Here is a 244,930-nt window from a genome sequence, read left to right as displayed (position 1 = left end):
TCGTATGACATAAACCTGGATTGTGCATTAGAAGAGGTTGCAAATTTTCAGGAATTAAGTTGCTTGGGTAAGGCATCAGCCCAAATTTTCGCCTGAAAATATATAAATACTGCAAGATTTGCTCTAATGGAACAATATATAACTTCTAAATTACATTTTATACAGTGAGTGTATTGGAGATGGTGTTCAGTAGAGATGATAATCTGATCAAAAAGCTGAGGGTATGATGAACACTGATGTGAAGAACAAAAATTCCAGATGGAAGCTTGTGATCAAATATTTGCTGCCAAAAAGTGAGGGGATGTTCAAAACAAAAGCAGGTAAAGATAATGAAAGGGCTTAGGAGGAAAGACAAAATTCTCAGGAGGGATGAGTGTCTGAGACCCCCATATGTTCCTGATTCCACTGAAAAATACAGGACTTTAAAGTGAGGACAGGGTGTTTGGATTTGAAGTACAAAAATATAAACTAGTGGGAAAGCACTTTAAGGAGGAAAACAGATGTAAGAAGAGGCTTTTCAATAGGAGGAGATTAAACTGGAATAGGAAGACTGGATATAAGGCAAGTGACAGGTTACACAGCTGAATGTGTACTGTACATACTCATACTGTATCTCGCAAATAGCAAGGAAGCAATTGTAATTACAGGAAGAGTAGCAAGAGGGTGGTGTGAAGTAGAAATTGCAAAAATGAGCAACTAAGCTTTTGTGTCACTGTAGCTAAAGGAAGGATAAAATCTTTGTGCCAACATGGGAGCTTGTGAAAAAGTGGAAGGAAGCTCAGTTTGAGGAATAGTTGAAGATGGTTAGAACATTTAGGGACAATGTTCAAGAATCAGGGAATTCTCCACAATTCTTTGTCATATAGGAGAATGTGAATTGGTGTAGACTTAATAACCAGGAGACTCCCATTTACCTGTCAGATCTCCACTATAAACTAAGCATCCAATATGCAAACCATTGGTTAGTTGATCTGAGAATTCATCAGATATCTGCAAACCCTCAAGATAATTTATTTTTCCATGTTAAATATAGTAAGATTTTGTATGGTTTCTTTGGGAACTTTATAGCAAACTCCCACAGGTATTTCATGTCAAGCTACAGAGAGCAAGCAAGTCCCTGTTCCTCTGATAAAAAGTAAATATCTAAATTCCCCCCGTTTTGTAATTCACCTTTCTTAATAAATAAACAGGCACGTGAATGTGAATCTCACCTTTCCTCAAAGCTCGCCCTGCTCCTCCCAGCGGCAGGAGTGGTTGTCAACCTGTTACTTCGTCACCAAATGGTAGGCAACTACCTGTCAGACTTCTTAGTTTTTCCCCCCATTTCAGTAAATGACATGAAGGGAACTCGATGTATATACAGGCAGTGGAGCTGAGCTATTAATGTGGGTTTCATTATGCCAATTCCACTGCCTGGCAAGGACTGACCGAGTGTCAGCCCGCGATTCAGAGCGGAGCACAAAAAACGTGTTATCTTTAGCCCAAGAATCTGCTTTCCCAGGCTATTGGGTAGGCTGGATTCCCAGTTACCCTAGAATTTTGTGGGTGTCTGGAGCTCCTTTACTCCGAGCTTTGTCACTTTTAGCTGGCATTACGCAGGGAGAGTTTATATTGCCTTTCCTGAGGTTTTCCTCAAATACTGACTTGGACACAAATATTTATGTACTAAAAAAAGCTCAGTAAAGTGCAGCCCTCTGTAATTGCTGCCGAGGAGCGGGGCTCGTCCCAGGGCTGGAGAGACGCGTACGAAAAGCGGTGGAAGCGCGGGGTACCGGCACAGGTCTGCATTTAAACTTTAACATACAGACTTCATTCTGTACTCGCAGCCTTACTTCAGTGTATAAATATTAACAGTGCTTGATTTAATACACTGCTACCGCTGCTCTTTCAGGCACTGTTTGAAGATAAGGTTTTCTTACAAATTTTATGGTTCAAGCACGTATTTGCCTAAAGGTTCCAGTTACCGCTGGGCAGCCGAGGGCTGGTCACAGTCCTAGCCAAACCACAGAGGGGAAACCTCCACGCCGCGTTAGCAAAAACTCCGGAACTTTTGGGAAATAACCTGAAACGCGCCCCGAAGGCTCAATCCCCAGGGCTGCCCCGCCCCCGAGGCCGCCCCATCGGGCCGCTCCGGCCTCCGCGCTGCGCCCCCCCTCGGGCAGCACGTGGTCGGCGCCGCGCCCCCCCACCCCCCGCGGCGGCCCCTCCGCCGGGCGAAACCACCTGGCACGGGAGGGGGGGCGCCCCTTCTCCACCGGGCCCCGCCCCGTTAAAGGGGCGATGGGCTCCCGCGCGGCGGGAAGCTGAGCGTTCCTTCTCCCGTCCGGCTGCCGCCGTCCCTTCCCGCCGCCCTCCGCCTTCATCTCCGCGCCGCCACCGAGCGGGAGAGCGCGGCCAGGGGAGCCGCCAGGTGAGTGAGCGCGGGGGGAGGAAATGGCCGGCGCGTCGCTGCCCGTTTAAGGGCCTCCCACGACGCTCCGCCATGTCCGCGGCCCGGCCCCTCCCGGGGCTCCCTCACCGCCCCGGGCCCGGAGGAGCCGCGCGGGGACGCTCCCGCCGGCCGCAGGTGAGCCGGCAGGCGGGGCCGGAGCGGGGCCGCGGGGCCGGGCGTTATGTAAGGGCGGCCGGCGGGGCCGGGCTCGGGGCTGGCTCCCCGCACACTCCGGCCGAGCCCGGCAGCGCCACGGGAAGCGGCGTGCCCGAGGGGCGCTCGCCCTCCTGCCGGAGCCGTTGGTGCACGGAGAGCTGGGAGCGCGGCTCTGAGGGGAAGGGTCGCTTACCGCCTGTTTTCCGTGGGAGAGCTGGAGCTGTGAGCCGGGAAGGGAGCCGGCGGTGTGTAGTGCTGAGTCGCTTCCCAGCCGTGCAGGATCTCCGTGTGGGAGAAGCGCGCCGTGGCGTTTGTATTGCTGAAAGATTGCAGAGAACAGTAGGTGATCTGCGCGATCGCTGGTTTTTTTCACCTTACACGTAGTTTCGTGTACTCCCAAAAACTCACCCAGCCGTCGTCAAAGTTCTAAGCTGGGTTTTTTTTCCAAGACTTTCACAGCCAAGAACTGTGTTTAAGAGATGTTTAAAAGTGAAAATCTGTTTGATTCTTGGCGTTTCTTTATCAAAGTCTGGGATTTTCTAAGAACTTTATTGCAGGCTTTTTTTTTTTTTTTCTTGGTTGGGTTTGAGATCGGTTAGTTTGTTTTCTTTTGGTTTTAGGCTTTTTCTTCTGTAAAAATCTTCACCCTGTTCATTTTCTCGGTTGGATTTTGTAGCAAAGATGCTGAGCTTTTTCCGCCGCACGCTGGGACGCCGGTCCATGCGGAAGCATGCGGAGAAGGAAAGGCTGAGAGAGGCCCAAAGGGCTGCAACCCACATCCCGGCAGCCGGGGACGCCAAATCCATCATCACCTGCCGAGTGGCGCTGCTGGACGGGACAGATGTCAGCGTGGACTTACCGGTATGAGTGATCCCAGTGTGCTTTTGAAATACACTTAGTTTGTGTTATTTTGATGTGGATTGCTGTTTGCAAGTTAGGTGAAGGTATTGCTCTTTGCTGTTGGCAGTCGACCCTGTGCCTTGATGTCCAGTAAGTTACTGCTCGTAAAAAGGTTCTGAAGGAATATTAAATTTGGCATTCACTGAAATTCGGGAGTGTTTTGCTGAATGTCATCGTGCTTTACACACTGGCCGCTTTCTAATGTTTTAATGCGATTGTTGTGCCAAGGCATAGCTTAGAGAAGGTAACCTGTTTGGTGAATTGGGTTTTCTTTTTGGTGAGCTATCTGTCTTGACAAAGAAGGTGAATCTCTTGGTGTAACTTGTTGAAGAGGAGGGATGAGCAGAAGTACTAGCAGGAATTTCTGTGTGGGTTGGGTTTGGTCTGGTTTTGTGTCAGAGATGAGCACATTTTTTAATGCTAACTTGGGAGGGGAAGAGGAAAAATCTGCTTCCTTCCCCTCCTCAGGGCAGATTATATAGTAGGGATTGTCTCATGGCATGGTGCTTTATTCAGAGTGAGGTGTTAGCCACTGTTTTACATTTCTTAAGCTTCCTTAATATGCACGTGCCTGTTCTGCTTGCCTAATTGCATACCTGTTTTTGGCCAACAGGATGAGCAGTGGCAACAGAAGCGATGTGCTCTGTTTTTCCATTACCATGTGTTATAGTTATTAGTGACTTGTCTTAAGCTCACAGAGCTGAGCATTAGGAAGTTAGGAAGGTGTGGATCTGCAAGACCTGACTAGTTGCAGAGGATTTTGGCTGCAGTCACAGTTGTGCTGGTGTTGGAACTGCTGACTAGAAAGAAAAGCCATTTCAAGACTGGCTGTTCCACACAGATCTTTCTTCCCTTTCTTTTTAATTGTGGAATGTTTAGGTAGTGCAAGGAAGTCAGCTTGATTGATCAGTGTTGTTGACATAGCAGAAATAACTCTTGTGATATCCTGAACCCCTCATAATCTAGAGCTAGAGAAACCCTTTGGCATCTTTATTTGCAAAATGACTGTACAGATAGGTGTTTATAGAGGGTGGTAAAATCAATTTATAAAACTCTGAAGCAATGTAATTAATATATCCAGTGCTGCTTAGTGCCTAGGATGTTTGATTTGAGGCCAGGAATGCCCACAAACACTTTATAGCAAGAGTTAACACTTAAAAAGTACTCAAGTTTAAATTGGTGTCTCTGCATAACCAGAGCAGTAATCTTTGGAGCTGGAGTTGGCTCTGTAGGCAAATTCCTGGTGGCTCCAACAACATTTCTAAGGCTTTGAGAAGCATAAATTGAACTTGAAGAGGTGTCACGACCTGCCACCTGGCATATAAATCTCACACAAGGGTGCAGTAGTAACTATTTACTTCTACAAGAAACTTTTCACTCCAAAACTTTTCTTTAAAAGCCAGTGTAGATCCTTGACTGTGAACATCTAAGTTATGAGTAACAGTAACCAAATTGACATAGTTTGATGTATTAATTACAGTGCATCATCCGTGGCTGACATATACCAGTTTCTTCAGTGATTAAAATACAATAAATTAAAAGTAAATTAAATGTTTCATTCAAACTTCCTAGAGGGTTTATTCTTGTTTCTCCACTTGCATCATTCATATTTTGGGGTTGACTCTGAAAGGAAAGAAAAAAGGGTAGTGAAGACGGGATGAAGTGGGGGGGTACAAAATCCTGGTAAAACAACATCACTTTCTAAAATTTAAAGCTTAATTTAAAAATATATGTATATTTTTTTGTTTGTTTTACAAAACCTTTATTTGAGAATCTCTGTCCTCTTTGAGCTAAGATCTTTTCCAAGACTGGTTAGTTTGTTGGCAGTAGATTTGCTTAAAATGAACTCTTTCTCTCAAAAAGGTGCCCCCTGCTCTGCCAGTTCATTTGTGCCCAGTCGCATTGTCTACCGAAACACTGTGAAATTGTTTTATTAAAAAAATAAATAACAAAGCTTTTCTTGAGAATGAATCATTTAGCAAACAGGTTAGTTCACAGCCAGAGAAAGGTTTGTCTAGGTAGGAACGAATGCCATACCTTTTTAAATTCATGACTACACAAATACTTTACAGTGGCATAAGCTGTTGCTGCCACAGGAAGAAAAGATGTTGCTTTCGTTATTGCGTTTGTCCTTGTTTTCTCATACCCCTTGGCAGGAGAAACAGTTTTTTAGCAGCCAGGCAGTAAGCTAAGTCAAGAAAATGCTGTGGCTGAAAATAATCGGTATAATTTCGTTATGTAGTTTCCAGCTGGAGTGATTCTCCAATCTGGTTCCCCATGTGCCTCCCCAAATGTGGTGAAGAAGCATTTAGAGGTGATACCAGGCTTAAGTTTGCTCAAAATGCCATTGAGTTCTATCCTTACAGTGAATTTTTTACTGAGGAGAGTATTCTGCATTTACAGTCATTGATATAATTGAACCTGAGATTGCTGAAATTCTCCTTAATTAAAAAAAAAAAAAAAAAAAAAAAGGCAAAATCAACAGCAAGAAGCAACCACAAGGGACGTTGCCATGTAAGCCAAATGCATTTGGGAGTTATTAAGTAGCAAAGACAGAAGGGACAGGTTGTAAATGATGCAGTTGAGATTTAACTTATTAGACACAGAGCCAGGATTTGAGCAGTAACTCTGCTTTTTGTCCGCTGATCTTATCTTTGGTGTCTGTCAAGCCACTTTATCTTTCTGCTTTTCTATGTCTTCTGTTGTTTTTAATTAGAAAAATGCCTGACTTGAACTTTTCACCAAAGCTGCAGTCATACACAGTACATGGACTGGATTCTTTGCAAGAATCTACTGCTTTTGTAGCTATGTCAATGACTGAAGAATATCGGTGTTATGTATACTTTTTACTGACACCTTGGTATGTTCAAAATGGGAGGTATGAACTTAATGCGAGTTAACAGTGGTTTTTTGGGGTGGATTGAAAGGTGTCAGGTTTTTTCCTACAGTTTAATATCAGATTTAAAGTTGTGTTTTGACCTGGTAGTTTTTCTCATCTCTTACCTCTCTTTTGAAGCTTCATGTTTCTCCAAATGCATTCAGCCATTTTTACAGACTTACGTGCTTAGTGAAACACTAAGAAGCTTGTTACTGTGTTGATCTTGAAAAAGTTTTTATAAAATAGATATTGTCTGTAAATGCTGCTGTGGATGTTGTTTGTTATACATTCTGCTGTTCTGTTAACTTGAGTTAAACTTGGACAAACGTCATTGTGCTTTTTCTTCCAGTTGCTTGAAATCCATGGATGGAATGTTTGCTGAGTAGTGTGAGTGGTGAGAGAACAAGAACTCTGTTTTGCTGACATCCTTTATCTTACTTTTCATCCTGTTCCCATGCAAAACTAAACTACATCTTCCCCCACTGAACCTCTGGTATTCCCAAAGCTCAAAAGCCATGAATAGCCCTGGTTTATAACCTGAAGGTTCCATCAGCTCAGTCATACCAGTCTGGTCTGTCAAGGGAACCCCTCAACAGCTGGAATACCAGCTCTCTTGGTGCTCCTGTTTTGTGAGGAAAGACAAGTTGGTGAGGGGGAATTTGAAAGTACGAAAAGTTTTCAACTGGGGTCACCAACAGCTTATTAAATAATTAGGAACAAAAATGTTTGTCAAGAGTTTGAAATGAAGTGCTGTTTTAAGTAATAGGGAGCTCCAGAGGATTTTAAAATCAAACTATTTTAAAATCAAGTTCTTGTTTACTCAATTCTATGCTATCCAGAGTACTAACTGGGGGAGGGAAAAGATAATGTAGATGGGGGAGAAACGATAATGTAAATAATGGAATATAAAATTTTAGAATATAAAATTTTTGATTGCTTTTTATGGGGGAACAAGGTCAGCCTTACAAGAGAGACAGATAGTAAGTGTAGGGTCTTAGAGAAGCAGAACTGTACTTTGTGGAAGCCAGCAATGTTTCGGTAAAAAAACCTGACCCTGCCTAACCCACAATTTACATAATCATCTCATGGATAATGGAGTGTTAATTGTATTCCAGTTTCTGTACGTGCAAAGGTTTAGGTAAAAGCTTCCTGGTAGTGTAAGATGAAAGACAGAAATTATGAGAATGGATGCTCTCTCTGAGTAGTTTTTTATCTTGGAATATTCCTTACTTACACATGAAATTTGATATGGAGATTGCAAAATGATGGTTTTGTTCTTATTATAATGAAGTATCATTAAAGCAAGGTCTTACCAGTCCAAGGGTTATGTGTAATAGTGGGATTGAAATAAGCTGTTTAAACTTTTGGAGTATAAAACAAGATAAAAAAAGGACTGTATCTATAGTGCCTATTTTAAATAAAAATTAAGAAATTTATCTGGAATGCAAAAGTCATTTAGGAGTGTCAGTGGCTTTTTTTTGGAGAGAAATTGTGTTGAACTGACTGCAAGATCAGAGATGCATTATGATAGTTGATTTTACTTAAGAATCCACTCTAGTTTATTAAAAACTTGTGGACTATTTATGGCCACTTGCTACGTATTTGTGGATGTAAATATGAAATACATAATGCTGTTCCTGGCATGGATACTGATTAACAAGAAAATCCAATACTGCAAAAAATGCTGGAAAATCAGTCATCAAATAAAATGAGTACTCTTGAGTGTTCTGGGCTGACCTCTAAAGTTTCAAAATAAAGCTCAGCTGACAAAAGTAGTGATAACATAAACATTTGAACGTGCCCCTTTTTGTGTGTGCTAAGGCTATAAAGTTTTGGATTAAAACTTTATTTCCCATGTGACCTTCTGTCTGAAAGTACTGATGTGCTTTTGAGTGTTTGTTTAAACTTCTGAAAGACCTTTAGGGGATTGAAAGTGGACAAAATCAGTGTGAGCTGTGCATTCTGCAGCAGAGATGCTGCTGTCTGTGCGGTGGGAGGGGGCCCGGCCGAAGTGCAGGGGAGCCGGTGCTTCCTGGGCTGCCAGGCTGAAATTCCTGGTGAGATGGAACCCGAGGCAGGGGATGCCGAGTGGCTGTGCCCGTGTGAGCAGCACAGAGCCCTGCATGAGTCCTGCTCGCAGCCCAGCCCCTTCGGGGCCATGGCAGAAAAGCATTTCGGTCTCGGTGCAGTGCTCCATGCCCTGGAAGGCACTGTTTGGAAGGAGGGAGGAAGGGAGCAGCTGGCAAGCAATCTGTGCTGCTTGAAGACTAAATTGTTTGGCCTGCAGTGTGCTGCCAGAGTGTTTCTGGGGCTTGTGCTTCAGGCTGGTTTAGTTGCCTGAAAGTTTCACATTCTTAACTCACAGCGATTTTATCTGAAGTCCTGCTTTCCTGCTAAACTGCCTCTGCAAGGAGCTCAAAGCCTTGGGACTCTGGTGCTCTTAATCAGGGTGCTCGTGAGAAACCTGCAGGTGGAACACCAAATAAAACTGAAATGTATGACAGTATAATGGGGGGAGACATTTAATCTGTAAACCTTAATGATGAACAAGCAATTTGTATATATTGTGTATTAAAAAGAATCTGTAGTTAGAAGATAAAAACTTTCAGGAAGTTGAAACAGAGACTTCCACAAAACAAACTGTCAGGTATGAATGTTTTGAGTCTTTGTGTTCTTATGTAATAGAGTCAATAAGCCTGAGCACAGTACATTCAAATCCTTCTACATAGCACTCGAATGAATGTACAATTAGGATGGGTATTGAAATAATTTCTTTGTTATGAAGATTTTTGGGAAATGCCTTCTTTCTCCAGAGAATAAAAGAACAAAATATTTAATCCTAAATGCTTACCTTCCTATAATTGTGCAACACTGAGTAAATAGAAGAATTGACAAGCTGTGTCTCTCTGGAGGTGAAAATTCTCTGAACCCTTCCAGCCTGCAGGGTTTTATTTTAACAAGTGTGTATGGAAGTGTTGTCAAAAATTGAGGATAAACTAGAGAGAGAAGCACTAGAAGAACTAGTGTTTTGCTGCCAGTGGCATCTTTAGATGAATGAGAAAATTGACTGGAGAGTTTGGAAAAGTTATTTGTAGGAGTGGTGCTTGGTGTTTGAGGAGAGGAGCAGCTCCATTTGTAGGTCAGTACTTAAAGCCATAAGAAGATCAGGGTGATACAAGTAATGTGTACTTCTAACACTGCCTTTGTAACTATAAGGGATTTTTAACCCTCCAATTCTGCAGCAGACTTTACAGACCCCTTTTGCATGATATTGATATTAAATCTTCTTCCTTTAAAGCTCACTGTTGAAGCTATCTCATGGCTTAGTTATTTGAAACCCGTGGTTTTGGAGAAGAGGATTTACTTCATTTAAAAAATGGACAGGCTTATCTGCTGCTTTTGTGCTGCTGTGGTCTGCAAACATGCATAGGTGACATCCTAGCAACTGGGTAGTTGTAAATCCTGAATAGGGACCCATACCTCCTCTGTGTGTGTATGTGTGTGTAAATGGCATATTTCTAAGAAAGCTTGTATGCATATGAATGGTAACCCTGCTGATAAATTGACAAAAATCAGGAAGGGAAATTTTTGCCACTTGGTAGCTATTGAAAAGAATAGCTACTGCTAGTTATTGTTAATAAAAATATTAATGTGATCATTTGAAGAAAATGAAACAAAAAGTACAGCTACAAAGATGCAGGGGATAGTAAGTCCAATGAAGGTAATGCTTATTCATCTATTTTTTTCAAAGTTAATCTTGTATAGGACCCTCCATTTCTTCACAAAGAAATAAATAAACAGGAGACATTATTTTCTGAGAAGTATTTTAATTAGTAGATCTTTAGGTGGATATTTTGATTTTGGGGTTTTTTATTTTCAAGTTTTGGAGAAAAAAGAACTACTTTGCTGCGATTAAAAAGTTGAAGTGAGCCTTTCAGCTGGTGCTCACCCAGCACAAGCTCCTCTCCAGTTCTGTGAGTTTGTGCTGCTGCTGTGCTGGTGTGCACTGGCTGCTCTACTGAAGGCGGCTTTGACATCAGGCAGGTTTGGAGCACCTGGCTGGTTTATCCTCATGGATGCATGTCCGTGGGATAGCCGATACTCTGAGACCATGAGAAGAGGGTATAAATGCTGCCTTTCAGGTTTTAGGCAGTGCCTGAGATGCCTGAGCCGAGGAGAATGTCTCGGGATCGCCTTACCCGGCAGTGAAGGAAGGGACGAGCCAGCACCGATGGGAACGCCCGGCCGTGCTGCTGAGCCACCGGGCTAAGCCCAGCCCTTGCAACTCCTACTCAGCCAGCGATTGCAGTTATTAGAGCAGCAGGAGATGTCATTAGCTGGGAGCATCCCTTTCATTGGGGAAGGGGGGGAGGGGGCGGGGGCCTTGGGATTCATTCCCAAGTGATCAGAAGATGCATTTATCCAGTGTGGCAAAAGCAGGAGAGGCCCTGCCCTGTATGTATGGTGTATTTTATTTACAGTTTCTGTTGTTCATTCTCCTGTTGTGAGATGTTTGCTGTTGCTTCCTAGAGAGAATAGAAACTCTGTAAATCAAGTAGTCTGAATTGCAAAGCCATGAGAAGTTTAATTTGTGCCCTGAAGGGAGGACCAGCCACTGACTGGACTGCTTGTGAGTTGTTAATTGTCCATCGGTAACCATTATGCAGTTTGAAAATACTTGTCCTTTGAGTGTAATCTGAGCTCTGCTGTAAGGGAAAGAAAGGAGGTGGGGGGAAGCATAGAACAGCAGCAGGATAAAAATGTTACTTTCACAGAATATTCTGAGTTGGAAGGAGCCCATAAGGATCATCGAGTCTGACTCTTAATGGCCCATACAGGGATTGAACTCACAACCTTGATGTTATTAGCACCAATGTAGCCATGAGGAAGTTAGGGCAGTTTTTTTACAAGAAAATGTAATAAAAGTGTATCTTTGCTCTTTGAAAACTCTTGATAACTCAGTTTTATTGAATACAAAGAAATTAATTTTGATTCATGAAAGTTGGTTACAAAGCATTAATATTTTTGGTTGCTATTTGTTTAAGGAGGAAGGACTTTAGTAAAGTAAAGCATGTGTGACACTTCTGCTGACTTACACCAAATACAGCTGCTGGTGATTTAAGTCATATGCAAAGTAGAGCATAATTAATTCCATGTTGACAGCCCTGGTGATTTAAGTCAGAGAACAACCAGAAGTCCTGTAGATCTTTCCACAGCCACTCCACTGCTTCTTCAGGGACTTTATCCCACATTAGTAATTCGGGATCCAGTTAATCTGAGAGTCCTCTGCTGAGATTTCTGAAATGGCAAACACATTCTGAAACTAATTTGACACTGCAGAGATTGAAGTTTTGCTCGTGCGTAGTCTGAGGTAGTATGTGTAGTATTCCAGGCTGGAGTCAAAGTGCTTCTGTCACTGGCAGAGAATTTGCCTGAGAATAACTGGTTAATTTGCAGATTTTAAAGATAACCTACAGAGGAATTGAGAAGGATCTCAAATGTTCTGCTGAATAAAGGGAGATTTTCCACTAGTTTCAGACAAGCTACCAAAAGCTTCATGCAACATAGTGTTTTTCTAGTTTTGCTGTTGCAGGTGCTGAATTGATTTCACTTGTATTATTATATTAATCTTTAAGTAGAAGATAAAATGAGTTGAGAAAAAATATCAACAGTTCAATGTCTTGGTCTTTTGAGACTGAGGCTACGGATTCAATTATAGAAAGAAAAGTATGAGTTTGTATTTATAGATGGTTTGCCTTAAGGTTTCTTTTTGAGCTGGTGTTTAATAAATCTGTTATTGCCTGAGAAATAATTTCTTTCCTGAGACCAACAGAAAATACTTTGAATTAATTTGATGAGGTTGACATTTAGTATTTGCATTATACAATGCTTTGTAGATGCTGTGTGTTTTGAAGTTGCCTGCCTGGCCCAAATGCTTTCCGTTCCTGCTCTTCTCCCCAATACCTGGAAAGAAACAACTGTGTGAGGATGCTTAGACAGGCTCTGTTTACAAACTTTTTTTGAGATTTTGCTTTGGGCTATGATGTGTTGGATTTAACTGACACATCAAATAAAGCAGTGATAGCGATTGCAAAGTTGAATATGAAATATTTGAAGATCAGGGTAGAGGAAGGTGACAAGCATTACAGCATGCAACTTCACTTACTTAGGTATTACTTACTGAATAATCCAGATTATTTCTGAGAAGAAAAATTTGTCTGGCGCATAATTTTGAGAGGTGTACTAAATTTGCTAATTACTAGCTTACTAAATAGGTTCTTAGAAAGTTATCCCATTTCTAATGTTGTGAATGTTTAAATATTGAGATAAAAGATTGCAAGATGGTGGCTTTACAGACATAGAGAAGCCCTTTAGCTGCTGGCAGAGTAAGCATAAATAATACCTGCATTTCTTTGCATTTAATTTTTTTAACACTATGACCTTTACATTGATCTAATAATTTATTAATGTATTTTACTACATTTAAGCATCTTAGATATAATAACTCTTAAAGTATTATTTCAATTTATTGTTATAAAGAAGCTCATAACATGAAGAATATATGTTGTGTAGAAACTGCTCAGTGCTATTCATGTGCTTTCTCTTTAAAAACAACTGTTTAATTTTTTAGATCATCACTGTAAAAGTGATGTTTCCTTGGGGCCAGAGCTGTTTTTTTCATAAATTATGTATGAGCATATGAGCTGGCTTTTTGCACCTAGAAGTTAGTTTTATGAAGGTAGTTTTGTAAATGTGATGTCTAAGTGCTATTTATTCAAGTTGCTTGCCCCAGAACTGTTTCCTAGTAATTGTTAAAAGCACTTGCTAATGGAATGCTATCTCCTAATTCAATAGGTTTTGCTACCTGATTCAAAATGGTGAAACACCTAGATACCAAACAGTAGTAAATTCATAAGCAATTTGCTGTACTTGGCTCCTAAAGTTTTCCAGTACATTGGTTATTGCAGTTGTACTGGCTGTGTTTCCAGTAGTTCTATTGAATGTCAGTGAGTAAGGAGAGCCTAAAAGGAAAAATGATAAAATGACATTTTAACACTCTGTTGGCAAGTCAGTGCTGACATTTTCCAAGAAAGGAGATTATGCAAGTTCTTTATGGATAGTCTGTGTGTTTCTTGTGGGGTGTATGTTTGCCTTTGAGAAAAGAAGCCATCAGAAAATACAAGGGATGAAAAATGGTGTCGACATTATATTTTCAGAAGCTAAATTTTTGGAATTAGAATATAACGTGTGCAGAGAAAATAGATGTTAAATCTACCTGCTTTGTACTAAGTCTTGTTATCTTTTCAGAAAAAAGCCAAAGGCCAGCTCCTATTTGAGCAAATCATGTATCATCTGGACCTTATTGAAAGCGACTACTTTGGATTAAGGTTCATGGATTCAGCACAAGTGGCAGTAAGTAGTTATGTTCTTTTTTAAGCAACAGTGTAAAAGTTAAATCCTAATACTGACAAAAATGCTATAAGAAAGCTGCCTTTGTGAATTAAGTTTTGTGCAGAAGCTGTGCGGTGTGTGATTTTCCGTGTCCCCATGTTTAATTCCACCTCCAGCACTCTAACATATGATCATGCTGTTGTCTCTTCCTTCCTTGTTTCCATGTTCCTGTCACACCTCTTGTCACTAGCCAGGCTGGTCCAGTCAGACCCCAGAGCCTGGTGTGTCGTGTAGAAACTTTTGGTGCTGATGATAGAGAGAGGAAGGAGCAAAACCAGAGTGTGTGCTTGGCCCTTTTGTTGTGTGCTATTCAGAGAGGAGAAGGTTTTCCTTTGCAAATGCCTTCAGCTTTCTTGTCAGCAGAAGTCACCTTGTTAATGTCTGTTTGCAGGAGGGGTGTATCTTTGATCTGTTCAAATCATTGTGACTCAGACCTGCAACTCTTAAGTTTTTAGGAGGCTATGGGTGTGTTTGTATGTATCAGCTTGAGTTGAGAGTTCTTCCAAGCCCAAGTTTGTTGGTGTTTTATTGTGTGTTTCTAAAAATGTGACAGGTTTTGAAGTCGGAAGCAGAGCATTGTCTGTAGCAACCACAGCTCTTTCACTTGTGGGCTATGGAGTTTTATATAGATACTTCTTACAGTCAAGTATTTAATCCTGCCACCTAGGGTAGCTGCAAGTTAAGTGAGCTTTTAGGCAAGGAGTGGTTTTTTTCCTTTGTTCTGCATCCCTGTAACTTAAACTTGCATTCACTTAGCCCAACATCCCGAGGTAGAATGAGATCTGTGTTTTCCTGCTGCATATGTCAATCTTATTTATTAGATGTATAACCTAATTGTTTTTGTATTTCAAGTCCACTTCAGAATTATTTCAAGCTTAGGATGGCAGAGGGGAAGCTCAGACAGTTGAGCTAAATATCTGAATTGTTCAAGGTCAGCATACAAAAATGGAGGCAGTGACTTATATTCCTTTATTTCTGTGAAGGTCTGCATCCCTAACAGTTTGAAGATGATCTCTTAATTGTTGCAGCCTTGTACAAAGGCAAAAATAAAATCCACAAACTTGAACCTTTGAAGGAAGTTAACAGTTTTGAACACATTGGTCCACCTCAAAGCACTTATAACCTGATGGCTTCTTTCCAAAATTATTGTGATCAAATTTTATGCTTAGCATGTAATTGTAGGGAGTATGCTCCTCAGAGAGAAGTGTTGGTGTTCAGCATCTGAAGCAAACTTAATGGTTAGTGGGATTAGCTGCTGCTGGTCTGTAGTTCCCAGTAGTGAAAGTGGTCTTAAACCCCTTGCAGAACAGAAACATTTAACACTAAGGAGAAAAAGACCATTCCACTAACAGATGGATGGCATTCAGAACCATGCATACCAACAGAAATGAGAAAACAGCCTATTGCATACTGTTTTATATTTCTCAAAATCATGTTAGCTGTGCTCAGCATGTGCAGTCCAAGATGCTGGGTATTGATAGTGAAGGACTCTATTGCATTTGTCTTTTTGCTTCAGAAAAGCACTATTGTCTGTATGGTTAAGGTATCCTAACTCAGTTTCTGCCGTGTGGCTTCTGATGTTATTTCCCTGTCTCTAAGATCTCATAAGAGGTCACAGTGGGTTAGTTTTAACTAGAAGAATTATCTATATGTTAGGTTTTTTTTCTCTTCCTGATCTGCTAGCAAATAACGTTAGTTCATCTTGAAAAGAGTTAATCTTTCCTGCTGCAGCAGTGGCTCATGCCTTGCTTTTGTCTGGCAAATTATTACTGCCAGTCCAGAGAGCATGTGATTGAATATTTGATACTGCACAATCTACCAGGTACAGGGGATTTCAAACTTTGCTTCCTTTTCTTAACTATGTGTGACTGAAAAACAGCAGACTAGAGATAACAATCTGTTTAAACTGGACCTTAATGATGAGCTGCGTATAATGAAGCAGAAAAGATTGCATTTTGCCAGAAGAGCTGAATGCAACAGCCAGAGATAATTAATTGCTTTAAGAAATTAAGAACTGTTGCAATAGCAGCCATTCCTGCAAAAGGAGCTGGCAAGTTCTAGCAGAAACCCAATCTGCAGCTGGAAACAAAAACTAATCAAGTGACTTGTCCAGGATTATTCAGGAGACCTGTTGAATAAACAGTGCAAGAATCCAGTCCCTTACTGTACACAGAATTGTCCCCTGGCTCTGAAGGATATTATCTTTCTGCTACTCAGTTTAAATGTAAGAATTTTGCCATACTTGCTAGTTACTTTTACTGATACAAACTGGCAACACAAAATTATATAAAAGTTTTAGAAATCCCACACTTGTTTTGACTACAAATAAGTTTCCAGTAGATCTGTTGTGAACAACTGAAGGATTGCCTTTTTTTCATTCTTCTCTGCTGCTGAAGTGATCACTAGTTGGGTATTAAAGATTTCCTGGGGAGTGAGGGAAGCCCAGATAGTGGAAACTTCCTGACATTTTGGATCTTAGTATTCAAATAGTAGCGTCTTTAAAAATGTTCTTGAAACCATTAGTGAAGTGAAAGAATGGTTGTTTTCAAGTGATTTCTGTGTTCACTCTTGTTTGCTGTTCAGGAAGAGATAAGTTTTAACCTCGGCATCTTATCTAACAAACCTCATTTGCCCAAACTTCTTGAAATGTTGTTGGGTCAGGATTTGAAAGGTTTTTGTATGTGTTTTGTTTTTAATTTCTGCATCAGCAATCTATTTTAGTAAGGACTTCCAGTACTTTGTGCAGTCTGTTGTTTGTGTTGCCTTCTGTTTAGCAAACTTTATCTCTGATTTTCAGCAGTAGACTCTGCTGTGCAAACCCTCATCAAAAGTAAACTTCTTCTCCAGATCCACTTGAATTCCATTATAATCACTTGGAATAAATCTCAAGTTTCTTGATGTCTGTGCCTGTCCATTCATGTGTTGGTTTTGGGGGTGGTTTTTTTTGTTTCATTCCCGCCCCCACTTAAAATCAGTTCTGTTTCCCTTCTCCCTTGCACATCACCATTGAGCAGAGCTCCTGTGGGCAGCAGCAGTCAGAGCCCAGCAGAGTGAAATGCTATCGGTGCCTGTCATGGGCCTGCCTCTCTGTTCCTTCCCATGGAATGTGGAGGAGATGAGAGAAGACAGGAGGGAGATGAAACAGGGGGGCACAGCCAGCCCTGGAGCCTAGAAAAGGCTCTTATTGCCATTTCTGTATCTAAATCACCTGCAAGCCTCTAGCTGGGTAGTTTCTATTTTTTTTTTTTGGTGGAGGAAAGAGTAAGTAAACTCTCTCTTACAGCAAGTGAGTTTATGGAATAGTAAAAAAGATTATATGACTTCCCTGTAGAAAAAAAATTGCTTAACTCCCGTTTCACTGGTAGCGTATAAGCAAAATTTATGTAAATATTTGCCTCATTCCTCCTTAAGCTTCCTGCTTTATTTTAAAAATGTATTAGATACATTTCAGATAGCTCTCTGTAGCTACTTAGTTTGAATAGGCAGTGAGAGCATTCTCATCTGCAGCTAATACAGCAATCAGTCACAGCCCTACTGTGTTGCAGGCTGATTTCAGCTCTCTGCAGAAGGTAGGGCTGTTCTGCAGGCAGGAATGTGTTTACACCTAGCAGTGCAACCTGAAAATACTGGTTCTTTTTCATACCCTTGTTGCTTTTCTGTCCTCCCTGGAGCTCACTGTGAACTTCATGTCACACAGTTTAACAAAAGGAGTCTTGCTAAGCATATAATTTATCTGTATTAGTTGCAAGGTGACATTTGGAATTGATCTGATGAGGTGTTGTTCCCTGGGCATGGTGAACCATGCAGGACATGGGGTGTCAGGCTCTGGCTGTTGAGTCAGTGCAATTATGTTGGTCAGGGTGCCGTGTTTCCTGTTCAGGTGAGTCACCTCCTTTGGAGAAGGGAGCTGTTGGCCCTACACAGCACTAGGGAGGAGATCTGTCCCGCTAGATGTGTGTTGAATTTCCAGCTTTAACTTCTGGTATAAACTCTTCAGCAGTGTGATGATGTGCAATTACTTTGGGGACCTTCGTGTACCTGTGTAGATTTTTCAATCTGCCAAGTATAGCTTTTTTCACATGCTACTGTACACAGTGTAAGTCAAGCCATTATTTTGGCTTCTTATCCAGTATATAGCTTATAATTAGCATTAGTAGGTGAGGCAGTAACTTGTCCTCCCATGTGACAGTTGCCAAAATGTCACCTGTGAATAGATTTTTGAGAAGTAGGTAGAGCTGACTCTGATATTGGGACACAGACAGCTCTGCTGTTACTGCACTTGAGTCATCTAAAGAAAATGCCTGAAAGCCAACAATATTTATTTTGTCTCTCCCCTTCCTGCCCCAAGTAAACATCGCACACAGCTGAGTGCCAGAGTCTTCAGCTATGATTTATGCTTCTCTGGCCCATTGTCACTGGCTGACCTACTAATGCGTGAATTAAGTGTTTGTCTGGACAGGATGAAAATCAAGTGAAGTGGTTTGCTAATATGTTTTTTTTTTTCTTTTAAGAAGACAGTGCTGCCTTGAAGATTTGGTTTAAATAAGGTACTCTACAGAATGTTTCTGTTGTTCAGAACTGACATTTTGCATTACAAACTTTGAGCAAAATGATCTTCAGCCAGCACAGAAAGCTATGAATTGTGAAAGATTTGAATTAGATTTTTTTAACAAAGTACTTGTTATTCCAAGATGGTCTTCACTAACGCTTCCTTTTATGTTCTTTCTGGGAGATTTCTTTATTGATAATTCCGTGAATTTATTTATTTTTCAGCATTGGCTGGACAACACCAAAAGCATTAAAAAACAAGTTAAAAGTAAGTGTCCTTTCCATTTTCTCTTGGAACATTGTATTTAACATATGGAAAGCACAGCCAGTTGAAATGAGTGGTGGGGGGCAGTGTCCTGTGAGGAGGTGAGGGTGGCAAGTGACAAAAGCCCAGCATGGTGCTACTGATTGTTTAATGGCATCTTCCCTCTGTAGCTTATATTACTTTATTCTAATGTTCTTAATTAAACATGTTATGGGCTCATTAATTATAGTTGAAGTGTAGTCAAGGCAGCTGAAGATGTTCTAGTATTAAAGAGCATTATCCTGGCTATAGGAAAACTTTTCTTGGACCTCATTAATTGATGGGGCAATCCTGCATGCTTGAATCTGTGTCCAGTCCACCAAGTCCTCACCTGCTGCACAAGGGTTCAGTGTAGCCTGCTTGTTGCAGTGATGTGTGCTTGGGTAAGATGTTGTTTAGCAGTTTCCTTTCTCTGCACTGTGGGAAGTCTTCAGGGATTTGTGGTGTTGTTTTAATACAAGAGAGATTTTGGAAGCAGTGAGAGGGAGAAAATTCCTCCTGTCAAATGCAAGAATCAGCAGAGCGATGCACATTTTTAAAGAGCTATTAATCCACCCTTTTGCTGAATTAACTCTTTGGTTTCCAGAAGAGATGATTTTTCCATAGAAGGGTCTCTTAAATTCCCATAAAGTATATCTAAACTTCTGTGGAATAGAAGGGCCTGAGTTGTCAGCAGTATTTCCCAGAGCCCTGGGAAAGTGTTGCAGAGACCAACAGCATGCCTGACGGTTTAGTCAACTGTAGAGCCAAGATGCTCAGCTTTTTTGGTGATGGATAGAGCCCTTAAATACAGGGATTAACCTGGATTCATGTGCTCTTGGCAGGAAGAATCACATTAATGTGGTAGGACCGTTGGGTTGACTTGTAACACAGAAAACTTCTGACTTCTGTGTGCACATTCAAGTGTCTGTTCACCCTGACATTCCTCACAGATTTCCCTGGCATAAAGAAATTCCTGCCTCAAGACCTTGTGTAGAACATAGCCAACCAATTTCAGTCAAGTTTTGTGAAGTGATTCTGTGAAATAAATAAATAACCTGTCTCATCCAGTAACTCTTTCTGCTGTCTTGAATGAATTCTGCTTTGCAGTTGGCCCCCCATATTGTCTGCATTTTCGTGTAAAGTTTTACTCATCAGAGCCCAACAATCTACGTGAAGAGCTAACAAGGTAAGAGGGATTTTGTGTGTGAGAAGGGCACCCAAATAAGACCAGGGAAATGTTTTCCATGGTATGTATTTAAGCAATTTGGAGAATTCTTTAGAACTGCTTGCTTACTTGGCTTTTTGTAAATGTAGTTTTCTTTTTGTAAAGTGTCTGTTTTGTGTGTGGAAATAAATGTGTAGTGACACAGAGAGAGCTAAATATTAATATATTACTTAATGCACCATTTTTCTTGGGCAATTTTGGCAACTGAGTAGCTTATACACAATGGACGGAGGTTTTCACTGAAGAGAGCAGACATCATTCCTCTGTTTTTATTTTTCTTAAGCTGTTAGTTTGAATTGCATGCAATCATCCTGTCTCTCCAGGCAGAAAAGCATTGAATTGCAAGTTAGAAGTTCTCTTTGAAAAAAGGAAATTCAGTTAGCATTTCATTGCATGTGTGGTGTTCAAAGAGCTTATAGAAAGGGAAAGTAGTGTTTTATTGCCCTGTTGAGCCGAGTTGACACTACTATAGGTGTAGGTTTGTAGAATCAGGTGAGCAGCAGTTCCTCTCGATTAAAGCATCTCACAAATCCATTCATAGAACTGCATTTCCAAATGGGCTGAGACTACTACGGGTGCTTTGAAAAACAGCACAACCTGTCAGGAGGATAAATCTGTTGTAAAAGACAGCATTTCCTTGCGTTGTTATCACTGCTGCTGATCCCTTTTGGAGGGTAAACAAAGTTATAGTTTCATGATAGCTGTTATACATTTCATACCTCAGCCGTTTGTAAGGCTGTGAAGTACATTTGTTTGTTCTTCAGGTTTATGTGGATCTTCAATCTGCACTTTAGCCAAATCCCTTGGAGTGCTACCAGGAAGATTATAGTAGCATTACCCCTTCCAGCCATATGTACCCTGTGCAGCTTCGTATTTACATGTGGTAACATAATGTGGTAACTGCTGCTTCTTAATGCTTTCCTGTTGATCTGGGTAGAATGTTTTACCTCCTCATTCATGTTCCCAAATAAACATTTAACTATCTTTAAAACCAGCAACTGTAGACAAAATTGAGACCTATATTTGTATGTATGGAACTTTTTCATCCATTTTGACTTGAGTTCTGCCTTGCTGTGCAGGTTTTAGTGGGGAAGGCCTGAAACCTGACGGCTTTAAACACTGTCTGCCTGTTTAGCTAATCCTCCAGAACAGGATAGCAGCAAGTTGTCCTTCTGTCTTGAGACAGTGTGACACCTTAAGGTAGCAGAAGCAGTGGGAAGCAGAGCTTTGTGATGGGTTATAGGTGTCATTGGCAGGGGCTTTCCCAGGGTTCCACCTTTAAACAGCAGGACACCCAGCTGGAGCTGCTTTTCAGCTTCCACGGGTGCAGCTTGCTCATGTTCTCAGCCAGTGGTCATGTAACACAGCACGGGAAGTGTTTGAATTGTTTGGAAGTGTTACGTGCCTGATGAGCACAGACTGGTCACACCCACTACACACTGAGGATCTGTGTTCATTTTCATATCTGGGGTCAGTACCAGCCAAATTTATTCCCCATGCAGAGGCTAGTGTTCAAAAGGTTTTGGTTAATAAATGGTTTGGCAAAGTATTTGTGGAATTCTGTGGAACCTGTAGGAAAAACACCTGCACCTCTTCTGTGTCTTTGTATGAAAGTTTGAGGAGACACAGGCACATGTTGATGCAGAAGTTGTGTTTAAGGTTTCTGGGAATTTGTGGTAGAATTCAGACTGGATACCACAGTGGATGCTAGTGTTTTATACTTGATGAGACCTCTTCTCTTGTTAAAGGAAAGCTGTGTACCATAATGGAGTGAGGGGGCTGCTCTTCAGGGATATTGACTCAGAAGAATTCGTATTGCACACCAAAGGGATTTATATTCAATATTTGCCCCATTTCTAAGCAAAAAGAGTAGAGAATATGCAAGGCAGTGAAGGAAAGCTGGCTCTGAAGAGTAAGTGAGTTGAAAAGGCTGCAGCCTGATGTTTATTTTTAGTCACTTTGCAGTCAGCATTCCAGGTTAAATTTTAACTAAGCAATCCATAGTAGAAGCTCTTTTTTTAAGACTTAAAAATAACCATTCTTTTATGAGTTTGGTATGTATATGAATAATGAAGGAAATGCGGAATAATGAAGGAATGTGTTCTTTGCTCAAGTAGAATCAGATGAAAATAAAAAATTTATTTACTTGGATATCCTGTTTATTTTTCCATGCAATGCTGTAGTTCAGCTTTTGACAACTTATACTTTTGGGTTTGCTTCCTTTGAAATGCCTGCAAAGCACACAAACCTACTGATAAAGCCTTGAAAGGTCACAGTAAAGCTTTTCGTCTTGAAAATCCATGTTAAGAGTAGAAAACATTTTTATTTGTCAAGCTCTAACTTACTCCTGTTGACTGAGTGACACATTAGCACTATTACTCAATGACTTATTTCTTATTTAATCCTACAGGTATTTATTTGTTCTGCAGCTGAAACTGGATATTCTTACTGGAAAGTAAGCAGCATTTTAAACTGTTACAGTGTGTTTAGCATAGAGTTTATTAGATTTATATTTGGATAATTAATAAGTTTTGCTTCGTAATGTAATGGGGTTTTTTTTTCTTCAAAATACTACTTTTCAATGCATGAATATCAGGAGAGGGATGCTTAAATAATGTAGTGCTTATCTCCTCATAATTTTCTGAAAATCTACCAAAACTTTTTCATTTTCTTATCCCAGACATTTGCAGTTCCTTACTGTCAGTTACATAAGTTATCTGCTAATGATGTCAGTTCAGGTTTTAACAATGCATTTCTCTTTTGGCAGATTGGAATGTCCTTTTGACACTGCTGTCCAGTTGGCAGCTTATAACATGCAAGGTGAGTAGGTGCAAGAAGGGAAGGGTGAAGTTGCACAAACAGTTTTGTGTAGACTCTTACTAACTGTTTAAAAACGTCTGTCCTTGTTATGTCCATAAAATAGACTCTGCCCAGACATTAGTGATCCAGTGTGAATGCAGATCTTTTAGATTGTACTTGTGCTTGAAAGTATGTGCAGAAAATTACTCAGTTCCTCAGGAAAGAGAACAAGGAGGTTCTGAACATAAACAGCTTTGCCCTAAAGTTGTTTCCTTATGTGCAAATCTGTCCCCTTTCACAGAAGATACGAGGGCAGCCTTCTTGAATCACTTTGATGTAGTAACACAGCTCACTTCTTTTTCATCATAAAGGTTCTGTCAAGTGTTGTCTTTTGTTGTCCAAATCTCATACAAAATTGGTTTTGTTTGCACTGTGTATAAAATACCAGCTTTTGACTTCATCTTATTTGTAGGAACATCTTAATGCCTTGTGTCTCATGCCCATGCTTCAGCATTCTGGGTTGAACTGCACTTGCTGGTATTTCAGATAATTTTTCAGCCATAAGATGTAACATACTCTTTTAAGCTCAGCTATACAGCACTGTGTTTGAGTCATCTGAGATTTTATTAATCAATTATCTTTAACTTTTGATTCCAGATGAGAATGTGGTGTTTGGGTGAGGGTGTGATGTTAAGTATGGTTTCAATCAGAGGAGCTCACAAAAGAAAGAGGCTTGAAGTTTTAAAAATACCTGCTAGAGTAGGATTTTGGGTCCTTATTGGAGGATATAGATATATGGATAGATGTCCTTATTCAAGCCAATTGATATGCCATGTGTTTGAGCCACACAAATTCTCTACACAACATACATCTTATGAATCCATTGCACTTACTCTGCTTGAGGTAGGACTAAGTCACTGAAATTTGTTGTCTTACAAGTATTTTTCAAAACACTTTCTTTTTTTCATGCAGGAGGTGCTAATGCTCCTAAATCATATGTAGGTATAAGAGTTGGAATTAAACTGTGAAGACATTTGCCTTTTTAACCTGCTCTTTTGTGTGGAAGGAAAGTAGTTAGAATACATTCCACAGTTAAAAATATTAGCATTGTTAGGGCCTTAAGATACAAGTTCAGTAAATAAGATTTTGGAAGAACAAAGTGATCTTATTAGGCCATATATCCACTGCTTTTTGTGGTGGTCTTTTCTTTCCTCTCTCCACAATGAGGCCTGTAGCAGGGCTTTAATCTTACTGTCTGACAGCTGTGTACTCGTATTTAAATCAGCTGGAACCTAAGCTGGCTTTGACAGCATTCCTTTGAACAGAGGCAGGCATTTTAGTGGGAGTAAATTATTATAGAACTACAGACTTCCTCAGTCAGCATTTAAAAAAAAAAAAGAAAAAGGAGGGGGTGAAAAGACTGTTATTATGCTTGCAGCCTTCAGAATCCAAGAAATGGAGTTTTATATCATGTAGCATTTCTGTACCCGTAGAATACTGGCATTTATTTGACTTTACCATGTCTTCCCAGTGATTTCTCTATTTTTCTCTACATAAACATCTGTAGTTTCATTTTTCATCTTTCAGACAGAGCAGTTATTTCCCTGCATCAGACTTCCAAAGTCCAAGTTACAGAATTATTCCTAATTTTTTGACTATGAGCTGGATGTTACAAGCCAACTTGAAATTAGTAGGAGGAGCCAGTGCTTAGTGACTCTGAAACCAGTACATTTTTGTAAAGGCTTGTAATTGTCAGTTTCAGCATTTAAGATATTTATCTGTCTTTAAAACTGGACTTGTTAGCATCTTTGGGAGATGGAGTTGTGGTTTTGATGTGGCATACCCCTTGACTGGTATGTTCCTGTATGTTTTCTACATAGCATCTCTTACTGCCCCTCTGAGCATGCAGCAGTGGACTCGATGAGCCATTTGACTGACCCAGGAGAGCATTTATTATGTCTTTAGATGAAAAGGAGAGTAACAAATAACAGCTGCATTATTGTGCCCTGAAACAGTAATTTTAGCAGGCAGGACAGGGCACTATAGAATCATAAAACCAGAAACTGACTTATAGACTGGACAGATAGTTTCATGTAAAGAGTCAGAACTGATTTTGCTTTTTATAACTCTCAAGAGAAGCTGCTTTAATACTTTAAGGCAAAATTTCATTGTAACATTAGTTAGCTGTCATCTCAGTAGATACCTCAATGATAAAAATGTTGAAAACACTCTGCAAGAAAGAGGAAAGGTGAGTTGCAACGATGGTGATAATTTCCCTTTATAGGAAGCTTTTTAAGGAATATGTCAACAATACTTTGTAAACATTAGCACAAAACTTTGGTGCAGACAATGCAACCATTTGTTCAATGTCCATGATTTCCCTGTCAAAAAAGTGAAGGGAGAACTGGAGGAGGAGAAGGAGCACAAAAAGATATTTAATGTTTTAGACTAACTTGAAAAGTGTGCAGAAATTCTTCTGTATGAAGAAATATCCATGGTGTTTATTGAGAACAGTGCCTAACAGTGTTGTTCTTTTGTAGCTGAACTTGGAGACTATGATCCTGCTGAACACGTCCCTGAGCTGGTGTCTGAGTTCAGGTTTGTTCCCACTCAGACCGAAGAGATGGAATTAGCTGTTTTTGAGAAGTGGAAGGAATGCAGGTACTAGATCTTCCAGTGAATGCTATCCAGCTGTTTGCACTGATTTTTCTGTGAAAATAATTTATTAAAAAGATACTACTGATGCTTCTTCTGTGGCCTTGTTCAGAAATAGAACTTTAATATGGTTCTGTACTATTTTGTAAAAGAATATAAAGTAATTAATTAAGCTTTTCAAAGGTCTGAGTAAAATTACAAGGTACAAAATCTTGAAAAAAGTAATTTTTGCAGCAGCATTTTCAGATTAAAACTTTAATAAGTGACCTTGATCTTTAATAAAGTAAACAGGTGTCACAAGTATTTATGTTTTTCTTTCAGGAGGTTCTTTTCCTCTTTCTTCATTTACCAGTTTTTCCTTTCTGTGCTTTTTCAGGCACCTACCTAACAGCAAAAATTTTATTTCAGGGGCCAAACACCAGCACAGGCTGAAACTAACTACTTAAACAAAGCTAAGTGGCTGGAAATGTATGGTGTAGACATGCATATAGTCAAGGTATGTTTAACAACAGCATGGTGACCTTTGGAAAATATAGTGTTAGTTTTGTGTTGCATTTCAACACTGATCCTGCTTGGGGGGGAGGGAAGAAAAGGAATATTGTTCTCATGCAATCTATATAGTAAGGGATCTGGCTTTGTGCCAGCATTCCACTCTTTGGTATATATTTCTAGAAGGTAACACTTGAGTCCAAGAATTTCTGCTCTATGTTAAATGTGTGATTGATGTAGAAGTATATACTGCAGCTTGTATTTCGACTTAGGAGTTTTGTGAAAAATCACACTAATTCAGATTTGCTGGGGTGTAGTTCTGTGGAGATGCAAGTGCAGCAAATGCATAAGGATGTCTATTACACAGACAAATCAAGAAAAGTTAGTCAGCCTTATTGAAGGGTTGCAAACAAAAAAAATCCATTGCATAAGATCATCAAAACACAAGCATTTTGTTGTATAAGATAGCAGATATGTGTGTAATTATAACACTGGGCAAACAAACTACATGAGTCACTCTAGTAAACTGGATAGAGAGTCAAACACCAAAATTAATATAATTTTTATTTTGTGGCACTTAGGCAAGAGATGGCAATGATTACAGCCTGGGACTAACACCTACAGGAGTTCTTGTCTTTGAAGGGGACACAAAGATTGGTTTGTTTTTCTGGTAAGCTCTCTGTACGCTAAAATCTGTTTTTGATTTTGGTTCTTTGGTTTCTTTTATGATAACAAAAAAAAATTATTTAGGTTATGAGAACACCATGAATATGAGGTACTTTTTTCAGTAAGTTACTGAAGTTAGACGTAACCTGCACTTTCTGTTCATCTGACAGGCCAAAGATAACAAGGCTTGACTTCAAGAAGAACAAACTCACTCTGGTTGTTGTTGAAGATGATGAACAGGTAGATAAATATCTGTTTAGTTACATCTCAGTCATGATTATGCAGTACTGGTTTACATACTTCTAATCTTTTCTTATATTTAAGTTTTGATGTGGATGACAAAGATTTGTGATTGTGTCTTGGGTGGGGAAGAGAGAAATGAAGGGACTTAAGTAAAAGATAAACTTTTCTGTCATCCATTTTTTAAAGAGAATTCCTGGTGAAACTAGAGCAGGTACTTTGGAAACAACGTGCATTGTGCAAGAAGGTTAAAAAAAAAATCCCACATACCACACTTAGTAGAATTAATTACTTAAGCAGGTTTCAGAGTTGTTTCTATGGGGAAGAAATTGCATACCCCTGAGACAATTAAAAAGTGAGCATTGGTAATTTGAGAAGATTAGATTTAGAAGTGAAACCATGTTAGCCTCATCAACAAGTACCTTCATGTTGTAATAGTATCTCTAATTTGTAGTTATTCAGAGGTTTGGCTTGTTAAACATATGGACTCCAGCCTTTTCCAGCTTTAGATGATATAGCAGTTCATTATAGCTTCTGAAAAGGTTGATTTTCCTGCCTAAAGTGCTTTTTAAAGTATTTATATATATATTGGGAATCATAAAAAGCAAATTTATATGGTTTGCATGGAATTTTAGCTTTGACTTACTCAAGCCCTTTGTAAGTCGTCAGTGTGCTTTGTGTGCTTTAAGGGAAAGGAGCAGGAGCACACTTTTGTGTTTAGACTGGATCACCCGAAAGCCTGCAAACACTTGTGGAAATGTGCAGTGGAGCACCACGCCTTCTTCCGCCTCCGGGGGCCTGTCCAGAAAAGCTCCAGTCGCTCTGGCTTCATTCGCCTGGGGTCTCGCTTCCGATACAGGTCAGTGGTGCTGGCATTCAGCACAGCCCCCCTGGCATTCCGTGCTCTTCCTGGATGCTGGGTGTTAGTCCCATTATCAGCTTTCTCTGGGACTTTTGGCAGTATTTGTTTATTCTCTTAATTTTCAGCTTCTCCCAAAACTCATGCAGTGGGATCACAGAAATATGCAAAGGGCACACATGCTTTTATCAACAACTTAAATGTTTAAAAAGTTGTTGCTTCTGCTATTTGTCTTGGGGAAATGTGTGAAGAAGAGAAATGTTTCTAAAGCTCCAACGTTCTTTTGTGAAATGTCTTTTGAGGTGTGAAGTTTGAGATTTTTTTTTAGAACTGATAATGAATTTAAAATATGAATGTGATGCTTTTATGAACATTATCTCTATTCCGTCATTAAAAATAAGTAATTTATTTTACTGCTTTGCACTCTTACATGACAATTTTAGTGGGAAAACAGAATATCAAACCACAAAGACCAACAAAGCCAGGAGATCAGCATCCTTTGAAAGAAGGCCCAGCAAGAGATACTCAAGACGAACCCTGCAAATGAAAGGTAAAAGAGCTTCCATTCTGAGAAGTATAATCCAATGTGAGAATCAGGCAATCATATCCTTTAAAATTTCTGGGGAGGAATTCTCCTGTAGTTGTTTGCCCTTCTCTTGAATTTTCAAAAATAGGTTTTCTTTGACTTAGTTAAGAGACCTTGTGTATTTATCAGATAAAGCTTGTGCCCAAAGCAAGTCCAAGCCAGCTTGCCCATGAAAATTACACAGTAGGTCTTGGTATGAAGATGGAAAAGTTGGGCCCAGGAAACAGTGATCTATTAATTACAGTATTTTAAATTTATTAATTAAGTTCAAAAATTTTGTCATTTAGATTTTTTTTCATTGTTGTTAGGAGCTTCGCTTTGTTGTCATGATCTGACAGCAGCTGATATCTTGTTTCTGACACCCAGTCTTGCATAGGTCAAGTGTTTGCCTTCAGATAGTTGCTTAAATCTAGCTTTGGTTTGCTGTTCAGATTTTTTAAATTATATTTTCCAATTTAGATTTTGTTTATCACACATTATATATGAGATCTGTGCAACTTACGGTCTTGGTTCAACTTTTGCTCTTTTGGTTGCCTACTTTTAGGCAGTCCTACGCTATTTTTATTAATCATATAATTAATATTTCACTAATAACCTAATTATAAATTAAATTTTAATTAATTCTTTTTATTTTTGCAGCATATACTGCTAAACTGGAAGAAACGAGGTAAGATCCATTCCAGTGTTTCAATTTGTCTTTGGTGTTTGGCACCTGTACTTGAGCACATGTCTGCACATGGTGTTGGACTCTTATCTGTGGTTTTGCTGTGGGTATTGTTTGTTTTATATAAAAGTTAGTGTTCATAGCAAAGTTTCTGTGTTGCTGTCACACAGACAATTTTGCCAGACTTGTTTACTAGCTAGCAAAGAAGTTTATTTCTTACTAGCTATAATTCTTGCTGTATATGAGCTGTAGTTCATGTGCTGCCATGTAAAGAGATCAGGTAAAAGTTTGTGAAGAGGTCTTCTATCTGAAGACTGCCTGCTCCAGCTGTGTGACTGAAATACCTCATTCAGTGAAGGTCAAGGACAGGGAAAGACAGTAAAATGAGTATTTTTGAAATAAGTTGATGGTTTTATATTCTGTATTACACCTGCACTTCTTTTTATGCATGATCAGTATTGAAAGTGAAACCTTTTGGTTCTTTATTTCTCTACCAAAAGTCTTCCTGGATGTGTAGGTTCATACTTGCTCTTGCCATGTAAATAGCTCATATGTATCTGAATCATATAATTTTCATACCCTTCCCTAAGGGAAGAGAGGAAATCGGGTTAAAAGGAAGGGCCTGATAGTGAAGAAAATTAAGTCACTCAGTTCTGGCTTCTGTCCTTTGCCTTAATAACTTGTGAACACTTCAATGCTCAGTTGCAACCAAATTATTTTTTAAAAAGTAGATATCAAGCACAATGATGAGAAGCACGGAATGCCAAAATAACTTTTCAGAACAACAGACTTAATGCAGCCTAACATTTTCTGTCTGTAGTAGCAGAGCTGGTTCTTGCATGAGAGCAGGAGAAGTCTCAAAGTGTGGGGACAAGGCTGAACTATTACTTCTGTATTGTTTTTTCTTTCTATACAGTGGGAAAGTACTCTGCAAAACTGGGTGTCATTAAGATCCTCTGCATGCAAAATGTGACTGTTTGATTAGTGCTCTGTGTTGTCATGCCCTTCTCCGAGTTTCAAGTTGCTTAGGTCATTCTGAGAGTGGGAAGAGAAACTTCATGTGCAGTTTCTCCTCCTGATAAGACTGCGGTCTCCTGATCTGCACTTAGGTGTGGCACTGTTGTGTCTCCACAGCAAGCTATGCCATTTCTGAAACTCTACACTCCAGTGTTGCTAATTGAAATGCATCATGAAAGATGTATGTTGTTCCCTTCTTTTGTGTTAACCCAGCACAGGAGAATGTGCTAGTCAGAAGGCATTCCTTTAATATTTCTGAGAATTCTGGGGTAGCCTCCACATTCACTCAACAGAGAAAGGGTGAAGGGGGAAACAGGCAAGGAACAGCTTGTTCAGTGTTGATATCATGGTGTTTTAAATAAAAGAATTCTAGAGTCACTGAAGTAAATACAGATATCTGTTTGAATTGTCAGCTTGCCAGGTTGGATAGCTGTTGTCCAGACAATAAATCAGAAATTAAAAAGTTGTAAGAGATGGGAACCTTTTTTAAAAGGCTAGAAGTTTGGGAGAAAAGTTTGCTTTGCATGAAATAATTACTGCTTTTAAGTCTCTTGAAAATGTGAAATGTCTCTTGCAGATTCAGAAATCATCAAGAATAGGCATATGGGTCATGTTTAATTCATCAAATATAGTAAATATTTAATATAAATTATTATTAATGCGGTGCTGAGTTGCTGTGCATGTAAATTTGAATAGCTGCCTTGTAAGTCCATTAGAGGTTTTATGCAGAAGAAACTCTTTAATTTTTCTGATAAACTCTTGTGATATGAAACATCAAATCAGGAGGGTTCTAGTTATGGAACAGGCATAATATCTATAGCATGTGGGTGAGCTTTTGACAATGTCACATTTTGCTGGGTGTTTTAAATAAAATTATGTAATTTTTGCTTTAGAAGTGCCATATCTTACTGCTGAATCAGTAAGACTTTTTAAACCAAACTGCTTTAGGAAAGGAAGAGTTAAAAACAAATGAGTTACAGATAAACTACAGCTAGAACAAAGAAAACATAACCTGATACCCTTTGTGAAAAGAGATTAATACTTTGGAAATATCTTAGACTCTATTTCTTTCTGAAAGTCCTTACAGTTCTGCCAGCCTGCAAAAGCAGTTTGTTGATCTGATTCAGTTTTAAATTCTTCTTGTCTTTCAGCGCTGCAAACAATGCTGTTATCAGCCAGACTAATGGATCACAAGTAAGGACTCTCTTTCATTCTTTCTAAAGACAATTTTAATGTGTCTTAACAGATTTGAAGATTTTGTTATTTGTTCTTGAAATCCAGTGATTGACCAATTGAATGTTACTCTTAACTGTGTACAGTGCTGGGAAAGACTGGGCATAGACATGCAGTGCTAGGAAGTAAGGGAAGAAAATGGCCTTGCTCTAGCTTTGTGCTTAAGAAGAAGTGTTGATATGTTTTTTTCACTGTAATGTGTCATCACTTCATTAATGTGTATATAATAACTTGTTTATATTCTGTCTCTAAAGAACTGGAATGCAAAACCAAACCTACCTGTCCTAACAGCAGTTCCTTCTGCGCCAATCTTAGTGGAAATAGAAAACCTCCCAAGGAGCCCAGGAGCCAGCCAGCAAGATAACAAGTGGTATGTTAAGCTTTGCTGGGAAATGCATTTTGATTACTTATGCATGATTCAAGTAGCTTTTCCTTTATCTGTACTTAAATAAGCTGCCATTCTTGTATCTCTAATGTAAGTTGACAATCAAGTTAGGAATGATGCAGCTGATTTCTTCTTATGAATTGTGTGTGGAGGGGTGAGGACAGCAAGCTTAGTCACTGCCAATCAAAAAAAAAAAATTATTCAGGGACTAAAGGAATTAAGGAGGAGTAGAATTTTCAAATCTTGGGGAGAGCTGGATCCTTCTCATTTGCTATAAGCTTGTAACCTTTGCTTGGTATTGTGGTGTCCAAGGACTTAACCTTGATCCTTAGGGTAATATAGAACTTTGTAAACTTCTATCCTGGTGAATTGTCTTTTGAACTTGCTGAAATAGGCAAGCTGACTTCTCATGATCTTGTGTAGAATGGGAGCTTGGGGAAAATGACACAAGCTGAAGATAAGAGCTTTGATTTCAATGTAATCAGAGTATTTTATGGATTAGATGCATCTCAAAATGAAGAGGATTTGTTTGAAGATAGATAAATGTACATGTCATTTCTCTCTCTTAAACTAATTCTATATTGCAAAGTTATTTTCAAACCAAAACTGTCATATATCAATGCAGTACTTGTGAACAGATAATTTTAATATCTTTGGCTTCTCGTGCCTATGGCTTATCCAAGAAGGGAAATTCTGGCTTCTGCCAAACTCATCAGGAGCAGTCATGGTAGAATGGAGTGACACCAAAGCTCTTATCCTAAGCAGTTTCAACCCTCAAGAGAAAGGGTCCTTCTTCCATTGTCAGGCATATGAATCTGCTTTGCTTCAGTATCTCTTACAAGTAGATGGTGTCTAACAGTGGTGTGACAAATGTAATTTTGTAAACTGTATAATTTAAAGACTTCTAATACTATCAATTTTGAATGATAAAGGGGATGGTAATTCTGCTTTGAGTTGCATTTTATTGACATTTCAATCAGAACATATGATGATAAATACTGTTTTTCTTTCTTTTGCCCTTGATTTATCTAGTATCTGAAATCTGTGCTTGTCTATGGTGGGATCCTGTTGATCGCTCGATTCCTTCCATGGTGGTGGGTGAAAGGTGGTGGCATCTTTATTCTTCAGCATTCTCAATATGGTTTTATTTTTATTCTTTTGGCCTAATTGCAAGATGAGTGCTAGTCACCTGTATTTCCTTTGGTGGAAATGTTTGACTTGGCTTCAGACCAGCTCTTCTTGGGTACCTGATTTGTGCTAATGTTCCTGCTCGTGTTTGCAAGGCTGCTGCTGCTTACTGAAATCCTGCTGCTTTGGTTCTGAAGCAGAGAGGGCTCTATAGCCATTCAGTTTTGGGTTTGTTATGCCTGTTTTTAGGATTGAGAACTTGGGCCTGTCTGTCTTAACATTGTCCAGGAAACTCAGCTTACATGCCAGCTGCTGCAGGATGTAGTGTTTGTATAGAAGAATGGGAGTGAATGTGAAATACACTTGCATGTAACCCAAAACAGTGTGTCCTAAAGAAAACAAGCTTCTTGGCAACTGATGCATTTTAATTGAGAGTGCATTGCTTCTACTGTGTCTGTGTTACATTTCTTTGAGGCATTGCTAGTGAAAGTAGTTGCCTTCTGGTTTTGCTGTGTTCACTGGAAACAGTATTGCCTGTACCCAGGGCAAATCCTGCTGTAAGAAAAAGACAACAGTTTGGAGCTGAGTCAGGAATTGAGCTACGTTCTGGTTTCCTAGATGGGAAGTGGGGTTAGGTTAATGGAATTGCCAGAACATACAGATTTATTGCTGGGGGCTGTGACTTGGCTGTTGTGCCTGCAAGGGTGTCTCCGGGCTGCTAACAAGATCTCCTTTCAACTGCTACTGTCTGTAATTGGCCTGTTTCTGCATGAACTATCTTTGTTTTCTGTCAGAAAAATAGTCTTCTTTTAGAGAGAGCTTGCCAAAGATTGTTGAGAAAACCAAAATCATCTGGACTATGGTTTTTGTGGATAGTTAGATTGAAGGGGTTTAGAAGTAAGGTCCCGACCTCCTGGATTTCTGTGCTCTGCTTGGCAGATGCCTCTATTGGCTACCTTGCAGCTTAGATCCCTTCCTAATGTCAATGTTTCCTTTAATTTAAAATGTTAATGCTGCAGCTGCCAACTGCAATTTTGCTAGATTGTAGAAAGTACTTTGCCAGATACAAAGGATTTTATTATTTCTGGGTTATGGTTTTGGATTGGGTTTTTTTTTACTTCATTGCTATAAAATTGTCAGTACAGAAAGGCTGTACTGGTTTGCAGGATCTGAAAATGGTCTGGAATATTTGTTGCAAGTCTGGAAACACTAAAACATGATCAGTGTCTTTCTAAGTTTAGTGTTTCCTCAAGAAGCTCCTTTTTGCTAAGTTAGGACAGCAGACAGACTTAATATTTACTTCCTTATTGTAAGATAAGTAGGGTGGTTTTTTGTTTGGGTTTTTTTTTTGGTTTTGCTAGTGGATGTAGCTTTCCCTTAACCACATCCATGAGAGAAATGGTAAAATAAAGGAATGAACTGTTGGGGATTGGAGCCCTCAGTATTCACGGGTCACTTCCTCAGTGTATTTCACAAAAACCAAAATTCTGAATTTACACATGGGTGATCTTTGTATAAATCCTGTTTCTTTTCTAAAGGAGGACTATCCCCAAATGTTAATCATCTACCACTGTTGTGAATCCTGCATGCTTTTCTGCTTGCCTGCCTTAACACGTGTGATCTTCCAACTCAGCTGTCTGCTTGGCTGTTCTGGAACATGAGAAGGTGGAATTTGAGCTGAAGGCCATCTGACCCCTCTATGTGAACAGCAACAATCCTTCCACTTTGTTTAGATTTGGCTCATTAAATCGAATCTTTTGCATTAAACTGAAGGAATACCTTTGAGGAATTTCCTTAGTTGAGTAGTTTATGAAGTGCCATTTTCCAAGCACTTTTTTGATCTATGATTGTACCTTTTATCAGCCTCTCGTAAAACATAGCAGTGAAGGACCCTAGTGCTACACAGACAACAGTTAACAGATCATTGTCCATTTAAAAGTATTTTAAATGTTGGCTTTTGGCTTAATTGCTTATCCCTGCTGCTTTGGAGATGTTTGTGCCTAAAGCCTTCCAGGGGCTCCTGTATAATAATATTTTTCAAAAGACTTAATAAAGTGATGTGTGTTCTCCCTTGCAACTCTTGCTAGCTTTTGGAGGACTTCATACCAACTATGGCAGAGTGGCCATAACTGTGCACAGCACTTTTGTGGGTTTGATTTTAGGAACTCTAAATTTAAAATTTACAAACCATTATGCTTTCATATGCAAAATTGGAAAGTGAGGTCTTAGTTTGTGTTGTGACCTTTTATAAAATGGTTCTTTTCCAGCTAAATTTTTATGTTAATGCAAGTTATAGCTGCAGGCAACTTCTTTAGTAGTATTAATCCCTTAGTCACCTAAATTGTGGGTGATTTGTTTGCTCTACTGTTTGCTCCTTCACAGTAATGTTCATTTTTTCTGAGCTTCTATTTTCTTCTCTTTTTTTTTTAAATTTACTTTAGAATCTGCACTTTCCAATCACTTTGAAAACTGGTATTGCTGTAGATGTTTGCTTCAGGTGTACATTTAGACCTGCCACTTAAACTTGTTTTCTGCAAATAAAATGTACTGTATGCTTGAGGTCTGTTCCTCATGGATATTATTTTCTCCCATCTGTAAAGTGCACATGATTCTTGCTTAGTTCAAGTGTTTTGAAATATGAAGTGCTTTACATTTGGGAAGTAAGCAACATACACGAGAGAGCTGAACTTGCCGATTCGGACTTGCACAGACGCGTGCGCCAAGCTGTGCAGAACGGGCTTTGCTTGGCAGTGTCATCGTGCGCACGTGCACTCGCATGCCTCTTCCCCTCACTATTCACCTTCCAGGAACCCCCTTTTCCTCGTCCTTTCCTGTGCTCGCCTTCGCTTTACTTCTCCACCCTCTTCCCGCCCGGTGCCCCGACTAACCTGCGCCTCCCGCTCCCCACCGCTGCAGGCCCCCCGCCGCCGCCGGCCGCTGTCAGCGCGCTGGAGCCGCGCCCGCCGCCGCGACCGCCCTGTGACGAGCCTGCCGGGCTCCGGCCCGGGAAATCAAGGACAACGGACCCCAGCTGACTGTGGAGGGCCAGAAGCTTTTATTGCAAAGGCTCTGCAGATTGTGCTGTTGGTATTGAGTCTTTAAAGAAAAACAACGCATAGATCAGAAGCCACACATCACTCTTACTTTAAAACCGTATATATCTATCTGTTCGTGCATATAGATAGATATATTTTTAAATTGTGTTAAAGGTTTTCTTAATGACTGAAAGATTCATTTTTTTAGCTGGGGTTTGAGAGCCATGCAGGAAGTCACATTTGTTGTAAAACTACATATGCGACTAGCGGGTTATAATATGGTTTCAAAAGTCTAAGAGAAATAGAGGATGTAACCGGCCCTTTTGAACCATGGTCATATAAAAATCTTCAGATATGTGGTTGATCTTAAAACCAACCTTTTTTTTTCTTCAATAAGACCTCTTCTGAGAACTGTTGTTTGGAAATGCAATAGAATTATTTTCAATTTTTAAAAAATAAATTTAGCAGAAATGTCAAAAAGGCAAAGAGTAATTTTTAAAATAATTTTTTCCTTTTTACAAATTTTTCTTTATTTTTGCTTTTCTAGTCCAGTTGAAAAGAAACAGAAATATTTCCTGACAAACACCAATCCTACCATATGATTCACAAGGTTAATTGTTAAGTCAGAGGTTAAGACTCCAGCTTCATGGGTCACTGGTATTCTTGGGGGCCTTTAATCTTTACCCTTGAACACACTGTGTTTTCTTGTGTTTTCTGAAGTTTGTTGCTTTTAAATTGCAATATTCTTTTCCTATTAAAAAAAAAAAAGTGGAAAAGTTGTAACAGAGGGCTTTTAAAGTTAATTTATATGTAGCTCCTAGGATAAAGGAAATGTTTGAATGATTTTCAAATTATTTCACTATATTTCAAATTGTCACAGAGCCCAGAAATAAAAAACTATTGTTTTCAGATCTCCAGACCTGAAGAACCAAGAAGTAAGTGTCAGCCAGGACATAACTTAATATTGCCAGAGATATTTTGGCCTCCTCAACTCCACATCTGATGGGGGGAAGAGTTTGCTAATGAAATATGAGTCTTTATTTTACATCACTGCTTAAAGACAAAGTATGAGCAAGCTGTAAACTGAAGATCTGTGACACCTATCAAGCTGATTGGAACAATCACTTGTGCTCTTCTCAGTTTTAGGTTTGGAATGGTGGATGATGTAAACTTCTGGAGCGAAGCAAACCCATTTGTTTTTTTCTTATTTATAAAGTTGTATGAGAATATGCAAACAAAAATGTTTAACTTTACAATATCCTATAACATCTGTGTAGTTGAGGGAGAAAAAAACAATGTGGCTCACACCACTTGTAACTGAGAGCTTTCTCAGTCACGTTATACATTGAATGCTGTGTGGTACATATTTATACCAATATATGGCCAGGCAAAAAGGAGTAATTCATTAGCTACTCCTTTAACTGTGTGAGCTCTCTGAGCATATAGTGACTTATTAATGGGTTGACCCATCTTTACATTAGTTACAACCCTTCATTATTCCTATATTCATAATTATGTGGCTTGAATTCCTGGTATCTTTTATCAGCATTTTCCAGAGAATATTTATTAAAATATGATGGTAGAAGTTGAAGACATAAAGTCCAGCGTTTATTACTATGCAAAGTTCAAAGTATCCCTTTGTATGTGGGTAAATGCAGGTATGTGGAAGGGTAATGCCTGTTCAATTCCTGAGTAGTGGGAGCTGACTGTGTAGAAGCCCTGTTTTTCCTGGGAAGCCTTGGACAATTTCCCTTATGGTTGGTGTGCCAGTTCATCAGTACTTTATAAGAGGTGTCAGAAATTCTGTGCAGTGATTCAGGGTTTGGTGCTTCTTGCTTTTGTGGTTGGGCCATTTATGAAGCCTGCCTCATAGTCTTCCTCCTGGTGCTCTGAAGAGGGTGAAGAGTCTGGGAGACTTCAAAGGTTTTGCTGCTCTTTGGAGAACTCATTCCTGCAAATTCCAGTGGCTGGGGGTCTCCCAAGTATGACTTTTCTCTTACTGACTGCCTAGCTCAGGTAGCTCAGGAGAGGGTATGAAGGCAAGATGGGGTCAATTCCTACTTGAATCTTGACTTAGGAGGCTTCCTTGAGTTTATCTAAAATTAATTTTGTTTCCCTGAGGCCCTGTCCCGATGTGGGATGAAGCTGTAGGGACTCACCCTGGTTGTCTGTGCTGTCTCAACCAGATCTCCATCTCAGGGCACAAATGGCAGTAAGGTTTTTTACAAACTCTGACCATCTCAGTGTAAGCAGTACACAGTTTCTGGATAGTGCACAGCTTTTGGAGTGCACCAGACACTGAGTGTGCTGTTTGAGTATGTTGCCAGATATGAAGACTGCCCTTATCTGTAGTAGGCAACTTTTTGAATCAGCTCTCTTGTCTGTCTAGTAAATGTTACTGTATAGTCACGAGGAGGAAAAGTCTAGTGTAATTATCCTAGCAATTAAGGAAGAAAATTTTCATTTTTCATGTGTTTTCTCTTACAATACTAAGAAAAGGAATGGGAAATTCAAGTACAAGAAGTGTTACTGGTGCTCTACGTCACCTGTCTGACATGGCGTTCATAGCAACTTAATGCCAAGTTCCTTCAAACTGTCATGGTGTCGGCAACTGCATGTAGGTAAAATCTGAACTTCTTAACATAGTGGTCATATTAAAGATTGGAGACTATTTATAGAAATTGTCAGAAAATAGGAAGAAAATTGTTGTCTCCATGTGAAGTTTATAAAACATTTTGACTCATATATCAGCAAAGTAAGGGATGGGATTCAGTCTCACTTTCCTTGTTGCCTATTTGGAAGAGCATCTCTTCCCATCTGTTAGTTCTAACAATTAAATCTCTATATCCATTATTCCCTCCCTGCAAGACTGTGTGCTGTTTGCCTTTCCCCATTAGTGGTGCAGAGAGAGGCTGCACAAGAAGTTGAAAATTTTTCTCTTTTATTTGCTTTGCTGGTAGCTCGTTATTCGACTGCTTTAAGAGAATCAAGCCAGTGGCCTCAATTTGCCTCACAGCAATTAATTGACTTAAAATTATTTGTGTGTTATTAGCACTAGAACGGTGATACCCTGTAATCTGATTCAGAGGTGTATATTTAACAATGAAAGAATTCTTTGTGTGCATGAGCTGAAGGAGAAGGAGTTTTTTCCTGCAGCCTCTGTAGTGACAACAGGGCATTGCTTCCAGGTTCCAGGGGCTGGAGGGGGGTATGAGGCACTGACCTTGCAGTGGTAAGGGAGAAGCTGGTCTAAACTGTCAAGTAGGAAACATCTCTTGTCTGTGCTTAAGGGTAGGCTCTGTTCTGTTGGGGTGGGTATCGGCTTGGTATCATTGTTCTCATGTTTGGGACAGGACTTGCAGAAGGGATTGATAGATTTTTTTCTTCTTAAATCAATATTGCAGCCAGACTCTGACTATTGATTGAGAGTGATTGTTGATTGAACTGGGCAACAGTAAAGCTGCAGTTGTGTGCACAGGCTGTCTGATTAACCATTGCATTGTGCAGCAGTGGTTTCTGTGTTTGTTAGTTTGCTGTTAGGATAGGTTTAGCTGTTCCCAAGCTTTAGAGAAATGTACGGGATTCCCGACTCTTGCTCAAGATAAAAATCATAATATAATTTTTGGTTTTGTAATTGTTTTTCCTTGTTCATTGAAAATAGAGCTCATAGGGCAAAATTAGATGCAAACATTCCCATCAGAAACCAAGAGAGGTGAAATAAGTGATTCTGACAGAGTACAGAGTACCTGTGATTCACTTAAAACACTGTGACTGCTACGGTTTCATTCACAGCTCTGCCCAAGTTAACAGAACTGAAACTGGTTCTAGGTGTGCCTGACCATAAGTGTCAGAGCAGTCCTGTGCAGCGCACCCTTCTGCCCTCTGTTCTGCTTACCAGTGTTGGGTGAAGTGCTGCACAAACAGCTTTTTGTGATACCAACTTCCCTCCACCTAACTTTCATTTTTCTCTTGTAAAAATCCTAAAGGGTTCCTTAAGTTGGTTAGAAAAACTTAAAATGTTTGTTCCAAATAGTATATTTCATGGATAAAAAACTTCCTTTCTTCTCTCTTCAGTTTTTCCACTGCTATGTGATGACACAGCAGGCAACACGGACCTAGTCTGTTATGAAGTCTCTTATGAAGTCTTCCCTTTTTCATGTTTCTTAAGCTCTCTAAAAGCAGTGAAACAGTTTTTCTAAATTGTGGCTGGTCAGCAGAAGACAGCTTGAAAAAAGAGATTGCATGTGTTAAAGCTTTTTTTTTATTACAGGAAGAATGGTAACACGATTGTGCATCTCTCTGCCCATCTTTCTACCTTTGCAGCATACCTCTTGTTGATTTGCTAGACAGCACAGAGTTGCCAGAAACTTGTGTGGATGATGCCATGGGCCGTCCAGTTGTTGGCTTGGCAACAGGAGATTCAGAAGAGGCTGTTAGCTGCCCTCCTCCTGGCACGAAGGAAACTGCTGCAGACAAAGCAGACTCTGATCGTAAGCAAACTGACAGATTTTTCCATGTTATGATGTGTGAGATCAAGATTAAATAATCGGTCGATATGGAATTGTTTCCTTATGAGAAATGCGGAATTGATTTAGGAAGCTCCCTTAGATTTTATACATAAGGACAATTTCACCTATTACTGGAACAGCAAGGAGAGACATAAGAGTAAAAAGTTCTTCATTGGATGTGACTTTGTCCACAAATAGAGTGAAGTGCAACCATCTAAGCAATTAACTTTGTGTTCTTGCTCACTGTGAGGATGGCTGGCTAAATGAGCTGCCAGGAGTGCAGAGTGCTCTCATTTGTGCACACAGTCTGCAGGCTTGGAATCTGCACTGAAGTTGGAGCAAGTAGATCCCCCCTCCCTGTGCATTTTTGCACAACTTCAAAATTATGTACTCAGGAATAATGCAAGTTACAAGTCAGATCACTCCACAGTAACATGAGGAAGATGATATATTTTTTGTCTTTTTCAGCATTTGAAGACACATTCCTAAAGCTGAAACAGCTGGAGACAGAGCACAGCAGCCCCGTGCCAATTGAACGTCCCAACATAAACATAAACGTGCAGGTAACTGGCCTTCACTGGCCTTCCCCTGCTGTGGTCCTGAGTTTTGTTCAGATCATTCTGAAAAGCCTTGCCTTGCTCTGTTTGCAAGATTTCTAAGATGTTGAGTGAGTAGTACTGGGGGATAGCAAAGGAAATACAAATGCTTTATGAAATATAAACCTGTGTGTGACAAAGCAGTGAGATAAAGATGGGGGCAGAGGTGCATGTGTGTAAACTTGCAGCCTGGTGAGATTTTCCAAAATCAGTGGGAGTAAAAAGTATAAATGCTTGAAATGTTTCTCAGTTGTCTTTATCTGTGGGTTACTACCTGCATGGTGTTGAGTAGTTCACCCTGTTTTTGGGAGGGCTGAGTTGCTTTCCTGGCAGTTTTCAATTCCAAGAAAGTTGTTCTGGCATTTTGTTTTGAGTCAAGTTTGCTGATGATCCATCCCTCCTGTCAAGTAGCCAGTTTGTACCTGCTCTCTGATGCAAGTGTTAGTGCTCTGTGTTTACACAAAGAAGAGTGATGTGGTTTGATTTACTGCTCTCAAATCTCTCTGAGCAAGTCAGGCTGCATTTCACAAGCAGCTGAGCCAAAGTACAAGCCTGAGTGTCCTGAACTGGGTGGAGGGCTCTCTTCTCCCTCCTTCCTCTTCACTCTTTCTTCCCCAGCTTCCCTCTCTCACCACCAGGAATCATTGTGGGTTTCAGTGAACAAATATATCTACAAACTGGCAAACAATTTTTTTTTCCTGCCTTTGTTTTGAACTTTTTTGTTGAGCTGCTGGGTTTCTTTATGTTTTTTATTTGCTGTTTAGGTTGGTAAATAGTGAGTTAAATAGGTTCAGGGAAGGGGTCAAAGAAATGCCAGGGCCATAGTGAAAATAAGTAGTGTTGCTAGAAGGGCTGGAGAAGCCAGAATCTCTTTGATAAATTCACTGGTTATCAGACAACTGCCCCCAGATATTCTTCTGGGTTTTTATAATGAGCTTTAAAAAATGAAATCTGGTTTTCCATTACTCTGCTTTCTCTGAGGCAAAAGCTTTGGGAGATTTTTGTGTTTTGAGCAAGCAGAGAGAGTGAAACACCTGGCAGTGTTATCTCTGTTTAGACTACCCTCCCTTGCAGGGAGGCCCAAGGATTTATCTGACTTTGAGGGAAGCAGCTATGATTTTTCTTGCTCCCTCAATAGCAACAGGAGCCAGGTGCCAGGAGAGGTGTTCAGCAGTGTGTGTTTGAGCTAAGGCCACTCCGAAGCCTGTGTTATCCACCCATGTGAGAGAAGGCTGCTGCTGTGGGTGGTGCTGCAGGCTGCTTGGCTCCTGTCCCCTTTAAGGGCTGCCTGGTGCACCTCTCTGCTTGGTGAGTGCATTACAAAGATTACCAGGTCTCTAAGAAGATTAGTCAGTAGACTATAGGTCCTGTTATGCTGAAACACTTCCTCTACATAAACTAGGCAAAAGAACACAGTTGATTTAAGAATATTTTAGCCTGTTGAGCTTCACTTTAGTTCAGAGAGGGACGGGAAGAGCATTTAATTGGTTCATTGAAGACAATGGCCCAAATCTGTTTCAGAAGTTTTTAAATTGTGGCTGATTTATAATAAGCAAGCTAAGATTCCTGTAATGAGCTAATCTAACAAACAGCTGCCAATACAGAGCAGTCACAGTCATCCAGCTGCTGTCACATAAGGTGCTGAATAACTTTAGAGGTTCTAGATGCTAGGAGGACAGTAATCTGATTAGAGAGCAAGAACATTTGCATAACAGAGAATTATGGATCAACAGTATGGCAATAGGTGGGTAAAACACAGTTCGGCTTTCAAGAAGGAAGTGCAAATTACATTAAGAAAATGTAAGAGTAGATCATTGGAGGTTTTTTAGGGTACAAGAGCTAAAATAAATCTTTTCTGCCTATGATGTAGCTTACCAAGAAGTCACTTGAGAATGTTTGTTTAAAAAAGATAGACAAAGATTAGAGAGTCTCTGCATACTTGAAATTCCCAGTGCTTCAGATTGCAAAGACATGTAGGTTACAGTAGCACCAAATGAGCACACCCTTCAGAGAGGAAGGTTAATGGTTTAGAAACCAGTCCTGAAAAGAGTGACCTAAAAGTTACTATTAAAAATACTTCCTTTCCTGCCTTTGAAGGCTGCTTTAGAAAACATAGAAGCTTTCATTTATGGTGTTTGTTATAAAATATACCTGTGGGCTCTTCTCCTGTACTTATTTTTCTTTTTAATCTGTTAGTAAAAGTGTTTGTGCTATCCTCTTCTGGCAGAATTGTATGGGACTGCAATATATCCACTAAAACCTTGCAATAAGTTTAGATCCTGGAGCTTGCTATTGTTTCAGAGGGAATGCAGTATTGCAGCATTCTCTCTGGAGGTGTGTGATTAGAAATTTCAGCACATGGAGAAACTGTTACAGTACATAAGAGTTTTGCTAAAATGCATTGGAAAAAAGTGTTATCTTTCTACTCCTCAAGGCAGAGCTGCATCCTGAACTTCATGACACTGTTATATGCCAGCTCACTTCAACTCACTTTGTTAATTAAAAATCTTTAATTGTTTTCCATCAGGGGATAGAGATAGTCTGAGAGTCATCTTTATGTAATTCTATATTTGTAATCAATCAATCCTGATTGATTTCTTTGATAGGGTAATATTTATCTAGCTATCCCTGTTCTTCCAGAGAAAAAGAGGAAGCAAGAGAATGAATGGCTTCATTCTTCTCTGCTGCTCACTGCCAAAATCTGTTGGGATGGAAGAATGCGACTTTGTCCTTTCCCAGCAGTGACCAGATCTGACAAAGAGAGCAAATAGCTTTAAACACACCAATGCTCTGCTTTCATCAGCTTCTGAAGGGAAATGAACAATAAAGGTTCACCCTGTTTGCCCGCCTTCAAAGTCTGCTCCCAAGTCAGAAATACAAGGACATGAGGGTTTACTTTTTCTGAATTTGTTGTGATCTGTGAATACGTGGAAGTTGGTTCAAAATGTACCTGTATTAGGCTCTATCTTCCTGCATAAAGTGATTTTTAGTGGCACCAGGAACAGAACTCAAAAGCACAAAGGGTTGGGGTCACATGCCTTGTTACTGCCTTTAATCTTTCCTTGCCTTTTTGCATCACTGCCTAGCTCCATGTTTTGATTGAAGAACATAGTACAAGTGTAGTTTGTCTAGTCCATGGAAACAACAAACATTCCTAATGAGCTGTAATAATGACAAACCCCTGCAGCTTTACTGTTTTGTGTGAACACCTCAAATGTCTTGTAAATTAGACATCTGGAGGCATTAGCAGGTGCTGGATGCTTTTCCCTCTAGCTACATACTTTTTTCATTAAAAAAACTGTAAAACACCGATGCTTTTTTCAAGTGCAAAATAAGGTTGAAAAAAAATGGATAATTAATATTGAGGGCAATACTTCCTTGGTGGTATGAAATTCGTGCTCTACTGAATTAAAATATTCTGTAATAGTACTAAGCTTTTTCAAAAGTAAGGGAGTCTAATCATTAATAGACTAGAGTGACCTAATTAAAGTGATTTTTCAGGTGGAGGAAGCTAAGAGGCAGATAAACAAAAAAATGGTACTTCAAGCACCAGTGTACTGATGTGCTCAGTTAAAATGATCAGATTTACTGTTAGTGGAATAATGCGTTCAAAATGCTGTGCAGGTAGTGTCACACATGGCATCTACTGCAGTGAGGTCCAGGAAAGACTTAAATATTATCACAGTGGGTGCTGCAGCTGTACAAATAATAATAATTTCGTTGTAATTATTCCTTTTGCAATTCCAGCAGCTTCTCTAAAATAAAAGTACTTAAAAGTACTGTTGGTCCTCATAGCTTTTTATGTTGATAGTGACCCTTGGATATTTTGTGAAGTTCATTGCTGACTGGGTCAAAATTTGAAAATTGATTCTCCTTTAGATAGTCTCCTAAGATCCTGTTTGGATATCTCAAAAAGTGATTTAGAGGGAGACAAAAAAAAGGAAATGTTTTTCCCCTCTCTAAAGACTAAATAACTACAAGTTCTCAGCAGTGTCTCCAGAGAATGTAGAAATCTGAGAGTGGATGGAGAGCTGTGGAGGGACAGGTGTTCACCTCTTTTTAACTCCTCTGTTCTGCTCTTCCCTTTGCAATGGGCTTCATTCCTCCTGGGCACGCTGCACTTGGTGCAGGTGGGAGTGCAGCAGGATTGTCCCTGCTCCAGGTGGGAGTGCAGCAGGATTGTCCCTGCTCCAGGTGGGAGTGCAGCAGGATTGTCCCTGCTCCAGGTGGGAGTGCAGCAGGATTGTCCCTGCTCCAGGTGGGAGTGCAGCAGGATTGTCCCTGCTCCAGGTGGGAGTGCAGCAGGATTGTCCCTGCTCCAGGTGGGAGTGCAGCAGGATTGTCCCTGCTCCAGGTGGGAGTGCAGCAGGATTGTCCCTGCTCCAGGTGGGAGTGCAGCAGGATTGTCCCTGCTCCAGGTGGGAGTGCAGCAGGATTGTCCCTGCTCTGGGCAGTCCTGCAGCACTTCTCTCCTGGGAACAGCCTGCCCTAGACTGTGGCATATGGTGAGGAAAGCAGGACTCTGTCTCCCCCTGCTGAGTCATACCCTCAGAAGGAAGGTCAGAGAGTTTAGTTTTCACTCAGCTAATTAACTTCTGCCACTAATCAAATAGCAATTAGTAGATTGAATGCTTAATTAACATTTCATAATTAAGAAATGAAATTCTCATAATGAAATAGACTGTAGTGAAAGGTATCTCGTTCTTTCTTCTCTTCATTATGTATTTGGCTGCCAGTTTGATATAATCAGTGGTGGGAGAGGTAACTAGTGGCGTATTAATTAAACTCTTGTTCTAACTTATAAGTGGATTTTAAGTTAAAAATCTTCCCAACTTGCATTTTACTTAGGCTACACTGATGTGATATATATTATTATATTGCTTTTATATTAATCTCCTCTCAGTAAACTAGTCTGTAGTTTTAGGAAGCACTTCATTTCTTGCACGCTTTATTTTTACCACAGCAGTTTACATATCCATATTCAAGCATTTTGCTTTTTTTCCTTCATGTGTTGCTTGACATTACAACTGAGTTCCAAACTAAAGGAAAAAACTGCTTTTTCATTTCAATATAATCTGCTGACTTTCCTCTGGCTTCAGAGCCTTGTTGTTATTTAGAGATGTTGATAAACTTCTGCCCAGACTTGTCCATGTGGAAACTGCTTCTGATAAAGATGTTTTCATGTCTAGGATGAAGTGGTGAAGTTGACAGATAAATGTCTTAACAATGCAATCGAGAGCCCAATCGTAGCAGCAAAGTGGCTTCCAGCAGATCTCAAAAGCAATATCCTGAAGGCCCAGGCAGAAGCAGGGCACAAGGTAAATACTCAACGGAGCAGAGCTATGACGCTCTCAAATGTTTTAGTTCTTTTAAATAACCTGAGGTTGGAGAAGGTGCCTTGCAGATAGGGGTGTTCCAAGAGCCTTATCCAAGGCAGAGTCAGAGGGTTTCTCACAGGGATAAAGGGACTGTCCTGGAATGGTTGCCCAAGGAGGAATTTCTGTCCTTGATGATACTCAACAGCTAACAGGACAAGACCCTTTGCAAGCCCTGGTTTGTGAGGTCATTGACGCAGGCAATCTCCAAAGGTTGTCTTCTAATCAAGCAAGTATTCTGTCACTAAGACTGGACACTTTGTATGTTGTAGTAAATTCCTTAGCAAATAACAGGATTTTATTTGGTTTTGTTAGTGAACTATTTTTATTTCTGCACTGAAGGTGTCATATGGAATTGATGTTCTTAAGTCCCTGAGCTGTAGATGAACAGCACGTTTTTGTGCTAGGATAGAGACACTCAGCTCTACTGTGAATCTCTGAACTGCCATAAGATGGAAACTGGTATCAGAAATGTATGTCTCTGATCATTTCTTCCTCTCAGGTTGGAAAAGATGACAGCATGACAGGTGTCAAGAATTCCAATATTCAGGAGGCTGCTGCCAGGTAGTGAATAGATTTGTAAGAAACATGTTATGTAGTTACCTCACTACAGAACTGAGAATCTGCAGTTTAGTTTGGTATGCCAGTGGCTCAGTTGCCATTGCATTTTATCTTGCCTAGGGTACCTTAATCTCATGAGTGTGAAATGGCTTTGAGATGAAAACCAGGATTATAACTGCTGAGTTTTATTATATACAAGATAATACAGATGCTTTTTATTCTGTCATACTTGCTGACCATTACTACAACAGCAATTTCAATCACTAATTATTTCTGAAATGTGAACATCTTCAGTATGGGGAGGGGATGGGTATGTTCACAGTAGGTGCTTTCTAGTGGATGAAAAAAAATTGTGTACAAATCCCTGCAGTGACAATTTGCTGAGAATTACTAAATATTAAATGATTGCAGGGTCCAGTGGAATTGCAGGCATTGAAAAATTTAAAAGGTTACAACATTTAACTTCTGACCATTTGTGAAGATGCACATGTGGCAGACCTCAGAGAGCAGAGGGGGATACTGTAAATAAAATGCAAAAATAAAATCTCCATTAGCAGTCCCAAAACTGTGTTGTAACAAGTGATTCATAAAGAGCTTTCCATAGAAGGTTGCACCTGTTTTCTGGTTTTGTTTTTTGTTGGTTTGTGTCAGGAACCTTATCCTGTCAGGCAAATCACAGAGCAGTCCCCCAGCGACCAGTCCAGTATTTCAAGATCCAAAAGAGCTGCTGAGAGCCATCCCTGCTTCAAACACCTTTGTTCTGTAAGTGATTCTGCAGAAGCATGTTCCTGGGGTAAGGGGGACCACATGGAGGTTATGATGAAAAGGCCTGAAAAGCTGAGGAACAGTTGCTGAACATTTAGTCTACATCCAAGCAGGTTTATGGATGCATTTCTAATTACCCTTGCAGCAGTTAATCAGTAGGCCGGCCTCGGGGTGAGTATCCTTGAGCAGTAAGTGAATCTCTCTCATCTTCTGAGAGGACTGAGATTCCTGACATCCTGCTGCCCCTGGCTCTAAAGAGGAAGATAAGAGGATGACAGGAAAGGCTTCAGGCAAATTAGACACAAGGGCTGAAGAAACTCCTTTGAGATAGGAGACATCGATACTGTTGGGTCTATACAGAGTTGTAGCTGGAACTATGGGAGAGAGCAGTAATCTGTGGAGGTAGTTGGAAGGCATTTACATTAACATACAAACACCAGTCTTTTGTCTGCCTCCGTGGAACTGGTGTCAAGGTTTTGAGCTGTCTGGGAGGCAGCCCTATTCCATGCTATCCAGGCAGGGTGCTAATGAGGATGTTTTCCTTTCAGTAATACCTTGAATGAGGACAGTGCTGACTCTAACCATGAGGACCTGCTAATTCCAGCTAATCTGGCTCCAACTGAGGAGGCTGCTGTTTCAAAGGTATCACCACCTGCCAGCCTGGAAGGTTTCTGTGTCACACTCTGAGCTCCCGATGCCTCCAGGCAAGCCCAGCAGACGTTGCTGCATGCCTCTCATAACTCAGTGAATGCCAGGCGCTGGGGAATGCCAGAGAGTGCTTTCTGAAGCAGGCAAGGACACTGCACAGATCTTTCCAAAGGCCATCTCTGCGTGTCCTTTCCAGTTCTTGGTGTAACTCTTATTTTTCTAAACTGGTTGTTTTTCTTACACTGCAGAGAGCCCCTTGCATCCCAACGATTTCATGCTCCAGTAGGGAGAAAGACGGTAGGGATGAAATTCTGACATAGGCAGTTCCCATCAAAAGAACCACAGAAGGAAAAGTTTAAATTTAGATGCTAATTTATTATATTTTAGTTACCTTAAGGTATTTTTTAACTGGATTCCATGAAGAGCAAAAATTCGGGGATTATACTTTCTTTTGTCCCTCTCCAAAAGAAGAGTCCAATGGACCTGTGCTGCCTTTACTTGAGCAGACTGACAGGTTGTTCTGGATGACCAAAACACCCTGCCCTGTAGCTGTTGGGCCTCTAAACCAGTATTACATAGTTGATCCCACTGAATAATCTCAAATTTCACTGAATTCCAGCACCCCACTCCAGACCTTGCTGACATTTCAAATGGTGCTGTAGCCCACCTTCACAGAGGGCAAGGGACACTTTCACTGCTTGCTTACAGTGGCAGTGATGTTGTTTCCAGTACTTTAATGAGAATAAGGAAAATCAAAAGGCTATAAAAAAGATCAAATGGAAATATGTGGAAAACCAGACCTGATAAAAAACAATGTTGGTTAAAGATAGTGGTCTATAACTCAGGAAGCCACTAGAGTATTCAGTAGACCTGTGTGGTTAGTACTGGGAACTCAATTCAAAACTGATTTATTCCATAGAGCACTCCAGATGACCAGGACGTTTCCTTAACATCACTGACAGAGAATCTAATTGACTTTACAGAAGCCACACCTCGGGTAAATGTATTTCAAACCCAAACTTTTTCCTTTGCATGTAACAGTGATTTTTACTCATGGACTCTCCTCTGGCTTTAGTGCCTGTCTGCCAGGCTTGGATCTGCAGCAGTGGAAAGGAGTGATGGGCAGGGATCACTGCTCACATGGCCCCCACCTGCAGGGTGGCTGGGGTAGGGGTGTAGACTTGACAGCTTTTCAGGGGAAATGGAGGAACCTGAAGAGTGAACCTGAGTGTGCCATAGGAACCTGTAGTACTGTTTTAGTAGAGCTGCGAGTGCCAGTCTGGTTCTCACACTTTTGTGGATACATAAGGGTTCAGAAATTAGATGGGAAGATGTATGTACATGTGTGTATGTCTGTATATATATCTATATATACACAAATAATTGAATAGTAAAATTGTAATGCTAATCAAGCCTTTTATATAGATAAAAAGAAATCTCTTAGAATCTATGCTGGCAAAAACGAGTTACATTGTATGCACCAAGAGAAAGGGGGAAGAAAGAGGACCTTTAAACTCTTCACACTAGTGTGCTCTTGATTACGGTTGTCCACAAAGCACTAAAAGATGATGGATTCTTTCCTTTGGAAGGAAGCACTGAGTTGAAACTGCTCCCAGTGAGTGTCTGGCTCTGTGTTCAGTGGGTGCCACATCTCCACCTAATCACTAGCGGGATTCAAAGGCTAACAAGGGGCAAATTTCTGGGATTGTTTTGGGGGAGGTGTTGTTTTGGGAGGTATGCTATTTTGACAAGTTCTCAACTACTTTCAGCCTTTTAATTGAGCTTTTGTTTGTTTTTTGTAGGCATCTTCTCAGTCCATTGTAACACCGAGGTGGTTAGTGCCAGTGAGTTACTTGATCATTTCTTAAAGAAAAAAATCGAAAGCTTTTATCATGATTAAGAAACAGGATTTCAAGTTATAAATACTGAAATACAATAATTTTTAATAGTTTGAAGGTCTGTAAATTAATGTACCAGACCAAAAATAAAGCAGACTAATTCAGCTGGAGTAAGTCAGACAACATACCCTGTTAATAGTTCAAATTCATTTTTGCTGTATTGTACTGCAGGTAAATGCCATAAAATACCTTAAAGAATTTGTATTAGTAAAGCCCAGTCTGGAGTTTAATGAATCCTATTTTTGCCATTTATACATAAATCATATTGAAAAGTTAGCTTGTCTTGTCCTGGCTGATGTTATGTATAGATAAAAACATTGTTGTTTGAGTTTCTTGCTTCATTCTTCCCCATTCAGACTGGACTGATTTCCAACGGGCCTTTGGGAAATAATGTTGCCTTGTCTTTGAAGGCAGCGAAAGGCAGCACGGACACCCTGATGTCCTCAGCTGGATTGACACCATCCCAGCAGGCACCCGAAGTGAGGTGAGGTCTCAGCTAACTCCACAAAGTCTGTGTGGGCACTCTAATTGCTTCCATAGCTGACATAGTTACAGAGGCCATTTAGACACAATGCCTTGTTTTGCTGTGCTAATAAACTGTAGCTCTGTCTCAGTTTATAGCAATTGAAGTATGACAAATAAATTGATATGTGTATATTATAATTTCACTTCAGTTTCTTTACCTTATCTGCTCACATGTTCTAATGCTAGACTAAAGTTAGGGTACAGAAAAAATTTCTGAGAAATCTCTTTATAGTGTTTCAGTACCTGCCAGAGGATTGGTGGGTGTGGAGAGGGATGCCCCCGTTATTTCCAAGCTATAAGGACATCAGAAAACCAAATTAGTAGAAGGCTTTTCCCTTACTATTCCATTTTGCCATGCTGATGAGGCAGAATGATGGCAGTGACCATCGGGCCTTGCAGTGACCATCTTTAAAGAAAGGCAGTGGTGGTGCTGCTGCACTGTTTAAATTTAATTCAGTTTGCTCTGCTGCGTTGTCCATTAGAAAGGTTTGTCTGTTGGTCTCATTAAATTAAAAGGGGAACAGCCATGAATGCTCTTTGAAGCAATACTCTCTTGTAATGCATCATGACAGTCCTTTTTGGAGGAGTGTACTTACAGAGCCTTATATTTTTTTCCCTCTTTTAGCCCAGTTACTGAGGATGCTACAGTAAGAACAAAATGTTTACTCACCACTGAACTCTAGAAGAAGGAGTCTCTGAAACTCTCACCTTGTAAAAACTCAAATCTTCTAACATATCTCCATGGGATCCTTCCAAAAGACTTGGTTTGGGATCAAACTCGTGCTGAACAGGAGTCAGCTATCCAGCTGGTTTGCCAGGATCCAGGAAGACACTTCTGCATTTTTCACAATCTAACTGGAACTGCAGCCTGAACTGGGATATAAAACCACATGCACCAAAAGATCCTTTTGATCTTCTCCTCCAGGAGAAGCGAAATGTCACACTGGAGCTGGTTCTGAGCTGAGGAAAAGAAAACAGTTGTGTTCTGCTCGTGCTGGGTTAATTGTTCCTTACCCTGAGCTGGCTCTGGTTCTGGAAGGTGCTGCAGAGCTGTGGGCTGTGAGCACAGAGCCCTGCTGGCTGTGGAGTAATGAACCTCCAGGGATGAGGAGACCTCACGGGGCCACCTCATGGCCGTGCCCTGCACGGGGTCTCCACGGTGGTCACTGTCCCTCCTGTACAGCCAAGGACCTTTTCTTCTGTGTGATTATTCTCTGTTTTTCCTTCGTGTTACCAACACATACTCTCCTTTTTGGCCTTAACCCCCTTAATAATCCTTGCACACCCTATGACAGTACCTGGAAAGCATGACAATTTAGTCCATCAGTGACCAGCTGTGTAGACTGGATTTGAGCTGCTGCTCACTGCAACCAGGAAAATGCAAATTACCTGCCAAACAGTTGTAGTATTAGCAGAATACAGCAGAATGCATAGTATACTGATAATTTCATTTGCTACATGATTCAAATACATGCATTTTAGACTAGAGATCTGTATGTTTTGAAAGCCAAAGCGGTGAAGATGTGAGTGCAGCTTGCTTCAGGAACTGCGTATTGATTAGTATTGTTGTCTTCTAGGACTAGAAAGGAAAACAGTTTTCTTGTTTCTCTTCATGCTGTTTCTGGGTGTTTTTTCCAGACACTGTGCTTAAGGAATACTTACCAGGTATTTTTGCAGCATGAGGATACAACTAGATCAGTTTTTAATACCACTTTGAATCCTGTTCCAAGTGTCATCTAATTGTTGTATGTGGAACAAATAACAGAAAGACTAGGGTGAAAATAGGAAAAAAGGATGAAAAATTCCTGTAAGCAATTCACGTCTCTGTAGAAGGAAGGTGAGAGCACACTGCACAGAGAGGGGGAAGGTTTTGGGTGCTCAGGTGAAGTTTGGGGTACAGTGCATACAGTTCAGAGATCATTTGAGCTCTGGGCAGCAGTATCATCACATGGACCCTGGCAGTATAGCCTGTGAAAACAGTAATGCAGAGTCAGAGGGGAGGAGAAACAAAGATGATTAATCCCACATCTAACAGGGAAGCACAGGTGAAACAACTGTGATCTTTCTTTCTGAGGAAGAGGTTTGAACATGTGACTGGGGTTGGAGGGCATTTTCTGCATAGTGCTGCTGTTTGTAGATACTTATATGCATGTGGGTGTTAGAAACAAACTTAAATGTGAAAATTAGTTCTGGATCCTGCACGCACAGCTTCATTTCTGCCCATTGGCTGTGTGCACGTGTCTCAGTGTAAACAAAAGTTGGGACCAAACCACTGTGGGTCGTGCAAGTGAGCTGGGCCCAGCGAGGCTGCTGCGTTCAGACCAAGGTGTTCATGCTGCTGTTGCTCTCATGCTCTTCTTTGCAAGATGCTGAATTCATGTTGAGGGAGAAGCCACATGATTTTATATGGCCCACTGCCACATCTCAAAACCCCTGAGGCCTTAATAGAGGAATGTAGGGACCAGAGAAAGCTTGTAGGACTGACCTACCAGTGACTCTGCAGGCAGTGATTTGCAGCCATTGCCTCAGGAATTTGCCAGGATTTCAGGATTAGTGGCAGGTGCTGCAGGTGCCTCTCCAGCCAGCAGCAGAGCAGCACATGGGCAGGTCCTGCTCCCAGCTCTCTCATTGCTACTTCCAGTTGAGTATTGGCTTTTTTTATACTTTTACATCTCAGCCTTACTGCTTATTAAAACGTAGAAGATTCCTGATTTGAATATCAAATGTCTTAGTCTGGATTAATAATGCAGTTGCCAGAAAAGTTCCTGCAGGAAAAGGGAAGCAATGGCTGCAACAGTCTGCTTTCTGCACAAAGCCAGGCCTGTGTGTGGAAACTTGGCACTTGCTATTCATCTGTTTGCTCAGCAGCTGAGCTGGCATTCGCCAGCTACATGTGTTGGGTTTGTAAATAGACAGAATGCAGTAGCATTTTCTTAGGCATGTTTGATATTTGGCTCTTCCCGTTGGGTTCAGGAGCTCTGCGAACTGTCAGCTTGAATCCCTCCCAAAACTGGAATAACAGAAGTTTACAGTTTTCCAGCACTGCATGTTGAATACCATCCTTAGATTCCTCCAAGCCATCACAGCAAATAACAAGTAAATAATGTGTGATGAGTGTGTGCCCTAAAATCTAAATGGTTCCAAATAACCAACTGTTATTTCAGCATGGTCAGGATAGCAGTGTTTGGAGGGAAATGTAATTACACACATGCACACAGAGATACTTCAAAGGGGTGAGGCTTTCCTCAATTTTCAGAGGACTAATATTTGAAATTTCACATAAAAATGCAAACATTTCAACTGGTAAATTGGGAACTTGCAATGTCTAATAGATTTGGGGCTGCAAACCCAACTCTTCCCAGCAAAATCTGATACTTGGAGCAACTAGTCACTCAATTTGCCTTGATGTGGCTTATCTAATCAAATCACTGCTTATGTAGGGAGCCTGGCGAGACCAAGGTGACACAGGTTTGTGATCTGAACATCCTGCAGTTTGGCATCACTGTTCTGGTTTGCAGCTAGAAATACTGTGTTACAACATGACTGCCTAACAGGTAATACAGCATTCCTCATGACCTGCATTTTATCAAACACAAATAGGGCTAATAGTTCCTACAGTTAGTGTTAAAAAGTATCACTTAATGCCTGTGTGCTACTGAGATAAAAGGATTTCCCTACCATTGCTATACTATTGATTGATTGGCTCTAGGGTTCAAGCATGTTCTTAAAGTCTAGTTTTTGGTATTTATTTAAAGAGATTTATAAATAAAGCTTTTGTGTGAATCTGGTGTCAGGATGTTGGCAGGTCTGCCAACCACTGAAAAGCTATAAGAGTTGACAGGAATGAATGCTAAGTGATTGCATCTGAAAGTAAAAGTGATTTTACTCCAGTCACATTCTGTGATTGGAATAAAAGGTTTTATAGAAATCTTGGTGTTTATAATAACAGTATCCCTGCCTTATCTCAAACTGATTAACCCAAGAGAGATGCATTTCAGTCTCACCGATTTAAGACCATCAGTCTGCATGTGCTGTGTGCATTTACAGACTTAGGAAATGGCATTAAAATGTGGGAGTTTAGGCTTTCTTGCACCAGAATTAAGGGAATCTCTTTAGTTCAGTGGTAATCGAGATTAATATTAGGTAAGTTATAGGACATAAATTACCTGCTTTCCTGTTATTCAGTCATGGTTAATGAATTGTCTTGAATGTATTTGATTTTAAACTTAAATTTTTCTCACTTTGTCGAAGACAGCTATGTTAAGACAATTTTGGACAATGTTTTGGACACAACTTTAGCAAGAAAATTTGCAGCCCTGTTAGAGCAGCTCAGGTGAGCAGTGCAGCTATGTGTGGGTCTCTGTACAAGCTGTTTGCTTTCCCTTCGTCTGCACCCTGCTCCTTCCTTCTGCTTTCATGAAGCGTGTTGGGATGAGTGTGTCCTTCACAAGCAGCACTGGATGTATTTTTCACATTGTGAATATATTCTGGTACAGCCCAAATCTACTGGTGAAGTGATAGCAGCTAGCAGCCAGCTAGCATTTAAAGCTCTATCTGGGCACATAGTGTTTCTGAGTTTAGGAAGCTGTAGTATCTATATACGTACATATATATATATGTAGCTGTTAGACACTGTAATGTCACAGCTTTCAAATGCAGCTGGACAATCATAACTTTTCAACCAGAAGATAGACCAAGATGTACTAATGGCCTTTCAGTGACAGAGGTGTGATCTGGGTGTGTTTGCTCCAGGTGTTGGTACCGCAGACAGGAGTGCAGGGCCCTCCCCACAGGCAGAGCTGCAGTGGCTGCAGGCAGTGCTGGAGGGGCTGCAGGTGCTCGGCACAGCCCTTAAAGCCAGGGCCGGGCTCGGTGTCACAGGCACAGCCCTTAAAGCCAGGGCCGGGCTCGGTGTCACAGGCACAGCCCTTAAAGCCAGGGCCGGGCTCGGTGTCACAGGCACAGCCCTTAAAGCCAGGGCCGGGCTCGGTGTCACAGGCACAGCCCTTAAAGCCAGGGCCGGGCTCGGTGTCACAGGCACAGCCCTTAAAGCCAGGGCCGGGCTCGGTGTCACAGGCACAGCCCTTAAAGCCAGGGCCGGGCTCGGTGTCACAGGCACAGCCCTTAAAGCCAGGGCCGGGCTCGGTGTCACAGGCACAGCCCTTAAAGCCAGGGCCGGGCTCGGTTGTCACTGCTGGCTCTGGGTTGCTGCTGGCTTGAGGAGCAGGCACTCCCGGCAGCGCTGCCACACCCGCAGAGCCAGGAGCCACAGGATTCTCCTGCAGAATTCACCTCCTTTTGACTGCTTGGCTTGGAACACTGCTCCATAAACACACACACCACCCCTACCTATATAACTGGACAAACTTATTTTTAAAGTATATAAGAATATTTTTTTAGCTAGATTTGTTTTGTTAAAGCCGCACTAACTACTGTATTTTTACTTTTTATATGTAAAGCTTGGCAATAGCTCTCAATGTATAATTTATTGGTTGGGTTTTTTATAAAACGAAGTGCACCCTCTTGCTTCTGTTTCACTGCACTGGTGACGTATGAACTGTCTTAGGCACTGCACTGAGATCTGTATTGAAACTGTACATGGGAACAAGTAGATCTGTAGTCCACTCAACCCAGTCTTGGAATGTTTATACTGTAGTTTTGTCTGAAATACACGATGTCAGTGCAAAACTCTCCCAGAGTCATCTTTAAGCCCCCTGTGTTACACTGGCACAGCACTCAGAGGTGGGTCAGCTGGGGCTTGGAACACCGGGTTGCTGCTCCAAAATTAGCCTGTTGTCAGTTAAAGCTTAACTTAGGTTAGCACCAAAGCTTGCAGGTGGATGTTTCAGAACTAAATGCCTTTTTTCCAACAGAGCTGGGATTGTCCAGGAGGACTGTCAGGTGTCCAGTACCTTTGAGAACTAGTGCCGAGGTGTGTGCCCAGAAGGGGAGCTGAGCTGCCCGGTGTGGTTCCAGTGCAGGCCAGTTAACCGAGCACCCTCACTTGTCTGCAGCAAGGGACTGAGCTGTGTCCTCAAGTGCAGCAGCACCTAGTGACTGTTCAAAGGGAACTCCCAAGCCCTGACATCGACTAAATGCTAAAGATGGCAGCAAAAGGCAACTAAATTATTTGAACATCTTTGTTTCTCAAAAATTGGAAAGTATCAAAAGGAAGAGAAATTACTCCATCCTAATGACTAAGCTCATAGGAGATAATTTCTCTGTGGCATAATTTGTTGTGTAGGTCAAACTGTGATCCCACTGATAAATCACTGAATTGTTCTTCAAATCCACTTACAACTCAAAACAAACATTTAGGTTTCTTTATTATTAACTGAAAAACCCTTCTTTGAATACCTGCATTTTAGAAGAAAATATTTCTGCTATTCATACATTTTAATGTTCAGAAACCAAATGTCAGTTAAAACAGTGAGTTTGTTGAGATGTTTAGCGCTGATCAATTTGTTCCCTATATGCAATTTATGATAAAACAGCACTTCTTATGTCGTAGATGAGGTTGCCAAGAATGCTGCATCCTTTTGCTTTTTTCCTGTCGACTGAATTTCTCAGCATATCAGATATGTGCAAGGTTCCCTGCTCTTCAGAGGTATTCTAAACAGCCAGCTTCAGTGGCAGCCCCTTCAGTCCCAGCCAAAAATGGTGTGTTTTGTTTTGTTTCTAAATATTTGCCACTAGCTGGAGTAATTCCATTCATTATTTCATGCAGGCCACCACCGAGCTTTCAGATGGCAGCAGCTTTTAGTCACTTGGGCCTGGCTTGAATTCTTATTAATTGCTACAGTTACGGAGAAATATAAGCACATCCACAAAGGCCCTTTTCTTTCTCTCTGAAAAGGTGCCTGCAGTGAGAAAAGAGTGAGGTGCTCTGAGAACCCTTTTGGGTGTAGCTGATAGCACTGGCTAAGGTTTGAAAGGGAATATGACCCAGGAAGTGTCACAGTGGTGTGAGCAATGATTGTGTCCCTAGGTCTGGACACTGGAGGATGCCTGAAATATGGGTTGTGCATGCCCAGAGTGGACTGAGATGTCAGGCACTCCTGTGGGCATTTGTGGGATGCAGTCACTTCAATTCCCAACACCCCTCCCTTCCACCTTGAGCTCACCTTTGTTTTTTGAAGATCTGGGAATGGCCCACAAGGGGAAGAAAGAGCCTCCAGTGGCTTTAGCAGAACTGCTGTAGCACAGAGCCCCACTTCAGGATCAGGGCTCTCTCCCCTTGCACAGCATTGCTGGGGCCAACTGTGGCTCAGCCTCCTGCGAGCCAGGCCTGAGCCCCCATCCCTCCAGCCAGGCCTTTCCCAGCCCCTGCTCCCTGCATGTCCTGTACAGGGGCAGGGAACAGCTCGAGAGGTTTGGCAGAGTGGGTGTGGTGCTGCCAGTGCTGGTGCCCCCATCTGACCTGGCCCACGGGCAGAGCCCAGGGGAGAGAACAGGGAAGATGGGCTCACTCCAAGCACTTTTTGCTGCCCGTACCAAGCCATTGCCTTTGGGCTGGCTTGTGTCCCACCTGTGTTGGCTCTGGGTAAATGTTAAACCCTTCGGGGAGCTGCCAAAGGGAAGAGAGTTTGAGGGGGCAGGAAGAAAGGAATGGCAGAGGCTGGATGGCATTTTCCTGGGGCTCTTGCACATCCCCAGGATACCGCTACCTGCCAGGAGGCCTTCGCGTGACTTGGAAGCATCACTGGTTTATTGTTGCCCTTTCCAGTTAAATTTCCTTCCCTTGTCAATCCTAGATAAAAGGCTGTATGTTACAGCAGCTCTCAGGATAAAGCCAAAACAGACATGTCAGTCAGCACGAGGAAAACAAGCTGCTGATCTAAGACTGCAGTGCTGAGTACATGCTCAGCTCAGTCACTGTATTGATGTCCCTTCCAACCAAACCTCCTCAAACTGGGAAATTATTCTTCTTCTTGGAGAAATTCAAAGGGCAGCCCTCAAAGCTGGCTGAAGTGCAGGGAAATGCAGAATCGTGTTCCTTGGTCAAAAAGGTAAGTTCTTTGTTCAGTTAGAAAATGCAAACACATATTTTAGACTCATAAAGGTGAACATGAGCGCACAGTGATAGGAAATGGAGCAGGCTTTATTCACACGGCGGTGTACAATCCTGTCTGTTTCCAGGTGAGAGGGTCATGGGTGGTCCAAATAACTCTTAAGTAGCTTTTGCAAATCCATCTATAATTTTCCTATTGAATTCACGTGACAGTTAACTGTGAAGAGATGATGAAATCTGTAAATTACTTGAAAGTCACTATTCTATGAAACTTTTGAAAAGTGAACTTTCTGGAAGTTAATACTTCCAATTATTTTGAAAAGTGAACTTTTTAAATATTTGGAAGCATTAACTTACACTTTCAGGTAATTTCAGATACCAGCAGCTCTTACAGACAGCTAATATTCTGTCAGAAGGCCAGAATTTAGTAACTTCTGTAGAAATAAATGCTTTGAACGCTGGACAATATTACCTTGCAAAACAAGCACCTTTTCAGTGAAGAAAAATCATATATGAACTCAGAATTTACTACTACAGAGGGGAAATGAGTAACAAATACTACACAGGGTGATAAAAGAGAGATGGGGTTGGAAAAGCAGAAATCTCTTTAGGGCTAAAACATGACTTACCAGTTGAAACAGCCCATGCTTTGTGCCACTCTGTCAAGCCCTCCTCTTCCTGTTCCTTCCCCAGCCCACTGTAGGAAATCAAACCATTTTGATTCTGTGTTCAGTCATTAAAGCTAAGACTCATTTGGCACATCCTGTGTTCTTACAGGTATAATGTCCTTGAAGCTGTGGTCCTTGCTGATGATTTCCAAGGAGCACTCATTGTTTCACTTCCTCAAGGTTATACACAAGCCTTGAATATCTTCTAGAATTGAGCTGCTGAATTGTCTGTTGGGTTACTTTGTTGTAGACCATCTCATGTTGCAAATATATTGCGCAAAGAGAATTCAAGAATATAAAATCTTTAAAATCTTAGAGAACATTAAGTCTGTTAAGACTAATTGAATCCCTCAAATGTGACTGTATTTCTCTCTTATGCCAGTGCAAAACAAGCAAGCTTTGCCCCTGAAATGGCATCTTGTGGAGCCAGTATGGGTTAAGGCAGTTCTGATTTTCAAGGCAGCATTGGCCATTGCCAATTTGAAAGGGTATGAAGTGACCAGGAGAAAAGTAACAAAAAGAGCAGCAAAAAGCTCCTCTCAGAAATCACAACTTACATACAAGTTGTGACTTAAATATATGTTGGGTTTTGTTAACATTGTAAAAAATCTGTTCGCAGCAAGTATGAGAAGGTTTAATTATTTTTTTCCCCAGCGTTCTGATAGGAAGCTGAAGACAGTTGCAAGCAGTTGGTTTTCCACCTACTGCCACTGTGGTGGAAATTTATTCCTTCACTTTGCAAGCAAAGCAATCACAAGCAATCAAACTCCATTTCCCTGAAGGAGATCTCGGAGAAGCTGGACAAAGGTTTGCCCCCAATGAGCAGCAGTGTGTTGGTACTGCTGATCTCACCCCCCGTGGCCACACACCCACAGTCAGGTCTCTCCTCTTCACCCACAGCCTGAGCAGAAGCAAAAGCTTCTCCCGAACAGGCCAACAGATGGAGAGACTTGTCCTTGGACAAACAGCTCCTGTCTCTCTTTGGGCCTAGTCCTGCCTCTGAAGTGGTCTGGAAGGCAGGGAATTCTGCTGGCTCCAGGGGCAGGCTGAAGGTTTTCATTTCAATGGCGTTGCTCCGCTCTGTGGGCTGTGGGCGGAAGAAGCTGCAAAAGCCGGAGTGCCTCGGGATGGGCACCAGCTGGGCACGGTCCTTCTGCTCACTCTTGCAGTGGCTGGGGAATGTATCAGTGAAATCTGAGGTAGTTTGGAAATCTGTACCAATTCCTAAGATGCAGTGATACATTTTAGGAGAAAAGTTTCCCTTTGTAGTACTACTAAGCTTCTTCCATGTCTGCGTATGGAAATGATACTTCCAGAGGTCATCATTAGGGCTGGAATTTGAAATCCCTCCACCAAAAATCAGCATAGAGTCTTTGCAGACTATTGAAGCGTGACCTACCACTGGAGGAGGTCCTTGGCTGAAGGCAAGAGAAACCAGCAGTTAAGGGGAGACCAAAAAGAAACTTAGCACTGATTTTAGCTTCTGTTTTCCTTTTGACTCAGAAGGATGACTGCTGAACAGCTGCATTGGGACATCAAAATTACACTGCTGACAGCTGCATCAACGCCTTGCCAACAGCTCTCCCGAGCAAAGCCAACTGGAGGCCCAGGGATGGCAGCAGCACTGCATCCTGATCTGAACAATCCCTACAATTACCAAGAGGGCATCATCTCCCTCTCCACCCGCACACAGTGTCAAAGAGTAAGATTAATTCTCTTTCTCTGCTCTTTCAGTGTAACAAATAGAATAGTTTACCTTGTTCTGATGCTGGACCAGCTGCTACTTCCAAAATCCCACCTCCACAAGTCCCTCTGTTCAGTGAGCCCCATCAGCCCCCCAAAGAGGTACATGGCTGTGTGATAAACCACTGCCGAGTGGCCGTGCCGCGCTCCGGGACCACTGCTGTGACAGGAGCTGGAGACACACAGCCACTTCCTTGTACCTGGAACAAAAACACTCATTTATAGGTGGATCAAATTTACCCTGACTATTTGAGAGAGGATTTACTTCCTGGAGGAGGTAACTATTCAGTTGGAGAATAGGAGTTTCTGCACTAAGCTGTTAATGAGTTAACAGTTTAAATTCTGACACTGAAAAAGTGCATTTAAAAAAATCAGTTTTGAAATAAACTTTTAATGAAAATGTCAGATGCTGTGTGACAGATGCCATGGAAATTTTATTTACAGAGCAGTTTTTCCTTCAGCTTTGTCAGTTCATTGACTCTGACACAGAAAGATAATTTCCTGGCTGTTAGAGCGAAAAAATCAGTCAACAAAAACTTTAATTCACTAATGTCTCTGCTTATTCTCCCTGTGAGGGAAGGAAGGATGAGATAAACCCATAATTTGTTTCAAAATAGTGACAGAATAGCCATCAGATAACAAGTTATACATTTAGGAAATCTCTGGGAATCATCTTGTTTGCAATAGTCAGACTGGTAATGAATATGCTAATAAACTCTCCTGTCAGGTTTGACTCCCTGTGGTCAGTTGGAGACTTGAGATCAAAAGATGGCATTAATAGGCTGAAATCTGGATCCCTGCTGGATCTGAAAGCTTTTAGTAGTCCTTGAAGAATTTTAGTGAGTAGTAAACAAACATTCTCCCTGATTTTCAGCTGTAAAACTGGCAAACACTGTAAAATATATTCCAGTGGAATAGTCTAATTTCAGCAAGCAATTTACTGAACTGACAGAATTTATCGCTAAATGTTGTTGAAAAGAAGCCGAAATGAACTTAGAGCATTTCTACTGACAAGAATTTTCTTAGCAGAGCAAGCTCTCCTTCTACAATTGTTGTTTTACACCAGATCAAAACCTTATCCTGCTTTTTTAACTTACCAAAATGGAATTCCCAAAACTCCTGAGAAATGCCTTTGATGCCAAAGTATCCCCCATAGATGTACATACTGGAATGGTACACGACTGCACTGTGTCCTTTTCTGTTAGCTGGTGCAGAGCTCTAGAACAGTTCAAAAATAAGACAAAAACCTATTGAGTCATATCAGTAGCAATGTCTGTCTTGGAAATATACCTTTTTTTTTTCCCCCCACAAATGAGCCTGCAGTCCCAAACTTTCCCGTGACTCCTTTATCAAGCAAAGGCAACCAGAGTGGTAAGTGTGTCACATCTTAAAAAAAAAAAAAAACATTTTGATGTAATTTCAGGGTACAGAAGCATTGTGATGATGAAGTTTCAGTAGCAAAAAATTAGTGGCTCTTAATGTGTAGTGATACAAAATCAATCTCAATAGACCAAGCCATAAATGCTTCCACTCAGGTTTCAATTAGAAGTGGCAGTAACTTGGTGAGTCCACGTGTTCACACTGAAGAATTGAAAAATGCTGCAGCACTTCACGTTCCAAAACGTATTAGCGTGGCTGCCAATCTGTTTTCACAACCCTACTTTTAAAAGCACAGGCTTCACGTATGGTTGCAATATTCCACTTAAAATTAGTTTTCTTGGTAAGTATTTCAGCAAAACAGAAGCAGCAGCAGAGGAGAGGACTTAACTTCTTATATAGGACTTAAAATTTAAGAGCAGTATTTTTAAACACTGTTTTGAAGAAGGAAAAAGCCTTAAGTTATTGAAAGTGCAAAGAAATAAAGTACAGCCACATGTCTCTGAAGAGATGAGATTGGAACTGTTTGGGGGAACATATTTCAAAGCAATCTGTTTAATCAACAAAGCAACAGGCATTTGATTCACACATTCCCCACTTCCTGGCTCCTTACCTCCGTCTCTGCTGGTTCGTTGCAGCTCTCTGTCCATCTTGCGGAATCTGGGGGATTGAGTTAATAAAGCGCAGTTTAGATCCCGCACCACAAGAGGACACTCCTCCCACAGTAATTGTTCAAACTACACAGCTCATTTTCAAGGAAGTCTCGTCCTGGTGTTTTCTACTGACAAGGCTGAAGAAATCCCGCTAAGACAGCAGCACCGAGAGACTTGCAGGAGACACAGTTTGAACCCTTTTCCTCTGTCTTTATCTGATACAGAATTACACAGGTACCACACTGTATTCCTGTTTCCTAAAGCTAATTTCATAATGCAGAAGTAACGTGTGATTTTCATCATTTTCTGAACTTGTAGGAATCCCAGATTTCCCTATGGATGTATGAATCCTTCAGCTTAGCACATACACCTTATTATGGCAGACTTATTCTTTCTTGTTCTTTTTCATAGTTCCCTTAAATAGCCCTCAAATAACAGCCAGCAATCACAGATCTGGGATAACCGTGAAGGAGAGGAAATATCAGAAAACCCACCACAGAAGTACAATGAGAAATCAGTGCAGGCTTGCATTACTTAAGGCTATTATTGCCAAAAGATTTAAAATAATAACTATGGAACAGCTAGACACACTACCAATGTTGAATAACTAATTTCCAATTTCCACTGGTAAGTAATGTGAGTAATAAGATGCTTTCTCCTTTAAAATATGTTCCAAGGGTTTCTTTCCTCCAGCAGGTTATCTCAGACAACTGGTGGAAAACAGAAACAAAGGATTGAAAAAACCCCACTGATTTAAAGTTACATGGTGAAGTAGCAAAAGAAGTCAGTAAACTTAAATCTTGGTCTGGACACAAGATTTACTGGCTCCAAAAGAACTGAGCTCCTCTCTCTCTCCTCCCAGTCTGACATAAAAATAATAGCTACTACTGTATGCAGGATTTCCAAAGGGCAAATTCACGGTGTACGACATTGCTATTAAATTCAAATGCTCCACTGTTTTTATTAGAATATACACTTAAGGGATCCTAAATGTCTGTTCTTAGAAGAAAAAAAAATCCATGTAATAAAATGTTGATGTTAATTTCCCACCTTATTGAACATTTGATTTTTTTTTGCTCTAGCTTATGTGCTTCTTCAGTAAAAGTACAAATGAGATATACTTTACTACTCTATTTTCTTCCATAAGAGCTTAGTTTCTAAAACATACGTGGCATAAAAAATAAAAACTAAATAATGCATGAATTATCAGGTCTTATGATCAAATAGCAAACTTAAGGAGGAGAGAAGGAGGAATGGAAATTCTGGGACCTAAAAATACATAAAATTTTCCCATAAAATCCTCATTAATTGAAATAAGAGCAGCATCTCTGATAGCTTAACAGCCTAATTTTGAGAGGAAAATATGCACACAGTTTTACACACATTACTTGTTGTAAAGTTTAGGGAAGGCTCTGTTACAAGCAGCAGAAAACTGTTTGGTTCTCATTATTTATTACTGCCTATGAACTTGGAATGTCCCATGGAAAAGACCAGCTATTGTGTATCATACCAATGTCATATATCCAGAGAGGAGTTTTTGCTTGTGTGAAAGCAGAATCCACCATCCCACCAAAAATATACAGGCTGCCCTGCAAAATGCACAAGTATTTGTCACTTACAGGGAGGTACACAGCATGAAAATAATTTTAAAAACAATTCTTAAATGAAAAGTTGCTATCAGCAAAATATAGTTAACAGTATGATGATCTTTTAACAATTAGTCCCAAAAAGCCACCAACTTTTAATTATTCTCTGTTTATTCTCCTGCAGTGGGAAGCCCTGAAGAACATTCTGCTGTTTAATGGGGACAGTATTTCAGAACTGTTCCTTGTTAGCCTGGGGCAGCTTCAGCGCTGGAAATCTGGAGCTCTCTTGAGGCATTGCTCAGGTATATTGGATTATGCATGTTTAGAGAAGTGTTTCACTGTGTGGTAGCTCTTGATATCCTAAATTCTGTCTTCCTCTCACAGGCAGGGCTGTAATTCTTACTTTGCTTTACTCCCCCGTCCCTCTTCTACGCGAGTTCTGCAGTGAATGTTTTTATGCTGTAGCTGATCATGCAAATGAATTCAGAGCAACTGTTACAACTGCACGGATAAGTCAGGGGAAGTGCTGCCAGGGTCTTTATCTGGTATTACTGTTACTTACTGAGCACTGACTGAGAAAACCAGGGGGCTGCTGCAGGGCTGAATTACTGTCACTCTGTTCAGAAAGATTTCCAAACATTGGTACAGCTACATCCAGAACTGCAACAATGCAAAATGCTTTCTGGGCATAGTGTTACAGTACATAATAACCTGTGGCATTTTATTGCATTGTATAGTAGGAAATAAAATGTCAGGATATGGACAATATAATTCTGGTCTACTACCTTATAAGCCACCATTGAATGTTCTTCCAGTTCTTCTGGACCATCTCTTGAGCAATCCAACATTTCCCATTCATTTTTCACTATAAACCAAAGCTAAAGTTAAGACAGTAGTGTACTCCACACATAAACAGCAGGGAAAAGGTGGGCTTTGAATGTGGCTGTGCTGCTTAAAATGAAACATTTTGTAATCTTTCCTCTGTTAAAAATTAAATACATGCATTTTTCTATTTAGCAAATTTAAATATTATTATTTAAATATAATAATTGTTATTACTTGTATTTTAATTGTTGCCTATGTCAAATCTGGACAATTCCATGAGCACGAACCCCAGGACAATTCTGTTTTATTCCAGTAACAACTGAACAGGGAAAGCCATACATCAATCAAAAAATACAAAGTCTTATATTTTATAGTGTATTGACACTAGAAACCGACAAGGTATTGTATTTACATGTTCCCTTTGTGCACTTTTATATGCATGAACTATTGCTGTGTTAAGAAAGTCGGGAAAGTTCACTGATATCCCTTGCTAGAACCAGGATATTTTAAATGACTGTATTTTTGGTCAAGGAAAAAAAAAAACAAAACCGAAAGGAACTGAACTGAAACCAAAATTTTGTGGGACGCTTGCAAGAGGAGAAAACACCCACCATATGCCCAATGAACAAAAGCAGTTTACCCAGCCCTGTGACAGAAAGACTTTTAATGAGGATAATCTGTTAAGTACAGAGCATCCTCAATTTCACGATGACTGGATGTAGAATCGCTTTAATCCTGACCTACAAGAGAAGGGGCCAGCTCACCTGTGTGGTACCTCCAGAAGTCCCTCAGCGTGGTGCTGCCGTGCCCTCCGTAGAGATAAACAAAGCCTCTGCAAACAGCACAGGCGTGCTTGTATCGGTCACAGGGACGCGCCTGCTGCGCCTCGGCCGCTTCCCGCGCACCGCAGGCAGCTCTTCCCTTCATGCTGATAACCAGGATCTTATCCAAGGATCAGCTTGAAAAGGGCTGCCATGTCAGAGGAGGGTCCCAAAATATCAGGGACAGGGCTAAACCCTGTTTGAGCTGCAAAAAGACAAAAAAGGAAAAAAGGAAGTCTCCAATTTATGATAAAATGTTACTGTGTTTTCTTTTCAATCCCCTCAAAAGCAACATTGGATAACTGTCCATTTGTGATAACACACTAACTTGAGTAAAGCACCTGAAATGCTGACTCAGATTCTTGTACCAGTGAGGCTGGGACAGGAGCATTCCTGGAGCTGAAAGTTTTCCAAGGAATATCGGTGAACTGCAATCAGTGAAGCTCCAATACACTACATTTACAATACCAAAGCTCGGTCTTTTTAAAAGAGTACTTTAGACAAACCTGTACTAAAAAAAACCTTTGGAAAGAGTGAATATTACAGATGGAAGTAATGCATTAGCAGTTGTCCAGAATTTGTTTAGACTTTTATCTATAAACCTGCTAAAATGAGGATGCATCTGGAAAAAAAAGACACCAGCCCTTCCCATGCCACAAGATGTCACTGTGTTCTGTGAAGACGTAAATATCAGAAAAACATTCTTCTATTAATCCTCTTCAAAACACAGATTATTTTACAAAGCACACCCAAAACCCGCCCCAGAATTAGACCAGATTTGGAATTTGTGTTGATAATGTGTCTGAGGTGGCACATCACCTAATGAAGTGACAAAATCTCCCAGTTCCAAGACTTCAGTGGGAGCCAGATTCCAGCTGCATTGAGAACCCAGGACAGAAATCAATAAGGAAGAGTCATTTACTTAATGGTAATGTGTAAATCCAGGGCAAGCTGCACTTAACTTGAGGAAGAACAAAGATTACAGTAAAACAAGCTCGATAAAAAAGCTAGTTATATTTCATATTAATATGAAATTATTGTACCTAACTTAATTTATCATCCATTAATCTCTAAAATTTACCCTTTTTAAGACTGGAATATATTCAGTGACAAAGAGATATTAGATAATCTCTTGCAGGATATTCAGGCAAGATTAACTCTTCCATTTTATTGGTTTTTTTTTTTTATGTAAACCAGTATTATAAACTATTACTGTAGAAACTGAAGTATATTCTGTGTATATTTCCTCTGAAGGAATGCAAAAATGGGTGGCACTTACTAAGGGTGTATTTCTCATGTCCCATGGAATTAGCAGATATGAAGTAATGATACATTACAGGCATGTAAGTCCATAATGCTTTTTGGCATCCTGTTGAAAAGGGAAAAGCAGCTGAAGGCATGAAACAGGGATTATCTCCCTAACTCTGCCAAGCTTCTGAGCAACCACAGCCAAATCATTCACTTCCAAAACTAAATGGGGACAGTCACTTCCTTAGAACAACACTTCAAATTTGCTGATGCACTGCAGTGTAACAGTGCCAAGGTATTACTGCCATTGATGTCATTAACTCTGAAAAGGGTGATAGGTAACTAATACTTTACAAAGGTAAAACAGGCTTGTCCCCTTGCTGTTTGTGTTTTTTTTCTCGCTGATAAAGCTGGTTATTCTTCTTCCTACATATTTCAGCTTGTTTATCTTCCTCCAAGCCTTGCCTCCTGTTGTACAAACATTCAGAGATGATGACAGCCCTGATTTCATATAACAGATTAGCCACAAAGTCCTGTCCAGTTGTTATCTAGCCCAGCTGAACTCTTGCAAGGCAGGCGAGCAGGATGGGATAACAAAAGGTCAAGCAGGGATGAACTGAATGGGTGTCACCTCCCAGTCACACCTTTCCAGCATCAGCTGGCCCCTGTGGCTCTTGGCCATTTACTCTCAGCTGAAACATTCCTGGAAGCCGACCTACAATCCCTAACAATCAGTTAACTGTTCCACCCCACAGTTGGAGGAAAAAAGCCACCAAGTCGATAATGAATCTTGCCTTTCATCATTGGTATTTTAAATTGCAAACTTCACTCCCAGATTGCCTGTCTACAGCATCCAACCCACCAGAGTTCATCTACTGTCAACCTTAGCAGTCTCATTTCCAAAGAAAAGCTGCTCCTCTTCTGAGAACGTAACAAGCTTTGTCCTCTGTGTCCTGCACCACTGACCTCAGTTTCAACTTGATACAATATCAGTTATCCAACAGGAAGCTCTGACTTCACAAAAAAAAAAATCCAGTAAGATAACTCTGAACATTTTTATTCAACTTTTTTTTTTCCCCAAAACAGCTGTAGCACACACAAAAATGTCTGCTGCTCTCCAAAGTCTTCTGCCATTCCATTCTAAAAATAACTCCTGTGCAATCAATCCCAATTGTTAAAGGCCTGGAGGAGCTGAGTTGAGGGCCTGGAGAGCTGCAATTAACGCAGTAATTATAGCACTGAGTGTGTATCAATTAATGGCGCCCCACTACTCTTTCATAATACAAATAATTCAGGAAATGTAGCAAGACAGGAATTATTTCAGGAAATGTAGTTTATATGTTCATTATATAATTATTTATATTTTTGATAGATGTGGTTTCTTGTACAAATGATTTATTTATTTAAAGTATTGCTTAAAGAGATCTTCATTAAAGCTTTTTTCTATCTCGGCCTCTTGATTAAGTTCCATCTGTTTTCAATACACTCAGAAAAGTTTCATTTTTAAAATGATCAAGCTTTGTGGAATGTAATGAGATATGAAACCACTCATATGGGGAGGGGCCCAAGTAGGAAATCTTGTTCTGTTCTGGGGCTTTTTTGTTAATGACCCAGTTTTCTGAACTCAAGCCTTGAACCTTTCCAGGCAGAACACTGCATTTTCTCACTAGGCAACTTGATGTTTTACTGCTTTTCAAAAATAATAACGGATCTTCCCATTTGTACTTATCCTAGAAACCTTGGCTCTAGAGGTGGTTTTATTGTAAGTCTGGTTCTAATGGGATTGCCTGCATGAATGAGGAAACTCTGGAGACTTGCAAGGCCCTTACAAAGTTTTAGAAACAAACCCAACTTGTTTAGAATAATGGCTTTTTTCAGTATATCACGTTTACTTGCAATGCTTTACTATGTGTGATAATTTAGTATCCTCTGATTTGTGATTTTATTTTTTCCGAAACTTAAGATAACCTGAACTGTTTCTGTGGTGGGCTTTTTTTTTTGTTTGTTTGTTTTTTTGGTTTTTTTTTGTTTTTGTTTTTTCAGAATACAGGAAGTAATTTTCAGTGATGCTCAGCTTCAGAGTTTCAACCTGAAAATATGAATGGCTCTAGGACTGTTGGGTGTCTGTGACAGCTCTGTATTATAGGCATTCTTGACTGAAATAAGGGCCTGGCTTTGCCACGTGTTGTAAGACATGCAATTACCACGACTGAGCTTACAAGTGCAGGAGTCAAGACAAAAGGAAGGGAACAGAAAGAGGTATTGCTTCTTACAGCAGAAGCTGAAGGACAGAAAGAGGGTTTGTAAAATGACAAATCAAAGCAGAAGATACAGTTCCATCCTGATTTCAGGGTTCAGAAGAAAGACAGGTACTTTCAAGTAAAACAATAACAACCCTGTTGTCTGAATAAAGCTTAGAGCAGACATACTAAAACCTGACAGACAAACTGGGAGACTTTTATTTGAATACTCTTAGTTGAATTTTAACAAGATTAGGGCAGTATTTCTAAACACGATCACTGCTGTATCCCAGTGCTCCAAAATGCTTTTTGACATGAACAGGTATTTTAAAGGGGGCAACTCTTCTGAAACAGCATATATTACAGTTTCTGTATGTAACTGCTCCTTCTGGAGAGAGCAGTGCCACAGCACCGAGGGCATTGGCACCATCACTGCACAACAGACAAGAACATCATCAATCTCTCCCAGAGAAAAGCTCACTGCCTGTTTCTGGAGCTCTGCAGGCAAGATATTGCTTTCCTTTAATTCAGATTACATTAATATTAAAGCTTTAATTTTAGAAGTTCATAATAAATTTATGTTTGTGTATCATTCCAAAATTAAAATTTGCAAATTGACATTATTAATATATTGTCTTTTGTTTTTTCTAGAAGCTTTCACCCAGAAATTAAAATCCTTCAGTCATTAGTGTTTTATAGCACTATTTCATCTCTGTTACAAAGAGAACTCTTAAGTAGTAATAAATTAACTTATTAAATATAAATATATGCAGTCATATTTCCTATATGCTAGGTTTATATCTTATTTTAAAGTAAACAAAAACAAAAATACAAACTTGGTTTTTAGAATAATAAAGTAAATATTTCATCTATTTCCTAAATATGGTGGAGGAGGAAGTATCTGTGAAGAAGAAATTCAGTAATTTAAATATTTATGGGGTTGTTACATTTTATATATATTTCTAGCATATGAATCAGGAAATGGCCTTTTCTACTGTATTTAAATATGTTTTATGGTAAGATGAAAGTGAATACATATTTACCACGTTAGTTTCCTTAGTAAATTAAAATCTCATTTGCTGGAGATTTTTTTTTTTTGGCTGTCTTTTGTTTGTTAGTTATTTGATAGGTATTTTTTTAAGAATGGGCTTTTTTATACAATAAAAGTTAGACTATATAGTTTTGATTAGTAGATCTCCCAAGGTAATCTCTTAATTACAATTTACATTTGCAATTAATCATTTAACTGCATCTCAGTCTTGAATGAAGTTTCTGAGAAAGAGCTTCCCTAAATACACATCCATGGGTGGCACAAGTATAGCATTTATGAATATATAAATCCAGGGTAGCAGCCATGTCTGATCAAAAGTTTATGCTCATAATCAATGTGTGGATGGGTTTTATTTATTTGTGGTCCTTAATATAATAGGATATTTACTTCAGGAACCTAATCTGCTTTTCAAATCTTATTTAGGGTCCTGTTGGTGACTCTACCCATAGGCAGAACTCAGTCTCTGTTGTGGTCTCAGCACCTAAATGGAATGGACACCCTGGCTGTGAATTGTTGCTGCAGCAGGGCAGCTTTTCAGCAATTACCTGAGACAAACAGGTGATTTTGCATCTTCTAGGTATGACAGAGGGAGGAAATACAGTTTCTTGTCCTCAGACTTTATGAGAAAAGAAGTGAGAAATTCCCACCATGTTCTCAGGGCAGTCTTAAGATTTATTTGGCCTTTTAGCCTTTCCTTGGAAGTAATTTGTACTGTCACCACTGGAGTAGGTCGTTTCAATGCACAGGTCATCACCCTTCCCCCAGAAATAGCAGTTCTCAGAGTTCCTAGAAGGAATCATTTGGGGATTTCACAAAAATTAACTAGCTGGATTTTTTTCAAGATACGGTAGTCAGGTTCCCTGGAGATTGAGTGTAATAAATCTGCCCTTAGGTTGACTGAATGCATCTTTTTGACAGCTTGTGACCTGCTGCTGAAGTAACTTCAAAATACTTTATTTCCTAAGGGAGACTCTACTCACACTAATTCACAAAATTTTCTAGGTTAGGAAAAAAGACTCTGGTTGACAAAGGAGTCAGTGGCTGCTCAGCCTGACTACTCTCCTCAGGCACAAATTAAGGTACTGGAGTATATGCCTGACAGCTGAGAGTATAGCAGTGAAAAACTATTATCTTCCATTAAAAACAAAAAGTCAGCATTGAATTTTACTTGGTTGTTATTTATATCCCCTGACTCAGGAAAAGAAACATCTAATAAAACACTCAGTCGCACTTAAAACTTAATGCCACACTTCATGGAAGATAGACATTGTGCTTTTCTTGTCCCTGTGACATTTTGCCCTTAGACAAACATGAAGCAATGAGATAGAGAAGACATACAAGGTTATGAGAATAGCAGAAACTGTAGCTTGAAGAAATATAAAGGAGGAAAGAGAGGGCATTTGGCAATCAGAAAAATAAAAAGCTCCAGCTGGCAGACACTAAAACCAGATATCCTGTTAGAATCAGCATGAATTTAGATTATTCTGTATGGGAGAAGTCATGAGAGACCTGTGTGGGAAAAACTAAGATGGCACAACTGGAATGACTGTCATTCATGACTGGAATAAAAACTGAGTACAAAAAGATCTTTTATAGGGAGATGAATTTACACCATCAGGTGAAAGAAGGTTGCATAAAACCATGATATAATTGCATAGTTGAAATAGATTGCATAGAGAGGAATAGCTACATTTCAGTCTGGCAAGGAAAACAAAGGTGCCAGCTGACAAACAGTAATAACAACTGTGATGGTTCACTATAACCTTGATGCCAACAGTTACTGGGCTGCACCATCAAATGAAAAAAATAAACCAAACCCACATCATTGCAGTATATAAAAGAGACAGAAAGCATATGAGTAACTTTAGACATACACGTTGTCGCTCCAAATTCAAATGGAATTACTCATGTGAATAAAACCAGTGATATGCATGAGCCTGCACAATGTAGCCTAGATACCAGAGCAAAAGAAGGACCAACTCTTTTGTCAGAAGCCTGAAAAAATGTTTTGCAAGCTGTTTTCATATTCAGACTCCAAATGACAGGGTCCGTTTTGGACTGGAGTCCAGCCTTCTGAAAAATTCCCACTCCCAGCCGACATGGTCCAGTATTCATCCCAAGCCAGATGCACTTTGGCTTGGGTTTTGGATGGTTGCATTTCTTTGTTTGTCTTTTGCTCGACAGAAGGCATTTTGTGCTTTATGCTCTTTGACTGTGGAAAAGGGAATGAGCAAAAGGAGGGTGGTGAATCTCCTAAACTGGAAGCAGGCAGCAAGAGCTCTGGCAATTCCTACCACAGACCTCCCGGCAGCATCGCGGAAGCGGCAGGTCCCTGTCCCCAGCGGTCTCCTGGCTGCTGAGCGCAGACGGCCCTTCCTTCCTTTCATGCGCTTTGTTTCTTTTCGTACCTTTTGGGTGAAAGCGACTGTGTGCAGAGCTGCACGCAGCCCCGCTGTCCAGCAGCACGGGTGTGCACGGCCCGGCTGTGAGGGGCTCCCGGGCTCTGGGCGGGCATGAGCGCTGCCAGCCCTCAGCGCCTTCCCTCAGCCCCTCTCCGCCGGAGCTCGGCTCTGCCTGTGCAGGTGCCCCCGCTGGCGGGCAGGCCTCAGCGCCCCTCCTCTGACCCGCACCACGGCTGGGCTTGTCCCCGCCGAGACGGGGGCAAGGGAAAGAAAAGGGAAAACACTCTGGCGAGCCGGCGTGTGGCAGCGGTGCACCAAGCCTGGCCGCGCCCGCTGCCGCCCCTCGGGCCCGGCCCAGACCCCCGGCCCAGGCACGGAGCCCAGCGGGGCAGCGGGAGATGCCCGGCCGCAGCCCGCACGGCCGGGAGCCCGAGCAGCCTCCCCCGCCTCCAGGGGCAGCAGCCGGCGCCCCCGCCCTCCCCGGCCTTACCCTCCCCGCCCCTGCCGCGGGCGGCGGAGCCGGCGGCGAGCCCGGGGCGGGCGGAGCGCGGCCGCCGCCCGGAGCCTGCGCGGGGCCGCCCCGCGGGTGGGACCGCTGGGGCCGAGCGGGCGGGGGCCGGGTCCGGCCGGGTCCCTGCGCGCCGGGCACGGCCGGAGCGGCGCCGGGGCGAGGGGCTGAGCCGAGGATGCGCGGGGTGCTGCGGGCTGCGTTCCTGGCGGGAGGAACGTCTCGTAGTCGTTATTTGCCCTCTCAGTCATGGGGAAAGTGCAAAATCTCGTTTCTGGCCTGAACGCAGCCAGAAACAAACATCCCTATAACTTTTCGGTTTTTTTCTGTGGTAGCGGCGGTGGGAAGGGGGCGGACGGAGAGCGGTGTTTGTTGGCGTTCTCCGTTTCAAGCCCTTTCAAGTCAGGGTTTAGCCCAAAGCTCCCTTTGCACGCTTTTCAGTGAGCCGCAGCCCCAGCGCTTGCTTGGACTTGTGTCCTTGGCTTTCCGTTCGGCTGCCACCGGCTCGCATTTTTGCCTGTTTCTCGTTTACAGCTACATAAGGCTTCAGAAAACAGGAATTAAACTCCCCCACCCACACGTGCATCTATTTTCCATGCTGACATATTTCCCTGCTTTGAGGCGGAGGCTAAAGCTTTCCTCCTAGTATTGTTCCTAAAAAAAGAGAGACTTGGGTAGCTGCAAGTGAAGGCCAACAGATAGACCCAGTCCATAGCAATGCAAAGCATGTGGTTTGGACTAGATAAATAACGTGAATACATTTGATTTTAATATATTATGTATAACATATCTGACTGTAGTAGTGATGCGTGCTCCTGAATTTTGTCATTCTAGAACTCGGGTGTAATTGAGAGGCTAGTCCAGAAATTTCTCCAGCCTTAATTGTGTTCTCCTAGGAATTAAAAAAAACACCAACAACCCAACAACAAAACCCAAACCCACACATATTTCATAAAAAGAACTCTGAGATCATTAGCTAACATTTGGAAGTCCCTCAAATTAACATGCGTGAAGGACTGTGGCCAAACTCCCACTGGCTCCCATAAAAGCAGTAATCAGTCCTTCAAGTAAGATTCTCCACAAAATAACACCCAGAAGCCCCTGCAGAAAGGATTGCCAATCTCACCATCTGACTAGATTAAAAACAGCAGTAACAATGTGATAATTGACAGAAGAAACTTCCCTGACAAGGAATGAATCAGTGTTTATTTTTAGCCTTTCCCCCAAAACTCTTTATTTAAGTGAAAGATTAGCTAATTATTTCCGTCGTTGTATTGTCCACACTAGAAACAGGAGGTGGCTGATCTGCACTTGTCTTTGGCTCTTCCTTTGAGGTCTGCACCCTGGAGGGGTGAGATTTTGCCAGTTGTCTTTTCATTTCCAGTCTGATCAAATATGAACAGTATGGTTTCACTAAATTTAGACACCCCCAATCAATTTTTTTTTTTTTTTCCTGAGTAGAAAGCCCCCAGCAAAGGTGGTAGAAAATGTAAATTGTGATTGTGGCCGTATCCCACCTTTGCTCCAAGCTTCTCTTGCCAGCAAGTCATTAATCCTGTTGCTGCAACTGCCCGCTGCAGCCTTGTGCACTGACAGACCACTTGCATTCCAAGAAGATAATTTCCTTTCCCTGTGTACAGGAGCCAGCAGTAAAATTTTATCTAGGAGAAAGCAGCTTACCTAAGAAAAGGCTAGCAAAATATTTGTTCTGTTTTATTGAAGAAATGCAAGGAAACTGTATTGATCCCTTTGATACCAAGTAATATCTCTGTTTCTGATAATAAGCATTTGGGTTCTGCTTTTTTTTTTTTTTTTTTTTTTAAGGGAGGAGTTATTTTTCTGACTATTTTTTCTTCTTACATTTTTTTCTGATTTTTTAAAAATTGTGAATGAATTGTGGATTGCAGCATGGGTTTCATAAGTAGAAAATTAATCAAACTGCTTTGAAAATGTCTGAGGATACTTTTTTTTTTTGTTCTTATCTTAACTGCTGTGGAATTAAGACACATAAATTACTCATTGTTTCATTCAACCACATATCCATAATATTGCTGCAAAGCATACAGAGAGCTGATATACCAGTCTCTCACTTTCTGTGTCTCAAAGCAATTGTACCACACTAAATTCATAAGTCAATTTACATGAATTTTAGTCCTGGAGAATGAGTCTCATTTTCAGCATTTGAGTCTTTATTCTTCAATGCAAAATGTTTGTGTGTATTTTCTTTTCCACACCTGTTAATATTTAATACAATTTTGAATATGAGTACTTTGGCTAGACCAGTTCTAGGTAAAATAGTTTATTTGTACTAATTTGGTGTATACTTTTTCATTCTCAAACAGAGTGAAATGTGAAGTAGAAGTAAATGATCATAAAAGTAACGTGAATGTCTCAGTGTTATGTGCAACCCACTGATCTCTTTCAGGAGTTGTACAGAGAAACTCCACTGTTGTTTTGCTCTTAGGAGCAGCCTGAACCTTCAGCATCTCATTTCACATGTTACTGCAAAAGATGCATCAATATTTAATTTTTCCTAGAAAGAAAAGTATTGTTTGTCCTAAAGAGACCTGGCAGAAAGGGCTGCTCATTGGGATGAGCTCTGCCATGCAAGTATTAACAGTATTAACGGCAATGGTGCCTCCACAGCCCAGATAACCCAATTCCTGTTTAGAAGTAAGATGCCTGTAATGCTAATGGAAACAATGGATGAAATTATTTAATCTGTGAGAAATCAGGCCAAACAAATCCATGAATCATTTATAATCATTCCTACACCACTGCATTGCAAGAGATACAGTTAAGTACAAAGGAAAACATTACAGATGGGGGGAGGGTGAAACAGAGAATAAGGTAGATCAGTAAAACTGGCATGAAATACATGGGATTTTACAGGCCAAGTCCAAAAAACAAGTATTTAGAGCAGAATTTGAGTTCCTAAATCTAAAACAGAGTTGGTGGAAAAACCCCAGTGAGCTGTGTCTGACCTTGCATCACGCCTAGATTCCCAAACCACATTTCCTGTTTATACAGAAGCTATATTCTGCTGTATAGAGCCTCTCTGTGTGCCTAGATCTGCACCAGTTCAACAGGGCTGAGCAGCTTGGCACTCTTTCATATCTCAGCTCAATCAGGAACTAAAAGCTTTGTGTTGCTTCATTCAGTTCCCCAGAGAGGTTCAGTTCAAGAGGTAATCCTCAAACCTCTCTAAAGGATGCCAATCAGACCGAGTCTTGACAACTGGAGTTGTACCTGTTCCCTCTAAAAGACATTTCTGTGATCTACTAGAGCAGGTACAGCATTTATCCTGGAAGTGGAAGGTCTGAGTTCAGGGCCTGTTCTTTGCAGATCAGAGATACCAGCAGCCATATTGATGTCTGGGTGTGTAAGTATTCACATAAATCAGCTCAAAGCTCACAGTCACAGCTCCATCCCCTGCACAGGGCACTCCAGAGCAGGCAGTGGAGCTCTGTACAAGGATGCTTAAATGAGTACTGATGTGTTCCTCTCAGATCTGACTAATGCCATGCCAGGAGAGGGGGCTGGAAAGTAGCTGAGAGGCAGCGTTAGGGTGGTGGTAGTACCTCTGAATATAGCTGTGCCAGGGGCCTCCTCCTTCAGTATGTTCCTCCTCTTAAGGAAGCAAAAATCTACATTCATTGTCTAAACTATTTCAATATGGAAAGCTGATTTGCAGCTAACAGGTTGGTAGATATAAGCAGCACTGGCTGCTGGTCAACTCTCCTGGAATGGCTTCAGTGAATACAGGTTTGGGAATTACCACTGGATGGCAATCTTGTGCCACAGAGGCTGTAACCACCTGTGATTTTATTTGGCTGCAAACACAGACTTTTTTAAAGACTTCTACTTCTTCCAAATGCCATCATAGAGTTACTCTGAGTAAGACCTTTAGTTTAATTTGGAGTTGCACCAGCATAGCTGGGACAAGAATATGAACCAGATGCTGAGAAGTGATATTTGACTGTTAATTCAATCGATAAAGTTTTGAACAATTTATGAGACATAAATACAAGGAGCAAAAATAGAAGCTCTGGCCAAGGAAGAGCAAGCTCACCCAGTATCACTTTTGTGTTATTACAATCTACACTAAATTCTAATAATCAACCTTTAATGCCTTGTTACAAGCCAGTGGTTTTACCCTTAAGACTGCTATATTATACACATTATTCTTTAAAGTAATTTTTACTATGGCTAGCTTAAAACAAGAAGTTATCTTAGTTCTGAAAGTCAACATTTGAAGACTGTTTTAATGTTTCCAGTCTATGTATTTAAAATGTTTGGAGGGTGTTTCAATAATTTACAATCCCGAATATTCTGTTTTTATTTTTAAATATTTGAATAATGGGTTATTTTTTTTTCAAATAGAATAATCATTCTGTAAAATTCAACATTTTTGTCAGAAAGTATGTAGATTTTTTGAAAAGGAATCAATTTTGGACTAAATCTGCATTGTTAAAAAGTGATGATTTTTTCAGCTCTCTAGCTGACTAGAATCCCATTCACAATAACTCTTTAGGAAAGATAATCCATTTGATTTAATGTTCTCTATACTTGTTGTGTATCAATGGGGGGAACATCAGGAAATTACTGCAAGTGCATTTGAACATCAGGGAAAAATTTTGCTTTAATTTGTGCTTCTGCTCCTTTTCTGTTTGTACTGATGGTGGCATCACTTTCCCATTAAGAGCTTCAGTTCCCCAACCCTGGAGTGCACAATACTCTAAACATTAGAAATAACAAGTCCAACAACTTCTTCAGTAAAGTCATCTTCTCTACCTTCACTTTCACCAAAATATCACGAGAGCTGGTAACCAATTTAAGCTGAGGTGTTTTCTATTTTGGGGCTGGTAGCATATCTGGTTTCAGCCAGGGAAGGGAGTGCTCAGAGTGTTTTATCACAGCCAGCTCTTGTGATTTACTTGGCATAACTGGAAGAAGGAAACTATGTAAATATGGGCTAAAGCTTATTCTTGGGAAATGCATAGTTCCATGGACTTGAGATCTTTAATGTGTATTTTTAGTTAATCCTTGCTGTCACTTCAGTTCTCTGTTTGTAGTATGAGAATAATAACCCACAAATTCTGTGATGCTTGACAGGAGAGTTCCTTCCATGGGCTAAACTTGCTCAGAGGCAAACCAGTCAGGCTCAGGGTAAGAATGTTTCAGCACACTTCTCCTCCCCTCCCTGGTTTTTAATTCTAAATTAAGAATTGGCTGTAATGGCTGAATAACACAACAACTTGGATATATTCAGAGAATAGGCTCAAAATTATTGTCTTCTCACATTTCTGCCCTTCTGTCTTTACATTTGATGCTGGGACTTAGAGCATTCCCAGTTGACAGAATAGTCTGCAATTACCCTATAAAGAACATGTGTCTCACCCACTTTGGTATATGTACCTTTGCCATTCACCGAATAGCTGGTAGTTAATTTAATTTTTAAAATCTATTTTGTGGCAATTCCCCAGGGCTCTATTTTTGATTGTGGTTTCTGTGTATTAGCTATTGTAGTTATTGGTAGTTGAGAGAGATGCTCTCAAGAAAAAGTTACAAGCTCTAAGTAGCATAAGTGGAGAACTGAGATTCAGGGAAATAAAGGGATTTGCCCAAGGTCACATGCAAGTTTTGTGGCAGTGTTAATCTACCTGATCTGATTATCTAAGGCATGTAGGCACCAATGCATATTTAGGTGCATGTATGAGCCACAGGAATGCTAAACTGGAGAAGTTAGTTTGGGAAAATAAAGTTAAAAAAAAAAAAAGAATAAAGGCATGCTTGGCACTACTTGAATTTTGGAAGAAATTTCTACTTTCCCATTCTTTGAATACTTTGGAAATACATAAACACTTGAGATCTGCATTTTAAAATGTTGTTTCAAGCTGGAATAGCATCTGTTAAATGCAGTTAAGAAACATCTGTCTTTCCATTCCTGGAACCCTGAGCTGAGGCAGCCATTTTCCTGTCAGTTCTGCTATGGAGCAAAATTGGTTCAATAGGTCATTCTGTTCTCTCCGTTTCTTAGTTCTCAGTTTCCTAGTAAAAAGATGTCCAACAGCATGGGTAAACAGGAGGGGAAAGGAGATTCTGTATAATGTTGTAATGCTGTGAAAAAAAAATTCATTTAGCTTCAGACTGAGTTAGATAACTGTTGAGAGCCGAGTTATTAAGCATTGCAATGAACACCAGGGATTATGTGGAGCTGTAAGATTTATTAGCCCTAAATAGTTTATCTTTCATCAGTGGAAATAACAATCTGATACAAATCCCACTGAAAACAAAACAACACTTCACACTGATGGTCACTGGGCTCTGGATCTGACCCTCTCTGGTATTGCTGATAGAAGGCCTGGTGGAAACTGGTCACCAGTACACAATATATTGGTTGCAACTGTTGTTAACTCTGATCTGAACAGCTCCAGACTGGATGCAGCAATCAGAGGGCCAGCAATGGTTGTATAGAACCATCTTTTCAACCATCACTCACCCCAGTGAAGTCAGTCTGAGAGCAGATGGGAGAGAGAATCAGAAGACACCTTCAAAGGCCTCCTGTAGAGAATACCAAAAGCATATTGTGTAGGTTTAAGTTCTTACATTCCCAGCTCTCTATGCTTTGGCAATGCCTTGGACAAACAAATACATTGTTTGAGAACTGCATATTTTTTTCCCTTCATCTTTTAAGTAGAAGATAAGACTTATAAAGGCATTTAGCTGCTTTTGCTCTCCTTGAAATAATCAGGCATTAAAAGCATGAATAGCATTAAGATTGTCACCATGATCTGATATTTAATTAGCAATGAAAATCTGTATTTTCAGTCAGTGGCATTAAAATTAGGTAACAAGTACACTGAGTTGGCAGAACCTTCTAAGGATACATATGTATCCTTACTGAAAAATGACAGCACCCCTGTTTTGAAAACAACTGGAAAAGAACATGTTGTGACCTTCTGTCATGAACATTTTGTTGACAAAAAAAACAACAGGCCATTGGAGTCCTGTTTCTTATATGGATATAATTTGGCATCACTCACATGACTTAAAAAGAAAAACTAATCCAGAGGAAGGGTTTCTTCTTTTTTTTTCCTTAGATGTGACTTTCCCTTCCACTTTGTGAATTTAAAATACCAAGGAAGTGAGTCCTAATCTGAGGAAGAGTTTCCAAAACAGAATTGGAGATGCAGCACTTTCTGTGGCATGGTCTTACAAAGTGCTGATGGTATAAATTAACTGATGGGGGTCAGGAAACTTGTGAAAGGCAGATAGGATGCAGGAAGGGAAAAGGGAGTTGAACAACTACTGGGCAGTTGCAAGCAGCTTCCTGACACTATTTACTTGGTGAAACATTTTGTTTCCTCCAGAGCAGAGTTTGACTTTGTTTTCATCATTGCTAGTGTAAGTCAGATGCTGTTATTTGTGTCATGTGCTGGGCTTACATTGCCCAACATGCACAGTCTGATACTGATGTGAGCATTCCCTAGCTAGACTGGAGTTATCTAAGTCTATATGGTGATATGGTACTTCCAAACGCCAACTAAACTACAGACAAATGTATGGTTTCATTAAATAAGATTTAGTCTGACTGCCATGAGAGACTATGCCATTTTACTTCATGAATGGCAAAAAGATAATAGCATGTGTATATGAAAAATGTTGTTGCCAATGTATAGTTTGGAATGGAATTATGCAGGTTTCTGTGATGCCTGGATTTCTAGTCCATTTTCCTCAATGCTATCTTCATCTGCTTTCTTCAGTCTCATCTGATTTTTGTATTTGCTATATATGCACTTTTTTGTGCAAAATGGGAGGCTCAGATTGAATATTAGGGATTTCTTCACTGAATGAATTGTTAAGTTGGAGCAGTTTGTCCAGGGAAATGTTGGAGTCACCATCCCTGGAAGTGTTCAAAAAACAGGTAGGCATGGCACTTTTTGATGGTGGCTTAGTGGGCATGGCCATATTTGTTTGAAGGCTGCATTTGATGATCTTGGAGGCCTTTTCCTTGATGAAACTTGGTTTTGTAATTTGTCTCTACATGGTTACTGTTGTTGTCTGTTTGGACCACCAATATCTGGAACTGCTGCGACTTAGAGAATCACACTCAGCGGTGTGATTCAAACGACCAGCACGTGTTAAAGAAAACTCCTGCATGATGTGAGCACAGACGTGCTTCTGCACTGCTTGAGTTCCACCTTAGTCCCGCTTTTCCTCCTGGATTGTCTCCCACCTGGAGCTTAAGGTAGGAACGAGGGACATCTAGTGGCTCATCAGAACATAGCAAAGGAAGATCTGCCCCAAAAGGTACATTGTTATGCAAAGAAGACGGTTTAGTGAAAATTAAGCTAAAGACTGTCTCAGTAGTTGAAATGTAGTTTCAATATATGTAATTCCTTTAGTTAAGAGTCAAATAATTGGTGATGAATTTTATTTTTGTGTTTCTATCTTCTTTGAAAAGGTAGGCTGGCTTCGAAACTTAGGTTAAATGTGTTTGGTACCTACTTTCAGGAGGACAGAACATCCTCTTGCACTAGGAGAAGCTGACATACAGCATATGTGGATAAGAAACAGAAGCAAATCATACAATACAATCTTATATATTCTTTTTGATCCCCTAAATGAACAAATTTATTTTATGGATGGGAATTCAGGATGTGATTAATTAGGCTTGGTGATACCTGATAGCTTTCAATGACAAGAAATGAATGTGAAGAGCAGTTAAATGGATCTTTTTTCTCTGCAGTGTGTTTCCTATTTTAATATTTAAATAATGAGTTTCTTTAACAAGTAACCCACTCTGAGTAATGTTTTCCTCTCTCCCTTTTGTTCTTATCCTAACCAGTAACTGCTTGTCATCCCAATAGTTTTTATTATGAGAGATGAGGTGCACTTAAGAGAACAAAAATATCTGCATTGAATTATATACTAGTTTTGTATTGTGAGCCCATTTGCGCTATGTTTGCCATTCTGTCTTTTTCTAGTCTGTACTAAAAATCTGGATGAAGTCTATTATGATGCTCAGACCAGGGCAGTGTTTGACCTCTCTGCCTGCAATAAATAAAACTGAGAGACCAATGTCAGGTAGTCAAGGGTGTAATCTCTGAATGTGTCTTGTTCCCATCCTAACCCCACAGAAAAACCAAATTTGATTGATGCAGACAGAGCTGGAGTATTTTGGCTGGGGTATGTGACTAAAGAAGGCAGCCTACATATAAAGAGGGAGGCTTCTCTGCAAATGAGAGCAAATCATTGCCAAATACTAAGACAGATCATCTTCAGAGAGCAACAGGAGGCATTCTGTCTCACCTGAAATGCTGATAAAACCTGGAAGCCATGGGAGTGAGAGTAGACTGAGAAAAGACGAATGACTTGTTATTTTGCAAAGATGCGTAACTTGAGAACTTTTTTAAAAGTGTAAGAAGTGATGATAAAGAAAATCCTTTGCTAACCAAGAGGATTTTGTCTTCCCTTTCCCCTCTGAACAGACTAAACTAGAAGCTTGTAGGCATTGGTAGTTAAGCTAAGGAAGGAGTGAATAAGTAAACAAATGGCTCTCCCAGGTCAGTTCCATGTGGACCCCCTCTGAAGACCCTCTGCTAGGAGGCAGGGAGGGATTCTCAGTCTATGTGTGTGCCATTAAAAACAATGAAGGAACAATTATTTTAAAGTTGCTCAGCTCACAATAGGAGCTTGGAACACAGAAAATGGGTCCAGCAATTCGAGCTGGTGTTGCTGGGGGTTGTTATTGGTTATTCAAGATACACTGGAAGCAGGAACTTTATTAATGTCCTACAGTTAATGAGTAGTGGAGAGAATATGACAGCAGATTAATCTTATAATCATTAAGATTAATGAAAGTACTTCTTTACAGTAGGGTATTAGCAGCCTTTTTGAATCTGCAGTTTTAGGTGAACCAAGAGGCACTAAGTTATATTGTTGAGGTCCCATTTATTTCCAGATTTGTTTCAACAATAGTTCATTGCAGAGAGAAGTTTCCATGAAGAGAGCTTTGAAAGGTTTCTGTTTGGATGTCTAGTGAAGGCTACGTTTAGGATGTGAACATGGATATACCATGTTGCTGGCAACATTCAAACTAGTATTAGGAACATGTGAGCTGGAGTTGGTTTAGCTGGCAAATAATTATTTCTGTTTCAGAAACTTCTGGGAAAGAATGGCAAAGCCAAGGTACACCTGATAATATATATGAACTATCATGATGCAAGTACAGTCAATGACCAGAATGAGGAAAAATAAGCAGGCTGGCTTTTTAATGAATATTTATTAAATGTGAACTTCTTAAATATCTACTTATCTTTACCACTGTGAGACTCTGGTTACCACATTACAACTCTACTGATTAATAGGGCAGTCCAAAACAAACCTAGACTTACGTGACTTTTAGAGTGAATAATTTTCCTTGTGAAAAGATCTAGGAAAAATAAACAGACTTGTACTGACCCCAGATGAGTGAAAAGAGCATGTTTTGGGGAAAGGTTGGGGTATACCTTGGACAAATTTTGAGCAGAAAGGGTAAATGGGAGAGCTGAGACTCAGCACCTGATATCCTTCACACATTAGGTCTGTTACAGTGCTGGAAATCAGCCTAGCATTCCTCTGTTCTTACTTCTGTCTTTTTTGCTGGAGTGCCAACAGCAAAAAGGCTGTGACTGCTCCAATCCGCCTTCCACTCCCACTGCCCTGGTGCTTTCCCCTGGCCCTGTGCAGGCATGGGTACATATTTACAGACTAATACAGGCACACACAAATTTCCATTGACTAATCTTCCTCTAGCAGGGTGAGTCATCATATAGGAAAGATAGTTTCTACTTGTTCTTTGTTTGGATTGAATACAGTCAGAGTTCTAAAAAGGCCAGGCCAGTACCTTAAGCACCTATGACCATCTCTGTTCACCCACAGTAATGGAGGGAAGCTTCAAGAGATGTTTGTAGCTTCAAGATTTCTGAAGGGAAAGATCTTCCTTGGAAACTACTTTGAAAGGAGCTGGCAAAGTTCCTGGTAAGAACTTAGCCTTTTCTCCATCTGTCAAAACAAGGCATAATCTTTCCCTGCTTCACAACAGTCTTGGGAGGAATCATCAGTTAACATGTTTAAATCACTAAAAGTAATTTCCTATAATAAATCACCTAGGCTTTGGTTCTTATGAACACAAACTTGTCTCACCCTTCTAAAAGATCTTCTCTCTCTTTTCAGACATCTGTATTCTTCTTTGCATTCTGCTATTGCATAGTGCATTTGCTGCTAGCATTGCTTTTATACACCTGAGATCAATTTTACCAATCGCAATGTATTTCCCTAAACAATAAATAATCACAAAAAAAAATCTTCTTCAATTTTTGTTCTCATTTTTATCAGTATTGGAAAATGCTTTCTCCTTCATATTGCTGACTACTAAAATTTATCATTACTGCTCCAACTCCTTGGTATTGTTATGAAGAAGAATATCTGCATATATTTATAAAGCATTTTTTAGTCCAGCAATCTTTAAAATAATTAACTGTGATTGAAACTGGAGTTGTCTATAAATAGTGCCCTGTATAAATATTGTTGCCTATGTTTGCATGCTGCAGGGCCTGTAGCTGTTTCTTCAAAGAGGCAACTTTCTCTGGAACAGAACAGCAGCAGACCAAAAGATCAGCACTGTTTTAAATGTGAAGTGTACTATCCAACTGGAATTTCACAGGGAGCCAAGAGAGAAAAATGCTCTGGAAGCTCCTGCAGTCAACTTCATGCCAGAACTGGCAAGATATTTTTAGCTATGACACATTCTTGAAGATTTATTTAGGGTTGTAAGAGGTACCCAAATCTGGGGGTGGTGACCACTTCATTTATCGTCCTGCCTTGTCATCATCCAAATTCTCCTCCCACACATGACCTTGCCTGATCTGTGAAGCAGTCCTTGCTTTTCTCCCTCACTGCCATGTTTCCTTGTACTCCTTCTTATCAGTGTCTCTCCTACTATAAATGTAAAATCTTGGCTTTTCCTCATTTCCCCATGCTATAAATCCCTTCCACCTCTTCCCCAAGCTTGAAACTACTTCCCTATCCAGGTTTCTTCCAGATGTTAGCATAAGGAAACCTCCCAGCCTTATATATGTACATGAGAGAGGAACATGAGTTACATTTCCTATGGACTTCACAGTGAGGGTGGTCAAACCCAGAGAGACTGGAATTTCCACCTTTGGAGATATTCACACCTAGACCAGGCAAAATGCTAAGCAACCTGACCTAACTTTGAAGCTCTGTTTTTAGTAGGTAAAGGATTAAGTTATCTCCAGTGATTTTTTAAATCAAAATTATTTCATAATTCTAATTAAATCTTGAAGAAAAAGAGGAAGAGAGAGAATACACAAGAATCTAAGAAAAATACAAATTTCTGGCAAGAGGCAAAAGGAATACAACCAAAAAACCAGAGTTTTGTACAGTTATCCTGCTTTTCGTGCTGACACTGAAGTAACTCAGGATGCAATCAGAGAGAGGTTAAAATCTGCAGATAACCAAAAAGAGAATGAACAGTGACATATCTGTGGTTAACCAAGGCTTACTTCATCTGTTTGACCTCAAAGCCTGGTTAGAAATCTGTGTGTTGTCTTCAGAATATTCTCCTCTGAAATATTCCAAGGCACCATCTGTTTTATTTGCTGCAGATTCAGAGTAGGAGCATGATGCAGGCAGTACCCACCTCCTCAGAGCTTGGGCTGAGCAGTGACCCAGGTGCTGCAGCCAGATATTCACTGGAGATTAACCCCCCTGGTGCTGCAGAGGAGTAGGAGCACACCAGAGGTGTCCCTGCCCCCTTCATTGCAAGCAGCAGTTCCAGCTCCCTTGTCTTATGAACACTTCAAAGGTTTGCAGTCCAGTGTGTGAATACATGAAATGGGCAAATCAAATCCAGAGCTGTTTGCTATTTTAGGAAATCTCAAATCCAGGTGATCACCTCCATAGGTTTCATAGTACTACTGAAAATCAAGGTGAGAGCAGAGAAACAAAAACATACATGTAAACTCTATCACAGTTTTTTTAGGACTTCCCAAATTCTACAAAAATTAATGTATTAGCAATCTTAAATCACACTCCTCCAACTCATAAACAATTTGAAAAGTCATTGCTCTCAGATGCTTAATTCCAGAGTACAGATAGTTAAAAAGTCCCCAGAATCTTTATGAAGAAAATTATTCTGTGCTCTGGTTTATTTTACTACTGCTGCTGGTTTATTTGAGAGATGCATCACCACCGGATAAACAAGCATTGATAATACCAGCATCTGTTTAATAAATATTATAAAGTATTGTTCTTCCCCTATCCTCTTAAATAGAACAAGTTCCTGAAATTGAAAGTCCACTAACAAAAGGCACAAATAGAACAACCAAAATATTTCTTCTTTAACAATAGAGCTGCAAGAGCAACACCCTTTTGTGCAGCTCAGAAGAGTACTAACAAATACTGAAACATAAAATGACTGATCCCTAAACTGATTTAATATGATAAGGATCCTTCAAACCCCAGCCATTAAACTAAAAGACAATAAAGGAGCTTGAAATTTATTATAAACTACAATATATCGCTCATATATATAATGTTGAGTCTGGGATGAGTTGCATGAACAAAAATCACTAGAAATTTTTAATACAAAAGGAAGAAACTTGTAAGGCAAGCACAATGACCACCATAACAGAGAATGTAGCAATTCCTAACACAGCATTAAAATGTTGCTTGCTTGAAATCTGGGCTAAATTTTCCTATGAGTGTGTTTTATGGGATTATAACAGAAACAAAATTATCCTGACAACTTGAAAGAAAAATGAGTGGCTTAGTAGACTAATTGATAAAGCTGGAAAGGACACAGAAGCTTCCAGGCATGCAAATGCTGCTTTGGATCTGAAATAAAACCAGAAAATTTCAAAGCTAAATCCAGGTAAAGAACAATTGTGCTGAGTTAGGACACATGCTTTGCTTCAAATGTATATTAATTTCTTTTATAAAAGCTGTAGACAATGGCCTGGTAAATACATTTATAGTAATATATCCCTGGAAATGGATTCTTTCTGAAGCAGACTTGCAATTAGGAAAGGATCTAAGGAGTAAAACTTAACCCTGCAAATCTGCACGAAATCACATTGACTTTTCATAAAATTTAAAAACCTGATTGCTTACATTGCTTTACAAAATAGTAATTGGATTCCTGAATCACTTAGATGCTTTAGAAGATTTTACTTTTGCTGAGAAAGGCAATCAACAAGTCAGGATACTGCTAAGGAGTGGATACACGTGGGTCCCTGTTGCTTACACAGACCCAGCTGTGGCTGCAGACCCAGCTGTGTTGGGCCTGGGTAAATTTGTCTCAACAAAGCTGGCAACAAGCTCAAAGCTTGAGCTCTGACAGAGGCAGCAGCAAGCATTGCTCTGAGGTGGCTCAGTTGTAATAGGTCCCTTAGGCTACTCCTACTAATGATGCAAGCATAGTTTTCTAAGTTTATAATTTTTATTTATTGGAACTTTTCACTGGAAAAGGTAGGACAGATGAATTAGAAAAATAATTTTCTCCTATTGGCCATTCAGGATTTTTAAGCTGTAAGTTTTAAAATTATCTACTACAGTTTCCTTGTTTTTAGAATGAGTGCATGATATCATATCCTGAGCCCTTCCCTTTTCTTCTAAGTTTCTGAGGCACTAGGAGGAGTGCAGCTACAGTCATCGTGTGGATTGGTCTGTAAAACTGTAGTGGAGCTCCTTCTGCCACCTCCTGCCTCCCTAATTCATACTCCTTAAGAAACTGCTGCTCTAGGACGAACGATCTTTTAAGCACAGTGAGTATCAGCTGAGAAAACAACCAATTTGTCCAGCTTGTAAAGTTGCATCAGAGAGCAATCACTGCTCTGTGTATTTTGGGACATAAGTAAAAGGAAAACTTGCTGTCAGTATTTGACACTGAAGCAGAGACGGGAGTTCCCTGGCCCAGCTGGGGTGAGAAAAGGAACAGCAGCAATGTGGGAGGCTCTCAGGGTGCAGAGACTGGATTAAAGGTGTGGACTAGGTGTAGAAAAGCTACATGTATTGTGCCAGGCAGCATACCTACTTGCTGTGGATGGACAGGCAGAAAAAAAACAGCTGCTAAAATGTATGTACAAGTAGCTGTGCCCAAGCACATGGTACTGTATTAATGCTGGATGACAAGCACCTCTTATTTATTCTTAATCTGGTTTCATATAAGGAATGTAGTAGTACTAGCTAGTAATAAGCAAAATAACAGGAGAATAAAAGAAATAGTTGTCTTCAGTAATCTTCACTCATCCCTAAAGCATGCAGGCCAAGTAAACATTCACAGTGAGTCATTGACTCTTTTTTAGTATAACTATAACCTGTGGTGGTGTTACTGCTGCATTTTTCCAACTTGGTCTGTAGCTCTGAAATGCAGAGCTAAAGGCTCTGCTATTACTGGTGGAGAGCCTAAGGCTTTGTCTAGATGTCTCTGATGTGATAATTTAGTAGAAACTAGGTAAATATATAAATAATAAATCTATGATCGTGATTTATTATCTTTAATAGATATATGAGCAAGTCGTATAATCCATGTTTCACAGTGTAAAAAATGTTATAATGAAAGTAAATAAATTACATGCATTTATATCTACCAAATGAACTTGTAGAACTCCTTTATTAACCTGGAAATCTGCTTTTAAAAGGATAGAGCACCTGAATTTTCCTGTGTCTGTTGTCCTTGTAGAATACCAAGCACTAACTTCATTCCAAGGTTGCAAAGGACTTACGAGCATGCTTTACATAAAGGCCTCAATCTAGGATTAGGTGAAACCAACAAAAAGCAGCAGTGATGTTTCTGCTTAAGATAACAATAACTCAGTAACTGTCTCCAAAAAAAGTCCTTGTTGATGTGAGCAACTATACAGGAAACACATAACCTCTGCATATGTCATTGAGACATCACACAAAAAACATTGTGTTTTTACTTTGCTCACTGTGGTTTTGATGAGCTCCTTCATAGGATCACAGCACAGTGTTAGTAAAAAGCATTGCTTTTTGTTGTCTGCTAAACTGCACTGTGAAGTAAAAACTCCTCTTTGGTTAAAAAATTGCTGATGTAGTTAATTTTATGATAGAGCAAACCTGACATTTTCTATAACATGGCTATGATAAGAGTAGCTGGAGGCTAAAGATGTGCTGTGTGCTGCTCAGCCTCATTAGTATGGAGATCGCTGTACCAGAGATGACCATTAGAACCCTTCCTCCTGGGTTCTGCCTCCTGCAGTGACCTGTACCAGCTGCTTCTGATCCAGCAGTCCAGAGAGCTCTGCTGTCATACAGGCTTCATAGGTGATGTTTTTACATGCCTACCAATTAGTACTTTCACATGTCTACCAGTTAATAATTGTCTTGTACTGTGCAATGGGAGGGGTTCTCTTTTATTTAATAAAATATCACAGTGACTGTTCACATTTCCATAGAAATGTTTGTTTCTTGAATTCACTGAGAACTTTGTTCCAACAAAGTTGTGTGGCCATGAGTTCAGTAAAAATTCTATTTTAGAAGAACATTATTTCCTTTATCTGGATTTAAGTCATTACCATTCACTTCCATGAGATGTAAACTTGCTTATACATCATAGAAAAAACTCACCTTAGTATTTCAATGGTGTGATCTACTGAAGAATAATGATATATTTTTATCCCTACTTATAGTTTGGTCTGTCTAGTTTGTGACAATAATTTTTTTTTCGACCTATAAACTTATTTCAAAGGCTTCATTCACAGTTTTAGAATTGTAGAATAAGTGATGTAGTCAGGACATTAGGTTGGCCACTTGCCCTAGATGAAGCCATGCTGAATATCTCAAATCTCCTCCCTGTCCCACATGCCCTTTCCTGATTTCTTATACCTGGGTATTGAGAGCTCTTGCTCTATGGAAAATGTCTAGGTCTGCCAGCTCTATTTGGCTCCTTTTTCTCTGAGGTCCTTTACTGGGGGCCCCTTTTGCTAACTTCTTGAAGAGCTGGAATTTAATTTTTTTTTTTTGCTTTACTAGCGTTCAGAGGCCTGACTTTACTTTTTGCCTAACCCATATCCCTGAGGACTGAAAACTCCACCAGTGTGTGATCACAGCAGCCCAGGCTGCTGCCAATATTGATCTCACCAATTAGCTCACTTGTGTTGCTGACCAGCAGGTCCAGTAGTTCATTATTTTGTTGTCATGCTTTAGAAATCCAAAGAAAAGAATGAATCAAATGAAAGAGATGTGTATTTTTATTTACAGAAACACTCTCATTCTGCTCTTGTATCCTGTTTATATACATCTTCAAAAATAAATTTTCCAGCACATTGCATTCAAGAAATGTTAGGTGCATAGCAAATGTTTAATTAAGTAATCCCACACAGCACTTGTGAGGCAGGCTCCTTCCTTTTACAGGTGAGACAGAGAGCGAGGCAGTAAATTAAGTGACTTGCTTAATATCATACAGTGAGTCAGTGCTAATGCTGAAAATAGACTTTGTCTTCTGTTTTTTTCCCTGTATTTTAATCATCAAAGTAGACTTAATGCTGAAGTTGAATGAACTCCTTAGTCTATTGAAATAATTGTTCTAAATTTCATGTTGCAGTATTATATTTTAATCACCTAAGCAATACTGAAATATTTACTAAAGTTTTCCTTGCTTAGAACCTTTTTGTCTTTCTTGTTCAGATATTGCTTCAGGTTATCAGGTCAATATGTTTTGTTTACAGTGATCCTGAACTTCAAAAATATAATCTAGCATATCTCCACAAAAAAAGCAAAACAAACAACAACAACAAAAAAAAACCAACAAAAAAACCCCCCAAAACCAAAAACAAGCCCACTTTAAAAATGCCCTTAAAACTCAGAGCAATGTCCTTCAGTCAATATAACTTTTTTCATACTCTTGTGAGTATAGGGCCATTCCACTTAATAATACCTATAGATTTAATTAATGGAGCATGCTGAAGTTACTGAAAACAAAAGATAGAGTGCTGGTTATGCTGTCATGACTAAATGAAAATGTATTCTGAAGCACAAAAGAGCAACAGCATGTTAAGAAATATTTGCTTAGAAGTGCAGTACTGAACTACAAGCTGGGTCATCTCTGAATAAACTGGTAGAGAAAGATGCCATCCCTACAGACTTAAGTGAACAGTACCCATGTTCAGGCTAATGAAATGCTCCAGCAGCTTTAGAGTTTTCCTGAGCACAGTCCACAGATTTGTTTATGCTGATAGAACTTACATAAATTTTTTCAGTCCTTGCCATATTACCTGCTTAATAGTGTTCTTCAGCACAGGAAAGAATAAATGGTGCAGCAAATATGTACATAGGCCTAAGACTTAAAGAGGCTCAGGAAAGAGGAATGAGGGAATACTATTACTGTGGCTTGTTCCCTATTAAACCTGAGTACAGACAAAGCTGTCTGTTACACAGCCTTATACAATACTTTGTATCATACAATATTTTTAGTGTGGGTGGGACAAACAGCAAAGGCTGTGGTCAGCTCCAAGATTTTTGTAAAGACTTTTGCCACACGTAATGAATTTACATTTTACATTGTGATGTAGGCAGCCTTACAACTTAATTGAAATTTAACAACAAAATACCTTAAAAATTCAACTGCTTCATTGCTGAATGCAAATAAAGCTCCTAGGTGGCAGAATCAGTCAGTAAGCATTGGCATGCTATATTTTTAGAAACAACTCTAAAGTAATTTAATGTTTTGTACGTGTAAAGAAGATTGTCACATCTTGCCTACTGAATTACAGGCTAGACAGAATGTTTCAGGTAAGATGACAAGGAGAGATGTTCCAAGAAGGACATTCTGCTTCTTCTTTGGGGTCAGTGCTTCTAGTTTACCATGTAGTTTTCCTTTGGGGTTTATCTTCTTAAAATGTTATCTGCGAGAATATTTTGCACTTTGCCACTTGGGCTGTGTAATCAGTGATCAGCTGTCCAAGACCCATCAGAGTACCATTCTAACTTTGCTTTCTGTTTTTGCTAGTGAGTAAGAGGTTTTTCTCAGAGACTTCAGCAAATATCCTGAAACCAAGTGATGAGCAGTTTGCAAGACAGGGCTGTGTCTGTGTACCACTATCAGGGACAGAGATACTGCCTTTCAAAGGGTTTTTGAATAGCAGGCAGGAGTTGTTTAGTACAAATGGGGCAAAGAAGACAATTTTGTGACCTTTACAGACTTTGAAACCAAACCCAAGAAAGCAATGCAAATAACTGATATTTTTTTTTTTTTTTTTTTGTAGCTCTTCATTTATGTCTCCTTTTATCTGTAGATCCTATTATTAACCTGCTAAGTGAAATGGTAATAGTGTTTGAGAAGTTGAAAATTTTAATCAAACATTAGACAATATTTTTAAAAAACAGGGTTCAAAATAAGATGCTCAGGTGTTCTCTTCCTGATTAGGAATAGGGAATATAATGTGTCTGACCAAAACTAGCCAAACCAGTAGAAATTAAATACATGAACATTCAGCTCATGGGTAGAGATTAATTTTCATTAACAATTCAGCTAATAAGTATGAAGAATGAGTCAGCTTGAGAAAAGCAGAAATTACATGTGGATAATCTGAATAAGAATGGGGGATGCATAATACATTATCACATTTGAGAGTTCTGACAAAATAGGGCCCTTGAATTTTGGATGCAGAGAGTTATACTTGCTTCATTATTGAAGAGGATAGATACAAGCCAACTTCTATGATTAAGTAAATACTGTGCTTTTTTACATAATTAACATTATTTAAGATCCTACTTTCAGAGAAGACCTCCTGTGTCCTGCCCACCTTAAGCAATCAGACTATTGGTCACTGCTCTCTGGCAGGTCTATTGCAGTCTTGTTCTATTGATTCAGCACAAAAGGAAAACATTTTAAGAATGTCAGTTCTTCAAGTAGTGGGGATTATAGGCATGGTAACAGAACGTGTTTGTGAAAGGTATATGCTGCCAGACTTCATTCCCTGTGATAGCAAGAGGGAAACTGAGGTACAGCCACAGTGCTACTCTGAAGAGTTCATGTAATTCATATGTTATTCTTTAGATTTGATTCACAGAATTGAGAAAGCATTTGTGGTAATATGGTACTTATACATAAGATCCAGAAAATGAAAGGGAAAAGAAAGTGAAAAGAAATGCATAATGAGTGATCTGACCAGTTTATTTCCCAAGCTCTTTCACTGGCCAAAGCACAGTGAAAAGGGCAATGCTAAGCAATACAAGTTAAATAAAAATTCTGGTATGAGTTCCCTTAAACTCTATTAATTATAAAATATGGCCTTAGCAATGCAGACAAGGTATATTTTTTCTAACATTCCTTATTATATGTTAACGTGGCACTATAAAGGTCTAAGAATCTGGGATCACACAACTTGCAAAACACCCCTGAAATGTTTCTTTCTGGAAGTAGGAACAGAGAGACAAGTACAAGCCAAAACTGTAAATATGGGGAAGACCTTCTCTGTTCAATAAAACAGGTGGTTTCTGCTGAAACTAGTTTTGCTTGAGGATTAATTTGTAGTTCCAAGTGTCTTTCAGTGCTGACAACTGAAGAAGGTAGCTCAGGGCCGGATTGTAATAATGTTCACTCCTTGATCTAATGGGAGGATGTGTTTAATTAACCTTTGTTTCTGCAGAAGCAGACATTCTGGCAAGCTGTAAGAATGTTAAAGAAGGGAAATCTAAACTGCAATGAACCTAGGGATATTCTATATATCTAGTAGATAAAGAATGTTGATGTAGATAAATACTGTTTCCTAGGAGATAGATATGTATAAGCAATTTCTGTAAAATAAATTTAACATGGATCTCCCTGTAGGACTACCCCTCATTAATTTCACAAGATCCAGCTATGATCCCATGCCCTTGGGATGCTTGTCTCTTGTGTCTGGCACAGTTCATCAATAGGTGGTCACAAAAGCATGGATTTAAAGTGAAAATATTCTGCTTAGTATCTCTTGGATGAAGTTAGACCTGACAGCCTCATTGCTTGCTTCATGTCCTCCAGTGACTTTTCCAGATACCAGAGCTTGGACTGACCCTTCCCAGAACTTCCTGTAAAGTGCAGATCTTAAGGTTTATAGCTAATTCTTCAGAAGGCTTATGGCAAATCTAATGCAAAGCAGATATCCTTTGCATGAAATTGCTGAAGGCACTGTTTTTTGCTTGAAAAACTAAAGCACTGTAGATTACAATCATACAAACACAGCAAACTCCCTGGCCACAATATTCCTAATCTTACACTAAAAAAATCACCAACTTTATATGACTGTTTTGAAAGAATGCAAATCAGAGCTTATTGTCTCTGATCTTCATCAGCTCTTCTGCCACAATAGCATCATTGTTTCCTGTCTCCTCCCCTTAATAAGCAACACCCTCCATTCCTCTCACTTCCTTTCCATCCTAAATCTTTCCATCTGAGAGGCTTTTTAAACCTCTGCTTTGTCATCTGGTTTTGCTACTACTGTGATCTAAATGCCAAACTTCTTCTGTCCTTCGTCTTTGTCTCAGTCAGCCAAGTCTCTGTTTTCACTTAAAAGGCATCTTATGAGCTTGAATGTTGGAAATTCCTTCTACTCCTGTAGTCCAACAAACAAGGTATATTCCCAGCTGAAACAAACATTTATGTTGCAGCATTATTCTTACTAAAACTGTGCTGCAGCAACACAGTATCAATTGCAATCATAAACAGTACTTTTCCCATCTCAGCGCTGTGGCACAACTCTTTTTTCCTTCATAATACTGTGCAAAAATCTCCACATTGTCACATTACATAAGGACTAGTGCTAAGGGTGCAGTTAAATTACTAATTTAGTAATCCCATGTTTTATCCACTGGATTTCTGTTCCAGAATGAAGTGTTGTGACAACAAATGAGGTAACCAAGGAAAAATCAAACTGGCTACAACTGTCAGGATTTATGAGTTCAATATAATGCTTCAGCCTGTTCATACTATTCTCTGTTTGTTTCTAGTAAGGACTGATGACTCCAAAAACCACAAACTGTGCATGAATTTCTTGGGTGACAACAATTTCCTTTGTAATATTGCCCAGTGTCTGACAGTATCCTGATAGGGTTGTGTAGCCCTGCTGTGAGCAGTGTCCTATTGCAAAGAGAAGGTTTGCGCAAAGACTCAGGATGGAATAAGAGTCTTTATGTCCAGATATAAACAAAAAAGCTCTTAACACTGAGCACAGTCAGTGGATACAGTCAGGTGACACAGATGAATTTTGGAGATTCTTGACCAGCATGGTTCAAAATGCAGCCCTCTGGCCCAGTTTGGTCTGCAGGATCTTCTGTCTTGTCTGAAACACCTCTTCTATGGAAACTCCAACTAGCAAGCTCCTGCCTCCTCCCAAGCAGAAGGAAAGGAGTGAGAATTATTCTCAGGATGAGCTGCTGCCTCATCCCAAAGAGTAGGAAATGTGGACAAGGATAGCACCCTAATATAGAGAAGTTGTTGCTATGCTTCTGTCTGAATGATTCTGAGTGCTTGGACATGCAAAAGAAAAACTCCTAGATAGCCCGATGCCTTATCTCTTTGTTGAGCAGGTAAGAACAGCAGCAACTACACCACTGCTGTTCTCATTTGCTACTTGTTGGGGGGTGGGGACGAGGGATGGGACACAGAGTAAGGAGCAAGGGACAGTAATTTTCCCCTGCAGCCTGTTGCTCCACCCAGCCTTCCCCTCAAGCCTGATGCACTGCCCAAGTATGACAGTGTGAATGGTAGGAGGTATGAAATCACAGTCCTGAACTGCTATTGATTGTCATCTCAGTCAAGCTAACAGGGTACCTCTCCAGATTTTGATCAATGGCAGTTAATTATGTCTTTCCTCTTTGGAAGTGGTATACACTACTTTCTTTTGTTAGCATGTGTGATAATAGCAGGGGATTTTTCTGAAGGTAATCTTGGAACAAAACAGCACCTCCAGGCACTCTGTAAGAAGCCAAATACAAGGGAAGGGTGGAGCAAAGTTGCTATTTGATAATAGGAATAGTCTGCAAGAAAGTTTCCTTATCTCTCTTCAATGCTTGTTTTTCAGAAAGTAACTGTGATGAAAAGGCAGCAACTATTCTTCTCTGAATGTACAATCTTTTCCGATAAGATTTCTGGAAGAACTTGCATTCAAAGCTATCTCCATTCAAATCCTTCCTAAGATGCATTTCTTCCATAAAGTGCTTCTATGCTAATCCACTAGGCGTTGCTATTTACATCTTTAAAAGAAACACAGTACTTAATCTGGACCGATTGTAGAGTAAGAATGACTAAGTGCAAGCATGTCCCATAGGAAAGCATAGTCTCTGGAAAGAATCTATTGCCTCCTGGCAGTTGTTCTTTATATTGTGGTTTTATTACTTATTGTTGATTATAATCTCCACAAGGAAGGGGCATTTGTTTTAAGCCTCATTTATTCCTTGTAAGGCATCATTTATGTCTGTAACTTTCTGTTATCTCAGAATCACAGAATATTTTGAGTTGGAAGGGACACATAATGATCACTGAGTCCAGCTTTTAAGTGAATGGCCCATATGGAGATCAAATCCATGATCTTGCTGTTATCAGCACCATACTCTAACCAGCTGAGCTAATACTGAAGATCAAGAAGGAAACAAGAAGTAATTTTACAACGCAAATTAGCTCCAACCTGAATAGCTGTCAAATTCTACTCTGCCATCTCAGTGTATATCCAGATTTGGTGCTAAAGTCACTGGAATGGAATATGGTCATAGCTCTTGAAGTAGAGAGGACTGAAGGGGAGAGGAGGCCAGTAATACTGCAGCTAATAGATTCATTCCCAGTATCTTAGACTATGTAGACATTAAATAAGGCTTAGTCAGCAGGACAAGTTGAGTCTGTGCAGCCATGTGTTATAGCCTGCTAATATAGCTCAGAAGTGCACATCTGCTATGTAACAGTGTAAAAAGGTTCCCAAACCAGACACTATTCTAGTGAGGTCACAACTTCATGAAATTACATTTGGTCACATATTTAGGCTAGTATTTATTTGGGGTTGCATTAAATTTTTGCTCCAGCAGAACAGTAGCATTTTTTTTTCAGTGAAAACTTTGGGAAACTTCTGTGAAAAATTGCATGGAGAGACTATTTCCTCTGAGTCACGCTGGGAAAAATCCATTATTACAGAGGCAAAATATGTAATTGTGACAGCTATCATTGAAAGAAAATAACTACAACTGTAGGTATTTTGAACATACTCAAATTTTTGTAGTTATATTGAACATACACAAATCTGTTGATACAGCATATTTCAAACCCAAAGGGGTCAAACCTATTGCTTTCCAAAATTGTAATTATATATAATATGTCCAAAATTGTACATTGCTATAATAATTATCACAATAAAGTTTATAATAAGAAAGATTGGTCCTTCACAACCAAAATACTCATTACTAGATAAGACATAATTGTTATTTATGCAACAGAGGAGAAGAAAGAAATAAGATTACTGTATCCACCAAAAATGTCTGGATCCTCTATTTTCTAGCAGCATGTGGATATCTGCTCTGTATTCTGGCAAGGAAGCCCTGACAGAAGAGGCATAGGATGTTGTAGAGGTAGCAAGCTTGGAGTCAGGAAGGAAGGCAATACTTCCTGATGCTCGTTAGCAATCTCAGAGGAAGGACAGCATCCTGCCTAGTCATGCTAAATCAGCTAAAGAGGCCCTACAAACACAGGAAATCTTTTACCTATCCTTGCTGAAGCAGAAGGATATTCAGATTTGGTTAGGAAAAAGAAGCCATGATTTTGGATGTGACTGTGCAAAGTCACTGAGACTTTCTGATTTGCTTAAGGGACCTAGGAAATTAAGAACCTGAGGGCTTACCTGTCTTTGTTTTGTCTCCCTTTATCAAGCTTTAACAAGCACACTTGGCCAGTTTTCCCCTTTTTGTGCTATGCCTTGGTTTATTTATGCCATGTCCCATTCAAATTCTCAGCAGAGAATTTTAATTCTTTCATCAGCACAGCTACTGCAGGCCATTTGATAATTTATGAAATTCAAGTATATTTAGTGTAACTAAGTAATAAAGTTTGAATAACAATGGTTTGTCTTTATACACAGAACTTCTATATCCCCTAAGCTGAGTCCTTAGAGTTCAGCCTCTTGTGCCTTAATAGTCCTTCACTTCTTGTCTAGCAATTGCCAGTTCCCCAGCAGTTTTTGTAATATTAATGTTTCAAGAACCCACCGCAGTCAATAACACAGTTTATTGTTTTAATTATTTAGAAGTGGATTTGGTTGTCTTTTTAGACAATTGGTCACAAATGGCAGCTTAAATAGCAGATTTAAAGCTGTCAACCTCATTACGTGATTCCACATGATGTTATTATTAGCAACATTAAATTTCAAAAAATACTTGTGAAACATTTGTTAAATAATATAAATTTAAATTGGAATATGCTCAACCATTGTAAATAACAAGTTATACAGGCTAGAATACATTTAAAAAAGAAAACTAACACAAAAAAAACCCAAAACCAGAAACCTTAGGAAAAACACACAAAGAAGAAAGGTGATATTAGATGACTATATCTAAAATCACAAATTATGTTTCATTACTATTACTCTTACCATTTATCAAGGGCTTTCAAGACAGTTCTGATATTTTGTCCCTTTGAGTTTGACTGTTACGTTCTAAACTATCTTGTTCCTACCTAAACTATCCCTCTTAAAAGTTTTTTTGTCCACATTATTTCTGGTCGAATTTGAATCAGCAAAGCAGAACATTTCCTGTCCTTGGTGGGATGAGCCCACACTGGATATGGGGAGACTGTGTCAGCACTAACAGGATGCAGACCAGGAAACACTGCATTTTATTAACAGGAACTAGAACAAGAGTGGCAAACTTTTGGCAGAATTAAAATGAAATGGTTGTACATGGAACAGAGTAAAAGCTGAAACAAAAACTTTTTTTTATAAAACTAAAAGAAGGCTGCCAGCAGACTGGCTTGGTAAATTTGGAAAACATAGGAGCATATGAGAAAAATGTTCACTCAAAACTTAGGGTTTGAATCAGAGTTCTGGCTGCCCAAATAACTGGAGCTGTGTCTCCGGCAGGCTGGAAAAGTCTAATTTAGTGACTTGAGAATACAAATGAGTTATGTCCTGGAGCAACGAGCCTTTGACATTCTCCTGAAAAATGAATAGTCAAAAGTTTGGAATTAACAAAAATGGAGTTAGAATTAATATGAGTCAATAAGAATAAAAACAGACTCAAAATCTCCTGCTGGAACAAAAAGTATGCTTCTCAGAGAACTAAAAGTGCACATGGACCAAAATACAAATAGGAAATAGCTCTGTGGTGTGGATCTAAAATAAGATCAGGAGTAGCCACAAGTGTGGTGCCTTCTAATGTATCATAGCTCTGTCTGCTGCTCAGCACTTTCTAATCTGGACTAGGATGTTTTCACACCTCTCCTAGCAGCAATTTTAGAGTCTCTCCATGAGCCAAACCTGTGACACATTTTTGAAATTTGCTAGAGGGAGAAGGAATGTACATCTTAAAAAGATGATAGATGTTTTATTGGTCAGCTTTAAAGGCTGGTCTTCCTGTTAATTATGGCTATATACTGAAAGAAGTCTCTAAAGAGATAGGTGAGCATGGTCCTCCATTAGCTGACTGGAAAAGCACAAAAAGTATTTTTTCTTCTGTAGCCAAAATAAACTTATATTTGTCTTGAGGGAGATGGAAACAATATTTTTAGAGAAATAAATTTTACAGACATTTCATTGTTGACTTGTGACCTTGAGATCTGTAAAATCAGGCAGTATCCTCCTTTATGACAGCTGCTTTTATAACAACTGACATGGTAAGAGAGCAGCCCTTTAATCAAAAGGGCTTTTTTTATAGAAGAGAGAAAATGAAAGTTGCTGGTGAAATTGATACTGTGAATGCAGCAACCAAGGACAAATCATAGCAATCACGCCTTGTTTTTACACTTATGGCTTTTGGGAACTGACAGGAAAAATTATTTTTGATTTACACCCATTTCTGAGAAGCAGACACGATAATTATCAGGTAGTTCACCTGTGTAGCGCAACAGCTATGTCAAAAGCCAACAGTTAAACTACATGTCATAAGGATATTGTGTGTGGAGTCACCTCATGAGGATAGCTTTAAACCAAGCTGGAAAATTCTGGGGATGAGACAGAGTGTTTCCCACACTGTCATCAAGCTGTTGAATAAATCTCATTTGCTTTTAACTGGAATAGACTCCTGGATGTGAGATCCAAGAACCTCTGGAGTCATATTACAATGATTCCTAACTTTTAATGCTGACAATCAGTTCTTCTAACACAGGTAAAAGTTCTAAATGAATCTTTGACTTCTATTTGCAAAATAGTTCTCCATCAGAAGTTTTGATTTTTTTTTTTTTCCATGCTGAAATCTTTACCTGCTTCTACTTTTTAATTGCTGTGTTTGCATTACAAGAACTAAGAAATGAAACTTTCATAAGATACGTAGAACCTTAATGGCAGAAAAGCTAGCTATGGCTTAGTGAAACTGAAAACTAAATCACAGCTCTCTCTGGGCAAGAAATTCTAAGAATTGTAAAGATGAGCTCAATTTAATAAAGTATTAAAGATGACTCCTGAAGTTTAAGGAAATTTTAACTGCAAGCAGAATAGGGCTGCAGCTCTTTCTTCCGTGATTCAGACTGTATTTAGAGATGCTAGTTTAGACCTATCTCCATTGATATACAATAAAGCAAGAAAGTGTAAATCAGCTAAGTGGAAAAGGAATTGAGTTTTATCATCTTTTCCTGAATTTAAAGTTTCCCAAGTTATCCCTAGAAAACCCTTGGAGAGGTATAAGAAAAGCCACAAGGAAACTGTTTCTGAGCTAAGAAGTCAAAGAAGCCCAGCTGATCCAAACAAAGGATTCTTTACATGCTAAAGAGAGGGATTCAGCAGGTGGTCACATTGCTTAGGCTCAGTGAAAGGAAACTGAAAAGGCAGAACTACATCAAGCTGAATCTAGCATGGACGTGACATGACTGTTGCATTTTGCATCTGACATGATGGATATCTGCAGCCACAATGGGCATTTTTGCTTTCCAAAGAGCATGAAGGACTGCTTTTTTTTTTTTTTTTTTGGAAAGAACTGAAGGAAGGTTCCACATTAATTTTAATGCATTGTGCACTGCTTCCAGAGAATGGAAAAATAAGATTATCAGCCATATCTCCACATTATGTGACCATTTCTCTAGTGATTAAATCTCTATCAACTGATATTTAGCATTTTGCAGGTATTTTTACAGACAGGAATTAGGGGAAAAGCAGGCCTTGTACATTTTATGACCTGGTTATCATTCCATTCAAAATGTTTGTGAACTACTGCATAGAAAATGGAAAGCCTAAAAAATGGCAAGAGTTATAAAGGGAATAACTATAGTTATGAGAGCTAGATCAAACCAATTCATTTTCTACTACTGAAAATCTGATCAGGAGAAATAGACTAAAGGTCTGTGTTTGCCCTTCAAGAAATCCAGCTTTAAGATGAAATTCATGCCTGAGTGCAGTGAATCAATTTTGAAAAGTCAGAGTTTGATTTATTGTTCTCTGAAAGGTTGTGTAAAGCTTCTTACTAAAGATCTCAAAGTTACACAAAGGTGTTTTGTATGATTAAAGGCAATCATAGCTCTCAAGGACTTTTAAAAGACGCAGATATAGGTTTATTTTTTACTGTAAATTTTAGGTTTCCATTCTGAATAGATGGAACTTTTTTTCATTAATTTTTTCAGCATTTGCATTACAGGCACACTGATTCAGCAGTAGTACAGGTGCAGATTTGCAGTAAATCATATACACAGATTCTGCTCTCATCTATTAAAATGTCAAAACAAGAAAACAATATTTGAGAAAGCCAAGATATGATACTATTCAAAAAACTGTGGTTTATTAAAAAATGTTTGAAGAAGCCATTCTTTGGCCATTCTGCTCTAGGCAAATCTGTAACACAAATTGCAAGGTCTTAAAACACTGTCCTGCAATGGAAGGGAAAAGCCAAACTAAATTAAAGCAAATATGCACTGTTTCCCAATAAATGGCTCATTTTAGGCTGCAAATATGAGATGAATTTGGGTTTTCAGTTATTTATTTTGAGGAGATTAGCCTAGGTAGAAGAGTGGGTGGATTTGCTTGTGACTACATAATGCAGTTCTCTTGTGCTACAAACCCAGTGTAGCTTCAATGAATTTTGGGCACAAACAGTATTTCTGACCCTCAAAAACTATTCCAGTTGTGCAAAATCACAACAGCTTCAACTTTTAAATTAGAAATATGCATCTCTCTCTCCCCTCACAGGTTCCTTCCTCCTTGTATTTCCCCTTTGTTTGCTCACATTATCCACAGTATCAGGAGTCTCAACTCAGAACTTCCTAGCTCTTGGCAATTTTTTTAGCCTTCATTTTACTGCATTGCTCCTGGTTTGGGATTTTTTTTGTTTTGTTTTGTTTTGTTTTGTTTTTTAAATAGTATTCCAGAAATAAATCATAATGAAATAACAAAACTTGAGGATTGAAGAGAAGCTTATGCCGTGGTTGTGAACTGAGAGAGTACTGTACTTATTTTTTTGGCCAAGGTACATTACTTTTGTAGACTGAGGACCCCACAAACCAGCACATCTTCTCCCAGGCTTTTCCAAAGGAACAGGAGATTTACTGTAAGTTGCATCAGAAGAAAGAATGTAATGATGTTTGTTTTTTTTTTTAATTGACAATGTATTTATTAATGAGTTATCAGATTGAATATTGATTAAACCTATTAATATATTGAATCAAAATTTGTTATGAATGACATAATTAGCTTCTAGCAAATAGTCTTTTCTAAAAAGTTAATCTCTGATTCTTCTGACAGATCCTAAGTGTATGTTGGTGTTCACTGAAAAGATAAAAAACAATTCAAAAGCCCAAATGTTACAGGACACAATGCATGCTTATTTTGAAATTGTTTTCCTTAATCCTCTAATGTAAAGCATATTGTACTCTTATCAATTTAACATTGAAGAAAAGGAGGGGCTCTTTGTAGACTGTATTAATAGATTAGTAGACTTATCAACCACAAGTAACGTGTCTTTTCTAAAAAGAATGCTGTATAAAGTAACACAAGAACACTCAGCTCAGCAGTGAAAATTTCTCAAATGCAGCAATATTATCATATGACTGTATAATGTGCTTAACAGGCTCTCTAGTTTGGGACAAGGTAATGCTATAACAATACAATACTTACATTAATGTATTCATGGGCACACAAACTTCCTCAAAAACTTCACTAGTGGAATAAGTTCCTACAGGTTTACTACCCAGTTTACCTTCTTTTTTTTAGGCTTTCACCTCTGTATTTAAATACAGGAATTAACAAACAGTGAAGTGTTATATGGTGTAAATTTAGGGAGTAGCAAAGTGCAGTTGAAGAGGAATTTTTGTAGACAAAATTTGTAGCCACTTGTTTCACTATCCAAACCACTTCATACTGAACTTCTAGAAGAGATTTACCCTTCAAGTTCCCATTTAGACCTTCTTTAATAAGACATTTCCCAGGACAATAGTGCAAAGTTACTTTGTAGGTGCAAGTAAAGTCTGATAGTTTTTAATCAAGTTGTGTCAGAGTTTATTCTAGAAGGAGTGCCATTCTTGAATAGGTAAAACGCTGTCATAGCAAAAAACTGTTACAAATTTCAGTTGCCAGGATCTCTCTGCTAAGTTGTGAGTTGCTTTTAGAAAAAAAATTCTATTGCCACTTAAACGGTGAAGGGGCATCAAAGCTTCCAGAGATTTGCAAAAGATATTGTGATTAAACATGAATAGGGAAAACTGCACTTATAGTAATGAAGATAGTAGACTAAAAATTAAAGCTTTCATGGTCAGAATATTTTTATATTAAAACGTTATCTGGTTTAATTTTCAGAAGGACATTTTAACCTCATTCTAAGTTATGTCAACTTAATTAGAGATTGTATACAGAAGTAAGTACTTAAAAATAATATCATTTTAATTGAAAATTCTTTGAAGTATTGCTCCCACACTGCTAGAATGCTGGCTGCTATAAAAGCCAGTAATTTTCATTATTAATGTAATATATTTGTCAATATTTTAACCTGGGCAATTTGATTTAAAAATAAGAGGGACAAGATCTGTTAGTATGAATTTTTTTAAAGTATGGTAATACTACTTTCCAACAGCATTTGTTCAACAAGGTAGCACTGTTCAACTCAAGGAGGTAAATCTTCAACTAGCTGCTTATTAGTCTAAAAAGAATCTCCTGCCTTATCCATTTTTGTAATACTTCATGCTTTTACCAAACTGGCTTCAGTGTGATCTGTAAGACACTAAGGCACACTTTCTACTCTACATCTGACAGGTATAACTTCACTTAATGTATCTGCTTCAGCAGTACACTTCAGGAAACATTTGGCCCACTGGAGGGAGTCCAAAGGGGAAGAAGAGTAACTGCCAGTTAGGAAACATGACCTACAAAAAACAACTGCAAAATCAGGAGTTATTTGAAAGAGGAAAAAAAATATAAAGAGTGAAAATCATAATGATTTTTGAACATTTATCATACAGGTGCAAAAAAGGGGAAAAATAATCTCATGGCTATGTCTAGTATGGAATTAATTAATATTCTTAATCTGCAGAAAGTGAAATGCAAGGTAAATCTTGTTGGGTTTTTTCCTTATGACAAAGTAGTCCAGTACTTTAAATGAACTGCTATGATAATACCACAATCTTAGCTGCATTTTAAAAAATGGCATGCCAAAAATGCTACATGTGTAATCGATCTTGGCTTTGGGCCATGGACTGACCTCTTCTAACTCTTTGTAGACCCTTTATTTTCTTTTGATTCTTGGCTATCAAGTTATTTACAATAAACTTAGCTCCTTCTGTAAAAGTTCTAAGATCAGGCCCTAAATCTGTCATGGTGTTGATAATCATGACGATGAGAAGTGTAACACTTGTAAAACTGGAATGTGAAATCCCTTACCTCACAAAATGTCAGTGAGAATCTCCTTAAAAATGACCTTGTGATATGATCCTGACAAATCCCAGCTGTATCTGAAATGGAAAGGTTATTTGACAGTGAACTTTATTTTAGTGTGGTGACTTCCGGCTGTTCGTAACAAAAATAAAGTGAATGGTACAGTCAAAACACCATAATCTCACACAAGACCAAAACCAGAGTCATATTTCATTTACTATTGCTGGTTTCAGATATTTTTTAGTTTATTGCTTTATGGTTTTTGAATGCTTAAGTTCATAAATCATGGTGAGGTCAGCTGCATTCTCTTAAGTATATAAATAATCTGTAAAATGTACTTCTTGTTAGGCTATCCATGCACAAATAGAGAATCATCTTTGACTACATTATTTTTAATATAGAACAAACTCTCTTTGAGGGCACACTATGTGCATGTACCTCTTCTTACAAGTTATCTGAGCCTAGACTAACTCTGGCAGCTCAACTCTGCACATACAGAAAACTGTGTATTTTGGGAACAAATGGGACATCACAGCATTCTAGATAATACAGTTTGGGGTGGTGTTTCTGATCCTCAAGCATTCCTCTGATTCCCCTATGAATACTACCAGGTGTGCAAATGGTGTAGGAAAAGAGCTAAATATCTGGGATTTACATTTTTCCCATCACCAGTTTCTGGAACTAACTTCAGCTAATTTGTATTTAGAATTGCTCAAAAGGGAAGCATGAGTCCTAATCTTTGCAAAGAAAAAATATTTACTGTTCAGTCATCCCACCACATGTTTATGACTCTGGCAGTGACACACTGTGCCCTCTTACATTCTTAGCGAATTAGAAACTAAATATATGCATAAAAAATACTGTCCCCATCTCCAGGAATTTGCAGTTTAAAAGATGTTATGGCAGGATAAAGCAACAGCTGGAGACAAATTTTTCCATCTCTACTGAAATTTTACTTGTTTAGAAAGTGAAAGAAAATAGAATAAAATAAATGCAATATAAATGACAATGAAAATGAATTTTTTCCCCTAAATTGTTCTATAGAATTTTTCTTCCTAAAGTGCTGAAGCAAAAAATACATCTGTAACCATGGAGATTATACCAGGCAACATGCATAATAATTCAAAATGTGGCATCAGACAAATGCTCTTTGTCATGAGTGGATTACTACAAAGAAGTATGTTTCCCCTAAATTTTCAGAAGCAGGGTAGATGTGGTTAATTTCTTAACCCTCTTTTTTGCAAGGGGAAAGTGGAAGTGTCAGAACTGTGGTATGTGCAGGAGTGTTGTATTGCATTCAGTTTGAAAAGACTCAGCTTCCCAGGTTCTTGGCAGTTTTTAATCATAGATACAATTTGCTGAAAATGTTTATCTTCTGTGAATCATCTCATCAGAGCAATGAATCCACCACAATGCCCATGTGGCATGAAAGATGTCCATGGAGACACAGTTACAGGATAAATAGTAAACATAATTATTTTTTCCTTGGGTCTTATTGGGTTTGTTCATTTGTTTTTAGGACCACATACAAATGTACAGAATCTATATTAAAAACAATTCCTGTTTAATCATAGAAATAGCACAAATTGGCTAATTTAAGTGTTAGCTGTAAAACAGGATTTCTTCACTTTTGGCAATGTTTTTTCCCCTCTGTTTATTCTTTCATTGCGTGGATGGTATCAAATAGCAAATAGCTCTCAGCCTGCCAGCTTCTAGCGCAGGTTGAATATTGGTGCACCTCTGATACATTCTGTAAAGCAGAGGGAAAGAATTGCTGTAATCAGGACCTTTCATAATACTTTAATTCCATAATTTCACTTTTCCTCAGAAGGAGTTAACTGAAATCTGGTGGTTTGCAGTTTGAGTTAGGAAGAGAAATGATGATGATGTAAGAATGATGTAAATCCTGTTTTACTACCAAACAACATGGAAAACATTGTTTTCTTAACAAGAGGAAAAATTCAGAAGAGACTTCCTTTTTATGCAGTCCTGAAGTACTCAGCTGTTTCCCAGAGCCACATAACTATTTTTTTTTTCTGCCTCTGCAACTTCTTTTTTCAAATTCCTGGCATTTTTTCCCCAACTTTGAAATTACAGATTTTAGTAGATCTCTTTCAAATTCCTCCTCCATGTTATTTAGCTTTGGCAATAGGCTTTTGTTACACCTATCACTTTTTTAAGGATGAAAATTTTTTTGCATTTATTTCAAGTGACGGGCCTTTTTTATGCTCTCCAAATTGAAAATGCAATTTCACCCAGCCATCAGTGGATAGAGCTAGAAGGTAATTAATTCTTTCCCTTTCTCTTCTGCAGGAGGCCACATAGAAGCCCAGTGTGAAAGCAGGAGTTAGCACAGTTACTTAAGGTATTACTTCTGTCCCAGAGGAGCTGAACCCCTAGGAAATCAGTGGTAATCATAATTTCCATCATTGCCCAAAGTGGATGTTATCATGCAAAGAATGTTTTTTCCGAAAGGAATAATGTTACCCAACATTATTCACTCTTAAATTTAATGAATGGAATTCAAAGAGGTCAACACTGAAGCATAGAAAAATTAAGCTAATTAAAGCAATGAGGAAATGTATGTTTTCTTTTGTAACTGGCAAGATAGCTGTGCCTGCCTCTGTGACATTGGAGATGGCCAGAGAGAATTTGGATTTGAGAACTGATAAAGGCTTGAAGAAGTAATCACAGTAAATACATCAATAGCCATCACTTCGTTATCGTGAGCAGTGAAAACTGCTCCGTGCTGCGCACATGTGACAGGATTGCAGCTCAGTGATTTAATAAAGCACTCAGCATTCCCAACCCGTATGAGCCAAACCAGGGACACTTCCATTCCTTTACATTCTGACTTCAGACTTAATTTCTGCACCCATTGGTAGAATTTGCACTAAAATACGTGATGTGTTTAAGACAGCCCTTCCTAAATTCTTCCCTTACCCTTGCGCTCAGCTCTGGTGAGGCCACACCTCAAATCCTGTGTCCCGTCCTGTCCCTCCTTTCAGGGAGGACATTGCGGTGCTGGAGCGAACCCAGGGAAGGGCAACGAAGCTGGTGAAGGGTCTGGAGCACGAGTATTGTGAGGAGCGGCTGAGGGAGCTGGGGGTGTTCAGCCGGAGAAAAGGAGGCTCAAGGGGAACATTCTCACTTTCTACAACGCCCCGACTGGAGGCTGTAGCCATGTGGGGTTGGGCTCTTCTCCCAGGCAGCCGGGGACAGGATGAGGAGGACACAGCCTCAAGGGCGCCAGGTGAGGTTTGGGTGGGACATCAGGCGGAATTTCTTCACAGAAAGGGTGATCAGACATTGGAACAGGCTGCCCAGGGAGGTGGCGTCCTGGAGGTGTTAAGGGAAAGACTGGAGGTGGCACTCAGTGCCACAGTCTAATTGACATAGTGGTGTTTAGTCATAAATTGGACTCGATGATCTTAACGGTCTTTTCCAACCTAAATGATTGTGATTCTTTTGGGTCAAACCGAGCCTGCGGGGCTTACGGGCTCAGCCGCCCGGCGAGGCTCTGCGCAGACCGCGGGGGGCGGCCGTGGGGCGGGCGGCCCCTCGCGGCCCCTCACACGGCGCGGCCCGCCCCTCACGGCCCCGCCCCGAAGCTGATTGGTTCGCGAGCACCACGTGACCGGCGGGCGGGCGCGCGCTCGCGGGGAGCCGGGCCCGGCGGGAGCGGCGCCGGCGAGGGCGGAAGTGCGCGGCGGGGGCGCGCGGGCGGCGGCGCCGCTCCCTCAATGAGAGCCGGGGCGCGGCGGCAGCGGGAGCAGCGGGGCCGGGGGGCGCAGCCGGGCCTTAGCCCCCAGGTGAGAGCGAGCAGCGACCTCGGTATCCCCCAACCCCGGGCCGGTGGGGGCCTCAGCCGTCCCGGCCCCGCGCCCTCGGTGAAGGCAGGCGGGAGTCGCCGGCTCCCGGCCGCAGCCTGGGGATGTGGCTGAGCGCCGCCGCGCCCTGCGGAGAGGGAGGGAGGGAAGGAAGGTGTCAGCGGCCGTGCGGGGCAGCCCGTGTCTCCCGGGTGCGTCGGGCGAGGAGAGCCCCTCGACTCTGCCCGGGAGCTCCTCGGCCGTGGGAGAGCACCGGGAGTGGGCGAGGGCAGAGCGGGGCCACCGGCGACCGTCGGGCCTGCGCGGAGCCGCAGTGGGAGGCTCGTGGATTCCGGTGGCGCTGGGCTGAGGTGGAGCCGGGGACCGCTGTGGCTCCTGTCTACAAGTGGGACGTGGGGGAGGGAAAGGACGAGGAGGAGCTGGCCTTGGGCGTTAGTGCAGGCTGCCCTGCCTTCCCTTGGTGCCGTCGGATAAGTGATAACGATTCGTCTGCGGGAGATAAACACAGGCTTTGGGATGCTGGTGGTCTCAGCTGAGCCAGAACTTCCTGGGGAGTCTTGTTTTATCTGGGTGTGTTCTCTCTCTGCCCATCTTTAGCCGCCCTGCAGCCTTACCGGTGTAGATTTTATAGGAAGAGAAGGGTGGTGCCTGAGTGTGACCTTACCTGGAGAAGGGCAGGGAGTGAGGTGAGACGAAGCAGACCAGTCATATTTCCCGAACAGCTGGTGCAGGCCTAACTCGGTCATTCTGCTGGAGCCCTGTTGAATCGATTCTGTTCTGAGAGCAGGAGACTTAGCCTTGACTGTGCCTGCGTATTTTCATTGTGGAAGGGAGCAAGGAGACTGCACCTGTGCAAGAAGCAGCCTCGTCATTTTCAAAGCTGAAGTGTGCAGTCTGAGTAGTTTTGGTTTTGCTTTTTTAAAACTGTTCTAACAGTTCTTCTCTGATTCCAAGATCCTCATTTCTCTTCTGAGGGACAGGGAGGTGCCTGTCCTCATCTTCAGAGGTACATGATTTTCAAGAAAAGCTTTTTTTCCTAATGTCTTAAACACTCCCTGCCATCACCCTCCTCCTCCCACCCCCCAATTAAAGTTGTTAAAATGAGAGTAGGAACTAACAAATCAGAACCAGACTTGTGGTTCTCAGAAGCGATTTGCTTGAAGGCTGAAAATAATTTTATTATAGAGAATTTAATAGTAACAGTTCAATCTTACTTGACAATAGCATCTTTGCACTTATTCATGCATAGCAGACTTGCTAGAATAATTTTAACTATTTGCATTTTTGCTTATGATTAGACCATACCAACTTACCATGGTGAAATATTTTGTATTTCTTTCCTCTATTAAATACTTCATTTAGGAATTGAATAGCCTTCAGATTAGTCCTGTAAACAAGTTTTCTGTGTTAGACTTTTAGGAGTAAATTGTTTATTTTCACTTCTTTTGGAGTAAGCCAAAACTTGATTCTGTTTTACATGCCTGGAAAAAGTGAAACTGACCTATTTTTGCTAGCATTATGTATATACTGTAGAGGAATTTCTAATCTAAAGATTTAGGTGGAATGCTTTATAAAAGCTTTTAACTTAAAGCTTAATTTGACCAGACAATATCCTTTCTTGGCCATTCTTTAGAACTCTCAACCTTGTCTCTAATTGTCAGTGCAGTGGTACTGGAAATCTGGATAGAAGAGCAATTGAAGCATTTTGATCAAATCAAGTCAGTAATGATGGGACACTGCCTGGACCACTTGGATGTGTACACTGAAATCCTGGATGGGTTTTTTTTGATCCTGTGATCAAATGCCTCATTTGGACCCTTTAAGTTTTTGCAGCTGCTTAATTGATTTTGCACCTATTGTTTGACCAAATGCTGGATAAAATTACTTGCTTCTCTAGGAAGTGTTGGGGTCCAGGCTTCACATGGAACAAAATTGTCCTGTGTCTAGAGCAGAAATGGCCACATGAATCAGCGGAACAAGCTGTAGCATCATGATTTGGGAATCTGGTTCCTAGTTTGTTCTTGTCCTGTAAACCTTTTCATTTTCCATGCAGTGGATAATTGCACAGTAACTCAATCATTTCCTACAAACTAGATTCAAGCTCCATGTGACTGATTAAATGAATTGCTTTCTATTACACAACGGATTCATGTGAATTAATAGGCTCTCTTAGCAGGGGTACTGAGGGAGCCTGTTTCTCATGACAGCTGTGGCACACCCATAGGACTGCAAGTGCACAGTGGTATCAAGACAAACAGTGCCAGAGGTCAGTATGTGTCTTGTGCCTGTTGCTGTAGCAAGCAACTTGGGGTGGCAGTAGTGGTGTCTGGGGCTTTGAGTGAAAGGCAGTGGCTGGGGAGGCCACAGAAGTAGATAAATGTAGGTACTTGATGCTTTTCACTCTCTGGGTGCCTGACTTCAAGTAACTTTGCATGGCTCACTTAGGAGATGTGCTGATCCTAATTATCAGCCAGGTTATATAGCAACTTACATTCTTACACTCATTCTGTCTTGAGTTGGAAATACTATCCTACTGATGAAAACCTGCAGTTTTTAGATTTTCTCTGTTCATCCACCTTCGAGCCCCATGTCTCTGCTAACTCTTATGCATCACTGTCAAGCAGTGGTGATAAGATTCCATTGCTTGTTGCCTGCTATTGCTTGGAGCAGCAAGATCAGCAAACTGTCTTGGTTGTTTCACTCTCCTAGTGGTAATAGTAAATTTTGTGGCTTTTCTTGTATGATACAGCTGATGCTTGCTTCTTGATAAGAGGTTCAGAATGTGTATTTTAAAAGTCCTTGGTAATAGCTGCTATGGAGCAATCATTTTGTTAGTAGCTCTTTTAGCTCATTAAACAGAACTAACCACCTTCCTCCATGCCTGCCCCAGAAATATCAAGTTGTCTTGTCATTTAAGCAAGATAAGTCTGTATAACTCATGCTTTATCTCTTCATGTTCTCCCAAATACTGCTTTAATATTAGAGGATCTGTTTTGTCTCTTGTGCTTGAGATGTGCAAATGTGTTTTTCAAGACCTGTCAAAATGAAAGTCATGGAGTCTTGTAATGTGAGAATGTTATTTAGGCTGATGTGTAAGTAGTTATTCTTTATGTAGAAGTGATTCTTTATGGTAACAAAGTGCTTGCTTAGAACTTCAACTGTTTTCTGGGGAGCCTTGACCCCATAGCCCTCCTTGCTGAAGCTGTTGACAAAGGAATAATGGTTGATAACACAAATATGAGACTTAATGGAAATGCAGTCCTGACTAGGAATCTTTGCTGGATCACAAGTCAAAGACCGAAAAAATCAGTTCTTGGATTATAAGCATTTGTTAAAGACTTAATCCTGTCAGCTGTTACTTTGTGAATTAGTGTTGCTGTCAGTTGAATTGATTAGTGTGAAATGTTTTAGGCCACTAATAATGCAGCGAAACTGGAGTTTTTAATATGCTCTTCTTAAATTTGGAATGTGTCAAAACTAATCTGAAGTCAAAGCATAGAACTGGAAAGCTGAGAACATGCGGAGTTAAGCAGATGATGTAATTTCTCTGGTTTCTAGCTCTTTATATATTTTTACCTGTAGTGAAAGATTTTTTTTCTTCAAAAGAGTACTGGAGACCTATATTTAGTTCCTATTTTGGATATATTAAAGAATGTTTCCAACTTGGATTTAATATTGATGACTTTTTTTTTTCCCAAACTGGTGGTTTGAATCACAGGTTTAATACAGGAAAGAATCCCACTTTATAGACAAGATTGTTATAGAGTACTGTATTACAGGATTATATCTAACTTGACAAAGCACTTTAAAAGATTATTATAGAAACTACCTGAACCCTGGACTTCATCCTACAGAACACACAGTAAAGTGGCTTTTTTTTTTTTTTTTTTTTTTTGTAATGCTTTATAAAGTTAGTGCTACAGTCTAAAGCAGACATTTAACAAGTGAAGCGGTTTTAGATCAAGTTGCATGCCAGTTGCCTCAGCTTTCCAGAAAAGAGATGGTTTTGCTAATTGTCACTTTTGTTAATTGGGGAAGCTGCTCCCTGATTAAAATGAATTAATTATGAAGTATGTAGTGATCTGTGATACAACCTTTCCATTAAACTGCTGCTGCAGTAAAAACTCCTCTCCATGATGGTACTCTTCTGCTATTTAGTGTTCTTGGCTTACTGTGAGATCTCATTTTGGGTAGGTAAGGAATTCTCATTAGTGTACTCACCAAGAGGTCTCACTGACTGACTTTTATGGCAGCTTTCTGCTTTTATCTACCATGCCACAAAATAGACTAGCCAAGAAATTCAAGGAAATGGTCTTTCAAAAGACAGCACCAGGTTCAAGCACACATTCCTATCTCTCTTTGTACTTTATCATGTTTTAAAACATAGTTTAAGAATCAATTTTTTAAACAATTCTGCAGGTGTTGAAAATTTACTTTTAAGTTTGTCTTATAAGGCAAACTAAATTCAAAGTAGGCTTTATTGGTTGACTCTGTTCTGATGTTTCAATGGAAGGAAACTAATTTAAAAATTATTAGGCAGAACAGTTGGTGGTGATACTGTGCATCATTATAGTATTAGATAAAGTTTCTGATTAAGTGTTAGTCATAATGGATTGGTTTTAAGTTTTCTAGCTCTGCTGTACTACTTGTGCAAGTTGAAAAATTGGCCTTCCACAGATAAGATTTATAGCACCTGCATTGCTGGGCACAGACTTGACTTAAAGTTGCTGAGGCTGGAAGACACTTGTGGGGACTGCCTAGTCCAGTCCTCCTGCTGACTGCCACTCCTGACAGGCTCATTATCATCTATAGGCAGAGCTTTGTGCACTCCAGCTTTTCTTATGAGAAAGATGACTCTCCTGCCTTGCTGGTCTGTCCTAAAGAGCCTGTAGCCATCCACACAGCAGCACTGTAGCCATGAGAGCTATCCCAGCTCATCTCTGTGGTCCCACTGAGGTTCTAACCCCTGCAGCTACACACAGACCCCAAACATCTCCAGCCTGTTCCTTGTGCTGCATGCATTAGTGTATGGAAGCACCCTGTTGCACTGTTTTCCCAGGAAAGGCATGAGCTCTGAGATGAGCTGGCTGTGTATCAGAATAGTAGGTTTTTTATTCTGGTTAAGTGTTCTGCAGAGATAGGAAATGTCTCCAGGAGCACACAAGAATAAATGCACAGTTTATATTCTGCACTAGTTCTGTATGTTCATGTGACCTGTCATTTGCTAGGTCATAAAGGAAAGTGTCCTGAGCTAAATATGTCCTAATTCTCTGTGTTGAAGTCAAGTGGTTCTGAGTTAATAGTCTGCCACCCAAACCTAGAGTTACCAAGCATGTTATATTGTGCCACTCTTAACTCTACAGCACTCTGGAGGCTGTGTTGAAGAGCACACATTTGGCTGTAAATGTTTTTATAGTGGTGGGCAAAGCACTCTATGAGGGAGACCAAGGATAGCACTTCTCCCATAAGTAAAGCTCTCCACAGCTTTTTAGTTTTTTTAACTATAGGGATACTGAAATTTCATAAGAATCCTGTACTGGTGTAATAATCCAGTTCCCATTTGAAGGCAGAAATACTGCTTTTGGTTTGATATAAAGTGTATGAATACAGTAGTCTGGAAAACTGTCTGTTATTGAAAACATCTCCTAGTCCAGTAGAAAGGTGGCTTCTTGGATGTGCAGAATGCCTTGGTTTGGTATTCCCTACCTCATTGGGGAAACTGGAGTAAAGAAATCTATTTAAAGATGACTTAACACAGCAGCTGAATTATGGGTACTAAATGTCACTGTTTTGTGTGATGTTGTTGTTTAGTGTGATTGAAAGATGGAGGGAAAGGTTCAGTGCTTCACACTTGTGTGATGTTGCCTGATTGAGGGAGCTTAGTGACTCACAATATATATCTGTGAACTCTGACAGTGAAGTCAGTGAAGTGCTTAAAATAGTGGAAAGTACCTTCATAGACTATAGGAAGGCAATCCCTGAGTGTTCCTAGGGAGCTGGGATTCTATGGTTAAGAGTGAGCTCAGGATGGGGAATTATTACCTGCCTATCTGCATCAAATGTGGTCTCAGCAGCACCTTACATTTCCCCAAATGGAGATTTGAGCTTGAGAGATTAACTTCAGTTTGCTAGCAAGAAATGTAATTGTATGGGCAGTCACATTTACTTCTCCAGATATTACCTGAACATTTGGACTTGTGATTTATTCCAGCCATCCAGTTCACTAGGGAAGCATGATCTAGTGAGATAGCAACAGTAGCAGCTTGTGGCCCGTCTGCAGTGTCTGGTGCCATGTTGGTGGGACCAATGGGCTGGGTGTGACAGCCCCAGGACTGGGTAACAGTCGTGAGAGCTCCTGCAACTCTGTAGCATGCTTCTTGTTTGAATTGGCATTTGTTGGAATTGGTGAAATCAGTGGCAGTGATAACTTCCTTGTGGATTATATAGTTGAAGCTTTTTCACTGAAGTAATTGAAACCATATAACCTGGTACTGAGATGAGATTTTGGTTATTTTGAGCTCTAGTGTGTCACTTAAGACACTGATTGTGTGATCTGAGATGTTTGGCTGTTGTATTTGTTAGGCTTCTGGAGATCCAGTTAAAAATTGGCATGAGAATAACTGTCTGAAGCATGTCACCACTCTCTCTTAGTGGTTTGGTGCACTTCATGTATGCTGTGTATCAAAGATGGACATGTTTCTGCATGGGTGAGCTTTCAAAGGAAGTGTAGTTGAAATAAACTGCAAGTCAGTGGAAGTGAGGCTGTTGAGCAAGTCTGTTGCCTGAGTGCTACTTTTCTATAAGCCAAATTAACTAGTGTGAACAGTGGTGTCATAATTCGCCCTAAGTAATTAAGCAACTAGACTGTTAGCACCACAGTGACAAAGCCTTAGCATAGATATACTGATTAATGGCATTAACTCAGTCTTTGTGCTTGTAGAAGAATTCTATCAGGTTTTCTAGCAAGATCTTGTAGAGTAAGAGCAACACGGTAGATCCCTCTCTGCTGTAGTCTGTCTGCAGTGTATCTTCTGGGTGTTAATATTAGATTTGGAGCTTTCTGAAGGTACTTGGAGAGATCAGGCTGGATATCTCCCCACAGAGAAGTGGCTTTAGCTGTAATAGCACTACTATCTTATGACTTTCTCTCCAGGTAACACTATCTTGCTGAAATAAAGAATATATTCTATCTGGTGCTACATACGCCCTATTAGTTGCTCTGTACTGAGTAATATGGAAAATAAAGTGGAGAGTGGTTTCTTACTTTTTCCCCTGTAAGACTCTATATAACTATGATGCTTGCATGCTATCTGTGCAACAATGAGGCAGTTACTATAAATGTACTGCCTACATGCAATGACAATCTTCATACTGTTGGTACCTGGCTGTTAAGAGCATTAGCTTTATAGCATGACATTGAAACCTTACTTACTTTAATACAGATGTGTGTGATTTTTTTTTTCAGGGGAGGGGGGGAAGGGGAGAGTGTACTCCAGTGACTTAAAAGCACTGTTGGAGGGAAGTCCTTTTTCTTCTCGAAGCTACTGCTCAGAAACAAGTTACTTGGCTGTTTTTATTTTACTGTGATGGCATTCTAAAAATAAACAGCCAACCAAAACCAAGCAAACAACAACTGAACCCCCCCAACCAAACAAATTCAGATATTTAAATTCCCTTGCAACAGGGATATATATTTGCTTATATTTCACTTCAGCATAAGATCCAAGTTTTAAAGCGCTGCTTTAAAATGTTGCTCTCCTGAGCAACAGATCAGACTGATTCTTTCCTGTCACTAAATCTTTGAAGGTTGTAGCCTTGCTACAGACTTGGGCAGGATTTAGTTCCCATTTTTCTTAGACATCAAGATTATTCTTAACAAGGTTATTGGCTTGAGATTACTGATGTGTAAGATAATGTCTATTTGTAATAAGTAATCTAGACTAGTCCTGTACTGAATGATGTGAGAGGGCATATATTTAAGAATTTCACCTAGTAAGTAAATGTAAATTAAATCCTTTCAGATTTGCTTTCCAAGCTGTACAGATGCATTTCTGAAAACCTGTAAGAAGAGTTAACCTGTGCTTGGCAAGGATGGAGGGGATTGTGGGGAATGAGAGTATATACAGGTATTTTGTACTTAAAATGTATCACTGTTGTGGTGATCCAGATCTGAACAGAGCCTTAAAAGATGGAATTATCAAGTCTAGCTATAACCTGTTGGAAAGAGCAGCATGGTACACTTTGTAGGTTGCAAGGACAATGATCAGTTGAAGGAGCAATGCACCTGGGAGTCTCTTGTTCTTCCTGTTCTTCATAACTGTGGTGCCAAAAAAGCTTTTTTATACTCGGTCCACTCTTTTTAAAATCACTTGATCTTACTTTTTTGGTCTTAAGTAAAGAGCTGGAGATGGCTTTGCATGCAAATGTGTGAAATAGTGAAAAGTGAGATACGGTATGGAGACCAGGGTGTCTAATAGAGATTCTTAATCCAAATTGGCTGGTATCCAGTGGCTGGATGTCTGATGCTATTGATACTGTTGGAATATTTTGGTGTGATATCTGTGTCCTCTTCATGCATGCAGAGAGGGCTCCTGATCACAACTATATTAAAAATACTGTTTTTTATACTCCCTGTGGTATTTTCCAGATGAGCAAGTCTTAGGGACTCTCCTGCAGTTCATCTCATGGTCTGCAGTCTTTCTTATTATGGAAGTTAAGACTCCAGTCTGATTCTTTTCATGAAATTCTGAATTGAAATGGTTCTTCAATCTGTGCCAGTCATTTCCCCAGCCTTGTAGGAGATGGAAAACAATAATGACCTGGCTTCAGGTTCTGGTTTAACCTTTAACTGCTTTAACATAACTGCTTTAACTTGCTAGTCCTGGTCTTGCTTCATGTGTCTGTTAGTTAGCAGTGTATATGTAGCTCCTGCTAGAGCATATTTGTGATAGCCAATATCTGTAAGTGTGCTCACAATTCTGGGGAGTTTAGGCAGGATTAGTAACTAATAATAATTGACTGAAATTGGTGTAATGTAACTTTCAGTGTATTAATTAAATTTATGTATTCTGTGTTTTTTCCTGTAATATTTAGGGATATGGTTGTTGCCACTTTGAATAAGAATATGGCCTATATAAAGAGGTTAGAGCCCTTCATTTGTACAGAGTAAAGTAATTGCTTGCCTTAAATTCTTACTTTTCATTCTGATATTATAAATTATTAAATTTTCCAAATCTGTTTTGAGTTTCCTTTCCAGTGTCTTTATTGTGGCAACTGCAAGTCTGATTACCAAATGCCTGATTACCAAAAGTAAATCTGAGGCTTGGGTTTCACTCCAGTGCTCAGCCTGGCCACTGCAGCAGGATGGTGGCTGTCCTCTGTGTAAGGAGTGGATTGTGATCAGGGTCAGAGAACTGCCCTGTTTCTGCAGCAGTATAAGTAACTGCTTGGCTGCTAAACCTTCTTTGGCCTTAGTTGTGCAAACTCTCTTCACATCAGCACTGAGGCGTGTGTGGCCTTGCAGATGTGACTGGCAGGCCCAGTGGGCTGTGCTTGAATGGCTCTGCTGCAGGAGGAGATGGGCTGGAACAAGAAAGAGGGAACTGAGGGACAGGGGATGGTTGATGGCAGCATTGGGTGATATAAATGGGGACTGCAAAATTACCCCAGTGTACTCTGGGATTCATTTCAAGCTGAATGAATTCTTTGATCCAATTAAACATGGCTCAGAAAAATCTATAAGTGCAACTGAGAAGGTAGAAACATCCAGCATTACATGGGGAAGGAAATTATTATTATTATCAGGAATTTCTACCAAACACATAATGATCTCTGTTTAGCTTGGAAACCATTAACTGGATATATGCCAAGAGTTAAGACGAGAGCACTGCAAAAGAGGACAGAGTAGCATTTGTAATTTTTCAGCCTGCATATCCTAAAATTTTCAGTGGCATTAAATATGCCACTTAATCTCAAATGGGTTTTTTTAGTTGAATTACCAGTTGGAGCATTTACAGTCCATTGAAAACTAATGGAATTTCAGTACTTAAATATTTTCTGGGTAACCTCAGAATGGCTGAGGAGCTCTTACGGTTCATAGCTCAGTGAGATTGTTAATTAGTTTTGTGATCCAGGGAATTTCTGTGACTGCATTCTTATGGCCATATCACAGAACCAAACACTTCAAAGCCTCTAATTCATATTCTGATAAATGAGGATCACTAAAATACCATTGCAAACCTTGTTCTTTCTATGCTGGCTTTTGATGACATCATATTTAAGTCTTTATAATAGGTTGAATACCCAGATTTTCCTTTAAAAGTAGGTATCTGAAGGGTTTAACAAAGCTCCTCTGTCAAGCTATTGGGCTAAGGGTTTCTAGAATCCTGTTTTAAAATCCAAAGAATGGCTGCTTTCACTGGCAGGATAGAATGAAAAGAAATGTCCAAAGATATCAGCTGCACAGCAAGAGAACAAGGGCTGATCTCAGCAATTTTGAGCTTAGAGCTTTATTTCAGTTTTAAATCTCAAACTGAATGGAAGAACTAGCAGCAATTCCAATTAAAGCCTTTGGAGGGTTTCAGATTATTTTATTACAGCAGTAGACTATTTATTGGAAAACAGGTAGACTTAGTGAAGCTTCTGGGTTTTTTTCCCTTATGTACTTGGATGAACTGTAGCAAAGTTTCTTTCTTGTGAAGTGACAAGAATGTTTTTCTTTAAGTGTTCTGCAGCTGTGGTGTCTTAATGCATGTGAAATAAACAGAGAGATATGAGTGTGGTCTGGTTTGAAATACATGCAGTTACTCAGTTATAGTCTTTGAATCTTGGTATTAGGTAAACCAGTCCTGTTAGTAAACTGTGTTCTGAGCAGTTTTACTGTTTAGGTTGAGGAGAGGGTGGAGAAAAAGCAGTTTACTAAGCTGTTTATAAACAATTGCCTTGAAGTGCTCAGTTTCAAGGGACCAGGCAATAATGACACATTGTGCAGGGGGCTTTAGTTTACCTGCAGAAATTGTAATCTGAACAGATAAAGGAAGGCTGAAATAGCTGGCGAGTTTAGGGTTAGATATCTTACATTGAAGGTGGCATGGTTTGATTAGTCCTGTGGCCAGGCAGAGATCTTCAGAAGTCTAAATCAAAACAGCTGATGAGTAACTCCTATGGTTTGAATTGTAGATTCTGTGCTTCATGTGGGCAGCCTGTGCCTGGTGTAACTTTCCTTTCTGGATCTGAAGAGCATCTTTCACCAGCATCACAAAGCTCCTATTGTGCATAAGGCTGTGTGTTACCTATTATAGAATAAATGCAGCATTATCAAGTCAGTGGCTTAATCCTTATCTTTGAAAACTGATGAAACAGGTAATTACTTCTATTTTCTTGATGAAGAAAGACTGCTAGAAAAAGTTTATTCTCTGACATGGCATATGTCTAGCAGTTTATTTAAAAGCAGGGTGAACGGTAACCAGAAGAAACCACCTCCCTTACCTTATTCCCTCAAATAAACTTTCAGAAGGTTTGGGGTGTGGTGGAGTTTTCTGTTTGTTTGTTTGTTGGTTGGTTGGGTTTTTTTTTTTACACCTTATGACACTTAGCATATGAAGTTCAACATGGTGTCATTAAACCCAAGGGTAAAGTGACAGATGGAAATTAAATAGATTGACTGACTGCCCAATGGATTTCTTCTTGTCCTGTCAGAGGAGGGTGAATCTTGCTGGAAAGTAAACTGTCCCCAAAGAACAAGAGCAGTAGGAGAGGGGAGGCATCTTACCACAGTGTTATGTGTCTTGTCTGGACACCTACTCAGAGGGAGCTCTTCAGCATGTGCAGTAAGACCCTTTGCCTTAAATCTATGCCCCTTAAACTGAACTGGTAATGTTCTAAAGCAACTGCAGTTGTCACAGGTTCTTCTAGACACTGCTCCTTTTTTTGAGAAGTGTTGGATTTTCCAAGACTTACTTTTCTGTGAACAAAAGAGTTAATGTCCCCATCTTGATTGCCTCAAGAATGCTTAATGTACAGAATAGGAAGAAAATTCATCCTTGCCTACTCAGAGATAAGAGGAGAGAGCCTCCACTTGTGTTAATGGATTTTTTTTTTTTTTTTTTTTTTTTTTTTTTTTTTACTTTTTTAACCTCAAGGAACTGTTAGAAATGAGCTTTGAACTATGTTGTGTAAACTGTTTATTGGGCTGCAGAGGTGGAGATAGAAATAAACAAACAGTTGGCCCCAATGCCTTCTCTTGTTTCATTAGAATATTCCTATTATAATCTCACCATGCCCTTTTCTGGAGCAGTGATGTGCTGTCAGCCTGTTGTTCTGTAAGCACTGGTACTTCTGCACTGATACTGGCTGTTAATCCTGTGTCACACTGCTTCATCCTCTGTCCTTGCCTGCTCACTGCCTGCCTATTCTGGGCTGGAGGGGGCCATGCTCCCTCTGATGCCACCAAAGCAGAGCTGCTTTGTGTGCAGCTTCTGGGACCTCACAGAGTGCACACTGCACAGGGTCTGTGTTGTGAGCATACTGCAGCATTCACGGGGCCCCTGTAGTCCTGATCCTCTGAAGTATTCGAGCTTGGAACAGCTCTGCAGGGAAGATCAAGTACCTTGGCCATGAAGAGCTAGAGCTCAATCAAACTGTAAATGTTTATGCTACTGGATGGATTTTGTTTAATATTATACTTTGATTATGAATCGGGTAATAGTGTAAGGCTGACCTTGCAGTTTTTATAGGCTGTTGTTTCAGTGGAATAGAGAAGGAAGGATTTAAATATTCCCTCCACTTACCTTTATGATGAACTCAAGCTTGTCAGTATTTTTCCTAAAATAGAACTATTCATTTACCATGGCCATGTAAAGATGTGGTATTTGTATTGACAGAAAGAGAAGTCTTCTCTTGGCTATTATTAAATTACGCCTTTATTGCTGTTGCATTGCACAGTGGACTTAGTGCTGCTGCCTATTACATATTTCTAAGTTTGTGATGCCAGAAAAATGTCTAATTTGAAAACTTTGTATTAGATAACACAACAGTTACAACAATGTTAGGATGCCTGATAAAAGAATACTCACAGGTTAAAACCATTCACAATTATATGAAAAGTAGCTAAGGGTCACACTCCATAAAGTAGCTTATCTACTACAGTGAAAGCCAGGCTACTCTTGAGCTAGGACAAAACAGCATTCTCTACAATTTAAGTACAGGCTGTGTTATTTTTAGAGCACTTAAAGTCCCTGAACTGTCTCATTGTCTGGCCAGTCTGTAGCCCTTGTTTCTTGGGTGTTTATGCCCAAGCAAGTTGAATCCTAGTTTACTATGTGGACAATAGGAAAAGCAACAACTTCTGGAGTTCGGGTGCTACCTGTTGTGTTTTTTCACATTCCCTTGGCAGGGAAATGTTCTCTTCCTCTCTTGCCTCTCTGGCGACTAAGAGTTAAAAATCAGTCTCTGTGGCAATGGCTGAATTCACTGTCCCAAACAAATTTATGTTTGTGCTGTACAGGTAGAACCTATGGAGAAGTAGGAATTGTCACACCCCATTTCTGTACTAAGGAGTGTCCTGGATGAGGGAGGTGATGTATAACATAATAGAGAAGATTAACAAAGGAAAATATCTGTCTTCACTTACCAGTGTTTATCCCAGAATGAGCACTTAAAGATGATTAATTTGCACTGTGTGTGTAGCAAACAGGTATGAGTAAAAAACTCTGCATGGAAAAATACTTCTGCTCAGATGTTTGAAAATGCTGTCCTGAGGGCACTTCTTGATTGTTGGCATGTTTGTTCTTGTATGCATGAGTAAATGAGAACTTTGTTTGATTTGTTGCTTTTCAGAACATCCAAGTCATGACAAGGGGGAAAAAATAGTCACTATCAGTGTACTCTAAGGGCAGTTGTCCAGACTGGTCATGGAATTGTCAGTCTCAGAATGCAGGGCACGTAAACTGGATTGCATGGAGCAAACTGCTTTCAGGGGGAGGTTTGGACTGGACAGTATCCAAAGGTCCCTTTCCAAGCTAAATAATCCTATGGCATGTTTGTAGGCTGACAATCTCTTAGTCTCTTGTTAATTTTGTTTAGGCCAGCTGGTTGTCCTGAAGTATATTTTCCAATTTACTACTCAGTAACTTCTACTGTTGTCCTTGTGTTTCCATACAGTAGCACTTGCTGATGTGGCAGTTGCAGTGGTTTTCTAGAATAATTGTGTCCAGGTAAATTTGAGACTCCTGGTAGGTCCATTGCTTCTGTGCTTCTGGAATAAAGCATGCTGCTGTAAATCAAGTCTGGTACAGCCACTTTCTATAGCAGTATTTTCTGAATGGTCTGCTGGTCTCCTTACAGCTCTCTGCCAGGATATAAACAGCTGGAGTCCTTTGTTCTTGTGTCCAAGGGCACAAGAATCTCTATCCTGCCATCTACCATATACACATAATGTATCTCAAATATTTATATTTGGATTTTTTTTCTGTGTGGGAATCCTGACTGGTTATACATCTTTGTTTCACTTATTTCTGCTTTTGTCTTCTGTGTGCTGTCCTCAGAGATGCTGCTGTGTGCTAATCAGCATGGCAGCTGCTGCTTATTCTTCTGGTACAACTACCGTGTCCAGCTACTCATAAAAAACCCAACCAACCAAAAAAAAAAAGGCAGTATTATTTTTAAGGAGCCTCCAGTATTTAATTACTAGGTTCTCATAACACACAAACAGAGGCTTGTTAACTAGGGCTTGTTTATTGAAGCTTACTCCTTTATGGCTTAGCAACATCAGGAGAAGAATAGGAACTGTGATTTTTTTTTTCTTTTTTGTAAAGCTGGATTTTTTTTTTTTTCTCTAAGCAAATTAGATTTGCAGCATCAAAAGGCAGGAAGAGTGTAAAATAAATGGAAATGTCATGTCATGAGACTTTCTGCTAGAAGTTTTTGCAACTTGTTCCTGCCAATTTATTGTGTATCTCTGCTGTTTTCTTAGCCTACATAGGGAGAAGATCAAAAGCCAGATTTCTGCCTATAAGCAGATCTAAGGCATAGCTGTATCAACATTAAAGAAATACTTCAGAAAGGTGTAATGCCTTATAACAAGAACAATAAAAAACACTTAATTTCATATCTTTTGAGAAAGAGTAAGTTTTTCTTTAGAAACTGCTCTAGACACTAGTTTTTTAGACTGGGTTTTCAAATTAAGAGTAGCTGGTTAGAAACCCTTGGCACCTTTATTAATCATAGTGTTGTCACAAATAGAAGGCATTTGTTTTAATACCTTGCCCTACTCATACTTTAGGCATGGTTTGCATGCCAGTGCATTGGAGTGGCCCATTCTTTAGGCTTTCAGGGCAGGGTTTTAATCTGGTCTTTCAGCACTTGTGAGACACTTTACCTGTATGCTACCCTGATGTCACCAATGCCATGGATGGGTGACTGTGCTGCTTCTCTCTGCAGATCTGATTGGTTGCCTGGCACTTCGTCTGTGGCAAGCAGGGACAATGGCTGCCAGCAAGAGCAAGAACCAGAGTTCCTTGGCCCTCCATAAAGTAATTATGGTTGGCAGTGGAGGTGTGGGTAAATCTGCCCTCACGCTTCAGTTTATGTATGATGAGGTAAGTAACTTCAGTTCAGCTTCTGTAAAGCACAAATTCATATGGCTTGCTAAGCATTTTTTTGTGGGACAGGGGAACTAAATGTGATGAGCAAAAGACCTGATGACCCAAGTGGCAGGAGCAGGATGTAGAAAGGTGGAAGATGTGTCCTCTGGGAACATCTCTGGCTAAAGGTGACAAAATTGATGCTTATTTGTGAAAGAACTGTCTTCAGAAGTCATGCATAATGTATGGGTGCTTGTGTATAGAAGCTGTTACTACTTGGAGTTGAACTTTAATTTTGTAATTTAGGTCAGTTAAGGCTGAAGTGAGAAGTAAACATGCTAGCTCATTCTGAGCCCGGTGATGAAGTAAGCGTGTTCATAGCATGAATTCTTCCATACTGGTATACAGGCAGTTAGATTAAGCAGCCCACACTAGTATGTGAAGGAATACATCCTGTAGTTCAAAAGTTAGTATTTATCTATAGGTTGTCCACACATACTATAGTAGTGTATCTGAACAGCTGTTGTAGTCATTAATGAAAGCCAGCCAGCTTAATTGGGCTTAATTGTTGTGTTATGAGGCTGAGAAGCTCTTTACCTCTTTATTTCTCCACTGGATGTGTGCTGTTGAACTGGCAGTGGCTTTGTGGATCTGATCAATACTGAATGGACTAAAGTATGTGTCTGTGTAATTATGAAACAGGCCTTCGTGTTCAGCAGCTGGATGCTTTCATCCACACCTGTTAAAAGTTCAGATACCTGTTCCTGAAGTATATTCAAATGCATTTTCTTAAAGTGGGAGATCTAGATAATGGCAACACATTGCTGGTAACTTATACTGCAACTCTGTTCGTATATTGTACTGAAGTTGCTGACAGTATTTTGTGTAGCAAAACTTGACTAGGCAAATTGGCTCTTTGATGTATTAAGGGCTTAAATAATTTGCTTTTAATAGTAACACTAAAAAAAAGTGGTGGAACTTAGTGGCTGACTGAATTATGAGAAGGTTTTGGGGAATTTAAATGTCACTGAAGTGAAAGAAGGAAGATGGACAAATAGTGAGACTGTTTGACAGTAATTCTAAACACTGATCCCTTTCTTGTCAGTTTGTAGAAGACTATGAACCTACCAAGGCTGACAGCTACAGAAAGAAAGTAGTTCTGGACGGTGAAGAAGTTCAGATAGACATTCTGGACACAGCAGGACAGGAGGATTATGCAGCTATCAGAGATAACTATTTCCGCAGTGGAGAAGGGTTTCTTCTTGTCTTTTCAATAACAGAGCATGAATCCTTCACAGCAACAGCAGAGTTTCGGTGAGTAGTTTCTCTCCTAGCCAGGGGAAGTTATCCAGTTCCTGTGCAGCTCTGACAACTCTGCCTAAAAGCTACACCTCTTTATTCTTTGTCTATTACCATTTAATCAATAAGAGTGACACCTGACCATTTTTCTCTCAGTAACTGATAACCTAAACCGCAGTATTCAGCCTCTGGCTTTAGTCATCTTTGTGCCTGCAACTTATGAGTACACCATGCCAGCAGCAACTTCAGGCAAGTAACAGATTCTTGGACTCTTAAAACAGGCATATTCCAGCCAATTTTCAGTCTTCATGGATGTGAAGTTTAATTATCTTAGAACAGTACTTCTGGAATTAAATCTGTCTTTTGGCCCGGTTTCAGACACAGTATTGCTTACTGCTAGAAGCAGGTGCTCTAAGGAAGGGAAGGATTAGCTTCCACTCTCAGGTATGGATTGATGCCAAACAAGGGTTGGCAGCCAAGCATTGCTATTGTAGGCAGATGTATTCCTAGAAAGACACAGGGTACTAGTAAGCACTTCAATTTTTCTTCTTGGGATTAGCAGTTCTGATCTAAAAATTGGCACCAGATTGACCACAGAAACTGCTTGTGTCATTTGGGGGGTAGATAGAAAAGGATTTAAACCACTACTCTGGCTTTAGAATCCATGTAGCCACATTCTTCAGGGCAAGTGTTCTAACTCTTTTTGATAATACCTGTTGCCTCAGTAGAAGGTAAACTGGAGATCGCCTGGAACAGCTGTATAACTTTAAGGAAAACTTCCCAAAGCATAGGGAAAGTTTAAGAGTGCCTTATGCTTGTCAGAATAAAAGCTCTTAATCAGTCTGCCTTACGTTCCCTTTGCTTCAGTGGTACAAGTTTAACAGATACTAACTGTAATGGAAGTGCTGTAGCTGAGGGCACTTATTTCTAGGTTTTCCTTAAAGCTAAGGCAAACCCTCCTTGCACTCCCGAACTTAACATATCATAATACTCTTTCAACAAGAGTGGAGGACCACAAAATCTTTCATGAGGTATAAAAATACTGGTCCTTCTTCACATAATACTTCTATGACTTTGTTCTGCTTCAGAAGGCTGACAGTCATGGGACACACAAGCAGAGCTCAGTTTGCTCTAACTGCAGCTCTGAAAGGAGCCAACAGTTTAACTGTTACAGGACTGTGAAACTGAGTACTAGGACTCTTCCTAATGTAAGATGGAAGAAAAGGTCAGGTAGCACTCAAAGAACACAAAGAAAATGAGACAAGCAGAAGCACTTGGTTTTGGCTTATGTGCCTAAGTGAAATATAATGTTAAACCCAAAGTTTAAGGCTTTGAATGAAAGAGAGTAGGAGTATTTATCTTGGCAGTTTTGTTTTTTTTTTGTCAGACTTTTGTAACTCAGTTAACGGTGTGTTGGTTCAAGATTCCAGCACAGCAAAACAATGAAAAAGTAATGCTAGCCCTGAAGATGGGCAAGAAGGGCATAAGAGTTTTGTAATGCAGAATCTCCTACTTTTCAATGGTTCAGAAGTAAAACAAATAGTGAAATTAGTTAAATGGAATATTTAGGCTGACATGCAAGAACCAGCTCCTTGGTCCCGGAAGGAGTGTGGAATGGGTAGTACAAGTAACCAGCATCCCAGGCCAAACTGCAGAGTGGTATTATTTGCTGCCGAGCAAAAGGTTCCAGAATTCTAATGCTATGGGAAAGTTGCATACTGAACAAATGATAGGTTTGTCTTTAAACCCTAGCTCTCCTGCTGATGCTATGTATTCAGTGTTTGCTTTCAGTGCCTCTTTAATCTGAAAATGTGTGAAGATACAGTTAAATGCAACAGCAGATTGTCTGCTTCAGTGTTAATGCTATTTTAGAGTCTCATGTACTCTCCATACATTGTTATTTTGTAGATGGAAAATGCAGGCATCTCTCTTTGGGGAGATGAGAGGGCGTAGCACTGTGCTCATGCCTTGTTTACGTCTTTATAGCTATTTAAAAATAGTTTAGAGTGGTAGAGTTCTTCCAGCATCCTAGATGGACAGCAGGATGTGTCAGTCTGGTTTCAGATTGTGTTTTACCCAGTACAGACTGAGACTAGTATGCAACATCACTCCATCTCCTTTCCTAGACACTGGTACATCCTCTTAGCTTGACAGGTTAATGCTGGCAGTTTGAATATCTTCCTGGAGTCTGTGAAGGAGAAAGGCTGCAAGCATTTTAGTTCAGAATTGTGTAGTAACTCTCTCCTTTGGGTAAAGTTTAGGTAGCCATTAGGAATGATCTCTGCCAGGCCTGTTTGCGACCTACTGCCTTGGCAAAGACTTGATGTTGCCCAGACCTATATAGAGATGTGATGCAGACTGTGAATTAAAGATGGTGACTGAATGCCAAGGTGGAACTTGGCAAACATGGCACTTGTACTCTTTTTCCTCATTCAGATGTGAACTCCTGCTGCCAGTTGCTCTTCTGCCATACTCTTCTTTCCTAGAACCTGATTACTCACTAACTAAATGGTAAAACTGCCTTCCTGCAAGTGTGAGGCTTTCAATAGTGTAATTGTAAAGCCTATAGCATTACTAATCTTGGAATAATTTTAAAATGTGAGGCTTTCAATAGTGTAATTGTAAAGCCTATAGCATTACTAATCTTGGAATAAAGTGTGTGTCCAACGGCCGGGAAAAGTCCAGTTGTAAGCACTAATAATGTGTAGACCACTTGATCCACTCCACATAAGTGTGGGAGTTTTGTTGCTGCTACTAACACAGATATTTTTATTTGAATACCTCATGTATTAGGGAACAGATCCTGCGTGTGAAGGCTGAAGAGGATAAAATCCCTTTACTGGTAGTGGGAAACAAATCTGACTTGGAGGAGCGCAGACAAGTGCCTGTAGAAGAGGCTCGAAGTAAGGCAGAAGAATGGGGGGTGCAGTATGTAGAAACCTCTGCCAAAACTAGAGCAAATGTAGATAAGGTAAGAGAAATGACATCTGCTCAATTAGATCATCGCTACTTGTTTAGTAGCTGACTCTTGCTGGGACAAAAGCAAGTCTACAGTTTGGTTTCTGAAAGCCTAGTTTATTAAAAAAAAACAAACAAACAAAAAAAAGAACTTAAGCACATACCTAGCTTAAGGGAACCTGAGATCTGGAACAAGTTCATGCTATTGTCTTGTTTTAACTGTACCTGAACCAATAGTTTTAAAATAATACTTTGGGTAAATGGTTCTAAGGATTCTGTAAGTATGTTATTTTGTTTGTAAAGTGTGTCCTTCTAATAACACCAATAAATAACAAGCTATGGACAGCTAGAAATTGTTCCCCCTTCCCTATAAAGCTACACATAGTGTGGTTAATCTTAAAAATTTTATTCTTGTTTTCTGCCAAGACTGCTTTCATCTGTGAGAAGAATTTTTTGTTGTGTCCTCTCCTGTTTTTACTTGTCCTTGTGATGTAGGACAGTTATTTTCTTGTTATTCTGCTGCTGGTTTATCTCATAAACAGTGGTGGTGGGATATTCTAGAAGAGAAATTAATTATGACTATGGAGTGTTTGTCCTATATAGAGGACAAATCAACTTCAGTCATCCCCTTTATTTTGTTTGTAGTGAGGAATTCTTGAAGAAAATGGTGCCTTTTTACTTCACCAATTCATGGAAGATGATATGAAATTACTGTTTGCACACTAAGGGTTCCAAATGTGTCTTATTAATATGCATCTGTTTAAAGATTACAACTTGTAAGCAATTTTCTCTTTGGATAAAGATCACTTGCAGCTAGCTGTACTCTTCTGGACAGCTTCCTGTTCTTCTATATTAGTTCACTAGTGGAAATGCTGTTGGTGCAGAAGTTACTCCTTCTCTCATTAAAACTACAGTATATGAAACTCCTGAATTGAGATGTCTTGATTTAAAGATTGTGGCATAATTTCATTTTGGTGAAGTCACTGTCAGTTGCACAAACTGGGTGGTGTAGTGAAACATGGATATTTAGACTTGCTTTTTCCTATAAGCATCTCATATTACTAATGAATGGCTAGCCAGTTTTATATTTAGACTAGTTTTCTGATCAGTTGGGATTAACAGCAGTGCAGCTGTGTGTCTGGAGTGTACTAGCATGGTGATCTAGATTTGCTGTTACAGGTCTTCACTGGATAGCTCATGTGGCATACTGGTTATCCTCTGTGTAAGCACTGTTAGGTGCATTGAACAACAAGATATTTCTCTTTGTGGTGATTGTGTGTTAGTACTGTGGCAGAATAAAAAAAAACTCTAAGTGGGTTTTGAATTACAAACAAAGCTACTTTTGACCAGTAGCATGGTCTTGTTTCCAAGTATCAAAGGTTTGAGAAGTCTCTGTTTGGAAAAAAAACACACTTTAGTTCTACAGAGTGATGCTAAACTCTTATTCTGTAATCATAAAAATAATTTTAAATAATAAAAATATTTTAAAATAATCCTAAAAGTAAATACCCAGTGACTGTACAGCAAAACAGCTCTTGCATCTTAAGTGGTATGTACCTAGGCATCAGGAATACAGGGGTGAAATTGCCTAAGTTTTAGATGAAAAAATTAGAGAGACATGAAAGGAAGCATGACTTTCTCTGAATTTTTCTTAGAACATAATTTTGAGAATTTTTTGTGCCCTGTCACTTGAATGCTGCACCTTTGTAATTATAGACCAAACAGAATAGTAACTGCATAGAAAAGACTGGACTAACTGATTTTCAAAGTTAACAGCACTGGAAATGCTTGCTGGGCACAGACAAATGTTCTCATGAGCTCTGAATGCTGCTTTTGTGCAAGAATGGTACTTAAAAAATCCCTTAAAACTGGGCTATTGAATTTTTTGATAACCAGGTAAGATTGTGCAGCTTTTTGTCACTGCTTGGCACACTACATAATTCTGATGTTGAATTTGTCACAGGAATCTTAGTCTAGACTTACTTCTGCTGTGTTGAGTACAGTGTGGTTCTACATCTTTATTTGCTGATGAATACAGTCATTTTTATCTGCTTTCTGAAGGCTGATGTTGTTTAATCTTTCTCTGTTTTTCCCTCCTAGGTATTCTTTGATTTAATGAGAGAAATAAGAGCAAAGAAAATGTCAGAAAACAAAGACAAGAATGGCAAGAAAAGTGGCAAGAACAAGAAAAGCTTTAAAGAAAGATGTTGCTTACTGTGATGCTTTGGAACTGTAAATATCTATCTACAGCTGGCACGGATAAAATACCACTAAGGATATAGGGCTGGATTCATGAAAGGAAGTCTGTATTGACTCCCTTATCTTTTGCTTTGCATATCACACCTTCAAAATGTGAAAACAACTTTGCAACCATTTCCAGTATCCAGCAAAACCTTTGCCTCCTTAAACTGAAATGGGCTCCATCTTCCAACTTTCAAAACTAGAAATGGTTTCAGAACTACAATCCTTCTGCTTGGTTACACAATGTACTTTTGTATTAACTTCCTTCTAATGTTTCTCTTGAACCTCTATTGGCCTTAACCAGCACAGCTGTTCAGGTTCAAACACTTTTTCCTGCTGTTGCTGCCCTCCTTGATGGTGCAAACTGCAGAAAGGCTAGATGATACCTTGTATAGGGTTTGAGTCTACATCTTAGTTGTCACTGATATTTCTTACACTGAAATCTGCTGACTTCCTCCCCACACTCCATGTAAGAAATAGCAACTGACAGTTGAGAATCAACTCAAAACAAACTTTCTTCTGTGTTCTTTTTAGTCAATACAGCATTCATGAATCAAGCCTATGGACTCAATTCAAACTTATTTAGGAAATGCAAAAATTGATATTTAAATACAGGCTAAATGCATTCCCTGCTGGGGTCTGTCTTCTCATCCTTAAATTAGTGATATGGGGTGAGAAAATGACTGTAAGCCTTTCTTCAAAAGGAATAGTATTATCACCATCTCCCTGAAATGCTCTCCTGGGTTTCTTCCATGTATTGTCTTGACTCAATTACACTCTACATCTATCATCCTTCCCTTCCCTTGTACTGGAATAGTGGAAATAGGTGTTGATTTAATCAGTTATGTTTATATTGGAACACTTGTGATGATAATGTTGGAACGTGAGAACATCTGCATCTGTCTCCTGTCTTGCTGAAGATGAAAATGCTGAATAAGGGTGGGTCCCGTCACAAAATCATGACCTGGAATAGGTGAGGCATATATGTTACCTCTCAATGATTAGCTGGCGAGTTAGCTGTATGGTGTCAAAAAGCAAATGAAGTTAAGCAGTTGCCACATCTATTACTCACTGTTCCTGATGCACAGCAACCTAGCACATGGTGAGTTTTGCTGTCAGTTATGCAGTGGTGGTCATGTCTGCTCAACAAAAACAGTCTAGAAGTGGAAAAGTCAATACATAGCAGGTCCTGTTGTCATCTGAATGAAATGAACTTTCTGATGCAGTTTAAATGAAGTGCAGTTGCCAAAAATCACTTCTGTCACTGTGGAAAAGAACTCTCTTCTGGTTGTGGAGTTTCTCAATGAGTTATGGCTATCTTCTGCCTCCACGGAGTAGACAAACTTGGAGAGTAGCTGTATCTTGCTGGTAACTGGATGCTTAAAACACAGTTGCTTGGTGAAAGTAATTTAAATGGTTGTTCAATGAAGCTCACTGCAGCACTAAATTTACTAATGGTGTTTCTTCCTGAGATGGAGTAGTGAATACTGTTCAGTACTTAGTGTTGTAATTTGAAGTTGAAAAATATTTTTGCACGTGTACTAGATTGCTTTTGTGCATTCCATCTCTGAGCGTTGAAAAAAGTAAGGCATGATCTATATCAGAACCTCTGTTGACCTGAGGTTTCACAGGGACTTATCACAAACTCATTGTCTTCCATAACTAGTTCATCTTGTCAGGCAACTCACTGGATTGGGGAAACTGTACTAAATAAAAGGTGCTGTAATCTTCATTCTTGTAAAATTAAATTCCTTCTTTGATACTCTTATCTTGTATGGGCAGAAAGAAAGGTTAACCAGGTCTGGAAATGCTTCTCTGTGAACAGTATTAATTGTGAACAATTAATTGTGAAGTTGGCTTTGGAATGCCCAATAGTCTTTTGAAGTAGAAGCTGGAAGCCTGCTGGCTTACAAAAACCTCTCACTTGAGCTGTGTCACCTGTGTCTAAAGCCCAAGCACCTAATAGGACACTGGAAGCTGTAATACATCTAACAAATTTTCCTCTTGAACTTCCATGGATAAAAGTCCATTTCTGACTATAATGTGCATACAGCAAATGAATGTCCTCTTCTGGAGGAAGGCAACTCAGTTTGGTTTTAGTAGAGACTTAAAAGTTAAGTCTTTAATTAACCGAAAGGATAAACAACACTTGAGTTTGCATTACAAGCTTATCTAGGTCAAGCCCCTCCAAGGTGGGTTGTAAAATGTGTATAACACAATTGAATAAACTGTCCTTGCTGTATGAATGAGTTCAGCAAAGCTCACAATGAGTAACTCAGTTATGTTGGCTCAAGAGACTTGCATGCCTTGACCTTTGATCTCTATAGTCTTAAAGTATCTGACAGTATTTGATAGGACAGAATTATTTCTTCTCAGAACAGCGACTCTCTCACTGGTGTTCTTAGAGTCCATGTGCTGTTTCCACTCAGGTTATTTTTTTTCTCCAACTGATAAAGCTATGCCACTGAGGTAGACTTACCTGGAAGGAGGTGCTTGCTGTTTCATGGCTTGATGCTGCATCTCTTGGTGTTCTGTTCTTGTCACATGCTTCAGAAGGACTAGGCCTGGAGACTAAATAAAGCAGCTTTTCAGTTTTCCTCTTTCTGTACTTGCGACAAACTCAGTTTAACTTGCCAGTTTCAGCTGAAAACACAATAAACAAAGCAGCTACTTTGGAACAGTGCACAGCAAGCTTTCTGACTTGTACCAGAAAGGCAATAAAACTGGTCCCCTGGAACTGAAATCCTGTTGTCTCCACCTCATGGTAGAAGTGCCTGAATGTAACCTTCTGAATAGGGGCAATATGATTTGGGGGTTCTTGAATGGATTCCAGGTGTGCTTCACTGGACATCAATGGATATCACCATGAGGTGGGTTGAGTGGAGTGACTATAACATGGCACAGCATCCTGTGAGTGTGAATGGAGCTTTGAGTAACTGGGGATCAGGTACATCAAATAAGGGATCACTTTGGCAGCAGGGGGTGTGTGGCTTCCTGCTGGCCCTGCTGTGTAGCTGAGGAGACTGATGGCTGGATTGAAGCTGACATATTGTATCAGCCTGTGCACGTTGGGTAATTGAAATCTATGGCTTCTCTTTGTTGGTATAATGTGCTCTTAAATCATTCTGGAGCATGTCTGTAGGCAAGTAACTGGATATTTGCAGCTGGAGATCATGCAAGACTTGACTATGCACTTGCACTTAAGCATTCAAGTATTATTCTTGCGCAACAGCTTAACATGAAGTCAGGGAACTGTTTTCTGCTACGTGCAATCTTCCATATGTGGCTTAGTGTCAAGTGCTCCAGTTTTCCTTCTGGTTTGAGCAGAGCAAACAAGCCCCTGTTATAAAAAGGTCTAAGTCATTATATGAAAAAAAGGACTCTGGGACTGCAAAGGGAGACTTGACTCTTGCAGAGGAGCGTCTCTCCAGGTGGGAGTAGAGATGCAGCAAGAAGTGTGTTTTCAATTACTTGTGCCATATGTGTTCTTTTACAGACTGACACACCTCTACTGCAGTTTCTAGGGGAACACTTGGCTTGATTGGGAGAAAGATGTATGCATATATTTAGTGGGCATTAAACTTCAATAAGATGTTGATAACCATCTGAAGTTCCAGTTGAGTCCTATCTGGCTTAAGTATAATGCTTAAGAATACTACAGGTCCAAGGTACAAAACTGCAATCTGGAATGCAGTAAGAGGTATGTAGGGGGGATATGCATCTAACTAAATGCTTACCCAGATCTTTTTTAAAAGCTTTTCAAAGCATTAACCCAGTTCTTAGGCCTGACAGGTCTATCAATTCTTGCTCAAAAAGAGGATACTGTTATCAGTTCAGCTCAGAGCTTATGTAGACAGAAGCTTTCCTTAATTGCTAGAAGCATATGTTGCAGTGTTCACCTCCTGTTGACTTCATAGTTGGGAGAAGGAGGGAAGAGGAACAAATAAAAAAGCTATGATTTTCACCGTAATCTCCACACTTCATGGAAATGGCAGGTGTTCCTCTTGGGAGGGGAAGGTGTTATCTCTAACACCAAGTGAGAAGTTTAGTGTAGAGGAAGTGATTGTGATTGCAAGACTTAATGAAACTGCCTCTAAACTATGTATGCTGTACTATACTATGTAAATTCTTATTTTTTTCCTTACATAGCTTCAGAGCTTTGTCTCTAACTTGCACAAACATTTTTAATGTCTGTAAAACTGGTCACTTTTCATTATCATGCTAATACAACTGATTTGTATTACTATTGATAATAAAAAGAAAAAATGAGCTTCATATTTGTTTGTTATTGATTTTTACAGCATTCTAAAAGCATACCTAATCTCCACATTCTTGAATGAGCCAGCCACTGATTTTCAGTGTCAGTAACTAACCTTTCTATCAAATATATAACAAGATTATATTGCAGACTATGGGAGGGGAGGAAGAGGTGACTGAGATACTCATCATTGGCTTTCTGAAAATGATGTGCATGTTTTTCAGGACTGAATTGACATAGTTTGATTCATTCACAGTTAATTTTCCAGAAATTAATTGGATCAGACAGCCTGTATCAACTATATGAATGACAGAGTTGCTTTGTCTTTTCTTCAGGCAATCTTGTACCTTTGAGTAACAGAATAAGCAACATGGTGTGGAAAAAGTAGTCCTTAGTCATTTGAGTGTGCCAGACTCCATTCTCTATGTAGGTCTGTGGTGAATTAACTGCAGGAGAGAAGCTGAGATGCTTCTGAGGCAGAATGGCTCAGGACAGACTCACTGCTCTCTAATGCTACTTAATTTGGAGTGGCAGAACAATGGGATTCAAAGCAAACTTTCAGGCAGTTTCTGCCACCACTGCTGTACAAGTTGGAAGTGGAACATTCTCTAGCTGATGACTTCTGGCCAAGGACTACAGCAATTTACATAATCTTGTTTACATGGTGCTTGCCTGGTGTTTGCCCCTGTGTTTCTGATTGCCACGGTGGTTTATGTTGCTCTCCTTCCCAGTGGAGTAACTTTAAAATACTCTGTGGCAGAGAAAGGGTAGCATGGAAAGTGTCGTGTAGGAGGCAGGAGAGGGTTCTGAGCACGGTTGTGTTACACTGCTATACCTAAGGCCCAGATTAGCACTTTTTCTTCAGATAGTCTGCAGATGCTTGTGAGGAACAGGCTTGCCTTTGGTTGCAGCAGAATGAAACAGGAGGATGATGACTTGTACATAGCTTGGCCTCCTGCCTTTGTGTTTGCCTGTATTCTGCCCCAACCAGAACATTTTAGCATGGTTCTGTAAGTGCTGACAATTCCTGGGATGGTATAGGCACCTCTTCCTGAGAACTGCTGGCTCCATCTTGTGGATTTAGGAGTTAGAAGCTCTGCTGTGGAGAGGGGCTGGCTGTTTAGCATGCTCAGACGAGCAGACAAGTTACTGCTATTTATCTGCCACCTGAATTACATGCAGAAATCCACACTAGCTAGATTCTTCTGGTTTTGTTGCTTGGCTGTATTATTCTCTCATGCGGTATGAGACTTTGTTTTAAAATTAAATTTTCCTTTTGCATGCAAATGCTAATGTTAAATCTTGCCTAAACATTCTTCCGTGCAGCAAAACACCCAATTTCTCATGAGGATGGTGGATTTACGTTTTCTCTGGCATTAAACCAGTTTGCCTTGCAAGTGTAAGTTTGTTCTGCTTGCTGCACACTGATTTGCATGCCTGAAAGAATACTTATTGTTCCCTGAGACTGTGCAGTACTTCACTAAATGTTTTGTTTCTATGGGTGACTGAAGATGCTGGGCTTTCTTTGAAATATAAAGCCTTAATATGGGGGTGGGGCAGAGAATATCCTATTTATTTTTTTTCCTGGGCCATAGTCTTTTCTCCCCCAAAATACTCACTGTCTGTCATGGGAATAGGATCTACTAGGGATATAGCAGCAAATGGCCCCTTATAAGCATTGTAACTCCAAAGGGGGTGGGAACTAAAAAGTTGAGGTGAGATGGGGATCACTTGCCTTCCTGATAGAGTTGATTAATCTTCAGAGTTTACAGTAAGTTCCCTTCAATGAGCTTTGTTTCTTGGCTTTGAGGCAGAATCATGTTTTTGATATAATCAGAGTTTATGGAGTTTGTTTTTAAAGATGGTGTTTGGGGTATTGGAGGCTTTATGCATGTTAGCTTCATAGGCCAAATACCAGAATTCAAGGACAAACTTGTGCACACGTAGCATTGAGAGACAAGGAAAGTTACTCCCTACGGTTTAATAGTGATGTGTTTTTATTCTAGAAAGGAAAACATATACAACAAACTGAACCTGCTGTTTGGATGAGTGTTTCAACCTGTGGTCTGTAAGAGTGCTCTGTAACATGATTACTCTCCCCACAAAATGATGGCATTACAATTCTATACTTGTAAACAAGGAAAACAACTGTGGACTGTGGGAAGGAGCAATTATCTGAAAAAATAGCCAAATTCTTCCTTGCTTCTAAATGAAAACCATCATGGTAACATTGCCCAAGATACCCTGCAGTTTTACTCCTAGAAATTTGGCTCTTCAGTTTTAAAAAGGCTGCTGAAAACCAGAGAGAGATGGTTGTGGTCTGGCACAGACCTCCCTGACAGAAGACTCTTTTCCCAGAATGACAGGCTTCAGAAATCAGATATTAAAACTGTTTCTTGCTTGGAAGTTGGTGCTAAGAAAACCCAAACCTATTAGGTTGCTGGAAAAATGCCTGCAGGATGGACTAGGTGTTTGGCTTTAATTTTCTAGTTTGTGCCCTGGTCATTAGTGTGGAAGAGCCTCTTTCACTCAGAGGTCTCTGCTTTCATTTCTCTATAGCATGCTTGAAGGGTTCAGAGGGTTTCCTAGGTCTGCTTGGGTTCAGGTGCTGAGCTGTGCCACTGTGTGACAAGTCCTTGCATCCCCAGCTATGGTTGGTTGGCTGCCTCATTCCAGCTCTGAAGACTGCAGGACAACAGAATGAATCACGCTATGGGAAGAACAACTAACTACTCACAGAAGGATTATGAGCACTAGGAGAGCTGGATGCTTCAGACTTTGCTAATGAAAGCTGCTTCCTACCTGAAGAACAGCAGCAGAATATGTAATTCACCTACTTCTGCAGTCAGGTTAGAACTTTCTAATGTGGTACCTTGAGTCAAGTCTGCTTGAATGATGACAGTAGTGTACTAAACACTCATGGAGCAGAGGGAAGCACTGTGCCTGCTTGAGTTGTTTTGTCTTTTTTCCCCCTTTCCCTCCCTGAACAGTATGGAGGGAGGAGGGCAGGCAGAGCTTCTCCTGCGTGGGAATAAAGGCCACATTTGCAGCTTTGCCTCAGGAGCTTGAAAAACCATAAGTCAGACCTCCAAAACTGCATTTGGTTTAGAAATAATGAGATGCTTTAGAAAATGAACTTGGAGTTCTCTTTCACAATCTTTTTATTTCCAAGCATTTTGAGTACCCTTGCTTCGTGTTTGCAAGCTTTCTTTCTTCAACAATGATGGCAGAAGTACTTTTTTCAATGAAAACAAAGATGTTCTTATGCTTGCTGATTCCAGCACCTGGGGCATAAATTTTAAAATATTGTGGCATTTGGAGAGAAGTGGAGACAGGACACGCAAACCACTCAACTTTAAGCCCCATTTCTGCTGGGTCGCCATCCTTTCCAGTAGGAATCTGAAGGATTGCAAAAGCCGGAACATAAGGATCCCCTGTTGGTGGTCCCAGTGTCTGTCTTGGCCGCTTGCCAGAAGCCCAAGGGATGCACTTAATTTTCTTTATTCATTAGCATATTTTTAATCAAATCCATCAAACCACAATGTTTCCACATGTCTCTCCCATGGCAGATGAACAAAAATAGGTCAGTGCCCAAATGTACCTTTAACACACTGCAGTTCACTCCTTTTCTATAGTTGCAGTTGGAGGACAGCAAATGACTTGTACTCTGCACCTGGTGAAAACTTGTGATGAAGACTTTGCTTCTCTCCTGAAAGAAGTGAGCACATGGAGTTTGTCCATGACATAAACTGCTTTCCATCCGCTGCCCAGTCAGAGAGCAGAAAGAGCTGTGTCTGAATCCTCTCCAACTTGAAACTAAGTTTACAGCCATTTGTTTAATAGTGAATAATCAAGCAGGTGCAATGTCCAGGGCTGAATTCCCTGGCCCTAATGAAGTTCCAAGACTGCTTACACCTAGTTTAATAACAGGCTTTTACATTCTTGTCACCTGTAACCTACCTTCATATACCTCATGCTGCCAACCCATCTCTAGCCAGGCAAGGAAAATGTTGCAGTGTTGAGATCATGTTCACACTTGCAGCTGAGACGTGTCTTGCCTTGTTTCTTATCTCTGAATTGTTCATAACAAGAGCTAAGTAAAAATTACTCTTCATGTTTTTTACATGAGCTTTCAAAGTTGGTTCTGGGTGGGGTGAATATTGCATCAACACCAAGTTAAAACTTATCTTTTGTTCTTCTTTTTTGGAAAGAAATGGGGATATAAATTCCAGGGAAACAGTCTTCCCTATGAGACACAAATCAGGTAAAGTCAAAGGTATTAAATAGGTTTGGAGTTTTTGAAATGCAAGTGTATGATAAATGGATGTGTGCTTTACTTTGTTTTCTTTCTCTTTTCCTAAAGAGCCTTTCCCAGGACTTCAAATTTAAAAAGCTGATGAACACATATCCTAAATGCAGAAATTGGAATGGACTTGTAGCCTGTTCCTAGCTGCAGAAAAGCTAGGGAAGTGAAAGGTGAAAAGCTCTGCAGCCCCACCTCTCCTGGTAACCCCTTCCTGCTGACAGCACCATCACCCCAGACAGGCTGCAGCAAGTGACGCATGCACAGAGGAAACTCTGCTGCTGGCAGAGCCTCCCTTTCAGTCATCACAGGCTCCTTTGCGGTTCCTCTTGTTTTGGGAAATAACCAGGGGGTGAGGGCAGGAAAGGTGTCTTAGCAATTCTGTTAATTTTGGCTTCCTAGTTAAAGGATTTGGGCACTTCCTGCTGAGAAGGCCTTTTGCATGTATTTGTGTCGGAAGCCCAAAACAGAGCATAACCTCTAAAAGCTGGAAGTCCATAGTGAGAAAATGAAGTTTTCTCTGATGTGCACTAGGTGGTCTCTGCTAAATAACAAAGCATCCCAGTTGTGGGGCTGGGGAGCTGTTTACTCCTGCCTTGTTGCATGCCTGTAATCATTCACAGCAGCAGTCCCATGTTATGGGCAAATACTCTACCAATTTATTGTTCTTCCACTTCTGCTCTAAGTACTCCTTGACAGCTACCAACCACTTGGTTACTTTCAAGTCTTAATACAGACAGTTAATGGTTTGCCTTGTCTAAATTACTTACCCCTGTATTCTTTTATTGTCCTTTGACCATTACTGTTAAACAAGCTCAGCCTTGCTACCTAGACAGAAAATAAGTTCCAGCAGGACTAATTTCACTACAGGCTTAATCCTGCAAGTTTGTCACTTCAAGAGGGAAGAGAGTCACTTGACACATTTACCTCATGATCTCTCTGCTCTCCTGTAGTGCCTGTTTTGTGGGCAGACCTGGGTCTGTACAGAATTTATTGTGCAGGGGTTTGGACTCTGGGGGAGCTGCCTCTGCTAGCATGGCAACGACAGTGATGTTTTAGTTTGGGGGAAGCAGACTTAAAAAAGGTATTGGGCATCACTGGGGAGTGTTGCAATGCCAGTTCTTGACAGCTGCTGCAAATCTTTTCCTTTTGAAGTGATGTTTCCTGAATCGTGCTCTACCTCAGAATGGCAGCCACCAAAACCAAGAGGCAGCTCCTCTGCCTGAACAAGCCATGGGCAACACAGCCTCTTAAATCTACCTTGCTTGGGGGCTGAGGATCCCTTGGGCTTCACAATTTAGGCTCTCTCTTGGCTTTTTTCCATGAACACAGCGTGGGTCCGTTCATGCAAGGGAAAGGCAGGGTGGTTGGCAGCACAGCAGTGTTTTGTATACACTGTGCTCGGCACTCAAAAGGCTAGTGCTGAACATGGGGAATTTCACATGGCTCAATTCCCTTCTGCCCCGGGGAATGTGTATGTCTCTTCTCCCAGCAGAGTGCGCTTACCAGGGTGTGCTTGGTGCCAGGGAGGGGACTGCCTCCATCCTCTTAAAGCTGGCTACATGTGAATTGGCTAGTTCCAAATGTTTTGGCTAGCAGGGTGAGAAGAAGGGAGGCCTGGGCTTGTGGGTCTCTGAACTGTCTGTTTACAGAGTTGTGGGTTCCTGCTCCCTTTGGTCACGAACTAACTCAACTGGAGGCTTGGGGAGTGCTCCTGTCCCAGCACCACCCCATGGCCTGCTCCTTCCGAGAACACCTGAGCTGCCTCTCATCATCCCTGGGATTCCTGTCAGGCAGAAGAGAAGACTGAGCCCAGCTCTTCTTCATGAACTGTTGGACTATTGACTAAATTAAGGTATGAATAAAAATAGCCTACACCCACATCCTCCACCCATCTTGAGCTCTTTTAGAAACAGAGAAGGAAAAAAAATTGTATTTATTGCTGCATTTTTGGACACCTGATCTGGAAGGTGGGCAGACTGAAAACACCTGCTGCACTGAGTCCTTAGGGAAAAAAGTCAGAGATGTTCATCTAGTCATTGTAAGGGACTTAGTCCAAGATGGATGCTGCAGGCTTTACAATGCTCAGAGGCCTTTGGTTTGCCACTAAAGCCAGCAACAGGCACCTGGGCATCTTAAATATATCATCATGGAAGTCACTACCACATCAGATGCTCAAGGTTTCTTTGCATTTTGCTATGACACAAGTGATTTTAACATAGAAAGTCAATTAATGGGGGTAGGAATTCAGCAGCGGCTAAAACCACACATTTCACAAATTTCAAGTTGCTCTAGCAGAAGCTGAATAAGTGTCTTCTGTCTCCTTCAACTTTGTCCTGACCTGCATGCACTTGTGTGAGTGGGAGTGACACTGGGAGCAACAGGGAGTGGACATCCAACAAATGTTTCCCCAAAGTGAAATCTGTGCAACAGCTTTATTTCTCATGATATTTCTTCCAGTAGTTCACCAGGCTGTGGGCAATTTACTTAGTTGCTGTCCAGGAAATGCACAAAAATAGCATGTAATCATAATGATGATATTAAACAAAAGCACTTTTCCTGTGTGACTGCACACCACTGGCAGCTCAAGTGCACATTTTGAGGTGGGGAAATGTCTGTGACCTGAGGATCACCTGAAGCTGAATGAAGCAAGAGCCCTTAGAAATGCAGTCTGAGCCATTGTACCTAGTGCTTAAGCTTTTCTGTCATTATGAAGAGATTATCTTTAAAACACACATACACAAAATATAGGGGTTCTGTGATGCCTAAATAACTGGTTATCTTAATTTTTCTCTACCCTGACATCTGGAAAAAGCTGTGGTAGTACAAAATGCCATCTATTGCTAATTCTTTATGCAGCTCTAGCACCTTTCACCCTGAAGGACCAGACCCCTTGAACTCTGGTCCATGACAACCTTCCCATTCGCCCCGAAAGACCACAGTAAATGAGGTCATCTTAGAGAAGTCCAGCTGTGTGGTAGCAGCTGCTGCCTTATGCTCCCCCAAAGGGAAAGTGGGGCCTGTTTTGGGGTGTGTTGGGACCAACTGAATGCAGGCCTTGCATTTTCTCTCAGTGCCCTTCACTGTTCTTGTAGAGGTGGCCCTGCAGAAGAGGGTCCCAAAGGATGCAGCAGCCAAGTACAGCATCTGATGGAGTGAAAATTTGTGCACAATTCAGAGCAAGTACCAATTTACAATAACCTCTAGTAAAGAGGAACTGTGGAGAATAAAACAACTAATTGGGTCTGTGTCAGGGTGCTTTAGTACCAACGATAAAATTTGGCCAAAGAAATGAAGCTCACACCTTTCTGTTGCACATAAATAAACCAATATTTCCTAGGGATCTTTCACAACCAGTATTGGTGAGGATTTATCACACATAATGTCCAAACCTGAATGCACCTGGCCCCGGTATGGGATCCTTAGTGATTGTTTTTTGGGGTTTGGGTGGTTTTTTAATATTCCATTTTCAGCTGGAAATTACTGATGTGACCAAAGTCCGATTCCTTTCAGCAGTTTCTCCCTTCCTCCCCCCACCTTTTCGCACTCCCTGAGGTCTGACCATCTGGAAATCCTCCTCCACCTCTTCATCATGTGTGAATTTCCACCTAGGGCTGAAAGTGTCACTGTACTAAAGTGTGATGCATTAACACATTGAGGCAGAAAGCAGAGGGGAGTTGGGGATTATAACACTTCATGACCCACTCTGCAGTCGCTCTATGATTTAATCATCTTTATCAGCTTGTATCCTTTTCTTTGTATCCCATATTTTCCCTGTATCCTTTATTTAAAAATTTCCATAATTAAAAAAACCCAGTGCTCTACACAAACACATAGTGTGCAGAATCTTATATTGAGACTAGGATCGACTGAAAAAGGCAAATGTCTCAAGGAAAACATGGCTCACTCAAGCAGTCTGGGGGACCTAGATGCCTCTTTCATAATGAAGCTGAATAATTATCTATATCTCCTGTTGCAAACTTCAGTTTCTTCCTCCCAGCTCTCATGCAGAAATATATATATGTATATCTAAAATGTAAGTAATAAAAATTGTGCAGAAATGAAACAAACTCTGCAAACCAGGTGCCATGTTGGTTTATACTTTTGGTAGAGTGGAATGGAAAATTCACTAATTTGGAAGTCAGTTAGCTGCCTAGCCTTCTTCTAACTAAATACTGAGGCTTATTATGCTTCAAATAAATATATATATGTATTTTGTGGCTTGGTTGCTGTAATCATCTTGGATGTAATAATGTTAGTAGCCTCAGGGCTATATTTATTAAGATTTTAATTTAAAATCTTTCTGTCCTTCAGCATTTAAACAGAGGAAAACCCCATGTGGAGTAGCCAAAAAAAAAAATTCATCCTTTTCTTTTTCATGCATTCCCCTCCCCTAGGCCCTCTCTCTCATCTTTTAAGCAAAAAACCCCAGAACAACACACTTTCCTGTTGCAGCTCTGCACCCTGCTAAGACTTCAGTACCTGTGTATGTTTGTTAGACCCAACGTCTGCTTAACATGATCCGTGGGCTTCTGCTCTTGCCAGCTCTGAAGCAGTGGTTTGTGTTCTTATCTGGTATAATAGTATCAGTATATTTCACAGTAATATTTCCACATATTATAATTTATTCTTAATAATGTTCTTGGTAAGGATCTCAACCACAGCTGTAAACACTGATGGGGCAAGATTATTACTCAGAAATGGCAAAGGGCTGTGGAGAAGTTTGAGGGTTATTCTTTGTTAATAAGCTCCGCCACTTCTGGGAAGATCACGGCAGGGAAATAACAGAACAAGAGGACCCCCTTGTAGCCTGGACAGTGAAAAAGCTGTCACAGTGTAAGTGCTTTTTCACGTGTTTTGGAAGAAATGGCAGAGGTTAGCACCCGAGTCGTACAGCGTTTGCAACCCATTTTGTTTTAATGCCGCAGCATACTCGGGCACTGACTTAGGACTGATGGATAGTAAGCAGGCCAGAAGGTGATTCAGAAATATTTGTTAATAAGCTTCTCCTGTGATTTAGTATGATAGCAGAGGACCTTGCTTGGAGCCAATGTCCGTGCAGCAAACATGGGGGGTGAGGCAGCCTGAACATCGTAGCCAGAGGCCTGCAGAGGCTAAATAGCACTGGGCAGATGAGAGTGAGCCGTGTGGGGCAGCTCTCAGCTGGGCTAAATTATAGAGCTCCACTACGTGTGACAGTGCTACTGCTCTGCCCCAGTGGAAGAGCCTCCTTGCTTGAACTGGGGCACCTTGGTGCTCTTACAGGAGTGCCTTTATCCTGGCCCTAGTAGAAAGTCAAACATATCACAACCATCTTTCAAATCTCACTCTGACATTCTTTTGCAAACAGCCGAACTACACAACAGTTTTCATTTAATATAAGATTCATGGAAACAAAACTGTGCAATTTAACTATGAACAGATTGAAAATTACTTTTGACATACAGCACCAAGGCCATGCTGTTTGTGTCAAGCTCCATGGAAAAGATGAATTCTTGTATGCCTCTTTTCTTCATTTCAAAGCAATTTACAGAAGACTGAATGCTGTCATTCTAACTTAGAGCTAGTGAAAATGGGCTAAAGAGAGAGAAATTCAGGCTAAGCCCAGGACTTCTGGCTACAGCCTGTCCAGAGAAAGTAGGTGTAGTCACTTCCTCTACATTGTGCTACTTGCTTGTGGGGGAAAAAAAACCATTTATGGTCAGGTACTCATGGAGTGCTACTGATTATCCACTGTGACATGACTCGAGTACTCCATTTCTCTTATGGCATTGCAAAGCTACCAGCCATTTTTTGATTCTCAGCTTCATTTAAGATTTGAGGGAAACATGTCCATCTTGTCATCACTCCCTGATAATCACCGCTTTTCTCAGGACAACTGATTTTAACATTGCTCCATGCTAAAGTTAATTTTCTTGATCTATTAGATACATTAATCATGGGTGGATGTACAGAAGAAAAGCACCCATGGACTTCTAAATGCGTTCAGTAAGTAGCGTTCAAATTACAAAAAGTCAAGGTTTAACTATTTTGTTTACGAATTAAATGCAGATTTTATTTTTACCTACTTTGCTACTTTGCAAGCCTTTTGGTGTGAACTTAAACATGAAAATCATGTTCTTTACAGTATGTTAAAAGTGCTTATATGTTAAAAGTGCTCACCACAAAGCAGACACTTCTTTGTTGGGCAACCAGCACAGCTTTTTCATGTTCTCTGTGTGTCCTCACCCGCCCCAACCTATTTAGGTCAATACAAGCAACTTCAGAGGAAGTCACTGCCTGGTTATAAGGCTACAGCTTTGGACTGCAGCGGACAGACTGTGCGAGGAAAACAAGAACACTCTGGGCCATCAACAAGCAGAGGATAGCTCTTAAATACCACATGGGATATCCACCCGATGGTGTTTGGTGCCTTTACTCTGGAGACTGGAGCAGATCCCTGAAGTCAGCCCTTTTGGCAAAGGGACACTGCTGTGTGCAGAGAGATGCCTGAGGCAGGGACCTGGCTGCACTGCACCACGGGCACAAGATTCAGCCATGCTTCTTTCCCTACAGTGAACCTGGGACTCAGCTGCAAACCTTCCGAGAGCATGGAGGGGTGATTGAAGAGGATCACTCAGTCAACACATTGCCCATGAAGCACAGCCAGGTAGCTGAGGTGAGGGGAGCAGCACTCCAGCCACACTGAAGCAGGCACAGTGGGAGCAGGAGGCTGAGGCTGTGAGTATATCCCTGCCACCCTGTCCTGCTGTCTCCCCCATGTCCCCCATCCTGCCTGGCACTCGTGCTGAAAGCTGGCATTCAATCGGTGCTCTTCAAAACCTGTTGAGGGCTCTACTGTATTTCTTTGTGACTCATCTTTCAGATTCTCGTTGTACCTGTTTTAGATGAAGAGTTCCCAGTTTGATCAGGTCTTTTGCTTCTGTCTGCTAAACCCCTCTTCTTCCAAGTGCTGTTCAGAGTAAGACCCTTTCTTTTAGAGAACAAATCTCTGTTAACAAACAGTTTTCAATTAAAGAAGCATAGGCAGGAGTGAAGAAGCCAGATTAACCTCTTAATGTTTTTATTTTTTAATGAGTTAGGTCTACCTTTGACAATTCAGAAAATGTCTAGGTCATTCAGAATAGCATTTACCTACCTGATTTTCAATAGGACTTTTCTTTTATACAGAATTATGCTGCTTTTGAAACATCCACAGTCTTTGTTGCACTTGTTCAAGAAGTAATTTTGTGTAGTGAGGAATGAGTCTGATTACGGATACATAATTTCATCTGAAGCTAAAGAATGTAATGAACACAAATTCCAGATAGAGCACAACACTCCCAACCTACCCCTGTATCTGTGTGTCTCAGTTTCTCGGTATTTCCTGCAAGATGACAATGGCCACTTTGTAAAAAGCTCTTTCGATATGAGGCAGAAGTATACACTTCAAGGTCTAGCCTTGAAACTTCTGTGGGATAGCAATGCTTTTCTGAAGTGCCATTTAAAACAGATTGTGTTTCACTACGTGCAAAAACCCCCCATATAGATGCAGCTATATGAGCAAAAAAAAAGTGCTTTTGCCAGTATAGCCTATTTTATTTGGGAAACGCTTGCAGAAAAAGATGCTTGTGCTAGTAAAACTTGTATTTGCTGGTTATCAAAAGAGAAGCATTTCTAGTGCAAACCAGGCCTCTCATATGTGAAGCTTTTATTCCGTTCAGCCATCAGTACAGCAGAGAAAATCCTACCTCAAAGGGATTAGTAAGGTTACCTAACAGATATTATTAATGGTTTAAGTGCATAAAAGGTGCTTTAGCTAAAGGTGAAGGGCTAGATCCTTTGCTAATGTAAGTTGTTCATGGTCCCACTGAGGGCATGGTGGAAACACAGAGCACTGAGGGAGCTTCCTTGTGCCATCGCCTCCTGCTCAGTTTCTAGCTCAGGGCTGCACTGACTGGCCTCTCCAAGAGTGACTTCTGCATCCTTAGCCCTGAGAAAAATGTGCTTAAGCAAATATCTAGGTTATAAAGGAAGAAAGAGTTGTATCTAGGAAGACCTTGTTTGAGCAGGGAGGTAGGATCAGATGACCCCATGGGTGATCCCTTCCAACCTGGCCTGTTCCATGATTCTGCAGCAGGATGTCTCAGGAACATGCCGACGACTTACACTGCCTGAGGATCTCAGTTTATACTGTTTTCATTATACTAGTAGCTTTTTATAGACATCAGATTCCAGTCATGAGACTTGATGATTCTACAGAAAATACCCTCCGACGCTGTACTTTCTCACAGCAGGGCTCCCTGGCTAATCGTGTGCTTGCCCGTCAAGCACAGATCCCAGCCATTTCCTTCCCAGTTTTCCCCTGCATTTAATGTATGGAAAAGCATGACCCTGAATCAGATGAATAGCAGCCGGTTTGAGAAGGTGTGTGTGAAAATGTATCCTCACGCAGATGAGCTCAGAACAAATAGAATAGAGGGGAGGAGGGGAAGAGAGCAGAGTCATGGAATGTGAAGCTTTCCCTGATAGTTCAGCCACTATGTGTAAGCAACAAGTTTATGCCCAAGGGAAAGAACTGAAAGCTGAGGAAATCTTAAAATTAACAGAGCTTTATGGCTCAATCAATAGGCCATGCTCCCTGAGCAAGATTAGAAATCAGATGGCACATTTCTTTCTGTTAACCCTGTTTGCTCTCCCTGAAGGCTCTTCTGCCTGAAAGCATCTGAGGTTTGATTAAGTTCTTCTCTAGGAGGAAGCCAGAGAAAAGTCCATTGTGTGAGAACTGCCTCCAGAATGCTGTGTTGGACACATTTTAAATAACAATGGAGGTTATTAGAATATTAGTTTGTTAGTAACTGTGAGAGAAGATAAGTCTTCCCAATATTTGAATATGCAAAATGGCTTTGGATAACTGTGAAAGGGGGGGGGGGGGGGGGGGCGGGGGAAGCAAAACTCAAAACATGCCACTACAGTAACAGGGATGATTAAAAATCCCCACATGTAAAAAATAAAACCTCTACCTTGTTTTACTGCTAGATTTACTTGCCAGATTTGTGATCCCCATCAAACCCATTATATTTTCCCTCTTTGGCATTTCATTTTCACTGGGGCAATGAAATAGTTTTTTTCCAAAGGGAGATGGACTGTGTTTGCACCTATTTCTTGTTTGACAGTGACCTCTATGAACCAGTCATCACTGCTCTGCCTGTTGTTTTCTTGTTAGCTCTTTGCTGTCAAATTAATTACTGTGAAGTACTAAGCTTGTTGCATTCACGTGCTCTTATTAGCTCACAGGATGTCAGAGTGATTGGATTTTTAGCATTATTTCTTTTTTTACATTCCAGGCTTTCCATTCAAAACCTGTTACTGGCAGGGAGGAAATACTGTACCTAATTCTGATCTCTCATCAGGGTAGCTCCAGTGATGCTTAGGATTTACAAAGCTGTATATGCAATTAGATTTTGTTTATATTAAACCCAACATGAACAATTAGACTGGGATTGCAATGTGACTTTGAAGCACACAATGAATGTCTTTCCTTTTGCAGTACAGAACAAGAAAGAAAATATTTATGATGAGAATAGCATTTGTCCCCTCCATTCTTAAATCACTGTAATGAGCTGATCCTCCACTTGACCCTCTTCACACTCTCGAGTTTTTTGTATTAGTGACAGCTAACAGCTCTCACTTGAGTGCAGTTCAGAGATCTATGAGAAGTTTTATTATTTTCTTCTTCTACAAAATGAAACGAGCAGAAGGGACTTCTTTGCTGTCATGCTTGAAATTTGTGTGTCCTGCATCTGCCCTTGAAAAGCTCCATCTGGCTCGGTGAAAAAGATGAAGGTCTTGAGAGTTTGTCTTCATTCCTGAAGGTAGATTTTTCTTTGCTGTTAAAAAAAAGAAAAAAAAAAAGAAAGAAAGACAGAAAGTAGATGCGATTAGAAGGGCCAGCTGCCCCGCTGCCCAGGTAGGAGGCTCAGCCTAAGGTGCTCCTTCTCCCAGCGCAGAGCTCCGACTCCAGCGTGCACCGCCCGCTGCCCAGCCCGAGCCTCGGCCCCCACCCCAGCCCGGCCCGCGGAAACCTCCCCAGCGCCCCCACGGCCTGCGTCGGAGGGCTGGCACGGGATGCCCGCTGTGCCCGTCCCGCTGTGCCCGTCCCGCTTTCCCGGTGTCGCTGTCCCGGTGTCGCTGTGCCCGTCCCGCTGTCCTGGTGCCGCTGTCCCGGTGTCGCTGTGCCCGTCCCGCTGTGCCCGTCCCGCTGTGCCCATCCCGCTGTCCCGGTCCCGCTGTCCCGGTGTCGCTGTGCCCGTCCCCGTGTCCCGGTCCTGCTGTCCCGGTCCCGCTGTCCCGGTGTCGCTGTGCCCGTCCCGGTGTCCCGGTCCCGCTGTCCCGGTCCCGCTGTCCCGGTGTCGCTGTGCCCGTCCCGCTGTCCCGGTCCCGCTGTCCCGGTCCCGCTGTCCCGGTGTCGCTGTGCCCGTCCCGCTGTCCCGGTCCCGCTGTCCCGGTGCCGCTGTCCCGGTCCCGCTGTGCCCGTCCCGCTGTCCCGGTCCCGCTGTGCCCGTCCTGCTGTCCCGGTGCCGCTGTCCCGGTGTCGCTGTGCCCGTCCCGCTGTCCCGGTCCCGCTGTCCCGGTCCCGCTGTCCCGGTGTCGCTGTCCCGGTGTCGCTGTCCCGGTGTCGCTGTCCCGGTGTCGCTGTGCCCGTCCCGCTGTCCCGGTCCCGCTGTGCCCGTCCCGCTGTCCCGGTGTCGCTGTGCCCGTCCCGCTGTCCCGGTCCCGCTGTCCCGGTCCCGCTGTCCCGGTGTCGCTGTCCCGGTCCCGCTGTCCCGGTGTCGTTGTCTCGGTCCCGCTGTCCCGGTCCCGCTGTCCCGGTGCCGCTGTCCCGGTCCCGCTGTCCCGGTCCCGCTGTCCCGGTCCCGCTGTCCCGGTGACCCCGCCCGGCCCCGCCGCCGCTGCCCCGCGCGGCCCAGAGGGGGCGCCCTCGGCCCAGGCTTCCCCAGCGGCGGCGCGCGCGGCCCCGCGCAGGTGAGCGCGGCCCCGCGGGGGCCCGGCCGGGCGCGGAGCGGCCGCGGGGACGCCTCGGTGGCGGCGCCCGGTGCCGCCGCCTCGGTGCCACCGCCTCGGTGCCGCCGCCTCGGTGCCACCGCGGCCGCCGATGTGCGCCGGGCTTCTCCCCCCGCCCCCTCGGCCCCTGTCCCTGGCCGCTGGTCCCCGGGCTGGAGCCGGGTGGGAATCTCTGCTGACCCCTGCGAGGGCTGTCACAGCCATCCCCTTTGCCTCGGTGCCCGCTCCCCTTCCATCCCCCGCCAAAGCGCTGCCCCGCGAAGGCGCGCAAGAAAAGCCGGTCCCCGGGCGCGGGCAGGGCCGGCTGTGCTGCCGGCTCCCCGCCTCGGCTGCGGGAGTGCAGCGGTCCCGTTATTTCCCCTCCCGGCTCCCCTGGGCCGCCGCCCCGGCCCCCCTCCCCCTGCTGCCTCCGACAGGCTCCGCGTCCCTGCTGCCCCACGGAAAACACACACAGTCCGCGGCACCCGCCCCGGCTACCCGGCCCATTCAAACAAACAAACAGAAACCCGCCCCGTCGCAAAGCCAACCGACGGTAAACTTTCTAATGACTTCTTCTTTCAAGTGCTTAAAAGGCAAGGAGCACCGGGGGAGGGAAAGAAAGGGGCATCCATCTCCCGGCCGGGGCGGGAGGGGGGCCAGAGCTGCGGTCGCTCGGGGTCCGTCCGTCCCTCCGTCCGTCCTGCCGGACGACGGGACAGGGACGGGAGCCGGTGTGTGGTGGGTGTGTTTGCAGGAACCGGGAAGGAGGGAGGGGACGGGGGGAGTTAAAGAAACAGCATAGTTAATATTTCCACATCAGGAAGTTACTGTAATAGCCCAGGGGGCAAAAGACTTAACTTAATCTCCTAAATAGAGAGGAACCCATGGCGTCTCTGTTATAGGTTGGAGTTCCCACGTGGTTTTAACTCCTGTATAAAAGTTTCAGTAGAAAGTGCCACAATGTCGTGATTTTGCAGGGGGGAAAAATTAGCAGAAGGAGATCAGAGAAGATACACGAGGAGCAAGCAGCTTCCCCGAGACCTTTCACTGCGGATCCGAGAGGGAACATCAGACGCGTAAAAAAAGAAAAACAAAAAACAAAAACAAAAACCAAAAAGCCAAACAAAACAAAAAACCCAAACAAAACAAAACACAGCGTTCAAGCCAGCACAAGGCGAGCGAAAGATCAAAAAGACGCAGAGGGAGACAGATTAACTGGAGCAGCAGCAGCAGCAACAACAACAAAAATCACACTTAAAATAATAATAACAACAATAATAATAAAACCCAAACCACCAACAAGGGAGATATTGTTTAAAAGGGCAAGCGAGAGAGCGAGCCGAAGAGCTGGTCTGACCGAGTGGATCCGTGCAGCTTCTCCTGGGATCGCCGGGATCGCGCCGCTTCTCCGCTCCGCGTCGCGCAGCGTGCGGTGCCCTGCCCGCGGCGGGGGTCCCTGGGCGCCGCCACCGCATCCGCGCCGGACTCCGGACCCTCCGCGCTGCTTTGAAAATAAAAGCATCTCGCTAATAATAAGCGGGACGGTGGGGGGAGAAGACTCGCAACAGTGGAGCTGCCAGCCGCGCACCCTCTGCCCGCCGCCCCCGGCTCCCTCCCCAGCTATGCTCCGGGTCAACTTTGATGGCACGTTGAGAAGCAGCGGGCGCTGAAGGGGGACAACCGAGCGGCGCGGAGCCGACCTGCTCAGAGACCTGCACCCACGGATTGTCTTGCGGGGGCGGAGTGGGCGGGGGGGTACAAGTGGCATTTCTCCCCCCCCCTCCTTCCAGGCTATAAATTGGATTGTATATAAATCTGCTTCGTTTATCTCCCTGACCCCCCTCAATGACGCTGGACTAGAGAGCTCCTCTCCGCGGCCCGCCCGGACCTGCCGAAGCGAGCGATGGACCACGAGCGACTGCGCCCGGGGATGCCCCTCTGAAGCGACGCGGGGCACCGGGGCAGAGCGGCGCCGCCTCTCCCCTGCTCCCCGGATCCCCTCGCACCTCCGGCTCGCTCCCCGCTCCCCCTCCCTCCTCCCCGGGCTCCGCAGCCACCCCCTCACCTGCTGCCGTCCCCCTCCCCCGTGGAGCCGGGCTCTCTCCGTGCACGCCAAGCCTGTTCCCCCCCCGCCGCCAACTTCGCCCTCGGTGCCTGCGCGTGCAGCCTCCCCCTCCGCCTCCCCGGCGGCACACGCCGCTTCCCGGGCGCCCCCTCCCTCCGCCGCGGCTCCCCCCCTGCGCGGAGCGGTTGCGGCCCCCCAGCTTGGCTGCCACCGCCCCCTCCGCGCCGCGGAGCGCTCGGAGCGGCGCTGCCTGCAGACGGGCTCCCTGCGGCGCTCCGGGGCGGCCCCCAGCTCGGCCCCCCGCTCCTCCGCCATGGACGGGGCGGCTCGCCGGGGGGTGCTGGCCGCGCTGCTGGCCTGCGGGCTGCTCCTGCTGGGCGCCGCGGCCACCCCGACCCCGCCGGCCCCCGCCGGCGGCTCCCCGCAGGACACATGCACCTCCTGCGGCTTCCGGCGGCCCGAGGAGCCGGGCAAGGTGGACGGGGATTTCCTGGAGGCGGTGAAGCGGCACATCCTGAGCCGGTTGCAGATGCGGGACCGGCCCAACATCACGCACGCCGTGCCCAAGGCGGCCATGGTCACGGCGCTGCGCAAGCTGCACGCCGGCAAGGTGCGGGAGGACGGCCGCGTGGAGATCCCCAGCCTGGACGGGCAGGCGAGCGCCGGGCCCCCGGCCCACGACCCGGTCTCCGAGATCATCAGCTTCGCCGAGACAGGTGGGCACCGCCCGGCCGCGCTCCCCCGCCGCCCGCGCCCCTCTGCCCGACCCGCCGCGGCCCCTGCCCTGCCGCGCTCCCCGCCTGTCCTGCCTCGCCCCGTCTGTCATTCCCCCTGCTCGACCCCTGTCAGTCCCCCTGCTTGACCTCTGTCAGTCTTCCCTCTCGCCCTGCCTGTCCTCCTGCCCACCTTCTCTTTCCGCCTGCCTGACCCGTAGCACTTCCCCGGCTGCCCTTGCCTGGCCCGCTGCGCGCCCTGCCTGTCCTCCCGCCTGTCCTTCTGCCTGGTACGGGCACCTGGCCGCCCGGCTCACCCGCTTGTCCTCCGCCTCATTCGCTCTCCCCTCTGCCCCGCACCGTCTCGCTCTGGCCCTGCCCTCGCTTTTCCATTCTCCCTGCTTTGCCCCTGTGCCCGGGATTCTCCCCAGGTTGTGCCTTGCAACTCCCTTCTCTCGTCCCTCCATCCCTCCGCAGCCTCCGTGCCCCCGGCTCCCCTCTGGCGGTCCTTCGAGCAGCACCGGGGCTTGTCTCTGTCCCCGCATGTCCCGCTGTCCCTCCTCTGCCTGTCCCGCTCCATCTCTTGCATCCCTTGCCTTGTCTGTCTGCCCTGCACATTCATCTGGTTCACTGCCTGCATCTGTCTGTTGAGGCTTGCATTTCCCCATCCTCTCTTTCCATTTGTTTCCCATTTATTTAGCTTTCATTTGCAGTATTGGCCTTGTCTATTTGTCCATTGCATGCAGTGTCCAACCAAGTGTGTCTGTCTCCTCTCTGTCTGTCAGTCTATTTACTAACTGCCCTCCATCCCCACGGTACCAGCCATCTCAGTCCTGTCCAGCCATTGCAGTTATGTGTCACCGAATCCCTTCAGCACAGCTTTCCAGTAGTTTAACCACTGTCCCCATGAACTTTGCACATCTGGCTGGAACAGCATCACTCTGCGCATTACCTGTCTATATCTGCCCATCTCTCCTTTCCTTCATCACTCTATCGCTCGTTTCATTTTCCTCCCTCTATCTTCTTGTGGCATCTATATATCATTTGTCCACAAAATAAATCTCTTTCTATCCTGTATGCTGCCCACTCATCTTCTTTATCTACCCTCCCACTTACCAAAGGCATATACATTTACAGTATCTATGGGATCTGTTGCATTATACATATGCTTGTTATATTCACATACAAAATTTATGAGTGCACACAATCTCACACAACACAAGTGATGTGGATCGGTGCAGCAGCACCGTACTGTTCTTTTTCTGTCACTGTCACCACAGTTTATGAAAAAGTTGTGTATTTACTAACATGAGAAAGGCTTTCTTAGTGTACATTTTGGGGGTTATTATTTTTTAATAGGACGTTGTTGGGAGATTGGGGGTGGGCTCGTACTTCCATTTGGTATTCAGTCAATCGCTGTCTTTTGTAACACTTCCAAAATTGACTTTATGTAAAACGTAGACAAACACAGTGAAAATTTTTGTCACTGAACTATTACAAGGTACTGAATGGGCTCTGGAGGCACATATGAAAGGCATCTAGGGTAACAAATGAAGACACCGACTACGCAAAAAATCCCATTCAGAGATTGACAAAAATGCTAAAGATTCTTAGGGAAGGAAAAGGCAGGAAAAAAATCTACATTTAGCTCTGTACAGACGGAAGCAAAACCGATAAGGGCAGATGAGAAAATGCCTTTCCAGCAATAATTTTAAATAGCGATTGGGATGCTTTGATTCAGGGATCAGAATTACAGTCTCCGCCATAAAGGCCGTCACATTTATCACCTACGCCAAATTTAGTTAGGACTTATATTACAAAATTGCAGGAAGGCCGCTGGTATTTCTGAAATGTTTCGTGCAGCAGGCTCTTCTGTTTACAAATAAGGGGTTATGTCAGACATTTGGTGACATTTGGTTTTCTCCTTTAATTCTGGTGTTGCTGAAATGCGTATTGAGAACAGCCAATAACGGCGTTACAGCGGGAACAACCGCTTCATTGCCTTGCCTCGTATGGGAGCTCATCGTTCTGGGGAGAAAAGGCAGAGATTGAAATGATTAATAATAGCCGATATTCTACCAGACTAAGTGGGGGTTAGCTTGATCTGTTGGACAAGCAGGCACATTACTGAAATATTTTCCGTTCTGTCTCATGAATCCTCTCCTTTAAACCGCAACAAGAATACATGCAAATCGAAACAAAATCCCTGGTTTGGCATTGGCGTTTTAGTGGTTATTGAAAGAGCTCTCCCCATGAGAATTGGCAGGTAGCTGAAAGTTAAAACTATTCTTAAACTGATGAGATAGCAGAATCTAGTCCTAGCGCCGGTCTTTTTCAAGGTGCTGCTGTAGCATCTTTAAATCTGGCTTTCTGGAAAAACCATATATTGGGGAAAACTCTTACTGTTGTCTGTGCATCTGACACATCCGACGACAGCCCGATGTTGAAGGCTGCTGTGAGAAGTCCCCTTTTCAATTAATTCTAATTGCAAATTTGGGATATCTGATGCAGTGCATGCCTTCTGACTGGCACAGCCCCGTCACTGTTCACTCGATCCGCTGTGCTCTAGTGTTGTCCCTGAATCCAGAATGGCACACAAGCTAACATTTCCTTTTTGACTTAATCTTGCTGATCTCTCCTTATCTTGCAGACGATCTGGCCTCATCTAGAGTCCGCCTCTATTTCTTCATCTCAAATGAAGGGAACCAGAACTTGTTTGTCGTTCAAGCCAGCCTGTGGCTTTACTTGAAGCTGCTTCCATATGTCTTAGAGAAAGGCAGCAGGCGAAAAGTAAGAGTCAAAGTCTATTTCCAAGACCCGGACACTAGCAACAAGTGGAATGTGGTTGAAAAGAAAGTTGATCTCAAAAGAAGTGGTTGGCACACTTTTCCCATGACAGAGGCAATCCAGGCTCTGTTTGAGAGAGGAGAAAGGAGACTGAACTTGGATGTTCAATGTGAGGGCTGTGAAGAGTATTCAGTGCTGCCAATTTATGTGGACCCCGGGGAGGAATCCCACCGGCCTTTTTTAGTGGTGCAAGCCCGCCTCGCTGATAACAAACACAGGATCCGGAAAAGAGGCCTGGAGTGCGATGGCAGGACCAATCTATGTTGCAGGCAACAGTTTTACATTGACTTTAGACTCATTGGGTGGAATGACTGGATCATAGCACCATCAGGTTACTATGGGAATTACTGTGAAGGGAGCTGCCCGGCCTACTTGGCCGGTGTCCCGGGGTCGGCTTCCTCCTTTCACACCGCTGTCGTGAATCAGTACCGAATGCGGGGGCTGAACCCGGGCACCGTGAACTCCTGTTGCATTCCAACCAAACTTAGCACAATGTCAATGCTGTACTTTGATGATGAATACAACATTGTGAAAAGGGACGTTCCCAATATGATTGTGGAAGAATGTGGTTGTGCTTGATTTAAGGTGTGTTTTGGGGGGGGAGAGAGAGAGAGAGGGGGAGAGAGAGAGAGAAACATTCCCGTACAAGATGGTGTTGGAGGAAGTTTCACTGTGTATCCGGGCATCAGTGTTGGAAAGTCACTGTGGAAAAGTTTGACAAAAAAAAAAAGAAAAAAATAATCATTTCACTTTGGTGTCAGGACAGTGGCAGTTTGTGGATCATGGACACTTATATATTCTATCACTTATAAGTTAATGCTATGAAATATCTTAAAAAGACACACACACACACACACACACACACACACACACAAAATGTGGGCACGCATACAAACACACGCTCAGACACACAGACACACACAGACACACACACATGAGGCAGCTCGGAAAAGGGACATGAGCACAGAAAGTCAGTGACCAGTGACGATGGACCTAAATGCCTGCCAGTACGAGTGAACGGCTGAGCAGCTGTTTCCCCGCCTGCCGGCAAAGCCAGACCGAAATGAGCTCCCTTTGCTCAGGCAAAAGCACAGACTGTGAGAACACAACGTATTCTTGCACGCAGGTGTCAAAATGACCAAACTTAGAAAACTAAAAAAAAAACAAAAAAGAAAAAAAAAAAAGTCGACTGTCACCTCTTAGGTCTAACAGGAAGCTGCAGGACACCTGCCTTGGGAGGCTATCACTTCCTCTTAATTTAAATTTATCTAAACATAAACATCACAGATACCCACTTCTTGCTACAGCACTTCCAGCAAGGAATTCTGTGGTTCCATCGGGGGGAGAGAGAGAGAAAGAAAAGGGGCAGACATGTTAGAAACTGCTGTATTTCTAACTCCTGGCTGTTGTGGAGTCACAAGCTGGGCTGGTGCGATCCGATGCTTTTACTGCCCACTAGCAACCCATGGTTGGCTACACCCGCCGTGTCTTGGAAAAGGGAATCGATACCATATCTGGACTGTGTTGACTGTTGGCATCTCTCACTGTGCAAAGAACAAAAAGTCAAAAGTTGCAATCTGTGTTCTTCAGTGGGGGACTCGGCAAGGCTACGTCACGTGGGGGACGAGCAAGCAAGCAGTGGCCACCACGGCTAAACCAATGAACCCTAAAGAGGAGTGACAGCGACAGAGTGGAGACGTTCTGGGAAATGCAGTGCATTTAATAACAGGCGAGGAGCATTTTTACAAGTCTTGGAAAGGAGGAGAGAGGAGAGTGCTTTCAATTTCCTTACCAGGAGGTGTCAAGGATGGCCATAAAGATCAGAAAATAATGATACAGCATAGCACTTGCAAACTGCTTGAATGCACGTATAATAGCACTTGCAAATTTCAATGCCTTGAAAAGTGGTACTTGATAGTGCACTTATCTTTGCTCACTATCTAGGTAAACAGGTGCCGCATGAGCTATGCAATTTAAAGTGTTGACCCATACTAGACAAAACTGGACTTATGATATGACTTTTTTATATTTTTTTATACTTGAAATTAAATCTTTTGCTTCTTTTTTAAAGCGAATGATTGCTTTTAATGTTTGCACTGATTTAGTTGCATGATTAGTCAAAAACTGCCATTTGAAAAAAAATGTTATTTTTATAGCAGCAAAAAATGAATACAGTTAAATGTATTATACAGAAATTTTGGAACCAAAGAGGCCAACATATTAGTTATAATTTTTATGAGATGGCAAAGCCATCATATATCATGTAGTCGTACTGAGCAATCCCTCACAAGGCCTACCAATTGTTTCAGGGTACAAAATGGATTCTGTTTGTTCTATTCAGTGTCTTTTCTATACCATACGCACATGGAATGTAGAGTGAAAAAAAAGTGACTATTGTAGAATACATTACAATATGTGCATCCTTTAAATCCAATTTTTATGTTTATTTAATAAAGTTCCTTTTAGGTTCTGTTCCATAATAATTTAAACCAAACAATTTTCACTTAGATTTGCTGTTGAAGTATTTTACATTTGTGTACAGTTTAAATAAATAAAAAAGATTGAAAACTGGATGTGCTTTTTTTTTTTTCAGTGTGTAACATCTGGAGGAACTTGCTTACTTTCGGGACTGAATAGGCTGCAGACGGTGAACTGTCGCATTAGACTGTAGTCGTATTAGTCATTGCAGAAAGCCTTGTCTGAGAGCTCAGCTGTGATCCTAAAAATGTTACACTCCAGTTTTATTGCTGTCTATACATGTAAGCATCTGCTTCTTTCTCTCTGCAGCAGTGCAGGGGCTCTGGGCGCAGGAACGGCGCTGTTCCGCATACCTGCAGGTCATTTACAGCAAGTTCCTGGTTCACCTGTTGTGTAAGAATGTAACTTCTTCTCTGGGTCACTCCCTGACTGCTTAGAAGAAGTAAAAAATTATATGTGGAAAGCACTTCCAGGAATAAAGGACCAATAGTAAGTTTGATTAACTTTTTTTTTTTTTTTTCCCAAAATCAGCTGACACTAAGAAAAGGGGTATTTTTCATTTTTAACAATATATCTACCTTTTACTCACAAGCCCTCAAAAATGTTGAGAAATACTCAAGTACTCAGATGCACACACATCCACATATTGATTTAACTGATTTTCACAGATAAATTCTTCCTCCTCGAGACCTGAGCAAATGCCAGCTGAAGCTGACAGAAAGATCTCTGTTGACTTAGCAAATGTTAGATCTGACCCTGAAACCCGAAAAGTGTTGAAGAAGCAAGATCATGCAACTAATGATGGGTTCTAGTTACAATTCACATTCAGGTGTAGCTCTGCCCAGCTCTCCTCACAGCCAGGCACTGGGGTTAAACAGGAGACCTGGAAGAGTAATTTGCTGTGACTGTGTCAACAATTTGCTTCTCAGAACTTTGTCCTCCAGATCAAATTTTTTGAATATCTTACAGCTTTCTCACCACCTTGAGCTGCACATTGATTGTCAAAGCCACTAACCACTCACTGTTGCTGTTCCACCTCTCAGCAGCCTTCTCTCTGGTTTTTATTCCATGGATCAACTGGGCTACTGATGAGTTTAATAAATTCCCCTTGAAATCAGTGGCCAATACCTGCACCCCTCTACTTTCACTCTGAAGGCATGTTTGCTCTAATATGACACAGTCATTATAAATAAGACTGGGCAGCCCTTTGAAAAATGGGATATATTAAGAAACCTTGCAAGGCCCTGGAGGCTGGCTCCAGTTAGGTTTTGTTGTTAATTGAAAGTGTTTGGTTCCTGGGGTCAAAGCCAAACCCTACACTGGGCACTGGGACTCCTGTGCTCAGGGGCAGACCCGGCTGTCTCAGTGAGGGGTTTGGACCTGCAGCCCTGGGAACAGGGAACTGCTGGCAGCCAGGATGCTTCCAGCCTGGGCTGGCCAGGAGTGAGGGGCAGGAGCCGTGCTCTGCATCCTGCTGCAAAGCCATAAGCGAGCTCGGGATCCTGAACTCTGTCACACAGGCCATCAAAAAGCACCTCTGTTCTAGGTATAAAAGTATTTTCCAGTTTTCTTCCCCTGTCCCTGCCTTCTTCGTTCTCCAATTTGTAGCTAGAGTCATGGTGTTTATGGAACAGAACCAGAAACGAAAGGATGAGCATTAATATCAGGATAGTGTGAGGGGCATCATCTGGGAGTGGGAAGAGCTGGATCATAGTCCAGGCTCCCAGGTTCTTTTATTTTGTGTGAGACTCTAGAAATCAATGTGAACTGAACATGCTTGGAGTTTTCTGCAGCATGGAGTCACTTGCTGCTTTGGGCATTCTACAGACAGTGAGGTATTCTTGTATCCTGGTGCTGACAGCAACCTGTCACATAGATTTCTGAGGCTAAAATAAAATAAAATTGTCTTTAATTTTGTGGGACCAATCTGAGACAGTTTGGGCTTGATTTTTCAGAAATGTGATAAAGCTACTGCTCTTGCCAGCTTTTTACGGGAGTGCAGGAATTCTGCTTTGTGCAGCTTCCACCTCCTGCACTTTGGAAATTGGGCAAAATGAAAAATGAGATGGCCAAGCCTGATGGCTGCTTTTCAAAAATTTTGGGGTGTTCCCATCTGTCATTCCCATCCTTATAAAACTGAGCATCCAGTTTCATTGCTTTTTGCCAGGTTAGGTACTCTACCTCAAAAAACAGCTGGGTCATATCCATACCCCCCCCCCACCCAAAGGTGACTTGGTGACTCTCTGTTGTCTTTGATAGGCTTTGAACTCGATTCTGTAAATGCTGTATCAGTGTCTTCTATCATGTGACAGAATCAATCTCTGGAGGTGGAGAATCTTCACCATTTAAAATATTCCAACACAGGCAAAACCCCATCCCGGACCTCGCGCTGCTGTTAATGAGGATGGTGTGAGCAGGGTGACTGTCACAGTGTCACTTGTCGGATTAACTCTGCATACATCATGTATTTCCACACTTAATAGACACCTGCTCCAAAATTGCCAGCTCTCACCTTCTTTGCTTTGTCACTTGTGAGAGATGAACTCAGCAGCTGAAAATTAATTGCTGCACTTGCCCTGCCACCAGAGAAGAGGGAAACCCCTCACTGAATGCATCCTTCATAAGGATAATTTTTGTATGGAGTGGTTTCTACTGGGAAGGGTGGGAAACATTTTGAAAAATATATCAGAAATACAAGTTTCTGTCTAAGAGGGGAATCTGTTTCAGTTAATGCTGATGTCAGTCTACAATAACTCCCCTAAAGTCTGCAGATGTAATTCAGGCTAGCACCAATATGAGTAAAGACACACCTGAATCCGGTTTTCTGGAATTCCTGACTGGGCCCAGCTCATTCTCAATTCTCAGTATTTCTAAAAGAAATAATATTTCCTTTAGAATCAGCAGCTAAAAGTTTTAGCAAAACCACACATGCTGGGTGACAGATCAGAACAAGAGTAGAAGACATCTAACTTTGTAATGAATCTCCCTACATACACTGGAATTTGGCCAGGAATTAGCAATCTGCAACAGTAAAAAATGTCCCAGTAGCTTTCATTTGCTTGCCCAGTCTGTAATCTTGAGCTAAAAGCTGGATTTACATGCCTGCTTGTAACAGTAGGGGCCAATTTTATTTGAGTAACTTCATTGATTTCAAGGGAATTGTTTCTGATTTGTACTAGAATAAGTGGGAGCAGATTTAGGTTCTTTAATGTTCTTCCAGTTTAGCTCTTGGAATAACTTATATTTCATTATTATGTGTTTATGTAATTAGTGCAATTATATCAAATTATATAATTGGTACAATTACTTGGACTCATGTAACCACTGCATATAGCATTCCATGCTGTAAAATATTTTACTCTGGAAAAAAGAAAGCAAAAAAAAAAAAAAAAAAAAAAGCAGTCAATATTACATGGGGATCTTAATTTGTTTTTAAATTCCAGTATCAAATTTAGGGCCTGACCACATGCAAGGAGCTTCTGGTTCACATCAGTGGAATCTCTGAGCAGGCAGCTTGCAGTCTTCACCATAGATATTGCATTTTTAATCTGATTTGGCCAATTCTATTCAACAGAGGCCCTCCTGGAATGTGTGCAGCCCCAACCAGCCTTCCCTGTACAAAGCAGAGACGTCAAATTTTTACACACATACACACACACACCATATGACCTGAGAGATCTTGAAGCCATCAGAGCCCCGAGATATTTGTACAGCTTTTTTATACTTGATCAGATTTACTGTCTTTGTGATCTGCTGTTGAGAATTTTAAACTAATATTTTATTAAATTCATAGACTCACACTTTTCGGTCATTGAAACTGTTTTGTTTCCCTCCTCTTCTATAACTTGCTTTCAGGCTACATTGCTGTGAAGGCTTGGAAATAGAGGGTTCTGCTGTATCTGCTGGGGACAGAGGGAGGTTATTCTGCCCCTGTACACCACTCAGGTGAGACCCTACCTGGAGTCTGCATCTAGCTCTGGGGCCCCCAGCATAAGAAGGACATGGACTTGTTGGAAGAGTCCTGAGGAGAGTCACAAAAATGATCAGAGGGCTGGAGCACATCTCCTGTGAGGACAGACTGAGAGCACTGGGGCTGTTCAGGCTGCACAAGAGGATTACAGTGCCTAAAAGGGCCTACAAGAGAGCTGGAGGGGCACTTTTTACAAGGGCATGTAGTGATAGCTTTAAACTGAATGAGGATAGGCTTAGATTAGCTGTAAGGCACAAATTCTTTGTTGTGAGGGTGGTGAGGCACTGGAACAGGTTGCCCAGTGATGTTGTGGGTGCCTCATCCCTGGCAGTGTTCAAGGCCAGGTTGATGGGACTTTGAGCAACCTGGTCTAGGGGAAGATGTCCCTACCCATATCAGGGGGTTTGGAACTAAATGATTTTTAAGGGCTCTTCCAAATCAAACCATTCCATGAGTCTATGAAAGTCAAAGTAAGCACATCCAGCAAAACAGGAAAAACAGGTAAGAAGGAAATGGATTTGATTTTCCTAGGTGAGACCAAGGAAGACAGGGTGAGAGTCATGATTGATAACCACCTGATGGACCTCTCCTCTCAAAAGTTCAGCCTTCCCAGGTGCTTTGTATTTGGGGTTCTGCCCTGGCCCTAATGCAATCATTGAACCCAGAGCCAGTGCACAGACCCCAGGGGAGGCCCTGCTCTACCTAAGGACATCTCCACAGAGTTTGTGTACTACTGTTCTTTCTCATTTTGGACCTGCTTTTAGGGAGGGTTCACCTTTCTGTGGGCTCTTCTGCAGTCTGGCCTCTGAAATCAGGCTACAGCACAGCCATTTTAGGGCTGCAGCTCATGCTGCCTCACTGCCTTCCTCCAGCTGGTAAGTGTGCTCAGTGCCTGTTATTTTTATCTTGAGCTTTTGCTTTGTTTTTGAGGATAATTGCACATTATTGCTGCAATATGTTATAATAAGTGCTATGAAGATGACTATTGTATCCAAGGGGAAAGAAGATGTGGCTGGGGAGCAAACTTAAACCTATGTGTCAGCAAAACAAACACGCTGTGTTTGGGCTGTGTCAGTCAAGTGCTACCAAAGTGGCGTTTGAGTTTTGCCCGAGAGGAGGCTGCTGGACTGATCTTCCCCCTCTTCACTTTGTTGGCTGGTGTGGCTCGTACCCATTTCCGCAGAGGAGTTTGTGAGGAGCTGGGGAAGAGCTGCAGCAGCCGTGCTGCCCTGCAGCCGCAGCCGTGCTGCCCTGCAGCCGCAGCCGTGCTGCCCTGCAGCCGCAGCCGTGCTGCCCTGCAGCCGCAGCCGTGCTGCCCTGCAGCCGCAGCCGTGCTGCCCTGCAGCCGCAGCCGTGCTGCCCTGCAGCCGCAGCCGTGCTCCTCACCACTGACGGGGGAGCCGGTCCTGGCCAGTGCAGCAGGAGCCAGGTAGGAGAGTTGGATGCTGAAGGCAGTATCCATTTGAGGATAAGGAGTTATAAATAATACTGCATCTGGCTCCTGTGAGCTGAAGCACACTGGGCTCTTGGACTTTTAGACCCCCATGTGCCATATTTTATTCACTATATCCTGTGTAATCTCATTTGGTCTCATACAGCCTGGTTTTGGGTCAGGTTTTGGAATTGATCCTTAGCTGTTAGGACTCCAAGGGTATCAAAAATAATTCAGGACCTTATAAATTAAGGCTTTGGGCTCTTGTGAAAGGAAACAAACAATGTTATCTGTGTTAATGAGAGTTGTGTATGTGTATTTTGTATCCAATTGTATGCATTATCTTTAGCAGTGATACTTCATAAGACCATATAATTTATGAGGTGGTTATCAGTGACTCATAAGTATTTATTTATGTCTTATATGCATTGTGTATGTTTGGCTTGATCAGGGTGGCATGTTTGCATGGGTGAGCACCATTTCACCTGCAAACACACAGACAAGAAACAAAAGGCTTTATCTAAGCAAATTGTCTTCTGCCATGCTAATGCTCCTGTAATAAAATTTATTTTGGGGGATCCTGATGAGAGGTTGGAGGTAATGCAATGTAGCTACTGACTATTTTGAGTAGATTTCTTGCCTCTTGTGTGCCCCATACTTGGCTTGCATTCAGTGTGTGGTATGTAGGTGTCCTTGTGATGGCTGAAGAGAGGCAACCTGTTCTCAGATGTGGCTCTGCTCCAGCCTGCTCCACATCCAAGAGAGTGCAGCAAACCACTTTTGCTCAACTCTTGTTTTGAAATTGTTCAGAAACTGGTTTGGTCTTTAGCACAGTTTGGAGCAACCTTGAGGCTGCCTTTAGGACAGCTGCCAGGGGTCCTCAGAGTAAAAGCTGAGAAAGGGCTGGAATACCATAGTGCCCTGACCACAGGCCTTGTATTTGGCCATGCTTCCTATACTGGGAGCTTTTGGGTGGTACTTGGATGGAGTGGAACCCATCTAAGTCTCTACGCTGGATGTTTCTTATTAAGTACGTGATAGGCACAGAGATGCAGGATTTAAACCAGCTCTGTTTCTGCTAGCTGTGCACCACAGTGGTTGAATCACTATGCTAACAGTGCGTGACAATGAATCAAGCCCTATATTTCATTTTATGGGTGGGTTCCACTTTGTTCTCATTTTCTCCTCCCCTCCTTTGACAATTTAGACATGTGCATCTTGGAGAACATTGTTTCCAGACTGTATCCCCTTGAATGGGGTTACTGCATCAAGCAGGGAAAGTAATGCTGTGTTTAAATTCTACCCTAAATGAAAGCTTTTTCTGCTTTGTATGCCGCAAATAGACTTTTAATTATGGGGAGCACATGCTGTAAGTGCACTCCAGGATTTGATTCCATCCTTTGTCTGTTAAGCTTGTGGATGTGCCAGCTCTTACAGTAATCTTTTTTTTTTCAGCATCACCAGTTGCAATCCACAGTTAGCAGGTAAAGCAACAGAAGGAATGGCAAACCAGTCTTTGTGCCGATGGTCGCCAGTTTGCTACTTCTGGTAGACTTTTTTGAGGTGATATTGAATGTTAAAATAACATTCAGGTGTGCTCTGTGATTTGCTGGGTTTAAAAATCTGTTGATGTTAATGTAGGGCCAGATTCAGTTATTCACACCTGTGGAAAACAGGTTCAAAATCCTACCAAATTGGAATTCCCCAGTCAATTACAGTCAAAAGCAGACTGCAAGACTGTACAGAGCAAAGCCTGTAGTACTTTTGGTACAATATCAGAGCCTTAGCTGAAGGTGTTACTACTCCATGAACTTCTGTTCAGTTGCACCCATTTGCACCAGGTGTGAGTTTATCCTCTTGGCTTGTAGACAAACCCCTTGCTTTAGATCAGTCAGCAGTCAGCTCCTGGTGCTCTGTGTATTTCTGTAGCTGGTGATAGCTATTGTTCTTTTCTGCAGTATGTTCACGGCATCAGGCATTATGACTCATGTCATAACACCATTGTGAGCCATTTGTTTAATAATACAGCATCCGTGTTGTGTCACTCCAGCAATGTTCTTAATTCTTTCTATTATTAACATCTGTTTTGAAGTGTTTATATTTGTAATTTAGCTGTTCAAATTCTCACTGGATATAATAAGCTGGTGCAAGATGAACATTTTCATAAACACATCTAAAAGAATCTGACACTTTATTGGCCATACCTGATCAGAAAACCAAGAAGTGTATTTGTTTAGGCCTCTTTTTGGTTTGCAATAAATGGTAATGCAGGTTTCCTTAGCACCTAGAAAAGAAAATGCAGGTGCTATTTTTTTGTTGGTTTTGGTTTTTTACTCCTGTGGGACTAGTTGGATTTTAATTGTTAAGTATCTTTTAATTTGACAAAGCAGATGCTGTAAAAAAGGTAGCTTACCTTCTTCCAGTTGGGCAAGTAACTAATATTTTAGGGTGGTGACTTTTTTAGACAGGGCTGTATCTACATCCTATCTATAGATCTTTGAAGCTGTTTGTGCATCCCCAGCACTGTGCAGAATGTGAAGAACCTCCTTGGGTCCTTCCTTTCTGTCTGCTGGCAAGAGTGGAGCAAGATCCAGTAAATATTTGGGCAGCAGATCTTCTGTTGACGCTGTTGGAGTAGAAATGCTTAGTCTATAAACAATTTGGGGTCAGGGAACTTCTGAAAAGTTCTTTGTTGCTGTTGTTCTGTTGTTGTTTTGGTTGGTTTTTTTTCTGATTGGCTTAGCTTCTGGCAATGTTGTCATACAAGGACAACTCAGAGGTGTCTCTCTGGAACATAAATGTAGCTCTCTTCTATTCTGCTGCAATGTCTGCAGTGACCCTTTATTGGGGCTCTGAGTAAATCTTGCCATAATTGATAGAAACAGCTTTAAAAGAAAAGCAAAACAGATTATGAAGAAAAGAAAGAGCTGATAAAGCTTCTAGCATCAAGAGTGTGCATGTTGAAACACTCTCTAATTATATATTTATCCAATCCAGTTAATACTACAGAGCTTGCAAAAAAAAGCCCCATAATTAGGGGTTATGAAAATGTCTACATAGCAATAATATGGCACCTAAATATAGCATCTTTCCTCCTGAAGCACTTTACATCATTTGAGAACCATGGGTTCAATTCACAGCTGGCATTCACAGGTGCAACCTTATTGATTTCAATGGAATAGTGCCATTTTTACCAGGGATGAATTTTGTTATAAATGGAAGTTTTATCTTAGGGGCTTGTAGGGCTGCCCATCACAGTAGTATCTGCATATCTTTTACATCAAATTAACTGGCAGTTGAAAAACCTTTAGCAGACTTCACAAAGTCTCTGCCACATCTGCCCTCTTATCCTGCAGAAATCTTTTCTTGGGCTAAACTCTCTCATATTTTGTGTCTTTTGGAGACTGGGATAGAAAAACAGCTGATGGTCATGAAGATGTACAATGCTCTTTTGGTGGGTAATGTGACCATGGGTTTCATTCAATTATTCTGCTGGAAGCTGAATTCACAGTTTCTGATTTGAGAATATGAGAACTTTGGGACTTGTGTTGTCAGAGAATCTCTAGAGCTCAGACACAGGGTGACTGTAGCAGGACCTGAATTATACATTGGTCATGGTACCCATCACTGATGAAGTGACTGCTATGTACAATTTTAAAAAATCCTAAGTGAACTTTGTCCAATACCTGGTGAAGTCACTGGGAGTAAGGCTCAATGCTTATGTAAGGATCAATGCTCTGTATTCCCCAGTGTCAGAATAGGCCCTGGAGATTTTAGTCTACTTCTCTGTCATTTTGCAGATTACCTATAAAAGTAATGACAAACCTGTCACCTACCTCTCCCTAACATGGGAAAGACAGTGTTTCCTGGGTGTGAAGTAAAAAGGTTGTATTGGGAGTTCAGAAGCAAAGAAAAATAGTTGGCTTATAGTTCAGTTGTATTTACCACAACCTTCCGTGTGAGGAAAATTTGATTTGGCTGAAACTCGTCAGCTTGAAGATGAGATGTTGGTGGGGTAGGAGTGAATCCTTCAAGTCAGAAGGTGGGCAGGGATTGTTTGTTCTGTGGCAGTGTATCAATTAAAGTCATTAAATGAAACTAGAAGCAGCCAGGCTTAAAGCAAACAAAAAGAGATGTTCTCTATGCAATTGATAGTGGACACAAGGAATTCACTGCCAAAGGTGGTTGAGGAGGCTAAAAGCTTATTAGAGTTCAAAGGATGACTGGACAAGTTTGTGTAAAGAAATGCATGGAGGATTACTAAGTAGCTAGAAACCACATCTGGCTTAGGAAATACCTTGATCTGAAAATAGCTGGAGGCTAGCAGAAATGTGAGGGAAATAGCATAAGTGGTTCTCTGGCTTCTGCTGCTTTCTGGCTTGCTTCAGGAGCCAGGTATAGGAGACTTGATGCTGGGCTAGATGGACTGGTATGGCCATTCTTCTGTTTGTACTTGATGTGACAGCTCTGCTCTGCAGGTTGTTGCAGCAGGCACATGTGGGTCAGGGCTCTTAGAGGTGTTGTGTGCTCCAGTTCTCCTCCATTTGTCATTGGTAAACTTGGCCCCATGTTGTCTGTGACAGTCTGGGTTCAGAACCTATGAGAAATGCATCTGGAGTGTCTTTTATGTTGGAATACCTGCTCAGTGTGAATGGAAAGGCAAGACTGTGGAGTACTGAAAATCAGTCCTGTTTCCTATAATCGATTTTCCTTTGAGGCTTCTTCTCCAAAACTTTACAAGACAGACCCTGTGTAGTTCTGAAAGGATTGAGGAGTTTTATTGTGAAAGAGAATAAATTATATTGAGCAACTCCTACACACACATACGGAAGAAAAAAATTCACCTCCTCCCATAATATCAGATTGTTGATATTCCCTGCATAGAACTGTAGGGAATAAACAAATGCATTCATTAACATTTACCCAGTAAGGTGAACTGAGGACAGAATATCAGTCCAGATATCCAGGCTTATCTCTGAATTTCCTGGATTTTATGGGTTTAAGTCTGACTCTGAACAGGTCTTAAGGGCATTTTCTTGGTGGATTAGAAGGATCTGTGTTTGGACAGTCCCATCTATAGTACCTATGGGATTGTACAAAGCCCTAGTTTTACTATTTGTATCTGTTTTAAAATCCTGCTATTCATTTGCCTGAGTCAAACAGCTTTCCAACTAGAATTAGAGTTGGGTACATAGCACGAGGAGAGTACACATCTGGAAAGAGCTCGAAAGACTCAACCAATGCTTCACAGACAATGTTGGAAAACAAACAAAAACCTCTCTGAAAATGTGGTCTGCAGATGGGTCTTTATATTCTCTTCCCCATTATTTTAATGGGGAAAATTCATCTTTAACAGAAAGGCATTCAGCACAAAAACAGCAGGAAAAGGGCTCAATGGGAGTCATTTTCCAGGATATCTTTCTGTCTGGGTCAGAGAACAAGTTCTTCTGTGCCAAGAGACTCCACTCCTCACGGGGTACGTGCAGTGTCGAAAATGTCATCATCAGTGTCTTCTGCTGGAACAGTGCTGGGTGAAGCTGTGAATTTCCTCAGGATATTTCTCCAGTAGCTGGTATGGGGCTCTGCTATGGGCTCGCCCAGTTTGCCACAGAAAGCGTCGCGTGGCTTGGGCGGCCAATCCCAGCTCCAAAGATGGTGTGCTTGTTGCAAGCTCGTGCCAAGCCATCTGTAAGATTTGTCAGATAAATGTGACTAGCGAAGTGGCACTCGTGAGCAGATGAAGGGAAATTCCCTAGGGGATTCTTTATTCGCTCATCATTAGCAGGAGAGGCAGTGGGAAAATTCATTGTTTAGCTGTTCAAAACACTGGTGAACATTTGATACTGAATAATCTTTAAATCTTTGTCGGGAGATGTCAAACGTGTCTTGAGCAGCCCAGACTGTGCTGGAGGCAGAGTATCATGTTCTGCATGTCGCGCTTACCTTCATGAAGAAGGATAAAGATATCCCAGTTCCTCAATTTTGTATTCACCTCAAAACCACCTCCCCTCCCTGGGGTAGCTTTATTTAAAGTGAGCTGAGGCATGGAGCAGCCTGGAGGTGCATTACTGCTGTTTACCTGTGTGTGTCCCTGCTGTGAGAAGGTAATGCCCATTCACTAAATGAAACTGGCTTGCAGGCTTTTTGGTGGCAGCTTTTCAGTGAGGACTAAATCTCATTTGCTCCAGTCATGAGGCTGACTTAGATGTGATGTCTTGTGTAGTAAACTTACTGGGTTCTGCCACTGGTATTTTGTGAGCTAAAGTGAGCCCACTCTTCATGCTGATGAGAAGCAGGTCATCAGTCTCACATGTTCTCTGTAGAACTCCTTTTGTGCAACTCTCTTTGCTTCACCAAAGGGATTTTTTTAGTCTTAGAGGTAATTAAGCTCCTATAACTGCCTTCCCTACTTCCCTAGCCAAGATATTTTAGGCAAAGCCCTTGGTTCTTTTACATTTTTATGGTGGGACCAGGATGCTTTATGATGTCTGTGCACTGACAAGGGCACACATGGCACAAAATATTCTGCTTGCATTGTTAGCAACCCTATTATTCATTCAAATAGGCTTATATTTAAACTTATATTTAAACAGGAGCTTTGAAATTAATGAAAATATAATCTGCTTGAAAGTTACGTTGTAGTTGCACTCACTGGGGACTCTTCCTCCCAGGGAGGACTGGGAGAGGGTACTAAGCTGCTGTTTGGGGAGAAAGAGAGAGGAGGTTGCAAGATCCAAGTCAGAACACTCTGTGATTCTGTGAGATTCCCAGTTCCATAAACTACCATGGCTGGAGACCAGCACGGGTTTCATCCTCAGGGAGGTTGACTTAGTGGAGAGCTGGTGAAGAGGACGCAGGGAAAAATGTGGTCTTCTACTGAATCCCATAAGACCATTCCTCCAAAGCCTTGCTGGTGTAAGGTACTGTAAAAGATTAGGATTCTGTCTTCCACCACTTCTTCACATAAATCAAGATGAAAACCAAACCTAACAATCCGTAACACCATTATACCACAGCAAGGGTCCCATATCCACATTCAGCACCTTCACTGTATGAGCAGATTTGAAAAAGCTGAACCCCTTTGCAGCTCCATTTGGCTTGAGGGAGACATGAAGCAGCATCTGACTTTAAATGGTAGTATGTGAAATGTAAAGGCTATCAGTGAATCTTGAGGAATGAATAGGTAGTTCTTCAGATGCAGCAGGTTTCATCAGTGAAAAGGTATTTGTGAATTTGAGTTGAATGCAGTGGATAGCTAGAAAAATGAGAATATTCCAACAAGAGCTCCAGACCTTTCTTCAGTTTTTCTCTAAATAGATGAACTTCTGTTGACTCCAATACAATGTTGCTTGCTTGCATGACATCGGTCTTTTTTATTACAAAGGAAAAAGTCACCTCACAAGAGACCTTTGATGTTTTAATGTGTCCTGGCATATTGATAGATACATCCAGTGGAGAAGAACAATCTGGGACACTTGGTCTGCATTTGTGCTTTGCTGGAGATTTGCTATGTAACCTCGAGCAAATCTATTAATCTCCCAGTACCTCAATTCCCCAAATGCAAAATGGAGATAATAAAACATAACTCCCTTAGCAGGGTAAACACATTAAAAAATGCACTTAAAAGCAGTTGGGTACTAGGTTAATGGAGACCTATATCTTGTGGGGAAGATTTGTTGTATTATAAATAATACATCTTCACAATTATTCCACTTAGTCTGCCTTGAAGCCTTCAAAGACATACCACGCAAATGTTTACTGGCAGCATGTTTCCCCCCTTTTATTGGCCAACAACATGTTTAGACCAGACTTTGCTGTGGCAAAGTATTTCAGCACATTGCACATGGCAAATAGCTCTTTTACTGTAAAAGTAGATTTTAATTTTTTTAGCGAATACCCCAAATAATGCTGTACTCAGCAAAGGCCTGTGCACCTGGAATAGCTGTCTCTGAGCAGATTTTCCTTCCAAAATGTTCAGCATGCTTCTGCCTAGAGCTTTCAACAGAAATGGAGAATGAAGGAGGTGTGGTGGGTACCAAGGACAAACTTTTTAAGGGTGAATTAACTTTGCAGACCACCTGAAAGAACTTGGGTATGTCTCAAGTCAGCTAAGCAATGCTAGTGTCAGAATGTCCTGGACAAAAAGGCCAGTGTTGCAGAGCACGGTTGAATTGCCTAGGGTACAAAGTGGGGGTCTGGGGGGCTCCACTGCAGTGTTAGTGCACAGGAGCTATTCAAGCCTTTAGACCACCCACTGTTTTAGCAGTGTTACTTAGCTTCCCTGGACTCTGTAATTGCTCTTGTCACATTACTGAGGATAATGTAGAAACATTGCAAGCATTTGCCTTGAACTTGGAGTGTTGAAGCTTATGTAAGGAGGAAAAAAGCTACACAAAATAAAATGAAGGGTGTGATTCTTATTGCACTTGTGCTTGTTTTACACTGGTTTTCCCTCTGATGGAGTAATTCCTCTTTAATGATGTAATATGTTTAGAAGAAGACCTCTGTATGTTTGTGAAACATCTTTGCCTGTCTAAAAGAGGTGTGTTATCAGGGTATTTTGGGGAAAGCAGCATCCTGGAATTGGCATTTGCTTCAGTTCAGATAAGATTTCTTTTTCCCCCCTCATACAGTGAAAGGCCAGTGAAGTGAGAAGAAGGAAAGCTTTGTTTCTGTGATCAGGACATCAAATAGAGAATTGGATTTTTTCAGGTGCCTTTCCCAAGGGGATGCTCCCTAAGAGCTGATGATGGTAGAGGTGTGCTGTCACACCCTCTACGTCAGGCTGCTGGAGATGGGCAGTGGGATTTGCTAGTGTGTGAGACCTGTCATGTACCTGCTTCCCAGACTGGTATAATAAACCTGTGGTAGCTCTGGTGACACAGTTGATCCCAGGTCTGTGTCTGCTGCACAGCTTGGGAGGTGTCATGCAGCCAGCGAAGAAAGGCTGGGTACCAGGAGAGTTTGCTTTTAACCTCTGCCCCAAAGTACAGGAGCTATGGAATTGAGGGTTTTTTTGGTATCTGTGATGTAATGCTGTTGGGTGAGGGGCACCATGGAAGAACAGCAGCAGCACAAAAATACAAAGGACCCTAAGAAGAATACCCTGAAATGAGGATTAGATGGGAAGAAAGGTATTCCTGCAGAGGGGCTTCCACACTTGCCAGTAGCCTCTGACAATTCTCCTGATCTGATGCTAACAAAAACCCCAGTGAATGTTTATTTTAACCTCTGGCAAACATATATTCATTGGGTAAGACTAAAAAGTTGATCTCATGCTTGGGAGGAGCTTGGGAACAGCTAGTACATGCCACTTGGCTGTGCTTCAGGAACAGCTGGCCAGTCCCTCCAGCAGGTGATGCTGGGCACACTGGAAGTGCTCCTGTTCTCTCTCAGGCTGTGTGTGCAGCAGTGAGCACAGCTCTGAGCCTCTCTGCAGCCTGGTCTGCATGGGCAGTGTTAGAGGAACCTGTCAGAGGGTTGAGGTTTGATTGTGTTTGACCCCTAAACAGTATGCTATTGCTAAGAAGATTGCATTTATTTGTGGGTACCCACGTGTGCTGCTGATCGGCACCTCTGGTTGCACACTTCATTAATATTTATTCCACAGCATAACCCAAAGTGGCTGAACCATTGTTCTGCAATAAGGCAAAGAGATGTATCTGCATTGTTTTCTTAGTCTATTGTGGAGAGGCCAAGAAGAGAAACTACGTAGGAGTAGATACTCCAATCTGGATGATTGATCTCCCAGTGGTGCTAAACTGAAGGTCAAATTTTTTCATATTGCATAACTGCTACTGTTGTTCCTATATGCCCTAATGAAAAGCATTTATTTTGACTCTGTATTTTAGGTGTCCTACCATATCTCGATGCCTAGAATCTATAGGTTAACTAATTCTTTTTTTAATTGGGAAATATTTCAAATTACTCTAGATATTAATTTGCTGATATCATGACTGTACTTTCTATTGTGATTCAGATTACCTCCTTTAGTAGTGTTTTGTCCTTTCTCCTCGATTTTAACTGTGTTTGGGACATGAAACTATGTAATGCAGGGTCACTTATTCTTCTGTCTTGTGATCATCTGTTACCTAGACTAGCAGACAACAAAGAAAAAAATGGTAGTGCCAATCTATGAGGTGTCACTATTTATGTATAGCACCTAGCACAGTTGGTAGTATATATTATCGACATTGCTGTGGTGTGAAGGGACCTTAATGCTCCAGGCATTACACAGACAGACAACAAAATATGGTGCCTCCCCAAAGAGCTTATGAACAAAATGTGGTTAATGATCAATTGATCTTTGCAGCAGAACCCTGTAGAACCCCAGTGGATTGAAGCTGCATAAAGAAGTGACACACACAATGGCATGTTTATCTGACTGACAAGCTATGCTTGTGCAGAGGCTCAGGGCGGGCTGTATGCCAGATTCCTTGGGAAGAACCTGCAAGCACTACTTCATGTGAATAGGAGGACTTAGAATGATGAAGTTAAGGCCTAGCTAAAAGCCAGTGATCAGAGAGAAGGGATGGCTGAAAATGTGAGTTTGCAAGAATCACTTCAGAGAAGGCTAAATGGGTATTTCTACCCATGCTAGGGTTCTTTATACACAAAGACAAGCCAGCTAGAGGCTGATACTTCTCTGCTGAACCAGGCAGAGGCTGCTGGAGAAGCTGCCTTGGTAGGCCTGGGTGTACCTGTTGTGTCATGTCATCACCCTGTGGCACATGAGGAGAGGCACTGAAGGCCCAGGAAATGCTGCTTAGAAACTGGTGCTATGGAGAGGCAGGGTAGGAAGAAGGGGATAATGAATTTGAAGTTGTTAAAGAGGTCTACTGGCATGGGGACTGTGGGAGGACGAGGCTTTCGGAAGAAAACACAGATCTGCTGTTGTGCAGGGGTTGATGACTGCTCAAGGCTGAGGGTGGGAAGACTGAAACTCATGTTTCCCTAGGTAAGGTGCTCCAAGCCTCAGACTTCTACCTTTTAGACCAGCAGAGTGTAGGAGAGTGTTGCAAGATGATGAATCTATAACACATCTTTGCTTGCTTTTTTGAGGGGAAAAAATATGCAATGGCATGGAAAGAAATTCATTGAGGCAAGGTTGAGGTTGAAGAAGTATCAAAAACTAATGGAAAAGCAATGAAAGTGCAGGAAGCAAAGTTCATCTGCCTTGGAAGAGCAAAGCTGGCCCTAGAAAAAAATGGCAAACTAAGAGAGCAATTGTGGGGAAAAAAATGAAAATCCCAGTCTCAATAATGTGAACAGGAGGCCTTTGGAGAACATGTGGTGCAGGTGGCCAGCACCTAAGGAAAGGAATGCAATGGAGGTATAACCAGACAAAAGAAATTGAGTTAAAGTAGAAAGCACAGCTTGTGACTAAATTAAAACAAATATTTTGTATCTTACTTTTTTTTTCTCCACCAGATTTTACACACAGCTTTTGTAAAGACTGTAAAGTATTTTGAAAGGTGTTGAAAAAAGTAGTAATTTCAATATCAATGTATTTGGTTATGATTTTAACTATTTGTTTTCTGGTAGAATTTGGGAAAGAGTTGTAAATCCTCAACCTGCATTTCTTGTTTTAGCATGAATATGTGAAATTCTTTGTATGAATTGGACAGAACACTTAGAGGCATAGAAAGAAGGCATAAAAATGCAGATTAAATAGATTCAATATGAATCAAATGGATTCAGATGTGAAATTTGCAAATGCAATCTACTATAGTGTAAATAAGGTTTATTTCAAGTTTTATCCCAAGCTTGATTTGCACCTGAAAAAGCTTAGCCAAAATAGAAATACGAATCTGTGCAAAACCTCTTGCCAGAGTTTAAAAACTAATTTCAACTTAAATTAGTGCAGCTTTTAGTTATAAACAGAAGACATACGTTAGAGTGGAAACTGAACTCTGATTTCTGCTCTTCTAATTCAGCACATACACCACAAGCCCACTGCCTATGGTATGAAAATCAGAGCAAGAGAGGCAGATGCAGAGCACAGCAGCATAGGATGGTAATGTTTTGGTCTTTGTCATGCAATATCCTTCTGTAAGAGATGCAGATGAGGGGAGCCAATGGAGGGCTCTCTCTAGCTCTTGGAGGTCAGGGGTGAAGTATTTATATTGTAGTGTTGGGGAACTGATGTTTCACAGAATGGGAGAGTTTGGAAGGGAGTTTGGTGGGTCACCTGGATCATCCCAGACACATGGCACAGGACTGCGTCCAGACAGTTCTGGAATATCTCCAGTGAGGGGAACACCAAAGCCTCTCTGGGCAACCTGTTCCAGTGCTTGGTCACTGTGCAGTAAAGAAGTTCTTCCTTTTATTCAGGTGGAACTTCCTGTGCATCAGTTTCTACCCATTGCCCCTTGTCCTACTGCTTGGCCCCAATAAGAGCTTGGATCCATCCTCTGTCACCTCCCCTTATAGATTGTTAGTCTACAAATTGATAAATTTCCCTGTCATTCTTTCCTTTTCTCTCCCCACAGTGTGGAAAAACATGGCTAGAAACATCACCTGGATGTGTGAAATGCTTTTTTCCCCCTTCCTTGCAGGCTGTGGAGGCTCAGATCTTTCCACTGCAAAGTGAAGAGCTGATAATCCTCTGCAGGGTCATGAGAGCTGCTGAGTTGTCAGACTTTGGCTGCTCCCTGTATTCCCATGAGAACAGGTGCCCATTTTTCTTGCTTTAGTGGATGCTCCATTTGCACAGCTTTAATCAGCATGTTATGGTTTTGGCCATTGCAGTTTATGATAGTGACAAAGTAATTTTTTTTATATGTGGAATCAGCCTGTGCCTCATTGAACAATGTACAAATAAAAGATATGGAAATTAGAACTGGTTTGGCTTGCTGGCCAACGTAGACAAGAATAAAAAAAGAACAGGTGAACAATTCTAGCAGGTAATTCCCAATCTTTAGTGGGTGCCTAAACATCCACATGTCAGAAGGAGACAGAGCAAGACTTTTCCTAGCAGCATTGCATGCATTTGGAGAATGACGATTATGACTTGGAAACATTAATTCTCATACAAGATGTTCTTCTTTGACATTCTAGTTTTATGAATATTAAAATCTTTATCATCTGGTCAACAACTCCTGCTACTCATTTTGAGAAAAGCTGATACTTTCATGTTGTTCTCTAGGTGGGGCTTACAGAAACACTGTTCTATGATCCTGCACAGGCAAGAGCATAAACAGAATAGGAAGCTGGACAGAGTCCTCTGCTATAATCAATCTTGCTCAAAACTTTAGGTGAAATAAAAGGAATGTGATTAACCATTTTCAGATCTGACCCTGCTGAAAGCCTCTGAGAAAAAATAAATATCTTGCTATGTGGGCAGGCTGCTATCAGTATCTATCTCAGGGAAAGATTTCACTTGATGACAGAATTATTATTAAATCATGTATTTGGTTGCTGGGAGTTACCTCAGACTTGAAATCCAATAGATAATAGGCTTTATGTCGCTGATGAAATAACTAAATCTGCATATGTTATATCTGAAGTAAATGAAACAAGCAAAAGGAATCTACTAAATGGCTTAACGACATTTTCTACTTCACTTCTGGAAACAAGTGAAAAATGAGACATTTCCCAGCACTTGGCTGAGTGCAGTGACATCATTCTTGTTCAAGGGTTTAACTGAAACAAAACAAATAGCCCAACTGCTCTGACTCTGTTGGAGAGGAGAAGAACATCTTGGGTCCTAAATGTGCTTAGGGACAGTACCCATGGGATACTCTGAGGACCCTGAACTGAATTTGAGACACATATCTTTAATAAATAATAAAATCTCATTTTGACTTTTTTTAATACCTGCTTTTCTGTTTCCAAGGTACATCATAATGCAATGTGATTGGAGTAGTGAGATCACTCTTCTCCCTAAGAAAAAAGATTATGCAAGGATGTTAATCATATTAGTTGTAACAGAGGGCAGCTATCTTTTCCAATACTTGTTCCACAACATAAATAATTTTTCTGGGTGTCTTCAGGAAGGATTAAGAAGTCTGCTGTTAAAGACCAAGAAAGATATGGACTTTTTGATTTTGTCTTTACCTTTGTTACTCCCACCCAAGATAAAACGTCAGCAGCAAATTTATCTCTGTTGTGTCTTCTGTCCAAGTCAGCTTGGGTCTCTGCTTCAGACTGTTCGGTGTTTGATAATTTGCATTTAAGTCAAAGCTCCAGTTACCTTCTGCCTGTAATAGCTGTCAAGGTGTAAAATACACAGCCTCCGTGAAAGCACTGCTTAATTGGCAAATAATTCATGGCATAGGCCTTCAGCTGTGATTGCAAATCAAACTGATAACAGGAAAAATCCTGCAGTGAACACAGCCATCATTATCTTTTAAAAATTGAGACTCTCACAAGCAGTTTCTCTTGCTGGGGGGTGGAAAAGCTCTAGCCAAGCTAAACCCATCTCAAAATTCTGAGGAATTTGCAGGGAAAATTATTAGATGAGTAGGTTTTCCAGGCATTGCTACAATGGATTTTGTCTCAGAATAGAAAATGGAGGTCATACTGAGAAAAGGAAAATGTTTCTTTTATGTGGTCAAAAGTGGAAGCCTTCCAAATTTGGGAAAATACAGTAATAAATCTGCAGCCACCTAGAATTATGTGGTGTTACAAGTGAAGACAGCTCCAAACTTCATTCCTGCAGCAGGAGCAAAACTCCATTCCCCCACGCTGAATCCACCACTGCCTCAGCTCATCTTCATTGGCCCAGTGTGCTCTCCAACGTGGAGTCAGATTGCCCTGAGCCCCTGCCTTCCAGGGCATTGCTGCCCAGCACAGATGCTTTTTCATACAGTCACATCACAATTTTTACAAATAAGTATTGCTTGTACTCTACAGTAACATTCAGAGGTCCTGTGGGACTGGGTGGCATCTCATGTGTTTCTGGATCCCTAGCTATGGCAGGCTACCACATCAGTTGACTTCAAGAGGGGAGCTGACACTAAGATGGATTTGGTTTCTCACCTCTGTTGCTCTCCAGGAAGTATTCAGGTGCTTCATCTCTCTGATGATTAAGCAGCAGCTGCTTCCCCTGCTGAGGTTCTGCACTTGGTACTGTGCACAAGCCTGGGAGGGCACCTTTGCTCCCTGGCAGCCTCTCCTTTACAGTTCTCTCTTGCATGCTTAATGCTGTCAATTCATTTCATTTTTTCCTCCCCTTTCCTTCTTGCTTGGGGATTTTCTGCCCATTTTCTCTGTGTTGCCAAGTGGTTCTGTGTTGTAGCTTGTTAACTGCCAGTGTGTTGGTGTTGCATATGGTAAAAAATCGTAGCTGGCAATGTAGTATCACCTCCGCAAAAGAAAAAGATGTGAAACCCTACTGAATTCAGCCCTGAAGCTGCTTTTGCTGGGACCGTCTGGGGCAGAGACCCTCATGGGTACAGCGAGTCAGGGATGCTGGGCAGCCTGGAGCACAGGGATTTTAAAGGCTGAGGTTAAACACTATTGCTGGAAATTCCTTGGGAAAAGGAAGGGGGGGAGGGACTCCAGAGGGAGCAGCACAGGTAATGAGGGCGGAAAGTGAGCTTTGCCCCCGAGCTGGTGCGAGAGGGGAAGGGGGGACGGTCTCTCGCCACTTAGGAGGAAACAAGTACAAGCCCCCTGTAAGGGAGGCAGCGCTGCTGTGCGGGGACAGGCGGGAGAGGAGCAGAAACCTGCGGAGGAGAGGGGCTGGGGGCGGCGGGGTGAGGGGCCGCGGCGGCGCCCCGGGGGCCGTCGGCACCTCGGTCACGCGCGTGGCGAGCTCCGCCGGTGCACCGGGCCCGCGCGGCGCGTGGGTGCCCGTGGCGAGGCGAGGTGTGGGACGGAGCCGAGCGGGGCCCAGCTGCTTCTGTTTATGCTCCGCGGCACGGAGGCACACACACACACACACACACAGACGCACACACAGCGCGGCTGCGGCTCGCCGGCACTCCGCCGTGGGGAGGCCCGCGGGCCGGCGGCGCTCCGCGGCCTCGGGGCCGGGCCCGCTCGCTCTCCCCGGGCCGTGGTGCTGGGCCGCGGGGATTGTGCCGCTTGGGATTCGCCGCTCCTCCCCAGCAGTGCAGCCCTCGTCCCTCCGCGCTCTGCTCGGGAGGCCCTGGCAGAGTTCAGGATCGCTTTTTTCTCTTTTCCATCTTGAAAACAATAGTGGAATTCCTGAAAAGGGGTGAGCGTGTACCTGCATGCAGGTATGTTTAGGGAGGGAGGCAGGTAAAGCTGAGAAGTAAGTGGTGAAGGGAGGCAGCCCAGGGTCTGTGGCGATGGTCTCCTGCTTGCCTCAGTGGTTCTCGTGAGGCCATCAAGGCATTGTGGAGTTGCATCACAAAACCCGGTTCCACTTCATTTGGCTTTTTGAGCCACAGTCCAAGTCCCTGAGGACCATAAACTTTTAACGCACCCCCCTCAGAAAGGAAAAAGTCACAGTCAGTGAGTGCCAGAAGCTCTGGTCTGATGATGGTCTTGATAGTGTCATGGTGGAAGAGCAATGTACCTGGAATAGACACTCAAGGAAAGTGGAAGAGACCTGGGCTCTCTCAGTCTCTTAGTTTCAATTTGAGCAGGACGCGTGGCTCCTGACACATGTTGTCTAACCAGCTTGGTTTTATGTGCTACTTCAGTCAGGAAATTAATCGGGCAAAAAAGATAAGGAAGCATTATGCTATTCAGAGTAAATCGCCGCATTACACAATGCTGCTCCCATTGCCTAGGTAAAGCTGTTTAAGAAAATGGGCTGGCTTGAGGGCTTCCTTCTGATTGTCTAATTAAACTTCCAACCTTTGCAATTATGAAAATAACCATGTGGTTAGAAGTACTCGTATATGCTATAGGTAACTGTTGAATTAGCTAGAAAGAGGCTAAGATGTTTGCACTGAGATCTTATTCCAAGATATCTTTTTTTAATGCACTTTGGCTTTTTTTCCAAAGACACTATTTCAATGTGTAGTAGGACAAACTCATAAATGCAACTGCTGTGATGACTAAAACTAGAGGTTCACTTGTTGCAGCTTCCCATTTGCAGCAAGACCCAGTTAAAAAAGGCCTTTGAGGAGACAAAAGACACAAACTAGTTTGGTCTTTGTAGCCCCAACAATTAATTTCCATTTAAAAATCTTTCATCCAATGACAGCCAAGTATTTGAAAGATGATGTCTTGTGGCAGAGTTCCACTGGTTAGCTGTGTGCTGCATTAACGCAGAAAGCATTAACTATTTTCCTGTTTTCTGCTTGCAGACATGCTTCACATGCTATTATATGAGAAGATAAAGTTGTAGCTTGTTTTGTTTTTGCTTCTGGGAGCATTCTGGCTATTTTTTATTATCTGCAGTTTTGAATGCAGGTAGTTAATGCATAATTCTCAAATACTGTTTGATTCATCTCACTTAAGTCAATCAAAGTCAACAAACTCCTGTAGGGTGGGTATGTGCCCTAGCCTCATATAATTTGCTATCTTTCCAAGGTCAATATAAATATTGGAAATAGCTGTCTGCCTGATCTCGTGGGGTACAGTACTTTTCAGGTGAAGGTGACTCTGTTTTTCTCAGTACACCTGTGCATGGTAGAAGCAGCAGGCTCTGCCTACCACAGCCATGAAGATTTTCATTAGAGCAAAGCTACAGATGCAGATATTAAAAATCTGGTCTTTGAAAGAACCATCACTTCTCTCTTAAGCCCCTGACTCATCGCTGTGAATAGCTGCATCAGACAAAGGACTGGTAGCAGGGGCTGTGTTGACCTCCTATGCATTGGAAATGGACTGCATGCCACCCGAAGTGTTTCCTTTAGTACCTTATCCTTGGCTTTTGCTGATGCACATCCCTTTGCTAGTTTGCTTGTGCATCTTTTATCATGACCCTGAGATCAGCTCACTTGGTTATAGCATGGTGGTAATATCACTGAGGTTGTGGGTTCAATCCCTGTACGGGCCATTTACTTACGAAGTGGACTGGATGATCCTTGTGGGTCCCTTCCAACTAAGAATATTCTGTGCCCCTTTTTTTCTCCTGATTTATCTGATCCTCCTTATGAAAACAGAGCTATGTCATGCACAGCTGGATGCGCTTTGAGAAATCTGCTGCCTGAGTGCTACCTGTTCATGTGATTGGAGGGGAGTGCTGAGCTGCAGAACAGAATATGTCTTTTGTGATTGATCTGCCAGGCGGGTTTGATAGTGCGGAAAAAAGTAGGTGTTGTACATACAGGAACGTTAGGGCTTGGACTCTGTTTTCAGTATGAAAAATGAAGTGTTGAAATTGGAAGGGAGCTAGGGCCTTTGCATAACCACGTGGTAAGTGCAGATGAGTGACTTGTCTGGTGCGTTCTAGTGATTTTTCAGTTTCTAATGGCACTGGTTGCAGTGGGGACTGCAGCGTGGTAGCCCGTGGAGGTACTGACAGAAGCAGGGATCTGGTGGTGAAGGTGCAATACATGTGGTATTCAGCCATCACTCAATGCTTCACATTCTTGTGAGAAATCTGCTTTAATCTGGGTCTGGTTCCAACTGGCAGTGCATAACAACAAGGCTTTCCAGCCTTCTCCTCCCCCGGGGTTTCAGTCCTTAAAGATGCAGGTTCTGATAGCATGTTTTTCTTTCTAATCCAAAATTTAGTTAAAAAATTGACAAGCACTTGCACACAGCAAAATATTTAACCTTACTGCCAAGATGGAATTAGCCTCTGAGTTACTTTCTGCTATTTCATGGCTAGCAGCACTATTGCAGTGAGAAAGCAGCACAACTACTTCTCTTCCCTTTGCATCCAAGTGTGCCATGAGGTCACCCTGTTATCACCATGGCTTTTCTGAGGTCTTTCTCTAGTAAGATTGTCACCTATTTATTTTCTTGTAATGTAATGATCCCCTTCTCACAAGGTCCCAGGAAGCAATAGGTAAGGGATCACAGCCCCCTGGGACACAGATGTGATCCTTCTTTTCCACTCCCAAGATGCACAACTTCCATGCAGTGGTGGTGACTGCCAGGATCTGTTCCGTGACTGAGCAAGGCTACATATGGGTAGAATATGCTTTCCCTGATTTATTTCAGGGTGACCTTTAGTATTCTGACACCATTTTTCATATATTTAGCAGAGTGAAGATAACATAGACTAGAGATTACGTGTCTAGATGTGTATTCCATTGCCAGCTGTTTATGCCCCTAGCCACTGAAATGGACTGTTGTCAGACTTTGTTATGTAAAGTGTATGATATTTGGTAAGAATAGGCTTTATATGCAAAGTCAGTGCCCCAGTGCTAACTTAGAGAAAACCATTCTCTTTCTAGCTATAATAAGCAAACCAGGCTAATTTTGCTCCAAAGGGCCAGTTTTTCATGGCCCTTTGTTGTTGATGTGGTCTTAGGTTTGTTTGTGCTATGAAGAAGCCTCAGTGGTTCTCTCACAAGGGTAATTTTGATTTTTTTTTTCTTTTTTTTTTACCAGTATAAAATAGCTTTTGTCCTTCCCTGAAGACTTTTGAATTGTGACTGACTTTCATAAGTCACTCTTAAAATGTTTGTTTGTGACACTGTAAGAAATGCAGCCTCAGTGCCTTTAAAAATCTTGACAGCTTCTTGGTAAGCTAACTGTAATAGCAAGGCTGTCCTGTGCTGGTAGCTCCAAGCTGACCTGGTGGCAGTGACACTGACTGTCTCAGCTCAGTCCATCCAAGGGGGAAAGGATCAGTTTTTGGAAGGTTTTGCAGGACCCCTTTGTACAACATCTGGCATTGCAGAGCCACAGTGAGCATCATAGCACTCCACTCATAAGGACCTTGTGAGCATCATGCTGAATACGGCCCCTGATACCAGGCATCAACCTTGGTACAGCCGGGCTCTGAGAGCACAAGTATTTGGGTCTTTTGCAGTTTGCAAATTACACCAATGCTCAGTTCTTTGCTGGTCTGGGACCTAAAAATCCCATTTGTAGAAATTGTAGGGTACTGAGTTTATAGGCAGAGAGACTCCAGCTGATCTCTGAACAGTCCTTGTGAGTCTCTAGATACATTATTTTTGCACACCCTGCTTAGCTTTCTCCAGAGAGAAACCATAGACATTGGCTCTCTAAAGCATACTTGATGTAGGTTATTTTCCATTTACTTTAATCATATTCTCAACCCATTTAACAAACAGACAAATGTGTAATGCTTGGGGCAGACCCAGTTCGCCTGTGGGAGAAATAGTTATTTTAAATAAAAACAGTCTGATTTTTCTGGAGGTGATGAAGACCCGCAATTCTGATTGACTAGTTCACCAATAGATAAAAATCAAAATATCATCAAACTTATCTATTTACAAATTGTCCAGGAGCAGATTGTGAAATTGTCAGGTTTGTCATGTAAAGTTATTCACTAATTTCTTCAGGGAATAATTAGATCATTAGACAAATATGCCATAGGCAATCTGTGTGGGAACTTGTGTAATTAACCAATCCAAAATGAGTGATAAATTGTATATCGGTAATTTTCACACTTAGCAATTTAAGACGTGTTAAGTAGTTTTGTCATCAAGTTAAGGAACAGAAACAATACATTATGACTTATATAACTAATTAGCATTCCCGATTTTACAAACACAAACAATTTGGAATTTACCTTGGGCGACAGTTTGCTCATGTGATGTAGGAGAATATTCATGAGCACAGAACTTTGCACTCACTTTTTGCAAATGCTTGAACGTTAAAGAGGTCATAAATCTGGTTAATCAGAAATTTGCCTTTCAATTTTAACAAATGTTCATGGTATGTTACTAAGAAAAAAAAAATCTCTTTTCTTTCCCTGATATTGGCTCAGCTTCTTGTAAAATCCTCTTGATAGCACTTAGTGAATCAGAATTGTGTTGTACTAAGGAATGGGCCTGTGCATGTTTTGAAAGTACTGGGTGATTCCTTTGTTCACTGAATTGCTGAATTTATGGTGCAATGCCAAATTATTATTTTAATTGTAAATTAACTTGGTGGGGGAGGGAGGGCAGAGGACATTGAAAACAAAAAGGTTTAGTAGTTGGAAAAGGTTAAATTCAGAATGGATGGAAGTTATCAGGAGAGGTTAGACTGTGGCCACAAGTAAACAGGAGTGGCACAAGTAGTGCCACTGGTGACCAAGTGGAGAGGCTGTGACCAGTGTGGTATGAGGAGTGTTGCACCATGAAATGGTGAAAGAACAAGGAAAAAACTCCAGATGCTGCATTTCCTTTATGACCTCACTACAACCATCTAAGAAGATGGGATATGTGATGGTAAAGTGGGTAAAGACAAAGGATCATGCTGAAGGTTAGGTGTCTATGGGCATTCATTTATGTCTATACTTGCTATATATATATGCACATATACCATGTGAAGAAAGATGGAGCAGGAGACCTCCTGGTTCTCTTCCATACATGAATTTGAAGTCCACAAATGCCACAACCTAGCAAGCATACTAGGCACAAATCCTCTCATCCTCTCCTCTACAGCATCCTTTAGATAGAGTGAGCTCATCAGTATAATATTAGGTCAAGTACGATGCAACACCATGTAAATATAACAAGGCTGTAGTGTGTGCAATCCAGGGCTACTGATGATATCAAGGTCTCTGGGAAGAACAAGCAGCTGTCTGCTTTTAAACATTATGCTGATACTACAGGAACTGTGAATGATCTCTGGTTTGCTCAGAACACATAATTAAACACAGAGACAAATCAGTGACATGGTCCAGTTGCATCAAGACACCAAAAAAATCCACAGACCTACCTGACTGGAAATCAGTGTGTTGTATTCTCATTTTCACCTTGAAAAATGTGTTTGAGTGCCAGGATGTTTTTGGAGGGAAGAGTGTTGCGTAGAGACCATTAAAAATAAAATTAAAAAAAAAAAACCAAGAAAAGAAAAAAAATAGAAATACACTACACCACTGGAGAGTCAGCAGAGGGAGTGCGAGTTAGGAAGCCCCTCTTTTAATACCTGAATGGCTGCAGTACTGGAGGAAGGAAGTAAACAAAAAGATGTGTGAGCTAGAATTGTGGGGAAGAAATAGGCCTAAACCAAAAATCTTGCTGATAAGGCGACAGCAACATCTTGATGAAAACTGTGATACCCTTGCTCTTGAAGGTATTTGAGCTTGATTCAATGCATTCTAGAAAATGCAATAAATTTCGAAAGGTTACCTAAGCACTTTCAGCTGCTGTGATTTTAATTATTATCTTACAATATTTTGTATTCCACCCCATGGTTACATTAAAATACTTTCCTTTTTTGTATTTTTGTCTCTAGTTTCTGCTGAAAGGTTATTGCGTCTCAATATTACCGAGATGGTTATGGAGTCAGGCTTAAATTGTGATCTGATTGCATTTAATGTGTGAAAAAGCCATAAGGCAAATAACAAGATTCTCAGGGCTTGAAAAGTCATGATGGTGCTTAAATGCTTTGAGCTGGCAGAGCTAGCACTACTTAAAATGACATTTAATGAGGGTGCATTTCTGGGCAACTCCACAGAATCTATTTTACCTCTGCATCTTGTAGGGTTTTTCTTTTCAGTTACAGAGAAAATATGTAATAAGAAAGCCTGAAATGGCATTTTCACATTTGTATTTAATTTTTCTGTTCCAAGAATACACAATTATTCCTTAGAGACACACTTTATTTTTTGATCTGTTCAGGACTTTTCCTTAAGCCATGCCTGTAGTCGATCATGTCTGAGACCAGCCATTTTCTTCAATATGTTTTAGAAAGATGTCCTGGAATGGCCCTAAAAATTAAACCTATCCGCAGTTCTAATTAGGGAAAAAGTTCTTTCTCCGTCTAGAGCTAAAAAGCAATGCCATACTAGATGGATAATATATTAAATAATTGAATTTTGTTTTGTCTAGAGCTTCAGAAATACACAATGTGTTCTTTTTTTACTTCCAAACATATAAGCATCAATGTAGATGATCAAAATGAAGATAAGCAGTTGTATAGGAGGTACTTGTGGGCTACCTACATTTTTGCTCAGCTTTGAATATGGTTCTTTATCTCTGAAGTAGTTTATTTAGAAGTATGTGCTCAGACAGAAATGCTCCTTGAGATTTAGAGGGCAATGATGCTGAAAATACTGTTGGCTGGGGGTTTTTTTGTGGTGGTTTTTTTTTTTGTTGTTGTTGTTGTTTTTTTTTTTTAATATTGGGCACACAAAGACCCTCAGTAAAAATATCCAAGGTCCACTCTACTTTTGACTACTGAAGATCACTCTTAGTAGGCTGCAGAAGTGTGACTTCTAACTGTGTCTATCTGGTATGGGCTATTGTGCTAGTAACTCCTCATGCATTTTCAGTTTGTTTCTTTCCAGTATTATGCTACCCAGTTTATTTTCAGTGGTGTGTTTTTTCTTTTTTTTTTTTTTTTTTTTTTTTGCCTTCTCCTCTCTCCCCTTCCTAAACTTCTGTCAATGTGTTATGGTAATGCAGCTCAGCTTTCCACTCATGAGGTGCCTGCATTCATTGGTGGGTGATACGAATAAGTAAAACCTGTCTCGTAGTGCGCATTCACAAGAGTGTTGAACTGAGATTACACTGACATCTGAAATTCTGGCAGTTTGTAACTCCAAGTGCTTACACTTTGTAAATCTCAATCGCGTCCTTAATGTAGATTTTGTTTCGTTTCCTGCTAAAGAGTAAAAAAATGTAAATTTAGAAAGACTGTCACTCTCCCCCTTGGTCTTTGAGTGATTTAAGTCATTCCTTTGTCAAGCGATCTAATGTGTTTTTGCAGCGATAATGTCTGCTTAGTCTCCAACATCTGTGTGCTGGACAGAAACTGAGATTCCTTGATGTGCCTTGGGTGCAACTGTATCTGCACTATAGCATAGTGACATGTAGGTAAAATATATGGCTTTATGCAACAAGTACAAATGAGACTGTTTTGAACTGAGCATTGTTTGAAAGCTATGATGAAAGAAACTGCTGTCAGGTGCAAGCTTATTTGATTTTATTGAAACTGTCCTCTTACTTGAAGAAACTGGAAGTAGAGTGAGCCTGTGGTGCCATAACTGGCTCTGGAACTGTTGACTCCTGGGGAAGGTCAGATGTGGGTGAGAGTGGCATGACTCAGGGCTCTTTCTGGCATGGGCTGAGTCACAGCCCTAAGTTCATGTGCCTTTCTGTTGCCTGCAAAATCAGAGACCTGTAACTATGGCCTCTCCTAAAAGCCTGAACTATGTCCTGGGTGAATATAGTAGCTCTCTGTGAAGAGAACATTTTCTCCTGATTTATCTGAACAGACATCTCTTGCTGGTGGTTGTTCCCACTGGGACTGCAGGACACTTTAGGTTTGCTCCTGGATTGAGTTTTGACATGGCTTTAGCTCTCAAAACTGAGCATGGTTTGTTTCCTTGTCTTCTTACTTTCTTCATAGATATCTGCCACCTTCTTGCCTGCTTCTATTTGCATGCACTTAAAAACTTTTTATCAGCTGAAGTAGCCTCAGCATCACTGTCTGTAAATATGGCTTTTTTTTTTTTTTATGACTTAGCCCCAAAGAGCCCAGAGGCTAAGCAGGTACCTGGGATAACAGTTTTAACCCACTGAAGATTGGGGTTTTTTTCTGTATTTTTGTTTAGTGTGTTAACACTGCCATGAAGGTCCTTCTCTGGTCTAGACCTTGAAAACAGACTGGTCCCCAGTGGAGAACTGATGAGCCTCAACATGTCAGACTGACAACTGCCATTTGCCCTTGTACAGCATCACCTGCTAAGTAAGGAAGGGAAAGTTCCAGCTATAAAATTATATGGTTATACAAATACAAGATACTTCTTACAAAATAAGAACAACATGCCAAAATAAACCACCACTCTCTGTAGCAGAGAAATGGAGCAGCTGCTCTTGGGCAAGATGAGGGGTGTAGCTGCAGATGCGGAAATCAGCCTCCATGCCAGGGGGCAGTGGTGGAGTGAGGTTTCTGTTGCGCAAAGTGCATGGTCTTTAAATAAGTAAAGGGCTGTGTGCCCTGCTCCCGTGCCTTCCTGAGCAGAAGCTGTGGGACGTGGCCGTGCTTGCTCCACAGGTTCTCTGAGCTAGCTGATTTCTTAAGACACTGATGTTCCCACGGGCCCCTGGCCGGAGAAAAGCAGTGGGATTGGTGGGTGGTGAGCTCCAACCTTTGCTTGCAGCAGTGGCTTGGTACGGCCATGGGTGTCCAAGATGGTGCAGGAACAGAGCAAGGACAGGCTTTGGCTGCTGTGGGGTCCAGCACTCTCCGTGTGCTGTAGTGGGGATTGGCCTCAGGCTGTGTCCAGCCAGTTGCTGTTGGTGTACCTGGGGACTGTCCAGTTTTGCTCAGTCACTTCATTGTTTTAATTACTTTTTTTCCTTTTTAATATGAGAAATGAAATAGATAGAAATGCCGACACTTTAAATGCAGCAAAGATCCTCTGACTCCTCCATTTAGTGTCTTCTTGTAAAAGTCTGCTTTGGACTTAATTGTTTAAATTGAAATGGACATAATTCTTCTGAGTGAAAATCATCACAAGCAAAAGTTGCTTCTGGCCAACCCAGTGTCTTTAATTTCTTGTTATCTGAACCTTCATTAAGTTTTATTAAAAAAATCAAATTAAAGCCCATTTTGTATTTTAAATCTTCCCCCCAAACCCAGAACTCATTTAAAAGCCTGAGGGAAGCATTTTGACTTGTAGAAGTTGTTCTCAATTATTTTAATAGACAGATCCAAGTTTGGCATGTGATATCAAACCTGTTAATTTTAAATAAATTGATAAATAAAATAGTTGTCAAGCATGTTGCCAAACCTTTCTCATATAGACTTCTGTGTGTCAGCTACATTTGGTTCTTATTTTTAGGATTTCTCCATATTGTAACAGGATTAAGTCCCCAAAATGAAGACTGACATCTTGAAGACCAACATCACCGTTTCTTGTAAGCTTAGGCCAAAAGACAGGAGTTGCAAGATCTCTGACTTATGTAACAATACATTTTCCTGTGTTTGAATAATAAAAATTCTGCAATTAATTTTAATTAACTTAGGCAAACCAAAATTTTCAAGGATGCTCTGCTTTTCCTAATGAGAGGTTAAGTGGGCCACCAGAATTTTATTTAATTGGCAGCATTTGACTTCTAAGCTATTGCAGTTCACCTTACCAGCTAAAACTTATGCTGTGTTTGGAGCCCATGGGGGGTAAATAATCTTCCTTTAGAGCAGGGGCTGGTCGTGGTGGTGCCCCTTGCACATTCATAGTATTCCCCAAGGGTACCAGGTTGGAGGAATGCTCTGGTTTTGCAGCCACAGCAACGACCTATGAGCTGTGCTTTCAGTTTTGGTGTCTTTGGGTCCTATTTGCCTCTATTTGAAGAAATACTTGAGAGAGTGGCAGAATCTTTTAGACCTCTGTGTGTTTTACCTTCAAGACTTGCCCCATGGTGTAAGGTATGCCTTCTTCTGATCAGACCACACAAGCTATGCCTTATGGTTTCAGGTGAAAAGTTAAACAATGCAAAAGGAAATACTAGTGGCAGTGTTTGACTAGTTTGGACAGAAAAGCATTGACTTAATATGTAATATGAATTGTTTCTGGAACTCTGACCTTGATTAAGCAAGTGTGATTGTCTTTGGAAGCCCTACTGGCACCTGTATCCACCCACAGACTGAAGAATATTTTTCCAGCACAGTCTTTTCTGCTGCAGAGAGCTCAGAGGGGAGCTGGTGCTACAGTCTAGTTATGTCAGCTCTCTGCTGTGGATGCTGAAGGAAGCTGCTCATAGTTGGCTGCAGCAGAGCTGATCTGTGGGGCAGCCAGCTGAGGGCTGCCCTCTCTGTCCATCTTCTTCATCCACCAGATCATAATTTCCTGAGAATCCCTGAGCTGTTTGGCCATGGGTTCAGGTTGTGCTTTTATCCTTCTATCAGGTAGAAAGCAAAACACTAGGGACAGCTTTTAAGCCTGTCTGCAATATCAGCCTCAAGGGCAATGGAATAGTTTGAAAATAGAGTATGTAGTTCTTTGTAGATTTTAAGAATCTTAGAAACAGAAAGGGGGACACTCCCCCCACCTTTGTAATTAAAATTTTTTGGCATCTTTTTCAGTCTGAGTTGAACTAGTGCTTCTTCATTGATCCGTGTGAAGATTGCTGAGCCATATAAAGACCCTGCTGTCATATTTTTGTCAGATATCCTGTTGTGTTCCTGCCCAACTAGCAAAATGTCATGCATAACACAGCCTTTCCTACACAGAATAGCCTTAGGCAAATGCACTCTACTAGTGCCTAACAACCCATGGGATCTAATCTCTGCTCCCTTACTGACTGTTCATAACCTTTCTATGCACTTCAAGACTTTTCAGACTAATCCTTCTGCATATAATCACAGCACATATGAAACTGGGAAGGGAGCACTGGCCGGGGCTGGATCTGGCAATCCAAGTGTCTGCTATGGTAAACCTATATTTTTGTCACTTTTCCACATTATTTTCAGGAGGCAAAGTGTCTGTGATGACTTAACCACAGGAAAATGTTTAGTATATCCTTATTGACAAACAGGCAACGACAACCCTTTTGCTATGGACAGTGCTTCCAGTATTTGGGAGACCCTCTAAATGTGACCTCTGAAGGTGGTAGCAATGGAGTTTTATCATACTTGGCTATCCTCCTTGGATAGCAGATTATTCTTTGTACAAAGAAGAAGCCAACTGAGGGGTTATTTGGCATTCAGAAGTAGTGTAATCCTTTCCAAATAACTGGATTTCTGTGGTCTGCCAGTGTTGGTCAATGCACCTGCAGATACATGCCTTTCATGAGCTGCAGTGGGGGAGACTTATTCTGTGGATGTGATGATTTGGTATTTTCTGTGGGATGGTCCACTTGGGGGCATGTGTGCCAAAAGTCCTGTAAGGTCCTGGAATAATTCCTATTATGAAGATCAGTTTAGAGCGAAGCATGTGCTGCAAGGTGACATTTGAGGCTGGGTGGAGTTGAGATGCCTGATTAATTGCTATAGTTAATTAAATCCACCTCATAAAGTGGAGAGAGGTGGAGATGCTGGCTGAGAAGACATGGAAGTGCAGCAAGTGCAGCATTGCAAACTCAAGTGAGCTCCAAAAGACTGGAATTTTCTTGATACTGGCATGTCCTTCCAAAGACAAATCTCTCTCCAAAACACAATGGTTTGTGTTTTTTGGTTTTTTTTGTTTGTTTGTGTTTTTTTTTTTTTTTTTGGTTTTTTTTTTTTTTTTTGCCTGGACATCATCTGTAAAAAAGTAAATTAAACCAATGTGTGTCTGGTGACTGCTCACTGCAGGAACCTCTGTTGTGACTTCAACGCTGCAAACAAAACTCACTGCTGTGAGCTGGGCGACTTGGAAGAGATCCAGCCTGCAGATACCAACTTCTGCTCTTATCTCCTGTGAGAAACTTAGCCCTTCAGGTCAGGCTTGGGCTGAAATGGCCTGGCAGCAAAGATGTCTCTAGGTAAAGAGATCACATTTTTCATCAGCACTGCCAAAATTATTCCTTTCACCCTGTGATAATTCCTAAAGGATTTTTACAGCTATACTTTAGGGAGTTGCAAATTGGGTGATTTGTGTGTCAGTAATTAATGCCCTTTGCCATGAAGCCACGGCAAATAGGGAGCTGCTGCTTCCTTTTTCTCCCTTCCCATTGATAAACAAACAAGTTCCTCAACCTGTTAGTTATTCCAGTAAATTACAGCTGGGATTAACCTGTGCTGTTGGCTTCACTCATCTTTGTGGAAAGCAGGCAGGAGCTCCAAGGCCATCCACAGGAGCTGGAAATGAAGTATTCCTGCATGTTGTGGTATGTTCCAAGACTAATGAAAGAGACTTTGCATTATTCCTTGCATATGTAGCAACTCTTGAGAGTACCAGGAAGCTTGTCTGCTTGCTGTAATTCCAGGGGGGTGTTTGCCATAGCAGCTTTGATCATGGGGTACCTCTGGCCTCTACAGACCAGGGTGCTGGAACAGCTTCAGCCCAGGACGGCTCTGCTGGTTGAGGGGAGAGGTCAGAATGCCTGGGGACAGAGTGAGAAAAGTTGTTCACTGGGACAACTCATGTCTGGACTGATATGCTTTCTTTAGTTTTGGAGAAAGATCAGCAGGCTTAGCTTCTCTTTCAACATGCACTCTTTGATAAAATAAGTTCAACCAGGGGAAAGTGCCCAGACATCACATTTTCAAAAGAAAGCTTCCATTTAGTTCATGCATTTTGGTCAGGCTGAAACTGTAACTGTGCTGTTACAGCACGAGACTCAGGACTGTCTGTCTTGCTGTATAATCTCTGTGTTTGCTCTAGGTATAATTTAGGAAATAGCCAGAGACTGGGGTCCCTATCATGAATTACTTACTGGTCTAAATGATAGATGTTACAAATGACAATATAACATACATCAGAAAAGGAGAGAGCAGCATACTGCAGCTTGTGGATTTGTGGTTTGAGTTTAGATGCACCTATATTTTATTGGGTCCTCTGTTTATGCCAACACGGGAGGCCAGATTCTCATGCCGTGTGAACGACAAGCACGGTGCAGGGCCTGCTCTTTGATGTTTGTAGGCAAAGGGATTTCTCAGGAGCAGTTTGAATGAGGTGAGGGGCTGATGTGTGCTGACTGGAGCTTAGAAAGCTGTTCCAAGCATGAGAGAAGGTGTGGGAGATGGTGCAGAAATGCCTCTGTGATGAGAGAATGAAGGGGAATGCAAGGTCAGTGCTGCAGGACTCTCTGGGGGGTGGGTCGGGTCACATGCAGGACCGTGGGCAAATCCATTAACTGCTCTGTGCTTAAGCTTTACTGCTGTAAAGTGGGGATGGTAATGCAATATCCTTGGCTCCTGTAGTAACTCACAGTTGATAACGGAGATGCCCAGAGTAAACACAGCTAAGCCTGGATCTGGGTGTGCATTTGGGTTTGTGCCGTTCATTCTTTTTGATGCTTTTAGAAATCCTGCCAAAGTCAAGGGGCTATGAGAGACCAGGCTTTCTATCAGCATCTGGAGGCCAAAATCCCAGCAGAAGACCAGTTATTGTATTATTCTACTTCATTAAGTACCTTCTTGAGGGGTTAAAGTAGCCTGTGAAAATGTGTTATCATGAGCAGTGGAGTGTCTTACAGCCCTTTGGGAAAAGGGAAGATATGCTATCTGTACACTTCAAGATCCATTTGTAGTGGCAGCCACGTAGATTGTACCCCCCTCCCCCAGCTTTCTGCTCATCATAGCACCTGGACACTTCAGATATTGTGGATAACTCTGCTCCACAGGAGTTTCCCAAATAATGCATGCTTAGTACTTACTGGAAGAATCCTGCAAACAGAAGCTCTGGAGCCATATAGATCAAAACTCAAATAACATTCGACCAGGAATATATATTGTGTTGCCCGTGAAGCCATGGAGGTAGAAATAGTTTCAAATTCTTGTATCCTTGAAGGAAGCTGTTTCTGCTACTGACTGCTATACTACTGCTGGGGTGTGTATGGGTTAGTGCACACTGAGCTGTATGTTATCCTTTCGTGGTAGTTCCTGACCTGAAATGAACACTGCTCTGTTACCATTTTTCATGGAGTTTCAAGCAATAAATGCAGGGAACTTGTTTTCAGGACAATGGAAAGTTTAAATGTGAGTTCAGGAGTTTGTAGAGTAATAGATCCTGTCCTGTCAGATTCAAAGGGTATAAAATATGTCAGATAATTCATCAGGTGTTGGGATTAGATAACATAACTTAATTAAGGTACAGTTTGGCTGAAAAACATGCATTAAGACAGGAGTAATGCTATTACTGAATACCATGTAGCAACACGTAGATGTCTTTTCTGGAACAATAGAAGAATAAACAGATATCAAAATGGATAAATCTTTTCACATATTGCTGAAGATGATCAAATAACTAATGGCAAAACCTAACTTCGTTTTTTTCCATTTTTAAATCCTTCATAATCCGGTCCTCTCTTCTATTTTCAACTTCTTAGTGTCTGCCAAATTGCTTCTGAACATTTTTCAGCTGATGAGTTGCTCATGAGGGCTCTGCTCTGTAACTAGCTGGTATTTGTTCATGATGTGCTTGACTGGCTGTGCTCTCATTCTTTCTGAGTAAATGGCTTAAACTTTTTGAGCACAGAGGAATAATAGAGCCATACACACACTGCATAATTTGATGATTTATATTAAAGTCATTAAATCTTTGGGTTTGGGATTGCTTTCATTGGCAGTGATACAGGCAATCCAAAAAGGGAATAAGTATGACTGGACTGAATAAGTATGACAGATTTCATTGACTTTCCCTTCCCCCTTCCCAAGTTCGTTGTATCATTCAACTTGGTGAAAAAATATTTCTACTTGTGGTTCTTGTTCTTAGTGGGATGCAATGTGTCTAGGTGTGGTGGCTGACCTTTCTCCTGGTTTCCTGTACACATATGGGTTGGTCGCTGCCTTACTGCCTGTACTGCTCCAAGCAGCACTGGCTGATCCCCTCCAGATGCAGAGGTGGTCCTCTCTTTACAGGCTTGTCTTGGAAGGAGTGGAGGTGGCCTGAAACAGACTGAACTAACAGTGGACTGCAGTGGACAACTGGGATTCTTATGCATGAGCTTGGTCCTTGGCCTCCTTTAACGCTGTAGATGCCATGACCTACATGACTTACCCTTGAAATACAGCTAAGGAACTGATTCTCTCCTATCTTGGAGAAACATTACTAGGGGGTGGGAAAATACTATGTGGCAGTTGGTTTAATAATAGGGTTTTTTCATTTTTTAATGGGCAAAAGCAATTAGAACCAGAAAACATTCTATATGCACTAAGTGAAACCTTCAGGATACCCAACATTACAGTGAAAATAGAGGTTAGCTATGGATATAAAAAGGAAGGAAAGTGCAACTTCTGCAGTAGTGGAAACCTTGAGATGGGCCAAGGAGAAGGGATATCTCTTAGCCTGTAGGTCACCTCTGTCTTGTCATGAGGAGCAGACTAATGCGTGTGAAGAATATGCTTATTTTTATCTGTGGTTTTACCAGAGGGGGTTGTCAGATTATACTTGATAAAGCTTGAAAATGTTTCTGCATTTATGGCACTGTTGATTTGCTGAAAGGAACAACCCAGCAAATAACTGATGACTGATTTTTGCCGCCTTGTGCAAAAATATGTCTAAGTGCGTGACTTCCCTACCACTGCAAGAGAGATCAACATCAGTATTGTAGACTTTTGGACTGAGGGAGAAACTTTGTTCAAAAGCAAAAGAAGAGGAAAAATGATCATTTAAGTATATTTCAATGGGACATTACTGTATCTGCATGTATTTTTTCTTGCTCTTGTATTGACTAGGTCCCTCACTTTGTTTATCTTTGTTCTTAGGAGGAACAAAGGAGTGATTAATCACCAATGTGCAGGGATACCTTACTTTGCATTTGTATGGCATTGTCTGTCCAAGTGGCTCAAAGGCCTTTACAGACTTCAAGGGCTGTCTTCAGCTGGTATAGCAGTGCTATGCTGACACCATCTGAAAATCTGATCCTATCTCACTTCCATTTTTGTCTGTGTTTTTCGACTTGACATATCATAATATTACAGATGCAAAACTAGTCCCCCGCAAACTCAAGAGCAGCATGATTTACTCATGGATCACTTCTCTAACATCAGCTTTTAGAGCTGCAGAAGTACTTGATTCTCTATTCTGATTTTCCTTGTTCCTGTAGTTTTATATATCTGTACTGAAATGTACTGTTTTAGTGAGTCCAAGTTAGCAACTGACATGAATTATTTTTTACAGCAGCCCTGCATTTACTGTTATTTACTATCTGTCAATCCTAGGGGGTTGTCTCCTGCATTTTATGATGGTTTGTCTTGTACATGATAATTTTATGTCAGTGAAAGTCTCAAAGCTAGATGTGCATTCGGATGTGGAGAGCTGCTCAGAACTCCCCTCTGTGATTGCTTTCTGTACCGTAGCTAATTATACATTAGTTGGGAAATGTGTGCTACTCATACCGTTGCTATTCTAATGTCAAAATGTCACACTGGACCAAGTGCTGCAAACCCTGTATTTCTCTGCAAGTAGCTATATTGATCTTGTAACTTCTGCAAAAAATTTATATCTTTTATATATACATGTGTATCTGTGTGTAAAATTTTATATTTTCTTGTTATGTGTAATTGGTTTCACTAAAATAATGTTGACAGGTGTTGACTAAAACAATAATCTGTATTTTTTTATTAGCAGGTATATTGGGCTTTTTGTTTGTTTTCACTTGGCCACATTACTCTGAAAAATGTACAGTTTTTTTGACCACTCAAATATTCATCACTTCATGTAGTTACTTAGCCTTATCTTTGGGATCTTCTGGAACTGGTTTGATGTTCTACTCTAAAAAATAATAATAACATCAATAAGATATTTTTCAGCAGACTATCTTTGGTATTTTTAGTTATGAATTATCTGGACCTATTCACTAACAAACATTGTTTAACAGTTTTTAATAATGAATATTCTTCCCCATCAATAGAAAATGTTGGAAATCTTCATTTCTAATAGGAAGTACTTCATCTTTGTAGTTCACATACATAAGAATAAACTGTAAGAAAATTGAAGGCTGGTTGCTACAGGGAGGTGGTTAAATTGTCAGTTACTGCAGAAACAGCAGCAATAGTTTTGACTTCTTTGAGGAAGCAGCATTGGCTTTATGGCCTTCTGATTAGCTCCTCATTAAAAAATTCACACTTATGTTTCTATCTCTTGCATCTACTAAGCATTATCCATGTCTTTTGAAACAAAACTTTATTAGTACTACTGGCTCTGGGCTGCCTGCACTGATGCTGAATGAGTTTGGGTCCAAATTGTCCTTTAGGGGACTGCTGGTATGTGGATTAGCAACTAGTTTGTTTTGAACCCTTAAAAATATAGCAAATAAAAAATAGAAGGTCCATGTGTAAAAGTTTTAATGCATGAATGTTGTGTTAAATATTACCAGCAATTTTCAGAAATGTCTCATTGTGATCTGTGAGGGCTTCCAGCAAACTGGAGTAATGCAATGCAGTTTTTAATTCTGAACGTTTAACAAGTGTTCAAGGATTAAATAATTCTGCTCCCTGATGTGCTTTGGTGGTCTAAAACAGCGTGGACTGAGATTCCCCCATCTGGGCTTTACATTTCCCTGAAGTCTTATATAAGCCATGTAATACAACGGGATGCTGTGTCACTTATTCCAAAGGTATCATCACCAGTGGAGATTTGCCAGGTGACTTCATCCTCCCACTCAGTTTTGCCTCTGTCTCATGGTTGTGTTTCGGGGAGGGAGCATACCAGCTTGTTGTCCTTGTGCACGTTGATAAATTTTCTTTCTGTATTTCCTACTGTGGAGTCCTTGAGGATTACTTGCCCTTTTAGAAAAGCTGAAAGGCCTCCTTTCATATCATAAAGATTTTTTTTTCCTCTCTGACCCCTCAATCTTTCTTTCTTCTTCCTCTCAAGAAGGATTCCTTAGTATTTGCTTTGCTAAATATTGGATATTTCTAGCTGGGTAAAAATGTCTCCTGATTCTTTTTCCTTGTGGTCACAAATCTGTTTCTTGTATCTCCAGTTCTTGTACCATCTGTCCTTCCCCCTGCAGCATGTGTGGCTGTAATTTGGGTAACTTATTGTCCAAGAAGTCTTTGTTTTCTCAGATGCTGTGCATTAATGACGTTTGAGTTTTAGACTGTGTGTATTCTTCCCTTTAATGGATCAGGAGTTTATTTGGACCACTATCAGATTGGAAAACCTGAGCACAGCCAAGACACTACCAGAAAATCTTGCCTGCTCATCTGCTCTTTGTTTACAGAAAACAGTGAGCCTCTCCTCCCCAGGCTGTCCCCCAAACTGGGGGTTAACTGCAGCCCCTTCCCCAGAAAATCAAATAAGCTTAATTTCAAAGATTTGGTGACATCGTTTTGCAGAAGTGCTGGGTGAAGCATAAGTTCATTTCCCTCGGCACCACTTCTTAATGCATTTTTGTTCATCAAGGCGTACAACTAATGTGAAGAGGCAATTCAGTCTCAGCAGTCATTCTGCTGAGGGTGAAATACTGATAGGTACTTCATTTAATAAAATAATAATGCTGTGCAGCTGTACACTGTCTCTCCCACAAGGATATCTAGGTACCTGAAAGAGTATTAAATAATTAAGCCTGACAATACCCCTGTATTTCATTAGTTCCATTTCACAGGTGGATTAGCAGAGGTTAAGTGACTTGACCAAGGTCAGGATCAGACCATATTCCTGTGAGGGAGGCCTGTTTGGGGGATAGTTTGTATGTGGATGGATCAGCTAGTCCTGCATCAGGTTTCTGTGACAACCTGGGGTCTGTGCATGGAGGCAGAGCCAAAGCCCATGGCAGAATGGGGAGGGAACCAGGGAATCCTGGCTCCGTTTTCTTAATTTGTTTCCAAAGGTCCAGGCCTAGGATAATCCATACTAAATGCGGTGACAAGGCTGAAGGGTTTGATTTGCTGAAGCCACAAAAATATATAACTTGCTGCCCAAGACACCTGTAAGCATTTATTTAATATTCACTGACATCTCCTGTCCAGTTGGCTCAGCAAGTTATATTTTTGTAAAGTTATTTTGCACCATCTGTATTGAAAATGGCAACCTGGCCAATTACAATGGATTTTAACTGTCTTCTGTGAGAGAGTTTTAAAATGGAAAGAATCCAGGAGTGAAGCAGGGGAAGGAAATACCATATCTTTCCCAAGAAAAGTCAGGGTTTGATCCTGCAGGCAGCTGAAACGTGCTAAATTAGTTGGATGCTGAGTGTTCAGCACCTTTTCAGTGATGCTCAGGACTTTGCAGAGTCAAAGCTCTGAGCTATAAGGTTAAGCATGAACATTAATGAAATGTTATCTCTCTACCAGATGGAACTAAGTGACAAGTACTCTGGCTGTCAAGCGCAGAAAATCGTGAATCTGTCGCACATCCCCTGACAACAGCAAGGCAATCTTCTTAAAACTCACTTATGCAATAGGAATTGCTCTGTGGTGGGGTATCTCATTCATGTGGTCAGGAAGCTGACCTTTGCTGAGAACTATTTGTTCCTGCTTTTTGTTTGGTTGGTTTTTTTTTTTTGTTGTTGTTGTTTTTTTTTTTTTTTTTTTTCTTGTGGGATGCATCTAGCTTTCTGATCAGCTGCCACCTTGCAAATAATCCACTTAAAAGGATATTTTTGCAATGCTTAAATAGCTACAAGCTAAGGCTCAAATTGCATAAAAATTACATGTATGCTTGAAATCTTTACAACTGATGGTTCCAGATAAGAGCAGTTACTCCGTTCTGATCAGCCTTCGGCTGAAAGGTGTAACCACTACCAACCTTTTGCTGTCAATGAAACATTTTCCCTGTCTACCAGGATACAACAAAAACATTATGTTGCCATATCAGAGCACAGGAGAACTTTCCTGGAGCCTTAAGGGATTGCCTCATATTTTACAGACTTAACTGACTGCTGATAAATGAGCAGCAACATATTTTTTATATGTGCATACTCTACATGAATGATCATGTAGTATTAACATTTAATCCACAACAGAGGATATGGGAGAACACTCACATATTTGAGGTTGGAATTCAAATATGGAAAAGTGGGTCTAGGAAAATAAAGTAAGCTTTCAAAGGGATCTTAAAATCCAAGTGCATCTCATTGGCCTAACATTGTAGCTGCAAGCTGATAGCAAATAAAGTGAGGTTGTTCAGAGGAAACTGAAGTTCCCCTGGAAGTTTGGCTTCTTGTTGTTTGGCAAATAAATTTACCTTTGCATGTAATTGACCTGCTGTCAATTCTCACCTGCTGTTGGAGAATGCCCTTGTCTGTTCAAAGAAGGGTTCATTTATCATTAAGTTTAGATGAATGGTTAGAGTGGAATCTTTTGGTATAAAATATTCATTATGAACAAACTGTGAACTTGTGAATATGCATGATTACCCTTTAATCTGTTTTTTTTTTTTTTTTAAAGAAACATTTTCTTTCCAAAAAAATGGCAAAATCGGTCTGCTCAAACTGACCAACAAGACTTAAGTATCAATTGCTGAACAATCTGCGCACAAACTGCCTATGGGTGTGATTATTTATCATGTAAAGAATTTGCTGAGAAAACCACAAACGTGACTGTAGACAACTTGCAATGGACTGAAACTTCCTCAGTAAATTATGTGTTTCACTTTAGCGAGTAAAGAGTCTCCAACTAATGGATTTGACATGATTAAGATAAGAGAAAGAAACGTGTAAAAAAGAAGCTAGAAAATCTTGAGGATATACCAGAATGCTCCTTCCATACCTGGGAAGTGTGTTTGTTAGTTTCCTTTCCTTTTAAGTAGGGGAATTGGTCATCAAGTTAATGCTTGGACGAGTGCATTTAAATGGTGGCAGAGAGCAGCTACATTCTTACGATGTGACTGTTTCTTCATCAGGTGGTTTCTGAGATGTTTTCAGAGATTGTCGCTGTTTAAAATAGTGTCAGTCTGGGGCATTCCCCTGCTGTCAAACAAGGTGTCCGTGAAACTGTGCTTTAGCCCATCTTCTTCTCCCCTCATCCAGGCAATGCTGCTTGCCATGTGTCACTTTTGGGTGGCTGATCCTTTGTCCCGGTGGTAGGTCTTCTCAGAATATTTGTGTAGGAAGTGACTGTGAGGGAAGGGTAACCCCCAAATTTCTTATATTTCAAAATTATTCTAGGAGCTGTAGAGGAGGGAAGAATCACCATATTGGCACAACCAAGCTGAAGATTATATACATAAATCTCTTTCATAATACTCAGGGGTGGAGTTGGGGCAAAATATTGGGAAACGTGTCCTACATTAATCTCAAAACCATATTCAGCCATGGCTATTCCATCTTATTACAAGGATGGCTTCCTGGGGACTTGCTAAACACGAAACAAGAGTGGTGGTGCTTTTTTAGAAGGTTAAACTTCTGTCTGTGGTGGTCAAGCCTTGGAGATATTGACCTACAGGTTGCTACAGTACTTTAAGGTCCATGGCTCCTAGGTACATAGAAGCACATGAGAGAATAGTGAAGAGAGAAGACTATAATCCTCTTCCATAAATTATATCTTCATGTTACTTATTTCTTTTTCCCTAACATTTATTAAGTTTCATGATGTGGGTATGGAGCTTCTCTAGATGCTGACCTGCTGTAAGAAATTTCTTACTTCTTTAGGTAGTTTCAGTTGAGGCAATGAAATAAGACTGAAATGTTCCGCAATTGTTCCTGGTAGTAAAAGCCATGGTTCAAATGTATGCATTTACATTAATGAAAGAAGGTTGCATTGCAAGTAGTGGCAGTTTCCACATTGGTCGTAACTCACCACAGTCCCAGTTCAGCAAGTTTTAATTGGTGAGATTCTAGCTTTCTCACAGGCAACTTCCAGCCATCTCATTAATTTCATTAGAAGTTTATGCTGCTAGGAGATGTTGAGCTCTTGAGGAGGTACAACACTGAAGAAAATATTCCTCTGAATATTTAGCTTGCAGCCTGGGTAAGCACAGGGTAAGAGATAAGTGCTCTGATATCATAGGACCAGAGATATGTAAGAAAAAAGTCTTGTTTTCCTTCTCCACAGCAAATACATAATTAAAAGTGACAACCAAATCAGCTGACAAAGTCTGTGATTGTGGGCAACATGGGTCAAGTCAATTATGCGCAAAATCAAAATGTTCTTTGACTTCTGAGGTGGGCAGCCCTATGGCATTTCTGGAAGGCTCTGAAAGGTTTCTGGGATGTAGTCCTTCACAGTTAGGGGAAAAAGGATCTCAGAAGCAGGTCTCCATCCTGCTTGTGAGATTTAGGGTGTGCCTCTTGTCCCCATTGCACCCGTATACTCTTGCCTTAAATGTCTGTGTCATGCTTGCGATGAAGTGGGTGTCAGAGCTGGAGGAGGCAGGGATGTGCTGAAAAGTCATGTGTGTTTGTGAAGCAGATATTTAAGGGATAGAAATCTCAATTTAGATAGGAAGAAAGACACCCTGTATATGCTGTAACAAGGTGAGAAGGTTATAGAAAGGGAAGAATTTTACTTCCAGAGTTCATCCACTCTGTTTTCCAGGGTATGACCAGGAACCTTGCATTTGAAAACTGTCCAAAAACGGAAGCTGTCAAGGACTGCTGAAGTTTCACATTACTGGGTTTTTGAGATGTCTCCTGTTGCTTAGTTTTGAAATGCAGCCAGTGCTGGGGTAGGTCGTGCAGTTGCAACATGCACATCATTTTTGAGCAGAATATCAACTATGTGCTAGAGAAATCCAGGCAGAGTAGAAGCTGGCTTGGGCACCCGTGCTTGCATCTCTGGGCTCGTGAAAGTGAAAAATGAAATATTTGACTATCGCAAACAGCTCCAACACAGTGATCTTCAAAAATGTGTTGTAGGAGCACTGCTTTGCCGCTGGCTGCGGAGAAAGGAGACTGCACTTCTGGAACCACCCCATGCTTTTCTTCCTCTCCCACTTGCATATTGACCTAGCTTAACTCTCTCTGGCAGGGTCAGGAAGCACATAAGTTCAGAAAGGCTGCCTGCCAGCTTTCATTTTTCATAGTTTAGTCATTCATGGTTTTCTGTGGAAGAAACACCCTGTTTGGTTGGAAGGTAAACTTATTTTGGCAGAGAGGTAAATTCACAATTTTCACTGTAAAATTATGGCTAAAAAGAAAGAGAAACCATTTTTGCATTCCAAGAATTAAACTCGTTAATGTATGTAGCATTACATTTTAGCAAAGTAATCACAGCTGAGCATCCAAAATGCTGTCTTGAATGCTTGAAAAATTTACTGAAAGTAGAAATGGAAAGGGCTCTGCAACATTCTTTATAAGAGAAGCTGCTAGGAATTCTCATATTGGGTCAGCAATTCAAGATGCTACAATTTTTTTATTTATATATGATAGATAAATTGTGTCTCTGCTTATAAGGGAAAAAAAAATTCACAATGAAATTTTTCAGTAGCTTTCCATATTTCAAGCCATACTTCTGCCTCAATCCAAGCATTTGTGATATCTGTTACCTGAAGTTTAGACTTCTGAAGGGCGCATGTATAAACATAATGTTATCATTCTATGATATAATTGTAAAAATATATATAAGCAATTTGTAGCTATAAAAAAAGGGGAAAAAAAGGTGGGGAGAGAAGGAGCAGAAGAAAGAAAGCCCAGCTCCTGCTTCCTAAGCTGGTTTTGGAATTCCTGTGTGACTGTACAAGTCCTTGCATTGGAAAGGTATCAACTTTAGATGCCACCCTTAGTCTTTGGAAGCACTGAATGTTGTACAGGTACATTTTTTGTGTTTAAGTAGAACTGTAATAAGCAGTACAAAATATTCACAAACATGAAGTTTCATGAGGGCTGATTTCCAAGGGGTTTTCAGACACTAAATTGTTGGGGAATGCTCTCATAGATCCTTGGTATTCTTGGACCCGAGAGGATCAACCTAAAGACTGGCTTTGAGGCGTTGTTTGAATAGGGATATGTGAGAACTCCTTAGGTTTCTGTATGCATGTGTGTGAATTATTTATCAGGGAAGTTGAAATGGATGCTTCATTTTTGTTTAGTGTAATTAAGACCCTAGTATTAATATATAATCAAACATATTGCTTAGGGGTTGACTTTTCTGATTCTCAGCCTCAGCTTGAAGATATTGTCTCTTTCTTTCCTCCTTTTTCCTCATTAGTAGCTTAGATAGGCATGAAAAATCTTTTGAGCTTAAATAAGAGATCTTTGTTTTTGTTGTTCTTGTATAGTTCAAAAGCAGTTAATTTTTAAGACCTCAAACTTGGCATGTGGCCACTCTCAGCTGGCAAATACACCCTTGCTATTTTTGCTGTGTGTGATTTTTAGTTCATCTGGAAGCTGCTGCCAAACAACTTTTGTCTAATTCTCCTGCCCCTTGCCTCTTCCTATTGCTCTCCAAGTGCTCTCATGTGCTTCCACCCAGTTAATGAACCATCTGTAAAATGAAGGAGTAGCTCAGTCCTTGATGCCTCTGCTGAATCCCCGGGCCATAATGGCAACTGTGGCTGCTGGTGGCTTGCGGAGCCATGCCCGAGTTGGCTGCGGTGGCAGCTCTGTATTCTCCTCCAACCCACCCTGAGCAATCATCCCATGGATGGTGGAATTACAGGCACTGCAGAGCTGGTCTGCTTTGGAGCTGTGCTCCCCAGCTGTAAGATGTTCTACCTCTTCATCATTCCCCTCTGACATCCATCCATACAGACAATTGCATCATTACAACCACATCATTTTGTCTGGCATTCAATCTGCAGCTTAGGAGAAGATTCTTGTAGCTTCAGGTGCATGAAAGGAGGAGCTGGCATGTTTTGTGAGCAGCAGGTGGGAGTTGTTCAGTGGGAAGGTTAGATGAGATGGTAATTGAGAGTCTTCAGGCTAGTTAACAGGGCAGGAAAATTTGTGTGGATTTTATTTTCTGGTTTAGAGGAGTTTAGGAGATAAAGGGAAATACCGTATCAAATTTGAAATCAAAGGTGAAAATGAGCTATCCAGAGGCAGAGTGTAAATACAAGGAGGCTGGCTTGGACAGTAGAATTAAACAGTTATTATTCCAAAAGTTCCTCTTTAACAGCAAAGGGGTTTTTTGTTATTATTTATTAGACCTATATTAATGCTATACAGTCTATCTGCTGGAAATTTTCTTAATTAAACTTCTGTAGAAAATATAAAAAAACTCTTATAAATCTTTTGTCTTTTTGCCTTGTCTGTTCCCTTGTTTATCAGTAAGAGTGAAAAATCTGTCTGAGAAAAGATGCAGAGAAAATCTAAACAACTCTAGTTCCATCTGTAAAAGAAAACACTATCTCCATGAAAAACTTCAAATGGTGTATCCCTCTCTTGTATCATCACACTTACTATATGGAATGTTATGGGAGTATTTTAGAAAGATCGTACATTAATGTAATGTATCACAAATCTCTTGTTTGGTTTTATCAGGGGGAGTTTGGTGTGCAATTGATTCATTGCTGTATGTGAATTGCTTGTGTGTCCCTTTCCAGATCTGAGTGTTATCTGCGCATGGTCCACCCACACTTCCTGGCATGCTTGGCAATGCTTACAGGCAAAGGTGACTGGAGGACCCAAGTCCCTTTGAGATAGAAACTCTGCGTAGGTGAGCGAGACGATATCCAGGAAGGGCAGAAAAGTAACCATTGAGTGACAGTGTGTGTTTTAAAAAATAATAAAAATCTTGGGGTGTGGGGGGGAGTTGAACAGCAATGTTATTCTTGTTCCCTCAGAAGGCCAGAGGAATAAGGAAGTTCAGGCACTGTCAAGGCACTGTCATGTTATGTACATTGCTTATTTCTCACAAACACAGAAGGGTGAGTTTGTGCTGAACGGGTAGTGGATTGAATTAAGCAGACAGCACTGGCAGCATAGCCATAACTTGCTGAGAGTGAAAAAGCTGAAATTGGCAACTGCAGATTAAACACACCAAGGTTTTTGATATGGTTTTGTTTAAGATACCAAGTTAGACATCTGCAGAAACTGATGTGAATTGTCTAGATTCCCAGACACTTTTTGCATCAGTTGAATTTTGGGAGTGTGTCTGTCTGCACATGTGATCTTTGCTATGAGTGTCTGGCACAACATGATCATCAGAAGCCATCTTCATTACATCTGCAGTAGGGTCTCTGCTGATGTCAGTCATTAGGAGGATTTTTTTTTCAGTTTTAACAGGACAATGTGGAAAGGATGGAGTTCATTCTTGCTGTGTGTAAATTCCGAAGACTGACTGTAAGTCCCTGCATCCAAGATGGAAGGTTATGAAAATGATGTGGGTTGCAGTATCACTGAAGCTTGGTTGATACTTGTATACTTGTATCTCTAATTGTCTTCTCATTGGACCTGTGTTCAGTGGTTCCTTTGCTTCCTTAGCTCTTGGCAGAGGTGGTAATGAGCTGGTTGCAGCTCTGTGCTGAGCAGGTGAAAACAATGAGGATTGTTCAGGAAGAATGGGTGGGACCTTCTGCTTGCCTCAGCTTGTATGATATATGTCCCATACTATTATATTACCTAGAGGCTTTCTCTCAGTCTGGAAGAGAGAAATCAAACCATTTGAAATCAGCTACTTGCTTTTAGACAAGTATGTATTTGTGCATCTTTAGCTTTCTTAAACAGAAAACATACAAAGTAAAAGAGAAGAGAGAAAAAAGTTCACAGCAGATCCATGCATATATTTTGATTTTTTTAAGATAATTTGTATCCATTTCTTCTCATCTACTGGTGGCAAATAAAATCTTGAGAAAAGCAATTGGAAGGAGTGAAGAATTTAGAGATCAGAAAATTTGCAGGATGGGGGATGGATGAGAACAAGCAAACAGGAAGATGAAGAGCATTTTTGACTTGGGACTTTTCTGATTTGCACTAAATATTGTATTTTCTGACTAAGTTTGAATGAATTTTCAGTTGGGTTGTTAAACTTGGCATTGTGGGCTGCACATTTAACAGGAGAGCTTTATGAACTTAACTCATGCAGGTGGTAGACCGTTAGCTATAAAGGAGCCAGAAATCCTGGTATGAATCCCTCAGCACCTGCTCTGTTGAAGGTCACAATGTGAAAAACCCCACAATTCTCCTGATCCCTGAGGAACCTGAAGGAAAAAGGCATAACTGCTACTCTTAATATGTGCATTTTCTCTGTATTCAGCTTAATTCACCATTCAGTTCCCACCCCTAACTGTAGATTGTACATAGTACAATTGGTTTTGGTGAATCTTAACCACCTTTACAACACTAATAAGATCTAATTTATCTTTTGTTCTTGTTCATTCCCTTTGCCTTAACAGTGTGTTGAATCTTCCAGTATGAAAATTCAGTCAAATGTATATAAAATTTATGAGGCTGATGGCCTGAGCTTTAGGATTAGGATGCACTTTTTTTTTTTTTTTTTTCTGTATGTGTAATTGTACAAAGTGCTTTATTAATTTCCTGGTATTTATAGAGCTTATATTTTTCCTGGATGTATTGTAATTCTTTTGTAATTGTTGTAATTCTTTAAAAAACCCAAACAATTGTAATTTTTATGGCCTTAATCTTTTACAGTGAATCTCCTCCTTGTGGATTTTTCACTTTTAAAGAGGACATGTATTTCCCACTTTAATGCACCATAGCTAAGTTAATAATACTCCTATGAGACTTTAGCATTTGGAAGCATGCTACATACATTAAATCCTGTAAAATTCTAATCAACTTAGTAAGTATTTTTTCCCACATTGTACAGATGAAGAAATGCAGTCAAAGTAGTTAAGCTACTTGCCAAACCATACAGTGAGTTAAAGACAGAGATGTGATTGGACTTTGTGGTTCTTAATCCATGTTCAGACTAGTAAACAATATTGAACCTCTGGGTTCTTTCTGTAATACAATATCCAAACCTTCTTTGATTTCTTTGGGTAGAGTGAAAATGTCATTGACAGAAAGACCATTTGATTTTTCTCAGCCTTGAGAAGAATATGAATTTTTTTAGAACTGAATTTTTCATCAGAAAATTGTGTGCTGACTTTTATACGTCACAAATCCCATATGGACTCCTAAATATGGAGAGAGAATAATTATGAGCCCCTTTGTACTGACTCACTTCTCTGATTTTTTTTTTAAACTCCATTTTAAGGATTCAAATGCTGATTGCCAACGTGGTGTATCACTTCTGCTGTTAGATAATCTTAGCTTTTTAACTGAATACAGCCATGTACTGCCTTACAATTAATTACATGTACAACAGGTGTTGATCTTGTTGGACCAAGATTATGAAGTTCTTTGCTATCCAGGTGGTCTGTTTTAATATAAAAAGACCAGTAGCATAATGAGCAAAAAATTGAACTAACAAGTGAGGGGAAAAATACTTGAATGCATTAATCACCTTTAATAAGCTTAGCCAGCTCAGCACAGCTAATCAGCTGGGAAGTCCTTGCTTTGAAGAAGCATCAATTGTTGTATACCCAGTAGGGTAAATAAAAGATAAGCCAAGAGCAGTGGGAAGGGTGTTTGTACATCTAAAAGCTTTCAAGATTTTCCAAATATAAGGCACCTGGTATGATGGTTTTTAAAATTATATTAGTCAAAATGAAAATGCAGTTACCTTTTGGTAATGGAGAGATATGTCAATCAGATATCTCCAGATGCAGTAGCATGGTAGTAATTATTGAAAAGGGTTGGTTATTTGGAATATAGCTCATTTTAATTTTCACACTTTGAAGGGATCAGTGAGGCTAACTTAAACTCCTCTACTGACCTCTGTTCATAAACCCTGAGCTCAGAAATTTGAGACTAAGATACTATTCCTACTTAGAAAGATATGTAGATAAATCCCTCACCCTCCCTCCTCCCCTCCAGTATTTTACATTTCATATACATCAATTCTTTGTATTTCAAATTCTTTGACAGTGAAGTGTCTGTCTAATGCTTAGTGAACAACCCTTTCAGCATAGCATATATAATTTTTTTTCCCCTTAATGCCATAAATATATTTTCTTCTCTTAACTCCTGGTTTTGCAGCTCTTACCCCTATGGTAGCAATGACTACACTTGTGCTGTTGAGGTGTTGTGAGCTATTGGGCAATTGCACTGTACAGTTACAAAACAAATGCACAGAACCACCAATGATGGAATCTACACTTTTTTTTTTTTTTTTTTTTTTTTTTTTTTTTTTTTTTGAGACCTTTAGTGGTATTTCTGTGTTGCTGATGTTAGGGCAAAATGGTTCTGATTCTGCAGTTTGCAGGTTAGAACTCAGCATATCTTAAAGATATTGAAGCCTTTTTCGCACATACTCCCTCAACATTGCTCTTAGGCTGGAAAAGAAGGAGAGGCAGCTTTCTCAATACCTGTGGTGCTCAGGATATAATTTCCTCAGGTTGTTCAAGTATCTTTTCCACCATAACTGTTTAAACCCTGTCTTTCCTTCTCTCTCACCCTGTGATTTCTGTCTTTGGCAGTTGAGGCATGTACTGAATTTGGAGGCTTCGCCTCTCTATTCTGTGCTTTGAAAATTTTTTTTCATTGAAAAATGTTTTTATTATTCTCCCGTAATCTCAAAACAGTTAAACAGATCTTCTGCAGACTTTCCAGATCAATTTGCCTTGGGGATAAAACCAAGAAAGAAGTTTCAATATTTCTGTATGAAGTGAGAAAATAGGATCGCCATGTCTGACCATGCTACACAGCCATCACCTGAGCTAGAAATCCTCATGTGCTGATATAAAAATGTTGCTCTCTGTTCTGAATGGTTTTCTTAGAGAGAAATGGCATAAAATATTTTAAATACAATAGAATCTGGCCAGGTTGATGCTTCAAGTTAGTGTTGGTTAAAGTGTAACTGTGGCTGTGTTAGCAGCACTTGGGAGTGAGACACACACTTACCTGGTATCTTGGTTTAACTTTTCCAGTATGTGGGAATCTAACTATTTGTGTGATCACATCGAAGCAAAATCAGCTACTGTTGTGTTTTCTTCTCACAACTTCCGTTTGATTACTAGTGGTGGTTATATTGAACTTGGGGCATGTCTGTACAAGCAGTTCCACACAGATGAAGCAGGACATTGATTCTCTAGTGGCATACCTCGGCATAGCCCTTCTGTAGCTAGCATGATCTGATGCCTTTTTAATTGGGGGTAGACAACACTTAAAATACTGGCAGCATGTGGGCATGTACAGTAGTCACTTTTTACACAAAGCTTCTGGGTTTTTTGCAGCTGCCTGGCACAGAATTTGGCAGGACTCATGCTGAAGTGACTGAGGAGAAGGTGATCTCACCCTCATAGTATTTTTGTGTTGATGTACCTCATTCTCCAGTAATGTTGTGATTTGACTGAGGCTGTCACATATCCCTTAACATGTTCAGACAAACATGTTCAGATCTGGCATTCCAGGTTGAGATGTGCAGCCAGGATGCTGGAGGGTGAGGAAAGACTCCAGAAGTTGCACATTCACTGAGATGACCATGGTGTCATTAATTTGAAAGAGTCCTTGCAAGGTCCCCGTTACTTTTCATTCAGTAGTTTGGCAGCACTGTGGCTCAATCCCAAGTCTGCAGGCAGGCTTGTCTGAGGCTGTCTCAGTCAGGGCTCTCAACCTCAGGACTTCACCCAGGGTGAGAGAGAAGCTGAGAGTAAGAAATGTGAGGGGCAGTCTGGTACATGTGTTAATGCATCTGTGCGGATGACCATGCTAGGAATGACTTGGATGTTGTGACCCCAGATGTTGCCTTCTTCAATTAGAAGAATTGGACTTTGTCCAAGCTGCTGATAAATGTTGAGACTGAAAATGGCCGGTTCTTATTTTGGAATATCACCACCAAAGTCCTTGATTCATAATTATGATCCTTGAGGCTGGAGTACAGCAATTCACTTTTCCGCCTGGGTAATGGCAAGGTAGGGGGAACAGCTGCTCTCCTCTTCTCCTCTGCTGAAATCTACACACGCTCAGCAATTCTGGGTGCTTTCAGAAAGACACAAAACCCACGTGTTTGCTGTTGTTAACAATAGTGGAATCAAGCACTCCTGTTTCTCTGAAATGGGAAAGTATGCTTCTTCTGCCATCACATATTGGGTGTGTCAGTCATATCAACTGGGCCTTGTGTTGAAGCTCCTACCACATTGTACCATTGTTTCATAGTCCTACATTTGTCTGTAGTTCAGGTAGATGGAACAAATTTGCTAATAAAGAGCACACAGATAAAAACTTCTTTCAGAAATCTTTGTCCAAATCCAAATTCAAACCCTTTTGAAGTGTGTTTTCTCCAAGACTTAACTCTGGTTAAGCTAAGGCAGGAAAAGTTACTCATCCAGCACTTTACCAGAAGACATCAGATGCTGCAGTGCATTAGGAACTTGATAGTGGGTTGAATAAGGTGAGAAAATGGTACAATTAGTTTTAGTAGTCAACTAGTATTACTCCAAATTCTCCAAAATAATTTCCCCTATCATTCAAGGCATTTGTTCAGTGATATGATAAAAGTGAAGTTTGATTGCTCCAAATGAGTGTCACTGAGAGTGACAGAAGGGGGTGGGATGGAGTAGCTCCTATCACCCTTACCCTCTTAGGTTTCACAAGCAAAAATGACCTGCAGTCCTGGATATAAATTTACCTTGTATTCCCTGAGTAATGCTATAATCGTGAGTGTTGTACATTAAGGGAGCTGACCTTAAGCTACCTTCCTCACTGATTACTTTCCTTCCTGCAATCTCACAGTGCTTGGGAGCATATGTGCATGCTGTCAAAGCATGATTTCAAGAGAGAAAATAAGGTTATAATCATAATTTAGGTCTTGGCTATACTCAGATTATTTCAGTAGTGAATCCTTTTTATACTTGATTTTCATTAGATTTCTGTAATGCCCTTTTAGATGCCAAATTTGTCATCTTTATTCTACAGAATAGATGTACAATTTGAGAGAGCTAGAAGTATCTTTCTGATTTTGCAGTATATTATAAATCACTTTTTCTTCCACATGTCCTGCCAAACCTGAAAGTCCTGCAGCTCAGTCAACATATAGATGAATAAAACATTGCTAAAAACTTTCTTGAGCCTCTGTACTACTTTCAGAATTGCCAGAGGTCAAGCTGACCTGTATCCTTACAAAGGAAGTTAAATAGTAAAACTTTCTTTAGTCATACAAATAAAAGAGAACAAGGAACGAGGAAGTGATGTTGCTCAGTAATGATGCAAACAAAAATTTAGTAGTTTCCCAATAAGTAAGTTGATACTTTGCCTCTAGTTTTTAAATAAATATGATAATTTGAAGTGTAAAGGTAAAATCAAACCTTCCAATGAGAATGAGCATGTATAGTGAAAACTGGCACATTCAGGTGGAATTATGACTGAAGAACTTAATGCACTCAATATGCAGGCAGGAGATAGTCTACATTCCAAAAAAATTTTGAAAATTCTGGCAAGTGTGCAGTGGAATTCCACCAGTGAAGATTTTAAATGCATTTGTCAAGCTGATGTCGTGACTGTGGAATAGCAAATGTATTATCCATAGACATTAAGGAAATGTGGAAAAATTATCCAGGCAACTACAAACCTGTTAGTCTGGCCTGAGAAGTATGCAACTTTTTGGAACAAATTCTGAGTGGAAGTATTATCAGACAAGATAGTGGAGAATGTGATAAAAATGTAGTGTATTTTTAACAAAAGAAAATCATGCCAGACTAATCCTGTAGTATTCTTTGATGTGATGCTGATCTTACAGGCAAGCCAACTGTGCTAAGTCTCATGTATTTGCTTTTCAATGAAGCATTTAGTGAGGTGTTCCATAGGAAAGTATTAGTTGAGGAGAAAGTAGGATTTGGTACTGTAAGGCAGGTATTGTAAAATTTGTGATGGGAAGAAAACTTTATTATTGGTTCCATGCAGATGAATAATACTCAGTTTAAAGGATTGAAGGGCATAAAAGAGAGAAAAAAAGCAAAATGCCAATGAGGTGCATTGCTGTCAACAATGTTGGAAGCAAAGTTGCATGAAGCATTGTGATGTCTGAGATAGCCTAGGTTTTGAATGGGCAGGAATTTCATGTTGCATGGTTGTTGTGACTTTGAGAACACCAGCATTAATTATTGTTGTAAAATGTTAGTTTATCAGCCAGAAACTGAGTATAGAAGTAGTAATAGTTACACATTCAGGGTGTACAACAACTACTGCAGGGCATAGCAGTTGTACAGAGGACCATTATGAGCTACCTTGTGATCCAGCCATGAAAAAGGCAGAGTGCAGGCAAGTATTTATAGTGGGGGTATGAGCTCTTAATGCTTGTAAATAAGGCTTTGTATACACAAAATAAGATGTAACTTTTAGTCACCCATATTCAGCAGAGAGCAGTTTACTGGAGCAGCTTCAAAGAAAGTTAGCACAGAGGACTGGGAAAACGGAGAGTCCGTGTCATGAGTAGAGCTGAGAAATGTTAGGCTCTTTCAGTAAAAAGAAAGCACAGAAGGGAAATAATTGCTGTCTATAAGCAAATCACATGGGCAAATAATAAAGGGAGGGGGGGAAAGTTAATCCAAAGAACAGTGCTGGTAGCAAAGCAAAACATTAAGTTGGTCATGAATATGGTTAAGATTAAATGAAAAATTTCTATTCATCAACAAAACTGTGAAGTCTGGAAAACCTTTCTAAAAGGACAACAAACCCAACTTTTAAGATGTAGTAAAAAAAGACTATGAGCAAGATTATGTCATGCTTGTCCAGTTGTGAAGGGTTGTGTTGGGTGATTCTGGTATTCCTGTTCCCAATGCTTGTGTTATGGCTCTACTGTGAAGCTGGTCTGCTCTTACATGTAGTCCCAGAACACTCTAAAGGAATTATTGGTTGCAGCTATGAATGTAGAAACATATCTTTTACCAATGATATATTACTATAAAAAATATTCTACTCCGTTGACAAGAATAATAGTCTAAATTACATCAAATTAGTTGCCTTTTTTGGTAATACAAGACCAGGTTATAGGCTGGTACATATTAGCAGACTTAAATCCATAATGGATTTAGATCAGATCCCTTGTTTTAAGCTTGTTGGTATGGCAACCTATGGTTGAAATTGTCCAAAAGGAGTTTTCTTAGCACGTGTCTCTTTGTCTTCATATCTGTATATGCTTGCTGCTAGTTTTCACTGTGTCAACAAATTCGAGAGGTTTGTGGTTGTTCTGTTAAGATCTTTTGGTCTCCAAATTGTAACATTTTTACAAGGGCATCTTATTTTTAAGAACTTAAAGCATCTGCTTTTGTGCTTAATCATAGCTTCTGTGTCATAGCTTCTGTGTTAGTTTAACAAGTTGAATTTTACATTTTATATTGCACCAAGTGTGGTCTATGGGCTGTTTAAGAGCAGTTCCACAGAAAATGTGTTGTCCTTCAACATCAGTATTGTTTGAAGATGCACCGTAATATTTGGAGCTCAGAATGCCAGATGTGGCCTTTGAAATAGGCTTTATTACCCTGATCCAGCCATGCTGGCTTCCCGTTGTTCCCAACTGGAAATGGTTTGGAGGGTCGGGGTGAGACCTGGGGATCTCCATAATGCAAGTGCAATTCCCCAGTTCCAGCAGTAGCAGCAGTATTAATTCCTAGCATGGCTGTTGGGGCTCGGTCGGGCTGAGCCCTGCCTCCCTGGCGTCACCGCTTTTTTCCATCCCCAAATAGGTGATGAGTAATTACTTGGTCTTGATTTATCATTCAGATCATAGTAGTTCTGTTACAAAGTAAACATTTTTGTTGGCTGAGTCCTAATGCAAAGACCATTTCACAACCACCTCTTATTTTAGATTTTAATTGCTTTGCTTTGCTGTCAACTGATGTCCCCCTCCCCCATGCCTGGAGCCCTCCTCCCCTCTCCCCCTTCCCTGGCATGGGTTTTTTCCTGTTCCCACACTGCTAATGTGATGAGCAACAGTTGCAGTATCACGGGGCCCTCACTGAAGGAGAAGAAAAAAAGAAAAAAAAAAATCCCAAACACCACCTTGTTTGCTTTTAGAGCCCTCCCGCCTTTTCAGTAGGGGCTGTGTTAATCCTTACACTATGAAGGGAAACTCCTATGTAAATCAAACCAGTGCTCAGTGCTCTCCTCTTTCCCTCTTCCAGCTCCCATATATTAAGTGATTGTTCTCCTCCCTTAGAAATGACAAATGATTGGTTGCCTTACTCTTGGCTTTCAACATATTTTCTTTACAGCCCAGAATTCTGGGGTTAAATCATGCTTCTTTCTGTTCTGTTTCTATTCCCTCTTATTATGCCATACATTCATATGAATTTATTTTCCACCAACATGCTCAGAATAAACCAAGGCCTTTCCTTGATTTAAAGACGCAAAACCTAATGCAACTCAACCCAGAGCAGATTGCAAATATATTTTTTTCTTTTTTTTCTTTTTTTTTCCTCTCCCCTAATGCTGTTTCTGTTTTTGTGCTGCATAGCCTTCTCTGGTTTAGCCTGCACTCTGGGGCTAGATTTTGATGTCAATGATTAGTATTTCTAATCGGTTGAACAAGGACAATGTCCCTTCTGCTGCGCAGAGGACACAAAGGCCCAGGCACTGATTCTGCTCCCCCTTGAAGCATTTTGGCTCCACTGGGCCTTTTCCCTTGTTGTTGTAAATCAGGGGAAATTCCACCCATCCCTGGGGTTAGAGATTAGAGCTGCAGCCGTAGGGGAGCTCTGGTTCCCCAAGGTGGGCAAAGCAGGGGAGCCCACACGCACCTCCAGCCTGGGCTCTGCTCTTTGCTGTGGACAGGGGCTCTGGTGGTCTCCCTTTGGTGCTGGCTCAGCAGCTGTGGGTTTGCTGCTTTGGGGGAAATGACTCTGGATTTCCACCTGTAAAGCAGATTCCAGGGCTTTGTTCTGCCCTGACAAGGCAAACTTTGCTTCTGGCAGCCCGTGCCTGCTCAGCTCCTGGCGGCATCTGAGGGGCAGAGGCTGAGGGCCCCGTCCAACTTTCTTTGATATTAGTGGGAGTTTGCAGTTCTTCTGTGCCCCAGGGATGGATCCATGAAGTGGTCGTACAGGTTCAGGCTTCACTTCTTTTATTTTTCCTGAAACAGTTAGTAAGTTAATTTACATGAGATGTGCACCCTGGCAAATGCCATCTCTTAGCTATTGTTTCAGCTAAGCAGCTGTCATTTGCGTAACATTATGCATCCTTCATTGTACCATGCTAATTTTTTGAGGGGCAATTTTTCTACAATGAGCACTGCGGCTTCTAACAGAAACCTCTTTATGGCATTGGCCCCGGGGAGCTGCAAGCCCTGCCAAAGCAAACAAAGGCTTATTGCTCCAACTGGGCATGTCTGTGCCTTTAATACAGCGTGAAGTTCACAGAACACTGCATCCAATCTGCACATAGTTAACACCTGGTCCAATGCCTTCTGGCAATTAATCAAGATATCAATCAGTGGTGACAAAAATTAATAAATAACCCATGCTTGCATATTGCACATTCTCAGAACGGGAGAATTTGCATTGACACTTACAGCCTATTTACATTTTTTGACTGAGTTTTCAGAGTGTGATACTGTACAATACAGTAATTACTGATACGTATATGTAACTGGTACCTTGGAACTTATGAAAGTCATATTGGTCCATCTTGACGAAAAAAGCTTTGACCTCATTGAATCACAGTCCCAAACTTTGATGTAGGACCACAAAACTCTACTGCAGCAATGAATCAATGGGGCCAGCCTAATTTTGTCTTCTTTCAAAAGCAGTGGAGTGGTTTGGGGTTGAATATGACATATTCTTATCTTGCTAATTAATGGGAATGTTTTCCTAAGCTAAATTCCACTGTTACACCTTTGTTAACTCTGAACAAGTACCCAAACTTTTTCCCTTTTGAAGTAACTTGGATGCTAGCCACAGCTTCAAAGGAAGGAAGATCTGTTCCTCTCTTCATTTAGAATACATAAAAGTACTCTGGACTATGTTTAATTTATCAAAACAGAGGCAGCACTTTGCAAATATAGGTGCACAGTCATTTGTACTGGCCACGCGAAGGTGTTATCAAAGGAGTGGCTTGTCTACTCTGAAAGTAGAAGTCACTTGGTCAGATATTAACAAAGATATCCTCTCTTTTGTAAAAGCTGGTACTTGTTCTCTAGTGATGCAAGAAAATATTCCTGGCAAAGAAGGAAGCAAGTAGCTTTTGTTATCCTACAGAGTCCTCCACTACAATGGTCAGAAATGGTAATTATAAATCCCCATCACAAACGGTTGTTCTCCTTTGCAGCCGAGAGGCCATGGCTGTACAGACCTGGAGTTCAGTATTTGCTGCAGCTTTTAGGTCAGGGTTGAAGCTCATTAGCTGTGCAGGGGTGGGGAGTTTGTTGTGCTTTCACAGCATGTTTCTCTCCTACCTGCTCTGTGAATGAGCAGAGCTCTCCTTGGGTGTCAGCTGGGGTAATTAAACCCGCTGATGAATGTCATGGCTTTGAAAGAGTGGGTCATGCGTGGCCAGGTAGGGCCAGGAGCAGCCAAGGAGGAGTTGTACCCTGCACTGACCTACTGCGCTGCCCTACTCTCCTGAGCAATAATTTGGCTATCGTACCACACTGGGTAGTGGCTTTCCAATGTGGGTAAATACAGCCTTAGAAATAGCAGTTTTGGTGAGTCCCAGTGCAAGTGTGAAATCCTGTCAGGACCTGCTAGAACTGAGAAATGTAACAGTTTCATAATAGTCTAGTACATGAAACAAGAACATAATTCTACTACCTGAACCCAAACTATGGTATCTCTAAAAGGTAACTTCTGAAATAGTTCTGGTTTGGCTTCTGAATTATTTGGAGTATAACAGTGCCTATGAACTTCATGATTTAAATACTTTCCAGAACAAGGAGACAAGAACATTTAAATTAGCTTAGTAGAAAGGCATTTAACATAAAGAGAGCAATAAAAATACATCACCTGTCACATGTGATCTTTATTTGACCTTAGCCACAGAACAATAAATATTACATAACCACACTAAAAGCAGTTTTTAACATCATATATTTATATTTAATAACTCATGATTTTCTTTCCTTCAAGATGCAATTTTGATGAGACACTTTAAGTGTGTGATCTAAAGGCAAAAACTTTGTGACTGGTTATGTAACGCTTCTAGTGGGGCATCATTTAAAGACTGTTTGAATGAAAACACAGTCACTTTGTTTTACTCCGTGTCTTGCCAATCTAATAGAGAAGTAACTATACTGTCCCTTTTAAATACGATTTTATGTTTTCTACATTTTATTTGTGTTTGACAGTTGGGCAACTCTTCACCTAGAAGCATAAAATCACAGTTGCTGATTTCTGCATAGTTCAAGTGATCAGTTGCTATCCCCAATTATCAGTTTAACTGTTAGATTTGCACTTTTAGTCTATAAAAGAAAAAATATTGCAAGCTAGTTAGACTTTAATTGTCCCTTTTAAATTAATTATGTGAGATTTAGGTTGCAGTATCAAAATGCAACAAGGGAAATCAAAGTATCCTCCTTTAAATTAAATTAGCTTTTAATTACATTAGAAAGCCAGATACTACAACTGTAATTATTTTTTATTGAAGGAAGGCTGATTTTTTTGCATGTGCTGTCCTGTCTTAGTAAGTTTTTTGGGGGGGCAGTGCCTATTAAGAATAGATTTGTATAAAGGAAAAGCTGATAGTACTTTCTGTACAAATATAGGCAATAAATATTAGAAGTCTAAAATAATAATGAAATTTTTATTTTTTTACTCATATAAGCTTCCTTCAAATCTCCTAGAGTTTTATACTGGCCATTTTTTAGATTCATGTTGTCTGTCCTGAGATAAAGCCCATAAATATGTAATTGAGTTTATTAATCCGGCTGGGGAGAAGACAAAATTTGCCCCTTCTTTCCCCAACAAGTTATAACTATTCTGTGCAATCAGCCTTTAGGCACTAGTCAGCTGAAATGGAAAAGATATTTAATAACAGAAGCTCAATAGCCTGCAGATCTCTGATGTCTGAGATGACTTCAACTCTTGTGATGATCTACATTTAACCTAAGAAATATGATTTAATTCCACTTCAAAAGTGTGCTGAAATCTTTGATATATTGTCTGTGGCCTATTAAGCTTGATCCTGGCCTGACCTCTTAAAGGAAGAAAAGCTTTGTTTCTTTTTAAAATGCACAACCAAACAAAGCACAAATTTCTATGTGGGTTCCAGTAGTTACAGCTTCAAAAATGAAAAGCATTAAAATACAGGGTTTACTTAAGTGTTTCCATTGTCTTATTGACTTCACAGTCTAGATATTTCTTTCTTGCCTGTTGGGAAACATTGACCTCAAAATTGCTCCTTGCATTGGAGTTCCTTGATTGACTTCAGAGGATGTTACTTGTACGAAGCCATCTGAACTATGCTTGCTAGAGGGGTCAAATAAAATAAATTTGGATGTGGCTAAATTAAACTCTTAGCCACTTAATGCTCTCACGTGCAAAGAAAGGGGCAGTAGCTATGCCAGAGGGAGTAAGCATTCTAGAAAGACTAATGGGGAAATAATCAGTATGTAGGCTGGGTGATCAGTGAAGTGTTGGATGTACACACAGCAAGGGACATTCTGTAATATACTGAAGGTCTCTTTTGTCTTTCAAAGAATATGACTGAAGGACTGGAAGAAATATCTATTGCATCTCTGTGTTTAGTTTCCTGTTTTAGAGATAACCACATCTATTTATCACACTGTAAGAAAAAAAAATTAGTTCTCCTGCCTTTTAGTGATGGGCTATCACATCTGGTGGGTAGTTACCTTCAACTCACAGTGTGCATTAACTTATCACAAGTTCATACCCAGTTCTATTGTCCCAGTTTTTTGTTTGACTAAATAAGTCCTCTTCCTCCATGATGCTTGTCTCTGATCCATCTATGAAGAGCAGTCATAACCTTTCTAGCCAGTGTTTTGGTAGGCTTGCCATACCACACTGTTTGAGTCCTGCACAGCCATTCATAGGGTTGTTCTTTAAAGCTTTTCCAGTAATCTGAGACTGAGACATGGTAAAAGGGAACACTTTGCTGCTGGGTGGCTGTAAGGTGGAGTGAAGGGACTTGTCTGGTTAGAAGAACTATCATATGGTATTAAGGTCATCACAGACACTGTAATTACAAAGGAATGGGAGATTTGATCATCAGCTAGGTAGTTACAGTCAGATATGGGATGACCTCAAAACAGCTTGGTGACTTTTGGTTGGGTACAAAGTAATTGATAATAGCTGAGAAGAAACCTTTGGCCATGATGTATGTTGATACTGGTGTAGGAGAGAGTTTTAGAGAGTTAATTTTTGAATGTTTCAACACAAGGTCTCTGGTAGTTTTCTCTGGATGTTTCCCAGTATTACATGGTGCAGGGAGGGCAAGGTAATCTCAGGTTCTCCAAAGTGCAGCTAAGCAAGGTGTGACAGAGAAGAGAGAAGTTAAGCTCGGTTTGGTGTTTGTAGACATCTTGAGGAAGAGAAGAGTGTGCAGGAAAGCTGGGTGAAGCACCGATCAAAATAGAACCTACTTCAGTGCATACAGAAAAAAATCAGGATAATAATTAATCTCGAGAAACTGATGGGAAATGAAGAACTTGCAAATTGGAGACATCTCTGCCAAAGATGTTGGTGAAGCAAAGAATTACAATAGAGGGTGGGATACAAATTTTAATCGAATTAAGGGGGAAAAAAGGATGTGGCAATACATTATGTGAAGTCAGTGGCATGTGAGGTTAAGTTAAAGTATGAAAACCAGGCATGACCAGAGAGGTTGGAAAGCAAAACTGTGCTTGATGGTCTTCTATAAACCTTAATAATAGGAAAGCTTTAGAAGGAGCATAAAACACTGGATTGTATATGGACATAATCATAACCTGAACTTTTGCATATACACCTGCTTTCTGGTTTCTGGGCAATGCTAGGTAAAAGAAGGCTACAAAAAGTTGGTCCAAGACAGTTAAACAAAAGGATATTTTATCTCCCATAGAAAGTACTTAAGCTGCAAGAGGATCTAGTTTATGGAAGTAGTTTCTTGATATTGTATCTATGTTTTTTAAAGCAGCACATTTTAATGAGTTTAAGTGGTTCACTCAATGTTCTGAGAAATGTAGCATTTTAGTCACAGAGTGATGGAAAATGAACAAGTATCATAACTTTTCTAAATTACCTTCAGTACATAAAGCCAAAGTAGAGAGTGACAGAGTGATGCAAAAATTAAGGAAAAATATTATCAGTTAAATGAAGTGGTTGAGAACAAAACTCTCCCTTAAAATAAAGGGAATAAAATCTGTTTAGGTACCATGAAAAATGTTTCAAAAGACACGTATTGTTTTCTTGGCTACAAGGTCAGTTAGGTGAGAGAAAGCAAAGAATTGGATTTGAGGTCTCATTTCATCAGAAGAAAGTATCAAGTTTGATTTAGCTCCTGTGTTACTTAACATGCTAGTGGTCTGCAGAATGTGTGGAGAAAGAGGGAGGTAGCCGAATTTCCCAGCTGACGCAAATGTGGTGAATGCTTTCTTTAAAGTAGTGAGGTGGGGAAGGTGGGCAGCAATGTTTACACATGGATCTCTCTGCAGCATTTCTGCTTTGCACCTAGGTCTTACACAGGAGCTTCTGCAGAGCAGCACTGGGTTTTCTCCTACCATGGTGAAGCACAATGCTTACCAGCGAAGGGCTTATCTTGATTTGCGTTGGTGCTGAATAGGTTATATTTGTTGTCTAGAATCCCATTAATTTTCTTAGGCTAGGAAGTATTGCTTAAAGTATTTTAATGTTCTACTGTAACAGGAGGCCCCAAGTAGGTTAAAAATTTATATGAAATCTAAATTGTGTAGGGACTCAGTCTTGCACCAGTGAAGTTGAGGCAAAATTTCCTTCAATTGTAACAGCAACAGGTTCAGGACCTTTTATTAGTCATCTTTTAACTCAATTGATGTGGTTAGAAATTGCATGTATGCTTTTTCTTCTTCTTTCAAACAAGTAACAAAAGCTGAATTAGGCTGCAGTGATGAAATCTGAATCATTTCCTCCTCAGACTAAACTTGCTAAACTGGTACAATCTGGAGAATGATGTAATGAGGAAAAAACCTGTTGTTTGTCTCTTGATACCATTCCTGAAAAAAATAATTGCTACGTAATACAAATATAGTCATCACCTTTTATATCCTTTCACCATTGCTGATACTGGAACCCTTCCAAATAAGTAGCATTCCAAAATTGGCTGTAGCCTTCTTCACAGTTTACCTACTTAATTATAGGTTAAACTGGCTTATTTTTCTTTTAATTTTTTTTTCTTCTGCTTTTAAATAAAGCACTACTGTTTAAAAGGTTGTTTGAACAAGCTATGTAACAATATTTTCATTCATTGTTGTAATAGAAATATCTATCTTTAATCTCATTTTTGCATTGATTTAGAGCTCCATAGTATCTTGGCTAGACTTCCTTTAGTCACGTATTGCTACAGTTTTGATGCTAAAATAAGAAACTGAGGAACTTGAATTATTCATGGGAGACTCCATTTAGGACTCACAGCTAAAACACACAGGAGTGTAAAAGTTCAGAGGTGGTGGGGTTTTTTTATTTTTGTTTGGTTTTTTTTATTTTTTAAAATAAAAGACAAAGCAACTTGAACCAGCTGGGGAACCTGTGGTAAGCTATAAATTGTAGATGTCTTTGACAAAGATGATAGAGATGAGCCAATGTTGTATAAACGAAACATTCAAGTTCTTAAACTGTCTGGCACACATGCTTTCCCAGAAAAGTAATCAGCTTAAGGAATGAATTCTTTATTTCTGTTCGGCAATTCGATCATGATTGCCAAACTTATTTATCAGAAAATGGAGAGAGCTTGAGGCAAGATAATGTATATTATTTTTAAGCATGAACTCAAAATGAAAATCTTCTGTAAGTTTTGCACAATGACAATTTATTATGCGAGTTTGTTACATAACACCAGCCTTACACAGGCATCGCACTGCAGAAGTAATGAATTGCTTCAAAAGAGGAAAGGTAGCCTCCTGCATTTAGAGCCCAGCAGCAGGGGTCAGGAGATGCTAGTTCTGTTCCTTATCCTGCCTCTGATTTGATATATCACCATGGGAAAGTTTTTGAAAAAGACACTGGCCTTGATCCTGGAATAGGTGCTTTATGGGTAATCCTCTGAACAAACACTGCTTCTGTGCCTTTCTGACTCTAACAGAGGCTCCTATTCAAATGGAGCTCATTGGAGGAGTAGGGTGATGGTGAAGATACCCTCTTTGCACAGATGGAAGAAAAATCATAATACTTCCTTATGTAGCTGGGGAATTCGTTTTAGAGTATTCTGAGCTCTCAAATGGGAGAGGCTTGTAATGTGACAATAATAGATTTTAACTGAAGAGCAATCTCTGGTGTCAGAAATGTGAATAGACCTTATCAAGGTGCATGAAATGCTGTGTAGGAATTTTTTATGCAAACTCTTCATAGAGAAAGATTTCTTGAGAATAATGAATTGTAGGTAGCTTCTAATGAAGTGTAGAGCCAGGAGGATATAAAGAAGAAATGGGTGAGCAATTACAACAGGTAAAATAATGAGAATAGAGAGACTGTTGTGGGAAATGGTAAAGTGTCAATCTTGGCTACAATAGAGAGACAGCAGCTTGTTACTTAAAGACAAAACAGACATGACTTTTTTTTTTTTTTTTTTTTTTTTTCCTTTTGTGAATACACAGCTCAATTTGGCATTACAATGTGAACTGGGGGATGGGGGTGGTGTTGGTTGTTACTGGTTTTTTTTCCCTTCTTTTTGAATGTTCCAAGTCTTGCAAAGATAAAGGAAGTTTTAACTGAAGAAATAAATGTTGGCCTTGCTTAGAGCTTATGGTCAAGTAGTTTGAATAGATGCAGAACTGAAACATAACAGCTTAGCATTAGACATACTTTGTGTGCTGTCCTGTGAGAGTATTATAAAGGTGCTTTACCTCCTGAAGGCCTGATTTATTCCAGCAACAGGTTAATGCAATAGATATTTTGCATATGCCACCATCATATGGTTGAGCATTCAGCTAAATCTATGTAATTTCTTCATACAACAGGAAAGTGTTCTGCTCATTCAGTCATGAACAGCACATATGCAAAGCCTTTCTTGGGAAAGGGTTATCAGCTAATCTGAATTTCTGCGTGGCACAAGCTGTCGGGTGTCACTGTAATAATTATATTCTGCATTAGTCTGGTTTGCTACTGGTACTGGTTGAGGAGGCATGGTGACGTTGGAGCACATCTTTCAGAGAAATATCAACCCTTGCAGGTGTAAGTTGTTCCAATGTTTAAAAGTGGCACTGCTTTTCTAGACTGAAGTTGTCTGACACTTACAGGGCTGAGTGTCAAACATTTGTGAGATGTGGAGTTTTTTGAAATAGCTTTTTATGCCAATGAAAAGTTGAAAATACTAATTTTCAGGAAATTATGGAAGAAGGAGTTGGGGAAGGAATGAAAGAAAGACAGAGATCACATCTTTACTTCTCGTCCCCCGTGTCTGTGAAGACTGGACGTCCCAGTTACTAAGGCATAAACCTAGGGTTTAAGATACTCTGATGCAGTTCTTTGCTGGGTAAGAGTTAGCGTAGGAATTTGAAACTTGCTGGCTACTTGGGGAATTCCAGTACAGAATTGAACTCTTCACTGTGTATTTGAGAAAAACATATAAAATTAATTGCTGAGTAACTTGATGATATATTAGCAACAAAAATGTTTTTATATTGTGCTCTAGAATATTTTGGTAATGGGTTCAGAGGATTTTATGTAATCATCTTTGTTTTATTTTCTAGAGGTGGGCAAAAAAAGGAAGTATTGTTATCACTGCTTCTGCATTTCCCATGGCCCCAAAACCCAACTAATGACCAGTCTTGACAAGTTCATTTCTGTGGAAGACATTCTCTTACTTCCAATTCACTACCACCCACAGATGACACTTTACAAAATGTCACTGTTACATAATTGATAATCACTCAACAACTGAGAAAATGGAACTTGGAAAGAGGAAACATTTCTGTGTCCAGAGAGGAAATTCTCTTTCAGCTACTCCATCCCAGAGTGGATAAAGGTGAGTCTTCTACAAGTTAGGAAAAAGTTCATTTTTGCATGGCGGCATCTTTCCAAAATGATGACCATAAAATTAAAAAAAAAAAAAAAGAAAAAAAAAAAAGAAATAGCTATTTAATACTTATTAAATAAAGTGATGCTCATCTCAAATATATCTTGCTTTCTGGAGAACAAAGACCTTAAGAAAATCCAAAGCAAATGCTCCCTCACAGGGGATGCAGTATGCTGAAGGAGAATCTTGACAAATTTCAGTGGTTTATTAAAGCTGGGACACTGGAGACAGGAAGTGTGAAAGATATGTTTTTCCCTCAGGTATTATATATGGATAATTCCACTGTAACTGGACAGTCGTTGTGATTGTACAATCAATCCTATTGGATTCCTAGGTGAAGGGTACAGTTTTTAATAAGCCCATCTCTTCAGGCTCAATCTTTTATCTCTTGTACGGAATAATACATCTGGTGCTTCCCCCCACCCCCAACTCTGGGTAAGACTGTTAAAAGCACGTTGCAGTGGAAGATATAATTTCTTTAGTCTGTGATGTATACACCTGATCTCAATTAAATTAGTGGCTCTCCTGCTATTCACAGCCTGATGGTAGCCAGAGAAGGCCCCAATATTTGCACAGCAAAGCAGGTGTGTGTGCAAAATTTCTGGTTGCCCTACAAGAGAGCTCTTGGCTGGTGAGCAATGAGCAGCAGCACCAGTGGAAGAGAAGGGCCTCAGTTTGCACCCCAGAAGTACAAGGGACAAGTACTCCTGTAATTAAGTGAGGTACTTACATAGCACTTATACACTGATATTTCCAAACTGGCATCCACAGGCACTTCCAATTCCTCTCATTTATTATTGAGGCTCCTCACAGCAGTGTACGGATTCCTTCCACTTCCCCCTGTGCTTGCATTCGTCATATGCATGACACCTTGGAACTGGTGTATGCATCCGTGATTTGTGCTGTGATTAACACATTATCAGCTTCCCGTTTCTTGTTAGCTAAAAATAGTCCTGGCTATCCCTGCTAGTCTGTCGCTCAGGTGATGGAGATGGAGGCTGCAGGAACCTTCTGTAGCATTTGGCAGTCGGGTCCATCTCTCTCATGCGTTTCCCAAATCTTTCCTTGATCTCCTGGCATGGGTAATGGTTCAGAGTTATTTTTTGATGTCTCTTGCTCAAAGAATTGGAAGAATTTCCAAAACCTCCATTCCCATCCCACCTTTTCTTCCTTTTCTGATGCTTTCATGGACAACAGCAATCTCTCTGTGTCCCTTTCCCTGCTTGCAAGGATGCCCACACAAGGCATGTGAGGCTCAGTCCTTTCTTCCTGCAATGCTGCCTGTTGTGGTTGCACCACACAATTTTACAAATAAAATAGAAACACAAAAATACCCAAAAGAGTAAATGCACCAAATAGAGTGCTTGTCATCTTGTATGACTCAAAAAGGCCCAACAATATTTTTCTTAAACTTTCCTGGAATATTCAGCCGTAGAGTGTATGCAAGCAGAGGAAGGTTTTGAGAAGTGATGCATTTTGGTTTCAGGTTAAACTTGTATTTTAATACATATTCTGGAATCAGAATTTCAGGTTGGTGTAAATATGAGGAGATTAAAATATTAGCGATCAAATTAGCCTCAGAATTAGAATCCACCTATGTACATCTCTTTCCTTACCCCAGGCACTTACTTATTGAAGCTTCAAAAACTTGAACTATTTGCAAAACAGAGCACTATAGAGACATGAATGCCTATGGTACAGAATTCCTGCCACTTCTCTTCTATGCTGTTTGCTGTCTCCAGAGTAAAAGCTTCTATTTCAGAGCTGTGTCAAGAACCATGAAGCGTTATAGCCTGACCAAGCATCGACCTAGCACTAAGCAAACTCTTAAACCCTGGAGACAAGTCAATGGAGAGATTGAATAAAGTTCTTTTTAAAATGCTCTCTCCAAACAGTGGCAGCAGTAGTTAAATTTTTTTGCTCCTCAGGTTTTCTTCAATTTCTGATTTATTTTGCCCTTGCATATTCTTTTTTTAGCAATTTATGCATCTTATTTCAGCAATTTTGTGCCTTCATGAAGAATTATATGCAGTCCTCCACTTGTTAATGTTTCTAAACCTTCCAAAAAGCTGGGTCTTTCATCCTTTGACTTTATACTCCATTGTCTTATCTACTGCATCCCAGAATCCCCTGCACATCTTCCAGCAAGGAAAAAAAATGCATTTGGACCCATTTCTGAAGGCTGTAGGAATAGCAACTGAACTTGATTAAATCAACCAACTAATTTGATAGCTTGACCACACACATGAATATGGTGCTAGGTGCCTATTTCTAACTTTTTGTAGAAAACCTTAATGTCTGTGAGCAGAATAGCTGCAGCTACTTCTACTTAATCTAGAAGTTGCTGAATTAGAAATGTCAGATTTCTAGGATGCTTCAAAGGGAGGTGGTTACTGTAAGTGTCTCAGCTGAGGTATCTTACTACAATCCTAAAATTCTTTTCCCACTGTCTGTGGCTGAAAGTTTGCCATGAATGTGTAGCAGGTGACAGCCTAAGGTTTAACATTCACAGATTTTTAAGACTGCAAAAGGTCACTGTTGCAGTGTGATCTGACTGTTTGTATGCCAAGACTGTGGGATGGTGTCTAGTTCAATAACTAGATGAATTAGAACATCAGTTTTGGAAAAATGCTTAAACCTGATCTTGCTATTGAAAGCAAGGAGATGTGTTCTACACTGACATTTTGGGACAATATCTGTTTGAAGTCTTGCACAAGGAAGGAGAAAGCTTGGCATTGCTGCAAAATGAGCCAGGGGAAGGTCCTCTGCCCCTGGCAGAGCTGTGTGAGGAGACAGTGCACTGACAAGGGAATGTGAACGTTTCTGTATGCACAAAGTCTTCCCAACCACTTGGCATTTGTTATAAATGTGTGTCTGAAAGCTGTTTCAGATGTTTCAGTCCCTTTTCTCTTCTTTGTCTTTAGGTTCAGTCCTCATTTCCCCTTGTCAGTGCAGCATCCAGAACACTTGCAGACATTCACTGGGAAGAGCAACTGTTAGTTTGTGCAATTTTATTTTTTTTTTTTCTCTAGAAGAAAGACAATGCAACTTCCTAAAGTATACAATTAATCTGTTTGTGGATACTGTATTTTATTTGTTTTTTAAGGGAAGATGAAATAAGAATAGTTGTGCTTGATGTAAAAAGGGGTGTGATTTAAAAGAGCTTTCCTGAGTTTTAGATATGCCAGGTGTGCAGGTGTGTGCGACAGGGAAGGTAAATCCCAGGTTCTGGGGTAGATTTGAAAGGAGTATTATGTACAGACAGAGCCTTGGCATGGTGCTTTTCTTCTGTTTGCTCTTCCTTTGGGACCTAGCTTGAACAAATACATAAGACCCTGAAAACTTTTCAAATAAGGTTAAATGCATGTGATCTTATGCTCCAGGGATGAGTGGAATTAGCTGTGCAAGTAGGGGGATTTTTTTCTTTTCTTTTGCTTCCCACCCTCCCCCCCCCCCCCTCTCTTAGTTTTTATTTTGGAATGCTTTGAGTTGTGGCCATGTGTGGGTGTATGTCATTGGACTACAGGGCTCTTTAAAGTCAGCATGCATTGTAGGTCTGTGGGCCATATCTACATTTAGAGTCGGTGCCACATGGCAGAGTTGGCTCCCACCAAGCAATCTGGCTGAATCTGATTAAACAATCCAGATATTTTTCACACCTTATATGTCCCCACCAGCTAGACAGGTTTATCGTATAGCAGTTCACTAATGTCTCCAGGAAATCACTTGCTACTACTGAAACGTATTTTGCATTCAACTTTATTCTGTTGGGTGTTCAGTTTCATTATGGAAATTTAAATTTTAATAGTTAGTGAATGGGTCCCTCCGTTCACTGTTATGGAAAGCAACCATAACTTTCCATTCTCGGTCATGGAAAGCAGCCATAACTTCACATAAAGCTTCACTTTGGAGATGGTGGAACAGGGCTCTTGATGTCCCTGACTAACAAAAGGCACCACAGGGCAGCATGTAGCACACAGGGAGAACAGGAAAGCAGCTAATCCCAGCCAGATCCCATTGCAGAACATCTTACTATCTGGCTAATCAGGATAAGTGCTGAAAAGCTCTGAGTGTGATGTCAGATTTATTTCACGATGAACAGGGAAGATCTCTTGATCCTCAAACACTTCAAGTAAAAGTTAAAAGGGGGGGTGTGAGGTGCGGGGGAGGAGGCGGAAAAAAGATATTGCGCTTTTTTTCTTTTTTTTTCCAAGTGTGATGAACTGTTTTCTCCTCTAAGTGTTTTAAATAGCGGCAGTGTGAAAATTACATTTGCTTTGAATAATTGCTAGCGTTTTTCCCATTGCAGTCCTTCTATCTGGAAGCTTTGTATCTAATATTGCTCTTGCCTGAAACTCGGAGGAGCAGTGTGAATGGAGCGGCAGGTCCATTTTTAAAACAAAAAATATTTTATAATATTTTATTTGCTCAACAGTTCTACGCTGTGGCAACACAGGCTTACGCAGCAGTTTATAAGCGTAGGCCCTGGTCCAACAAAGGCTTATATCGCGTATGTTTAGCTTTACACTGACTCCAAAGGGAATATCATGTGTGATATGGACTGTAGGTAAGGCCCATTTCCTGCCCTGAGCAGCTTGCAAGTGAAGTAAGACAAGACCCAGAACAACTGTGCGCGAGTAGGAGTCTTGAACAGGGAGCAGATCGAGAGGGGAAAAACCCTACTTGGAGGCATTTTTAAAGAGGGAGGAGGAAAAAATAGATTTTTCATGTTGTGGGTCAAGGGCATTAAGAGGGAGAGCACAAGGGTGGCAGGGAGACCTTGTGGGAGGACAAGGCAACGGCTGGAGGAGTGAAGGCTCTCTGAGGAGATGGGATGCAGCAGACTAGTGGGCCTAGTGCAGTCTCTTGGTTTTATCTGTTGACTAAATAAAACTGGTTGACACTTCAGGGCATTCATTTTTATTCAGTCTAATGAATACTGTCAAATCCTGAGAACAGCTTGTGGAATTCATACATAATTGTTTCACTGATGAAGAAACCGAGGCAGGGAGACTAATGATTTTCCCAAGGCCACAGAAGGAACATCATAATTTAAAAAAAAAAAAAAAAATCTCTTTCCCAGGCCTGGGCTGAACCACTAATTTATCTCTGAACAGAGTGCAGTATTTACAGAGGTGCTGTACTAATTTTTAAGTGATTTAGGCACACCCAGGAGTTTGTGTCATTGCAAGGCAATGCTATTCCTAAAAGGCTAGATCAAGTTTAAGAAGGAATTTTAGACTCCTAAAGAGAATGGGAAAGATTATCTGATATCTGAAAAGAGTATTTGATAGGAAATTATAGACAGCAGATGTAACTGGGCTGGATTGTGGTCTGCTGAAGTCAAGCAGATCTGATCTGCTACAACTTGCTGAAAAAAAAAAAAAAACCAATTAATTCCCAGCTTGGCAATCAGCTCTATCAAGTGTCCTGCTTTACTACTTTCTCTTAGGAGCCATGATACCCAGGCTTGTCTTAGTATATAGTAGCACTTCCTTTTTTTCCTCCTCTACCCATCAGTTTTGAAATCAGGTTGTAGTTGGCACCATCTTCCTCTTCTGTGGGTAACACTAGGAAAAAATGATTGTTAACTGTAGCTACTCTGTTTAGGGAAACAGAATCTTTTCCCAAGGATATATATCACTTTCCAACTTAGTCATGTGCACACCCAAGCCTGTGCATGAACTGCATTTCTGTTGCATGATGCATACTCTCATTTCATTCAGGTGGAGTCCTGGTAATATCTAATAAATATCTGCTTCTAGCTATTTTGAAGAATATTCTCTGAATCACCTGCTGTTTGGCAATACATCCAATATGTAAACAAATTCACTTAAAACCACTCTATGGATAAGCTGAAACTCGGAGGAGCTGCAAGCAGTATGCAGGATAAGTTGTTTGGAAAAGCTTCCACCTGTTTGAGCAGAAAGATTGCCTAAATGATTCACTCTCAGGTGACCATGCCCTGCCCCAAGTTACTGCAGGGTTTACTTTTCTGTGGGACAAAGTGCAGTGATGCAGGAGGAGAAGAAGCTGCAGTAGAAGGGGTTTAGCAAAGGGGAGACCTCTGGCCTGTGTTTGCATGAGCACTGCTGCTAGTTTTAGCCAAAGTTTAGGGAAAGCACTGTCTTATCTGCAGCCCTGCATTCATTCCTGCCTTTACTATGCTGAATCAGAAATATCATTTGGTTGCAATTTCTCTCATAAATCTGCAGTTTTGAAGTGGGAATCAGATGCATTAAATTAGGAAAAGACATAGCATGCCCTGCTGCCTGTGGCCAGAGAAGGAGGCACATGATCTGCAGGTCTGATCTGGGACACCTGTGCATCTCTTGCATTTGGACATATGGCAGCTCTACCTGAGCAAGCCCTTTGAAACCAGGCCCTAAGTGTTTGAGTGAAACCTTATGTTATGAAAGGTCCTTGTGTAGTGTCCTTTGGGAAAGGGCTTAGTGTGCTCATTTGCATCTCTATACCCAGAATGCTTTTCCAGCTCATTGCTGTTTCATAGTCGCTCTGGTGTCAGTGCTACAGAGCAGCTGAAAATGGCTTGATGTGCTTCTGCATGCTGCTACTTTCCCTCTGGAGCAAAAGAAAGGATGCCTGTCTGGAAAGGGAGGAGGAAACAAAATGTCCCTATCTTCCCCACAGCATGGGTACTCTTTCTGGCCACCCAAACAATCAGCAAGTGCTGCTAAGAGGACAGATGCTGGTACTCAAAATCTTAAGCTGCCTGCAAAATATCATCGCGCTCCCAGGCAGAGACGCAGCTGTGTGAAATTGTGAACCTTTAACGTGATCCCACCTCCCTGACACAGACAGTTAGACAGTTTGTGGCAGCTTGGAGAAGTGCTGAGGGTCTAGAGATGTAAAATCCTGACTTTTGTGTCTATTATAGGGAAGAAAATATGGTGGATTTTGCACTGAAGCATCAAACATGGCAATCGTGAGTGAATCTGGTAATGTTAAAAGTTCTGGGATCAGGTGCGAGGGCTACAAAGCATCCACTGTGCTGCAGAATGAGAGCTCAAATGGAAGAGAGCCTGACCGAGTGGTCATCAATTCCCTTCCCCGACAGGCAAGAGCAGTGCCCTGCAATGAATATTCTGGTTAAAGACATATCCTTGAAGATTCAGCATGTAATGATTTGCACGTTGTAGCCTGAGATAACTCAGAGGAAGTACTATATAAATGTCAAGCTACTCTTAATATACTGGTGGTGGTACTATAGACTGGTGATGGTACTTTTTCAAGGAATTGTCACTGAAGTAAAATTAACATGCAAAAGATATGGCAAATCTACTAGCAAATTATGTAAATATTTTGCAAGGGGCAAACTTTCAGTGCCAGGCGTGAAAATTGGGTCACAATTCCCATTAACAATTACACAGCCTGCGTGCCTAATTTTCCAGGCACCATGCTGAAAATTCACCCCACGTTATGGAAGCAATTAATGGCTTAAAATTCTTTTTAGGCCAGTAAATGTGTAGAAGTGTTGATAGCCTTTTCTGTGTGGCATTTAATGAGCTATAATCTGATAACTAGATTAGATTGTTCTCTCATGATATCGACAAAGATTGCTTTATATCATTATTATTGCTATTTAAATACTACAGCAATGCCAGATGCAGGGATCAGAGCCCTGTTGCGCTAGGTGCTGTACAAATATCTGTGAACATGTGGTCTCTTCACTGAAGACAGATATAATAACTACTTTGCTATTCTGGTCTGCTTAGGCACCAGGGAAATGCTGAAGGTTCCCACACAGTATGAATCTATTAAAAAGATAATCTGAAGCTATTTTGGTTTCTCATATAGAGGATTTTTTTTTTCCCCTTTTCAATGCTTACACATGACTTTCATTAGCATTAAATGTGTGTGGAGGAAGAGTTGCTCTTAACGTTTGTAGCTCGGTGCCTATCCCTTTCATATCAGTTAAATCCCAGCGAATATAACTGTTTGGTAATTGTCTGGTATTTAATTAAAATACAATAACCCCTTTCCAGAGACGCCAGTTGTGAATCTGGTGGCCCAGTCATAAAGATGCTAATTTAATGAATATTCATAAATCATGAATATTCATAGAGTGTCAGGGATGTTCTTTTGTACCCTGCTGCTATGCCAGGTCTTGCTGGCACAGCAGACGGCACATGTTGAAGGAGCTTTGCTCCTAGGGGAGAAGAGAAATATTCACGCTGGAGCAGGACAAGTGTCTGGGTGTAGCTCTGAGTGGAGGTGCTGGGAGGAGAGGCGACGGCTGGCGAGGAGCACATCCGACCCGCCAAGTGGGATGTGCAGTCTCGATGTGGCTACCAGGTGGTAGGATGTGCTCCTTCTCAGGGCTATTGGTGCTTTTATAGCTGATGCACGGCTCTGGCAGAGATGTTGCAGTCAACCTTTGCAGTCACAGTGGCCACAGCCACCACTACTATCACCTGAGCAGAGCCTGTGTGCTGGGATTCCCAGTTATTCTTGCCCTGCCCAAGCTGTACATATGGAAAAGGCACTGTTGGAAGCTGCCTTAAAGCACTTCAGCCTGCTGCAAGTGATAGGTATGACGTGCTCAATACTGTGGGGCTGACTGGGGTTCGTGCAGAGGAGCCTCTCTTATCTAGGACATTCCAAGTTGCTCCTTGTACTGGGATCTTTCCCCAGGGTTTCCAGGGATTTGGCATTCTCCTTGGTCAATCACAGTGACCCTGCTTGACACTGATGTTGTAGCCAAATATTTTTTTCATTAACTTTGAGGTGTGTAGGGGAATTTAATGCTACATCTTTTTATTAGTCAAAAGAAAAAATAAAACAATTCCAGAAAATTTTGTTTTATCCTGCCACCTGGGATACTGCAGAACAAAGTCGGTGTCCCTCCACAGCCTCACAAGCTCCATGCTTTCCTTGTGGCATTTTTTTAAAGAAACGGAGTGTTTAACCTAACCCTAGGAATCCCTAATATGCCATCTAAAGAGCAGGGGAGGGAGCCAGCTTTGTGTTCGTTGGTTCCACAGGTTTCAGTTGCCCCCAGAGTTCCAGGTTGATGGCTGAAATATGCTTGAATGCAAATGCTGCACGCCCTTATGGTGCCTGTGTGATGCCAGTGAGGCGCTTCGCTGCAGCCTCGCCTTGTGAGGCGCGTACCTATGGGTGCGGAGCAAGCCCGCTTCTCACCCCGCCGCGCACTGCTGGGATGCAAATTTGTTCTTGTGAAAAAATGTCAGCGCAGAGAGTTGAGCTGTTTGCTTTGGCAAAGTGTGGAGCAGGAGCGAGCACCGTCCCTGTGTCCGGGCTGGGATGTCGGAAAGCAGCACCAGTGCTCCGAGTACCCCGCTGCCTCTTCCCCGGGACCACCGCAGCACTCAGGCTCTGGCTTTGTGCAAGACATCCCTGCAAACCCCCTACCAACCCTTCAAATGTGTTTGCAAAAACTGGCAGGGAGAGAAGGGAAGAAGAGCTGCTGGTGCTATCCAAGAGAGCTCTGTTTTCTCTGGTAATTTATTTCAGCTAATACACTTCTCTAATAGCTGCCGGCTCCAATCTTTGCTTACATAAACGCTTATTTAAAGCTCTTACGATCAAATCATTCATCTGGACTCAAACTCGCTTCTAAATTTGTGCATGTAAATTTTATTCATGGGCCCAGCTGTGTTCGTGCCGAATTTGCATTTGTGCATATGAATGTGTTGTTTTTTTCCCTCTGTCAGCATACAACCACAGGCTGCAGCTGAAAATATGGACCTAGATTTCAAAAATTTTAATGACCATACACTGAAAGTTTTAGTTCCTTTCCCCAGAGCTGGTAAACTTGTCTGCATAAGCCTTATCTTTATCCTTTGCTTTAGGGAGCTTGCTACTGTATGTGTCTGAAGACTCACTTGCACGTGCTGTTCAAATATAAAATGAGACTTTGTTTTGCCAATAGGGGTATTGACATGAAAGGGCAATTAACTTTTTGTCTTGCTTTTTCTGCAACTAATCCTTCCTTCCTTCCTAAGTTTGTGCCACCTCAGTTTGTCTACCAAAAGATTATTTTGAGAAGAGTTGAAATTTATCTTGTTTGTGGGGAGTGGCAGGGCAAGAAATCAGTGCACTGGAGGCTGGGAGGAAAAATACCTTTCTGCCTCTGTAAACAGTGTAAATAAATACAATTCAGAGAAGGAAACAGTAAATCAGTCTTGCAGAGCAATTTGGACATCTGATGTATGCAGCATGAGTAACCTCACTTTGTTGTACTAGCAGAAGTGTGAAGCAACAGTGGTGCTGCAGGTTCCCTACAGCTGTTAATCAGAAGGGGCTTACAGGATTCTTTTCCTGATGCTTTGTGTAGAAGATTGTGATGAGCATTTGACTTCTGCGTGCTCCATTCAGTATAATGCTCTTCCCTTATTGTCCAAGAGTGGCAACCCTGTTAAATTTGGCTCTGGTGAAAAGTTTGTTAAATAAACTTGCAGTAATTGCTAAACTTTAAGTAGTTACAAATTTGTTAAAAATCAAGAACCTTTGCAATCTGCTGGGTACAAAAATATTGTAAATCAATTAGAAGGTACTAAAACTCACTCCAGTGCTTCTGAAATGAGTAAACTGAAAGGCAGCATAATCCTGAGTAGAGCATGGAGTCAAGGGGATCCCAAGCACTTTGCATGTAGGGGCTCTTCTGAGATACATTGTTTTACATAAATTGCTTTTCTACCCTTCCATGTGGCATAGGCTATTTCTTTGGGATTGGGGTTTAAGTAACAGTGTAGGTTTTACCCTGGGAAATGCAGATATAAGTCACAAGTTGTTCTAGGTAAGTGAAGATGTTTATGCATCTTCAGTGCTCAAGTGCGGCATGGGAGCTGTAGGCACTGGGTGTGAAAGGCACAAAGAGCTGAAGACCCCAGCATCATCTTTTGTTGTCATTATAATTCTCTCTTCCGACAGGAAATGTTGGGGACTCATCATTTTTCTAGAAACTGGGGACTTTGGAAGGAGATGAAGGAGGTACTTGCTGATCTTGTGAGAGTTTGAGGATATTTAACTTCCTTTGGCATCTGACAAGACTGTGGGAGTTTTGGATGATGACGACCAGTAATGTCACAGGCATATGTTGGAAGCACTCTTCCTCTCCAGTAGTTTTTGGAACACTTTAGCCAAAGAGGTTAAAATTGGGTTGAACATTGATTAAATGATAATTCTGGAAACAATCCCAATTCCACTTCTTGTACTGCTTAGATTGTGCAAGATAAGTAATCATATCAGAAATGTGGTATATAAAGCTGGGCAATTCCACACTTGAACAATTACTCTCCATTTGAGATGCAACCCTGCCTTTTAATTTTTTTTTTTAATTCTCTTTTCTTAGTGATTTTGGTGTGGTTTTTATTTGTGGCATGCTGAGCTGTAGCCTGTTTGTGCACTACTGACTTGTCAGTAGTACAGAGCTGTGGTGTCCAGTGTCATTGTATGCAGGAAAGCATGAAGACTGAAGTGAGCGTTCCTTTTCATCACGATTTCCACTATGCTGAGGGCCACAGAGTGCCTGGAATATCCCCTACCTTGTGCTTTTGTGCTTTCACAAGTTTGGATGAATGAATTATTCCTTGAAATGATACCACTTATTTCTTCAGTACAGCCTTTCTCAATAGGAAAATGTCTCAGACCTGTAACATTTGCAGGCACCAGTACAGCCTTTCTCAATAGGAAAATGTCTCAGACCTGTAACATTTGCAGGCAACATCTGAGTTGTCCTTAGTCTCAGACATACTCTAAAATTTGTCAGTGTAACTAATTGGAGTTCTAAAATTTCATTAGAGACACTTTAATGAAAAAAAAAAAATCTATTGAGATGTATTTTACATAGACTGCTCATACCTTTTTGCTTAATAATCTAAAATGAAAGCATATTTAAGAAGGGCCTAATTACATATTTATTCAAGGTTTTTAACTTAGATAAGAATTTCAGTGGGATGTCTTCACCCAGAATATTCTTCAACTTCGATGAGGAACAAAAGATGGTCTATAGAAATCAACATTTTCTGCTTTAGAATCCAGTAGTGCTTGTTTGAAGAAATAGTAGTTACAGAAGGGAAAATGACAGTCTCTTTAACATATACTTAAGTATGGTAAGTGCAACGATGAAAGCAGACATAAGGAGTGAGAAAGATATAAATGGAAAGATTAATGACAGCATTAATTTATTTGCATCTATCATGGAGAAGTTATTTGCAACATAAAAAGTAGCAGTTTGTGAAAGGCACTGTAGTAACTTAATTCTCATCTGGGTATTAAACTTAATACGTGTAATATTTCTACGGTTTCACCTGCCTCCCTTTTTTGTTCTCTGCCTTGGAATTTACAATGCCCTTTTGTGTTCTTATTCATGGGGTGGTGAGCAATGCTTTGACCTCTTTTGCACTTTAGACACGAAGCATGTGCGTTACCTTGTCTGGTGAGTACAGCCGTCTTTACGCCCTTTAAAGGAAAAAAAAAAATCATTTGTGCAAGCAGATAATGCAAATTATTTCTTGGAAAGTATTGCAGAACAGCAACTATGGGATATTCTCATTTATGTTGCAACTCCCTTTTCACTCGGTATCCAGGCATGAGTTCACGTGGGTGCTCGAGGGTTGTGTTTCCTCCCCAGTAAGGCTGCCTGTGTGGTGAGCGAGGTCTGCATGTCACCTGGAGAGGCCACAGCCCCACGGGTGCCCTTGGACCAGGGCAGCAGCTGCTGCCCTTTCTGCCACGGGATCCCTTTGCAGTTTCAGGTAGCAAACCTGTAGTAAGGATCCGTGTGATGCCAGCTGACACAAAGAGGAAAACTGTGTTTCTTTGAAGCTGCGGGGGCTGGGCAGGAGGAGCAGAAGAGTTATTAGACTGACACAGAGTAATTGCCGGAAGCGGAATTTGGCCAAGCCTCGTGGTTCATGCTGGGAGCACCTTATGCAGTTTATATTACGGTTATAGATTTTTCTTGTGATATCACTTACCTTAAATGACCATTGCCTCCTTAAATGACCATTGCCTGAAAGACAGCACATAATGAGAGAATGTTCATCCTGACACCTTCCTGGGTAATGGCTCAATGTTCACTCAGGAAGAAAAATTCATTCTGAACAAATTACCTCTACAACAATCTGATGCCTTTATATTTTTTTTTCCCCTAGAGGGCTTATATCCAAAGACTAACTTCAGCAAAAAATCTCACATGTTCACAGTCTGATTCAATAGTTTGCAAGGAGAGACAGCCCATTAAACAAATGCACAAGATTGTCTTGGCTCAGCATTTATTCATTGTTCAAAATTTTTAAACCAACAGAGGTTCTCCTGCATTTGGAAAGAGATGATCTTAATGATATATAATGGCTTTTCCTTTAAAAAAAGGTGAACTCGAGTATCAATTCCAAAAGACCAAACCGTTATGGCAGCAAGGCCATTAGGCTGCAATTTGTCTTCTAACAGATGTTGTAGATTCTTGTCACTTCGAATGCTAAAACAGATGGGATATACACTTGAAAATGTACTAGAAGTATTTAATTTCCTTTCCAGCTCTGGAGATTTCTTCTCTCCAAGGTCTTTGATGCTCTTTGCCTGTTTGTTAAGTCCTGTTGCATTGGTTGGTATGGTTTAATCTCCTTGGGAAGCTTTGTCTGAGTTTGTGTTCTAATACAATTACTCTTGAATTGCTTTGGTTTTGCTGAATGAGACATGATTCCGTTTCAAGCTGACTTTTTATTAGCATCTTTCAAGATCCCTTGTAAACTTGCTATTATCACTATGTACGAAACTGTAGAGGTGACACAATATCTGGCACTGATTTTCAGCAGTTATGAATAGCATTAGCCAAATGCTTATTATATATGTCTATGTATTGAAAAAAACACCCTAGATAATCTGCGATACTCATATGCACTTTTACATTACAGGCTACCATGTACATTGTGAGGTTACTGTTGTTTACAATAACTATGATTTCTCATCATCTGCAGGAAGACTCAGCTGACTTCATTGGACTCCATATCAGGTTTTCTAATCCAATGCAGATGCTTTTTCAAAGTCTGGGGATTATCAAGTCAATCCCCACATGAACTGGGAAGTTGTTAAGTGAAAATGACGGTGCCGTAGTGGTGGAGGAGTGAGGGGCTAAAAACTTTGAATGATTCTCCTGAAGACACATGGAGGGAAACTTGGAGAGCAGGTATTGACTTTCATAAACTGGCCTTGGGCTCTTAACCTGCGAGTTCTGAAGAGCAGATATTACAGACACATCCATATGTGGGCTTACGTTTCATACCATATGATCAATTTTCTCCTTTTAAAATCAACTTTCCATGTAAAACTAGTGTTTGTTTTTGTAAGTCAAAGGAAAAGCCCTGGTAACACCACATCAGTTTCATTCTCAGTTTCAAGATGCGTGACTTTATGAATATCAGTTTTTAGATAGCTAGCACAAAATTCAGCATCTTTAAAGTGCTCTGTGCTGGGCCATCTTGGGTCTGCCTCAATAAATTAGGGGACTGCATTGGCTGAGTCAAATGGCCCTCTTATTTTCAGCTTCTGATAGATTTTTAGTGTGCATGTGTGTAGAATCAACTCTAGAAGGAAAGCACACCCAGAATGCAAAGGACCTTTCACTGTTTTGAGCTTGGCAACTTCATTTTCTGAGCTCTGGAAGGAAAGGCATGAGTATAGTAGCTCATAAATGTTTTATTTCTTCCTTTTCTTTCTGGGCTAGTAAACTTAATTTTTGAAAACAGTAAATAAAAGGTTTTTTTACTGTTTTTCTTTCTGACCATTTAAATGTAGTCATTTTCCAGAGGTGGTAGACCTTGTAGCACCTATTAATGATTTCTTCTGTCATGCCATTAATGCTCTTCTGCCTTTACTTCTGCCTCACCAGTTTAACTTGAATTTTTGAAATTTGAGGATAAAAATCAGGCTATTATAGGCTTTGTGCTGACATGAATTTGTACTTTAAGTGGATTTCCTTATCATAATACTAAAGTCAAAAGCAATTACACTATTTTTCATATAGGTGCATCTTTTGGAAACAGAAAACTCGGAGGGCTGTTCCAATGCACTGAGCTGGTTGGTAAGAATGCAGAATAAGAGTTCAGAAGATAATTCCTTAGGTGAGGAGGAAGTGGTGAACAAGGTGTCTTTCATGTAGCTCTTATGGTTTCCACTTCTCAGGTGCTGCATCTTTATTGCCATATTTAGTTTCCTGGCCTTGGAGGGGACTTGATAGTTTGGGGAGTGGGGGGAAGTTACCATTTCATGGAAATGACAGTTGCTCCAAAATTTTATTTCTCCAGCTGCTTGTATGTGAATGTGGAATGCTGCTACTTTTCGGGTTTTTTTCCTTTTTTTTTCCCTTTTTTTTGTAATTATTTCTTAGATATTATTTAAAAGGGTAACACAGTTGGAAGTAACAAAAGGCTTCAGAAAGTTTATACTTGCTATTCTTTGAAGCAGACACAAATAGAACAAAACTTTACCACCTCAAGACAATCAGTCATCCTCAAATCATTTGTTCATTAAATAAAACATTGATCTCATATTTACTTAAACTTTTTACTGTCCGTACTTCTCTCATGAAGTTTTTTTAATCATCTACTATGTGAGTCAAGCTGTTAAAGCTTCACATGGCTAAAAAGCTATGTTAAGAATTTATTAGCAGCTTAAAGTGATGCTGTTAGAAAGATAACATGTACTTGAAGCTGATATGATTTGTGTACCATAAGAACTACAGGAAGAGTGATATTGTGTAAGGTTACCAAGGATTCAACTGAAGAGGGTGAGGGTGAGATTTATACAGAAGAAACTGTAGGCCATTTTTTTTTTTTTTCCCCAGTTAAGTGGTTAAATAATTTAAACACCAAGTTTAAAATGAGAAAAGAAATTGAAAAACACATATCCATGCAGTCCAGAAGTTAACAATAGCTTGCCATCTAAACTTTAACAGTTACTTCTGTAGAAGCCATTTAGCCTGAAGCAAAAAGTCTAATCTTGCCTGAACCTTACAAAATAAGTGACATAAAATTGAAGTACAAATGGGAGTACAGTTTGGTATTTCTTTTAATATTGCCTGCATAGCAAAAATACAAAAGCAACTACGTGCAAAAAACACTTCTTTGCATTCTAAATATAGCAGCGCCTACTTGAATGAATACAAGAATAACCTGTAAAAAAGGAATAAACACAGGCAGTAATGATATTGGTAGGATATTGTTTTTAGATGGAACAGGTTTTAAATTAATATCTAAGAAAAGCACTAAATTCTTGTATGAATGAAAGTCTGATGGACCTGTGTTTTGTTGGCTATTCAATAGAAAACTTTTAAAACAGGGAAAATAGAAATAAACTTCAGTTGAAATAGAAAGAAAAGTGCATGTTTCTCTAGCTTAGACTTTTTATTGCAGCTGACTGGTTCACCTGTGATGGGATGCAATAGAAGGCAGATGTAAACACTGCCCTGTTGTGTACAGAGCCCAGGATGGATCAGGCAATGCCAGGGAGGAGTCACGGAGTGAGCTGCCTCCTCTAGCAGGGGGAATGGAATGTTCTTTGGTGGTTTTGGTCTAAATCTCTTTGAGGAAATATCCAGGGTCATATTAGGCAACCAGCTTGCCTTCCCAGAGGTTCACTTGCCTGGGGTTCTGCAAGGTTTCAGGCTGCTCCACTGACACACATAATGCTGGCACGGGACTACTGAGGAACACAGTGTGGGATGAGCTAGGTGCAAAAATTACACCAGCCTTTATATTTCCTCCACCACCTAGCTCAGATGCTCCAGTTATGTCTTGGGGGATGTTTGGAGCATAAAACTGGAAGTGCTGGCAGGAACTTGACACAACAAAATAAATTGAACCTTAGGCTCAGGCCAAAGGGACAAGGGATGCTTGAGCCTGGCCTGACCAGGATCGCATTGTGTTCCCTGTGTGCAGGCTGGAGACTTGCTGAGCTCCTGCCTGGGAGCCTGCTTTGTCCCTTTTGTAGTTGGTGGGGAAGGTCAGTGGGAAAGCAACTTCTATGCAAGGAATGAAAATTTAAAGCTTACGGATTTTTGACCAAGTGTCTTGAATTTGATACTGTAGCCTAACGGGGATAGGAAGGAGAAGGGGGATTGATGAAGAGTGTTAAATAGATAGCAGAAAGGTGAGGAAATATCCTGAGACCCAGACTGTGGGAATGAGAAGATCTCATGAAAATTATGTATAGAGATAAAAGGGGCTATGATCTATTGCAAAACACCAAACCAGGAAGGTCAGATGGATAAGAATTTTTGTGAAATTAATGATAATTTTACATTCATCTGGAATTTTAAATGCTTGCAGACATCTCCTGAGGGAAAAACCATAGTGGAAAATGGATGATTCAACAAGTTTTAAAGCAGCGGGCTTATTCTTGATTTTTTTTTCCTTTTTTTGTTTTGTTTTGTTTTTTGTTTTGCAGAATGGAGAAATGTGTGGAGAGTAAAGGTTTTTTTATATTTTAGACAATGAAGGTGAAGTAGCTGAGAGTACAAAGGCAATAGCCAAGTTGGGTGAAATTGAGCATGAAATGAGATTTCACAATCTTTGTGATGATGAGGAACAACAATGTAACAAAAATGGACTTGAGAGAATGATAGCTAAGATATCTCCAGAGACAAATTTAATAGTTGAAAGCAAAGGTGAATTAGCTGCCAGATCCTCAAAGAGGTGACATTATGGTACAAGCACAGAAAAACCCAATATAGAGATTAACTTGGCTAAAGAGATGTGTTCTGCACAGGGAGCAAGAAGGAAATAGATCAAAGAGGAAGAAAGAGCACTCAAAATGGCACAAATATGAAGGGATGAAAGGAAGGTGCAGGCACTAGGTTGCAATGCTATCTAGCTACTTAGAGATGTTGAAATGAGGAGGAATCATCCTTAACATACATTAATAGTAAGGTAATCTAGTCAAGGATTGCTGCTTTGCTTACAGAAGAAAGCAACCTGCTAATGGAACACTGAAGAGTCTTTTTTTAATACTTTCCTTTTTTTCTTTTTAATTGAGACCTCATTAAGAAAGTTTTTTGATTTCATGTTATTGATACTATTAAAATCAATAGAAAAAGGATACATTCCTAGATAAAAATAGAAAATACTAAGTTAGAGATTACAGATAATTCAGATGTTTTCAAACAGACTGGTTGTGATGGACTTTGTCCCAGGATTTGTCTAAAGGTATCTCAGAGCAGTTAGTGTTTTCTTTGAGAGCACATATGAGATTGATGATGTACCATTGGCTGGGAAAAGAGAAAATGTAATGTCTTTCATTTTGAAAAAGGTGGGAAAAAGAGGAGGCAGAGGATTTCAGACCAAGCACTGCTAACTACAGCTCCAGTCCATAGAAGAATTCTGGGGAGGGGAAAAAAAGTCAAAACTAAAAATCAAACACTTGAAAGCAGCTGAAGGATAACAAGAAAGTAGAAAGCTGCCAGCACAGATTTGTCAAGAATGAATTGTCAAACCGCTTGAATTTCCTTGTGCAGCAGGGTAACAGACTTCATGGAAAGAGAAGAAACAATTGACATAGTCTCTTGAGTATTGTGAGATCTTTAAAGTTGGCTTGCATGACATTCTCTGAAGCAAGGGAAACCTGGGCTGGATGAAAATGCAGTTAGGTAAAAACAAAACTAGCTAGAAAAACTGCCTTGGAGAATGAATTTTAGGAGGATGAAGTAGTATCAAAG

General features: G+C 41.0%; 4 protein-coding genes and 1 non-coding gene across 7 annotated transcripts; 3 read left to right on the top strand and 2 right to left on the bottom strand.

Moving 5' to 3' along the window:
- The first annotated feature begins 2,608 nt into the window (after window positions 1-2,608).
- On the top strand, window positions 2,609-51,994 carry EPB41L5 (erythrocyte membrane protein band 4.1 like 5). The gene is made up of 26 exons (XM_021526143.2): window positions 2,609-2,926; window positions 3,264-3,448; window positions 13,674-13,778; window positions 18,591-18,633; window positions 19,759-19,837; window positions 22,287-22,331; window positions 22,644-22,696; window positions 25,216-25,336; window positions 25,739-25,826; window positions 26,401-26,489; window positions 26,656-26,725; window positions 27,415-27,584; window positions 28,028-28,134; window positions 28,810-28,837; window positions 31,003-31,045; window positions 31,339-31,454; window positions 39,956-40,122; window positions 40,609-40,703; window positions 45,926-46,054; window positions 46,614-46,675; window positions 47,324-47,434; window positions 47,986-48,079; window positions 49,005-49,082; window positions 49,888-49,929; window positions 50,340-50,467; window positions 51,134-51,994. Exons 2-26 carry the CDS (start codon window positions 3,269-3,271, stop codon window positions 51,189-51,191), a joined length of 2,301 nt encoding a protein of 766 aa, XP_021381818.2. The 5' UTR covers window positions 2,609-2,926; window positions 3,264-3,268; the 3' UTR covers window positions 51,192-51,994.
- A 7,944-nt stretch (window positions 51,995-59,938) lies between these two features.
- Window positions 59,939-73,676, bottom strand: LOC110468312 (leucine-zipper-like transcriptional regulator 1 homolog). Its single transcript, XM_021526135.3, has 8 exons — window positions 73,624-73,676; window positions 66,136-66,397; window positions 65,332-65,411; window positions 64,471-64,549; window positions 62,921-62,967; window positions 62,028-62,148; window positions 60,944-61,130; window positions 59,939-60,605 (listed from the first exon to the last, which is right to left on the bottom strand). Exons 2-8 carry the CDS (start codon window positions 66,296-66,298, stop codon window positions 59,939-59,941), a joined length of 1,344 nt encoding a protein of 447 aa, XP_021381810.2. The 5' UTR covers window positions 66,299-66,397; window positions 73,624-73,676.
- A 14,473-nt stretch (window positions 73,677-88,149) lies between these two features.
- On the top strand, window positions 88,150-135,870 carry RALB (RAS like proto-oncogene B). 3 transcript variants are annotated; one of them, XM_021526133.3, is made up of 5 exons: window positions 88,150-88,475; window positions 124,955-125,112; window positions 126,203-126,411; window positions 129,190-129,367; window positions 131,455-135,870. In XM_021526133.3, exons 2-5 carry the CDS (start codon window positions 124,999-125,001, stop codon window positions 131,572-131,574), a joined length of 621 nt encoding a protein of 206 aa, XP_021381808.1. In that variant the 5' UTR covers window positions 88,150-88,475; window positions 124,955-124,998; the 3' UTR covers window positions 131,575-135,870. The 3 variants fall into 3 exon arrangements, with proteins under 3 accessions (XP_021381808.1, XP_021381807.1, XP_021381809.1); XM_021526132.2 differs by lacking the exon at window positions 88,150-88,475 and adding an exon at window positions 109,382-109,498; XM_021526134.3 differs by lacking the exon at window positions 88,150-88,475 and adding an exon at window positions 111,713-111,782.
- Window positions 135,871-147,829: 11,959 nt separating this feature from the next.
- Window positions 147,830-153,153, bottom strand: LOC110468377 (uncharacterized). The gene is made up of 4 exons (XR_013340359.1): window positions 153,067-153,153; window positions 152,536-152,679; window positions 149,528-150,025; window positions 147,830-148,934 (listed from the first exon to the last, which is right to left on the bottom strand). It is a non-coding gene; the product is annotated as an uncharacterized LOC110468377 (transcript).
- Window positions 153,154-153,556: 403 nt separating this feature from the next.
- INHBB (inhibin subunit beta B) lies at window positions 153,557-159,374 on the top strand. Its single transcript, XM_021526131.2, has 2 exons — window positions 153,557-153,959; window positions 156,607-159,374. Exons 1-2 carry the CDS (start codon window positions 153,557-153,559, stop codon window positions 157,380-157,382), a joined length of 1,179 nt encoding a protein of 392 aa, XP_021381806.1. The 3' UTR covers window positions 157,383-159,374.
- The last annotated feature ends 85,556 nt before the right edge of the window (window positions 159,375-244,930 follow it).

The sequence above is a fragment of the Lonchura striata genome, chromosome 8 (genome assembly GCF_046129695.1).
Source record: "Lonchura striata isolate bLonStr1 chromosome 8, bLonStr1.mat, whole genome shotgun sequence".
NCBI classification, from domain to species: domain Eukaryota; kingdom Metazoa; phylum Chordata; class Aves; order Passeriformes; family Estrildidae; genus Lonchura; species Lonchura striata.
Note: the sequence above shows the minus strand (reverse complement) of the source record. Positions and strands in the feature narration are given on the sequence as shown.

Coding starts and splice junctions, on each gene's coding strand:
- EPB41L5 (XM_021526143.2), top strand. CDS start 3,269: ATGCTGAGCTTTTTCCGCCGCACGCTGGGACGCCGGTCCATGCGGAAG. Junction 26,726..27,414: donor TTGTTGAAGATGATGAACAG/GTAGATAAATAT, acceptor GTGTGCTTTAAG/GGAAAGGAGCAGGAGCACAC. Junction 46,055..46,613: donor AGGCAGAAGCAGGGCACAAG/GTAAATACTCAA, acceptor TCTTCCTCTCAG/GTTGGAAAAGATGACAGCAT.
- LOC110468312 (XM_021526135.3), bottom strand. CDS start 66,298: ATGAAGGGAAGAGCTGCCTGCGGTGCGCGGGAAGCGGCCGAGGCGCAG. Junction 62,968..64,470: donor TCTCTGGATATATGACATTG/GTATGATACACA, acceptor TCAATCCCCCAG/ATTCCGCAAGATGGACAGAG. Junction 60,606..60,943: donor TGGTCCAGCATCAGAACAAG/GTAAACTATTCT, acceptor TCTTGCCTTCAG/CCAAGGACCTCCTCCAGTGG.
- RALB (XM_021526133.3), top strand. CDS start 124,999: ATGGCTGCCAGCAAGAGCAAGAACCAGAGTTCCTTGGCCCTCCATAAA. Junction 126,412..129,189: donor ACAGCAACAGCAGAGTTTCG/GTGAGTAGTTTC, acceptor CTCATGTATTAG/GGAACAGATCCTGCGTGTGA. Junction 129,368..131,454: donor CTAGAGCAAATGTAGATAAG/GTAAGAGAAATG, acceptor TTTCCCTCCTAG/GTATTCTTTGATTTAATGAG.
- INHBB (XM_021526131.2), top strand. CDS start 153,557: ATGGACGGGGCGGCTCGCCGGGGGGTGCTGGCCGCGCTGCTGGCCTGC. Junction 153,960..156,606: donor CATCAGCTTCGCCGAGACAG/GTGGGCACCGCC, acceptor CTTATCTTGCAG/ACGATCTGGCCTCATCTAGA.